The sequence below is a fragment of the Rhipicephalus microplus genome, chromosome 8 (genome assembly GCF_043290135.1).
Source record: "Rhipicephalus microplus isolate Deutch F79 chromosome 8, USDA_Rmic, whole genome shotgun sequence".
NCBI lineage: Eukaryota > Metazoa > Arthropoda > Arachnida > Ixodida > Ixodidae > Rhipicephalus > Rhipicephalus microplus.
In genome coordinates, this window is record NC_134707.1 from 89,823,051 (window position 1) to 90,050,318 (window position 227,268).

A 227,268-nucleotide genomic window follows, 5' to 3' on the forward strand; every position below is an offset into this window, starting at 1 on the left:
GTACTGTAATATTTACTACTATTTTTGAAGTCTGCAATGAGGCATTTGAAAATATTTGAGAATAATGACGACAAAAAATTCAAAAAAATGTTCAGTTGTTTCGATTTCGGTGCGAAAAAGGCAGAAAAAGATGCCTCGATTCCAGAATTGTTTAATTTATAATTTAGTAGTAGAACTGCACAGGAGAATCTGGTATGAGCAACTTCTAACTGGCCAGACACACCACTGCTTACTCTAGAAATGCTTTATTGCTAGAAATCTTGAAATTTATCTAATTATATAATAACTATTTCCCATTGCAAACAAGCACTTCTGAACCTTGACACTGTCAAGTAGGTCGCATGTGGTAAAACTGGGATGATGGTTTCGCCCAGGGATATGCCGCTAAAAAGTACGCAATTTTGTTCAAATATAATCCATACTGGCCTCGTACACATAGCAAATGCAGGGCTTGTACGTTTTTCGGTATCTAATGACTTTTTCTGACAGAGATGCATCGGTCACAATTACATTGCTAATCTTCAGGTGAGCTAGATGATCTGCTCATTTGTCGTTCAATTACCTAGGTGGGCATTTTTTCGTGTTATGAGAAAATATATCACTGAATTGTATGCTAAGCACAAACTCTAGGTCACCCATTGCATTCAGTTGATCTAGCAGTGCTTGTGCATACAATTTGTGAGGCGTGTAATCATAAGTAATCTGTTTCAAAGAATACACTACCTGTTAACTAAGGACATTCGATGTTGTTCGTTTTCTCTTGTCGCTACCAGTCTTCTGCGTCTTCTGTTCGAGACAATACATTGTCCGGGCTTCTTATCTTCATTCCTCCGCGGATGGTATGGCCCTGGGTGACTGACAGTTGCCACTTCTGCCAAGCCGGATGATACTTCGAAATGCCTAGACTTCAGGAGACCTTGTTGTTTCACCGCTTGAAAGACAACATAAGGGCCTGAAAAAGCACTCTTCGTATGATCAAATGATTTTAAAACAAGAAGCATGAATTCAGGTTGTAATTAGAGAATGCCGGTCACAACTCCCAACCCGTAGTAATTCTTAAATAAACTATCAAAATTGGTTTCCTCCAGCGTCTTCTTGCGTTGAAAAATATTTGTATTTTTTACTATGCCGAAATGGCAATCTGCAGGTTGCCACGTCGTCTTATAGAAGACATCTAACGGAGGGCTACAACAAAGTCCAGCCGTGTGAGATTTATTGCAATGTCTTACCGCTGAGTGAAGGGCTCACTTTAGTCCTGCAAGGAAGTTATCGTACGCAAAAATGAACCTACATAAGTCACTGATGAGGCATTCTGTAAGAGCACTTTATTTTGGGTGGTATGGTGTTGTGAATTTCGAAGTGATATCCTTTTTCTCTGCCCACCAGTGGAGCCTCTCATTGTGGAGTTCTGTTTTATTATCAGACAAACAATTAACTTTGTGCGTCTAAATATCTGCCTTTTCGTTATTGAATTGAAACTGTTGCACTCTTCTCTTTCGGGTCTTGCTGCCGCCATACGTGTGCACTATCTAACAGCCACTAACAAGCACGGAGTTCGAAATACACCCTTACATCCTCCCCCTTTTTTTGAGCTCAATAAAATCTGCATGAACAAAATCTAAATAGGAAGCACTAGCAAATCAAATAGGAAACATCGTGTTTTGTTCATTGTGGAACATTTTTGTTGCCTAGAATAAATGGCAGGTTCCTAAGTAATTTTCTACATCGGCCTTCATGTTCTCCCGAGTAAATCTTTTCTGAATCTTCTATTCCGCCAAAACCGTCATGGCCGACTACGTGTGTACTGCATTGATAGAACATCATTATTTTGGCATGCAGCTTTCAGGCACAACAAACCTTTTGTTCACCAGTTCTAAATTTTTGGTGTCTTGCCATACAAGGGACCTTTTCAGAAATCGCAGCGTCGCGCCTCCACTGGTGGATCGGCGCTGGGGCATTATGCGAGAACGGAGCGCCGGCGGTCAGAGCAGATCACGCTTTCCCGCTTTCGCCTGCTTTCATCACGCGCCGTGAGTGGTTTTGGCTGGTGGAAGGAGCTGATACTGTGAAGAAATGCGTATTCTGATCGCTTTGACTTTTATTCGCGCACACTACAATGTGTTTTTCGCCACAAATAACCGGAATCCTCACTGAACATGCCGAATAAGGAAAGCGGCGGACACACTTGCTCGGTACTGAGACGCAAACGGTCAAGTCTCACGTTTGATGAGGTATCTAAAGTTTTAGCCGAAAAACAAAAATTGACCGTTGGTGGGTTTGGCGTCCCGCGGCGTCGGCGCCAACAGGAGTGATGCAAAAATAATCGCGTGATGGCGTCACCACGAGACGTCATCGTGACATCACAGATCACTAGAATGTGTAAGGTCGTCATGACGGTCCCATGATCATGTCATAAAACGACATCGTCGCTTTGCACTGCTTTGTTATCGTGTGATCGGCCCACCAAACACGGAGGCCGAGCAGAACCAGGTGAGGTGCTGAAAGTGTGGAATGCCTCCAGTCATAAATCAGTGCATAGCCACTTTAGGTGCAGAAAACATTCGCAAGGGGGGGGGGGGGGGTGGAGGGACCAATATGTTGACCGAAGGTTGCCTTGAGTGAATGGATAGGAAACCCTGAGAATTTTTCTGTGCCGTTAGGTTGTGTTTATTTTGCTGTTTATTGCATGGTTATGTTCAATCGTATCTGCTTTTTATTGACTATCAACCTGCAGGCACCACCTATTTTCGCTGCGCATATCTCTTTTTTTTCTTTCCCTGTGTCAAGGCAGCTGTCAAGGAAGCTGTAGTTTCACAATTATTGATACAAAAGCTACACTAGCCGTCAGTTTTTTTCACACGGTGAGCTTATGTAAGTGCTGCCGTGACCGTCTATACATTTTTCACACTGAATTGCTCTTATAGGCACTCTGACCATTAACAGCCTTCCACAGCAACGTTTTGTGACTTAAATCATCTGTGTCCAGATAGTGAATGCCTATGAGCACTGCAAGAATGTTCATGCTGCGCAAGTTTTTCTTCTGAATACGCCTGAGGCAAGTTTTTCAGTAGTTTTGCCCTTAGCCCTTTTGAAAAAGGTGACAGGAACAGTTGTACGCTTGAAGGTTGTATGAAGCGAATGATGATCAAAGAGCTCGCTCTGGAAGTTAAATCTGGTTAACCGTGATTCCTCTGTACGCCTATTCGACCTTCTTACAAAGACGTGCCCTATCAGGGGCAGCGACCGTTTTAAGACATTAAACTATAATAATAATAATAATAATAATAATAATAATAATAATAATAATAATAATAATAATAATAATAATAATAATAATAATAATAATAATAATACATGAACAATAATGTAGTAATAGTATTAGTATAATTGTAATTTATTATTATTATTATTATTATTATTATTATTATTATTATTATTATTATTATTATTATTATTATTATTATTATTATTATTATTATTATAGAAAACCTGTGTTGTAGTGCCTCTTCCTTAGTTCGTGAAAATCGACGGATTTGACCGGAGGTCGCAAGAAACCCGTGTCTGGGAACGGTTGAAACCAACGCCTCCTCCATTCAGATGCCTGCCACGTCAGAACAACAGCTGCCACACCCTTTCCCTTCTTCATTTTCGATTACTGTCGGTCTTTAGCGTCACTTGTGGCGGATGGTGCAACAACTCGACATTTTGCATAGCCTCAGAAATAGTCATGTATAGTTGCAGATCTCAAATAAGACTGACGCGCCCCTAGGGGCCACAAGAAAAAAAAAGTGGCAGCATATCCACGGAGTTAATGATGGAGAGTGGGGCGAAGCATTCGTCTGTCCATTCGTTCTTGCTTCCGTCCGTCCATGCGTCCACCTGTGTGACCATCCATGCGTCCATCGGCCTCTCCGTGCGTGTGTCTGTTCATGCGTCCATCCCTGCGTTCTTCCATGCATCCGCCCCTGCGTCCATTCATGCGTCCATCCATGCATCTGTCTGTGTGTCCGTTCGTCCATCTATTCAATACTCCAAGTACCACCATGGCTGTGTTCCAATACTCACCGTAGACGGCTAAATAGACAGCTAAACGGACGGCGGCCACCTTAAATCTTGTTCCGATTCTCACGTAGCTGGCAAACTAGACAGCTCCGAGAAGACCGCATCGTAGACAAATACGATGCAGGCTACTTTCCTGTCTCAACAAGATGGCGGCTCAGCGAATCGCTCAGATAGATCAAATCTCGCCGGAATGGTTGTCTGCACACAAACAGACGCTTTCCCAGACACTCGATCGGAGTAAAGTTTATTTGTTTTCGATTTCAACACGAAATAAGACAGAAAATACAACTGTTACGTTTGTCTATTTTAGCTTTTCCTTCACGACGCGAGGTGGCGCACTGTCGCGTAAAAGCAGTCTAAATGGGTTCCATTTCTCGGACAGCATGAGCTCGAAGCTGTCTTCTAAGCAGTCCTCATAGACTGTCTACGTGCTGTCTAAGAATTGGAACACAGCCCATCTCGCATCTTCTCATCATATATTCCCCATATAGAAGCACCGCCATCCAGCGGACATTCCAATGAGTAAACGAGAGATGGCACACGCACAATTTCTTACGGCTTGCGCTTCGTGTCCACTTCCCACCTTTAACCACCTCGACTTCATGCTATATACTATTTCACTGTATCCATGGCACTGGGGCCCAACTTTCGCTAAACCTTTTTAAAACCAAGGAGGTTACGCCCAGCCAGTATAACGTAGCAACCTTTCCCTGTCAGATAGTGCTCAATGTACATGTCAATGGCTGCTAATGGAAAATAAGAGACAGGAAAATTTGGCTTTTACTTTCTTAACGCTTGCGCTTCGTATCTACTTCCCACCTTTAACCACCTCGAGTACATTCACAGTATATACTAGTTCATTGTATTCATGGCACTGCGGCTGAACGCTCGCTGAACCTTTCTAAAACCAAGGAGGTTAGGCCCAGCGAGCATACCGTAGCAACCTTTCCCTGTCAGATAGTGCTCAATGTACATGCCAATGACTGCTAATGGGAAATGAGAGACAGGATATTTCGGCTTTTACTTTCTTGCGGCTTGAGATTTGTATCTACTTCCCACCTTTAACCACCTCGAGTTTATGGTATATGCTAGTTCATTGTATTCATGGCACCGCGGCTCAACGCTCGCTAAACCTTTCTAAAACTAAGGAGGTTACACCCAGCGAGTATAACGTAGCAATCATTTCTTGTCAGATAGGCCTCAATGTACATGCCAATGGCTGCTAATATGGATCGCAGCGTGCACATTAACTAAAAGCCGAATGCTCCTGTCTCTCATTCTCCATTAGCAGCCATTGGCATGTACATTGAGCACAATTTTTTATTGTTCAACAGCGCACAAAAAAAAATCTCTCACCGGCACCACCTTGGAGGTCAAAATGTTATATATGTTACACACTACAACGGCTACGAGGGACGAACAGGGGCCGCTATAAGGAGCTTCACCCCTAAAACGCCGTGATAGTAGTGTCCGTCACGAGCGCCACTGCTGAAACTGAAGGCAGGATGACTCCGCTGGTAACACGAGCCATTCGTCAGGCATCTTAATAAATGAGGCGTTGTTCAAACTATGGGCGCGCCAACAGAAGCCGACCGCGTCGGTTGCGTCTCACGTCGGAGCTCGCGCTTTGCTAGCGTAGTGTCTCTTGCCCAGCGTAACATCTCATGCAAGGAGAGACGTGTGCATCGCGTTTCATCCTGGCACTGTTATTTCCTCTGTAGAGAGCGTGGCTACTAGGTGGGATGGATGGAGTAGGCTCTATCATAAGAAGAAGACTCTTAAACATCAGACCATGTCCGGTGAAAGAGAACCATGAGTAGATGCAAAGCAGCGGGCGCAGACGTTTACACTGGCGGCGACATTGGCGCTGGCGCTCATCACGGCGTTGTGCAAGAGAGAAACCTGGGGGTGCGCAAAGAACGCTATTCGATCATTCCAGCGACTCAGGCGGTGCCATGTAGCCATGCTCCGAAGCTATCACATGATGATGAAACACCGACGAAGTTCGGTCTCTCAGTAGTCATAAACCAATGGGCGCGTCTTCACGCTCTACGACGCTGACGTAAACGCTCGCGACATCACCGTCTCGTCCGCCATTTCGACCTTCCGCTGTGCCGCCTACAGTCACTGGAATGGTCGAATGATAGAACGGAAACGTGCCAGTCACTGCTGATGAGTATGGAGATACAGAAGACTCCAATTGCACTCAGAGACCCGCAATTCGCTTTTAGTTAACGCACACACTGCGAATTTTTATTGTCCAACAAATCACAGGAGATATAAATCTCCCACTGGCATACATATGAAGTCAAGATCCAGTGCCTGTATATGCGGGGTGGCCAAGGAATGGTTGTGCAGTTCGAGCAGTCGGTTTTTAGGGGCGAAGCTCTTTAAGCCGTGGGTCGTGGGGCTCCGATGTATGTATTAGTAGTAAGAGTAGTAGTAGTAGTAGTAGTAGTAGTAGTAGTAGTAGTAGTAGTAGTAGTAGTAGTAGTAGTAGTAGTAGTAGTAGTAGTAGGTTGCCACCTCTCGTTTATATCTTCGAATGTCCACTGGATGGCGGTACTTGTATATGATGAATATATGATGGAATAATGCGAGATGGCGGTACTTGGAGTGTTCACTAGACAGACGGACGGACGGATGGATGAACAGCCAGCCAGACAGACAGACAGACAGACAGACAGACAGACAGACAGACAGACAGACAGACAGACAGACAGACAGACAGAGACAGACAGACAGACAGACAGACAGACAGACAGACAGACAGACAGATGGACGGACGAACGGGTGAACGGAAGCTAGAACGAACGTACCGACGGACGCATGGATGGTCTGACGGACGCTTCGTCCACCCATCATTCACTCCTTGGGTATGCTGTGATTTTTTTCAGACAAGGAGCTCGCTAACAGATGTTGCCTGCGTCGGCGTGTGGAGAACGCGGCTTGCAAAGCACTGCTGGTCGTCATTTATATATTTCAGATACTTTTTATAATGTAATAAGTACGTAATGCCTGTTTTAGGTGATGTCATAGATTGCACGGGTTCTTTGCATTCGACTTGAACAATTATTGTTTTTGCAATCACCAGGCGAATGCCGATCATACCTCGCTAATACGCTGAAAGAGAATTCACGTTGAAGATCCCAACCGCCTCCGCTACAGCGTAACACTCCGTAGGCTAAGCCACTAAATGACAGTTCATTCGATATACACGCACATTAGCACTCTCGACGAGGACAAAAAATATATTAGAATGTAAGGGACCAGTTAACTCTGGTTAAGGATATATGTCCAATGGGGCAAATCATATTCTTACGAGAAAACGTATATTTACAGATATTTACAACGATTACACGCGATGACAATGCCTGGCGCACTGGTGGGCTGGAACCAGTTGTTGTTGTTGTTGTTGCCCCTTCGCACTGGCACATACCCACTATGGGGGATTGGCCATGAAATCTAGAAGTATCCTATATGAGATATATTAAAAGGTTTATCCTTAATGAAAAAACTAATGATGTAATAGAAAATAATAATTAACTAAAAAGGAATATTAAACTAAACAAATAATTGAAGATTGAATCAAGAAGAGAAAAGGTGAGGTAATACTACAGTGGAAGACAGAAATTTTGAGTAGACCAGACAATCGAGCTTATCTCACCCGGTCACAATCAAATGAATAAGCAAATTTCATTCAAAATTAGACAAGTGTCTTCAGAAATATATTTAAGCAGGCATTATTATGACATGCGCTTTGATTCTCGAATGAAATTGCATACAGCATCGAATACGCTCCTGTGGCAATGTCCCAAGCTAAAGGCACCGAAACTTAGAACATTATCTGCAGTTAAATTTAAACCTACTGCTTGAAACGGAACAATTAAAAGTCTTTTCCTAATTAATGAATAGTTTTTACATGTTATAAAGTAATGCTCTATTGTTTCCGTTTCTTCACAGAATGGACACAGGGGGGATATCGCCAGACCAGCTCTGTGCAAGTAAAAGTTTAATGGAGGGACACGACATCGAAATTTGGTTAAAATAACTTCTAACTTTTTAGATTGACTCCACTGATGGCAGTTTCTATCCACTTCGTAGTCTTTTCTTTCAGCCAGGGACCCTCTACCGCTTTATGCCCCAATCCCACTACTGCCTTGTAGCACTACCCCGCGGCGTTAAAGCGCCGAACCGGCGCTTGTCACGAAAGGGGAGTGTTGGGTGACACATAAGGCTTCAGTCTGACGACGTGCACAACAGTGGATGGTGGTGGCATTGAGTGCGTTTCGTCGACGACTCGCTGTATCTCGTAGGTGAGGTTGGTGATCTTGCGAAGGACTTTGTATGGTCCGTCATAGCGAAATAAAAGTTTTTCTGAGAGGCCGATGTGACGACATGGGGTCCACAAGAGTACGAGAGAACCTGGTGCATACGAAACTTCGCGATGGTGACGATCGTATCGATCTTTCTGAGAGGCTTGAGAAAGCATGAGTCGTTCTCGGGCAATCTGTCGTGCTGCGTCGGCTCGCTCTATGGCATCGCGGACGTATGTGACAGGGGAGCTTGAACCAGCGGGAAGGAGGGTATCAAGAGGCAGAGAGGGTTCCCGTCCATAAAGAAGGTAGAACGGGGAATAGCCTGCGGTGTCATGTCTGGAGGAGTTGTAAGCGAAGGTGACGTAGGGTAACGTTGCGTCCCAGTCACGGTGGTCTGGAGAAACATACATTGACAACATGTCCGTGATAGTGCGATTCAGGCGCTCTGTAAGTCCATTAGTTTGTGGATGGTATGCCGTTGGGAACTTGTGGTTCGTGGAACAGGAACGTACGATATCCTGGACCACGCGAGATAAAAAGTATCGGCCTTGATCAGTAACGAGCTGTCGAGGAGCGCCGTGATGCAATATGATGTCATGTAGCAGAAAGTCGGCGACATCGGTAGCGCAGCTGGTTGGAAGAGCGCGGGTGATCGCGTAACGTGTCGCGTAGTCGGTCGCCACGGCAACCCATTGGTTCCCGGATGCAGAAGTGGGAAATGGCCCGAGAAGGTCGAGCCCTACGCGGTAGAATGGTTCAGCAGGGATCCCAATAGGGTTAAGAAGGCCAGCTGGAAGCGATGTTGGTCGTTTTAGACGTTGACAAAGGTCGCAGCTGGCGACATACTTTTGCACAGAGCGATATAGGCGTGGCCAGAAAAAACGACGCCGGACGCGATCATAAGTGCGGGTGACTCCCAGGTGACCAGCGGCAGGTTCATCGTGAAGCTGTCGGAGAACATCTACACGCAGATGGGAAGGCACGACGAGAAGGCGGTCAGGACCATTAGGGCGCATGTTGTGGCGGTAGAGAACTCCTTCATGAAGGAAGTACAAGTTCAGGGAAGTGGGTGGAGTAGCGGAACTCAGGCTTTCTATGATGGGAAGTAAATCCGGGTCGCGGCGTTGCTCAGAAGCGATATCAAGAAAGTCTGATATTGATAAGACGCAAGCCCCATAGCTCTCTCTGTGGCGTCTGGTGGATCCACTGGATACCGTGACAGGCAGTCGGCGTCTTGATAGAGGTGACCAGATTTATAGACGACCGAGAAGGTGTATTCTTGGAGGCGTAGAGACCAACGACCGAGACGTCCCGTGGGATCCTTTAGCGAGGAAAGCCAGCAGAGTGCATGGTGATCCGTTACAACAGTAAAACTGCGGCCGAAGAGGTACGGGCGAAATTTAGCGACAGCCCAAACAAGAGCAAGACACTCTCTTTCGGTGATGGAATAGTTTCTCTCGGCAGGGGATAAAAGGCGGCTGGCGTAGGCGATGACACAGTCACGTCCATGCTGACGCTGAGCTAAAACAGCACCAATTCCGTGGCCGCTCGCGTCCGTACGAACTTCTGTCGGGGCAGTCTGATCGAAGTGGGCTAATATTGGCGTAGTCGTGAGGGCTGCAATGAGCGCCGAAAATGCAGCACTCTGAGGCGAATTCCAAGTAAATGGGACGTCTTTTTTAAGAAGCTCGGTGGAGAGGCCGCGCAATATCGGCGAAATTTCGGATGAAGCGGCGGAAATAGGAGCACAAACCAAGGAAGCTCCGGACATCCTTATGAGAAGAGGGCACGGGAAATTGAGTCAATGCGCGAATTTTGTCCGGATCGGGCTGTACCCCAGATGCGTTAACAAGGTGACCAAGTACAGTCATTTCGCGACAGCCGAAACGGCATTTGGAGTTCAGCTGGAGACCAGCTTTGCGAAATACTTGGAGAATACTGGACAGTCGCTCTAGATGGCTTGCGAACGTCGGTGAAAAAACAAATATATCATCTAAGTAGCATAAGCAAGTGGACCATTTGAAGCTGCGCAGAAGGGAGTCCATCATGCGCTCAAGGGTGGCCGGCGCATTACAAAGCCCAAACGGCATTACTTTAAATTGGTATAACCCATCGGGGGTTACAAATGCTGTTTTTTCTCGGTCCCGTGGGTCAACAGCGATCTGCCAATAACAAGATCGAAGGTCAATGGACGAGAAAAACTTTGCGGCATGAAGGCAGTCAAGGGCGTCATCTATTCTTGGTAAAGGGTAAACGTCCTTCTTAGTGACCTTGTTGAGATGTCTATAGTCGACGCAAAACCGCCATGTGTTGTCCTTCTTCTTGACAAGCACGACCGGGGATGCCCACGGACTAGATGAGTGTTCGACGACGCCTTTGGCGAGCATTTTCTCGACCTCTTTCTGGATGACAGAGCGTTCGGCAGCGGAGACGCGGTAAGGGCGGCGATGAATTGGGTTGGCATCGCCGGTGTTGATGTGATGGGTCACAACTGATGTCTGGCCTAAAGGGCGGTTGTCAAGATCGAATATGTCCGCATAGGATGTCAACAGACGGTGGAGGTCTTGTGCTTCGGAGGGCGAAAGATCTGGCGCTATCATTTTGGCAATGTCAATGCTTGACAGGTTGGGCGCAGTGAGCAAGTTGACGTGCGGAGTAGGTTGCTGAGCCGACAGTTCAGAAATATCACACTCTTGCAACGACGACATGACGCCTAGTTTAATACCTGCAGGCAGCACATGCGTGGAGAAACCAAAGTTCAAAAGAGACAGATGGGTCTGATTGTGGCATACTCTCACCACGGTGTGCGGGACAGCAATGGAGTGCTTTAGCACAACGTCGGTAATAGGTGAAACGACATATTCACCATCGCGCACAGGCGGATCACACACGAGCTGCACGTAAGTCGCGGCTTGCGGCGGAAGATGCAGGAACTCGGTGGCACAAAGGTGACTTTGGGCGTCATGGGCAATAGCGGCGTCAAAAGGCAGTTCCAACTGAAGAAGACCCGTCGAGCAGTCGATAAGGACGGAGTGCGCAGAGAGAAAGTCGAGGCCAAGAATCACGTCATGTGGGCACTGCTCAAGCACGGTGAACAATACGACGGTCTGGCGCCCAGCAATACACACGCGAGAGGTACACATGCCGAGAACGGCAGATGTGCTCCCATCGGCAAGCATTACTGCACACTTAATAGGAGGCGTGATCACTTTTCGCAGTTTAATACAGAGAGCAGCGCTCATGACGGAAATTTGTGCACCAGTGTCTATGAGGGCTGTAACGGTAACGTCATCCACCAAAAGGTCCAAAATATTGCGGCGTGTAGGAATCGTCAACAGAGGATTTGCAGAATGGGTCATTAATGCAGCGTCAGCTCCGAGAGCTGCATGGTCTAGTTTCTCGAGGTTGAGGGCCCAGGTCGTGCAGGGGACCTGGATCGAGAAATCATCGGCGAGAGAGATCGCCGGCCTTGGGGTGATGGTGACCGGCTGAACCTTCGGCCCTGAACGTTAGTAGGAGCAGGCTGTGGATCGTACGGAGAAGAAAAGCGGTGAGAACTGCCTTTAAAGCGACGCCATGTCCCAGTGTTCCAAGATGAATTGGATGACCAACGATTGCGACAGTAGCGTGCAATGTGGCCGGCGCGAGAGCAGTGAAAGCAGATCGGTCTATCATCCGACGTTCTCCATTCAGCAGGGTTCCGGTAGCGGGAAGGGTAGCGTGAAGGGTACACCGGAATCTGGTTAACAGAAGCCGAGCTCTCGGTGGTGCGAACGGCGCAAACAGGTGTGATGCCGAGATTTGCTATTTCTTGGCGAACGACGGCTTGGATGAGGGAGACGGTGGATGCGTTGTCTTGAGGACCGTCAGAGGCGATGGCTGCAGGAGCCATTGCTTCGAGTTCACGACGAACGATTCGGGTGACATTTTCGGACAATGTAGCTTGCGTGAACTTGGGGCTGTCTTCACAGGTCGAAGTGGCTGCAGTATTAGGCAAACGCGCAAACTGGCGGGTTATGCGACGGTTCTTGGCGTGCTCGAAGCGCTGACACTCCTTCACAACCGCGTCGACGGTGGCGCAATCTTTAACTATCAACAAATTGAAGGCGTCATCGGCAATTCCCTTCAATATGTGAGCGATTTTGTCAGTTTCGCTCATGTTCTCGTCCACCTTTCGACAGAGGCCCAATACGTCCTGTATGTAGGATACATATGATTCTGTCGATGTCTGCACGCGACATTCCAGGTCTTTCCTCGCGGCCTGCTGTCGCCCAAATGGCCTGCTGAATAACTCGAGAAGCTTCAATTTGCAAACGTCCCAGCTGGTCAACTCCGACTCATGCGTCTCATACCAGGTGAGCGCCGTATCCCGCAAGTAAAACACAACGTTGGCCAGCATCAACGTAGGGTCCCACCTATAGTATTCGCTCACGCGCTCGTACAAAGCGACCCAATCTTCAACATTCACCTTGTCCTTGCCTGTGCCCGAGAAGGTTCCGGGGTCTCGTGGAGGCAGGAGAATTAGAGGAGGCAGCTGGTGCTGCTGCTGCTGGTGTTGGTGCTGCTGGTGCTGGTGCTGGTGCTGCTGCTGCAGCTGCGGCTGCTGTTGCTCTTGTGGGTGGGCCTGTTGAGCCATTGCAGGAAAATGAAGGTGGCGACCACTCCGAAGTTCCGTGTTGGTTTGCCGGAAAAGCCAGGTAGGCGTACCCAGCACCTCCACCAATAATCTTACAAGAAAACGTATATTTACAGATATTTACAACGATTACACGCGATGACAATGCCTGGCGCACTGGCGGGCTGGAACCAGTCTCTATCCACTTCGTAATCTTTTCTTTCAGCCAGGGACCCTCTGCCGCTTTATGCCCCAATCCCACTACTGCCTTGTGGCAATATATTCTCTTAACCAGATACTAAGAGAGCCTAACATATCAATAGAGTTAGTGTACGTAGAAATGCCCGCAGCTAAACCTAACCCTATACACTACAGCCAGGTGGCAAAAACAAAAATTGTTGGTTTATTTCCCCAAAAAATGCGAGTGGCACATTCATCCTTTACCCGCTAATTATTTCTCGGCAAATGCGCGATGTGATTGCACAATAAAGAACATCAGATGGTCGAAATTTCCGGAGTCTTCCACAACGGCAGCTTTCATAATAATGCCGTGGTTTTGGGATGTAAAATCCCAAGTACTACTATTATTCTCTCCTTCGCAACAATGACACATATCTCATCAAGCCTGTTGGAAGACGTCAAAAATAACAATACTGTCAAATCTACCTCCCACGATTCATATGCCACTTATGTCAGCATGGTCGCTGAAAGCATTTATGAAAAGCATGTCGCAGGTAATCCTTACGTTCACTGCCATTCTCGCAGGCTAAAACACGTGGGAGGTATGTGGTGGTAATGCCCTCACGGCTGCTAACAAGCTGATTAGGATGTGTGCCCCCATAAACAGCATGAATGAGCGGGTGCTAGACAAAATGCAGGCTGACTATTGTTTGTTAAAGCATCTCACAAAATTTGCTGATTACCACACAGCTGTTCTGCGTAAGGTTGAATTTACGAGCGGACAATAATACGCAAAACAAGCGAGCAACCAGGTTAAACAAAGACTATTGAAACATGAAAAAATCGTTAGCTGGAGGTTCGCCATCTGATTTTTGTTTGGAATATCAAGAGGGCGACTGCATGCCGAAATTCGATGGGCTTGCAGTTCTGGACATGCTCAGCAATGAAAAAAAAAATTGGCAGCATATCCACGAATTGAATGATGGAGAGTGGAGCGAAGCATTCGTCCGTCCATTCGTTCTTGCTTCCTTCCGTCTGTGCGACCGTCCATGCGTTCATCCGCCCGTCCGTGCGTGCGTCCGTTCCTGCGTTCGTCCACGCATCCGCCCCTGCGTCCGTTCATGCGTCCATTCATGCATCTGTCTCTGTGTCCGTTCGTCTATCTATTCAACCCTCCAAGTACCACCATCTCGCATCTTTTTATCATATATTCCCCATATAGAAACACCGTCATCCAGCGGACATTCCAAGGACTAAACGAGAGGTGGCACACGCACACTTTCTAACAGCTTGCGCTTCGGGTCTACTTCCCACCTTTAACCACCTCGAGTTCATGGTATATACTAGTTCACTGTATTCATGGCACTGCGGCCCAACACTCGCTTTACCTTTCTAAAACCAAGGAGGTTACGCCCAGCGACTATAACGTAGCAACCTTTTCCTGGCGGATAGGGCTCAATGTACATGCCAATGGCTGCATGGGAAATGAGAGACAGGAGAATTCGGCTTTTACTTGCTTACGGCTTGCACTTCGTACCTACTTCCCACCTTTAACTACCTAGAGTTCATTCATGGTATATACTAGTTCATTGTATTCATGGCAATGTGGCTCAACGCTCGGTAAGCCTTTCTAAAACTAAGGTGGTTACACCCAGCGGGTATGACGTAGCAACCCTTTCCCTTCAGATAGTGCTCAATGTACAAGCAATCGCTGCTAATGGGGATTGCGTGCACGTTAACTAAAAGCCGAATGCTCCTGTCTCTCATACCCCATTATCAGCTATTGGCATGTACATTGAGCACTATTTTTTGTTGTTCAACAACACACAGAAGGAATCTCTCACCGGCACCACCTTGGAGGTCAAAATGTTTGCAGGTCAAAGCGTAAGACTGGTTACATACTACGACGGGACGCGGGACGAACGGGTGCCGCTATAAGGAGTTATTAGTACAACGGACTATGGACATCCTACGGACTTGGACACTTTAGTTTAAATGTGTAGTGTATGTTGTGCTTTGTCTTTTGTTTGTTATTGTGCCTGTTATACAGACGCTTGTCTCTTAGGTTTGTTGCGTCCCATGAAAGAATAAACTTTTTCTAAACAGGAGCTTACTTATAAGGGGCGTACTACGAGGGACGCACAAGCCACGCCATAAGGAGCTTCGTGTTCCAAGTGTTCCGTGTTGACGTCCCTGCGTGTTCCACGTCAGGGACGTTTCTCATCTTGCCATGGCGCCATCGACGTCGTGGACGCCTTCGAAGGCGCAAGCCTTCGACATTGTCGTCTCTGCGGGGACTAGTCCGGAGACGGTCGTCGACGCGACGGCCTCAATAGTTGGCCTCTCAAAGGTACACTGCGTTCAGCACATGGGAGGCATGAACTTCCAAGTAACTGTCAAGAGCATGGCTTCCATGACTCTCATCGTCGACGCTGGCTACCTGACCATCGGTGGTGAGCGTATCCCTGTCGTTCCCGTCGGCCCGCAGGTAACTAACGTCGCCTGCCTGTTTTTACCAGCCTTCGTCTCCAACGAGGTACTCGTCCAGGCTTTGTCCCCATACGGCAAGGTATTGACTGTGACCGCTGGCGTCATGAGCGCAAGACGCGGAGTTCTCGCAGGCACACGCTATGTCCGGATGGAAATGAGTCCCACAAATCGCTTCCCCAACTATCTTCGCGTTTCTGGTCATCGAGTCACCTTCGACTACCGCGGTCTGCAACGTGTTTGTCGTCGGTGTGGCTCTAGTGGTCATTATCGAGCACAGTGCACAGCACCATTCTGTGGTCGCTGTGGTGTGCACGGACACGAAAGCGAAGGTTGCGACCGCCCCTGCCGACGTTGTGGAGATAACCACCCTACCACCGTCTGCCCTGTGCGTCGTTCATATTCTGATGCTACTGCGGGGACCTTTCCTGCCCTACCGTCCGTGTCACCAACGGCAACAGATGAACGAGAACCAGGAGCTGTACTAGAAGAACGCCAGAATCCGATTCTGAGAGCTCCATTAAACGATGAAGAAGTGTGCAGCTTGGCCAACTCGAGCGTGCCACGTCTGCCAGTCTCAGCGACAGAAACAGCCACCGCGATTGACCTCGCGTCTGTCCCAGGCAAACATGTCATGCCATGTTCGACGCCGGCGCAAGCCGAGAAAGAAACGCCGGTAGACACCGAGGCACCAGACTCATCGTTAAACCTAGCAGCTGAGTGCCCAGGAGACGCCGACGTTGCGAGATCTACGGACACTGGTGTCTCGCCAAGAGCAGAATTGAAACCGAATGAGCAAAGCCCATTGGATCATTCCGAAAGCCAGGCTCGTGACTTCCTTCAACAAGTAGCAAGACGCCATGGGAGTTCTTTACTGATGCGTCTCGACAAGCAATCCGTGATCAAGGTCGTTGGAGGCGGTGACAACGTTAACTCTGCAGCCCTATCACCATCTGATTCGTCCGACAGCAGCTTCAGCCTCGAAGTCGACAGTAGCATCGGACTCCCTTCTAGCGCAGACGGATGTGATGTGGAAATGCAAGCCCCGCGAGAGGTCAAGCGTGCTCACAAGTCTGGCCCAGCTCGGACGGCACCCAAGATAGCCGCTCCAAGTTCCAGCAACCGAAGAAACCTCGACCCTCTTCTAGAGGGTCGAATTGTGCTGTGTAGTGTACGTACTCCAGTTCCCCCGGACAGATCCCCGGGGTATAATACCGAATCGATAAACACGACCAGGTCAGTCACCCACCTTTTTTCAATATGGCTGACACCCTGAAAATTCTTTCTTTAAATGTTCAAGGGTTCCGTAACCCAGTAAAGCAAGCCGAGGTTATCAGCTTAGCCCGCGCAGAACAATGTGATATTCTGTGTTTACAAGAAACACATTTTTTCACCATTGGCCACGTTCGTGCATTCAAACGCGCACTTAATTTAGACTGTTATTTTTCCTTCGCGACATCTCACTCCTCTGGAGTTGGAATTATTATTTTTAACCGCGCTCTTCTGCGCAATCATCATGTTTTCTATGACGGGATTGGATGGGTAATGGCTTTTGACTGCGTCTTATCATCCTTCAAGCTGCGCGTTTTGTGTATTTATGGGCCCGCTCAAGCAGCAATGTCTAACGACTTTTTCCGTAACGTGGACGTGTATTTTCTAGACGGTCGTCATGTCATACTCACTGGAGACCTTAATTGTGTATTAGACACGCCAGCTGACGTGCAAGGTCCAGGATGGGGTCGCTCTGATTGGAACGCGCGAGAGCTGCGTCGCCTAGTGCACCATTTCTCTTTGACAGATACGTACAGACTAGTGCATGGACCACAGTATGCCTGGACTTGGCGGCGTAGCACGTCGTCTTGTAGTTTGGATCGTTTCTATGTGCCGAGCGCGCTAGCTTCTTACGTATCGCACTCTGATGTAGTAACATTACCATCATTGCCTGTTTATATATCAGACCACCGATCAGTGACGCTCGAGGCTCACTTTCCCTTTTCATCATCAGTGAAACCTTGGCGTCTTGACATCCGCATTCTGCACGACGCGCGTACACGCTCCAGTTTATCTAGAATATTCCGCGCCTCTCTTTTGGAATGCGGTCCGGAGGTGTGGGACGCGCTCAAGACGCAGTGACGTTTACACTGCTCAGTAGCAGGGCGGGCCCTTAGACGCCGTACGTCCGAAGAATTAGCGGACACTGCCACAAAGCTGCGTATTGCTCTTCGGGTTGATCGACTAACTCCCTTGATGCGCGCATGGTAGCGAGAGTTAAGGGGTCGTTTTCAACGCCTCATTGCAGCTTCGTTATTGACGGCGGCTGCTTGGCGTTGCAGACGTAATCCTTGTGCTCATCCTGAGGTTCTACGTTTTGCGAAGAGCTCGCTTCTCAACCCGTCGAATCGACTAGGAACTCCGGCTGCCAGATTCTTACACACTGCCTTACCGCCGACACGTGATCAATCAGTTTTCCTAGCTCACTTTGCCAACATGGCTCGTACGACAATGTCATCACATCGCGGTACCACCGAGACAGCCACAATGTTAAGTAGGCTCCCTCAAATTTCATCTGAAGTAGCTGAACAACTGTGCACAAGTCCGTCAGCTGACGAAGTGAAAGAGGCACTGTCTTCCATGAAGCGTGGCTCGACGCCCGGGCCGGATGGGTTGCCTGTTGAGTTTAATTTAGCGTTTTGGGACGACATTGGTGCTCTTTTCACCTCTGTTATTTGCCGCTGTTTCGAGAACTTTGAATTTCCTGATAGCTTTTGCGATGGTCGAATTGTTTTAATACCTAAACATGACTCATCGTCAGTTCGCCCAGAGGAGTGGCGACCAATAACGCTCCTCAACGTTGATTATAAAACTTTCGCGGCAGTTATCACTCGGCGTTTGAGAAGCCTGATGCCCTCCCTAATAGGTCATCATCAGGCGTGCTCTATTCCTGGAAGAGAAATCCACAGTCTCTCCTTTGTTACGTGCGATATAGTTGCGTACACGTTAGCAAGATCAGCTCGGGGACTCTTGGTTTCACTTGACCAGGAAAAGGCATTCGATCGCCTCGAATATAGCTTTATATTTAGCGTAATGGCAGCATTTGGCTTCTCACAAAACTTCATCGAGCTTCTCAGAAACGCATACCGAAATATACGCAGCACGTTATTTCTTGACGGTTTAGAGAGTCCGCCATTTCCGGTTACCCGTGGTGTTCGCCAGGGGTGTCCTTTATCCCCTGCGCTTTTTGTATTCAGCCTCGAACCATTCCTTCAATCGCTAATCGCTGATCCTTACGTTAGAGGCCTTCCTCTTCCAGGTAGTGGTACCGTGACAGTGACAGCATTTGCTGATGAAATCACGTTGTATTTGAAGAATGAGGACAGTTTATCCCGTAGCCTACGACTTTTTACTACGTATGACACGATTTCAGGTGCTGCGTTAAATTTTTCTAAATGTCGATATTTATTCATTGGTTCACCAGACGCAAGTCTAAGTTCCTTTTTCGGTCTTCAAAAAGTGACTATTCGCATTCTGGAGCTTGATTATACTTGCTACGGCATATCAGCCTCCTTGTGGACTTCAGTAGTCGAAGATGTAAAACGACACGTCCGGGAAGCACAAGAGTATGATTTACCGATGCTCGAAAGAAGGTATTCAGCACAGACGGTGTTTTGCGGCCGTGCATGTTATATATCTCATGTCTAACAGCCCCCATTATAAATCACCAGGTCGTTGCAATCCCTCATTTGCTCTTTTAGATGCGGAGCATCTAATACTCGAGGCTTGCAGTGCGGCGCCGTCCGCAAGCTTCCTCCTCCTTCTTCCACCATCTGTGCATCCCTTCCTCCTCTACACACCGCGCGCGCTTCACTCCTCCACCATCTGTGCACCCTTCCTCCTCTACACACCGCGTGCGCTTCTCCTCTTCACGAATATTCGCTAGCTGTATAATGTAGCGCGCATGCGCCGTCACGCTTCGAGAACATCGGCAGCTGACGCGCGCGCATGCGCCGTCGCGCTTCGAGAACATCGGCAGCTGACGCGCGCGCATGCGCCGTTGCGCCTCTCCCCCTTCTCGAACATTCGACAGCTGACAGTGCATGCGCCGACGCGCTGTATATATACTCAAGGTCGGCGCTCGCTCGCTCAGTTGCCGCTTGTCGGTTGGTTTGTACGGCGCGTCGACGTCCAAGGTCGCGGTGAAATGAATTCCAACGAATCCATAAACACAATGATCGACGTCCCTTCGACCAGCGCCGCCCTTTCGCATACGTGTGTACGTGTTCACTCATTTAACACCCCCTCCTACAACCACGTTAACCAATTTAGCCATCGGCCCAAGTAAGTCGCAATTTAACACCCCATTTCACAACCACGTTAACCAATTTAGCCATCGACCCAAGTAAGTCGCACTTTAACACCCCGTTAACCAATTATATGCTCCGCATCCTGCCCCGCCGCGGTGGTCTAGTGGCTAAGGTACTCGGCTGCTGACCCGCAGGGCGCGGGTTCGAATCCCGGCTGCGGCGGCTGCATTTCCGATGGAGGCGGAAATGTTGTAGGCCCGTGTGCTCAGATTTGGGTGCACGGTAAAGAACCCCAGGTGGTCTAAATTTCCGGAGCCATCCACTACGGCGTCTCTCATAATCATATAGTGGTTTTGGGACGTTAAACCCCACATATCAATCAATCAATGCTCCGCATCCTCCTCAGTGTTCCCCCGAAGGAAGCTGAGGGCAATTTTTTTTCTGGTCGGGTGCAACAGAGCTGGTTTGCCGAGCAGCTCTTGGGCAACCGAGAAACTGCGGTGGATTCGCATTCCCATCCGTCTCTGTTCGCTGCTGGCTACATGCCCTACGATTCTTACTTCCGTTGTTGCATGGTGATCAGTGCCCCGCGCGTGATCTCGCCTGCTATTTCTTAGGCACCAAGTTACGCTATTTACTACCAGATGCACGGCTTAATTCTGCACCGCAAACACTTTACGTACCTGCATTTTACTCAACGGCAGTAGCATTTTATCGACACGCGCAGCAGGTTTGTCCCGATGTGGACATTCTTGAAAGCCGCATTGTAGATACAACGGCGGCTCTTCTGCTTCCTCTGGTTCCTCCAGCCCGTCTAGCACGATCGAGACATGTCTCGTGGAGCGCGATAACGGCATCGTTTTTGCCTGGTCACCTCCGTGACTTTATGTGGCGTCTTGAATGGAGAGTACTCCCAACACGGGACAGACTGGAGAGGTGGGGCATGGTCCCATCTTCCACTTGTCCTAACTGCCCGTTACAGGAGCCTAACCAGCATATGCTGCAGCAATGTGTCATTGCAAAGGTGTTTTGTAAGTCAGTTAACACTAGTTTTCGCGGCCTAGGTGTTAATCGCTTTGTAACATCTGGTCACTGCTCGCGTAGTCGCTTTGCACGCCTTCTAATAGCTGCGGGAGCTTTTTGTTTATGGCGTAATAGGTGCGAAGCTGTTGCGGCAGGTCATCGTCATCGTGCTCTTTTTCCGATACTGGAACGCCTCTACTCTGAACTCTTATCGTTTCTGTCGGAGGAATTGTTCTTCCTTGGGGAGGAAGAATTTCTGCGACAATGGTCGTGCCGCTTTCTGTCCGTAGTTGACAGACGCGTTCAATTAGTCTTCCACATGGCCTGGTTCCTATAGCCAGGTCACCTGTCAATGTCTGCTTGGTGCATGTAATCACTATGTGCTTATTATTTTATGTGTTTGTGTGTGTTCAATATAGGTGTGAGCTCTCCTATATATGCACTTCATTCTAACGCTGTAAGTTATGTAACCTTTATGAATATTGATACCTGTTGTACATATTTTCTAACATCTTCACCAAGTCTTGTAAATTCTGTACATATATCATCATGTACATTGTCCATATTGCGATTAGTGCATTTACGTAGTATATGTAAAGTTATTAGTACAACGGACTGTGGACATCTTACGGACTCTGACACTTTAGCTTAATGTGCAGTGTATGTTGTGCTTTGTCTTTTGTTTGTTATTGTGCCTGTTATACAGACGCTTGTCTCTTAGGTTTGTTGCGTCCCATGAAAGAATAAACTTTTTCTAAACAGGAGCTTCGCCCCTAAAAAACGCGGGTGTTTGATGCTTAGCATAATTAATGTTGTAGTAGAGTATGCGTGAGCCAACCGTGGACTAAGAATTATAGAGAAAAGGTCAAGTCGCAGAAGTGCTATTCTCATGTGGGCAGATAGTATAGCTTCTTGTGTGAGCAGGTGCAGGTACGTTTTTGTGTAGCTTGGCTTCCAGTGCTGCGGGCCTTTTTCAATATTTGGTTGGTGTTAGCAATGTCGTGACTTCTGTGTTGTATTCGCATTTGAACTTCTGTCTTCTTGAGATCAATATTGGCTGCTTCAATTCTGAACTAGCCGATATGTTGACTCTGCTTTGATTATGAACAGGATATATATAAAAATGACTGGCTGAATTTCAATAGAGAGTGAATGTCGGCACTGAAGGAGTACTGCTAAAGCAGGATGGTTAAACATCATACCAGGCGGCCATGACGGGACCGGAGCCAGGAAGCTTACTTCAGCGTCTAATGTAGCTGTGCGTGCAAAAGTTCAAAGGCCACACAACAAACATAGCGATGTTTTTTATTTATGTCTTGCACGCCTTTCGCTCACCGAAGCTACACTTGGAATGACGCACTAACTAGCGAAACCCCAAGCTCTGCTACTCAGCCCAAATCACTCTAAATGAACTGAAACATGTCGCATGTTTCGTATTAGCCGAGCGCCACGCCGTGGCCGATGCTGCTTGCTTGGCCATGCAGTGCGGCACCATATTTTGAAGGACGCGACGCAAGATGGCTTTAAGGTCACAGAAAGGGCATTCTAAAGGCATCTTACACCTGAAATCTTTCGTGTGACTTTTTTCTTTCTCTTTTTCACTTACCCCCGCGAGAAGTAGCACAATAGAAACCAGCTTTCTAGGCTGACCTCACCTCCTCCTTCTCATTAAACACCTTCTTCTGCTTCTTTTAATAATGTCTGATACCTTAAATATGAGTATTGAAAGTGAAAGAATACAATTACATACCAGGAAGGCTGGCAAAACGCTAAGCACCCGACGAGGAACTCCTAATTAGGGTGAGATAACTAATTTCAATAAATAGTGACATATTGCATAACTGTATGGATATATCTAATGAGAGGGAAGTGGTGCTTTCGTGCTCTGTCAAAGGCGCTGAACTCAATTATAGTGGTGAAAGTTCTGGTCAACGCTGTGCTTTAGCAAAGAAGCGAAGAGCGAAAGCAATGCTGGTCTTGCACTGGCAAACTCGAGCCAAAATTTGATGAAAGCGCCTGACACGCACGTATATTTTGGGTGATGATTGCTCATATTAGTGGCACACGCCTGTTAGCAGGCATAGGGCAAGGTTTAAATAGAAGGTAGCGAAAACTTGTTTAATAAATTAAATTGTATGCAATGAAGCTCGCCTTGCCTTCAGACATTCAAACTACAGTAAGATCCAGCGGCGAAAAAAGGGTTGTTAGATTGAGCAGTTGGACTTACTGAGGTAATGAAATAAAAAGTCAATTATGATTTACATCTTGGCTAGTCGCATATGGCCATGTTGGATGTAGCTCCGAAAGATAAAATTGTAAAAGGCAAGGCTTGAGCCCGGTTTTGGCTTTTTCTATATAGTATTTTGGGGGTAAGTAATAGTGCTATTACGGTTCATATGATATGTTTTCTTTGCAAATCCCCCAGAGTGGGTATGTGCCATGGATTCCAGGCTACAAACAGACAAACAAGGCTCGAGTGGGCAAATCAACAACCAAAAACGAAAACCCCCTCTCGTACTCTTTATCCCAGCAATCTTGTGCGAGACCTTACGGAGACGGTTAGCCACCCACCTTAGAAGGTGTGCTTGCGTTTTTTTTATTTTGTACCAAAGTTTCCATGGGCTTTGAAGAAAGGAGATATTGTCACGTGCTTGTCAAAAAGAAAGACATTGGCAGTGGTGCATGTACTATGAAGTACATTGAAATGGATGAAAAAGAAGAACTCTCTTGCGCGTTCTATTAAAAGAACCGACCTGATTCTGGTGTCTCAATCTATGCAGCAAGACCTCTGTTTTGACGTCGTGACAATATGAGAAGGCTGATGAGTCTTCTTTCAAAAAGAGCAGGGGCGTCTAAACACGGCCAAAAAGAAATAAAGCGCCAGGTGCTGTGTGCAGACACTACGTATACGCCAAATCATGTGCGTAAGGTTCGTCTGGTTTGGGTACCAGGTCACACTGGATCAGAAATAAATGAAGCGGCGGACACCTTAGCGGCAACATCTGTTAGAGGGCCCATTCTAAATGTTCTAAAAACAGTCCGTGATAACACATTCACACGATTTAGAAACATTTGTCTGCACGAGGAACATACTCAATTTTCCGTACTGAGTGACAAACGTTTTCAACACCTTAGGTATCCACGTAATAAATAGCTCATGGTGTAGCACAAGACGATCTGAAGTTACGGTAACAAAATTGCGATGCAAAACACCGTCTATAAATTTTCACTAGCACAGACCTGGATTCATTTCTTCACTCAATGTAACTTTTCTAATGATGCAGAAACAATCCAGCACTTCTCTATGAAGTGTCTAAACTATCAGTGTCTAAGGCAACGATTGCTAAAACCACCTTTTCGTAAAAGGAGCTTCAAGCTCTCTACATCGGCATTACTCTCTCTCGGCTCGTCGATACTGGGGCACTGCGAGAGGGTCATTTATGATGCTATATACAAATATTTAAAAGAATCAAAGATAATTTCATGTTAAAACCATCAGCACGTCTAAAAAATTATGTTTCATTTATCATTTCACCTAAGTGAAATAATAAGTTAATTAATAATTTAATTTACCTTTAAGTAGCAATGCAATGAAAGACACCCATTTTATCACAAATATTTTTGTCTCTATTCAGATTATTGTTTTCGCATAATTATAGCACTTCTTTTTTTTCCTTTACAATATTTCTTTATTTTGTTTCACTAATTCTACTTCCGAAGGCCTCGGCGCCGATATCCTGTGTTGGGTAGTGTTATTCTTCTAGGAAACGTCATCATCATCAATGGATAAACTACTTCACTGAGCAATGAATGAGAAGTTTGGTTGGGATTGCATTGTTATGCCGTACCTGTCTTTACAAAAAGCAGAAGTATTTTCCCCGATGCAGCTGTGCCTGCGCAAGCCTTTTTTTTAGTATAGTAGGACGCCAGTGCGGATGACTTATTTGGTAAAGCTTAGTGTCTCTTTGTGTCAAGTTTCATCTTGTACCGCCTTCGTAAGTTTCTGCGCTGAATCGCGGAATATCTTACCAATAAGGCCAACAGCCAGTACTGTTCTTTTTGCTCCTTCATATGGACGTTTCAGAATAGCATCAAATTGTTGATGCTTGTAGGTACCAGACAAAAAAGGCATAAACAGTGAACCATTTAAGAGGACGTGTACCCAACCTGAAATATGCATGTAACCGCTTATGGAAGAATGAACCTGAAGATTCCAGAGCACACTCGCGTCGACAGCAAATGGGCTCTGCATACGGCATTATCTGAAGTAAGCACCATGCGTCATTTAAAAGCCCAAGATGTACTCTTTTACTTTTATGGGCTCTGTAACGACGGCGTGTGAAGAAAACATCATGTAGAACTAAACACCATCTAGTCCAATCTTTGTTTGGGCTTTTTATGTGCAATCGAGTAGGTCTTGGTGGTATAATAAAAAAAATAGTAATAAAAGTTGTAACCAACATATTGTCACGGCGTCAAAACAGAGGCCTTGCCGCACAGATTGAGACACCAGAAGCTGGTAGGCCTTCTTCTTAGAACGCGCAAGCGAGTTCTCCTTTTTCGTCCATTTCATAGTCCATGGCACATGCACAACTGCCATCGCCTTTCTAGAGCAAGCACGTGACATGCCTCCCGCCAAAAGAGACATCGCCCCGATGCGCAACTTCGACACTCTACCAGGCGTATGAAGTGGTCGCACCAATATGGTAACCGGGAGCTAATTAACTCAATAAATAGGGTTTCATACGCATGACGTGCACGACGTGTACGACTTCAGGTAAATGCTTTTGGCGCTTAGAACTACAATCAATTTCGGGAACAACTTCGTAGTTCACGTCATTCAAGCGTCGCGTGACGCTGTATGGGCCACAGTACCGTCTTAGCAGTTTTTCAGAGAGTCCACGTCGACGTATCGGAATCCAGACTCAGATATTGTCGCCTGGTGTGTAGCTAAGGAACTTGCGTCGCGAGTCGTACCACTGTGCATCTTGATGCTGCTGATGACAGATGCGCACAAGCGCGAGCTGTCTCGCTTCATCAGCGCGCTGAGTGAATTCTTAGGCGTCTACATGAAAGTCGTCCCACTTATGCGGCAACATGGCGTCCAACATTGTCGTGACTTCGCGACCACAGATCAGACAGAACGGTGTCATTCCAGTGGTTTCTTGCCGAGTGGTACTGTAGGCAAAGTTCGCCTACAGCAATATCTGATCCCAGTTTTTATGTTTCGTGTCAACGTACATGCTAATCATGTCTGTGATGGTACTATTGAGGTGCTCCGTCAGTCCGTTTGTTTGAGGGTGGTATGCAGTTGTTCTCCGGTGAACTGTACCGCTGAGTCAGAGAACCGACTCCAAAAGCTCTGCGTTGAAGGCAGCTCCTTTGGTTGTGATCACTGCTAGCAGAGCGCCATGCTGAACCACGATGCATTCGATGAAGAACTGAACGGCTTGTGCTGCTGTTCCGGGCTGCATAGCTTTAGTCTCTGCATAACGGGAGAGGTAATCGGTGGCCACAATAATCCATCTGTTCCCTGTTGTGGAAGTTGAAGAAGGGACCCAGGAAACTTATTCCAATCTGAGTGAACGGCTTTGCTGGTGCTTCCACTAGATGTAAAAGACCGGCTGGTTTGCCGGGAGGCGCTTTGCGTCTTTGGCAGTCGGTGCAACTTTGCACGCGATGGTTAACAGCAGCAGGTAACTTTGGACAACAGTACTTGCATCGTAGTCAGCACAATGTTCTGGTGCAGCCTAGATGACCACAAGTTGCTTCATCATGGCACGCTTCCATAATTTCATTTAGAAGAGAGGTAGGCATGACGAGCAAGTGCGGGTTGCCGGTTGGTGAGAAGGTTTTCTTATAAAGAACATCATTTCGCAAGCAAAACAATGGCAGTCCTCTAGTAAGCAGCCACGACACGTCTTTACATCGTCCTTCTAAATATTGAATGAGTGGTAACAGCTCGGGGTCAATGCGCTGCTCTCGTGCAGTAGTGGCCGTGTTGACAATTCCCAAAAATGCCGCGTCGATGTTTTTGTCATCAGGAGTGACAGTCTCCACTGGCGACCGTGAGAGACAGTCGGCGTGGGTGTGCCTCTTCCCAGATTTATAGATGGTGGTCGTTTCAAACCCTTGAAGCCTTAGGCTCTGGCGTGCCAAATGGACAGATGGTTCTATAAGGTCGGTGAGCCAGCATAAAGAGTGATGATTGCTAACAACCTTGAAGGAGCGGCCGTACAAATATAGACGAAATTTGATGACCACCCACACCACGGCGGGACACTCCTTCTCGGTAGTCGAGTAGTTCTCCTCCGTGCGAGAGAGAGTTCTGCTATCGTAGGCTATTACTCTTTCACAGCCGTCTTCTGGATCTTTCTAAGGTGGTCGGCGAGCTTTTGTCGCATGATTGAGAAGTCAGCGCCAGTGTCGACCAGCGCTGTAACGTGATGTCCATCAAGGAGAACGCCAAGATCGGCACGTACAACTTCATCGGCATTAGTATTCGTCATCATATGCATCGTTGTTGTCGTCATACCTTCTTTCGATGGTAGGGGGAAATTCTCGTTGTTTCGACAATTGGCAACCTTGCCCCCGGAGGTTGCAGCAGTTAGTTTCCCCAGATAGGGCTAGGGGAACGCCCTCTGGTGACGTCCGCGTAGCTCTGAGGGAAGTCACGGTGACGCGCAGGTAATGGAGATCGCGAGCGACGCGCGGAGTTGCTTGGCCAGTCGACAGTTGATCGGCATCATGGGCGTGACGGTCTTCTGAGCGGAAAGAAGCTGGACGAGAAAAGTTCCTGAACTCGGAATCGCTATGACCACGATAGCGGGCAATGTGACCAGGTTCTCCGCAGTGGAAGCAAATAGGTTGACGGTCGGCCATGTGCCATAAGTCATTTCGGTTACCTAATTATTGGTCGTCTCATAGAATCGCGTTGCCACCAAGGTATGGCAGCGGGTAGTGGCTGGAAGGGCGTATCCACAAATGACGGTGCAGGACGGCGAACCAAATCAGCGTAGCTTGCTGAATGTGGCTCAGGCCTTAGCGCGGGTGGTGTAACGGCTTGCCTCAACTCCTGGCGGATAATTCCGGCAACAGATGTGACAGTTGATTAAGTAGAAGAAACGCAGAGGGCCCAAAGTTCCTCACGCAGTATTTTCTTAATAATTTGTCGCAGAGAACTTTCGCAGACGGCAGTGTTCTAAGCTGCAGCACTTACGGCCATGCGGTTCGGCAGGTGGTCAAAATGGCGACATCGTTGTTGCAGTGCGCACTCGATGGCAGTCGCCTTTCTTATGGATTCATCTACTGTTGTAGATGGATTTCGTACGAGGCCCGCAAACACTGGTTCCTTAGCGCCCTGCAATAGGTGACGCACCTTTTTCGCCTTGGAAATGTCAGGGTCAGCTGATCAAAACAGACGGATCATACCCTCTGCATACATGACGGCTGCTTCGTTGGGTTTTTGCACGTGGGTCTCAATAGGTTTCTGTATGCAATCCCGTCAGTCTGAGTTAAAAAATGTGGCGAGGAGCTTTCGATGGAAATCTTCCCAAGATTGGAAAGTAGCCTGGTGGTTCTCATACCACGTGCAAGCGCTATTTTTCAGTGCGAAATATGCATGGCAAAGTTTGTGCTGTTCGCTCCAGTGGTTGGATACACCAACCCGTTCGAACTGCTTGAGCCAGTCTTCGACCTCCTCGTACTTTTCCTCACGGAAAACTTCAGGAACGCGAGGATGTTCAAGAGTAACCTGCGAGGGAAGAGTGGTCTGCGACGGAAGGATAATCGTGGATGTCGTAGGAGCTGTCATGCTGGTAAGAGGCGGAACAAATCTGGACTCCGGACTTAGGCCTTGTAAGCGCCGACTGAATCGATGCAGCGGCGTCGTGGCGAGGGGCTGAGTCTCTGATCTAGGTTAACGTGTCTGAGCAAGATTGTCCTGCTTCAGGTTGTAGGCTCCAGCACCTCCACCAGTGGCACGATGTCAAAACAGAGAGAGGTCTTGCCGCAGAGATTAAGACACCAGAAGCAGGTCGGTCTTTTTATTACAACGCGCAAGCGAGTTCTTTTTTTTTTTGCTCATTTCATAGTCAATGGCACATGATGATGATGATTATGTTGATGATGATGATGATAATGATTTCACAGCCATGGCTCGTACCCACTCAGGAGGATCGGCCAAGAATCGATGACTTAATTCAGTAAGACTTTTCTCTTTATATTCATCATTATTACCTTTCCCCCAGAGAAAAAAAAAGAAAAAGAAAAGACACCCTAGGTAGAATGAAAGGTGTGCAATAATTGTTTGTCACTCGTTCAGATCAGACATGGAATTCGTTACCTTGAATGGTAATTAGCGTGGTTAAACAAAGCTCCTGTGTATGTTGGAATATTTCTGCAGGAATAATTATTCCGCAATTAAAAGGTGAATTCCTTTAGTTTCATTAGGTACTTGCAAACTGCATCGAAAACTTTCTTCTGGCTGAAGCCCAGATCAGAAGCACCGAAGGAAAGATTACTTTCTATTGTGAAGTTCAGCTCCAGGCAGGCAAATGGGATGACTAAAAGTCTTTTTCTGAGCAATTTGTATCGGTGACATGATAAAAAATAGTGCTCTATTATTTCTGATTCTGAACAAAAGTTGAAAGTGCATAGCGGTTATATCGCCAGACCAGCCCTATGTGAATAGAAATTTAACGGGGGGACACGACATCGAAATCTGGTTATTATGGCTTTCAACTGTCTTGTACGACAACAATGCATCTTTCACGGAAATATTAAGTCAGTAAATTCTGGTGTTGACATTATTGCTTCCATAGCGTCTGCACGAAGGAAAAGTTTTCTGTATTTTGTCGCAGTTGTGGTGGCCACTTCAGGAAGGACTGATAGTACTGGACCTTCTCATGCTGCTCGTGCTAGAGAGTCGGTGATTTCATTTACTTCTAAGCCGCAATGACCAGGTACCCATACTAATTTCAGTAGCTGCAGCTGAGGAGGGACTGGCATAAGGAGCGTCTTTAAGGCCATCGATTTTGTTGACGCCATAATCGACGTGCATGCTGACAGCGAATCTGTGATTATGATCGCGTCATAGGCACATAAATGTAGCTTTCACAGCGCTAGAACCATTGCCAAAAGTTCAGCTTAAAAAAAGAGGGTGAAATCCGATAGTCTTAATGAAAGAGACCAGTCAAGCGAATGGGAGTATATACCTACAGCTGCCTTTCATTCATTACTGAAGCATCTGTGCATGGCTATAATAATATTCGTTTCTGCGTGTGCAAGATAATCCTGCAGTCGGCTATTTAGAACCTTACGGGATTGCAATTTGTGCTTATAGAGGAAAATCTCATCAAATTTTATCTCAAGATTTCGATTTGTAACATGCATAGCAATTACATCTCGAATTTTTACATTTTACTTATCTAGTTGTTTCTAGACAAAAGTAATCTGAGATGTTCGAAACCGTAGCCAATGGGCGAGACAACAAGTGTCTGGGTCATTTGAAAAACCATATTCAGATCGTCTTGGTGCATAGCTATAAATTTTCAGAAACGTCTGAACCGTTAGGATACGAAAACGACAAGGCAATGTAGGTAATCGGGCTTCCTGATACAAAACATTCTTTGTTACCAACCCAAGTAGCCCTACACACATTCTCAAGGCTTCTCGTTCTAGCACAACCAGAGGCTTTATTTTGTTAGCCGGGCCACCTGAGAACAATACACACCCAAATTCCAGCATTGGTCGCATATACAATTTATATATCATCACCATTGTGCTTCTGTGTAGACCATATCAACGGCTGCTCAGTCTACGAAGAATTCCTGAGGCGCATTTTGCTTTAGATAACATGTTTTCTGTGTGGCGAGTCCAGATTAGATTGGCATTATAAATTACTTCCAAATATTTAAAAGATTCCACCTCCAGAATGGGCTCTTGTTTATAACATATTGAAATTGAGATGGGATCTGCTAACGGGAATATCGATACTTGATTCTTATTCACATTTAAGGTCATGCAGATTTCATCTAGCCATCTCTCCAGCGTATTCACATATCTCTGTAGATTGTGATATAAGGAATATATGTTACTATGTGCCGTGAACAATGCAATTTCTTCAGCATATACGAACACCTTAACCTGCTGGCAATGCGGGATTGTGCTCATCAATATGTTTAATACAACTAGCGATAATACAGCACCCTGGGGGACACCACGAGTTTGTTTCCACTATAACGATGTGCAACCGTCCGTAAAACAATAAAGCTGTCTTCCCCTCAAAGAAGCTCTCACCCACGCCATTATATATATTTTGGGAGATTATGGCTCTCTAATATGTGTAATAAAACTCAATTTTCCACAGTATCATACGCCTTAGCTATATCCAATGTCACTAGTGCCTCATGTTGTCATCTTTTGCAAGCAAGCTTAATGCAGCTTTCTAAATCTGCGTGTGCACACCAGATTGAACAATCTGTTTCGAAGCCAATTTTACTTGGGTCCAATATCGAATTTTCTTTCATACATATTATAATGCTTTTATGGAGCACTCTCTCAATGAGCTTCACAATGTCAGATGTAAGAGAAACGGGTCGAATGTTTTCTATGACATATCTGAATTCTTGTAATTATTGTATCGGTACTATTTTAGCTAAATTCCACTCATACTGATTCCAAGCATATTTTACCGAATAATTTACAATGTTTAGTAGGTAACCAGGTGATAATTTCAATAATATTTTTATCATAGAGCTGCCATTTCATCCGTACCAAGAGTTGACGAGGCCAAATCTTGTATCACTAGCGCTAACTCTTCCTCTGTATTTCAGTAACTTTCATTGTTAACGCTGGTTTTCGTAGATCGTAAGGCTTAGTTGTTGTAAATTTACACACCATGCCTTTAGCTATGTTTTTTAAAGATTTCTTTGTTTCATCCGAAGACATAATCTCAAATCCTATATTTTTTGGAGATGGCAGCATTTTACGTGACCTCATAAACCTAAACAGCGCGTTTTTATTGTTAGGTTTTCAATGGTGATCATAGTGTTTTCTATAATATTGTTCCTTAGCTAAAGAGACTGTGCGTTTTAAACTTGCAGGGTAGTACTTGTCATCAGACCAGTTTTGGGGGCACTGGTTATACATAAGTTTTTTCCAAGCTGCCATTCTTCGTCGGAAATCCCGGGCACAGCCCGAGTTCCACCACGAACTATGGGTTGTGCTCTTTGCGCACATGCATGGCACAAGCACAACTGCCATAGTGTTTCTTGAGCAAGCACGTGACAATGCAACTAAAGGCAGTTCGCTAATAATGGCCAATATCGGATGCCAGTTAATGATAACGACAAGCATATTGATAAAATCAGGCTCGTGGTTTTGTGTGCATAAATATTGATGTCAATATTATTACACTTGGCGTGCTATCTCTGAAAAGCCTCTTCTTGCTGCCTGAATCTCCTAGGCTTGCCTTTCCTTCCTAATGATGGACTCTTGCTCGTGAGGTAGGGCACTATCTCGCATAAATATTTTCGTTATATTCTTGTTATGAAAAACTAGCTCCCAGTCAATAATTATTTACACTTCCCAGTAGCACTTCCAGCAGTTTTATTTCTTTCTATTTTAAATATTTATACTGCGAACCTTATTTTACTATATGTATTCCCAAAACATTATGCTTGATTTCAGAGGGCCAGGTACGAGGACTACATTTCTGTTGCTTATAGCGAAATTTTTTTTCAGCATTTTAACGAAACAAAGTCCCGTCAATGCCTAACATATCGTAAACCAGCCTCACCTACTTGTTTTCATGTCTTTATTTCTAAGCACTCCCCTATAACAGCCTCCGCGTATTTTGAAAACATAGACAATTGACTGCCTTTTAATTTAGGTGGTGCTTTAGGCAGGGTATTCTTTTCCGGCTAGTCCAGAAATTTAAAAGTCACCGGGTGGGTTTTATTTTCACTTTTTCTTCCAAGCTTGTGGGACCTTCCAAAGCCTCTTACGTGTATGCCTATTTTTTCATGAAATGCGTCGTCCTTTACTTTCAGCTTTATGTTTTGTGTTGTCTTATTTACAGCTTCATATATGCCGTAAATCTTTAAGTTATTTCTCCTGCTTGTGCTTTCTGAGTCAGTATTACGCTTACTAACTGTAGCTGATTGTTCTTCGAACGTTGTTATTGGTGATTCCACGCCATCACTTTTTGCGCTCAGCATTCTGACACTATAAAAACGTCACTCAATGTCGTCAGTTTTTCTGTTAACTTAGGTTCTTGTGCGATTCATTTTGTGCTATCGTGTCATGCATAGCTCCCGTCTCGCAGTTTTTGCAACAGTTCATTCTCTGAAAAATATGGATGTTCTTTCACGTATCCGCTAACCAATGGATTTCCGATTGCTGGAGTAACTATGCTAGACAAAAATTATTTCACATACAGCGGGAAGGCTAGTGCCAGCTAAAACTGGTTATTTGACCGATAACCACTTGTTAGCTTGTGTCTATTAACGTGTATGATGAGGCAAGATTATAGTGCACAGCATGTTGCCCGGTTTGCTGCCACGTCGCCCACTGTTAAAGAACAGCTCTTTGGGTGCTTTGATAGATGTACTAGGAGGCATGTGACGTGACGTCATCACTGACTATGCGATATCCCTGTCTGCGGTGCGTGGGGAACTTTGTGGATTCATGATGCCGCATTCGAAAAGTCTGCTATCAGTCGAAATCGACCGACACTTTATACTGCGTTGCGCCTGGTGAAACCATGCCGACCAGTGAACGAACACTTGTGGCGGTGTATTTCTCTGTCTACGAGTTTTAAGTGCACCAAAACGTTTACCATGTCAAACAGTTTTTACAGCATCACCCTTCCGTCTTCTAATCCGTGCACATTCCATAGCAGATAAATCTTCCGGAAAGAGACAATAGTTATGTAACTGCTGCCTTCTTTATTACTGGCAATCACAAATATTTTTTCAGTACTTACTAACGAATTAAAGCTTAACAGGTAAGGTTAAGTGAATGAACGAACAATAACAGATGAATGATAATGCTAACTTACAACTGCCCTTGAAATTTGGTGATCTCTCTGTCCTATTTTTTAACTTCATTTAGGCTAGCGCTTTGCACATGTATTGTTTAGCTATGCACAATCTAGCGCTACATCACACGCTGTTAGAGCCTCAAGTAAGGCTTGTTCGCGTTTAAAGTGAGCTATGTATATTTGAAAACATAAAAGCTCAAGAGTGTCAAGCTTGACCTGATCGTTTTCCAAGGGGCCCAATCAGGTGACGCTGATTTTACTCGAGTCTGTTGTGGACCAAATTAATGATGAATCCCAGTGGCTGACTCGGAGTAGCGGATGGACTCTGAGCGAAAACTCGACTCTGGCATAGAGCAACGCCTCCGAACTCACGGATAGAACACAGTCAGCGCCACCGGAGCAAGTATGCAAGCAAAGAGCAAACGAACGGCTTTGAGTTGCCCAGAATGCTTTGCGCTTAGTTATTCTACTCCTCTGATTACATTCTCAAAAAGTGTTGAATTTTCAATCGTACGTAGCACCAGAGTCCGTGATATGATTCGACAAACTACTCGTGCAGGAACTATGGCTTCCGGACACGGAGCTGTCACTATCGAGCAAAAGAAGCGATTCCACATTATTTGCCTGGTCAGGCTTCTCGTCCAACATCACTGCCAAAACAACGATTGCGGAGGCGCCCCAAATGAACGAACGTGTTTAAGCGAGCTTGTCACGCTGAGTTTTGGTTCCCTCCACCAATTTTAGTGAATCACGTACAGTGTCACGAATTGCTTCTCATCTGCAGAAGTAAAGTGTAGAACGTTCTATTTTGATGCTTCTCTAGCAAAAAAAAATACTGTAGTGATAAAAGTCAGCTTTCGCAAAAACTGTATCAAGTGCCCTACTGTGGAAGTGTAGAGTTAGCCTAATCGCAAAAGGACGTACACAATAAGGCATAGTTATTTCTATAACTTTTGTAAGGCACGGTTGAACAGAAATCAGCGTTTTAGCATTTATGGGCGATTTTAACGATGGGTTGTTATGTTGCCTGATTATTATAAATCCTAAGTCAGTCATCTCATACTTATGAACTATGAAACTCATTGCTTTTTTTTGGCATGCTGCATTTTTTATTAACACACAGTACCCAACGTATGAATAATGATACGGTGAATTTAAATGTGTCTCTCTTGAAAAATATTGAAGCTAAATCTCTGAAGGTTGCTGTATGGTGCTCTTGACATGCTGGAAAATATTTTAGCTTGTGGTTACTTTATATTCTTACCAACAGAGGTCTGCGAGGTGAGTTGGAAAAATGGTGACCACCAGTAGCACGCGCTTCACAATTCCAAGACGAAACTTTTATTCCAGGAAATGTAAGCAATTGATCATTTATGGCAATGCAATATTGATGCTGTTCTGTTGTCATTTCTAGGTTTTCGACGTAATTGTCTGGCCTGGAACTATATTCACGTGCTGCACGATGACGTCACGATTTAATTTGTACCATATATGATACAGTGGGCTTTACTGAAGCCTTTTTTTCATGCCATGGGTTTCTCGCCCTGGTGACTCATGTGCCTTTAACGCGATACGCTATTGTGTTACCCTTAAGTTTTGAACGTATTTTATTTTATATATTTATTTACTTATTTATAAAATACTGCAGGCCCAAGCAGGGGCCCAAGCAGGAAGGGCAAAGGGACACAAACAAAGCAAATAAAGGCACAGAAATCGCATACTCAGCACTGGCATGTGTACAAAAGAAAGTACAGCATAAAACAAGGCAAAAACTACATAATTTCTTTGAAAGTGGAGCGTCAAGGTGAAGCAAAAAAGTAGAAACATCAAACAAATTTTTCACACACTGAAATAAGACCATGAGGTAAAAGCACGTCAGACATATGTACACAAGGATGCATGAGATAAGGCAAATGACAATGGCTTTTTAAACTAAGGATCAAGGAACAGAAGGATAGCATATAATGATGTTATAAAATTGGTACATCATGGTCAGAAGTTCAAATAGTAACGTGTTCTAAAAAATCGTCGTTATATAAGGGGGGAAATGGTAAATTGTTCCAGTCGGTGAGAGTTCGCGGGAAGAAGGAATATTTGAAAAGATTAGTGCGTGTCCGATAGGGTGTTAGGGAGTCAGCATGACGATGCCGTGTTGTTCAAGCAGTAAGCGACGATAAATAAGAACTTGGGTTTATGGCAAAGAGTTTATTTTTCAGTGCGAACAGGAATTTTAGTCTGTATTTTTCCGCGCAGGTGCAGTGTTTGAATACTATTCTGCATCATTAAACAAGAGGGAGAGTCACAATTACGATATTTAAAATAAATGAACCTGACAGCTTCACGCTGCATCATTTCCAGTCCATCGGTATTATTTTTGTGTACGGATCCCAGACAACGGTGGCATTTTCGAGTTTAGGACGAATTAGTGATGCATAAGCCGTTAACGTTGTACTAGAGGGTGCATCCTTTTGTTTATGTCTGAGAAAACAAAGTTTTCAGAACGAAGAGTTGCATATGTTGGTAAGGTGCGTATTCCAATTATGGTTGTTAGTTATAGTGATTCCCAGGTACTTGTACTCCTTCACTTCTGCAAGCATTTCGGAACTCAACTTGTACACAAAAGAAAGTTTTTTTTAGATTTTATTCTAGTTATTGACATATACACTGTTTTACTGGAATTTAACTGCATGCTCGACCGATCACACCGGGAAATAATATTTTGGAGAATATTGTTGAGCGATACTTGATCTTCATGGCTTTTAGTTTTATTATAAAGTACACAATCATCCGCAAATAATCTAATTTGGATAGGGGAATGAATTTCATTGGTTATGTCAATAATGAATATCGAGAATATTAAGGGGTCAAAGACACTGCTCTGAGGCACACCAGATGAGACTGGTAGCTTCTCAGATAAGTGGCCATTAATAGAAACGACCTGACTGCGGTTGGTCAGATAGGCAGCCACCCAATTAACTAAAGAGGCACGAAGATTAATTGATTCTAGTTTAGTAATAAGCTTGCTATGTAAGACAAGATCGAACGCTTTCATGAAAACTAGAAATATTACATCAACCTGGCCTGACCCATCAAGAACAATAGCAAAATCATGAACAGCTGTTGTTAACTGTGTCCCAGTAGAGAAAACTTTGCGAAAGCCTGGTTCACAGTACGATAGTATGCAGTTATCCTATAAAAACTTATTATTTCCTTAGCTATGATATGGTCAAGTAGTTTGCAACATGATGAGGTTAGTCATATAGGGCGATAATTTGTTACTAGTGTGGGGTCCACTTTTTTTAGTACAGGTACAACACGTGCCAAAAGCCAATCATTAGGGAGTGTAGCTGAATACAGGGACATTTGAAATATACGAGTTATGAAAGGTACTAACGCTTCTGCATATCTTTTCAGAAAAACATTAGGTATATTTATTTATTTTTATTTATTTAAATACCTTAAGAGCCCAGAGGGCATTACATAAGGGGGGATACATCTGGACCTGAGGAAGATTTAGTTTTAAGGTTAAGTAGCATAGAAACGACTCCTGGAATTGATACAACATAGGGAGCAGTGAAGTATGGTCAACGATTATGAAGTGCAGTAGCATCAAAACTAAAAAAAAACACTGTGGAAGTATTCATTAAAATATGGCGCAATGTTGTGCCTTCCGCTAACAATGATTCTCTTGTGTACATAATGACTAATTTCCTGGTTCTTTTTCCTTTCAAAGTTGCGAAATTTTTGTGGTGCGGAGCGAATAAACTCTGGTAGCTTATCCTCGAGTACCAACGCCTAGCAAGGCTCACGTTTAGATTTAAGTTATCATCAATTGGTTGAAAAGCTTCCCGTGAAGCACACCGCTGTCTTAAGCGCTTAACTCTTCTTTTAAGTTGCAAGATATCTCTTGTCATCCAGGGAGTAGCTTTAGATGTGCGTTTAGTTTTGCTTGGGATGAAATTTTTGAGGCAATGATTGATAATTTCTTTAAAACGGTAAACGGTTCCAAAGTGCAGTAATATCATGGCCTTAGAAACTCAAGACATATTTCAAGATAATCTAAAACACTTTCATTATTGGCTCTAGAATAATCTTTAATAGTGATTGTGTTCTTTCTAATGACCTCACATTGTTTCAATAAGCGCGTGAAATACACGAGTTAATGGTCCGAAATGCCAGGTTCAACAGAGACAGAAATTTTGCAATTGATCGAATTACAAAACTAAGATCGAGAATCGTTGCTGACGTATCGTGAATACGTGTCGGTTGTTTGACAACTTACTGCAAGTCATGATAAAGCATAATGTTGCGTAGGTAGTTCACGTGCAAGTTGGATTTAACAAAGAAGGACGAGTTCTCCCAATCAATGCCTGGGAGAATAAAATCGCCTATAAGCATCACATTGGTACTTCTAAAAGATGCAATATGTTCGCAAAGGTCAGAAAGAAATGGGGCAGGTGAATTAGAGCTTGGTACGTAGCAAACAACAAAAATGATTTACCCCAGCAAGTAAGTTTCAATGATACAGTTTCTAAGTTACTCATTTGACGTAAGAGAACAGCAGATATGTTTTCTTTAACCAAAACTGCAAGTCCGCCCGCTCCCTCGAAGAACTATCGCGACGAAAGGTCTGATAAGTTGGATGGATGGAAAACAACTGTATCATCAATATTGTCATGCACCCACGTTTCAGTTAAAATAACTACGCGAGGACTGTAACTCAAGATAAGCGATTTAAGATTCTTAGACTTTCTAACAATGCTTCGAGCATTAGTGTTTAGGACACGCATTTCTCTAGGTGCTACGGGTGCACGTCAGTCATTCCTCGAAATGCCTTGGTCAACTTGAATTTGGATTCTCGAGATTTTTTGTTCATCCCCAAAGAAAAGCTTATTGCCCACTTGAAGTTTCTGATTAATTGAGGTAACCTTTTTATCCTGCTCTTTCTCAGCCCTTGTGCTGTTCCATAGGTGTCCTCTCTTTATCAGTGTATTTCGGGGATAGTCATTTTGTATCGATATGCTGGAGCCTTTAAATTTGTAAACATTTTTCAGTACAAGCTGCTTTTCATTATAGTCCTGTAAATACACTATGACTGGTCCCTGTTTGCCCGGCCTCCCAAATCGATGTATTCTACCAATGGATATACAACGAATGCCAATTTTTGCAGCGAAAGTTTCATCAAGAACTTTACTTTTAAGGACTGATTCCGTTTCTTTAGGGTCTTCAGATATACCAAATACCACCATTTTGATCGCCTGCTCCTAACCTCGAGGTCAGTCAGTTTTGCTTCCACAGATTTAACAGTTCGTTCGATGTCATCAATATTTCTCTGCAGAGCCAAAGCAATACAAGCTGACCACGCAATTACATTATTCACGTTTACAGTTCATAGACGTTCTCAAATGCACAAACTGAGCTTTGCCATGGATGTTCACCATTGATTTCAGTTTGCTTTTGTTAGTTTAAGGTGGAGCATTGATTGGTGTCTTCGCTAATTATTTCCTCGCGTGTTTCGCTCCAGGGAACGAACGATGTGACTCACATCAACAATCTTGCAGAATATGACGAAGAAGAATAGACCGGTGTCCCTCATCTCTCAATTGAGTATGAAGAGGAGGATTACTTTTGTGGTGGTTCTACTGTCACACCGTCTTCTTGATGCTCTGCGGAAAGCGTCGAAGAGAAAGGTCCGTTAGCCTTCCATCATCTGTCCCAAAGAAAAAAGCTAGCACCGAAACAGCCCCAAACTTATGACTATAAAAACAGTGTTAGCCACTTTTTCGTCATATGAACAAAAGGGCTGAGATGCGAGCACTGTTCTCTGAACGAAAACACGTTGGGTTCTATATTTTAATCAAAATTTGAGGTGATACTTTGTCTCAACAAAGGAATTATCTGTTTTTTCTTATTTCCCCAGGAAATGAGCTCCCGCTTTTTTCACAGGCCTTAAGTAGCAAAGAAGCCCACTGTATAAAATATGATTCGGACTACGGTTGTGGACTGCTTTCATAGTTCTGAAGTACTTTTGTATGAAATAGTTCATACTGATGTTGGACTTCATTACTACGTTATCTGTTTTTTTTTCGTGTGATTCTGTGCCCGTGCTTTCCGGGGTGAAACTTCACATTTCTTGTTGTGGTACGATACATTCGAAGCAAATTGTACTTTACCTCTGGCCCGAGTAATATATGGTATAAGCTTCACAACAGTACATTTGGTTTGAGATTTCATTTCGAAAAACTACAGCTTCTGCAGAGCTGTGGTACAAGTAACCTAAGTATGGGTTGTTCATGCGAGTTTGCTATTGATAGTATATCCAGATACCTACGTTTGCCAGTTTCCTGTGTACAAGTTGAGAGATGAGCTACTTCGTACAGATTGTTAGTAAAAGACTGACAGCGCATACTAACGGGACATAGGAAGAGGGCACAAAGAAGTGCGTATTGTCACACGCAATTATTCGCAAAAGATTATCTATACCACTAAAAAAACACGAAGGAAAAAGGAAATAGCATAGAGGAGGGTTCACCTTAATCACCAGTGTCGAGAAACAAGATCAAACTCCATTTCGTTACGGTGAACCCTTTTCTTTCTTGTTTTTCTTTCTCTTCGTGTTTTTCTTTCATATGCAAAATCAAGTCAGAAGTTATCTACACGTTTTTTTGTTATGACGGGTTTTGTCAATGGTGCTTTGCCTTCCTTAGTGGCATAATTTACTGTTAAACTGGTGGGGCTATAATATGAAAGTTTCAGCTTCATTTCTTACTTTTTCTTCTGTTCGTGATATATCAAGGCCACTACGTTAGAAATTTGCAGCAAAAAAGAAAAAGAAACAGGAGAGCAGTTTACTCCAATGGGAGGGTGTCAAAGTTTCAAATACTTATCAGAGACAATCATCGCAATCTGGCAAAAACGACAATCATTTAAGACTGCGTCTTGGGGATCGAAAATTTGCACCTCACAAAAAACGCAACAAGCGATTCACCACAAACGCCAAGGTTTGTTGTAGAACAAAATTTTCTTGTTGCATGACAATGCACGGCAACACACGACTCAACACCTTATTGAAACCATCAAGAAGGTGATTTTTTTGTTATTGGAGAACTATCTACAACCAAGACCTACTAACATGACGCCAGCCACCCTGTTTTACGCGATGTTCGCTTGATTGAGCAACTGAATGTTGCTTAGCGTGATCAATTTAAACTTGCGAAATTCGGCGCAAGATTCGCTTCATGAAGCTGAAAGCCTTTTACTTTGAAAAATCACGTAAAGTCGTTGACCGTTGAGCTAAGTGCATTGTTAAGGACATATATTACATAGACAAATGATGTACATAATGTGACCCCAGCTTCAAGTTAATAAACTGTAAAATGAGAAACGTGGATAAATTTTCCTGCCTTCAAATTATCTTCTGGTATTAAGCCAAAGTTAAATCTGGGCTACTTTATGTCCTCTCTTTATGGCGCATTTATTCGCACCTGGAGCATAGCCAGAATTTCTTCAGGAGGAGAGGTTCCAGAATACTTTATGAATATTCATGTGTGTGTTTTAGGGGCAAAGCTCCTTATGGCGTGACTTGTGCATCCCTCGTAGTACGTAACCACCAGTGGCACATACCCGAAATAGCAGTCCTTACGATTTTGACCTTCAAGGTGGTTCCGGCGAGAGATTTCTTCTGTGCGTTGTTGAACAATAAAAGATAGTGCTCAATGCACATGTTAATGGCTGCTAACGGGGAATGAGAGACAGGAGCATTCGGCCTTTAGGTAACGCGCACGCTGCGATCCCCATTAGCAGCTATTGGCATGTACATTGAGCACGATCTGACAAGAAAGGGTTGCTACGTTATACTCGCTGGGTGTAACCTCCTTGGTTTTAGAAAGGTTTAGCGAGCGTTGGGCCGCACAGCCGTGAATACAGTGAACTAGTATATACCATGAACTCGAGGTGGTTAAAGGTGGGAAGTAAACCCGAAGCGCAAGCTGTAAGAAAGTGTGCATGTGCCACCTCCCGTTTAGTATTTGAAATGTCCGCTGGATGGTGGTGCTTCTATATGGAGAACATATGATGAAAAGATGCGATATGGTGGTACTTGGAGTGCTGAATAGATGGACGAACGGACACACAGACAGATGCATGGATGGGCGCATGAACGGATGCAGGCGCGGATGCATGGATGAACGCAAGGACGGACGCACGAACAGACGCACGCACGGATGGGTGGATGAACGCATGGACGGTTACACAGACGTACGCAGGAACGAACGGAAGCAATAACGAATGAACGGACGAATGCTTCGCCCCACTCCCCATCACTCACTTCCTGGATATGCTGCCATTTTTTTATGTATACGCAAGCAAAATTTCAAGCCTGCTGGGGAGAGAGCCTAAACCCCTGACTTACCCCCCCCCCTCTTCGGTTTAAACCACATGGGTAAAACTACCAATATTTCACTACGTACTGCCTGTATTCCATGAGGGTTATAGAGTAAGTCCACGTGCTAGACATTTTGTTTCCTGTAACAGGCAGAAGTTCACGTTTTCTGTGCAGATAATTCAGGTCCCATCACAGAGCTGGAAAGAATGCTGTCTTCCTGAATAGCTTTCGTAAAGTGTACATCTACAACAAAACTTCAAGTGACTCATAATGATGCTGAGCAAGTATTTTGTGCATGCAGTGTTCTTGCGTTTTTGAATGGCGTACCACAAAACATCTATCGGCTGCACTCTATCGGCTGATCTATTATTTGGACATGCGTTGGAACGCAATTTACTGCACTGAAATGGCGTTTTTTAGTCCAGTGGCAAGATTAACTTTGCTCTCATTCTTGTCTCTTACTCTTACCTTCTTGTACAGATACAAGTACAGCTTCCAGTTCATATCTGTTAACAAAATGATCAATATTTAAATACGTCCAACTTATTTGTGGCATCATGTGTAGCTTGCAATGGAATTTTCAACACCTTGGGCCGGTGCTTTGTACTTCACCATCTTGATGGTAGCTAGTGCAATTAATTGAATAATGCATTTTTCTTGCCACCTCACTGTACCATTTACACTCAGCGCACTCACTTGTAATCTGTGCGCGTGCAATCAATCCTGCTTTCCACATATCCTTTAATATACTGTATATTGTCACTGAGAAAACTAGAATTTATTGATCACGATTTATATGTGCATGCATCAATTGTTACAACAGCGAAATAAAGCTGCTTTTTGTTCGGTTTTCTCGTATATCACCACGGAATGGGAAAAACAATTGTGACAAATATTATTACAGATAAGGTCGTACATTGTTTCACCACTTACCTTTAGGTGGCTCTTGAAATTGCTAGAAATGCACCTGACAGAATTGCTTTTTGAAAAATCCTTTAAAGATGGATTTCAAGATAATTTGTGATGGTGGTATTCGGTAGAGATCAGAAATGTACTACCGGTTTATCTTGCCTAATTGGATTTGTGATTGCTGAATAATTGTTGATATGATATTGACAAACTTATCTTTAAGAAGTTCGTGCCAGATTCTGTGATAGTTGTTTTGTAACACTTCCTTTGAATTGAGACGATGCCTCGTAGTGACACAAATGCTTACTGCACGCGGGTGACATATTGTTACCCTGGTACATTTGTGCTTTTAAATACACACGTCTTTTGTACTCACCGTTGACGAAAGGCATATCTTTAAGAACTCCACGTATACACAGATGATTGAGTACGGTACGGCTTCATCAAATATGCAACTAGCTGTGATGTGTATCATACGGCACATATTATGTGTGCCATAAGGCTAGTTCAAGCCGCTTCCCCGATAAAATGATATTTGCTAGCTGCTCAGATATAAAGCCTTAACTCGATTAGAAAATACCTCAGTGTGGAGGTCTCTGTGAGTTTGAAACACTCAATAAGCGCTGAGAATTCAGTAGAGGCTGAGAAATCAGGAGGCTCTGAAAACACTGGTGGATGATTATCAGTTTCAGTAGAACTGTGCGTTTATGGTTTGCAACGGCTAGAACAGTTTCTCATTCAGATGTGCTATATCAACCACTAGTTGCACATTTTTCGTGTGACGAACTGCATGGCCTGACTACGCGATCAGACAAGCAAAGCATAACAGTGTGTTTTGAAATTAATATACAGTGGTGTGCAGCAGTCTTAGATGACGACAATGATTTTCGTGAAACAGCGAGGCCCTGAAAGTTGTCAAGAAATACCTCTGCTTAGGACAGGTACTAACATCAGTTTCTAAGCATGAAGTTCTTGTAACTTGAAGCAAAAGAAACGGGTTGAAGGAACGTCACAGGTATTTTGGATTGTTATAATATATATATATATATATTTATTTATTTATTATAATTCATCGCGACGAAAGGGGCTTCCACACTCGGATTTTACATCATTCGCTCTTCTTCCAGCCATTCATCTGTCGTGCTATAGTTCCTTTGAGTCTGTTCCTCCTCGTCTTTGCAGATCGTTCTATTTACAGTGCAGTTTGAGTTGTACGGCTTGTAAATTATTCTTTGGGGGCAGAGGGTTAAGAAATGGGCTTGACAGTATACTTCAGGTGGCGTGTTGTTGGGGAGTGGTCCCGTAACGTACATGGACGTCAATGTTTCAACTGCAAATAGAAACAGTTGACGCAGCTGCAGTTACTTCACTCACGCGCCATTTAGCATTCATCAGTTACAACACGGGGTCTCATTTACAAATTCAAGGAAACATTTAGAAATGTCGAGCTATATGATACGTTATTGCTGCCAACTGTTTACCCAAGAGATACGACTGGGAAATAGTTCGAGCGAAAAATAGTGTTACATTAGCTGATATTTTCATTCGTTTCATTACACACAGCTAAAGTTTCTAACAAATGACTCAGAGTCAATCAGTCAGTCCAAAAACCCTATTTTAAATTGCCGGGAGAGTTCGATATTCGCAAAAGGGTTGGTCGGCTGCGGTCCACACCTACGTTGGAATGGGAAGGGTGGATCCCTCTTCCAAACAGTGGTCCCGATAGACAGCCCGGATATGGACCTTTATTCCGGATAGAAACCACACAAGCATACGTACTAAAGCCGCTGGCGCTCGTCATACTTTCATGAATAATGTGGCTTTGCGGAAAGTGTCCATATCATGTTTTGAGAGGAGTTATTTTGTCAGCTGCAAATATTTTTAGGATGTGATCTTCCTACTTGCAAGCAGGCAGGTGATGTTTTTATTGCCACGAACGAAACAATAGAGACCACTACGAATTGACGTCTTGCTCGTTTTTTCACCAGGAAGCAGTGTTTTCTTCTTTCTCCACTTTCAAGCGATTTCACGCTACAGTTGATGGCTCATACCCATTATCTATGGCGTTATTCCCTCTCTTCGAAAAGCATCACCTCAATGCTGGTTATGAGCGCTGAAAACAAATGAGGAGGAAAAGATGCTACCATGTAATATAACAACTGCGTCGTAAGGCAAAAAATGGCTGATATCACAAAAGTACTCAATAAAGAAAGGAGTTAGGACAAAAGACACATCAAAAAGAAACAAAAGTGACAAAAATAGTCATTGCATGGTAATTCTGCCCACGTTCGATTGACGACGCGAGAAATATGGCTTGAGCCTTGACACATGCACCACATCACTTTGTGGAAACTGACGAGAACGTCTTGAGGTAGCCTCAGGGAGAACTAAGTATGTAACCTCGCTGAGTCGGCGTAGAACTTTGTACGGGCCGAAGTAGCACCGCAGCAACTTTTCAGAGTGACCACGCTGTTTGACAGGGGTCCACACCCAAACTACATCACCAGGTTGGAAGGTAACCTCTCGGTGTGTAACGTTGTAGCGGCGTGCGTCGGCAGATTGGCGAGCCTCAATACGGCGTCGGGTGAGTTGACGGGCCTCCTCAGTGCGCTGAGCGAACAAGGCAGCGTCCGCGTTGAGCATGCCCAGGTTGTTCGGAAGGAGCACTGCGTCGAGCATCGTAGTAACCTCTCGACCACTAACTAGGCGAAATGGGGTGAAACCTGTGCTCTCTTGGACTGCTGTATTGTAAGCAAAAGTTACGTAAGGGAGTATATCGTCCCAGTTCTTGTGATCAGCGGCCACATAAATTGACAGTATATCTGCAATGGTCTTGTTCAACCGTTCAGTGAGGTGAATCCGTTTGTTTGGGGGTAATAACCCGTGGTTTTCCTATTTTCTGTACCATTTAGTCTAAGCACTCCTTGAAGCATCTCTGCGGCGAAAGTTGTCCCACGATCAGTAATTATCACAGCATGCGCTCCCTCACGAAGTACGATGCTGGTGACAAAAAACTGGGTGATTTCCGCTGCGGCAGCTTTGGGCGGGGCCTTTGTTTCACTGTAACGCGTTAAATAATCGGTGGCGACCACAATCCACCGATTTCCAGACGAAGACATTGGAAGCGATCCGAGCAAGGCAGTGCCAATTTGATGGAATGGTGTTTTTGGCCTGGCGATAGGCTGTAGTAGTCCTGCGGTCGGGCAGGTGCAGTATTATGGCGTTGGCAGTCGCGGCATGTGCGGACGTACTGCTTGTCTGTCTTCGCAAGGCATAGCCAGTAGTAGGAGTGGAGGATTTTTCCAAGGTACACGTGTAGCCAAGGTGTCCGGATGATGGTTCGTCGTGTCAAGCATGTAAAATATCGTCATGAAGCGAGGTCGCGGCAACCAGTAAGTAAGTAGCGTGGGTATGGCCGAAATTTTCCTTATAGAGGACTCCATGCCTGATGTAGAACGAGGCCACAAACGTGCGAAGTTTCGAGGAAGACTGCTTTTTCGGCCTTCAAGGTAGTCAATCAGCGGGCTTAGCTTCATGTCGTGACGTTGTCGTTGAGCCAAGTCAGTTGCTGATACAGAAGAAAGGAATGTATCGTCCTCTTCAACGTCCACGTTCGTACTTCTAATTGGCGCACGTCAGAGACAGTCAGCATCGGTGTGTCTGTGTCCTCACTTTTGAATGACTGTAGCGTCAAATTCTTGCAGCCGAAGGCTGCACCGTTCCAGACGGCCGGAAGAATCTTTGAGGTTGGCGAGCCAGCGTAAAGAATGGTGGTCGCTAACTACCATGAATGGTCGACCATATAAATAAGTCCGAAACTTTGTTATAGCCCTAATAATGGCTAAGCAATATTTCTCTGTTGCAGAGTAGTTTTTCTCCGCGGATGATTGTGTTCGACTTGCATAGGCAATCACGTGCTCTACGCCATTTTGCCACTGAACCAATACAGCTCCAAGTCCGACGTTGTTGGCATCCGTGTGTAGCTTTGGGGCAGCGTTGTCGTCAAAGTGACCGAGTACAGGTGGGGCTTGGAGATGGCTTCGTAGCGTTTCAAAGGTGTGATGCTGATGCTGAGCCAAAACAAATAGTATGCCGTCTTTTGTAAGTTTATTTAGCGGTTCAGCGATTTTAGAAAAGCCTTTGACGAAGCGTCTGTAATATGCGCACAGTCCCAGAAATCAGCGTAGATCGCGCTTGTTCGTAAGGACAAGAAATGCGGCAACAGCTTTCGTTTTCTAAGGGTCTGGGTCTATACCGGCGTGGCTGACAACGTGACCAAGAAACTTACAGAGTCACAGAGTTTACAGAGTCAGTCACAGTCACAGAGTTTACAGAGTCACGTGAAATGTACGTTGGCTCTGTAAAGGTTGTGTTATACACGATTCTACTGCCGTGTGAGCAGTCCCAGGTTGTTAAAACAGGGCGGTAACATAATGTTCGGCTGCAGGCACACATCGGTAAAGCGGGTAAAGGAATGGCGGGGTTTCTCACTGCCCACTGCATGAAATGTGGCTGCGTAGCATGTTTATAAAAATCTTGGCCCTACATTGCAATGACAATATAGCAATGATAATAAAAGCAGTAAAAATTGCAAAATCGACTCACTCAGCAAGGCACGAGTTGCGTTAGGGCAAAACAAATAAGTTGGAAATTTCCAAATTTTATGCGCGCACGCCATGTTAGGATGACGTTTGCGCTTAGCATTTGAAGCAAGGCTGTCGCGCAAAGCACGAGTGTGACACCCTTGCTTATATCAATTTTTCAAATGCAGTGGGACCTTTTTTTAGCATCATATTGCCACATGGTTTGCTTGGGTGAGATCGAAGATTGAAAGAGGACAAAGGCAATCTCTCTGAGCCACTGCTTGGCTAGTCGACTCAACGAGCCCATTGTATCAAGTTTGTCGTGAGTAACGTGACAAGACTGGTGGAGGGGCTGGGTACAACGTCTCACGATCCAGCCGATGCCCCAGACTCCGCCCAGCAGCCGGAACACAAGCCCTGCACCCGTGGACACTTCTGTTCATAGAGTAAGCCGCCGCCAACCAGGCCTACCGCCTGAGACCCCAACCGCTGACGCAGCGGCTATGACTTCGACACAAGATGCCGTGCAAGCTCCGACACCTTCCACGCCGATCTACTGCACCGTCCAGAACCCGCTCATGCCTAGCCCCTTTCCCGGAGAGCAGCATGAAGATGTTGACGACTGGCTGAGGGAGTTCGAACGTGTCGCAGCGATCAATTACTGGGATGATGCCGCGAAGATCCGGAACGTGTACACTTGCCTAAAAGACGGTGCCAAGGCGTGGTTTTTGAAAAAAGATGATGTTCTGACATCTTGGCGCGAGTTCCATCGTCGCCTCCTGAAGACCTACAAGAGTCCCGACCGCCGCAAACCGGCGGAGCGTGCACTACAATCACGCATCCAGATGCCCAACGAGACCGTCTCGATGTACGTCGAGGACATGACGTGGCTTTTCAAGCGAGCGGATCCTGCTATGGCAGAAGAAAAAAAGTTGCGCCACCTCATGCGTGGTGTGAAGGAACAACTTTTTGCTGGTTCGGTGCGTAGACCCCCCAAAAGTGTTTCTGAGTTCCTTACTGAAGCGGCAACAATGGAGCGAGTACTGCACCAACAGGCTGCCCTGTTTGAACGTCAAGTGAATGCTGCCTCAACTCCCGAACTTTTCGCCACCCCTGGGAGCAAGAGCCCCGAATGGATTCGCGAGATCATCCGATCTGTCGCCCGGGAAGAAATGGAAAAGATGTACGGTACAAGGCAAATCGATGTTGGTTCTATCACCAGTATCATCCGTGACGAGGTCCAGCAGGTGCTGCACGCCCATCGTTTTCCGCCCATGTCGGTTGATCCGGAAACGGCTCCTGTGTCTACTGACAGTTGCCGTCGTACGTACGCGGAAGCCTTGCGATCTGCCACTCCTCTTTCTGGTCAAGGAGTCCCGACCCAGCCAGTGCCGCACGTCCCGATCCAGACAGTGCCGCACGTCCCGATCCAGACAATGCCATACGTCCCGATCCAGGCAATGATGCCGTCAGTCGCGATTCAGTCAGCGCACACTGATTTGGACATCGATAGTCACTGTGCACCGACGCGCAAGTCTGATCTCTGGCGTAAGCCAGACAGACGACCCCTCTGCTATCATTGCCGTGAGGCTGGTCACATTTATCGCAAAAGCCCATACCGGCAACTTGGACTGCGCGGATTTTCCGTCAATTCCCCTCGTCCCCGAATTGGTCAAAGGCCAAGGGATATCGAAGTGTATCTCGCGCAACAGCGTGCACCCTTTACACGACGGCAATCGCGGTCGCCATCTCCGAGGAGACCCGCAGCCACTGGGCCACGTTTCGGGGTGACGGCACGGGAACGCTCCCCAAGCCCTCGTCGGGAAAACTGAAGGCAGCGGCCTTCGGGGGCAAGGTCGCTGGGACTCAAAGTGCGGAAGACCTCCCATCGACGCTTGCACGCAACGCCGAAGGCATTTCGTCAGAGAATAATTGCAGTACCGAAGAAACGCCGACATCTACATCTGAACCTAGTGACCGCGTGTCACTCGACATACCTGTGCTGATTGACGGTCTTCATGTCAGTGCATTGGTAGACACTGGTGCAGACTATTCGATTATCAGCGGGAGGCTAGCGAAAGATCTCAGGAAAGTGATCACGCCGTGGAATGAAACGCGAATTCGAACAGCTGGAGGACACGTTGTAACACCGCTGGGTCGCTGTACCGCAAGAGGGAAAATTCGTGCGTCAACGTTGTGCTCAGCTGCCTCGTTCTTCGCGACTGTTCGCGTCAGCTGATTATCGGCATGAACTTCCTTCGGGAATACGGTGCCATTATAAATCTCCGTGAGCGCATCGTGACCTTCTCGACTCAAGGCGCAACAGATCGAGACGCTGAAGACTGCCGTAGACCTGCGCTGCGTGTTGCTGACGACAGTGTGACGCTGCCACCTCGAGCAACTGTTCCCATCGAAGTCACTTGTGAAGATTTCCAAGACGGCGACGTGGTGGCTGAAAGCAACGTATCACTTCTGCTGCTCCAAAGTGTATGCGCCGCCCGAAGTGTTGTGCGCATCCGTGATGGACAGTCAACGATACTAGTAACGAACTTCAATTACGAGCACCGGCATCTTTTCCGCGGAACCACCCTAGCTTATGGAGACACTGTTGCCGACGTCACTGAATGCTTTGCGTCCGAGGAAACGCATGAGGTTGAGGAATTTCTTGACCGCATCGACATTAATTCGACGCTGTCAGGCGAGAGAAAGGCTGCACTCCATGACCTTTTAAGGGAGTTTCGATCTTGCTTCGCCTCTTCTTCTAAAGTCCGTCAAACACACCTCACGAAGCATCGAATTATTACCGACGATGACGTCCGCCCCATCCGGCAGCAGCCTTATCGCGTTTCTGCCAAAGAACGCGAGGCTATTCAGACACAAGTAAAAGAAATACACGATGACGGGATTATTCAACCATCCAGCAGCGCTTGATCTTCGCCAGTCGTTCTAGTGAAGAAGAAAGACGGAACGCTGCGATTTTGTATTGACTACAGGAAGCTTAATAGCGTCACAAAAAAAGACGTCTACCCACTTCCACGGGTTGACGACTCCCTCGACAGGTTACGACGCGCGAAGTATTTTTCGTCCACCGATCTAAAGAGTGGCTATTGGAAATTGAAGTGGATGAACGAGACCGAGAAAAAACCGCGTTTGTGACACTAGACAGACTTTACGAATTCCGAGTTCTTCCCTTCGGCCTCTGTTCTGCACCAGCCACTTTTCAGCGGATGATGGACACAATTCTCGCTGGCTTGAAGTGGCAAAGCTGCCTTGTCTACCTCGATGATGTGGTCATGTTTTTCCAGAGCTTCGAAGAACATCTGAAGCGTGTGAAAAAGGTTCTGGAAGCCATTCGGACACTGGAACTCACGCTGAAAGCTCAAAAATGCCATTTCCGCTAGGAAGAGCTGAAATTTCTGTGACATGTCATTAGTGCGGATGGAGTGCGACCTAATCCAGACAAAACTGCTGCTGTCGCCGCCTTCCCTGTACCATCAGATAAAAGAGCAGTACGCCGTTTCCTCGGCTTGTGCGCGTATTATTGCCGATTTATCGCCAACTTCTCGAAGATAGCTGAACCTCTTACGCGACTCACCTGACATGACGTGCCCTTTACGTGTGGCGCAGAACAAGATACAGCGTTCACAGAGTTTCGACAGAGAATGCAAACAGCACTTGTTCTTGCCCATTTTGATGAGGACGCTGCTACAGAAATTCATACAGATGCCAGCAATCGAACTTGGCGCTGTCCTTGTACAACGACAAAGTGGCGTTGAGCACGTGATAGCTTACGCCAGTCGTACTCTTTCTCGAACCGAGACCAACTATTCTACGTCAGAAAAAAGAATGCCTCGCAGTCGTGTGGGCGACGACCAAATTTCAGCCCTACCTGTACGGTCGTCTCTTCAAAATAGTGACTGACCACCACTGGCTCTGCTGGCTGGCAAATCTCCGAGATCCATCCGGCCGTCTCGCATGGTGGAGTTTGTGTTTGCAGGAGTTCGATATTACGATTGTGTACAGGTTAGGGCGCAAACACGAAGACGCCGACGCGCTTTCTCGAGCGCCTGTGGGGAGCACTGTCAGGGGCTCCGAAGATGAAGATGCCTTTCTCGGAGCAGTTAGCGACTCCGAATTTATGTCAAAGCAGCGGGCAGACGACGAATTACGCCCAGTCATTGATTCCCTGGAAGACCGCAACTCTCAGGTCCCTCAACACATTGCTCGTGAACTGTCCTCTTTTTGTCCAAGAAGAGGCAATCTTTACAAGAAAAACGCCCGTGGTAGCGACAAAGCCTTCCTACTCGTTGTTCCTACCGACATGTGTGATGAGATCCTCCTTGCGTGCCACGACGAGCTCACGTCAGGACATTTGGGCTATTCGCGAACTCTCGCCAGAGCACGCCAACAGTATAACTGGCCGCGACTATCAACTAGTGTACATCAATATGTGAAAGGCTGCCGTGAGTGCCAGCGCCGCAAGACTCCACCTGTGAGACCCGCGGGCCTGCTCCAGCCGATCGCACCACCACGGACACCGTTTAACCTCGTGGGAATAGACCTTCTCGGGCCTTTACCTTTGTCGTCCTCTGGGAACAAATGGATTATAGTTGCGACAGATTATCTTACTCGTTATGCTGAAACAAAAGTGTTACCACATGGCATGGCCTCTGAAGTCGCGCAGTTCTTTGTGCAACAAATCGTCCTACGGCATGGTGTCCCTTCATGCGTGATTACGGACAGAGAGACAGACGTCAATTACAACACGAATGATAGAGGACATTTTTAAACTGAGCTGCACAAGTCATCGAAAAACAACGGCTTATCACCCGCAATCCAATGGACTGACAGAGAGGCTTAACAAGACCACAGCGGACACGCTGTCAATGTACGAAGATGTACAACACAAAACCTGGGACGAGATTCTTCCATACATTCCGTTTGCTTACAATACGGCAACGCAAGAAACAACGCGATTTCCGCCTTTGAAACTTGTTTATGGATGCAACGTGCGAACCATGCTCGATTCTATGCTTCCGTGCGAACAAAGCAATGAACTTGCTCGAGACGCTGAGCAATACACTCAATACGCCGAAGAAGCTCGTCAGCTAGATCGCATAAACACCCATCACCAACAAGATGCAGATGCACGACGTTACAACCTCCACCATCGAAATGTCACCTACCACCCTGGGGACCGAGTGTGGGTGTGGATCCCTGTCCGGTGACCAGGCTTATCTGAAAATCTCCTAAGCCGTTATTTTGGACCGTACAAGGTTCTTAGACGAGTCACAGATGTTACCTACGAGGTATTTCCGGACGGCGCAGCGTCTTCTCGTCGACAGCTTCGGCCCGAAACCGTGCATGTAGTTCGGCTGAAGCCCTACTTCACACAGTAGCCCTCCTTGTTTCACGTGCTACAACATGCCGAGACTTTGCGTTGCTGCTGCTGTTTGTGTTCTCCTGTGTTTTTATGCCTTTTATTTTTGCGCTTCGCGCAAGCGTTGACGAAACTTCCTCATTTGCGCTGCGGGTACTGGCACTCTCCCTCTTGAGGTTCTCTATATCTGCGTGTGTATGCCTTCATTTTTTATATTTACGAGCATCGAGTCGATGCTTTCAGGGAGGGGGGGGGGACTATTTCCACATAATTTGCTTGGGTGAGATTGAAGAGTGAAAGAGGAAAAAGACAATCTCTCTGAGCCGCTGCTTGGCTAGTCGACTCAACGAGCCCATTGTATCAAGTTTGTCGTGAGTAACGTGACAATATCTTGTGGGGCGTCTGTGCTTGAATACTGGCGGTATAGCTTCATTGCATGCACAATGCCGTTAAGCGAACAGCGACCCACAGAGGCTATGTGTAGCCAGAAACAAGCCTGGACCCGCAAAAACTTATGCCATGATAAAGCACGTTCATGACGCAGCTAAAGAGTGGCGCAGAAGTTTCACCTTCTTGCACGCCTTGTGGCCGTTTCACGTACCTCATTTAACCTGACCCAGGGCATCTCATAGCTATTTAGCATGAACTAACAATGAAACATTCGGTACCCCCGTTCGCTCACAAGTTAAGATGTTTTCCGTTATCACTGCGACAACCAGTGAGGAACCAGTGGCCGACCTTGCTTTCCGTCGACACCATTGACAGCACTAACCCCTCTGAATGGTTTTTTCCTGTGTACTAAGAGATGGAAGCATATGTCTTTGTGTTGATTTGATGGAAGCAAACAAAGCCATTGTGATTGGAAGCTTCCCGCTGTCGTAGACTAAATGCCCTAAGACACAGCCGTCACTTTTGAGCACTCAACACCGCCTCTGCACACCCTGAAGTTCTCCAGCACCCAAACATTAAGGACCACAGAGTTGTTATAACACACAAGGGCCTTTCAAGTGCATAGGACAATAAAGACGCTGTCGTCTATCTAGTCTCTCATGAAGCATGAGGACGCAATGCAGACGCGGTCAATATAAGCCTAAAATATATGCTCAAGAGTAGATTATATACATTGATAAGGTAAAAATAATCTAAACTACAGAAATATTCCAAAATAGGCAGAATAATAAGCCGATAATACCGGGAAACGCTTCTGAACCATTCGGCTGATACCTACAATGCGCAAAAAATCGCCACTTTTGGGCAAATTTGCGATCATAGAAAAAATGGCTTGGTTGCTCGTGCTGTGCCTTTTCTCAATTTTCGCAGTGTTGTAGCTAGAATAAACACAAGGAAAAAATGTTCGCGAAATTCCGCGTGTTGTTTACCTACCCAGGAACATTTTCTTTAAGTTTAAAAAGGTCTCTTTAGAATTGCATTTAGCTCAAGCAGCCTTTGGGGAGCACATAAATAGAATGCTACAAGCCTCTCAACATATTTTTTATATACATTGCTAATATGCATGCCAGAGGCTTGCTCGCTATTGAGTAGCCGTGAGATGGTGCAAATAGTTTGTTTTAAAATTATTTACTCTGCAAGAGAGGGCGCTTTGGTCGCAAAGCTGAGCAGATGTGCTCCGCATGAGCTCTGCAGTTTTCGCTAATTGTGTCAGGTTGATTGCTTCCGATCGGGTAGAAATCATCACTACAGTGTTCGGAAACATCCCCGGACTCGACGGATACCATTCTTAATCCGGTCCTCCAGACTCTTTGTCAATTGTGGACATTTTTATCACTTGGCCAACGTTGCATATAGCGGACTACGCCTAGGCTTAACATGGGTACGACCACGACGCGCTGCTGCGTCGACCGCCCGGCCCCGCTCGACGCCACGATGCTCGACTCCTCATCGCCGAAGATTGCATCCGCCTCATCGCAGCTCAACGTCGTTTTACACTACCATTTCACGGCTCTTGCTACGGAAGACATGGACTTTTGTGCTGGTGGCAACGGTAACGACACTACAATCACCGACACGATCAACGGCCAAGAGGTGCTGCCCAGCATTGGCCGCACCACTGTCGCATTTCGTGGCATCGTGCGACATCGTGGGATGCAAAACTGCTGGAAAACAAGCAACCCACCTTCTTATTAAGCCCCAGCTCAACGATACCACTCAAAGCAGCAAGTAAACTTCGCAATTAAAAAGTAAGCCACCGACTTGTTAATCTCCATCTCAATGACGTTAGCCAAAGCAGCAACTCAAGTTCGCAATTTAGTGAAGCTCAAGCAAAATGCATGATAGCAAGAATCACCAAAGCGCCCCTCATGCCACTGAAGTTGCCGCGGGAAGGGCAGAATATTGTAGTAGGAGCGCGAGGAGGGCTATGCCCAGAATGACTCGAAGTCGACATCGTAATGTCCGCTGTCATAACGGCAGCCAACGTTCCCAACACCATAGCGAAAGGAGATACAATGTGTACTTACCCCACGCGAAACATCATCGTGATCAGCACACCCGATGAAGAACGAGCATGGAACTACAACGTACGCTCCCTGCACATTGGGGGCCATAACTACGAAACGCTTGTCTACTGCAGCACGCCTCACGGCGCAGTGAAAGGTGTGGTTCATGGCATCGCAGTAGAGAACTCTTTTGAAGTTATGCACGAGAAAATCATTAAGCAAGCAAATCCGCAGGCCCTCAAGGCGCACCGAATTGGAAACACTACCTGGATCGTATTTTTTGTTCACAGGAACAAAGGTCTCCAACTACATAAAGCACGGCTCTATTATAGTAAAATGTGCTTTGTACAGACAACACCACAACGTGTGCAGAACATGCAGAAAAATCGGCCATCGGCCCAATATATATGCCTCACTCTGGAAACTGAGATCTGCTTTGCGTGTGGCGCCCCTAACCCGGAAGCAGACTACGTGGCACGGTGCACGCTACGTTGTAAACTGCGTAATGAACCCCATGCTATGGCCGCGGAAGAATGTACAAACAAGTACAAGGTGCCCTTTGTAGTTACTCAACGCAGATGGGAGCGCGGAAACGCGGGGTACGGTTTCATCGCAAGACTTTCCGAAGCTGCCACCGACACAACAGCAAGAACAGAAGGAAGCACATCTAATAAAGTCCTTAGCAACATCAACTTAGCAGATTCAACGTACAGTGGGAATCGATGATATGCGAAGCACGAATGAGGAAGGTTGATATGCAACTTTAAAATCAGCACAACGTTACAAAGCGCAGATAAAATATGCCGTACACGACCTCTATGTCATGATCATCATGCTTGGACGTTTTAGTTACCTTCTTCATCGATTCACGTCATGTAATACGAAATTTGGTGTATGTGGAGCTCGCGAAATGGCCGTGAGCGCATCATGAGCGTGGTACGTTGTCGTGTTCTTACATGACACGCATGTCATCATTATCATGTTTGCACCAGTCATATACCTTCGTCATTCATTGACCTCTAAGCACAAAATTGGAATATGTGAAGCTAGCGAAACGGTGGCTAGCGCCTTATGAAGGGCCCAATATACTCCGACGTAACGTTGACACACCCGCACGCTGGGCGCAGCGACGCCACGCTAGCAAAACGTGAGCACGCGCGACCAACATCTTTCCGCGGGACCCGGCGGAAACCAGCGCGAAATGCGACATGCTGGGGCATGCTGCATTTCGCGCTGATGACGTAACCCAGACAGCACTGTGTCTGCCTCTCTTCATGAGGGAGGGACACCCGACGCGCTACCACGCGCATGCGTCAAAGCAACGCGGTGTGGCGCAAATGGGCGTCTGGCGTGGTATCGTCGGTGTGAAATAAACGCCGGAGTGCGCGCGCATCAGGTCACATCGAAGTGTATTGGCGTCTTAGGTATGGCATGTAGTCCTGTTCTTGATGACACGTGCGCCTCTCAAGACTATCATGTTTGCACCAGTCACATACCATTGCCATCCGTTCATGTGACGTAATAATAAATTTGGCATATTGAACGTAGCAAAACGGCTGCGAGTGCATCATGAGCGTAGCGTGTAGTCATGATGTTACATGGCAGGTGCTTCATGATTATCATGTTTGCGCCGGTCAAATACCCTCGTCATTCATTGACATCCCGCAATACAGAACTTAATATATGTGAAGCAAGTGAAACGGCCGCGAGCGTATCATAAGAGTGGCATGTAGTCATGTTGTTAAATGACACGCATGTCATGATTTCCACGTCACGGTCTGTTGCTTGTGTTCGCCATGTAGTGATGCCATACAACATCAGTTTTGCAATATAACATGCGTATGAAATCACAGCAATAGCAGCAAGACCATGAAATGTAAGTATAGACTAGTCATTTATGCTTTTCATATAATCATGCTATGCTATACCAGTTTTTGGTATTTATACCATTATCGAAACGGCCAAGAGAGCCTAAAGTGCCAGGAGGATAGATAGATAGATAGATAGATAGATAGATAGATAGATAGATAGATAGATAGATAGATAGATAGATAGATAGATAGATAGATAGATAGATAGATAGATAGATAGATAGATAGATAGATAGATAGATAGATAGATACGCTCCAAGTCACCAAAGTTCGCTGAGAATTGCTTCGCCTTTAAAAAGACGCAGCTGCTCGAGAAAGTGGAACAAAAGCAGGAAATGCTTGGAGAGCTGCGGCTGAGGCTTCGACGGCGAGCACAGTGTGAATATGAATTACAACCACAGCAGTTAGCAGTGACCGGGCGTGGTGAGAGGTAGGGCACAGGAAATCACCCGTAAGCGGCAAACCGCAATCCGCTCAACCACGTTGCTCAAAGGAAAGACATCATCCAGTCCATACACGACGTAAACGACAAGCTCAAGCGATGCATCGCTGAACAGAGAGATGAAATACGAGAGATGTACGCAAGTTGAACCAACACATCAATTCACAGCAGCAGAAGCAAGAGCAGGCAACTCCGACACGAACGCCACAGGCTCAACCAAGACCTCCAACGCCAAGAGAAAATAACACAAACTCCGCCATGCAGGGTACAAGCCTCCAATTACCACAGAAGCTAAAAGTGCGGAACCCAAAATGACTGATTCTGCTAGGACGAGCGAAATGGCAGCCAGGAAGAGAGCTGTCGATTATGCACGTGAACAAAGAGTTAACGCTAGGCTGGACAGAATAGAAAGACGTCAAGGTCTACTAGAGCGGACCATGAAGGCCAACTACGAAATCCTGAACTAAGCCATCAACGCTACTAACAATCGTCTCGATCCTACCCATGCACGCCTCGACACGCTGGTGACACCCATACACGACATGTCGTCTACCATGCAAGGCATACAGACCAAGCTGTATGTACTAATACACGTGCTTACGGCGTCAGGCCTAATCAGCCAACAAGCCTTCCTCAACAGCTATAGTGGACGGGGCAACGGCAACAGGCTTCGCTAACCACATAAACATAGCACGGACACAACAGCACCATCTCCTCACATGGCAATGAATACTCAGTGACATAGATGAGAGAAAAGCATCGGTACAACAGCACATACAGCAAAGCACCAAGAGACACGACGTTTTAATACTAGAAAGAACGCACAGTGAAACCCTACCGACGCTACTAGGGTAGATTCTTTGCGAAGCCCCCAGCGCACGAATAGTTGAAAAAAAAACGCTAAGCAGGGTGTCTGCACCTTTGTAAAGAAGAATCGAACCTCAATAGAACACTAGCAGCTCTCCAATTGTGCCATCGAGCACACCACGACCATAATCGTCACCGGGAAGCGCAAGCGCCATGAAAACACTTTTATAATCAACGTGTACAGCGATTCCGCGCTCTTGTGCACAAAGTGCAAGAGCTCGCGGGCTTCAACGTAACCCTACTGCGTGAATACTTCAACGCTCAACATACGGAATGCAGGTATACATAAGCGACGACGTAGGGTCACAGCCTGTACGACGAAACAATGAACGCAAGTTACCAACTGCTAAACAACCCCAACGTACCAAGAATATATGGAACGTCGTCACAGCAAGACGAAAATCCGGACATCGCTTTCATAAAAATAGCCTTGACACTGCGTGGAGTCACGGGGTGGCACGCCAGGGAGACGTTGGGGAAGCGACTACTGCATGCTCAAAATTGCAAAAGCCGCCGCAGAGGGCACGCAAAAGCACACCAGCAGTAATTTGTTGACTGGCATGAATGCAGAAAGAAATTAGAAGGCAACACTTCGAACACCCTCGAAGACGTAGAATCGTGGACAAACATGTTGACCGCTACGACCCAAGAAGCCACTCAGACGATGGAAGCGGAGCCAGCAGCTACAATGCTCGACAGCAGACCAGCCCACATTATCCAAGCTCGCAACTCGATGAGACGGTGCTGAAAACACAGCAGAAAGACGGTGCTGAGACACAGCAGAAAGCTACGAAAACATATAGCATAACAAAATGAAGACATCGAGCATCAAAGCGCAGTCCTCTACAAATAGCAATGGCACGCGGTGTATGAAGGAGACGATGTTCAACTACACAAAGGCAAGACCTGGCGCCTGCTACACCACTTGCTCAACGATCAGACAACCAAGGAAGCTCAGCATTACTTGCTGGACAAGAACATTCGCAAAGCCGTCAAAAAAAATTGGAAAGGCTGAGGTTCAATAACACCTGGACGCCACGTATTTTTCTGTAACGCCAACAGACCGACTCCACAGCTACGAAGAAGCTGCCATAGAGATACTGGATGTCGACATCGAAGAATGGGAAATTCGACTAGCGTTCTACAGACAATTAAGTGCAAATCAGCGTCCGGACCAGACCACGTTACCAACAAGGCATTGAGAAACTTGAACGACACGGCAATCAAAGCCCTGAATAAGTATTACAACCAGTTCTGGTGGACGGGCAAGCTGCCGCAACAATGGAAGACCGCTAAAACGGTCCTAATCACCAGACTGGGCAAAACGCCCACCGTAAACAACCTGAGACCTATCTCTCTCACGTCGTGCTTCGGCGAAGTGCTGCGACACATTCTATTCAACAAATGGCAATGGTATTTTGAGGACTCCAACATGTGTCTACATGCAATGCTGGGGTTCCGGGCCAAGCTGTGCCCCCCGGATGCCATGCTGTCACTCAAAAACGAAATCGTGGACAGACAGTTTCCCACGTTTCACAACGGTGCAGTGCTCGGGCTCGATTTTCAGGGAGCATTCTACAGCGTACACCACTCGGCTATTCTTTGGCAGGTGTCCTACGTCAACGTGTGGGAGAGGTTGTTCAGTTACATCAAACATTTTCTAACCCATCGCCTCATGCGGTTTGAAGCAGGAGAACTGCTACTACCACCATTCAAACAGCTGGAGAGCGCGGGGACCCGCAGGGCTCGCTGATCTCTCTTCTGTTGTTCAACCAAACTATGATAGGCATAGTAAGAAAATTTGAACGTGTTAGAAACATCAAGTACACGATCTATGAGGACGACATAATCATGTGGTCAACGGGAGGAAGGAAAAACCAGATTGAGGCAGGCCTCCAAGAAGCCATCATCGCCGCAGAACACATACAACCTACCGGACTCAAATGTTCACCAACCAAGTCAGAACTGCTAGTGATCTCACCGCATCGTGCGCGAAGCCCGGCAACGCAACACATCAACGTGACAACCTAAGATGGAACGCCGACACTGCATGTGTCGATGCTCGGAGTTTAGCGTCTGACGCTCCAAGGTCTGAACGGCACCAACGTGACAGTACTCTGGTGCTGGTGATCCCGGACTGCCACACGATCCTCAACGACTCGAAGTGGGCAATAGTTCACTTTGCAACATACAATGTGCATGGACTCACCGCAAGAGTATCTTTTACAATAACAAGACGGGAAACCAACGTTACCGTCAAGTGGTTCCCTGTGCACGCATGAGAGCTCGACGTGGGCCCAAACCGCAGCTGGGAGGCAGATACAGAGGCACACGCGCTAACTAGCCGTGGGTCTCCGTCAACACATTCCTCGGAGCCGGACTGACTCAATGCCGAAGACAAAGAATATTTTACCACAACCTATGGCAACGTTCTGCAGTAGTACAGAACGAGCAGATGCCTCTACACAACGCCTCAGCGATACCTACGACGCAGTGAAGCAGCCACACTACGACAGTTCCAAGTTCAAGCCATATGAATCCCGGTCTAGGCAAAGCGCGTCTGCCTGGAGGTATACATTAGAGATAAATGCCAACAGTGCAAGGTGCGAGCCACACAGAGGCACTTCTGAGACGGCACACCACCGCCGGCTAACCAAGAAGCGATGCCAACTAACATCACCAAAATCATGAACCAAGAGCCAAGCAATCAAAGAAACGTGGTCTGGCACATGCTTGACATCCTGGAACGCCAGTGGCTGAAAGCGGCATCTCCATGGGTTCAAGGCAAGTAGGTTGCTGCTCCGGGACGTCCGAGCACGCTGAAGTCTTTCTTTAATTCCTGTACCTACTCGCCCTTATCCCGTATCAAAAATAAAGTGATTTCGCTCACTTACCCTGTTAATATCTCGCAGCCGTGGGTATGCACGCCTTTGATGTGTGTCTTGACTGATGATGCTTGGTCGCCTATGCTCACGCACTTAATTATCTCATGAAGAGAGAGCTTGTTGTTTTTGCACCGAAAAATTTGCATTGAAACAATATACTGCGGAAAGGTTCCTTTGCTAACTTACGCGGCTCAGTATGGGAAAGGAGTGAGCTAGTGTCTAGAAGGTTCGAAGAACAGGTACTTTGTTGCGCGCAGGGAATACATGCCCCATAATTCTCAGACAAAGGAGGACACATGAGAAGAAAACACAAATATACACAGCACGAGCGCGTTTAACGTGTGACAGCTAGCTCGCGCATGGCTGATTGCTTCTTTTGTGCGTCTTCTCTGTGCATGACCAGGGCTCTGGAGATGTCGACCCTGTAGCCTTTTTTGTGCATAACACTCGACATTGTCGCTGTCGCATTCATTGTCTCACTGTTCTGGTGAAACTGTGTTTTTTTACCGTGAAAATTTTAATGAGATCACAACATGGGAGACGCGCGGTGCCGTAGTTGTCCACCGTCGTTTATGTTCGCAAACTCTACTCAGGCAAGCTTGGAACCGGGAAAGGACTCGCGTTATTATGAATAATAAAGCGTTTTATAACAGCAAAGGAATACCCAAGTGCCACGCAATGTGAATCGCGTAGCGAGTGGGTCATCCTATGCTCCAACACAATACAAAAGCTTGTTCTTCATCACCTATTCATTTTGGCATATGCCCGATTCAGGCTCCATTCTTTATCGTCGTCAGCCACTCAGTGCAACACAAAATTCGCACCCAATTTGTTGCAAATGCTTAGTGAACACTTGAATAAATAAATTATGAATATTTATGGCAGAGCTAGTACCTAGTGAGTGTGATTCTAGCATTTACCTAAAAAGTGTTTAGTCCTAAAGTGTTTAGGCATAAAGTGTTTTGGCATAAAAGTGTTTAGGATATAAAGACTGGCCTCTGATAGGCCAGTCTTTATGCTTTCGCTTTGACTGTGGTGTGCATTCCACGAAAAACTGTCTCTTTTTTAGATGAGCAGCAGCTGTTTGACTGGCCTGTGTAACTCTGTCCCTCCATCCGGACCGCTCCCCTCACCGCAGGTGCTGGAGCTCATGCCTTCCTAGCAGTGTGCGATGATGTCTTTGTCCCTTGGTTGCCACGAACAAAGAGTGGGCTCCCTCGCCACTAGTCAGCTCTCTCTCGCTTCACCCTCACCACACTCTAAGCCGAAAAGGGCGAAAGTGGGGTATGTCATTGGTCTTTTAGGAGACTAAATGAGCGCCACAGGTCATTGGTCTTTTAGGAGACTAAATGAGCGCCACAGATTTTGAACTAATTTGACTTAGTGCAGGAGCAAGTGCTAGGGTTCAACTGTTAGCCCCGAGCACTTACTCCACTTGGTTTAAATGTTGGTCCTCGTAGAATGCTCCAGTGGGACTTACACTTGAACCGTCTGAATGTATGGCAAACAAACTGGCGTCCCTGCACAAGTGAAGTATATTTTATGTTTATTCTAATTTATGCAGCGCCTAAGCACGCCGTATATTGGGAATCCAACACACACACACACACGCTTGCACACACACACACACACACACACACACACAAACACACACACACATACACACACATTATTGTTTCAAAGTAAATGACCGCAAACACTGACCACCCACGCTACACCACAAGGAACGAACTACCGCATAAATATAGCACAGTATTTTACCCTCTCATGTAGTGCCAGTCGGCGACGTTTGCTGGAGGCAATATTTTCTGTGAAAGACTTTGTATGCGACGTTTCTTTCGCGTGTGCCGGCAATGCACTCACACCGGTAGGCAGCTTGATACCGAAGTCGTACGAAACCTACTTTTTCTATAAATCTATTTGAAATTGTGGCTGGTGACTTAGCGATACACGACCGCTGACGAAGAGCTCACTTTTATTAGCGCTGTAATTGTTCTTCGTAGTTTTAATTCAGCACAATAAAGCGAAAGAGCTCACTTTTATTAGCGCTGTAATTGTTCTTCGTAGTTTTAATTCAGCACATTAAAGCGAGTTAACCGCATTTCCCATGATAGAAGACTTTCACTTCTTTTCGGCCCACCCGTGTCGCTTTGGTGAAAACGTGAGGACGCTTGCTGTGGGCACTGACTGTGCGTTTAAGTTGTCTCTCATAGCACTTCTATCTGTTTCACACTGCCTCACTTTCACAGTGACGTATAACTAATATAAATTCGTTTTCGTGATAGCTGACCGGGCCGAGAATCGCAGTGCAGCATCGACAGAAGGTGATCGCGGCACCGTCAACCTTCACGTGGGTCCCTTAATTGCCGGGCATTTGCGAATGACACGCACTGTCAAGAATTTAGTCCTTGTTGAACGAACCAGTCGTCTATTGGTTTAACGACTGCAGTTAATGCAACTTTGCCAAATTTCGGCTTAGAATGCACCGCTCGCAACGCTCGAGCCCACTAACATGGGCATCATCTCAACCACGCCAACTCTCTTCATCTGTCACCGAAAAGAAGCCGCGAACCAACAAGGCGCGTGCCTCGAGAATCTCACGGCGCCAACTATGTGGAGTGCGCGCAGATGCTTGCCACGTAATTGCGCCGACGGGCGGGATGCCATCGTGGCATGTTTTCTGCAAATGTGCGCGTACCGTTCCCAGATGTCTCCGGCATTGCGAAGGTTAGTGAAGCGGATCTCACTCGCGAATGGCAATGTCAACGCCGTTGAGGTGCGAATAAAGGACACCGACCATAGACAGCACGCGATGATGATTATGGTGCAACAATGTAGTTATGAAAAAAAGAGAAAAAATGTCATGGGTGATTTCCCCATTCCAGGACACCAGTGGCCGCTGCAGCTCGCCGGGCTTGATCCCGGAGACCCTGTAATGGCCTCTACAGATGGTCAACAGATAGGAACTATGAGGAACCCGCAAAACCGGTTATAATAATGAAGCTCTACAAAAAGGCTAATTAACAAATGATATGCTAAATACGCTACAAACGTTTCTTACAGATTATATAAATACAAGACTAGAGAGTCATATTTACAGAGCCCAAGGCTCGTTACCTTTACTTAACTACGACGTCGAGTCATGCGGCTCGTCCCGTCTGCGAAGTTCGTTGCGTCGATGGTCCCGGCCGTAAGCTGCACCGTCGGGTTCCTACGGTGTCCGTTCCCCACAGCGTGGGGTCCCCACTACGGCTGTACCGCTTGTCGTTCTTGGTGCGCTGCCTACGGAGCCTAGCTGTAGGCCATCTGGTGCATCACAATGGGGTTGCAGATGCTGAACCGAACTGATCGTGAAGGCTGGGGCACGTTGTGCCTAGGAGCTGTGCTCGTGGGATTTCGGCAAACACCGTGCCCCTTCGACCCCTCGTCCGCGTACGTCTGCGTTTCAAGACCCCGCGCCTCCGTCTGTCTCGGCAACGTCGTTGCTTGCGCTCTCCCTCCTTCCTCTATGTTTCTAATTTATTTTTAAATTAGGCAATTTAAAAATAAATTAGGCAATACACAGCCATCCCGTTCTCAAGAAACGACGCAGCTACAAGACTTCGTTCGCTTGCACGTGACCTCACACTGGTACAGTGGAACTCAACAGACTTCACAAACCCGTGCCTGCATAACTTGGATCCCGATCTGCAGCTTCGTCTTCTTCCATGGATATCTCGAGCTGAAGAGACTCTTCTATGCCGCCTGTGGCTTGGAGTTACCTTCACGAACGCATACTCTTATCTCATTGGAATGGCCAGCTAGCCTACATGCACTTACTGCACCTGCGAAGAAACCATCGCGCACCTTCTGTGTGAGTGCACCCATTTCAACGCGCAAAGACAAGAACTTACTGCAGCTCTGGATAGACTGCATGATCGTCCTTCGTCGGAACAAAAGATTCTGGGTCATTGGCCGAGCCCATCCGCAGCCCAGAAGGCTTTGAAAGCTTTGCTGCGCTTTTTGCGGACAACTGGCCTCAGAGACAGACTTTAGTGTCTTATACTCTTTGATGTTGCCTTTCCTCTGTCGTATTTTTTTGTAACTTCTCTCTCTCTTTGCAAAATTTCTTTTTAACATCTTTCATTCCTCTCACCGCTTTCCCAAGCACACGGCAGCCAGCCGGTCTAAGAACTGGCTAACCTCCCTGTCTTTCCGCTTAAACTTTCTCCCTTTAAATTAGGCAAGCGTTATTCAGATCACACAGGCGTCCCTTCGTCGTCCTCTTCTTCATATTTTGACATATTCTTATGACATACGCCCCCCTTATAAGACTTTTTCTTGAAAAACTGCTCTGAACGTTCCAAGAAACTACGTGGCCCTTGTTTATTATAGTTATGTCCTCTCGATGCACGTCACCGGCGCACTCACATCACACCACATTCGCTAATCACTTCAACACATATCACTGGTGTTCTACCATAACATTACGTCACATGTATCGCTCCATGCGTTTGAAGTTCATAGTATCTATACTAACACGATTCCACTGTACTCATGTCACAACACCCTTCACCACCAATGCAATTACTACAACAGTTTCTACCACAATAATGACTGCATCAACGATTCTTACTTCTTGTATCCTTCAATTTTGCGAGTTTATGCTCATAAAGTCTGCACCCACACTTTCTTTTATCTTCCCTTATTCGATGCGAAAGCTATATTCTTGTAGCGCAAGGCTCCAGCGCATCACTCGAGCATTTGTTAACTTTGCTTTCTTTAAGTACTCCAAGGGCTGATAATCAGTTTGTACTTTGAAATATCTCCCGTACAGATAAATATGAAACCGCTTTACGGCCCAGACCGGAGCCAGACATTCTTTCTCCACTCTCGAGTAATGCTGTGCTCGCTCCGTCAAGCGCGTGCTTGCATAGAAAACTGGATGTAGCATACCGTTATTTTCTTGTAGCAGAACAAACCTGTGCGCTTTTTTACGATGCATCGGTGCGTAGAGGAAATTTTTGTTCTAAATTTGGCACTATTATAAGTGGATTTCCAGGCATGCGTTGCTTGAGGATCTCCAATGCGAACTCCTGCGCTTTCGTTTATTCAACTGTGTCGTTGGCACTTTTCTTCGTGAGCTCAACCAAAAGATCAGGGGCCGGATTCACAAAACTCACTTACGAAAACATTTTTGCGCAAGAGAAATTTTGTTGCGTAAGTCGATTCACGAAACGAAAAAACGTCGTAAGAGGCCATAGTTGTCACATCAGCCGCTGCAAATAAAGTGCGCTGTGACTGCCCGGGAACATGTCAGCGATGGTGATGCAGTTGCTATATTTGCTTACGTCACCGAAAAGTGCTCGTAAGTGGATTCACGAAGCGAAATTGTGCGTAAAAACAGCATGGCTGAGAGAAATACCCAAGAGTGGTCCGGACCACTCTTAGGAACAATGTGGCTACTTAGAACCTGCTGCCGCAGCGGTATACTTTGGTGCCCTGGCTGGTTTTGAGTTAATTCACGCCCATTAAGGGCTGCCTGATGACTGCTGGTGCGTTTTTATTTCTTTCGGCGCTTTGAGCTTCGCGTGTTGTTTCCCTTGTACGCAGTGGATGGTGTTGACAACCACCACCGTCCAATAAGTTCGAAGTTGCAGTAATTGAAGAATTCTATTGGGCGTCAATGGCATAAAACTACGCATGTAAAGATTTGTGGTTGGATGAAAACCAATGTGATACGTGAATGGTCGGTGCATTCGAACGCGACATGACATAGGATAAACATTATTTGTTATGTTGTTGTGTTGCGCCCCATCTCATCCAATTAAAAGTGCGACTCGAGATCCTTGCCTCATTGGTGGAAATTACCACCAAAGAGGTTAATGGGAGCACATTCTTTGCACGCTATTGGAAATAAAAATGAGATGAAGTTTTCAGTGAGCGGTTCCTTAAGTTTGTGCTCTAGTGTACTTTCATTGGCTCTAACTGTCCAATGGTTGCGATCTCTGAAATACAGCTGTCGATACACTTTGGGACGATCTGGAACAAAGCGTACTTTGTAAACCAAAGCGTATTAAGGGTGCACGTGATTACGCATGGAACTACAAACAAATCATGCATCTTCACCTTCACTGTTCAGACACCGATATGGACCGTGATATTATGGCAATCAATCGGAATGAAATGACCCTAGTAACTTTGTATGACACCGAAAATATGCAAACCCTCACGATTCTGGAGCAAACCTTGGCTGAATTCATCCCTGCGTCAATTACCAGCCATTTAACTTGGCGCACGAACGTCATTCAAAGGTAGAGCGAGCCACTGACATGTATTTTGTGCGACGTAGCGACCACTTGACCTGAGAATAGTAGCGTTGCGAAGGTGAATCCCCTGTCGCATGCTCTGATCGAAGCAGACAACAAACGCGAGCAGACGACGGCTTGGCTGACAGGCACAGCTTGTGATTGGTTGTGAAGCAATACCCTCTACATCAGCTCACTCCGTGGCGTTGCCAAAACACTTCTTTCATCTGGCACGCCTGTCCTGTTCGTCATATCACCCCCCTCGCACATAAGAGAAAATTTTGTCACGCCGTGAAAATAGTGCAAGTACTTTCTAAGAGCTCTCTTATCATCTTATGTGCTGCGCAGTTGTCGAAAACAACATGGCGTCGTAAACAGCATATCGGTCGGTGCGACTTTCAGCAAACGCTTCTCGCACTAGTTACTTCAGCGTTTGACCGGATGTGTTGTGATTACAGCAGCTCTTTTGGTGCGTGTAAGCAGTGCGGAAAGCTGTGGCAGTGCAATGGTGTATGGTGAAGCGCAGCGAAGCCTGTGCGTCGGTGTGGTTATCAAGCGGGGATCGGCGTCGATGTATCGACGACAACTAGCTCTCGAGAAGCCTGCAATGTGTGTTTGTGTGCCGGTAACAGTTCGTTCGCATGACTTTCCAGTCTCTCAGTTTGGTGCTGTGCGACATTTCGGATTGACAGCGTTTTGACACGTTACTTGAGTGACCCCAAGTTCGTACGGAAACGTATGAACTACGCGCTCGGTTCTTGCTTCGCCACTAGTTAGCCCGTACGCTTCTATTTACTTGAGAGCAATGTACTGTTCGGGAGTGAAACGATGTTCGTTGTGAACAGTGGTGCTGTGTTGACGTTCCAAGACTTGTGAACAAGCTGTGCTCGTGTGACCGAAAATTGAAAGACAGCGTTGATAACTGTTTTGCCCTGCGAAGTCGTGGTGGGGCAGCTTGGCGCTTTTGTTTGTTAAGTCGTCACTTCTCGTTTTTGTGATAACCATAGTCCTAGCGCTGTGATGTGATCAACCAAAACTGCGAGATGCTACATTCTGTTGTGGATCGTGTTACTTTGGAAGCACGCCTAGACTGTTCTTCGGTAACAAATTGAGAGTTCTATGTGGCTGCGAGAGCCCGTGAACGTCAAGCTTCCCTCCAGCCCCTCAAAAAAGCAAAGATTTCACCGGTTCCTTGCTTTGGATGAAGTTGTAGGCCAATGTCGCCTAACTACAGGTTTCCGAGTCCGTCTGGCCATCGTTTTGTACGGCACTAGAGCCTTGACAACAGCCGGTCATGGCCAGTTCTTACACTTTATCAATGGACGTGCACGCCTGGCCAGCCCTTCATTGCTGTCATCGGCAGCTTCCAGTCTGCAGATGCCCTTTGCCTGTTGGCTGTAAATGGTTCCTTATGACACCGACGGCTACTAAATGCTGCCATCGGTGAGTTCACCTTACAGAACTAAATTTCACCTGTACTATAATTCACGCAGTTCTATAACGTGTGCAAGTTTTTAAGCCCATCAGATGTAATGTTTCTCTATGGTAAGTTGAAGCATGAAAAATTTACTACTACTGTTATATACATACATATATTATGGAGCAAATACATAAAAAGTTTTTTGTGATTTGATACAAGTGAGCTCTTGTTTGATTATGAGGTTGGGCCTGTCGATTGACCACGTTTGATAGCTGGAAAGTTAATGTGAATTTATTTTTCAGGAGCCAGGTTGCACTTAAAAAATTTATGTTACTTTGGAAAATTAGTTCTATAGACGATTACCACTGTGGTAGTACTATACTTCAGTAGGACATATACATTGCGGTACGTAAATTTTACATGAGGCTTCAGTTTATTTCAAAGTGAATATAGCAGATTTTGGTCACTTTAACGAAGTGATAGCTTCCTCAAATAAGTATTAGAAGTGAGTGCTTTTAATGATTGTTTTTAATTAAATATCTCGTTTTTGGCTCTTCACAGATCGCAGAGATTGGTTTGTTAAGGTCCTGTGATGCATCGGTTGCACATTCTGGCACATCAATCCTCATCATTACTTGGAGCACCTGTAGAGAAATAGGAAGGACACGTTCTCCCTAACTGTGCAAGCCTATGTCACTGCTGGGACTGATATCATTCAGCGGATGTGGCGTGGAAGCATGCATGGCAGCCTCATCTGGAAGGACTGCAATCTGCTTGGGAGCTTCGAGGGCACAAAACTGCCTAACGGCTGGCTACAAGGTTAGTTTTTCTTTAATACATACAATTACGTGAACACCACTTACTGTGCACAAATTGAAAACCCAAGCATGGTTGCTTTCAGTGGATACCTGTAATATTCTTACACATAATTCTTATTCAACATTTATAGAACTAAATTGCAATATAATTGAGAATGTTGAAAGCTGAAAGCCTGCAGCTTATGAATGAAACTCCAATTATCTGAGACTCAAAAGCTTGTGCTTTGAAACGAGCACAAATACTTTGATTCCTTATTGAGCTCTCGAGCTTGTGACTCCCTGTGTGGATCAAGTGCTCTGAAAGGAAATAGCAAGTGGGTGAAAATTGCCTGGCTGTTCACAACTTGCAAGGAGAAAGACCCATTGAAGAAGCCTCAGATGACATAGGGCCAGTAACTGCATCTTTTACCCAATGTAGCTTTTTCTCTCTCAGTGCTGTTGCTTGTGTTTCAGCCGAACATGTTGACCACGATTGCATAGTGATATATATTTTTCTACAAATTGTACCTGACCTAAGTATGCATTGTTGATCTCTAAAGGTGACGTTCAGTGTGTTTCAAAGCCATGGCTTTTCATTTCTTTGTCTGTGGCTAGCCTATTTCAGCAGCAGAGCGATGCAGCTAGCACACACGCAATCCAAGTCATGGAGTGCTCTTTTGGTGTTCTGTGCAGGAGGCAGCATATCCATCCGGCAAGACACTGGTATCAACAATAATGGTGAGTGTTGGTGGCACCTGTAGGAGCCCGTTGTGTTTGTTGCGTATGATTATTTCCCCTGATGAAGTGCAATTTCGAAAGGTTTTCTTCATTTAGAATAATAGATGTCAGCAACAAGCACACTCATAATCCACAAGTTCTTTGTGTCTTCTAGACTGCCCATTTGCTCCTATATGCGGTATGGTGAGCTGGTTATGTTAGACAGCCTTAAAATTATGAACATATGCTGTTGTGTTGTAATGCAGTCTAACTTGTGTTTCTTAGTGAACTTATTTGTGGTCTACTTCTCGCACCTAGTGTAAAGTCGAAATAGAAGAAACTCTATTGGCTTTTTATGCCTGTCAGAAGTTTCATGTCTTCATCTATAACATTGTAGTTTTGCTCTTGTATCATATTAAATATATTTTCAGTCTTCACTGTTTGTGTGTGTATGTGTGTTGAGGCTTGTCATTGGCTTCTAAAAATACAATATCTGTAAATATGAGCACATAATTGACAACTATACACTCTTGCATGTAGCATGGTTGTAACAATGATCTGTATTTTTCTAAGTTCCAGCAGTAACAAGGGGTTCGGTGCTCCACGGTCATGAACAGTGTATCAAGAACAGAGCACAGAAGACCAACAAGTATAAAGGGACTGCCAGTGACTGTTCTCCTGCTCAATGTTTACAACAGCAGAAAGAGCACATTGTGATGTCAGGAGCAGCTGCTGCTTAACTTCTTAGCAATGCATTATTCAGCAGTTCATTTGCTTGCATTCGAAATTATTTATATTTTGCATGGAAGATACCAATCTATGACACTAATTTAAAGGCTGCTGTAGTGTTAGTGGGCAAATATTTTTGAGCTGAAGTTTTTAACATGTATGTGAAGTGCCTGCGTGCCGCTACATTTACATGCCAGCAATCACAGCATCCATGGTCGCCAATGGTAACTGTGTTTGCATTTTTTGTAGTACAAGAAGTAAAGCCATGGATGCAGTAATCATGTACTTAGTCGATGTAATCCTTCAGTGTGCACTCATTTGTATAGCACCAATGATGCCATGAGTGTATAAGCTCTGGGAAGTGAACCTATGTGAATTATTTTATTTGGAAAGAAGAGGGTCATCACTACTCCTAGTATATCTTAACAGTAGATTTTAGTGCTTGGGTATTATCCCACTGCCTATCCGTCCTTCAACAGTCTACTTATCTACTGTGTAAGTGTAACTTTTTAAATGTATACTTTGCTCGGATAGGTTTGTTCATAATGTAATGCAAGTGACTCATCATCTATGCAGCTCTACTCAGACTAGAAATAAAAGTATTTATTTTTATATGTAGCTATAGCATGCATTCACTTGTGTTTTTCTAGGTGCCTGTACAATTGTTTAGCCCTACAAAAGTGCTGGTATACTCTAATATTGAATCTGGCATCTTAAAATGGTTTGTTAGTGGAAGTAAGAACGTGTTTACAACCAATATTACTATCCACAGATGAACTGTCAAAACTCTGTGGAAATTTATTTACATTTATTGAACTTTGTGAAGGCAAATGTTGTTATGTTCTTTTATTGTGGTCCCTGTTTCATGCAAATGACACATAATTACTTTGCAGTGGCATAGTATTAGTTGTTATTTTACACATATGTGCTGAGCAACATCGCAGTTGAGGCCAGCAGCAAGACATACATGCAGTGCACTGGAGCATCACCTCACATAGTGTACAGTCTTTGGCCACCAGTAAACTCAATATTTTTCAAGCAGACTAATAGACAGCTGTATGGGAACTGTGTTGATGCCCAAACTTTGAAGTCTTCTTGAGGAGTGTTTTTCATCATTTTTGTTCAAGTGAAGTAGCTACCCAAGGCCACAACTGGTGGGAATGTGGTGGTTTTCTCTCTGCAAAAGCACTCCTACCAGCTGCCTCAATGTTATTATGGGGTGAATTCACGAACTGGAAAAATAATTGGTCTTTGTTTTCTTGGCCGAAAGAGTCACTTCCACCGTTGAGCCACCACGACGCGCCAGAATAGAAACTTTTAGCTAAATAATGTTGATTCTACTTTTGAGAAGTGTTTTAGGGAAACGAAATGGCACTTATGGCTGTTCATATAAACACTGTTTGCACCAAGGAGCTTAGTAGCTTATAATTGTATCATTCAAGTATTGTCTAGAATTTACTCGCGCTGTGCCAACTTTCAGCCCAAGTGTCCTAACATGCTTTGTTAGTGGGCTGTGAATGAGCCAAGCTATGTAAATAAACAGAGTGATATTGCAGACATGTACAAAGTATTGATGCACAGCCCTTTTTTTAGCATGACATTGTCAAGGGCTCTATTCTTGTGTTTTTTTATAAAAACTGTTTGTCACTGGGCAGCAGCGGAAAACTATGTATCAAGCTTTTGCGAGATGGTTCGAGAAACACCGTGTTCAGACATAACAGTGCCGGTGGATTTCTCTCGTAAGTTACTTTCTGTAGTATATTCAAAATGAGTGTATTAGAATTGTTGTTTTATAGCCATTCATTTTAATATTTACACCTGAGTGTGTCTATGTATGTATGTATGGGTCTACATATGTATATGTGTGTGTGTGCGTGTATGTATGTATGTATGTATGTATGTATGTATGTATGTATGTATGTATGTATGTATGTATGTATGTATGTATGTATGTATGTATGTATGTATGTATGTATGTCTGTATGTATGTATGTATGTATTTATGTATGTATGTATGTATGTATGTATCTTTTAAATGAGAATCCGTTTATCATTGGTGAGTAAGTTTGTTAATGATTTGGCTGAATTTGTTTCTAGTTATTTCTCTTTTGAGCCATTGTACATTTCAATTTATTTTGTACTGCATAAGAATAAATGTAACCTTACACAGAATATGTGTGTTCGAAGAAGTTTCATTTACCAACCTACAGTCATGGGCAAGAAATTGGGTAAAATGGAACGAACCTGCGAAGATTAGTTTCGAGCATAGCTACTCTACATGGCATATCTCGTACACATTGCGTTGGTTGAGTATGTTGATTTCAACCTTTCAATTTTAATCAGAATAAGCAAGCTATCACCCGTGGTTGTATATGTGTGTGATATTTATGCATACTGTGATACCGGTTCGCAATTACAATTAAGGTCACAAGCCTAGTCAAGCTGAATACACGAATTTTGTCCATGCACCTTTCATCTGCACTGGAACTGTTGTTAATAAAAAATAAACTTCAGCATTTAGAAATTTATTCCAGTAACCAAAAGCAGGGTATCTCTTTATCACACAAATCAAATTGCCATTGTTCTGTTCCATTCTGGAAAATAGGGGACCCTCTCAGCAGAGCTCGATTAACTGCTATAGTTCATTTTAACCATTGACAGCGACATTACACTGAAGCGTGCAGCATGACAAATAGCGGGAGAGAAGACACAAACTAATCACTCTGTTTGCGTCAGCTGTAACTGTCCGTGCTCTTTGGTCTTGCTGCATGTGATGATGCCCACCAAATTAGCACGAAAGCGTGTCCCTACAAAGGCAGTCAACTTGGCTGCAAGCAGTTAGCTCACTGCATGTGTAGATTTTCTTCAAAACACCGTGAAGACTGATTGCTGGTCGAATATCCAAACACGTGAAAAGTAATATACCAGGTATGATATTGGTATTTCAGCACTGGACACTTTTGCGATAAGAGAGGATGGAGGAGAAAATTATGAACCCTTAATTGTTTAATTTTTGAAGGAGCACAGTACAGCGCTTTTGGGTCAAAAGGGGAGTGAAAGAAGCAAATGCGAAAGCCTACTTCTCAAAAAACTAGTACTCGCCACCACGCATAATGTCATGTCGGGCAACCTCTTGAAAAAAAAAAGTGTTCAGTGATTCTGCGAATCGAACCAAGTACCTCCTAGATTGTAGTTGAGCGCTGTAACCGCTCGTCCACTGCAGCAGTGCTTGTGTTCGCCCTATTGCTGATATATAGTCATTCCTTCGAATGAAGCCAAATGCAAAAACGTCCCATGAAACTTTGTCAAAAATAGAAAAATAGTTAGAATGCGTTTTCCCAAGGTTACTAGAAGCTAGAAACCGCCACGTGTGACTGGGGGGAAGTGGTTCTTATAATTGGAAAAGAAAAGAAAAGTGAACCCCGCAACTGTCTGCAGCTAAGTGCGACACCTCAGCAGTGGTTCACATGGGAAGGGGAATGGGGGATAATAGACTTGAGCGAAGAGAGGAAAGAGAAAGGAGAGAGCGAGCAAAGGAAGGGGGGGACGCACAGATCGTCTAACAAAATCACGGGGCGCGAATTCTCTAAATTCGCTCACGCAGTCCGCTTCCGTCTACAAAGTCGAGCAGCGCTGAAAGGGCACGCTTGATATGCGCGCGGCCACTGTTCGGGAACAAGAGGTGCTCAGTTGTTGTCCGAGGCAGGCCGAGAGCTCCGTACGTTGCGAGCATCACCTGTCTGCTCGCGTCACCAGCCGGGCAATGAAGCAAAAGGTGGTCCAGAGTCTCCAGGTCGCCGCAGTCCATGCAGTATGGACTGCCACGTCCGGAGTGCCGATGTTTTCGCTCGGCGGTGTAGTTGTCTCCGGTGCGGAGACGGAGAAGGAGACCGCGGTCTCGTCTTGGGAGTCCCTTGAGAGGGAGCCGCCGCGGCGGCTTTCCAGCTGCTACGCGAGGGTCGGGATGACGCTCGCGCACGTAGCGGGCGGTGAGGAGACGGCCGGCATCCGCGGAGCACACGAAGTTGGTGACGCCGGTGTCGGGGTCGTGCGCATCCCTCGCGGCACAGTCGGCCGCCTCGTTGCCGGGTATTCCGATGTGCGAAGGCACCCAGTGCAGCGAAAGGTCGCACCCCGTTTGCTGCACGGCGTGCAGCTTCCGGGCAACTCTCTGCGCAAGGAGGCTGCCGTCTTCCTCGCGCGAGATCGCGGCCAAGGCCGCCCGGGAGTCGCAGATGATGGCTGCAGCGCTCATGGGTGCCCGCTCACTGAGGAAATCGGCTGCCAAATTTATAGCGGCGAGTTCCGCCACAGTGGAGGAGGCGAGGGAGGGGAGGCGGCACTTGAGAACCGCGCCGACTGATGGCACAACGCAGGCGGCGGCCGCGGAGCCGTCGCGAAGCACTGACCCGTCGACGTAAACAAGCAGCCGGCCGTTCAGCTGTTCGTGAAGGAGGGCGGAGCACTCCTGCTGCATCGCTGCCAGCGGGGTGCGCGCCTTCGCTTTGATGCCGCCAATGGTCTTGGTGATCACCAGAGGGGTGTGGCGGTAGGGTGGGATAGCCAGCCAGCTGGGGTACTGCGTGTCTGGCACAACCGTCAAGAGCTCACTCGCCCGCTGCCCCATGGATGAGTGAGGTAGAGCATATAGCCTGTTCACAAGGAGCTGCCCCTGCCTTGTGGTTTTCAGCCGCAGTACATGATTTAGTGTCCGCTGGGTCACCCGCAGGGAGATGGGAGTTTCCCCCGCTTCGGCGAGCGTGGGGCCCACCTGGGAGGTTTGGGGAAGTCCGTAGTACTCCCGCACGGCGTTGCGATGGTCCGCGTCCAAGGCAGCTAGCTGGCAAGCACTCAACGAAGCCACTGCTGCAGTGTAGATCACGCGTGCCGATGCGACTGCGTTGTAGACTCGCAGGGCAAGGGCAGGGGTGCAGCCGTGCCCTCGCGCGAGGAGACTGCGTGCGGCGCCGAGTACCTTGCGGTTGCTCGTCCGCAGATCGTTGACGGCCGGTCGCCAGCTGAGCCGGTGGTCTATGGTCACCCCCAAGTAGCGCACCTTCGTGCTCCACTCGATGGGCAGGCCCCGGAGTGAGAGCCGAGGCGTGGAGCGGCGTGTCGACGCTCGCGGGTGGACGAGCAGTGCCTCCGTCTTGGAGGCGGCGAGCGCCAGTCCAACCCCGTTCAGGAATGCGTCAACCGCGTCGATGGCCACCTGGAGGGACTCGAGAAGGGCTGCCCGGTGGCGACCGGGGCCGCAGGCAAACAGCGCAATGTCATCGGCGTAAATCGCCACATGCACTTCACACGCCGTGTTGCACGGGATGTAGTCGGGCAGCTTGGCAAGAGCCAGATTGAACAGAAAAGGGCTCAGTATGCTGCCCTGGGGTACGCCTGCGGTGACGGAGTGGGGACCGCTGATTGTGGAGCCAACACGAACGCGAAGAGTGCGGTCGCCCAAGAAGCTCTCCAGGTAGTCAAACATCCGCCCGCACACACCGAGGTCACGAAGTGCGTCCAAAATCGATGCGTGGGGCAAACAGTCAAACGCACTTCTCACGTCGAGCAGCACGAGGATGCCGTAATCGCCGCGGTACTTGGCCTCCTCGAGGGTGGCGATCACGTCGGCCAGTGAGTCGAACGTACAGCGCCGTGGGCGAAATCCGCTCTGTTCGGGAGGGAATGCGTTGGTTGCGGTGGCAATCCAGCGAAGGCGTCGCAATGCCATGGCTTCCATGACTTTCCCTGCGGCTGAGGTAAGTGACACTGGCCGGTAGGATGAAAGCTCCGTGGCCGGCTTCCGTGGCTTCAGGATGGGCACCACGAGCGCCTTTTTCCTGCCAGGAGGCACCTGACTTGTGCGCCACACTTCGTTGTAGGCCTCCAGCAACCGGGGCCGCGTGGAGGGGTCAATGTTGCGCAGCACCTGGTAGGTGAGGCCGTCCACTCCCGGGGCAGACCGCTTCGTGCGGTTGTTGAGCACTGCGGTCAGCTCGCTGAGAGTAAACTCCTCCGTGCACAATGCGCGGATCTCTAGCAGAATGCCCTCGGTGGGAAAGTACCGCTCGGGAGCGAAGAGCTCAGGCCTGTTGAGTGCAGGCACAGGTGGTAGTCCCTGTGGAGGCTGTGGGCAAGCAGGAGGGGCAAACTTGTCTGCCAGCAGCTCAGCCAACTCCTGCGTGGCGATCTTCATTGCAACAGCAACACAGAGAACCGGGCAGCGAGGCTCTCTGGTGCGAAGAACGGCAGCGAAAATGCGCCAGGCTTGGGCGTGGTTCTGAGGGTCATCTAGTGACGAGCAGAGGCTCCCCCAGCTCTGGTTGCGACGGCGTCTGGCGTGCCTGCGGCACACCGCGTCAATACAGTTATAGGCACGCCAATGTTCCGCCTTCTGCGAGCGCACCGCCACAATCTGCGCCCTGCGACGCGCGGCGCGAAGGTTGAGGAGGCTGATGTCTGGTGCGGGGGTGCCGCAGGCACGGTGCAGTGGGTGGTAGCTGCGTCGTGACACTCGGCCAGCGCGGTGAAGAAGTCTGCAGAGACTGGCACTCTAGCACACAGTTCTCTGAAGCGAGTCCACTTCACAACACTGTAGGTCCGAGTGTACCTGATGTAAGCTGAGGGGGGTGTGACCACGATGGGGTAGTGGTCGGAGCCCTGAGAGTCCGGTGCACGTTGCCACTCATATTTACACGTACCACCCACGAGAGTCAGGTCGATGGCACTGTCGGACACACCACGGCGCGCGAGAGTACAGCTACCCGTGTTTATAACGAGCAGTCCGGCCTTTTGCACGGCATCGAGAAGGTCGCGCCCACGGTGGTTCGTCGCGCCACTGCCCCACGAGGTGTGGTGAGAGTTAAAGTCGCCACCGATGACCGCGTCGCGATTTAGGCGGTCTGCGAGGCGGCACACGAATTGGGTGTCCCAGCGTGCCGAGTAGTTCGATGTGCGCACGTACACGCTAGCGACACTGGTGTCCGTGCTCCCGATGCGCACAGTCAGGGCGACGGCCTCGAGGGTGTCACAGAGAATGTCCTCGATGTCCACTGCAGCGTGAGGGAGGTCGGCGCGCACATAAACCGAAGCCCGCGACGTGCCGGGAGGATGCGAGGGAGTGCTGCACCGGACTGCGCTACACTCTTCAAGTTCGCACTGCGTGGTGCTGTGATAGCCGACAAAACCAGGTAGGTTGAGTGTTCCGACGCGAGCGTAGGTTTCCTGCAGCAGCAAGACGTCGTACTCGCGTCGGAGGAGTTGGGTAGACAGCTCGGCGTGACGGCAGCGGAGGGAACGAACGTTCCATTGAAGAATCCGCGGCCGAAACACCTTGCCGCTAGCCATGTTGATTGAGGGCAGCGTGGGCGGCCAGGGCCGCGTTGCACAGCTCGAACACAGGGCCGGATTGCGGTATTGTCCCGATGAGGGCCTGCACGGCAGCGGCCAGGGCACTAATCACCATGTCCTTTTGCACCTCGCAGTCGGGGGCCGAGGGTTCGGCGGCCGGGGGCGAAACAACCGCGCTGTACGTCCGGCCCGGTTGCACTACCGAGGAAATACCAGTGCACGGTGCTCGAGCAGGCACGGCTTTTCCCTCGCTCTTAAGGTTCCTCTCGGCCTCACGACGAGAGAGGGGCGGGTCCCCAGAGGCCATGATTTCTAGCACCTTCCTCTCGTGTTGCCAGCGAGGGCATCGGGGCTCGGTGGCGGGATGTGGGCCGCCGCAGTGTAGGCACTTGGGGCCGGGTGCAACGCAGTCGGCGCGGGCGTGGTCGCCGCCACAGCGCGAACAGCGTGGGGAGCTGGTGCACGTCGCATGAGTGTGTCCGAAAGTGCCACAGCCAGCGCACTGGAGAGGGCGGCGACGACGACAACGTACAGGGCGGGTCTGCTTAAATAACGCCACCTCAGGTGGCGGTGCGTTACCCACAAATCGGAGAAGGACATTGCGTCCGGTACGGGCACAAGAGAGGATGGGAGCAGAGCTCTCTATGTTGTTTTTGAGGACCTCCTCGTCAAAAGCCGCGTCAACGCCGTGAAGTACGCCGGTACAGGTTCCTTTGTTGGCGGTCTTGGCGTTGACAGCCACATTCCCGATGCTTTCCACTGCCAGGAGAGCGGAGGTGTCAGCTCCGGGTGTGGTGTCAACCGCAACAACGTTGCCGCTGAAGTTAATGCGCACACGCTTCGTGCCGGGCACCTTCGAGAGCTGTGCTGCAATTGCGTCGCGGCTGAGGGAGAGGAAGTTGTTCTTCCTGCCCTTGGGGCGGTAGAGGATGGTGGCAGAGGTGCGGCGGGGCTCATTCGCGACCAGGTGTTCGATAATATCGAGTTGGTGCTGGCGGCGACCTGGTTTCTGGCGGGGCCCCTTTCCCTTGCTTGGGGGAGCTGCACTGGCTGGCTGCCTACTGGAAGAGGCATTTGTAGCTGTTGATGCCTGGCACGGAAATCCGTTTTTCTGCTGATGCTTGCGTCGGGCCTCTTCATAATCTGCTTCGGTAGAGGCGTCCACCGTCAGTGGGCGCATGGGGCCGAAAGCAGAAGGAGGGTGTGGCGCGGTGCTAGCGGCAGAGTTCGGAGGAGCTGCGGCCGTAGCAGACGACGCGCCCGTGCTCTCCTTTGAGCGGGAGAGTGGAGGAGAGTGCTGTTGTTGTGGCGAGGAGGTGGGAGGTAAACAAACCACCCCATCAGACACCGGAGAGGCCGCTCTCTCTGGAGGACGGGTCGGACGGGTTGCGTGACCGGAAGAAGGTGGGGAAGGCTCGAGGAGGGTGGGATTTCCTGTGGCGGTCTGGGAGGCTCCCGCTTGCGCAAGAGACTCCAATGTTGCCTCGGTTGCCCTTCCAGTAGAGGTCATGCGCGTTCCTTCGCCTGGAAAAAGGGGAGAGACAGCACTACGTGCACACCCCTCTCCGAACAGGTCTTCTTGACGCCCGGCGCGGCAGGCTTGCCCAGCCAGCAGGCAAGGGCAGAAAGTGGTTGCCGGCGGCGCAGAGTGAGCGCGCGCTCGCTTGGGGGGAGCTGCAAACGACGCCTGTTGTGTTGCTCGTTGGCGGCCTGGTCCGTCAGCGCAGATTCCGGTTCTGAAAAGGGCCAGACCCTTTGGGGAGGGCGACAGGGACGGAGAGGAGGACGGAGGCGTGTTGTGCTCCCAAGAGGAAGATGATGTGGGCGAGGAGGAATCGGTACTGGCCTGTTCCTCGCTGTCTGCCGGTGTTGATGCGACCGATTCTTGGTAGTCCTGCAGCTCAGCCTTGCTTCCCTCTTGTAGTGTGGGTACAAGATGGAGTTGAGAAGGCTGTGGTACTAAGGAAATGGCGGCGGCGGCCTCCTCGGCTGCGGCCGTTAGCTTCGCGCTTTTCGTGGTGGCGGCCTTGATTGTTGGTGCCTGACGCCGGCGTGGTGGCAACAGTTTCCCGATCCTTCGTACATGGGGCCGAGAAGTTGGGGTGCTGGTAGATGAGTGCTTTTGAAGACGATTGGCAGCAGCCTTCAGTTTACGAGCCCGGGTAATCATCGGGGCCGCAGGCGATTGTTTGGGTGAGCTGGGGCGGCTCGTTGCGGTAGCATGCAGGCTCGCGCAGAGGGTGATCTCGTCAGGAGCGTCCTTAGAAGGGGTGTCCGTCATTACTGGTAGAGGCGATGGGCCGTACTAGGCGAGGTCATTACAGATTAAAAAAAAAGAACTAAGGGGAGATGAGAGGGCTCTACATTTCCTCAATATCTTGATAGCCCTGAACAGGGCTTGAGACAAAAAATGGCTCAATAGGACAAGGGAGGGAAGAAAAAATTAAAACGGCGCACGGGTGTGCGCAAAAGCTATCAAAATAAAAAACTGGGGGAGAAAAAAAAATGGAAGCATGGAAGCGCCCGTAAGGTACGGCGCCTCACTAGACGCTCGCGTGCTCCTCCAGGAAAACCGGTCGGGGACCGACCGAAAAACACGTCTGCTCTCTTCGGCGGTCGAGACGAGACTCCGCCACGTGTGACTGTATAACCGTGCGCTATTTATTCTTGTACATTACTGTCATGACGTTGGGATAGCCGGCTCTAGCGTACGCTACCTTTTCATAGTTTGCCAAATATAGATAAGAAAATAAAAATATATATCGAACTGTGACAACGCTAATCAACTATTATGAGTTCACTGTCACTAGTGTCACTTTCACTAGATGAACGCTCAGTTTGCTTCCATTATCGTTATTTAGGAAAGTTTTGGCTCATTAACTCAACTCTCTTAATTAGCATTGATTCTCACACCTAAGGACAGTCACACTTCATCTCGCTTTCTGAGTGGCTGTCACTCCCATATAACGCGTACTCCACTTTTTTATGGTCTCTGAGCATCTGACCCTGCTTTGCGGAGACTTTCCCTGACGTCTGCTGGGCCAGAAAATTGTCTTTTATATCTATCAATTTCAAGCTTTCGCGAAGCCGAAACGAGAGTCTCTCTCTCTTTCTCTCTCTCTTTTCATCCTTTTCGCACGTGTGATAACGTCTCTCAACCTCAAGACTCGTATACACGTCCCTTGCTTCGTTTGCGCACTCAAACACCGCTGGGCGAAATATTTGCACCGTGTTTTGTGAAAAGCATTAGCACTGAGACACCTCCCGACGAGTCTCCCTCATTTTACGTAGACATATACCTAAGCGTAAGCGTATGCACGTTCTCGCATTCCGGCTTTATAAAAATGCTGCGGTGCATGGAACCAGCGAAATTGCGCTCACAATTTCATTTGATTACTACTGTTATCTATTTCCGCACAATTCGTCTGCAGGCACCAAAGTCGCTCATGTGTCTTGTAATAAGAATATTGTAACAAAGGCTACCTTTGACTATAGGTACAAAACACCCTTACGTTCACCACTATACCGTGCTAGATTGCACCGAATTAGTTAAGTAGCAGCGCAGCTTCAATGAAATGTAAGGTAACTTACATTTCCGTTGTATCAATAACAGACCCTTTGTTATTCAAGACTGCAATTTCTCAGCAATGCTTGTAACTATACGCAGTTTCCATTATCTATCTTTGTCTTGTATGTGCTTGAATTCTTATACATTTTTAGTTAACTTATGTTGCCTTCCTGATTTGCGCATCTGATACTTGTTTCTTTATTTTGTCTTTTTTTCTTGTGTGTTATATATGTTGTACCCACCCCCTCTGTAATGCCCTACGGGCCCTGAGGGTATTCTAATAAATAAATAAATAAATAAATAAATAAACTGGTCGCGTTAAATAGGGGAAGACCTTGAGGCACATTTTCAAACATTGCATGCATTGATTTATGTGTGGTTTCATTTATGTGGTGCACCTGGAGTGTTGTTTACTTGTACTTGGCGAGATAGTGCATGGATTGCTCGGTGGCTTAAGACATCGAGCAATTATTTTTTTTAGCTACAGTCGTTAATTAAAGGCGAGTGCTTGGCTTTGCACAGCTCACCAAAACGTCTGTTACAACGTACGCGGCATCCAGTAAGCGCTGTAGCAGACGCTCGCGGAACTGAAAGTTAGATGCAGCAAATCATTGGCTATCATCGTATACTCTCGATGCTAGACGCTTTGCGTGCTACCTTGATATTATCGGCACACACTTCTTTCTTTCCTTGTCGTTTCATCGGCTATCGTGTGTCCTCCTTGCCCTCTTAAGTGTCGAATAAGTTAAATTCATACCCACGCTATAGTAATCCCTCCAGATAAGAGATTGTTTGGCTAAGAAAATGCGTAGGCAAAGAGAAAGCGTTGTGAATTCGGGCCCAGCTACTTCAGCATAGTATGGTAAGAATTCTCTGTAGAATCCTATTAAACCCAAAAAGTTTTTACCTCTGTTGTGGTCTTTGGTCGTGTAGCAGCTTGAACTTTCTTTAGAATCTGTTCTTTTGTAGTGATGTTACCCAGGCCCAACTTGTGTCCAAGGAATGTTGATTGATTGATTGATTGATATGTGGGGTTTAACGTCCCAAAACAACTCCATGATTATGAGAGACGCCATAGTGGAGGGCTCCGGAAATTTAGACCACCTGGGGTTCTTTAACGTGCACCCAAATCTGAGCACACGGTCCAAGGAATGTTACTGCTTGAAATTCAATATAACACTTATTTGGCCTAATTGTCGGCTGGCCTCGTGTAACCTTGAAAAGATGATTTCCAGTGTTTTCAAATGCTCTTGCCACGAATATTTCGGTTTCTTGCTCCGTCTAACATATACGTGAATGTCGTTTTAACTTCATTCTCAACCTCTTCGTTTGCCCATACTTCCTTAAGCACCGTTAGGGGTCCCCTCACCATGTGACCATACAACAACTCGAACGGTGAGAAGTTGAGGCTTCCTTGTGGCACTTCTCGGTATGCAAACAATAGTGTCGGTAATATCAATCCCAGTCAGTTGCTCTTTCATGGCACATTTTTAATCATGTTCTTTAGGCTGCTGTTGAATCTTTCCACAAGTCCATTGGACATAGGGTGATAAGGCTCGGTCAACATCTGCTGGATAAAAAACAGCTCCTTCATAAGTTCAGGTGTGATATTCAAACCTTTGTCCCTCAGTATTTCTTTTGGGAGGCCGTATATTGAGAATATCTCTAACAATGCCCCAGCGACGTTAATTGTATGAATAATTTTGTGTGCGACAGCTTCTGAATATCTTGTTGCCATATCCACTATTTTAGGAACATATTTGTTTCTTATAGTTAACGCCGGCCTAAGAGGCCTATGATGTCTAAGGCTACTCTTTGGAACGAAATTTCAATCATCGGCATGGTTCCCAAAGGTGCCCGTCCTACTCGCCTTTTGGGGAACGTCGTCTGGCAAATGTCACAGGACTTCACATATCGTTTCACGTCGCTGTGTAGCCCAGGCCAGAAAATATCTTCAGTTATCTTCACTACCATTGTTTGTACGTTCTGGTGTCCCGCCATAATGCTGCCATATGCTGAACTCAAGGCGGTATGTCTTAAGGTTTTCGATGGAAGCCACTGCTGAGTAACTCTTCCCGACACAAAATGATTTTTTCAATATAACAAATCATTGATTGTTTTGTATTCACGCATGGTCCTAATTTTTTATTCTGTTTTTTTTTCTTGCTTTTCAAACCATTTCTGCATGAACTCATCTTCCGTTTGCTTTTTCGCAAATTCTTGAGGCGTGACCTTCAGCATGTCATTTGTAGGCACTTTAAGCGCAGCTAATAGCCTCTGTCTGCCGGTCTGACATGATCATGTGGACACCACCATAGACGCGGCTGGGACAACTTTTTTACTCATTGTCTTCGGGGCCTTCTCATTCTTGCATTTCCCATGCTTGGCAGCCTCTCGTCGCACCTGCGTTGCTGTCCTTAGTTGTGCACACTTCCATAGCGCATCCAGATCATCTACTCTCCTGACATCTGGTAAATTGCTCGATATCAAGTCGTATAGAGGTTTTTCGATGCACTTTACGGCAAGCCAACCACTGTAGTAAGGTGTTTAATCCTATATATTTGCTTCAGGAAGACTGCTAACTATGCTGTTAACCATTACACCAGAGGTCATTTCACCTGTCAGTTCTTCGTCTAGCACCAAGCTCCTTCCTACTAAGGCTATATTTGTTGCACAATCTCGGAAAACTGTGACCCGCGTTCCGTGGATCTCGTCATAGACGACAAGTAGACCTTGGGTTTTTGTCCTTGCTGGTGGTTGCCTCTATTCTTCGCGTCTCTGCTAGCCGCGTTGTCAGGGGCCTTCTCTCTCGATTCTTTCATGAAGAGACCTTCTTTCTTCAGTGCCACTACACAAGCAGCTGGTTTTTGGTTTCATGGGCTGCAATCTTGTGATCGGTGCCCTTTCTTCTTTCAATGCTGACAAATGCTCCTTGCACTCGGGAACTCCCCTTCATGGAAGTAGATGACCCAATCTCATCATGTCGCACATTAGATGTATCGGCTAACCATAACTATCAGAGAACGATCTCTATCTACGCTTCACGTGCTTCGCGAGCGTCTTTTTTCGCTCGCTCGAACAAGGTAAGCACTTCCTCTCGGCTCAGGCTTAACGGTGTAGCTACACTCAACAATGTCTCGTAATCTATGTTGCTGTGACGCATGAGACCAATAAGATAATCAATCCTGGGAGGCTCGCCACTATTTTGTAATGGTCTCTACAGATGAGCAACGAGACAGGAACAGCAAGGAACACAAAAAACTGTTTATGATAAGGAAACTTAAGGAAAAAATCCAATTAACGTGGGATGCGCTACATGCGCTAAATGCGCTGCTACAGTTTCCCACACATACAAGCCTAGAGAGTCATATTTGATGAGTCCAAGATCCGTTGTCATGAATTAATACGTGAATGTTATATCTTTATATGTGTCCTTGCAAACACAATTGCCTAGTCTAGTACCAGCTGGGGCATGGCCTCTAGTTGCACTCGTATCTCTCTACTGCCTGCACTAAATCTGCGCCTTTCCTGCTGTTTTTCCGGTATCTCCAACAAGTATGGGGAGCGTTGAAGTTGCTTGCGAAGACTAATCTGTTTTTATGCCCCATTGGCTCAAAAGCCCACTCGAGTTTTTCGAAAAAGTTGACGTAACATTCTCTTAGCGGGCTGTGAATATTAAGAATAAACGTTTGGACTTTATCCCTTTTAGTGGTACGGAGCTCAATGAGTTGGCGCTCGGTTGGCACTCAGATTTATGACATACACTGGTCGCGATAACTTTATGCACCCCTGTGGCGATCCTAAATTATTATAAACTCTGAACGGGGTAATAATTTTTTAATTTTATTACGCCCGTGCCATTTTCTTGCACACATATCAAGCTAGGTTGCGTAAATGCAGCGTTCATGTATGATTGTAGCAGTGCCCCTCGCTTTTGGAATGAGCGGCAGTTCCAATGCCATATCTCAAGAGAGTCAGTGGTGCGAGTTGTATTACTGGCCATGGCTAATCACACTCCCGACATCTGTATAGCCAGAGGCCACCCCTTTTTGAATTTCGCTTGCCTTGGGAGCATTCAGAGCACTACAAGCTCTCATCATCATCGTCGTCGTCGTCATCATCATCATCATCATAATCGTTTATATATTTATTTATGTACCATTAAAGCCCCTGTTCGAATATTCCGTAAGGGGGGAAGCATACACAAGAGAAAAGTAACGTTCAAACAGTCATTATTAAAACTAAAAAGAAATAAAATTTACAAAAAAAAACCAAAATGCACGTAAAGGATCATGTGCTCAAGAAGAAAACACAAACACACCAAAATCTGAATCGTTGACGCATCGGCACTCAATAAATTTGTTAGTACTTCTCGGAAACTGATGAGATCACGTACAATCACAACACCACCAGGTAAACCATTCTATTCTGCAATGGGTATTGGCAAGGAGGAGTTGTTGAACGAATTGTAGAGCCGTGAATTTTGTGAAGACTGAGGGAGTTGGACAAGTGGCATGAATGGCGATTTGGCGGGAGAAGAAACATGTCACGTAAGTGTGAAAAGTTTTAATAGAGCTTATGAAAGAGGCATAAGCGAGAGATTTTTCTGCGAAGTGCCACCTATTTAATGCCCAGGGATGATTTGATGTTTGTGACACTTAGCCGATGGTCGTACTGAGGTGTAATAAAACGCGCTGCGCAGTATTTAACAGCTTCAAGTCGGTCAAAAAGGTACGCTTGACATGGGTTCCATACTGCTGATGCGAAGTCAAGTATATTGCGGATAAATGTAACTTACGCCAGTTTTTGGATCGAAGGTGTTGGTGATGGCTGTTACCACCTAACAAATCCCAGGGATTTGTTAGTAGTGGCTACCAGATTATGAATATGCTCGACCATGTGAGCTCGCTTGTGATGTTAACCACAAGGCACCTGTATGATCAACCAGCTCAATGGGAAGAGACTGCAAAAAAAGTAGGAGCAGGGTATGAGAGAGAGTTTCCACGTTCCGTGCATGAATATATATGTTTTGGCGTTTGGTTGCATGAGCCACCGAGTTCACCATTTTTCTATTGTTGTGAGGTCACGTTGTAGAAGCATCTGATCGTTATGTGAGGGAACGCGGTGGTACAGGACGCAATCATCGCCAAAGAGCCGGATGGATGATGTAATACTGGTGGGCAGATCATCATCATACGCGAGCTTTTTCATTGAGTAATTTGCTCATGCACATAAGCCTTGTGGCCCTGAAGCTCCGCGTACAGCTGTTGCTAAAACTTTTGTAAACCGTGCATCTGCTGCACCAGTTGACTCATCGTTTTTCCAATTCTTTGTGACGTGATGGACTAAGTGGATGGTTTATCTGCGTGATTAGTTTTGACTACTTACTGCGCCCAAGAAGTTTTGCAATTGCACCCTCAGAACTGCTACTTCCCATTTGAGTTCGCCCAACGACTGCTTTAAATATCGGCTTTCTGAAAGTATCCTCTGTTACTCAGGGTGAAATGTTATTGGGGTCGCACCTCGCGCCGTCCCCACCACCCTGCTAACCTGCTTCTGGGTCGAGCTTCCGGCCACCCCAGAAACCCTGGTTTGGGTAGGGGATCAATATGGAGGACAGGAGGTACGTTTTAACTGCGGGGTTTCTTGTTAGTGATGTTTCTTACTTTTCTCCCGTCATCGTGTCTTGTGCTTTATCCTTTAGACTGTGTCCACCTGTTTTCCAAGCTGTGGCCTTTCTTCATTTTCGTCAGTGTCTTCCGATGCATACCACCTTGGTTTTGGCGGCGATGATAAGGCTGTGCTAGCTGCCTTTTTGTCTGTCGTTCAGTCTGGCAGCTTAGAATGCTGCTTCCTTACTGGCTGCTTGAAGCGCTGTTTGCATTCTTTGGTCCCCGTCAAGTGACTCTCTCCACAACTTGAACATACAGGGTTGCAAGGGTGGTCTGGTTGAGGCTAATGTCCCTAGATTAAACAAGTTTCCAAGGTAGCGACACATTTTTTTCATTTTCTCCTTGTCTATATTCCTGGAGCACCCCTAGAAGTTTCAATACTTTCATGATAAAGCGAATGTTTGCGTTCAGTTGCTACGATGAATAAATATAAATGAAACAAAATGAAACAAACAGCGCCGTAGAATAAACGGTTACCTTTATTAACATAAATTGTACGACACAAGAGCAAGCGGGATGTGCGTTACTCAACTGTCAACGTTGTGCAGTTTTACATCTTTCACCCCTAGCCATGGCGTCTCACGTCGTACATTGTAGTTCATTCAGTTAGAGTTAGTCCAGTTCTTCGATTGTGTTTTGTTTGTGCTGTGACACAGTGAATGCGCTTCTTGCGGAATCTTGTCAGTGACCACGGGGCGTGATGTTGTGACGAGTCATTACAGCTGCCTTGCGCACACACAAGAAAAAACTACGGCCAGACTGGTACGAACACGTAACCAGCAGCACTGCGATGACGGTTTTTTTTTAATGTGGTTATTGGACAGGTAGATTGCCACTATTCCTCAAGAGGAAGGTATATAACAGCTGTATCTTGCCGGTACTTAGCTACGGAGCAGAATCCTGGAGACTTACAAGGAGGGTTCAGCTTAAATAGAGGATGACGCAGCGAGCAATGGAAAGAAAAATTGTAGGTGTAACCTTAAGAGACAAGAAGAGAGCAGAGTGGATTAGGGGACAAATGGGGGTTAAAGATATCATAGTTGAAATAAAAAGAGTAAATGGATATGGGCCGGGCATGTAGCGCGTAGACAGGATAACCGCTGGTAATTAAGGGGAACTAACTGGATTCCCAGAGAAGGAAAGCGGGTTAGGGGGAGACAGAAGGTTAGGTGAGGAGATGAGATTGAGAAGTTTGTGGGTATAAATTGGCAGCAGCAAGCACAGGGCCGGCTTAACTGGCGGAACATTGGAGAGGCCTTTGTCCTGCAGTGGACGTAGTCAGGCTGATGATGATGATGGTGATACAGTGCTCAGAACTTCCTGAAAAGTAAGAGTTCTTCTGGTGAGGTGTCTCGAGGCAGCGCGTTTCGGCTCAAGTGTGAACTGGTCACGTGCGAAATGTTTCAGAAGGTGCGTTGATTACACCCTCCAGCTGCTCTCTACATGTGCATACGCACAAGTATTTGTACCAACTGGCATGCACTAGATGCGCTTTAGACGCGCGCCTGGCGTTTCCAAAAAAATGGCAGCATATTCACGGAGTGAATGTTGGAATTGGGGCGAAGCATCCGCCCGTCCATTCGTTCTTGCTTCCGTCCATACATGCGTGCGTCTGTGTGGCCGCTGTGCGTCCATCCGCCCGTCCGTGCGTGCGTCTGTTAGTGCGTCTGCACGTTCATCTGTGCGTCCGTCCCTGCTTTCGTCCATGTATCCGCTCCTGCGTCCGTCCATGCGTCCATCCGTCCGTGCAGCCATCTGTGCGTCCGTCCATGCATCTGATTGTGTGTCCGTTCGTCCACCTATTCAACACTCCAAGTACCACTATCTCGCATCTTTTCATGATATATTCTTCATATAGAAGCACCGCCATAAAGCGGACATTCCAAGGACTGAACGACAGGAGGCACACGCACACTTTCTTACGGCTTGCGCTTCGTGTCTACTTCCCACCTTTAACCACCTCGAGTTCATGGTATATACTAGTTCACAGTATTCATGGCACTGCGGCCCAACGCTCGCTAAACCTTTCTAAAACCTAAGAGATCACGCCCAGCGAGTATAACGTAGCAACGTTTTCTTGTCTTCTGTGCGTTGTTGAACAATAAAAATTCGCAGCGCATGCGTTAACTAAAACCCGAATTTTCCTGTCTCTCATTCCCTCTTAGCAGCCATTGACATGTACAATAAGCACTATTTTTTATTGTTCAACAACGCACAGAATAAATCTCTCACCGGCACCACCTTGGAGGTCAAAATGTTATACTTGTTACACACTACTACAACGGCTACGAGGGATGAACGGGTGCCGCCATAGAGAGCTTCGCCCTAAAACCTACTAATAAACTCGCCTCGCACATTAGTGTCGACGTACGTCGATAGAGTCGCACAAAAGCATTCGCGCGAAATGTTTCATAGCTACACATCACGGTGTGCTTCATCTCGGAAAGCACGAGGTAAGTTGAAAAGAGTGAAATCGTTTTCTGTTGTTTTACGGCAAAGCAGCATTGTTGAAAAACGCGGATGTTTCAATGAACGAGCACAGCGAAACAATTTTGGCCGACTTGGCCCACACTGAAACGCTCCTCCTTTCAGTTTATGTCCTGGCTACTATTTTCTTTTGGTCACGGCAAGAATCCGGCTGGAGCCATGTGCGCACGCGTCCTCGTTTGAACATTTGCATAATAATAAATAACACAACCAGCCAGCCATTTGGAAGATCGCGTTCAAGTAATGCACCAGTTAAAGGCGCGGATGGCAGAAAAAAGGAGGAGTAAGTGAGAGAGTGAGGAGGACGGCATTGAGAACAATGAGTAACGCTACCTTGGAAACTTCTTTCATCCAGGGACCTTAGTTTAGGCTCCTTCATACCGCAGTTGTGACAGACGGCGATGTGGGGTGTCGGGCAAACGTCTGTTCTATGCCGCGTTTGCTTACAGACATAGATTAATTGTATAGTATTTTTGAATGGAAAACAGGCGACCTCGCCACCCATATACTATGGAAATCTCGGTGTTAGATGGCCAAGAAGTGGTATCACTGTTGTCTTTGTTTCTCCAAGCATTCTGGCTCTTAGGATCTCGACTCCTTGTGTTCGTATAAGTACATTCGCTAGGAAAGTTTCTGGGCTTGTGTTGGGTGTCAGACCATGTATGACACCTTTTCGTGTGCTGTCTCCCACTGCTGTAAAGACATTGGCAGCGTGCAAACTTTCTTTGAGATTGAGGCTTGTAATTTTTCTGGTGATATCAGCCACATCCTGGTTGCGAGTGGAGATGATGAATATGTTGGATTCTGGCTTCATCCGAAGCGAAAATTGGCTGCCGGTTATCATACTTTGACAAGTGTTCGCAACTGATTCTGCAATTTGTGGTGCCGTTAGTTCCCTTATAGGTAGTCTTTGGGATGATCTCACGATGATTTTGGAGTCTTCCTAGGGGAGCGGTGGTAGCTTTTGCGTTTGTGGTCTCTTTTGCGACGTAGGTTGCGAAAGTGACTTGGATGTAGGACTCATAAAGCCATACTCTCCCTCTGTTGTCGTTAATTTGTTTCCGACTTTCGCGAGAGTTTTCTTTTGACAAACAGTAAGGACCATCTGCTAACCTCCATTGTTGTCGCGTTCCTTGCCTGCAGATGTTCTGTCGGTCCCATGGTTGCCTTGGTGGTTTATGCACCGCCGCAACGCTGTCCTGACATTTCAATGCATCCTGGCACAAGGCCACGTATCAGACTAGGCCTTCCCTATCGAAAATCCTGGGCTGGTGGATGCTAGAATCGTTGGCGGTTATGGTGGAAAGAATAGTTGATACGGTGGAAATATTAGTGGATATGGTGGTAACTGTAGTGGGCCTAATGGCTGATGACAGCGAGAGTGAAAAACAATAGCACTCGACGGTTGTAGTGGAGAGTCAATGTTCCTAATGGAGAAAAATGCCGGCTGATTGCGGCTAAAGTGGAAGAAATGGTGGCAGATGGTGGTGGTGGTGGCGAGCCAATGGTGGTGTAGGTGTAGAATGCCAGCTGATGGTGGCGAGGTAAAACGTGTTTGGTGGCGTTTAGAAAAAAAATTATTTACAGCATGTACAGAACACAAACGCTTCATACCATTCCAGTAACAGGGCATATACACTTCGGCACATCTATATTTCACGACTGACATCACTACGTTACAGTGAAGACATTTGCTCCAATATACATGACAATGTTGGCGTATACGTACACAAGAGCTCAATGCGATATCATAATACAATGGTATAACGATAGAATAGATGCAATGAAACATGATATGTAGAAAATGAAATCATGTAAAACAAATCAACGGGCGCTGCTTAGCACCAAGTCAGTCAAAAAATGAGTTGGATCCTTTCGTGTTTCACCTTGATGAAAGTGCACGACCAATGCCGCAGAAACTCTTTCTCCCCGAGGAAGAAAGGCTCCTCGGAGAGGAACGCGAGGATCTCTTGTCTCATTCTACCCAGTATCGGCCACAAAGCACGCCGGCGGCAATTGGCAGCTACGGCCTCACATCGGTTTCTCCAAAGGCTCAACAGCCCCGCAACTATTAACAGAGCGGCGAAGCGGCTACGCGGAAATCGGCCGTTGAACACGAAAGTTCGCACAACCTGTCCCCGAAAACCAGCATTAACCACACGCCAATAAAGGCGGGAAACCACACACTCAAACGTCGCATGTCGACTGGTCTCTACCATGACGCAGTTAGGGCGAGTGGAAGTGCGAACCACCTGCCATCGCTGCAACCGATCTCGCGTGGGGAGCAAGCCCCAGCCCAACCTCCAGACAAAGTGTCTGAGAAGCCCTAGCCACACTGCGGCAGTTATTGGTTTCCAAGAGCGGTTCATTACAGATTGACAACGCTGGGGCACCAAGGGCCGTAGAAGGGCAGCCATTGTGTCCACCACTTTAGAATCGGCCACCTGCTATCTCTGGGCACGTAGCTTCCAAACGTCGGTGAAATGCCAGAAGGGATCGATACAAAGATGGTGATTCAGTTGATTGGGGACCTTGGTTTATTTGGCTATGCGGCAAGAACACACGTAGTGATGGCCCCAGATGGTAGCGAGCCAGTGTCTGAGCGGGCATGCCATCATTGCTTAGTATTCGCAATAGAGTGCGGAGGCACAATGTAGAAGCCGTGACGGAAACGTCGGGGAACGCAAAACCGCCTTGATCTCGCGGTTGAGCTAACGCAGGACGGGATAACAATTCTGTGCCACCAGACCAAAAAAATTAACTGATGCATCTTTGCACTTTCCTGCTGACGTGGAGCGGTGGTTTAACAGAATGCAAAGGTACCAAAATTTTCCTAGGCACACCGTTTGAGTGAAGTATCGGCGTTCCAAGAGGGGGAATTCAAAGTACCTGGCTGTTTTGATATCACTTAGAAGAGTTTGTACAACGGATGACCAGATGCTATCCTGTATACGAAATGCAGTGAAAGTACCTCCGAGTATTGAAATTTCAGGAGACCACTGTAAAGGCGACGTGATGTTGATACGACCGCTGGGGTTGCCAACGAAAAAATACTGGCTTTTAGAAAAGTTCAACCTTGCACCAAAGATAATATCGAAATCATGGAATGTATCAAGAGCATGCTGTAGCAACTGTTCATTATGTACATATATAGTAATATCATCTGCATATGCAGTGAACTTCACTTGAGTGTTACCTGGTAGAGGTAAGCCACGAACCGGCGGGTGATGTTGCACGGCCCTTAAGAAGGGTTCTAATTTAAGGATAAATAACACTGGGGAGAGGGGACACTCCTGACGGACCCCACGCGTGACTCTAAATGCGTGACTCTCACGGAAATCTAAGTAAAGGGTACTTTCTGAATTAGTGTACATCGTGCGGGTGAGGTCAATGAACTTATCCGGAAATCCGTATGCATGTAGAACATTTAGAATGTAGCCATGTTCTATAAAATCAAAAGCTTTCTCTTGATCTAATGAAACCAACAGTCCTTGCGCACATCGGCTAGTGGTGTATTGAATGATGTCACGCGTTAACCACGTATGGGTGTGTATTTCTCGGCCCGGAAAAGAACAGACCTGGTGAGGAGCAATTATTTTGGAAGAAATGGACTGATTCGGCGCACCAAAAGGTTGGCCAAGAGCTTGTAATCTACATTGAGCAGGGTAATAGGGCGCCAATCTTCTGGTCACGTGGACATTGGGTCTTTCTTGGGAACAAGTCTTATAAAGCCTTAGTGGAAAGAAGTGGAAGTGTAATATCTTGGAAACACTTGCGAATGACGCGTGACATAGTTGGACCAATGATAGGTCAGAACTGTACAGGAAACTCTGCAGGGAGTCCGTCAGGCCCTGGGGCCGAACCCTTTTTTATTGCGTCTAATGCGCCTTTGATTTCGTCATCGGATGGCGGGGATAGCAGGACGTCATTTGACATGTTGGAATCGTGAGGTAAATCTTTTAGCAGAGGATGCGAAGAAACGGATCCTGGGTAACAGACATTAGCACTAGATTGAGCTATTGACTGAAAGTGTTGAGTGAATTCCTGAAAGCTGCGTGTAGCCGCAGCAGCTGGGGCGGGAGAGTTCAGCGAGTGGGCAGGCGAGTCTGGTGGACAAAGCAGAGCTCTGCGTGCATACCTTAGCACCTCAGGGTGCGCACACGGTGCACGTCTACAGCGCCAAGCTGCAGCCGAGAGTGAAGAAGCGCGCATAATACGTTGGTACCGTTCAACGAGCTCCTCTTTCCATGCCCGCATTACAGTGGAAGGGCTGGGATCTCGATTGGCACTGCGTATCTTCAGGATAAAAATGACGCATCTTTTGACATACGGGTGCGAAGTCCTCTGCCCGACGCACTGCAATGATGGCGCCACTGTTCTTTGAGGCGATCCCAATCAACTACATCCGCCCCAATGCGCGATGCGCGTAACGCTCGGGATAGTTTCTCCGTAGCCTGAGAGTCCTGGAGGACGCGGCAATCGAGACGCCATGGTCTGTGAATCGTTGGCATCCCCACTGGCAGGCGGAAAGAGAATATAACCGGCCGATGGTCGCTAATGTACACTGGTGTCGGTGGCAATGACATTACCCTGGTGTCGTGAACGTAGGTAATGAGATGGGGGGATACATACATGCGATCATTTCGGCTGATCGACGCTGCTCGACGCCAAGTATAGGCATAATTACTGTCATGCACACTTCGATGAATGTCACTCAATGCCAATTGCTGCACTAGACGTTCGAGTTCTCTGGCATTCCAGTTTGACCGGTGGCGACCCGCACATCGGACGTCTGCCTGTGAGTCTAAGACACAATTGCAATCCCCTAAAAGTACCACATGTGGGGAATTCAAAAGGAACGCATCAAGAGATTGGAAGAACGCGTTTGAGTTCACGCATGCCGCTGGGGCATACACAGCAACAAATCTTCTTAACGAAAAAAAGGTGCAGTCGAACGCCAGCACGCGTCCGAAGGCATCGAAGAAAACATGATGCTCACGTAAATGAACACGGTTAAAAAAAATGACTCTGACGCCAGTCGAACGCATGCTGGCGTACGAAAAGAAACAATCAATATTGAACGCGCGCTTTAAAGCGAGTACATCAGAAAGCTTGAAAAAAATTTCTTTTTTGCACGAACAGCAAATCACAGTGCACTGAACGCGCAAAAGCCAATACCTCAGCCTGTATTTTGTGGATTGCAGAAACCTTGAACGTTAAAAGTAATAACTTTTAGAGTAAGAGCCATGGGAAAAATTAAAACATAGTATAGGATCACCCAAATGCAGGGGTACCTTTATCAGGCGCGGGGCCGGTGCCCCGCAAGTGGCTGAGTCATTTTTGCCGGCCAGGCGATCCACCGGAGGCTCGGGGCTTCCGGGATCGGGTCGAAATCCGCAGGGTACTTCTGTCTCTGGTGGGGGCTTCTAAGTCACGAGTAGTTATCCGGTGGCGCTTCGAGTCCGGGTTCTTAAGCGAGGATGGTACAAATGCTTCTCCACTGTCCTGGCTTATGTAACTGGGGCTGGTGTCTTCGTCAATTTGTACGGGCGCCTCACTCGCGGTGCTGTTGGAGTCCTCGTAGATGCAGGCGTCGTCGTCTTGACATGTAGACTCCTCGATGACACCTGAACTTGTTGTCGACAGAGCAGCAACGCGAGGACCCTCAGATGCAAAATTTCCATCCGAGACGCAGTCCTCACGAGGCGCTTCGTCTGACGAGGGCTTCGCCTGCGATTCCTCAGAAATGGCCACGGGACACGGGGAACTTAAGTTTTCAGTACCTGGAGGGATTACCAGGTCCGGAATTGTTGGGGACGCAGTGGGCGTCTGGTGCAGCGTCGCGATTGGTGCACCTTGGTCGTGGTCGGTTACCGCGGCTCGCGTTGACGAATCATCGCACTTGTTCTTAAATGGCGTTCCTGGTTGAAGTGGAGGGAAATCCTTGGATGCCGCCTCAGAATACGATGGTCTGATGGTGCAGGCCACGGTGGCATGCGGGTCCCCACAACGGCGACACGGCAGCGAGCAGCCATTCCCGTCGTGGGCGTAAACGCCGCACCTTCCACAAAACGGAGCTTTGCAGTTCATGTGGAAGTGCCCGTTGTCTCCACATCGACGGCACACTCGCTGGATGCCTTTATACCCACAGGTTACTCGATAGCCCGTGATCATGAGGTAGTTGGGCACCGGTGACGAAGCCTTCATTTCCATGCGGACGTATCGCGTCCCAGTGGTCACGGTTCGGCGTGATCCCATGAGTCCTCTGGCGATGTGCAGCACCTTCCCGTAGGGAGAGAGTGCTTGGGTGAGGACTTCGCTGGGTACGCGGCACGGCAGGAACAGGACGGTCACTTGGGTCACTTCGGGTCCCAGGGGTACGATGGCGACGCGCTCTCGTCGGATGTTAAGGTGTGACGCGTCTACGATTTGGGCCAGTGCGGCCTCACTGTTGACGGTAACTTGGTAGTTTCGGCCTCTAAAGTGCTGAAAGCAGTACACTTCTTCGATTCCTACTATTGAAGACGTCGCGTCAATGACGTCTTCGGGACTTGTCCCCTCGGGGACGACTACGTCGAAGGCTAGCGCCTTCTTCGGGGGCTGGCTTGGTGAGCAAGGTGGATCACGGTGGCGTGACGGAAGCTTTGTGGATGATGGTGGCACTATGAAGAAGCACATGGCAGTAAGTGAAATCACTTATTTGTTGTGTTTCATTATTGAATGCGCACAGATACATTTTTATGGTCAAAAGAAACCAACGCTACTCATTAAGCATTCTAGCACGTTTATTTTCTGTATTCTTGTGGTGTCAACAACGCTTCAATTTTCGTGGAGCATAGAATATGCGGCCGTGAATATTGTTACGAGTAACTTGTTTAATGATCTATTTACAGCGCACAGAACACAACGAGCAAGATGCCGCCAAACCAGCATCAAACGAAAACTCACTTCGTCCTCATCTTTCATGCAGCCATGTTTAGCGGCTGTTATGTATCATAACCCCCGGCGGTAGAAGCACCGTCCCGGTGCTAAATTTACGCAGATGATGTCGAAGGGGGGTAAAAGGGCTTCAGCCGAGCCACGTGAACGGTGTCGCTCGGAGCTGACGACGACTTTGTTGGATCGGTTGGAAAAATCTCGTACGTGACGTCTGTCACTTGGCGAACGATACGGAATGGTCCAGTATAGGGTGACAACAGTTTTTCAGACAGTCCCACACGCCGAGTAGGTGACCAGAGGAGCACGAGAAAACCCGGAGAAAAGTGCACGTACCTATGGCGAGAATTGTAGAGCTGTTGCTGGTGTGCCTGTGAAGCCTGTAGACGGTTACGGGCGACTTGGCGCGCGTGGTCGGCGCGGGCAATGGCTTCCCCAGCATATTCAGTGGCCGCAGGTAGTAAAGTGTCTAAGGGGAGAGTTGGGTCCCGGCCATATAGTAGATAGAAGGGCGAATAGCCGGCAGTATTGTGACGAGATGAATTGTAGGCGAACGTCACATATGGCAAATGAATGTCCCAATCATGGTGGTCTGGCGCAACGTATTTGGCAAGCATATCGGTTAGGGTGCTGTTAAGGCGCTCCGTGAGGCCATTTTACTGGGGATGGTACGAAGTAGTAAATTTGTGCTTGGTATGGCAAGACCTCAGAATTTCATGAACGACAGCTGATAAGAACGTGCGGCCATGTTCGGTGAGAAGTTGACGGGGAGCACCGTGCACTAATATTGTGTCGTAAAGCAGAAAGTCTGCAACGTCGGTAGCACAGCTGGTCGGGAGTGCTCGTGTGATTGCGTACCGCGTCGCGTAGTCCGTGGCAACAGCAATGTATTTATTTTTGGCTGTGGAGAGAGGAAAAGAGCCCAACAGGTCGAGACCAACTCGAAAGAAAGGCTCGTTGGGAACGTCGATCGGCTTAAGGTAGCCGGCTAGGAGGGCAGACGGCGTTTTGCGACGCTGACAGGGCTCACAAGCGGCGACATAGCGTCGAACAGAGCGGGCAAGTCCAGGCCAAAAAAAAAAACCGACGTCACACCCGATCGTATGTGCGAGAAACGCCCAAATGGCTCGTCATGGGAGCGTCATGAAGTTGATGCAGGACAGTGGAACGCAGGTGCGCTGGGATGACAGGAAGTAAGTCTGATCCGAAGGAATCAAAGTTACGGCGATATAGGATCCCGTCTTTCACCAAAAACATTCGTAGGGACGGGTCGCGAGGCGTTGACTCCAGTTTGTCAATGATGGCTCGTAAAGAAGCATCCCGACGTTGCTCTTCACCAGTGTTGAACAGCAGCGGCACGGAAAAAACGTCCGTAATAGCGTCAGTATCGGTTGCTTCGTCAACAGGGTAGCGGGATAAACAATCCGCATTCTGATGTTATTGCCCTGTTTTGTACATTACAGAGAACGTGTACAGTTGAAGGCATAGAGCGCAACGAGCGAGACGTCCCGTGGGGTCCTTCAGGGAGGCTAGCCAGAAGAGCGCGTGATGATCCGTGACAACACGGAATGAGCACCCGTACAGGTATGGACGAAACTTGGCGACTGCCCATACAAGGGCGAGGAACTCGCGCTCCGTGATGGAATAGTTGCGCTCAGCTGGAGATAGCAGTCCACTTGCGTAGGCTATAACACGGTCGTGTCCCCGTTGTTGCTGCAATAGCACAGCTCCTATGCCGTGTCCACTGGCGTCCGTATTAACCTCGGTTGGGGCTAATAAAATCAAAGTGAGCCAAGATTGGTGGCGTTGTAAGCAGTGTAGTAAGTTGCGAAAACGATGACGCTTGGTCATGGCCCCAGATAAACGAGGCGTTTTTCTTCAAGAGGTCTGTGAGGGGGCGTGCAATGGTCGCAAAGTCCTTAACAAAGCGCCTGAAATATGAGCACAACCACACAAAACTGCGGTCATTCTTTGTGGTCCTCGGAACGAGAAAGTTCGTGACTGCGCGAATTTTCTTTGGGTCTGGGCGCACGCCTTGGGCATCGACAAGGTGACCGAGCACGGAAATTTGACGACGAGCAAAGCGGCACTTGGAGGCGTTAAGCTGGAGTCCGGCTCGACGAAAAACGTTCAGAATAGCTGACAAACGATCAAGATGCGAGTCGAATGTGGGCGAAAAGACAGTAACAGCGTAAAATAACAGAAGCAGGTGCACCATTTCAACTTTTGGAGCAATGGGCCCATCATTCTTTCAAATGTAGCTGGTGCATAGCAGAGACCAAAGGGCATCACCTTAAACTGATAAAGACCATCAGGAGTGATGAATGCGGTCTTCTCGCGGTCCAGCTCGTCGACGGCTATCTGCCAGTACCCTGACCAAAGGTCAATAGTTAAAAAATGAGTGGCACCGTACAGGCAGTCGAGGGCGTCGTCGATGCGAAGTAAAGGATAAACGTCTTTTTTTGGTAATTTTGTTAAGGTCACGGTAAACGACACAAAAGCGCCATGTTCAATCTTTATTTTTAACAAGGACGACTGAAGAAGCCCAGGCGCTGCATGAAGGCTCGATAATAGAGAGTTTTAGTACTGCGTACGCTGCGTACGTGGTGGCGTTGCGTACGTAAGAACGCCACGTTCTGCAAAGTGCGCATGCGCAGACCGGAACGCGCACGTATCGTGTTACGTACGCAGCCGCTACGTACGCACGCATGAGATGCGTGCGTGCGTACGTATGAGGCGGTCGCGCCGCTCTCGAACAAGTTCGCGACAGCGCGAGACTTCGTTTTGCAAAATGGCGGCATCGAGGGCAAACACCGACCGGCTCTGTGGCTTAAAATATGGCCATAATCTGGCTATAACAGGTGGATTCGCTGACATTGGCTGCCAACAACACGTGCTTCTATTTTGATCTACCAGATGGCCCAACACGCTTCACGCTCGTTACGTACGCGGGTACTACGGCGTACTAAAAGCCGATTAGGGGCAAACGACGCCACGTAATGCAAGGCGCTTGCGTGATGCGTACGTAGCACCATTCCGCAGTACTAAAACTCTGTAATGTTTTTCGCAAGCATTTTGCCGACTTCATGTTGTAATATTGCACGCTCCGACGCAGACACATGGTAGGGGCGTCGGTGAATGGGAGTTGCATGGCCAGTATTTATGCGATGGGTGACAATGGTCGTTTGGCCTAAAGAGTTGCTGGCAAAGTCGAAAATGCTACGATAGCCCTCAAGAACGTGGCAAAGCGCTGCAGCTTGCTCAGACGTGAGGTGCGATGACACCATTCGCTCGATGTCGGCGCCCCAAAAACGTGATAGAGTGGAACCACTGACTGAGCTGCAGCAATTGTCAACTCTGAAGGGTTCGACATGGTCATCTTGGAGAGCGGTAATTTTGGCCAGGGAGATACCCTGTGGCAGAACTTGGGTAGTGAGTGAAAAGTTGATCAGTGGAAGGAAGGTGCAGTTTCTCCTAATCGTCAGAATAATTGTGGCACAGCAACCCCATGCGTAAGCATCACGGCAGGTATCGGGGCCACCATGTAATCACCATCAGGTACTGGCGGCGTGGAGGATAAGTCGACATGTGTGACAGAGTTAGGAAGGAGGCGCGTGAAATCAATGCAGCAGAGGCTGGTTTGCGGTGGGCTAGGTGGGTCGGAAAAAAGGGGTAAATATATAGATGGAGAGCGCCAGATGAACAGTCTATGAGGGCAGAGTGCGTGGCTAGAAAATCCATACCGAGAATGAGTCCATGAGGGCAATGTTCGATAACGGCGAAAAGAACGACAGTGCTTCTCTCCCCAACAGACACTCGCGCAGAGCACATGCCCAGAATTGCGGCAGTTCCTCCAACGGCGACTAGTACAGCTCGGTTGAGAGCGCGCGTGACAACTTTTCTAAGTCGGCAGCGAAGGTTAGCGCTCATAATGGACACATGCGCGCCAGTATCTATCATTGCACTGACACGAATATTGTCGACAGTAACGTCCAAAAGGTTCCGGTTAGTTTTTGACGTTAATCGAGGATTTCTTGCGAAGGTCGTCAACGCAGCTCCACCTCCAGAAGCTGCACGGCCTAGTTTTCCGGTCGTAGATGCTGTGAATAGGTCGGGGAAGCAGCACGGCGTTGTGGGGGCGACCGGGACTGACGACGAGCAGGGGACGGTGACCGGTCGTAGCGAGGTCTGCTCAGAGGTGCTGTAAAAGCGGAAAATGTGGTCGGCGTTGATAGAGAAAGTGATGGGGACGACTGGCGAGCAGAAGTGGTGTGATACTGAGGTGCGTAATGGGACGGTGGAGTCCAGCAGTTGCGGCAGTGACGAGCGATATGACCAACGCGTCGACAGTTAAAACATATCGGCCTGTCATCAAGAGTACGCCATTCGGACGGATTGCGTTGTATGCGAGGCGCAGAAGGGGTACGATAAGAAGGCTCAGCAGAGTATACGGTAGGAACAGGATGTAGGCCGACATTCGATAGCTCTTACCGAACGACCGCTTGTATTAAAGAGATCGTGGTCGGGGAAGGCATAGGCGTCGGTAATGGCGTGGCTACCGGTTGTGCTGCCTCGACCTCTCGACGAATGATGCGTGTAAGGTTGTCACATCGAGGGGCCTGGTGGAAGGCGTCGTCACACGAAGAAGTGGCCGCTGTGTTCGGAAGGCGCACGATGCTTTGGGCTACGTGGCGGGCTTTAGCTTGTTCGAGACGTCGGCATTCTTTAAGGATTGTGCCAATGCTCGAGACGTTGTTAAAAATCAGCAGGTTGAAAGCATCGTCAGCAATGCCTTTCAAGACGTGGTTAATCTTTTCGTCTTCCGTCATGCACTGGTCGGCCTTGGAACAAAGGGCCAAGACGTCAAGAATGTAGGAGGCATACGATTGGGTAGAAGACTGTGCCCGTGTGGCAAGAGTCTTCTTCGCAGCGAGCTGACGACCAGACGAATCGCCAAATAGGTCACGTATCTTTTTTTAAAGAGATTTCAGCTCGTTATGTCGGCTTCGTGGCTATCAAACCATGTTAGGGGAGTGCCGTCCAGGTAGAAAAGCATGTTGGCGAGCATGAGCGTGGGATCCCAGCGGTGAGTAACACTGACGCGCTCGTACCGCTTCATCCAAGTGTCAAGATCAATCGTACCATCACCGGAGAAAGTGCCGGGATCCCGGAGGTGTGGAAGTGTGACGTAGGTGGTGGCTTGGACTGATGAGGGCGGCGTAGATTAAGTACCAGCAGTCGAAGCAGTCGAAAGGTCGCCGATGGTGCGACCGCTGCGCGTCTCCAACGATGTATGGGGGTCGTCCACCTCCACCAATAATGTTACGAGTAACTTGTTTAATGATCTATTTACAGCGCACAGAACTCAACGAGCAAGATGGCGCCACACCAGCATCAAACGAAAACTCACTTCGTCCTCCTCATTCATGCAGCCGTGTTCAGCGGCTGTTATGTATCAATATGTTTGCATTTCGCGCGCGTACTTACATCAGTTTTACATCCGTGATTTGTTTCAGTGTTGTGATGTTCAGAATACAAGAGGTATCACTGTGAACAGTGACAATAAATGTTTTACATCGGCCCACAGTTGTCGAGAAATAATTGAGCTCCAGTTCGCAATTGCCCCTTTAAATGTTAGAGCAGAACACAGCAGTCACTTGATGTCGCCTCGCTAGACACGCAACTCTGGCAATTCATGCACACTGTGTTGCTTGAGCTGTTGTTTTAAGTTGACAAACTGCGTTCGAATATGCATAAACTTTCACTTTCGACATGCGTCGAGACGAGCCTCAGTGAACTTGACTTTCACTGTTCTGTTCTACCACCATGAATTCCACCCAAGGTTAGTCCTACCGACCAAGCCCGTACAATTGTTATCGGCGCTTCTGGGTTTCAGAATACACAATTTTGACGAGTAAAAATGACAATACAGCGCAGTTGTGCCACCATTGAACCTAAATGAAGCCTTATTTATTGTGTACGGTGTCCGCGCAAGAAGCGACAAACATTGATGCGACGCGATTGCAGCGCTTTCACCAGATGTACGCCTTCCCTCACCGACGGCCGCCGGTCGCACTCGCCGGCACTTCACTGGCTCTTATGCGAGAATACAGACTCGTCAATTCGTATGCTTACTGAACCAATAAGACAGCAAAATATTTTTGTCTCACTGCATTCGTTTTGGTCAGGCCGTTTTGTAGTTGTTCCGAACGACAGAGCAAGAGCGTTGCGCTGGCACGACTGCGCTGTGCATTGCGCAAAAAACATTACAATCAATTGTGTGGGCGTATCTACCGAATGAGCGTAAAAGCGTCATAAAATCTGAACAGATATCGCCCTTTGGAAGGAGCAGAAATGGTTAATAAACTTGGCAGTAACCGCCGATAAACTCTACATGCTCCTCAGTCCACCAAGTTGTTGTTTCTCGCGGTTGGAAATTTTAACAAAAACATAGTACTGCTGCCATTATCGCATTGTCAATCGTTACAGCCAGCAGTTGTTCATAATTATGAAATGTGAAAATTTTAGTAGCAGGTTCAGATCCCATTCATCTCGTGTGAGCGACAAACAGAACTGAAGGTAAAAAGTGAGTTCGTGAGTTGACTACTTCTTTAGCACCGACGTTAGCATCTGTCGGCGAGGAGCAGGGGTTAGTGTGTTAAGTCAAGGAAACCGAAGGTGGGAGGTTCGATTCCAAGCTGTGCCCATTTTTTACGGGTCCTTTCTGCATCAATTTTTATACAATTATTTTTTATTATTTCTTTAGTGGCAGCTGGTTACGGTGGTTTTCACGCGGCGCCGCGCTCCAGCATTGCCGGCTGGAGCGCACCACTGACCATACGCTTCACCATACGCTACCATACACCATGTGCCACCAACATTTCCAGCACCCCAATACCCTCAAATGGTGAATGGTAGAATCCACCATTCCTATAGTGGACGTTTTTTTGATAGGGTTCTGGTCTGTCTTGGTGCGTATTGTCTTTTTAAGCGGTGTCCTTGCCGCTTTCAACCGGGCATGAGACGCCGCAGGCACTCTCATAAGAGCCAACAAAGTTTTGGCCATCGGATACTACCGCACCGTCAACGCTTGCTGCGTCTCAGTCGTAGGCGTTTCGCCACCGCTTCCTTGCTTGCGCGGTCATAGAGGGCATGTCGTCGACAAAAAATAAATGTGAAGAGGCTGCTCACTGAGAAAAGTTTGTTATCCATGACTAGCCCTGAAGTTTCTGAGCACAGTGTGACCGTACAGTCCAGGTGTGTCTCGACAAAATCACATATAATTAGCGAAACTCGTGGAGCACATGCGAGCGGTGCTTCACTCGCCAGCGCCACCTGGCGGACCGACGAGGTGTGAGTAACACCGATGAGGCGCGAGCCAAGGAAGCTAATGGGAGGCTGCTATTGCAAGCTCCGGAGTTGAAGAACAGTTAAATAATGCAGCAGAGAGACTTGGTCTTTCTGTCCCGACGTGGGAGCTGCCCGCGAGGTGCTAAAGCATGTTCCAAAGGACTAAATGAAGTTCATCCATCCACCTATGACTAGCGAGTCGCGCTCATCAAGCGATTCCATCCTCCTACACTAAATTTTGTTTACCGCTATTTTAGTGGGTGATCATGAAAGCACTGAGACTGAAGCAGATAGATAGATAGATAGATAGATAGATAGATAGATAGATAGATAGATAGATAGATAGATAGATAGATAGATAGATAGATAGATAGATAGATAGATAGATAGATAGATAGATAGATAGATAGATAGATAGATAGTGGGCATTCATGATGCGCTTCTTCTCATATATGTATTATCATATTCATCATCATCCGTCTGGGTCTTTATACTCATCTTCACTGGGTGTCACCACAATCATCAACGTGTGTGTGCGCGCTCTGTCTCAGACTGTCCGTTCACTGCTGAGCCTTTGGGATAATTAAATGCTGTCTCAACCTAGACGTCATAAGTGGCCGAGGTGGATTTTCGGTCCTCGGTCCTCTCCCACCTCGCTCGACTCCCTGGAGCTTCGTTCAGGCCACCGTTTGCCCCCACCCTCCGGCAGCATGTCACAGAACGAGCCTGCCGGCACTGCTGCCATCTCTCCCCTGCCGTCTTCAGAAGCGACTCCTGTTTACGTACACAGCCACCAGCGTGATCCCCCTCTCTTTGCTGGTCTTCGCGGGGAAGACGTGGAGCACTGGCTCGATGAGTACAGCCACGCGATTGTTGCTAATCGCTGGGACGATAGCACCAAGCTCCGTTACATCTCTTTCTACTTGACCGGTGTGGCGAAGACCTAGTATTTCAACCACCTTATTGACTTACCCAACAGGGTGACCTTCCAGCACCAGATGCGACATGTTTTTCGGACACCGACCATTCGTTCTGCCGTCGCGAAGGGGACCCTCGATACTCAGCGACAACATCCCGGCTAATCTTACACTTCCTACATTGAGGATGTCCTTTCGCTGTGCCGACGTGTTAATTCATCTATGCCAGAATCTTTCAAAGTTTGCCACTTCTTGAAAGGCATTGGGCCTGTTGCTTTTAATACCCTCGGTGCGCAAAATCCAGCTACCATCGCTGACGTCACCGCGAATTGCCAGCGCCTTGATTCGCTGGACCCCGTTTGTATCCAATCGGACATTGATGACCACCACTCCATGTTTCATGGCCATCTGCGTGACCTCATCCAAAACGTTATACGCGACGAATGGTGGTCTCTGGGCTTCACACCTCCTTCACCGCGTTCAGCACAGCCTTCGGGAATTCCTTTGCTTGACCTCACTAGGAATGAACTTACATCCCTGACCAGCCCTGATCTCGCACAGCCACCTATTTCTTGCCCCATGTCAATCTACGCTCAAATCGTTGCCGCGCCTCCAAGCAACATACACGTGATATTGCCACAACTATCCTACGCGTCGCTTGCTACAGCTTCCCCGGTCAAATACTGTTCTATGCCATCTGACCCTTCTTCGACCTGACCGTGCTATCTCCAGGTGCCCCTAACGCCTTCTACTCCCCACCCTGGCGCTCGTCCCGCCCTGTCTGCTATTATTGCTGCTATCGCGGCCACATATCTCGTTTCTCCCGAAAGCGTCAGCAAGATGAGCGTCGTGGTTACGACGTGCGTGAACGAAATTGGTTCACCAGGGCCTGTTATTAAGGTCAGCGTTATTCGTCTCCTACACACCAGTCTTCATCTCCACAGACATCGTATGCACCGCGGAACAGCCGAAACCCGAAACGCCGCTCGCCTTCGCCCTTCCGCCGTGCCTCTTCTCCACATCGGCCTGCCTCATTCTCCTCTAATAGTCATTCGGAAAACTAAATGATGCAGTTCGTGGAGGAGAAACTGGATTCGAAATTAGAAGTGCAATTTATCAATCAGACCCGTGTAACATGGTTTCTGTGGAAGTGAAAGGAGTCTGGTTCGATGCATCGGTGGACACAGGTGCGGTATGTTCTGTTATATGTGTTGATTTAGGCCAACGTCTGAAGAAAGTGATGACCCCTTACGATAGACTCACGTTCGTTGCTGCTCAGGGGTATACAATTCGCCCTTCCGCTTTCTGTGCAGCCCGTGTTTTATTGATGGTATCCGCCATCACATTTGGTTCGCCATTCTGAGTGACTGCTCTCACCAATTACCACTAGAATGGGACTTTCTTTCATTAGCCTCTGCGGCTATTTGCTGTGGCCAACGCGTCGTCCACCTCACCGACACGGACTGCACGCTAAACGACGACACCCAGAGGCCCCTTCGTTTTACAGCTGTGGAGGGTACCGAATTACTACCAGGTCAAGAACGAAATGTAACTATTGCCTACAAAGACATCGACCCTGGCGACGTCTAGGTCTCACCATCATTTAGTCGCTTCGGTAAAGGCATCATTCTCGAGTCCGGTGTAGTTCGTTTTCTCAATGGTTCCGCACTTGTCACCACCATGAATACAACTTTAGAAAAAAATTCTACTTCCTCAGAACACCATGCTAGTCTGCGTGACCGATCCCGAGCGTGCGTTTGTCGTGCCACTTCATGCCGTCTCCTCCAACAACCACCCTAGTGGTGAGCCTGCATCTTCTTTCGCATTTGGTGCAGCCATTAGCGATGACTTGACACCTTCACAAGCACAGGAGCTGCATGCTATGTTAAAGAAACACGCAGTTCTTTGGATGCTTACTCTTCAACATTGCGCCGCACTACTACTAATACGCATCAAATCCACACAGACGTCAGAGAGCAACCGACGTATGCGTCAGACAGACGAAATCTTGGCTCTTCGAGTCCTTAAGCTGTCGGCCCCAGTGCCGAATTTGTAACGCCTCTATTTGTATGCTGTACATAAACCTCGCCTTAACTCACTGTCGTCTTATCCACTCATCTATAAGCTCTGCGCAGAAGCAATCGCGAGCTGTGGAACACATGCTACCAAACGGCTGGTGACCTTGACGGAGAGTTTCGGAGCAGTGGCGCCTTCAGGACCGTGTTGGCGTTGTGCCTCGTAACAATACGGATGCTAGTGGCCGTGGAATAGGTGCCGTTATACTCCAACGCGACACCTCTTCAAGAGATCGAGTAGTTACATATGCCAGTAGAGTACTAAACGTGATCCAGAAGATTTATATCATAACAGAGCCGGAGTGCTCGTCCGTGGTCTGGTCAGTGCAAAAGTTCTGTCCCTATCTCCACGGCCGTCATTTCACGATCGTTATGGACCACCACGCCTTATACTGGCTTTCCACGCTGAAGAACTTGTCTGGATGCTTGAGTCCGTGAATTCTACGTTTACAGTAGTATGACTGCGATATCATTCATACATCTTGTAGAAAACACCAAGACGCCGATGCCCTTTCGTGCTGCCCGCTACTACATACCCAACTCAGCATCGGTGAAAGTTAAGCTGTCACTTCAACCGCAGCACCAGCGTTCGCCTCAAAAGACCAGCCATTTTCGGGCGACAAGCGCACGCTTCACTCCTTCCACTTGTATGATCCGTACTGTAGGCGCATTAGGGGCCAGTTCTCAGGAGCTTACCATCCACTTAACGCGCCATCGTCGTTAACTGTTATGATTTAAGCTGGAAATTGGAGTTCTCTACCATCACATCTACCACCCTGATATTCTACGCTGGGTTCCCATGCTACGACGCTCTCTTCGACTTGACGTGCTTAAAGCCTTCCACTACGACGTGATCGCCGGCAATCTTGGCTTTCAAAAAACTCACGACCACATCTGAAGTCGCTTCTACTTTCCTGGTATTTCTACTAGCATCGCGCGCTACGTTGGGTCATGTGTCCCATGCCAGCGTCATAAACTCCAGACATCTGCACCGGCCGGACCTCTGCCCCACAACGCCATTTGAGGTTGTAGGCATCGACCTTTACGGCCCTCTTTCTGCCACATCTACTGGCAAACGATGGATAGTGAGCGCCGTAGACCACCTGGCGCGCTACGTGGAGACAACGTTTGTGTCAACTGCCTCTGCTTCGGAAGTTGCCGACTTCGTTCTGCACGCCATCATTCTGCACCACAGCGCCCCTCATATATTGCTAAGTGACCGTGGAAGGGGGTTCAGAAGTACAAAATGAAGTATCGCGTGCTTCTGGAATAACACACAAGACAGCTTTAAGCTATCACTCTCAGACCAACGGTCTCACCGAGAGATTTCGCCGTACTCTTGCTGATGTGATAGCCGTCTACATCAGTCCAGACCACAAAAACTGGGATACCCTTCTCTCATTTCTCACGTTTGTCAACAACACGGCTGTTCAGCGCATTACCGAGTATTCGCCGTTCTACCTCGTTTATGAACGTTCCTCTACTTTCTTCCTCAACGTTTCCTTTTTCAACACCGACTTCAACTCATCCCCGTCTTCCATCGCGGAATACATTTCAAGACTAGCCCAGTGTCGCGAGCGTGCTCGCACCAACGCGGTTGCGTGACAGCAAGATCGAAAAGTCATTGATGACGCATCCATCGCCTTTTATTCTTCCAACCTGGTGACGAGGTGCTCCTGTTCAATCTATTCGTACACCTGGTCTGTGTGACAAGTATCAGCCACGCTTCATTGAGCCTCACATAGTTACCGAGCAGACTTCGCCCGTTAATTATCGAGTGACCCCACTTGTCCCAACAGACCGCCATCACAGCACCCCAGAGATTTTGCACGTGAATCGCATGAAGCCTCTCAGGCGACGTTCTCTGTCCCATTGAATTGCTCCGGCTAGGTTGGCCGCTTCCATGTGGGGAAAATTAGTGTGGGCATTCGTTACGCACTTCTACTCATATGTGCATTTTATAATTATCATCATTCCTCTGGGTCTCTATGTGTCACCACAATCATCATCGTGTGTGTGCGCGCTCTGTCTTTGACTGCCCATTCACTGATGAGCTCTTGGGCTGAATAAACGCTGTCTCAACCCAGACTTCTTAATATAGATAGATAGATAGATAGATAGATAGATAGATAGATAGATAGATAGATAGATAGATAGACGGACGGGCGGACACACGGACAGACAGACAGACAGACAGGCAGGCAGGCAGATAGATAGATAGATAGATAGATAGATAGATAGATAGATAGATAGATAGATAGATAGATAGATAGATAGATAGATAGATAGATAGACAGACAGACAGACAGACAGACGGACAGACAGACAGACAGACAGACAGACAGACAGACAGACAGACAGACAGACAGACAGACAGACAGACAGACAGACAGACAGACAGACAGATAGATAGATAGATAGATAGATAGATAGATAGATAGATAGATAGATAGATAGATAGATAGATAGATAGATAGATAGATAGATAGATAGATAGATAGATAGATAGATAGATAGACGCTCAAGGGACCTACAATAGGCAAAGAAATCCTGTGCATTTAATATTTCTTACGAAGACGTTGATTATTATATATATATGTGTGTGTGACAGTAACTACTTACAAAGATGTTCACCACCGTATAGATAAGTGACCGTAAAGACACTGCAGTTGTAGGAGTCCGGCTCACTAAAAGTCAAGTTCATATCAATTGAATATGGCTTTCCTGTACCTGTTAAAAAGGAATATCAATCAGAGGCATATGAATGCAATATATGTGCGATTTAGCCAAGTGCGAGATATGAAATATTTACGTAACAATGCTTAGAAGTACTAGTGCCTCAGCCTTCATCGAGTGCTGTAGTGAAAGTGGTATAGAATATTTCCCTACCAATAATGCACGGTTACACAAAATACATACTGTTATTGCGGAGCAAAAAAAAACAAAAATGAAGTTTTTGTTAGTATGCCTGCCTTACCGCTATTATAGCGGGCCTAAACCAAAGCAAAATAAATGAATAGATCATAAAACGTGTATTCATAAAAAAATTCCGCAAAATCCTCAAGTATGTTAAGGCCCATTTCAACTCAACCCATTTCAGAGTTCGGAGGCTTCGCTACAAGTATAATGGTTCCCTAAATCAAGAGGAGATGTCTTCAGGAGAACGCTCAATGCCGATTCCTACTGGCGTGGTCTTCTAACAATCAGTTTTTACGGCTGTATGTATGAAGAGTACATTTTGTTATGTTGCCATGATCTCCTAGGACAACTTCATAAACTTGGCACACTCACGATTGCTTCCCGGCTCGTTTTCAATCCCTTGCTGCTGAATTCAGGCCTTGTCATCAATGTCTGTGTCTTTGCGCGTTAATTATACGCAACTTTCAACGCATATTGGGCTGAAAATCTTGCGTTATTGTGCGATACATGTATGCAACGTTCAACGCGTGTTGGGTTGGAAGGCTTACATAAGTGAAGCTCCCTAGTTCGAAATATTAGTGATAAAATGAATGACATTTCATATCAGTTCAATGTATGAAGGGATCGTGCAAATAAAAGAACACTTTACGTCTGCTGCGTGAGTGCAAAATTTGTACTATAAAATTTCCGCAAGACACAAGGTTGAGAACACGAGGGCAGAATGGATGCACGATGGTACTTTAAAAAATGAACAGGTTAACTCGCGTTCACTTCTGCGGCATTTTTCAGTCTTTACGTTGATAAACGGATGTTTTCTAGGTCGTTCACGGTAGTTTAAAAGAAAACTCAACAGAATCAGTTGAATTATACTGAGGTAGACACAAAGTGGTTTTACTTGGTAGTCTTGGTAAGACGTATTTAAAGTAAAACAGTGGGAATCACTCTCAACAACCGATAGTTTTACAAAACGACTTTCGATATTGATAGAGCGATGTAAATGATCGCAATAACTGGCCAAAGATGCGAGAAAGAGAGTTAGAATTAGCCATCACCTTCTCTCGTGTTTAGGCTTCTCTTAGCATTTTCCCTTCTTTTTACCGTAATGTACTATTGGTGTACAGCTCAGTAACTGACATGCTCAGTAACTCAGGGGATGAATTGCAACCGATGATATACAACAACCGAAGTAATATACAACAACCTCAGAAAAGAACATTGCTTCGAGTTAGGTCATAGTGCACTTGAAGTTGTAAATTACTATGCCTACTTATGAGAGGTAATAACCGTGAAGCCGAACCATCAGACTGAAGTAACTAGAAGAATAAGAATGGGATGGAGCACATTTGGCAAGCACTCTCATATTATGACAGGTAGATTGCCATTATCCCTCAAGAGTGTGAGTGGTTGTAAGAAAGAGGAAAAAGGCACCTAATTTCTGTCTGCCTCAGGGGCGACACGGCGCAGTGCCTTATAGGGGTGGGGGGTAAGGAGGGATAAATAGAATAGAAGAAAATAGACGAAGAAATAGAGAGGCAAGCGACGGAAAATAGAAGGAGATAAGAAAGTGGGGATCCGGTCGAAGCAGTCCAAGGGCCGGGCACCACAATGCGAGAGCTGCTCGGCGTCAGGAGACCGCAGAGGGCGAACCAGTCGGCGGGAGCTACGCTGGCGTCGGAGATCGCGAGGGCACGTCCGTCCAGCTTGAAATCCTCCGAGGGAATTCCTCAAGAGGAAGGTATATAACAGCTGCATCATTCCGGTTCTTAGCTATGGAGCAGAAACTTGAACAGACTTAAAAAGAGGGTTCAGCTTAAATTGAGGACGACGCAGCGAGCAGTGGAAAGGAAAATGGTAGGTGTAACCTTAGGAGCCAGACGAGAGCAGAGAGGATTAAGGGACAAACCTCGGTTAAAGATATCATAGTTGAAATCAAGAACAGGAAATTGACATGGGCCGGGCATGTAGCACGTAGACAGGATAACCGCTGGTCATTAAGGGTAATAACTGCATTTCCAGAGAAGGCAAGTGGGTTAGGGGGGGACAGAAAGTTAGGTGGGCTGATCAGATTAGGAAGTTTGCGCGTATTGGCAGCAGCAAGCACAATACCGAGTTGAGTGGCGGAACATGGGAGAGGCCTTTTTCCTGCAGGAGACGTAGTCAGGCTGATGATGATGATGACTATTGGCGTAAAATAAAGCGCGAACAGTGAAGCGCGTGGCCCAAGCGTTAGCAATGGTGTAGCAAACGCGGTCGGGTCATCACAAATAACGGGCGCACAACAGTTTTGGCGGCATTGCGAGACCGAAAGCAATAATATGGAGAATTGCCGCCAAATGACATGAGTGTATCTACCTTTTAGCAAAGAAGCTGCAAACTGCACCATGCGTAGCAGTGGAGTTGAGTTGAATATACATTATTGACTATGGATGTGCCGGGGGCTTGGCTGCTCCTGTTTTATCCGGCGCCGATAGTATTTGCAACAAAATATAGTATAAAGTGCCAGCTCGTCCAACCCCCGCTTAATAGCGACAATAACCCACTTAATCAGGAACCTACACACAGTTTTTTGTCAGCAGAAGTTTTGCAATAATCATCATGAGTAGCAGCTGTAGCAGTAGCACGACTACGCCACCGGCAGGACAAAGGCGCTTCCCACATCCTGGTAGTCAACTCCGTATTGTGCTCGCAAGCTTCCTTATCTCATTTGCCCCACAAACTTTCTGTCTCCCCTTCACCCGTTTGCTTTCTCTTCGAATCCAGCCTGGGATTCTTAACGACCAGCGGTTCTCTTGCCTTTGTGCTACACGCCCTGCCCATGACCGTTTTTTTCTTCTTTATTTCGACTATGAAGTAATTATCATCCCATTGGTTATCTGGCCCACTCTTGTCTCTTCTTGTCCCTTAGGCTCCATTGCTCGCTGCGTCGTCCTCAACGTAAGCTGAACCCCGTTTGTAATCCTCCAGGTTTCTGCTCCGTAGGTAGGTACCATTAAGATGCAGCTGCTGTCTAGCTTGCTCTTGAGGGATAGTGTGAATCCAGCATTTATCATTTGAGAATGCTTGCTGATTGGGAAGTACCTCATTCCTATTCACATAGCTAATTCTATCTCCAGGTAGGCTCCCCAGTTTCTGCCGTACTAATTAGACGTATTTTTTTACAACTTCAAGTGCACTGTTACCTGTCCTCAAGCGCTGTTCTTTTCCAAGGTTTTTGTACAATACTTTTGTTTTTAGAGGCTAATTTTAGGCCCTACCTTTCTGCTCTCTTTATCTAGATCAGTAATCAAGAATTGCAATTGGTCCCCTGAGTTACTCAGCAATGCAATGTTCTCGGCGAATAACAGTGTACTATGGTACTCTCTATTAACTCGCATGTCTGAGTCTCCCCACTCTAAACTCTTAAAAACCTCCTGTGAGCACGGTGCACAAAGCACTCGGGAGATCTATATCTTTGTGTTACCCCCTTATTTGTTATCATGTACAGCTGCGGGCCCGTCTGTGTAGAGCACGTCAGCAGCCGGTTTTCGCTCCGTGGGGCGAAACCTCGCGGTAGTTTTGGGCTCTGATGTGTTCAGCCTGACAGCTAGGCTGCACATTCTTTTGATACGGTGCTTCATAGCCTGAAATCGCCTCGAGGTTTCACCCCGAGGAGAGAAAACCAGCTCTTCACGTGTTCTACACAGACGTAACTATGACTGTACGTCACTTTTTTTATCGAGCACTATGGTGACAGTTGATCCGCAGTAAATGACTTCTAGAATGTTCATACAAGTTTCTTTTAGTTATTTCTTCTCGTGCCCCTTCCCCCCTCCTGCAATTCTTTCGTCGTAGCCCTGCAGGTCCTTGTATAATTAAAATATGACAGATCCAACGTACAGTGGGAATCGATGACATGTGAAGCACAAATGAGAAAGCTCAATATGTCACTTTAAAATCAGCACAACGTTACGAGGTGGAGGTCAATAATGTACAAGACTTGCTTGTCATAATTATCATGTTTAGATGTCTCGTTTACCTTCGTAATCTATTCAAGTCACGTGATACCAAATTTAGTATAGGTGGGGCTAGCGAAACGGCTGCGAGCACGCTATGAGCGAGGTATGTTGTCAGCTTGTCAGGATTATCATGTTTGCCCAGTCATATACTTTCGTCATCCAGTGACGTCACGTAACACAAAATTTGGTATATGTGGATCTAGCAAAACGGCCATGATCGCATCATGAAAGGCCCAATATACTCCAATGTAGCGTCGACGCACACGCACGCTGGGCACAGCGACGCTACGTTAGCAAAACGTGAGCACTTTATAGTTTGACGCCAGGCGCGACCGGCGCGACCAGCGTCCGTAGGGGCGGCCCGACGGCAACCGGCGCGAAAAGCGACTTGCGGCATTTCGCGCCGATGCGTTACCCAGACAACACTGCGTCTCCCTCTTTTTGTGACGTGGGGATGCTGGACGCGCTTAAACGCGCATGCGCCAAAGCAACGCAGCGCGGCGCGCCCCTGCGAGTATAAGGCAGGACCGGCGCCCGGCGTGGCAACGCTGGCGTGACGAGACAAAATGAAGGCCGGCAAGCACGTGCGCCATGTCACGTCGAAATGTATTGGCGCGTTTATTGTGGCATGTATTCGTGTTCTCACATCGCACGTATCTCATGAGTGTCATGTTTGCACCGGTGACATACCTTCGTCATCCTTTGGCGTTACGTAATATGAAATTTGGCATATTTGAAGCTAGTGAAACAGCCGTGAGCACATCATGAGTGCGGCATGGTCGTTACATGACACACATGTCGTGATTATCATGTTCAGATGTGTCATTCACCTATGTCGTCCGTTCACGTCACATAATACCGAATTTGGTACTTGAGAATCTAGCGATATGGCCACGAGTGCATGACAAGCGTAGCATGCAGTGATGTTGTTACATGACAATCATCTCATGTTTATCATGTTTGCACAAGTATCATACCTTTGTCATTAATTCCCGTTCAGTGAAATTAGCTAAACGGCCGCCAGCGCCTGATGAGCGTGGCATGTAGTCATGTTGTTACATGACACGCATCTCACAATTACCATGTTTACACCAGTCACATATTTTCGTCATCCATTGACGTGCTGTAATACCAAATTTGGTGTATGTGACACTAGCAAAACGGCCGCAAGCGCATCATGAGCATGGCATGTAGGCAAGTTGTTACATGACAAGCATGTCATGATTTTCATTTTAGGGTCTGTTGCATGTGTTCACCAAGCAATCATGTCACGCCATATCAGTTTTGCAACATGCCATGTGAATGAAACCACCGCAAGAGCTGCAGGACCATGAAAATAAATCACGACATTCATTACATGTGTCCATGATTTTCATGTTATGACTAGTCAAATATATTCTTCATACAGTCTTGTTATGCCATACCAACCTTGGTATCGATATCATTATCGAAACGGCCAGCAGAGATAAACATCGTAGGCGGCTAGATAGATAGATAGATAGATAGACAGATAGATAGATAGATAGATAGATAGACAGATAGATAGATAGACAGATAGATAGATAGATAGATAGATAGATAGATAGATAGATAGATAGATAGATAGACAGACAGACAGATAGATAGATAGATAGATAGATAGATAGATAGATGGACAGATAGATAGATAGATAGATAGATAGATAGATAGATAGATAGATAGATAGATAGATAGATAGATAGATAGATAGATAGATAGATAGATAGATAGATAGATAGATAGATAGATAGATAGATAGATAGATAGATAGATAGATAGATAGATACGGTCGAAGTCGCCAAAGTTCGCTAAGAAATGCTTCGCATTTAATAAAATGCCCCAACTCTGCAGTGGCTACATGGTAGATGTGGTAGAATCAGCTACAGGGTTGGCCACAGCGGTAGTTACGGCCCAACATTCGATGCTAACGTTGTGAATGGCAGGTAGTGAGTAACGTGGCACTGCCGGCTGAGGCAGGGCTAGCATGAAACATCGAAGTCCATCGTACGCCTGTGGTCCCGGAGAAGGCACGACGCATCGCATAGCAGTAGAAAGCAAGTCTATACTGTGATGGCGTACCTTTCCTGCTGCGATGTGATGTTGCGCAGGCAGAAAGCAGGCTCCATTTGAGGGACCAGGTGGCTGGGCTTCCTGGCCAGAATTTGGGAAAAGACGGTGGTAGGAGGATGCAGGGAGCCATTGCCGTAGGAGTGATGGCGCTCGCTAGAACAGAGCTTCAGTGAGCGTGGACCGAGCACAACTGTTGTTGAGCCTGAACTAGCTCTTGAAGTAGTTGTACTTGTCGGCGAAGAACGGTGAGGGCTTTTTGCTCTGCCATGGTGGTGCGGTTCCTTCGATTTCCAGGTCACCAGATGTGGTATGCGTAATTGGTGAAGGTCAGATCTCAACATAAAACGGAACCATGTTTATTAACGTGGTAGCAACAGCAGAGAAAGCGTGTCGATGCTGCGCTCGAACGTTTAGAAAAACAATCATAAAACCATGCTTGGTAGCTTGGGTTATAAAGCCAGCCCTGCTGACGTAAGCCTCCGGTGTAGGAGTGGTGGCGCTGTCGGTTATTAGACACAGGGCAGCGGCCAGTATCGCAGAATGGGGCAGATGGTCCAGGAGGCCAACACTGCACTGCTGGCCGTGGGACGTGCCTGGTAACACTGCCTTCGAGGCATACATCATGTGCCGCCTCGTTAACAAGCCGTCCTACAGAAATGGCCTAACTAAAAAACCAGCCTCTTTTGTCTTTTTGCCTTCTCTGCCTCTTTTGTCTATGGTAACCAAACATCTTGCGTCCTGGACGTCGATTGGCTGCCTGGTCAATAGAATAGCTGTGACAAACAAGTCAAATTCACTCTCCCACGTTCTTCAGCCAAGCCAGGCGTCAAATGACCTATCGATAAGCTTCGGCGCTTACAGTAGCATCGATGGGCATGGTAGCACTGTTAGTGAGGGAGGGGGGGGGTGTTGTTGAAGACGGCGTTGTCAAGATTTCAACTGTGCACCGCTGCCACCATGTGGCTGACCGGCCGTTCAGAAACAAAAACTGTTTAGTCAGAGAAGCGAGCGCTATAAATATATTAGGCAGTCAGTGACGTTAGCATCCGGTTTTAGTGCTTGGGGGCTCTGAGCATGTTAGCACAATCTGGATACATACCTGACACCGTAGTCGTAGTCATTCATCTCATGCGCCACCAGTGGTGGTGCTACAAACCGTACTCCGGTTGTGCAATATGGGGAATTCGGCTACGGTCGTCTGCTAGGCTCTACTGAGACACGCTGCATTTTCATTGTAGCTTGCTCACGTAGACGTCACTCCTCTATTACTAGCTGCAATTTCTCCTGCTCTTAGTGATACAGATAGCTTTCACGACTACAGTAGGTACGAAATTATGTACATTTTATGCAATTTCTATGTACTTACAGCTATCGTGGTCAAGGTCACGCCGCTGATTTGGGAGCGGTATTGATTGGAATATATTCTGTTTATTTATCGTACCTGCGAAAACGTATCCATATCTAAGAAATCTAACGAGAGTCAGTCCTCAAAAAATGATCCTTATTGTACCGTGATGTGGAACAAAAAAAAATACCACGAACACCCACCAACACTTTGCGTCAGACACCACCGCCTGACAGGAGACACAAGCGGTCACTTCACACGCCATAGTTTAAAAGAAAAAAAGAATTGTCTAGAAGACACATGTCTAAAACAGCATCAGGTTCTGCATTGTGAACACTTGAAGCGCATTGCGTTAATATAAAACGGAACAACTGAGACAGCTCTAATATAAAATTATAACGTGGCGTTTTACGTCCCAAAATCACAAACTGAAGATGAGGGACGCTGTAGGGAAGCGATTCATAAATTTAGACCACCTGGTGTTTTTTAGCGGGCACTCACATTGCACAGTACACAAAACCTCTATGATTGCACCTTCATAGAATTGTGACCGCCGCGGCCGAGTGAGAGTTTTAGTTCATTCTTGTCTTATGTATACCTGTGCGTTTTTTCGAGTGTCCTTCTTTGCGCTTCAGTGGTGCGCTGCGAGTATTGAGCTGCATGTTGTTCTCCGTATTATATTTCCATTTCTCGCTATCGCTTTCGTTGCTCAGCCCTTTCGGTGAAGTTTCGACATTTTTTGTCACTTCACCATACTTATTTCCCCATCTTCTCTGAGAGCGTGGCACACCAAACGTGGTCTTTGAGTGCCTCCGAGGCCTCAGACACGCAACAATTCCGCAACGCACGTAGGCTCTTTCATTCTTTTCCTCTTATCTTCAAATAATTGCGCTCAGAGCGTCGCTGGTGCGTTTCCTCCAGCACATGGCGTTTGGTTCAATCTTTAACCAGCTTTGCAGTTTTCAATCTCGAAGAGTCGGAGAGCTTTTTTTCTCAGTCGCTTTGAGTAAAAAATCATGCTAATGAAAAATTACATCCGATATTATTCCTTATTACGATGCAATGCCGCGATCACAATTAACGTTACATTTACCCAATTGTATGGCGGCAACTATCCGGCGTCATTTCCACTCGCAGTAGTTATGGCGAGCAGCACAACGAGCTATGCAGTAGGCACCGATGTTTTTTTAGTGTTAGAGGGCACCTTTAAAGAAAATATTTGTTTCCCTATATGTGCAAAGTTCGTGTGAATGCCCTACTACATAGCTGCACGCATGCCACTGGAATCGGTGCCGTACGGTGCCTTTAAATACAGGCAAGCAGCGCGGAAAAAAAGCGACACGGCGTTGAGTAAAGAGAGTGTAACGAGGTGGACCAGTTTGCTTGCAACGGGGCTCTCAGACCTATACGTTGCCATGCCGCAACGTATGGTATCCAAAAAGAACTTCGAATTTTCACGAAAGCCTGTCAAAGTCCAAGTTTTGATGGCATTTGCAAATTCTTGTATTGCTTTTGGAGCACCCCACAGTCAGTACGAATAGTACGAATCGCACATGTCTACAAAATTTAGACTTCGAGAAAATTTAAATACTACACTGATTTTCATGGTCGCCTCATGGTCATTTCGCTGGGCTGTTATTCAGGATGAAGTACGTTAGAAAGATCATAAAATGCCAGGATCACTCCAGGATGTCGCTTTAGTTCATGGGTATGAAATAAGTTATGCAAGCGTCTAAAGCATCTACACTGCCTCCTGGTTCCGTTTTGAATTGTCCGCAGAAGATGGTAGCATAGTTTGTTCTGTTCCAGGCAAGCATGGCTGCTACGTTTCACGTTCTGGCTATTATCATAGCTTGTGCAGTTTAGGGCTAGCATAGCTGCAACATATCGAGTTCTAAGTACTAGCTTTGCCACCGGGAGTAGTTATGTTGAATCAACGGCCCTGGATTCAAGACAATTCTGCTGGAACGCGAGTTCTGTGGCTAAGAAATGTTTCTAGAACACCACCACTAGGTACGTAGATTAGTTGGTAGACGCTTGGCTTGAACAAAAGTCCTCGGTGCTTCAAATACGAAGCAGCTTTTTGACACGCCTGTGTTACGCTGTCTTGTCGTGTTTCCGTGCCAACGTGCTGCACTGCATCCCCCCGCCATAGTTGTTGAGATGATGCGAAGTAGGTCACGTCAAAGCTGCGCGTTGATGTCGCTCTTTCCCTCGCCCGCAGCAGCTGTCGCATCCTCCCTACACTTCAACGTGACGTTGCTTCTTCACCCACTCGCAACACACTTCTCTCTTGTTTACCCCCTCCTCTCCCAACAATTCTCGACTGCACGTCGAGAACTGTTTATCTGCGATCAAGCTTACACGAATGCCAACCCGCCTGCCGTGTTTTTGTGTATAAAAGAGACCTTTACTCGAGTAAAGGATACACGAAGTCTCGCTTCGCACCGTTCTTCCAGCACCCGCGTCGACGCCCGTTAGAACCGGGTCAAGGCGTGCACACCGCTGCTGCTTCGCATCTCATCATGGTTTCCTTCAGGAAGATGGCCCATAATTTTGAATCCGCAGCATTTTTTAACAGACTTCGGTGATTTTGAGCGTATCTATCTATCTATCTATCTATCTATCTATCTATCTATCTATCTATCTATCTATCTATCTATCACCCGTCTACGACAATTAGTTCTCCTGGCCATTTTGATTTTGGTATCTATACGAGAAATGGTATGTTATAACATAGGTGTGTGACAAGCATAAGTGACTACTCATAACACGAAAGTAATGACATGTGTGTCCTGAGTATCACAAGCATTACTGACTACTCATAACACGGAAGTAATGACATGTGTGTCTTGAGAATCACAATTACCTTTCATGGTCTTGCTGCTTTTGAAATGGTATTGTTCACCCTACATATGGCAAAACTGGTATAGCATCACACGACTGCAGGGGGAACATGAGTGGCAATCCCTAGCGTGGAAAGTATGACATGCATGTCATAAAAGATACGACTATCTGCCACGTTCATGGTGTCCTCGTAGTCATTTCGCTAGCTTCACGTATACCCACTTTGGTTTTACGAAACGTGAATGAATAACAAACTTACGCAAATGAACATATGCCAAATTTCGTATTAGGTGACGTGATGGAATGACGAAGCTATATGACTAGCGCAAACATGATAATTATGAGATGCGTCTTGTGAGAGCATGAATACTACCACGCTCATGATGCGCTCACGGCCGTTTCGCTAGCTTCACATATATCACATTTGGTATTACAAGACGTGAATAAATAACGAATAAATATGACTGTTGCCAACATGATAATCATAAGACGCGTGTCAACTAAGAACATAACTACATGCTACGCTCATGATGCTTTCGTGGCCTATTTGTTAGCTTCATCATCACATCCCCTTGACTACGTCCCCTGCAGGACAAAAGCCTCTCCCATTATCTGCCTGTCAACTCGGCCGAGTTTTCGCTGCTGCAAATTGGTACCCGCGCACTTCCTGATCTCATCTGTCCAGCTAAATTTCGGTCTCCTTCTAACTCGCTTGCCTTCTCTGGAAATCCAGTCGTTATCCTTAATGACCAGCGGTTATCTTGCCTACAAGCAACATGCCTAGCTCATGTATATTTCTTCTTCCGGATTTCAAGTAGAAAATTCTTAACTCCGGGTTTTTCCCTGACCCACTCTGCTCTATTCTTTTTTCTTATGTACCTATCATTTTAATTTGCTTCGCTCATGGCATCGTCCTCCATTTAAGCTGAACCCTCTTTGTAAGCCTTCAGGTTTCTTAGCTGCAAGAAACAGCTGTTCTGTACCTTTTTCTTTAGCGATAGTGGCAATCTACCAGTAATGATTTAGGAGTGCTTGCCGAATGTGCTCCACCCCACTTTTATTCTCTAGTTACTTCCATCTTGTAGTTCGGCTCCGTGGTTATTACCTGTGCTAAGTAGACGTAGTCTTTTACAACTTCAAGTGCGCTATTACTATTACCTATCTCGAAGCGCTGTTCTCTTCCCAGGTTGTTGTACATTACTTTCGTTTTCTGCAGAACAGTTTTTATTTACTATTTATTTTAATTATTTATTTTCAAATACTGCAGCCCTGTTATGGGGCTATCGCAGGAGTGGGTACACAGCAAGAAATAATAAAAAGGTACAAAACAAAACAGCTGAATACACAAGTACATTGGCAGATCATAGAAATAAAAAAAAATTTACAAACACAGTTATACAAACAATGAAAGGCTTACAGCACACCGTCTTTTAATGCCTTCAAAAATTCATCTTTCTGCAAAGACTGAATGTGACCTGGTATGAGGTTCCATATTTCAATACATCGAGGAAAAAAGGTGTATTTGAAGAAATCAGTACGAGGATGAAACACAGATACATGAAGTGCGTGGCTGTTTTTGGTGGATGATGGTTTGGCAGGTGTTATGTAGTTGTTGTGTGGTGAATATTGCGGTGAATTAAATAAAGAGACCTACCTTTCTGTTTTACACTTTAAGTTTTAAAACCTACCTTTCTGTTTTCCTTGTGTAATTGAGAAATCATGAGGTGCAATTCGTTCCTTGAACTACTCAGAAATGCAATGTCATCCGCAAAGCACTGGGTACTATGGTACTGTCCACTACCTATTATCCCTAACCCTTCCTATTCCAGGCCCCTAATAACCTCCTGTATGCTTGCTGTAAATATCATTGGGAGATCGTGTCTTTTTGTCTTACACCCTTCTTGAATGGTATTTTGCGCTGTTTTTATGGAGCACCATAATGGCAGTTAATCTTCGGTAAATTTATTCCATGATATTTATATATGCTTTGTCGACACCCTCATTCCGCAGTGTCCGCATTTCTGCTGATATTTCTTTTGAATCAAATGCCTTCTCGTAATCTATGGAGTTTATACATAGGGATTAGCTGTATTCTGAGCATTTTTATTGCCTGATTGGTAGTATTGAAAAGAGGGTTTATTGAAGGACTGAGCAAGCGGGTGGTAGCTCTAAAGAAACGCAGGCGGACCCAGATGACGGTGCTTGATCGCCGATCTCGGGCTTTTTTTCTTGTGTTGATGATAGCTGACCTGATGGTATGAACGTCTTTCTTATTCACTACAATTACCCCCGGCGAAAAAGTTGAAGCCATCCTGGCAATCTAACACGTGGGGACAAGCGGGTCAAAGTAGGGCTTCAGACGGTTTACGTGAACGATATCACGTCGACGCCGACGACGGTCGCTCGGTGGCGTGAGGGGTTTAATGGCGTAGTTCACGGATGAAGTACGCTCGACCACGCGGTAGGGACCATGCTAATTAGAGAGTAGCTTGGGTGATACACCAGGGGTGCAGGGCGGTACAGGAAGCCATACAAGTGCTCCAGGAACGAACGTTGGTGCAGAACGATGGTCGTCGTCACGGGTCTCCTTCTGGCGCTGTTGGTCGGATGTATTAAGCCGCTTGGCTAGCTTGCGGCACTCTTCTGCGTAACGAGCGGCTTCCGAGACAGGCTTGCATTCGGAGGGATCTGTCGAGTATGGCAGTAAAGTGTCGATGGTGTGCGATGGTTGGCGACCGTACAGGAGAAAAAATGGGGAAAACCCGGTAGTGACTTGCGTAGCGGTGTTATAAGCGTATGTCACAAAGAGGAGAACGAGGTCCCAGTTTGTTTGATCAGAAGCGACATGCGTAGCGAGCATGTCCCCCAGAGTACGAGTGAATCACTCAGTCAAGCCGTTCGTCTGTGGGTAGTAGGCTGTACTCTTCCGGTGTACAATATGGCACTGTTGAAGAAGTGCTTGGATTACATCGGAGTGAAAAACACGCCCTCGGTCACTGAGGAGTTCTCGAGGAGGACCATGACGAAGCACAAAACGATTGAGTATGAAAGTTGCGACGTCTTGTGCTGCAGCTGTGGGGAGAGCAGCAGTTTCAGCGTACCGTGTTAGATGATCCACTGCCACGATAGCCCATCGGTTGCCTGCTGTTGTTAATGGTAGTGGTCCGCAGAGGTCGATTCCTACACGGTCGAATGGGCGGTCTGGGCATGGAAGTGGCTGCAATGAACCTGTTGCAGGATGTGGCGGGCTTTTCCGCCGCTGACATTTGTGGCAGCCGCGAATGAACTGGTCGACGAAGGTAAACATTCCACGCCAGTAATACCTTTTTCGTAGGTTTTGAAAACACCGGCGTGAGCACATTGCGGGTCGGAATGAAACGACGCGCAGATGGTAGAGCGCAGCGTTCGGGGAATGACTAGTAGCAACTTCCTACCATCTGCAGAATAGTTGCGCCGGTACAAAAGGGCAACCCGAATACTGAAGTGCGGAGCCTGGTGGCGCAGGGTTCGAGTGGTTTGAAGCGTCGGTGCTTCGGATAACGCGTTAAGAAGCGAAGCGATCCATGGGTCATTGCGTTGTGCAGAAGAGATGGTGTCCTCGTCAAGAGCTGACAACGTGTTGTCCGAGGAACCAGATGCAATGTCCGGAGATAGAAGAGATCGTGACAGCGCATCAGCATCGGTATGCTTGTGGCCGGAACGATATACAACGCGAATGTCATATTCTTGAAGCCGAAGAGCCCAATGGGCAAGACGACCCGATGGGTCCTTAAGCGAAGATAACCAGCATATTGCGTGGTGGTCCGTTACTACATCAAAAGCACGGCCATAAAGGTATGGGCGGAACTTGACAAGCACCCAAACGATCGCAAAAATTCCTTCTCGGTGACGCTGTAGTTTGATTCAGCCTTGGTGAGAGTTCTGCTGGCGTAGGCGATGACATACTCGGCGAATCCAGGCTTGCGTTGCGCGAGAACCGCACCGATGCCGACACCACTGGCGTCGGTTTGGACCTCAGTTGCTGCCGTAGGATCGTAGTGACGCAGTATTGGTGGCGAAGTGAGGAGACGACGAAGGGTACAGAAGGCTTGGTCACACTCAGAAGACCATGACGAAATATCAGTGGTGCTGCCTATAGGTTCGGTCAAAGGCGCGATGATAGAGGCGAAGTTGCGCACGAACCGGCGAAAGCAGGAGCATAACCCCACGAAGCGCCATAAATGCTTCATAGTCGTTTGTTCGGGGAAGTCGGCGACAGCACGTAACTTAGCCGGGTCTGGAAGTATACCGTCCTTTGATACGACGTGCCCGAGAATCGTAAGTTGCCGAGCAGCGAAGTGACACTTCTTGAGGTTGAGTTGGAGCTGAGCATTCTTCAGACACGTGAGGACGTGTTTGAGGCGCTCAAGATGTGTTCCAAAGTCTGGCGCAAAGACGACATAATCGTCGAAATAGCAGAGACAGATTTGCCATTTCAAACCCTGAAGAACCGAGTCCATCATGCGCTCGAAGGTGGCAGGCGCATTGCAGAGGCCGAAGGGCATGACATTAAACTCATATAGACCGTCTGGTGTCACGAAGGCTGTTTTTGGTCGATCGGCATCTGCAAGGGGGACCTGCCAGTACCCTGAGCGCAAATCTAATGATGAAAAAAACTCGGCACCTTGTAAAGTATCAAGGGCATCGTCAATCCTGGGTAAAGGATACACGTCTCTTCGAGTGATCTTATTTAGGCGCCGGTAATCCACGCAGAAGCGAACAAAGCCATCCTTTTTTTAACGAGCACTGCAGGTGAGGCCCATGGACTTTGTGAAGGTTGAACGACGCCGGGTTGCAGCATATCTTTCAACTGTTCGGTAATAACTTGGCGTTCCGCCGCAGAAACACGATATGGTCGCTGTCGTAGTGGCGCATGGGAGCCGGTATCGATGTAATGTGAAGTGGTAGTAGTGCGGCCAAGTAAAGGTTGAACAACATCGAAAGATTCGCGGTACTGGTACAGCAGTTGGAGGAGTTCAGATCGTTCAGATGGTAACAGTCCGTCGGCGATCACCGAATCGAATACTTTCGAAGCCTGTAGATCGGAGTGGTTAAGAGCACTGACGACGGCGAGGTCACTTTGGGATGATTCTTGCGGCACAGTAAAAATTTGTCCGTTATCAATGGGCTGTATGCATCCAAGAAACTCGCCTTTAAGCAGTTTGAGGGTATGCGGAAAGGGATTGGTAAGGCAGAGAGCACTGGCTCCATTAGAAATTGAGAGGGCTGAATAAGGGAGCAGAAGAGGTTTCCGACTTAGAAAGAGGCTTGATGACTCAAAAAAATGCTTCTTCATCACGCATGCCGTCGGAGACTACAGGGAGCAAAACAGCTGTTGTCGGTGGAATGTCAGTGTCCTCTGTGACAACTAGCTTGTGCGTGGCTTGATTAGTGTGGTCGTAGGGCTGGTCGAACAACTGAAGCAGTTCAAGTTCGGAACGGGCACAATATATAACGGCACGATTATGAGATAGAAAATCCCAGCCAAGTATATGATGTCATGAGAGCACGAGGAAAGGACGATAAACTCAACAATGTAATGATCCTCCGCAATTGTGAGTCGGGCAGTGCAGGTGGCTATAGGTCGAACAGGTTCTCCATTTTCTGCATGTAAGAACATCATATCAAGCAGCGTGGTCACCGCTCGGAGCTTGCGGCAAAGTTTGGCGTCTATAACAGACACAGCGGCACCGGTATCCACAAGAGTGTATGCATGGGCGCCGTCTACAAAAACTTCGACGATATTTGACGGCAAGGTGCGAGGACTTGGAGATTTCGATAGCGCATTTTTCCCCTTGAACTGCGACGGCTAGTTTCCCTCATTTTGAGGGGCTGGTCATGGACGCATGGGTGACAAGGAGCGTCGATTGGGTGAAAGTGAGCGAGGAGACGAAGTTGCCGGATAGTCACGGGAAGACGTGTTTGACTGACGATCTGAACTTTCATAACCAAAAGGGGGTCGGTCCATGTAGTTGCTTCGTGGTCGTACGTCTGTGTAAGCGGGCACGCGAGGACGGCAGTATCGGAAGATATGGCCAGGGCCACCACACGCAAAACAGATCGGCCGGTTATCGCGCGTTCGCCAGGCGTTTGCAGCGAAGGGCGCCGCCCACGCGGCATACGACTGAGTCGAGGCTGGGGTAGCGGGGGGAGGAGCCCATGCGACAGAAAACTGAGTAGGAGTGGTGACATGCGGCAGTTCATTGAACGGCGGGGGCTGGTGTGGCTGCTGCCTTTTTACTGCGTCGGCATAGGTAAGAGGCGCGGCGACATTTTGCTGCTGAAAGGGCACTGGCATAGCCTTGGCAATCTGGTCCTGAAATGCATGTCGGAGCAAGGGAGCTAACGGTGTCGGTGGTTGCTCTTGCTGCTGCTGCGGGAACTCTTGGCGCTGACAAAACGGCAGGAGGGAAAGCTGACGTGCGACCTCCGCACGCACAAAGTCTTTCATTTGTGCTAGAAGGCGGGAGTGGTCAGCTACGACGTCCAGTGCAGCGAGTGGTTGGTTAGGCTAAAATGGACGACGGGTGAGAGCTCGTTGCCGTCGCAATTCGTCGTAGTTCTGGCACAATGTTACAACTTCAGACACCGTGCCAGGAGACTTCGCAAGGAGCATTTGAAATATGTCGTCATCGACACCTTTCATAATGTGCTGGATCTTGGCACTTTCGCTCATGGCGGCATCGACGCGCCTGCAGAGATCGAGTATGACTTCGATATAGGCGGTAAACGTTTCGCCAGGTTCTTGTGCCCGTGAGCGCAGGCGTTATTCGGTGCGCAACTTCCGCACGTCAGGGCGACCGAAAACCGAGGATATTGTCTGCTTGAAAGTGGCCCAGTTGTTGAACTCGGATTCGTGGTTTGTGTACCACAGTTTCGCCACATTAGCCAAGTAAAAGATGACGGTGCTCAACTTAGCAGCGTCATCCCACCTGTTTGGTCCACTGACTTTCTCGTAGGACGACAGCCAGTCCTCGACGGCTGTCGGGGGATCTCGCTGGTAAACCGGGCCGGAGCAAGTAGTGGCCGCGAGAGGTGCTGTCTGTTGGGCAGCGTCACCTTGCATGGTCGACGGCAGGGTGCGGGATCGGAGTTCGAGGGTGTAGGTGATGTAGTTGCCCAGCACGATCCACCTAATGTAAAGGGGGTTTATTGAAGGACTGAGCTAGTGGGTGGTAGCTCTAAAGGAACGCAGGCCGACCCAGATGACAGTGCTTGATCGCCGATCTCGTGCCTTTTTCTTGTGTTGATGATAGCTGACCTGATGGTATCAACGTCTTTTCTATTGACTACAGTATGAATGTGGTCGATTGTCAAGAAGTTTGTTCGAAACCGTGCTTGTTCTTTTGGTTGACTGAATTCCAAAGTTGTCCGAATTTTTTTATCAATTACCTTAGTATATAGCTTGCATAAGACGGAGAGCAAGCATATCGGCCTGTAACTTTTGAAGTCCTTGTCATCTACTTTCTTATGTATAAAGATGATGTTAGCAGTCTTCCAAGATCATGATACCGTTCTTGTCCGGAGACACTTTGTGAACAGCTGGCTAGTTTTTCTAACGCAATCTGCCCTCCTTCTTTTAGTATATCTGAGGTTTTCTGATTTACAACAGCAGCTTTGCCACTCTGAATTCCCTCCAAGGCTTTTCTGACTTCTTCTGTCATTCCTGGTGGGATGTCATTTGTATTACTGCTAGACCTTACATTATGGTCGTGGTTGTCCCGGCTACTGTACAGATGTCTGTAAAACTCCTCTGTAATTTTACTATTCTATTCATATGGGTAGTTACTTTGCCTTCCTTGTCCCTTAAAGCATACATCTGGTTTTTGCCTATCCCAAGTTTTCTCCTTACTACTTTGACGCCTCCTGCATTCTTCATAGCGTATTTTATTTTATCCATGTTATGCTGTTAGCTTCACATATTTCAAATTTGATATTACGTGACGCGAACAGACGACAATGGTAAATGACACGTAGAAACATGATAATCATGACAAGTGTTTCATGTAAAACATGATTTCATGCTACGCTCATCGTGAGCTTGCGGCTCTTTCGCTTGATTCACATATACCAAAATTTGAATTACGTGACGGGAATATACGAAGGTGGTAAATGACACGTCCAAAGATGATAATCTTCACATATGCGTCGTGTAAAACATGATTACTAGCTACGGTCATAGCGTGCTCGCGGCCATTTCGCTACCTCCCCATATATTAAATTTAGTATTACGCGACGTGAATAGACAACAAAGGCAAATGATACGTCCAAACATGATATTCATAATATGTGTGTCATGTGAATCATGACCACATGCTACGTTCTTACAGCGCTCGTGGTCGTTTTGCTAGCTTCACCTATACCAAATTTGGTCTAACGTGACGAGAATAGGCGACAAACATAAATGGCACGTCTAAACATAATAATCATGGCATGTGTGTTGTGTTGAACTTAATTGCATGCTATGGTCATACAGTGGTCATGGCTATTTCGCTAGATCCTGATATAAAAATTTGGTAATACGTGACGTGAATGAACGATGAAGGTAAATGACACGGCCAAGTATGCTAATCGTGTATGCGTGTCATGTAAAACATGACTACATACTACGTTCTTACTGCGCTCGCGGTCGTTTCGCAAGCTTCAGATATGCCATATTTGGTATTACGTGATGTGAATGAAGGACAAACACAGGTACCAGGCGTAAACATGATAATCATGAAATGGAAGCCACTTACGGCATAATTTACGTCCGTCTCGTAATGTTCTGCTGAACTTAAAGAGACATAACGACCTTCCTCATTCGTGTTCGCGTATCATGTATTCCCACTGTACATGGTATCTGCCAATTTATTATTACGAAGGATAAAGTACAGACCTGCTAGGCAAGTAAACACATTAATTAGGCACGTGAAATGGTTTTTCGTTTTGCGAATCACGGGGCGTATTAGCCCGAGCAATTGTACAAGTCATCTTTCATCTAAGTACCAACGTTCTTATCGCTATAAATTGCATCTCTTTGTAGATCTATATGGGCTGCAAATTGAACACAGGCTCATAATTGTGAAGCTCTTACCTGTTGTGGTGTTGTACATCATTTCAGTTGGTGGTTTTCGTGGAGTCATGTTAACGAATTCCGCGTGATACGTCGTGTTATCCCTAGTAAAAGATTGTAGACATTTCATTAAGATGTCCATATTGTTGGCAGGCTTTCAGAACTTCTTATCTCGGCTTCTAAATATTTATAGAACGTTCGTAAAATTGAAGCGTAATTTTGTCTCACGTGTCTCCCAATGGTGAGGCATAGTGCGAGTACTGTTGCCGTCTACGCAGTGACAACGCTTTCCATTGAAACACGAGAACTGAAATTTGCCATTATTGCAAATGATTTCGGCACCATAGTCCCGCCATCATTACTTGCACCAACCTTTTTCAGAAAATTTACAATTATCGCAGCTCTTGCTGTGCTTGGTTGATTTTGCAAGAGTTCAGCAGTTTCGCATTAAATATGTCATGATAAGTTACCAAGAACGAACGAGAGATCAATGCAACTTAGACAATGAAATTTTTTCGACTATATATGCAGCTTTAGAAACAGGGCGTTCTGCCTGGTTGGGGAATTATCTACTTCTAAAGCCAATGCCTCATAAATAACTAAATAAAACAGAGTTTTGCGGATTTATCCCACACATAATATAATATGCTCATAGCAACAACATCAATAGTTTGCGAAAAGCTTTTAAATTGGCACAATAAAGAAGGCTATCCAACTTTTTGAATTTAATAACCCGGCTCCCAGACAATGCCGAAACACAAAGACTTCAAGATATGCACCTTCTTACCAATGACTTTGACACATCTAATCTTCAACCTTTCCGAAGTAATCCATCAGTTTCAACAATTATGATAAGACCCTTCGGGCCACTAGTATTTTTCTTACGGCGGATTTAATAATTCACGACCTTCACTGAAATTTTCCCGCTCTATGCACGACAAAATACATTGTGTTTCGTATGGGGGTTTCAGTCTATCTTGATTTGTAATAAATCAGCTAACTCGAAGTACACACAAATACATTTCATTTACTATAAAGAACCCAGACAGTCTAGCTAGTAGAACTGTTAATTGAAACAGGACAGGAGCGTAAGCTTACCCAGCAAAAACTCGTGCTTAGCGCTGACTATGTGACTGCCAAGCTTTGCATGATGCACTACTTCATTACATTTGAGGAAGTAGTAACCCCGTCATAGCTCGCCCTCCCCGATGCGCCGACGATCCTCTGCAATTGACACAGAAAACTGAATGACGCAGTTCTCGAGGCAAGAACTGCGTCCTTGTCACAAAGTACAAGCCCTCTTCGTTCGCCGCCGAATGTAATTATTGCCGTTCTTGGAGGTGTATCTGAGATCGGCCACGCCTGAGCACATGAACTTACTCACCGTACTGGGCCACCTGCGGGACCTTCAGACTCCAACCTAATGGTCTTCAGGAATGTTCTCATCTTCAACGAGGTGATCAAACATTATCAGCTGGACAGAAGTATTTTCCCCCTTCCTCATATGCAATTTTTTGGGCCAATGCATCTACCCTCCGCAAGCTTCAAACAGGTCGTACGCCAGTGTTCGTTGCCACAGCCCGTTCATTGAAAGCATTGATCCATCATGCCCAGATTGTGGCCCCGTATCTACGTTAGACCACATGCTCTAGCAGTGCCCCTCATCACGCGATTCTCGGCACGTCACCGAAGAGGAATGGAGGTCTGCACTCGGGAGCTCAGAACTTGCACATCAACTCTGGGCGGTCTAGAGGTCCCAAGACGCGGCGATGAGGCTTGACCTACCCAATCCGACGTGAGAGCGGCCCGCTGCTCTACCTTATTTGAGGTAGTGTTCCCCAGGACCACAATAAAGTTCTGTGTCTGTCTGCGTGTTGAAGGTGTATCTCTACTTGCCCTTATTGATACTGGTGCTACCATTTTTGTCATCGCCGACAAACTTTGCAGTTTGATTCGAAAAGTGACAACGGCGTACTTCTGTTCCTTTCTTCATACTGCCACTGCACAGCCTGTGCAGCCTGTGACAACGTGCACTGCAGACTTGTAACTCAAGGAGTTCCCTACACAGTAAGGTTCATCGCACTCCCGCACTGTTCTCGCGACATTATTTAAGGTCATATTTCCTCTCCCATCACCAAGCCGTAATTGATTGTGCCCGTGCCGAACTTGCCATTCTTCCTCTTGGTGATGCTCTACTTGCAGACGGTTGCCCTTCCGGCACGAAGTTGGTCATTACAAACGACTAATAGATCCCTCCCCGTGCACTTGTGCCGTGTTCTGCCGTCTCCAACACTACCACACTGTTCACGCCATCCGCTGCTTTCGTTCATCGCCACCTATCACCACTCCCGACCGCTCTGCTTACTCTTTAAGGTGGTGCGACCACCGTGCCTGTGGGCAATACGTTCCCATTCATGATCAAGCTGCTTCGGTGCGAATGCATCAAGTAATTACAATGATTCGAAACCATCGCTACACTTGACGTTCCTCACGAATCAGCAGAAGTCAACGACCTCTCCTGCAGTTCCATGAATGGCCGTTTGACTGGCGACTTTTTCAACCATGTCAAAGACGAAGGCCTAAATTCGCAACGCAGGTGTGAACTTTTGAGCCTCCTTGACAAATTTTGCCCATTTTATCACAGCCACAACGCTCTGTTAGGTCGAACGTCTACTGTATGCCACCAGAACGATGAACGTATATAAGTGAAATGCTAAATAACGAAGTCGTTACACCGTCGGACAGTCTTTGGGCATCACTGGTCGTTTTAGTTGTGCGATGTGCTTTTGCGTCGACCATCGTCGTCTCAAGAAAATAATACGAAGAGATGTTTACCCTTTGCCTTAGATGGATGACACCCTCAACTCTTTACAAGGCGCACAGTTCTTTTCCTCCCCTGAATATTGGCAAGTGTCCATGAATCCTGATGATAAGCCGAAACTGCCTTTCTTACACCAGACGACTTATACGAATTTAGCCTGATGCCATTCGGCCTTTTAAATGCGCAGGCATCATTTGAGCGCATGATGGACATTACTTTACGAGGCCTCAATTGAAACACCTGTTTGTGCCACTTGATGATGTGGTGGTATTTTCGCCCAATTTTCCCGCACACGTTCATCGCTTGACACAAGTTTTACGCTGCCTCTCTGCATCTGGCCTCCAAATCAACTTGAAAAAAAAATGCTACTTTGGAGCACGCAAACTGACCATTTTCGAACAGGTCGTGCTGAAAGATCGCCTTCTTTCCGGCCCCGCTAAGCTACGTGCTGTTCGCGAGCTCCCGAGGCCCACGTTTCTCAAGCAGCTGCGTAGTTTCATAGGGCTTTGCTCATACTTTCGTCGCTTCATCCGGGATTTCGCCTCGATCATAGCACCTCTGACAGACTTACTGTAGCAAGACCGCAATCTATTCTCGAGTTCTACATCATGCCAACGTGCCTTTAAAAAGCTCCGTAAACTGCTTACAGCATCATCTATACTGCGTTATTTCGATTCAAGCATTCCGACATAAATTCTCACGGAGGCTAGTAGTGGTGGTGTTGGTCTTGGCGCAGTACTCGTGCAATGAAAGACCGGCTACCAAGATTAAGTCGTGGCGTGTGGGAATCGCACTCTTACAAAAAGAGAAACAATTTATTCGGTAACTGAGAAAGAATGCCTCGCGAGTATCTCGGCCATTACAAAATTTTGGTCTCATCTGTACGGCCACCCTTCAATGTTGTTACTTATCACCATGCACTCTGCTGTTTATCTTCCCTCGATGAACCCTTCGGACGCTTGGCACGGTGTGCTTTGAGGCTCCAAGAGTACGACATCAATGTCATTTACCGCTCAGACTAGAAGCATGCTAATGCAGATGCTTTTTCACCTGTTTTCACCAGATGCGTTCACCTGTTTCTCCTTGTTAAATTCGAAGCCTTTCTTAGTGATCTTCGGGGAAATTGAGCGTATCTATCTATCTATCTATCTATCTTTCTTTCAATCTATCTATCTATCTAACTATCTATCTATCTAACAATCTATCTATCTCTCTATCTATCTATCTATCTATCTATCTATCTATCTATCTATCTATCTATCTATCTATCTATCTATCTATCTATCTATCTAGCCGCTTACGTCTGGGTGCTCTCATGGTCAGCCTCTTAACTTGGCGTGAACCAAAGTTAGCATGAGAGGATAAAATGGTTTGACGAATATGACGCGCTGGTCAAGACATGAATAATGTCACCATCCCGTCGCGTACGTCGTTTAACACTTCCTGCCATACAGGGGCACATACTCACGGGCGGATATGTGTCGCTGATAATCGGGTATGTGCCAAAGGTGATTGACACTTAGTATCTACCCAGGAACGACGAGAACACACATGGACAATTTTAACGCCTGCGCATTAAGCAATACCCGACATCGTAACGACGACCCAACGAAGGCATATAGAAGGAATGTCAATGTTAAAAAAAACCTGTCATAAGTAGCGTCGGCCACTCGGCAAATGCAATTAATAAATTTCAAGGTCCCAGCAGTAATGAAGCCCAAGAATTCTGCGTGGCAGACAAGCATTCTACCACAGAGCAACTTCAGGTCCCGGAAATGCTTCTCAAATAGACGCTAATCTTCGTGAAACGCCAATATTGGTTGCAGTGCGGCCTACCTAATTTTTTAAACATTGCATAAGTACTCCTTTCATACAGCCGTCACGTCGGGTTAACGTCACTTGTGGTGATGTGTTGAGACGTCCCCGCTACGCCACTGATTACCAAAGAGAGGGAAGACCTCTCAACCCCTTGTCTATCCGGTTCCCTCTTGGCTACGTGTCTCAATCACTTTCCACATGCAGGGATTCGTTCTGGGGCCGGGAAGTAAGAGACGCTACGACCTGCTGCTGTTTACTGATTCATTAAATTTAATACTAACTGCAAACATCGTATACCCGCGTACATCAACCACTACACAAATTATAACACAAGATTTACACACTCGCAACGTGCGACGTAGGATACATGCGGGAAATAACTTTGACAATACGATGGTGCGACGATATAATGTAAACACAGGCCGACACAAATGATAAAGTCATTAAATAATAAAACCGCGCAATGTCTCAATACGCCGCATCCCTTCCCGCAAAGCTCGTTTACGTAAGGGCGGTGAAGTTCGTCTCACGAATGGTCCATGTGGTCTGTCTTCAACGTCTTCGTCGTCTTCGTTGTCTCTCTCGACGATTTCCATCCTAATCTTCTTTCATAACGTCCCGCAATCACTCGTTTCCTCGTTTCCCATCTCTAACTTTCATTCCTCGTCATATTATCTCTGCCTCAGTCATCATCCCATCGACTACCATTGCTATCTCCTCACACCATTATCTTCCTTTTCCATTCCGTCTCTCTACCATCTCGAGCTTATCGCATTATATCTCCGACTCTCTTCACATCGTATCTCTCAGTCCCTTTTTGTAGGACCCGACTCCGCCCTACCGGGGCACCAAGCCAGTCGCCACTCCACGCGGCATATCTTTTCTTCTCAGTCCGAGTGTATCATCTTCGGCGGCCGTCGCCGTGGCCTACACCAGTAGAAAACCCTCTCCCAAACAAAGCCGAGCAAGTAACAATGTACAAACTCAAGCCTCAGGGAGAGTCATGGGCGAGCCATCCGAAGACACTTTAATTACGGGCGAACAATGATCCCGATGCTTCGGGCACTTGGTGTGCCGATGTCCAGTCCAAGTCTCAACGTTTCCATGGAGCTCAGTGTCTCCCGCGAAATTCTCCGTAGCCGCCGTTTCTTCGTCATTCACTGCCAGGGGGGGGGGGCATCTGCGCAGAACGCAGTAATGAGTCCTAGAGCCACGGAGGCTGACAGAAGTAAGGCCGGACCCGGCACAGGCGCTGTGGCAAAGGTCGCATTATCCGAACCAACAAAAGGTGCTCTGCTGCTTCCCCATGCCACAAATCTGAAGGGTGTGCGCGGATTATCTCCACCGTACACTGTCACAAGGTCTGTAGACTACAAGGCGCCGCCCGGTCCTCGTGTTTGCGCGGAGGAGCCCGTGAGAATAGTAGAAATAATCCTTCCGGTACTCTGCTCCGGAATGCCCATTCGTTACACCGAACGTTTTCTTTTCCTTTTTTTATGCGTGGGTTTGAGAAACGAGCGTACACATCTTGAAAGGAGCGGGGTTCAGTCCGTGTTTGCGGGGACGTCACAGTGTAATGCACTGAAATTGATTTATGCATCAGTGTCAAGGGCCAGCATCTTCGCGAGCTTCAGCGCTCCATATCAGCTTCTGGTGTTGCTGAAACAGATTTCCAGCTGACATCGTTGTGCAAGTGGAAAAATGGTTATTTAAACATCTCCAAATTTTCAACCTATGTCTCTGAGTGCAACACTTGTACATATATTTAGCGTCATTTATGATGTGTCGCTCGTGGACGGCCCAGCTCAAAGCTGAGGTCAACAAGGCAACCAAAACTATCAGTACAGACCTTCCAAACGAGAAGATGGACAGTCATCTCGCCCACCTAATCGAGGCCAAACAGTCTCTATTGGCCCGGTGGAAGGGCCAGCGCCTTAATCGGGGGTTACGCAAACGCATATCTCAGCTGAACAAGACCATAATGAATCACTGCCGCATCCTTTCAAAACAAAAGTGGGACGAAGTTTGTAACTAGATTGGTGGTCCGGTTCATAATGACAAAACGTGGAACTTACTCAAACACCTCCTCAATGAAACCAACACCCGCACAAATCAGCATCATTCGATCGTGAAGATACTTCATCAAGCTAAACAGACAGTACCACCGGAAGATGTCGAGAACCTCGTGGAAATATATATCCCGCTTCCCACGGACCCTGTGACCCCTCGCCCAGATTACTCTGGCAGCGACAACACCAACTTAGACGCCGACTTTTCTATTGAAGATGTGCGCTGAGCTCTCCATGAGGTCGACGCCCGCTCAGCCCCTGGCTCCGACGGCATTACCAACAAGCTCCTACGCAACCTCTACGATCTCTACGTCACTTACCTCACCGACACTATCAACGAAATTTGGAAAAAGGGTAAAATACTCAATGCCTGGAAACAAGCTCATACGGTTCTCATACCCAAACCGGGAAAGGCGCCAAGCCTAGATCTCCTACGCCCCATACCTCTCAGGGCGTGCGTGGGCAAAGTGGCCGAGCACGTCGTCCTCAACAGGGTTGCTCGATACCTTGAAGATAACGACTGCATCCCGCACCACATGATTGGCTTCCGACCAGGGTTTTCCACTCAAGCCGCCATGTTATTCCTAAAGCATCAAATTCTAGATGGCGGGAACACTCGGGACACTCGTGCAATACTTGGTCTCGATTTAGAAAAGACATTCTATACCATAACGCACTCGTCAATCTTGAAAGCAATTGTAGCCCTCGGCCTAGGTCATCGATCTTACTACTTTATCCGCTCGTTTTTCACTCGACGCAGAGCCGTCCTTCGCGTAGGAGACATAGTGTCGGAAGAACTGGAGCTCGAACATCGGGGCACTCCTCAGAAATCCGTCCTCTCGCCCCCGCTCTACAACCTTGTGATAATCGGGCTTTCCGAACGACTTTCAAAAATTGATCGGCTAAACCACACTATCTATGCGGATGATGTAACTATACGGTGCTCCTCATGGTTGGATGGCTTGATTGAGTCCACCCTGCAAGAGGCTACGACACCGCCAAGTCCTACCTCGATGACACTGGTCTCAGGTGCTCACCCGCGAAGTCGGAGCTGTTGATATATTTGCCCAAACGCCAGAGTGGCAAGCTCCAAGGGTGGAAACCTTCGGCGGAACGTAATATCACCCTCCACACCAGACATGGTCGTACTGTACCCAGGGTATACATCATCAAGATCCTCGGCATGATCATCGTGTCCCGCGGAACGAACACCCAAACAACACACAAGCTCAGGACTAAGACTGAGAATGCCATACGACCCGTACGTAGAGTAGCCAACAGGCACCATTGCCACAAAGAAGACAACCTTCTGCGTCTCGTACACGCGTTTGTTTTGTGCCATTTTACCTACGTTGCCACTATACACAAATGACTACAAGCTGAGCGCGATCGACTCATTCCGCTTGTTCGCAAGGTGGTCAAACGACCCCTTGGCCTCCCTATCACCACTCCATCGCACAAACTCCTCGAGCTTGGCGTACATTACACGCTAGAAGAGATCGCGGAAGCTCAGGAACGCGTGAAATTGACCCTATTCATCACCACCAAGACGGGCCGCCATATTCTGCGCGAGTTCAGCTTCTCCCAATCTTGCTAAGTTAGAGACCAATCGGGATGCACTCATTACGTACGATGACATAATAAAGCACTTTTACCTTGAACGCCGCATTTTCCACCCCCACATCCAAACCCTAACAGACCGCAGGCTTTAACCCTACGCCTATTACCGACACACACGTACCCTAACCTTGCCACGCTTCACGTTTACTATCCTGATGCATACCCCAGCGACACATGCCCATTATGTGGACACTCAGCGACACTCGCACACATGCTCTGGGAGTGTAGAACAACTCCTCCTGACTCTACCTCCAACAAGTGGGAGAGGTCCCTCAGAAGCTCACTTCTCACCGACCAGCAATGGGCCGTATAGCAGGCCAAAGAAGCCGCTGCCAGGTACTCCCTGTCGGTCTCTACATGGGAGATGCCCGCTACGTGCTAAGCGCGTCCTGCAGGACTGAAATAAAGTTTTTTAGATGCGGAGCATCTTATACTCGCGCCTTGTAGTGCGCCGTCCGCACCGCTTCTCAAACATTCGACAGCTGACGCGCGCGCATGCGCCGTCGCGCCGTCGCCCACTCTTCCACCATCTGTGCATCCCTTCCTCCTCTACACACCGCGCGCGCTTCACTCCTCCACCATCTGTGCACCCTTCCTCCTCTACACACCGCGTTCGACATCTACAATTCTCCTGATTCTCCAGTGGACGCGCATGTGGCGTCGCGCTTCGAGAACATTCAACAGCTGACAATGCATGCGCCGTCGTGCTGTATATATACTCAAGGTCGGCGCTCGCTCGCTCAGTTGCCGCTCGTCGGTTGGTTTGTACGGCGCGTCGACGTCCAAGGTCGCGGTGAAATGAATTCCAACGAATCCACAAACACAATGATCGACGTCCCTTCGACCAGCGCCGCCCTTTCGCATACGTGTGTACGTGTTCACTCATTTAACACCCCCTCCTACAACCACGTTAACCAATTTAGCCATCGACCCAAGTAAGTCGCACTTTAACACCCCGTTAACCAATTATATGGTCCGCATCCTCCTCAGTGTTCCCCCGAGGGAAGCTGCGGGCAATTTTTTTGTTTGTTTTATTCCATTTGCTCAATAAAAAAATCCAACAAGGCCACATTCCCTCCGCGTGCTTCGCGTAAAGTTGATTCCCAGATATGTGGGATCTGCCAAATTTTTATTGCGAATCTCTCGATCCATCCAAGACAGCTTATTTTCACTATCAAGATCTATCTACATGGCTTCAGAAGAGCGCGCATATTTATGAAATGCGTCTTTGATGAATTACTTCTCTGAAACACTCACCCGTCCACCAGCTTGAGCGCTACACCGACACCCTCTCACTTTGCCATCCGTGATGGAAACCTTTATCGCCGCAACTACCAGCCTGATGGCCGCAAATGGTATACTCTTCATACCCAGGCAACTTCGCGCCAGCATATTTGCTACTTTTCATACGGATCTGCAGTGTACAAACGCCGGTTTGTTTGAAACCTACGCCAAGCTACAATTTCCGTTTTATTGGCGCGGCATGTACACATGCATTCTTGCAAAAGTATATTTGCAAGAATGATGAAGTTTCATACTTCAAGATGTCACATCATGATGAGACAAATATTGCTCAAACGACTGCTACTGAATACTGTATAGAAGACTTTTGGACGTTGTACGTAGTCAAAATATTATCTAAAAACACAAATCGCACCTAATACTTCATGAAGTCACAAATATGGGTCATGAGATTGCAAGTGAACCCTATACGAAAGGGTTTTGAATGTTGTCTGCAGCCAAAACGTTCTCCAATGCAATAAACCTCATCCGACCCTTCATGATGCAACAGATGTCAGTCATGAGATTGGAACAGGGCACTACGTGGAGCGTTTTCAGATGGTATATTTATTTATTTTCAAATACTGCAGCCCAATGCGTGGCTACTGCAGGAGTGGTGTATATCAATAAAAATGGAAAGCATATGACCAGTAATATCTCAATAAGTGTGCCAACGTAAACGAAACCTCTGAGTACAGCTCGGTGAAAATGAGAGAAATAGAACATTAATAAGATACTGGTGCCTCCAAAATGCCAGACACACTCGTATCACGAACCAAACCAAGTAGATCATTCCAGTGTTTGATGACTTTATTTGAACGTGTTAGAAAGTACTACAAATGGCTTCTAAGTGAATTTTGATTGCAGATCAGTGCCATGTTGAAGGCTTTAGCCCTTCGTTTGTAGTTTAAATATCTGTGAACATCTACAAAATGCATATAAGACTTCTTGATGAGACAGATAATGGTTTTGAAATTGCACCCAAGCACTGCGTAGAAGGCTTTTCCATGTCATTAGTAATAAAAATACAGTACAATGCACTAAAGCATTCTCGAAATTTTGTATGCGACAGATGTTGGTCATGGGATTGCTCCAGAGCACTGCATAAATGTTTTGGCAAGTTTTCTGACATAGCTAAACTTTATATCTTCATATTTCGAACATGCCTAAGTGCGTGCATATATATTCCAAGCTAATGTTTATGCTAAATAACTGAACATAAATGAAGGAGTTCTTGCTAACACATACAAAGATTCTATGTTCTAAACCATCAAATAATTTCTTCATTTGATTGTAGTCTGGAGGAACAGATAAATACATGCACAGTTCTGGATGGTTTCATAAGTCAGATGAGGCACTGTTTGCATTTCTTCTAAACAAAGTGCAGTACAGTACTAGTGTACTTTCATTCATTATGTGCATATATGTAGTGACCTTCTCTTCCTACTATCGTGTCATCATGCAGCTTAATTTAGATAAGGTGTTCCTTATAGGGTTTTCAGTTATTTATTTTTCCGGCTGTACACAAAACGTATGTTGTATAACAGAAAACTGTAAAACGATGGAGAAGTGCCATTGTATGCCCATAGCTATGAGTATCAGAATGAACTAGAAAAAGTGTGTGTGTTAGAATGCTGCCAAACAACCTATGTGATACTGAGCGTGGAAGAGAAGCAGAACGAGAATCTAGAAGTGAAATAGTAGGCAACAATAGCAGCACCTAATTAAGCAACTTTTTTTTTTCGATCGCCGCAGCAGCGCACGTTTGAGTTTCTATCTTGTACATGAATGGAAATGAGACCACCGACAGCTGAATGCGTCAGCGTCGCCAGTACCCGACACGAAATCACATCACACTGCTTTCAACCAGCGGAATCTTCTTGTTAGCGTGGCAACACACGAAAACAATTTGCACCCAAGCCAACGAATGTTCAGCGTCCTACAATCCGCGAATACACTTATGTTAGTACGTACGTTTTCGAATCACCGAAATGTGTTGGCAAGGGCGAGAATCGCTTTCAGCGATGATGAATACCGATGCTTAAAACAAACACAGTGCAGATCAAAACTCCTCTCTAGGCACTACTTGATGTTTAAGGCGCCGTATATAGTGTATAAGTTGCGACGGAAACTACCTTTGATTTTTTAGCTTATGTTCTTCCAATTAGCTGGTTCATACAAACTCAACGGTAGAGGCCTACGCTGGATGCAGCTTACACAGCTCTGAATCGCCTCCGCGTTAGACATTGCTCACGCTCAAAGCTTCGAACCTGCGAAGCCGGTTTAAACTCGTTCTTAGCACGTAAAATCACAGATGAAAGCACAGGAACACTCAACGTTACTAGATTCTTCTTTCACTTTGCAAACTGTGCCGCCGCAGGTGTCACCCTTCCATGTACCCCCACGAGAAGCGCCGTCGTCGTCTTTTGACCGGTCTGATGAGGATCACGGCGGTAAGGTGCACACCACCGACCACGCCGGCGAAGCAAAACAGCAGGTGCTTCTTCGCCGCGAGCAGGTATAGTGCAAGTGTGTTCCGCGGCAATCGCTGTCATTGTGTATCTCAGCGAGATTGACGACACTCACGCAGTTTGGGCTCCCACTGCTGCTTACTGCGATATCATGGTGACAATTGACGTTGTGTTTCACTTGCTGCCAGCTCTGTTGTGTTATCGGGTTGCTTGTTAGCTACATAGCTCTCATGCGACGTGTGACGGATGTCTCGCTGCTTTGTCACTGGCTGCCAAAGTGGCTTCGACTCAACGAAATCTGCGACCGAAAAAAAGGCATTTTTTCAAGCCACCCGTTTGTGAGGTGGGTCTTAAACAGTGGCAACGAGCAATAGCGAAATTGGATAAGAACTATCAAGATCTTGCGCTGTGTGTGAATCCCACTTTCATGAGGTTAACTACGTGCACCAGGATCTTAACTACGTGCACAATGTTCACAGTGAAGTTCACAGTGAAGTGTTCCCACCGCGTGAACAAAAGGCACTTCCAGTTTGTTGTGGCGTTCAATAAATTGTGCTCATTTAATAAGACTTTGCTGAAGTCATTGTATTTTGCATTTTATAGTCTTACAAAGGACATGCATTTATAGAATTCGTGTGCTATATTTCTTTGAAAAAAAATCGTTGGGATCGTAAACTTGAGTTATCTGGAACGAACAAATTGCTCTAGGCTTTACACTTCCAATATCTCCGGTGGCATTAGGTGAATGTGGTGTCGGCCTCATCATATAACAATAACTAAGGTTATACAATTACGAGGCACGTCGTGTTGAAGAGGTTTGAAAAATTGGCCACCTGTGGTTTCTGTAACATGCACCTGAATTCAAGTGCATAGTCATCAAGTATTCACCCTTAAGCACACTGCAACGAATTTTTAATATATACGGTTGAATTTTAAAGAATAAGAACGCAATACGGCTAAACTACTCAAAACTCACAAGATTGAGGCATCACACTCGCATCTCCGTCATGTGGCACCGCATTAGCCACACAACTGGTGCTTTAATTGCCCACTCGCAGTAACCTTAATGCACTATCACACAAAATAACTCCCGCAACGCCAAATTAACCACAGGAACTCCGTTTAACACTGAGCATATTATCTATTGCGTCGCGGCGACCGGTCAAATGGGATCAGAAGCGCCATGTAGGTAGCAGGAAACGAAAGGGCCCGCGTTTCGCCGCCTCGTCCCAGCGGAGTTTGCAAACTGAAGCAGAATGTAGTAATGCTGGGAACACTGACATGCTCCATTTGACTGTGCGATGTTTTCGCTCGGACGACGATTGCTCTCAGGGCCGGCGCAAACGCAACTGGCCGGCATTCGCTCGATTTGTCGGCGTCGCTCGAACTCGGCACAAAACCGCGTCACGCTGCTAGCACTCGCAGTGATTCGTCGTGTCGTTGTCGTTTTAGATTTCGAAGCGCTCATTTAGGAACGTTTGGAGTAGTTTCTGTGCTTGCTTTCAGCACTCGGCCATGCCTTCGAAGCGGTGGTCATCAGGCACAGCATCCTGAGACATCGCGGCCTCTGGTTGGTTGGCACCGCTGTACGCATGATGACGTAGCAAAAATATCAAGCCCAGCTGGATCCCTCGAGCCTCGTCACATATGCCCCTCCTACGCGGACGCCGAGAGGCCCTTTTGACGTGTAGGCGCAAGCATACCCATGCCAGTGATTGGCACTTAAGGCGTAGTTGTCCATCAGAATAGTATTCACTGAATTATGTTCCTGCGGAAAATGAAATTGCTACGAAGCTATGTGACAACATAGTTAAATTTTAACAACAATTCCGCTGAGATAATTTGTCTTGTAAGCTGTTATATATATATATATACATAATTATATATATATATATATATATATATAAGGGAAAGAAGTGTATACACAAGGGCTCGTTTTTCCGCGTTTTAACACAATATTAATGAGATCTAACAGACAGTAATGCCAAGGAATGTACAGGGGAAGTCATTAGAACCAATGGAATGTAAATAAGAAGAAAGAAAAGTGGATGAAAAAATAACCAGTTGTGAGCAGGAATCGAACCTACGACCTTCGAATAACGCGTTCGATGCTCTAACCACTGAGCTACCACAGCGGCCTCCCCTCCATCCACTTTTTTGGGGGTTTATATGTGAATTTAGAAGTAGGAGTGACAGTCAGCGCCATCTATAAGCCTAGCGACGAGTGTGAAAACAATCTTATGCGCATGTTTGGCGTCACGTAGCACGTGAAGTTATTATGAGCGGGCAGCTGATTAATTGTCCCTCTTATACAACCTAAACACACCAAGTCTGCCATTACGAGACCCTCGTTAAATGAAATAAGGGAAAAAAGTATATAGCTAAGGGCTCCTTTTTCCGTGTTTTAACACAATAATTATGAGATCTAACAGACAGTAATGCCAAGGAATGTACAGGGGAAGTTATTAGAACCAATGGAATGTAAATAAGAAGAAAGAAAAGTGGATGAAAAAATAACCAGCCGTAAGCAGGAATCAAACCTACAACCTTCGAATAACGCGTTCGATGCTCTAACCATTCAGCTACCACAGCGGTCTTCCCTCCATCCACTTTTTTGGGGGGTATATATATATATATATATATATATATATATATATATATATATATATATATATAAATATATATATATATATATATATACATATGTATATATACATATAAACCACTTCTATATACACTTCTTTCCCTTAATAATATATATATATATATATATATATATATATATATATATATATATATATATATATATATATATATATATACCAGATTTTTTTAACGTGATTCACGCTGGACCCGACGTATTGTATGCAAGAAAGAGACGACGACACTTTCACGGAAGCGTCTTTACTAAACGTTTTCAGCTGGTGGACCAGAATCTGACGAAGGCTGGTCCACCAGCTGAAAACGTTTAGTAAAGATGCTTCCGTGAAAGTTTCGTCGTCTCTTTCTTATATATATATATATATATATATATATATATATATATATATATATATATATATATATATATATCTTGAGGTAGGTTTGACCTTCACTCGTGATTCAGTTGGTACGCCACTGCAGTCGAGGGCCAAGGCACCCCTAAACCCCGGCGCCGATACATCGTCCAAAGTGAGCTGGGCAGACAAGGCCAAGGGGACGTGCGCGGAGGTGGAGCTTGCTTCTAACCAGATAGTCGCCAACCTTCAGAAAGAGTCAGCACAACTTAAACATATGTTTCTGCAAAGCAATACAATAATCACTGTCGCCCCGCCGCGGTGGTCTAGTGGCTAAGGTACTCGGCTGCCGACCCGCAGGTCGCGGGTTCGGGTCCCGGCTGCGGCGGCTGCATTTCCGATGGAGGCGGAAATGTTGTAGGCCCGTGTGCTCAGATTTGGGTACACATTAAAGAACCCAGGTGGTCGAAATTTCCGGAGTCCTCCACTACGGCGTCTCTCATAATCATATGGTGGTTTTGGGACGTTAAACCCCACAAATCAATCAACAATAATCACCGTCATGACAAAGGAGAATGGAAAATTCCTTGGGCACTACCTTTGAGATCACGATATATATACGGGGTGGTCAGGGAACGCTATTGCAGCGCGAGCAGTCGGTTTTAAATGCGAAGTATTTCTTGGTGAACTTCAGCGACTTTAAGCGCATCTATCTATCTATCTATCTATCTATCTATCTATCTATCTATCTATCTATCTATCTATCTATCTATCTATCTATCTATCTATCTATCTATCTATCTATCTATCTATCTATCTATTTATCTATCTATCTAGCCACCTTAAACTTTTAGCTCTCTTGGCCACTTTGATAATAGTATCAATACCAAAATTCGTATGGCATAACATGATTGTATGAGGAGCTTACGTTACTAGTCATACCATGAAACTCATTATATGTATGTCATGAATGTCAGGATTTATATTTAATGGTCTTGCTGCTCGTGCGCTGGTTTCGTTCCCATTTCATATTGCATAACTGGTACGGTATGACATGACTGCATGGCGAACACAAGCGACAGACCATAAAATGAAAAATCTGCCACGTTTCTACATGCTACACTGCAAACGTCGTAAAAACAATAGTCTTGCCTCTGGAGAGAGTGCACAAAACGTTTATATGATGTTTTGCGCAAAAATTGGCAGATTCCACGTACAGTGGGAATCGATGATTTGCGAAGCACGAATGGGAAATGTTGGTTGTTGTTTAAGCACAACGTTACGAGGTGGAGGTAAATGATGCCGTACATGACTTCCATGTCCTGATTATCATGTTTATATGTTTCGTTTACCTTCGTGATCTATTCACGTCACGTGACACCAAATTTAGTGTATGTGGAGCTAGCGAAATGGCCGCGAGCACGCTATGAGCGTGGCATGCTGTCATGTTCTTACATGGCACGCGTGTTAGGATTATCGTGTTTGCACCAGTCCTATATTTCGTCATCCATTGACGTCACGTAACAATAAATTTGATATATGTGGAAATAGCAAAACGGCCGTGACCGTATCATGAAGAGCGCAATATACTCGACGGGAGCATTGACGCGCGTGCATGCTGGGCACAATGGCGCTACGTTAAGGTGATTCCACGAGAGATTTACACGTGTCCAAAGGTTGATATTTCAGATTTCATTGAGTATTTTATATTTCGTGCACCTCTTAACAGGTAGCCCGAAAGTCATTTTCGTTTTATCATTAACGGCATAACTTACGAGAAAAAAAATATCAAACTTCACCAACAAAAGGCACCAATTTCGTCACCTGTCATTTTCGAAAATTGCAGATGCTATAAAAAGACAAATATTTTTGTTTCAAGGAAGATATTTGTTACCTTGAATCCATGTCTAATGAAGGAGGAATTCATATGGTTTCATGTTTGTAGACCGAAAGAAAAATCTTTTAAAAATGTCTATTTTTGCGACAGTTTAAAATATGTTACGTATTCCACATTTTTTTCTCCGAAAGTATTGCAAGCAGCGTTTTCAAACTTGACCCGTTTTAAGGATGTAGTGTGTTCATTAGGTACCTAAATTATTGCTGCCGTAGGGCAATTGTAAATTTTTATATATTGCCTCAAAATTCTCATATTGGCAAAAGTGTACTCCACTGAAATTTGAATAATAAAAAAACCCATCTTCGATTTTTCTTAAAATCTCGTAAATAGACAATCGAAGGCCATCATACAGTAATATAGAAAAACATGTTGCTTTATTTTGTTTTTAGCGACAATATTTGTGGTACAAATCAGAGCTTTTCGAGAATGCGCTGATAAGTTGAGAAATCTAGAAATCGGAACGGAAAAGCGGCAATAAGCTTCAAATGCGAGTAAACTTGACCGCAGTTGGTGAAGAAGGGCTGTTTTAGCAGATAGGAGTAACTATTTTGAACGCGATATTCTACAGTATCTGAATTCACTCTTATACGTAGAGCACTCTGACTTCTAATTTGTGGTGCCTCTCCATTACTGACACACAGATGGAGCTGTTGTGACGGCCACGTGTTTGCAACACGTTGGGTAAGAGAATTGAATGTTGAATGAGTTCATAAACAATTCATAACAAATTTTTATCATTTGGGGCACGAAGACTGCCGCACTAGACTGAAGAACACGCTTTAGGGCAAGTTGTCATCCGTCGTCTGCTCTACAAATGAATTGCTGTGCGCCGCATCTCGGCGGCAATGCTTTAGATCATATGGTACAAAGTAGGGACAAAGATTACGCCTCACGTAATTTTATCGACAAAAACATTGTGAAATTCATTTTAACGTACTATACTTCAGTTTTGCATTCTCACAGTGGATACTTGCGCACGCTGTTTTACGTCTGCTCTCATTAAAGGTGAGAGACATAGGAACGGACGACAGATACATCACTTTCGTGCTGATGGTTTCACGCATAGTTGCATTGCCAGTAATTTCAGCCTCAAGGAGCGTGGCGATGGCTGACCACTTCAGCCGGGATAGAGTTTTTTGTTCAGATTACCTCATGTTGCATAAAAAGAAAATACATTATCAAAGAAACTTCCGCAAGGTCGAAGACATTGGCCTGTTTGCCCTCCAGAAGCTTTTGCCGAAAGCTTCCCGCCATGCACATAACAACGACCACGTCTGTCAGAACTGCTGCAGACGCCTCAGAGATATGCTGTCTTCGTCTAATGGCTTCTCAGCTGAAACAGCTGATGAGTTTTTGCCGGAAGAAGAAAAAGGCAGAAGTCAAGAGCGGTGCGTAAACACGCCTGAAGCATTGTCACATATGCGACTGGAGAAGCTGCATGCGCAAAATAGCAAAGTTCATGCAGAGCCAAGACAACTTAGGAGCAATTCTACAGTAACCATCAAATGCCACCGTAACGTGTGTAAACACAACTTCCAACCATCAGATCTAAAATTTAGTGTGTGTGCCCAGTGGTTCAAAAACTTCAAGCAAGCCTATGAAGCGTGTTCTTCGTATCAAGAGCGCATGCGTTTGTTGACACTGTTGCCGAGCGATATAGAGCGCCGAAAACTCCAAGCGCTTATACCAAACTTGTCAGCTTACATGATATACAGATCCCGATGCTGGCGCGCTAAACATGGAATATGGTTAGCACCAAATGCGGTAAAAAGGACACGGCTGAACCCAATGGACGTCCAGGCAGCTATGGCTTACTACTCCAAAGATGAGTATAGCTGCTCTCGGCAGAGTCCCAACAAAAAAGATGTAGTATCTGTTATCATTGACGGAAAAGGGGAGCTTGCTTCGAAAAGGTTTATGACCCGTTCGGTGCGAGAAGCTTACCGTCTCTTTAGAGAAGCTAATCCGAACACGTATATTGGGCTCTCAAAGTTTTATTCACTGAGGCCAAAGTGGGTTCTTCTTGCACCACACCAAGAAGTGTGCCTTTGTATATACTGTGCTAATGCCACGGAGTGTGTTTCTGCCCTACAAGACGTCACCGATGGTGCCTACACGGCGGACTTCTTGAAAGAACTATGTCTTTGCAGCTCCCCATAAAGTTATTGTGTTTTAGGTCATTGTGACTATTGTGCTAAGGAGGATGCTCTGACAGCCACATGTTTAGGAATCCCTGAAGATATTGAGATAGCCTATGCAGTATGGAAAAATGGCGAACTGGTAAAAAAAACAGCCCAGGCAAGTGCTTTTCTGCGAGAGCTGAGTCTATGGTTCGTGAAGTGGATTACCCATGATTAGATAAGATACATTCAAGAATCGGCAATACGCCAGGCGAAAGAGAACCAAGAAAAAGAATCTTGCAATTTTCACATTGATTTCGCCGAAAATTGGACAGCCATTTTACCCAGTGGGGTACAGTCGTATCACTGGCACAAAAGACAGGTGTCTATATTTACGTGTGTCGTCACAAGGAAGAAATCAATTCAAAGTTTTGCCGTCATCAGTGATCACACATGCCATGATGCTGCACTTGCCTGTTTTGCTCTACAAATAATCCACAACTATATGAAGGAACAACTTAAGCCTGACACGCATGTTACTTATGTTTCTGATGGTGCATGCAGTCACTTCAAAAACAAGTACCAGTTGTTCGAGATATGTCACAAAGATTACACATCAACAAAGTGGATTTTTTCGGCTACAGGACATGGCAAGAACTCTTGTGACGGCGTTGGTGGCCTACTAAAGCATCAGGCTACGCTCTACAACCTCAGAGCAGCAAGCTCAGCTGTGATTATGTCAGCATCCCAAATGGTGGCGCAAATGAGCGCGAACCTCAAGAATGTGAAGCTGCTGTGTGCAAATGCAGACGAGCTAGAAACATTCCGTCAGTTTAAGAAGAGCCAGTGGAAATCGTTGCCACGTGTTCCAGGCATACGTTTTTAGCATGTTTCGCTAAGCACATCTGAGGGCACTTATCGTGGTCGTGTTTTATTAGCGTCACGTACTGCTAAATGTGATCTGCATAAGATGAAGCCACTTTGAGCGCATCTCTTGTTTCACGCAGTCACCACCAAAATACCAGTGAGGGTACTTGAAGCGCATATGCTTTTTCTAGCGAGACCCAACACTTGCGTTTGAACATTTTCGTGTTTGAAATTATCTGCAAATATAGACAGATGTTATTCAACTGAGTTACAGTGTCGAAGATTTCCTCCATTAGAGCTGTGTTATCAGGAGCATAAATGCGCCTTAATCGGTACGTACTTGTCACAGTTCTAAACCAGCCTTTCTTCACCAAATGCGGTCACGTTTACTCGCGTTTGAAGCTTATTGTCGCTTTTCTGTTCGGATTTCTAGATTTCTCAACTTATCAGCGCATTCTCGAAAAGCTCTGATTTGTACCACAAATATTGTCGCTAAAAACAAAATAAAGCAACATGTTTTCTATATTACTGTATGATGACCTTCGGTTGTCTATTTACGAGATTTTAAGAAAAATCGAAGATAGGGTTTTTTTATTATTCAAATTTTAGTGGAGTACACTTTTGCCAATATGAGAATTTTGAGGCAATATATAAATATATACATTTGCCCTACGCCAGCAATAATTTAGGTAACTAATGAACACACTACATGCTCAAAACGTGTCAAGTTTGAAAGCGCTGCTTGCATTACTTTCGGAGAAAAAATGGGCAATACGTAACATATTTTAAACTGTCGCAACATTAGACATTTTTAAAAGCTTTTTTCTTTCGGTCTACAAACTTGAAACCATATGAATTCATTCTTCATTAGACATCATTTAAGGTAACAAATATCTTCCTTGAAACAAAAATATTTGTCTTTTTATAGCATCTGCAATTTTCTAAAATGACAGGTGACAAAATTGGTGCCTCCGTGTTGGTGAAGTTTGATATTTTTTTTCTCGTAAGTTATGCCGTTAATCATAAAACGAAGTTGACTTTTGGGCTACCTGGTGAGAAGTGCACGAAATATAAAATACTCAATGAAATCTAAAATATCATCTTTTGGACCCGTGTAGATCTCTCGTAGAATCACCCGTTAGCAAACGCAGGCACTCTGTTTTGTGGCGCCAGGCGCGACCAGCGTTCGTCGGCGCGGCCCGATGGCAACCGGTGCGAAATGTGACATGCTGCATTTCGCACCGATGCGTTACCCAGACAACACTGCGCCTCCCTCTTTTCGTGATGGAGGAGCGCCGGACGCGCTAACTCGCGCATGCATCACAGCAACGCCGCGTGGCGTGCGCTTGCGAGGATAAGGCAGGACGGGTGCCTTGCATGGCAACGCCGGCGTCACGCGACGAAAGGAACGCCGGTGAGCACGCGCACCACGTCACGTCTAAATGTATTGGCGCCTTCACTATGGCAAGTAGTCATTTTCTCACGTGACACGCATGTCATGACTATCATGTTCGCACCAGTCACATACCTTCGTCATCCATTGGCGTCACGTAATACCAAATTTGGCATATGCGAAGGTAGCGAAACGGTTGCGAGCGCATCATGAGTGTGGCATTTAGTCATGTTACAGGACACGATGTCATGATTATCTTGTTTGCACGTGTAATTTACCTATGCCGTTTGTTCGCGTCACGTAATACCGAATTTGGTACATGTGAAACTAGCAAAACGGCTATGAGCGCATCATGAGCGTGTCATGTAGTCATCTTGTTACATGACACGCATCTCATGATATTTATGTTAGCAAGCAAGCAAGATGCCAAGGCTACCTGTGGATGACATCAAGGTAATCGTCAGACCAAGAGACGGGCTGAGCATTAGACACACATGCAGAGCCAGCCTTGACGAAGCGATACGCCAAAAAGCAGGGGTGAGCAACAACGAAATATTCACAATCTGCCCCAACCCTAAGCAAAATATTCTGGTGATCAGCACACCGGATGAGAAGACGGCGACGTAATTTGTCAAAATCAAGGATTTAAAGATGAGCGGGAAGAAGTACGAGACGAACGCGTACGTCTCGACACCGGAACACATGGCCAAGGGGACAATCCGCAACATTCCCTTGAAATACACACATGATCAGCTCATGCATGCACTGGTGAACTTGAGGAACCCTTCATTGGCGTACGCCAAGAAACTGAGGAGCACGACTACCGTGATACTGCTGTACGAAGGCAACAAGCTTACAGGCTTTACATATGGGCTTACTTCAACAGCATCATGATGAAAGTTTCGCTCTACCGGAAGCAAACAGACTTTTGTAAAAAGTTCGGGAGGCTCGGGCACAGGCCCGATGTGTGCCTAAGACCAACAGGCAAGTTTTGCCTGGTGTGTGGTGCAAACATCCTACCAGAGACCACGAATGCACACCCAAGTGCAAGCTCTGAGGAGACGCACACCCTACGGCAGACCGGACTTTCAGGGATAAATTTGAGACGCCATACTTTTTAAAGCAACGAAGGTAGGCTGCGAGGAAAAATGAGGAAGAACTCTAGTGGGAAGCCGACTCACTAGACCAAGACTCCTGGGGAAGCAGCAACACACAACCAGCCCGTCAGCCCACATCAAGGTCCAGATCCAGATTCAAGTCCAGGCTGAGAGCCTGGGAACTATGTCACTTGGGGTCAAGGTCCAGAACCAGACCCAGCACAAGGAGCGGGTGGAGATCCACCTCGAGGGAAATGACGCCCGAAGCGACAACGAAGCAGCAAGGAGAACAGAAGACGCCAGAAAAGGTGGACTGGTCAGATGTAGTGGCCAATCGCGATTCGGCAAGGTCCGGCAATAATAGAGACTCTAGGGATAATTACGGAGACATAGAGAAACGCGTAGAGAAATACAGAACGGAAAACAAGCTACTCAGACAGGAGCTAAAAAAGCAAAAAAAAGCAAAACAGTGAATCGGCAAAAAAATTGATGAACTACAGTAAACACCTAATGAAATACTCATGAAAATGCAGATACAGACGTCGCCTCCGTCGACCGCCATCGCGGCTGTCTCAACGCCAGTGATCAAAACCACAGGGGAGGGAGAGAATGAAGAGGTAGAAATGGTAGCAGTGGAAACACAGCAACCAGGCGCCAAGCGAAAAACCCCACTGACGAAGACCAAAGAGCAAAATGATCGACTCTGAAAAAGAGGTCAAGAGGCCCCGTCCTAGCACAAAAAAACAGACGTCCTCGAGGCCATGATAAACGAACTGTCGGATAAAATGGAGAAAATGTTCGATATGCTGATCGTGCGATATAGCGACAGTGAGGCGGAGAGTAAGGCACTGGCACTAAAAGAGGACAAGTGGCTCGAAGAGCTAGAGAAGAAAATTTCTAAGACATGGCGGGCACCAAAATGAGAAAACTCGTCATCTTGCAGGGAAACTGCCGTGGCTTTATAATTAAAAAGCATCGATGGCGCAACTAATCAAAATCACCTCAAAAAGAAAAAAATCTTGAAGTGATCATTTTGCAGGAGACATTCGACCACGCCAAAATTGCCGGGTATGCCACCAACAAACAACGCACACAAGGCAAGGGGAGAGACATAGTCGTGACCACATAAGTGAAGAAGGGGCTAGTTGCTATCCCACACATTACGAAACAAGTCACGGATATCAACCACATTCTTATAGAAGTCGTGCCACGATGCAAAAAGGAGAGCAGCACTTTTGTTCTAAACGTATACAGCAGGCCATCTAAAAAGGGCCTAAAGCATAATTTCGAAGAACTAATTAACGAAACGATGAATACCACAGGCGACAACCGACTTGTTCTTGGAAGAGACTTTAACGCTCCACACACGCAGTGGGGATATGGGCACTCTTCAAAGAAAGGAAAAAACCTTGCCGACTTCATCGAAAAGGCCGGACTAGACATTCTGAATGACTCAGCCTCGCACACCAGAATCGGTGTAGGTCCTCACAGGGACACCACGCCGGACTTAACCCTCTGCAAGAACGCCGGGCGAATCACGTGGGAAAACACCTTTGAGGATCCTCAGCATCGCCCTAGGCAATCCTTCTACCAGGAATTGCAAATGAACAATCAGGCGCATAGATTGGGACAAATTCCGCAAAAGCAGAAACGATAATGAACAGGGACCCATCCAAAAAATAGAACAATGTAGCAGGGAACTTCTACGAGACGTAGAAAAAGCCACAACCGAAATGGAGTGGGATGACTGGTTGGCTCGACGAGACGAGGAAGATGAGTGTGGCGGAACTCTCTCAATGCGGATGGACAGCAGGCTCACACACATTGTCGAAGCCAAAACATCTATTCAGAAACGGCTGCATAGGCAAAAACACAATCGAAATCTAAGGAGAAAACTCGCCGAGCTAAACAAACACATCAAAACACACTGTACCCAGCTATGCCATCAGGAATGCGATGAAGTTTGCAACGCCATGGACGGCATCATAAACACAGGCAAGACATGGAAAATCCTCAAGCACCTGCTGAATCCATCGGCCACCAAAACGGTGGTGAAAGTGGAAATTACCAAGTTAAAACACAGGTATAAAGGGAACATCCATCAGATGGGTGATGAAATCGTCCAGTTCTACTTCGGCAGACCCCCGGAAGTCGAACACCAGGAATACTCGGGCTCTCCCAACGAAGATCTTGACAGAGACTTTTCACAGCAAGAAACCAGGCAGTCCTACAGACTATCAAGACCAAGTCAGCTCCAGGTCGCGACTAATTGTCCAACAAGATGCCCCGGAACCTGGACCACCAGGGAACGAGCCGTTTGACAGACTTCATCAACGAGTGCTGGAGAAACGGGGAGATACCCGACGAATGGAAGAAATCCGACGTAATTCTCATCCCTAAGCCGGGTAAACCCCTAGAAATACAGAACATGCGGCCCATCTCCCTGACTTCTTGCATCGGTAAAGTAATGGAGCATGCTTGGCTGAACAGGGTTAACGGCTACCTTGAGTCTAATAACGTATACCACAGCAACATGATCGACTTCGGAAGAGGGCTCTCCACACAACATGCTATGATACAACTAAAGGAGCAAGTCATAGACCCCACTGGACGAGGCATGAGGGCAATAATCGGGCTAGATCTAAGGAAAGCCTTTGACGTGCTCGAGCACACAGCCATTCTAAAACGAATCGCGCAACTCGGCCTAGGCGAGCGCACGTACAAGTACATCAGAAATTTTCTTACGGGAAGAACTGCCATGGTTAGACTGGACGAGGAGGAGAGCATCCAAGTGGACATAGGCAGCGCTGGCACACCGCAAGGGTCCGTCGTGTCACGGATGCTGTTTAACCTCGTCATAATAGGATTATCAGAAAAATTAGAGCGAATCTAAGGCATCAATCACACATTTTATGCAGACGACATTACGATTTGGACTACGTAAGACACCAGTGAAGGCGAGATGAATAGACTTCAAGAGGCGGTGGATGCAGTCGAGAGTCATCTGGATGGCACCGGAATGGAATGCTCACCGGCCAAATCAGAACTGCTACATACCACCCCAAAATACTAGGCATGCATTGCAGAAACGTGGTGGAATCACACAAAAGAATCAGGATAACCACTGAAAATTGCACGGCGATACCCTTGGTTCAAAAGATCAGAGTCCTGTGTCTCTGGATCGAACCCAGGAGAACCAATGGGGAAACTACAACGCACCTGGAAAAGAAAGTCATGGCGGCTGCTAGGCTAATACAAAGAGTATCCAATAAACGAAGGGGCATTAAAGAAAGAAACGTTGTACGACTCGTCCAGGCCATCGCGATCAGCCATGTCGCGTACGTATATAGTGGCGTTCGTCCACTGGAACAAAGCCGAGAAAGACAAAGTCGACGCGCTGGTTAGAAAAGCGTACAGAGCTGCGCTAGGTCTACCACAATACACAAAGAACGAAAGGCTGCTACAACTCGTAGTACATAACACGCTGGACGAGATCGCTGAAGCACATAGGGTAGCGCAACTTGAACGATTGTCTGGAACCATGGCGGGTAGACAAATCATGGAAAATATCTCCATTAATTACCACAGAATGAACGGTCCCAAGGCGCATATTCGCCCGGACGTCCGGTGCGCGATAATTACGGAAAAACATCCCAAAAAATATGCACCCTGCACACAAAGTTGAGAGACAAAAAAGCCGCGCGAAAATGATCCTGAAAAACCATGGCACGCGGGAGGGTGTGCTTTTTGTAGACACCGCCCGGTATTCCCGAAATAAAGATATCAGTAATAGGGTTGTGCATGGCTCCTTCTTCGCAATGGCGGTCATAGACACAAAAGGGAAGACCTTGACCGCGGGCTCCATAAGGACCAGATCGTCGGAGGCAGCGGAAAAAATGGACATTGCTCTGGGCGTAGTCAATGGTCAAAAAAAATTACGGCATATTCACGGGGTGAATGATGATGAATGGGCGAAGCTCCGGAGGGATTCATCGGTAAACTGTGAATCTTCCGTGTAATTCGCCCAGTCGATCATCATGTAAAGACGTGAGAAACGCTGTGTGTGTATATACACAAATCAACTTTTATTTGTTCTTAGACGATGGATGGCTTGCGATGTCCCTTGCCTCGCGCGCTCGCCCATCGAAATTCTGTCTGCGAGCGCGCGCTGCTGCCGCCTTACGCTCTCTCCGCTGTGCAGCCTTATCCATCCGGCGACTCCGAGCGCGCGCCAACAGCGAACGGATTTTATTACAACGCTCCCCCTAGCGTACGCCGCCGCACTAAATCGAACGATTGTCTTCAACCAATGACACGCGCCATATGTGACATCATTCCTATTTTATAAGATCTCGCGTCTTTCATCAACTACAAGCACCGCTTTCTAGTTTATAACATCTTGCATCTTTTCATCATCAGCTACAAGTACCACCATCTAGTAAACACTACAAGAACTAAACGAGAGGTGGCTACATACAGGAGACGGTACCGCCATCTAGTGAACACTGCAAGAACTAAACTAGAGGTGGCTACATACAGGGGACGGTACCGCCATCTAGTGAACACTGCAAGAACTAAACTAGAGGTGGCTACATACAGGCTACAGGGGACGCACAGCCCACGCCCTAAGGAGCTTCGCCCCTAAAACACGACAGATAAATAATCAGTGACTCCAAGATGGCCATTACGAATTTCACAAAGGGATCGGTTTCCACTGAAGCAGCCAAAATCCTGAACCGCAGAGCAGAAGACTTCCGGAACGGCAAAATTGTACCCAAATACCTCAAGTGGATCCCGGCGCACATGAGGGAATTAAACATCGAAGACACGACCATTCCTCAAAACCTCAACGAGAACACCACCGAACCGTGCGAGAACTAACACAGCATGGCTCGGACAGCGACGGCCCGGCCCCCCACACCCACCACAAAAGGGGGCTTCTCCGGTGGAGGCGATGGGGACGATGGAGGCAACGGAGGCGACGATGAATGTGCGATACAAGACGACAGAGACAGACTGGTCACGTATCATGACATATTGGCACATTATAAGCGACAACGAGAAGAATATCCGCCACCACACAAACAGCTAGACAGATCTGGAGAAATAGATTGGCGAAGATTGCAAACCAGAACCTTTTCAAATCCAATACACCTGAACAGAGTAAATTCCAGACAATACCCACAAAAGGTACCCTCTGCAAAAACGAACACGCAGATATGACACATATTCTATGGCAATGCACACAGGTCACAGTAATATACTGAGAGGACAATATAAAACCGGACCTTCTCGAGGAGCGTTGGCTAAGTGCGCATACTAGCTCAGATCTGCACGACCAACTGTAGGCAATCTAGCGCGCCCGGACAGCGGTGGAAAGGCTGAGCCTCACCGCACAAAACGTCGGTGTGGCCTGAACCTGAGACGGTAACCCTGCAGGGTTCTTTTTAACAAAGTTTTTTCTTTCTTCCTTCTTTCCTCTGTCTCCAAACACTCACAGGCCACTCCGCAGAGCCTACTGCATTGGCTCAAATCAAGAGGATTTTGGCTAATGCCATCAGAGACATTATTGCGGTTCTTGCTAATTGTGGAAGAACATGTGAAAAGGGGCACCGTGGACAAAATAGCCTGTGCCAGTGTGTACATAAATAACGTTGAGAATATCCTGCTTTACGACCGCACTTCTTCAGCCAGTGTTGGTGGATGAGCGCATTTCGTGAGCACTATGGCAAAATGGAATGGAATGAAATAAACAAAACTACGGCAGAAATTTTGCATTCTTGAAGACGGATAGTCTTTGTTGGGGGACCTTAGACGCAAAACGGTTGGTCTGTCTGTCTGTCTCTCTGACTGTACGTTTGTACGCTTGTTCGCCCTTAACGGTACCCTTAATGGCACCAAAGTGGCTAAATGATACTCCAAACGACCAGCCCCATACGCAGCGCCCACCAATATTGCTCAAGATTCGGCGTTCATACGTGTGCGCTTGTCAATTAAAAAACAATTACTGCGCATATCTGAGGCACAATAACAACACGTCAATATTCTGTATGCGTCTCTCTTACTAGAAAAGACATATAAAAGTCATTCTAAGAACCGTAGCGTTTGTCACGTTGCGCTGACCATGCAATGCTTGCACGAAAAGGCAAATGTTTCCAACGCTTTGCTAAGATGACACGGCGGTGGCACCTACCCGTCGCCTTGCGTTCTACACCTTATCACCTCTGAGACGGGCGCACAGGGCACGCGCGCTTTGTTTTCCAAGAAAACTGCTGGATAGCGCTCAAGTCTCCCCTGTGACGTGACCTGATGCGCTCGTTCGCCTCCGCTGCTCGCTTAAGACACTGTAATGCAGTGCCTCCAGAATACCATTCACAAATTTTCTTGTGGAGAAAGTCAAATAAACGTTTTTTTCACTCTCTCCGAGCACAAGACTGTCGTCTTTTGACAGCATTTGTAGTGTAACATGAAGCTACGAGGCCAATAATTTTTTTACTAAATGCCATCTGCATTTTTTTTGCGCGTGAGCGAAACAAACTGTTTTGTGCTAGCAGACGTCGTTTATACTGTCCGGGCAAAAAAGGGAAGAAACAGGGGGCATAATCTTTTTTAGTGATTTTGTTGGGTCGTTCACTCTATCTCCCAACTTTCAACCACAGTTCACGAAATGCAGATTTGAATAAACTAGGTACCTGTGCTCATGACAGTTTGGAATTCTTGATGAGTGCCAGTTTTTCCAGCAACAAAAAAAACTAGAAAAAATATGCCAATATATTTGCCTAAAATTGCTTGCAAGGCATAACATAGTTGCAAAATTCAAAATGTTACCCACTGCTAGGTAAGTAGCGCGCAGATTCGTTTCCGTTAGGCAGGAACGTCTTGCACATAAAAAGCTGAAATTGGATTGGAACAGATAGCTAAGTGCAAAAAAATTCTTCAAAAATATTCAAAAAGGGCAATGTAGTTTCGTGCAATACTGGTTCGTTTAAATTGGAAAATTTAGTTGAAGGAAGCTCCTGGTTGAGATGACTATGTGCGATTAGGAGGAACAGGGTGAGTAATTAAAACGCGGATTTAGAAGTTGTGGTCATTGGGAGATATCTCTCAAGTGGTATTTCAATGCTATTAAGGCCAAGTGACCCTGATATAACAATTTCAGCGAACCTTTACTGACTGCTTCGTGATGCCCTATAGAATAAAGTTACAATTATTCCGAAAATGAACGTTACGTGCAGCCACAACACGGCTGCTTCACAATCTCTTGCGCAAACTATGTTAACCTTTCAGTCATCTAGAACCAGTCTAAGGGTTCAGTTTAAGACCAAATGCGACTACGCAGGAATTGAGAAATTTAGGAACGCTACGAATGTGCGTCACCTGACAGATGGACTCGGTTAAAACATTTGTAGCGGCGAGAGAAGAGAGACATGAGACGGCGTCGTAGGCAGCCGACGGGGCCGTGCCGATCGCGCCACTTTATTCCACGCCCGAAGCCGAACCGCGGTAGCTGTCCCCGTCCGACGCGCCAGGTGCGTGAGCTCGTTCTAATCCTCGCGCAGCTCGAGCTAGCATCAGCTGCGCGAGAGGCGCGGAGCGGTGATTGAGAAATGATGATGGTGATGATGGCACTACAAAGCTCCCCCCCCCCCCAGCGCTTTGCGCGATTTGAAGGCATATGAAAAAGAAAGAGAGCGACAAATGCTATATACATGAACGGCAATCCATAAAGTGTTCATTTGGCAAGTCCAGGTTGTCAACGTTTATGGGCCATCAGTAGGCGGTGTGTCTCTGGTGGGCGACTCTGGGAGAAGCGCAAGGGAAGAAGAAGGAAGTGCCGGGTCGCTGTGTTCATAGACACGTCCATCCCACAATTACGCGGCGGGACCATTCGAATGCGCACCCGTCGTTTCGAGTAGACGCGGCTGACAAACGTGCCCACAGCTGGAACTGTGGACAGGCGCTGAAGAGCTCGCACCGGCAATGTGGGCGAAATAGTGTGAAGGATCGGAACGCACCCATGATGACCGAGCACTGAAGTTTCACAGCCACAGCGGGGTCTCGGACAGCGCACAGGGTGCCGAGCATGCTGTCGACAAGGAGCAGCGTCGCAGTCGTGCTGGTGCGGACGTCTCTGTCGATGAAACACCGGCCTCCGTGTAGCACTGCGACCGGCATGCCGGGGCGTGTGGTCGAGTCGACGGATGCGGAAACGCCGTGCATTGCGGCTAGTCATGTGCACGGCAAGTGGTTGGCCCTTGCGTCGGGAAAACCTCGTAGGTGTTTGCGCCATCTTGAAGGCCAAGGCTGCAACACATGACTGTTTAGCAAGAGGCTTGAAAAAGGGCCTCTCTGTATTATGCCGAACGTGATGATTTCGTTGGCATACTATCAAGGGCGGCAGATATGCAGTTGGACCGCACGTCGTCGCTGTTGTTACCAACCAGCCTGTGTGGCGGACTGCATCCGGCGCCAAATGCTCTGGGGAATAGTCGTGAAGCTCAGAAGACGTGAGCTTTGATGGAGGATCGGGTGGCACACCTGAAAGACCATCGGTTCTCCGCGCATGAGGGTTGGTGTGCAGGTCTGCATGATCGATGACAACCTCTACAGCATGTGTGGCATATGTAATCTGCAGTGCCGTAGGCGCGCCAGGTACGTCGTCCTCAGCTGCGTCAGTCATAGTCGCAGCCTCTCGGAAGTTTGGCTGTGGTTGACGGCTTATGACTTTAACTTCGGCTGCGGGAGACTGCGGGGCTGAAGATGGTCGCTGCTGGAAGGACGCAGAGAGCGTCGAGGTGGGTGGGGAGGCGCCTTCGGACATCGTCGACGCTGAAGTCTCCGCGACCAAGGGGCGAATAGTGAGCGTGAGGATATCCGTAGTCTTGGCAGACTCCGGGGCATGCGGCGATGAAGCCGTCGTGGAGTCTGACATGTCTGAGAAATCGTGGTCTGTGTAGGCCGGAGAAGACATGCGGGTGGCGAGAGTGCCCGAGGGACAATCGGCCGAGGACTTCGAAAAAATGCACCTCGTGGCGACCCGGTCGTTGGCTACAGGAACGTATTGAAGAAGCTCGTCGGATTTTGTGGCGGACTGGTCGCGTGCAGCACGAATGTTCTGAACCTCGTCGGATGGGCATTCGTACGCGGGACTCGCGTTGATAGTGGCCGGACGAGATGTTGTAGGAGACGTAGTCGGGGAAGTTAGGTCCCGGTCAGTGAAGACTTTCGGGCCTGAGGACACCGCGCGCTGCGACGCAGACGAAACCTGTAAGTCACGCGTGAACGGCAGCGGGTGGTAGGTGAGGCCATAGCTAGCAAGCACCGCAGAGCAGAGGTCATCGTAAGGCTGCTGGCTGGAGGTTGAAGTGCCAGAGAGATGACGCAACTCTACCGAAAAGGCGTCTTGAAGAATGGCGTGCATCAGCGGCTGGTCCGTGACGCCATTCAATGCCAGAACGGCATCGAGCTGCATGAACCATACCTTGGGGTAGGTCGATTGGAACGGCGGCACTGGCGGGCAGAGTTGCGGGAACATGGCCGCGGGCCGCTCGGCGAAGGGCGTGTTCTCCGGGTCACCAATGTAGCGGCGAGAGAAGAGAGACATGAGACGGCGTCGTAGGCAGCCGACGGGGCCGTGCCGATCGCGCCACTTTATTCCACGCCCGAAGCCGAACCGCGGTAGCTGTCCCCGTCCGACGCGCCAGGTGCGTGAGCTCGTTCTAATCCTCGCGCAGCTCGAGCTAGCATCAGCTGCGCGAGAGGCGCGGCGCGGTGATTGAGAAATGATGATGGTGATGATGGCACTACACATTGCCTGATATCAAATACCTAGGCAATTTGATGACGCGCTTCATGGGTGAATTTAACAATACCAATAGCTGCTACGATTTACTAGCGAGAGCGTGGAGAACGAAAAAAAAATGGCAGCATATCCACGGAGTGAATGATGGAGAGTGGGGCGAAGATTTCGTCCGTCCATTCGTTCTTGCTTCCGTCCGTCCATGTGTCCGTCAGTGTGATCGTCCATGCGTCGATCAGCCCGTCCGTGCGTGCGTCTGTTCGTGCGTGCGTCCCTGCGTTCGTCCATGCAGCCGCCCCTGCGTCCGTTCATGCGTCCATCCATGCATCTGTCTATGTGTCCGTTCGTCCATCTATTCAACACTCTAAGTAACACCATCTCGCATCTTTTCATCATATATTCCCCATATAGAAGCACCGCCATCCAGCGGAAATTCCAAAGACTAAACGAGAGGTGGCACACGCACACTTTCTTACGGCTTGCGCTTCGGGTCCTCTTCCCACCTTTAACCACCTCGAGTTCATGGTATATACTAGTTCACTGTATTCATGGCACTGCGGCCGAACGCTCGCTAAACCTTTCGAAAACCAAAGAGGTTACGCCCAGCGAGTATGACGTAGCAAATTTTTTTCAGTCAGATAGTGCTCAATGTACATGCCAATGGCTGCTAATGGGAAATGAGAGGCGGAGAATTCGGCTTTTACTTTCTTACGGCTTGCGCTTCGTATCTACTTCCTAATTTTAACCACCTCGAGTTCATTCATGGTATATACAAGTTCATTGTATTCATGGCACTGCGGCTCAACGCTCGCTAAACCTTTCTAAAGCTAAGGAGGTTACACCCAGCGAATATTACGTAGCAACCCTTTCTTGTCAGATAGTGCTCAATGTACATGCCAATGGCTGCTAATGGTGATCGCAGCCTGCGCGTTAACTAAAAGCTGAATGCTCCTGTCTCTCATTCCCCATTAGCAGCCATTGACATGTACATTGAGCACTATTTTTTATTGTTCAACAACGCACAGAAGAAGTCTCTCCCCGGCACCACCTTGGAGGCCAAAATGTTATACTTGTTACATACTACGGGGGACGAACGGGTGCCGCTATAAGGAGTTTCGCCGCTAATAGCTGAAGAAGTGTGTTTGATGGGAAACACTTCTACGAGCGCGCTACAGCCCTGCCAAGTGCGGCCGATCGATTATCTCCTGCTTACGGTGGTACCTGTGGTGTCCACTTTTGTCTCTATATGAAACTTTGGCGGGAGATTCATGACTAGAAAAAAAGTAATAAAGGACCATGGTAATTCCAAGTACCGTAGCGTTTATTACGCTGCGCTGACAATACAACGCTTGCACAAAGAGGTAGGTGCTTCCAACGCTTTGCTAAGACGACATGGTCGTGGCACTTACTCGTCGCTTTGCATTCTACACCTTATCACCTCCGAGATGGGCGCGCACGCCACTCGCTTTGTTTTCCAAGATAACTGCCAGATAGCACTCATGTATCACGTGTGACGTACCTAGATGCACTCGTTCACCTCCGCAGCACGCATCGAGGCACTCTAACGGAGCGCCTCCAGACTACCATTCACCCATTTTCTAACGCATAACATCAAATAAACGTTCCGTTCACTCTCTCCAGGCGCAAGACTATCGTCTTTCGACGACGTTTGCAATGAAACATGCAAATACAAGGCCAATGTTTTTAACCAAGAAACTCGCTAGCAGACGCTACCTGCGTAAGCGCGTCGAGATGACAGATGAGGTTGAGTGTAGGAAAGGAGAGAGAGCGGGGACATGCATGTGCAATGGTGATGTAAACGCCACAAGGAGCGATGTCTATAAATAGTAGAGATACAGGAAACGCGAGCGTAGGTTGTTAGACTCTGCCTGCGTTGGCGTTGTGATGCGAGAGATTAGGAGGGGTGTTAGGAAAGAAAGAGAGTGGGAGGGGACATGTATGCGCATCGGTGAAACGGCCCACGAAGGGGTGGACACGCTGGCCAAGGCAGCATACCAGCTGGGCTCCCCTCCCCCCCATCACCCAAGCCGTGGCGGCCAGGGACTATACGCTTGCTCGCATGAAGAAGCTCCTCGCCTCGGTCAATACAGGCCAGAGACTGGCCAAGCGGCGACCCAGGCGTCTTCCCGTGACAGGCCTTACCAGGAGGAGATGAGCCGACCAGCTGCGGCTGCGGACCGGAAGCCTGTGGACCGTGGCCCACTGCTACCGCAAGGAACACTGCACCTTCTCAGCCCACAGCCGCTGCGGCGGCCACGCGACCCTCGAGCACTTCCTCTGTGCCAGCCCTGCATTGGCACAAGAATGCTCGAGGATCATCACAGCTTACCAGAGACATGGCGTTCCTGCCACCACCCTGGAACACCTGCTCTTCCGTTCTCGTACCCATCAACCAGTGCTCCAGAGCATGGTGGAGTTTCTTGACGAGACGACAATCGCGGCCTACGGCTCAGAACAGGACCTTTGCCACCCCTATCCCTGCTGCCGGACTGCCGTGCTTAAGACATCTGCGCCACTGCTGACTTGACCTTTTTAAATGCGAAGCGTTTCACAGCGAACTTTGGCGACATTAAACGTATCTATCTATCTATCTATCTATCTATCTATCTATCTATCTATCTATCTATCTATCTATCTATCTATCTAGCCGCCTACAAGCTTTAGCTCTCTTGGCCGTTTAAATAATGGTATTGATACCAAACTTGGTAGGGCATATCATGACTGTACAAGAAACATATTTCACTACTCATAACGTGAAAATCATGACATGTATGTCATTATTGTCATGATTTATATTTCATGTCCGTGCATCTTTCGCCGTGATTTCGTTCACAAGGTATGTTGCCAAACTGGTATGGTATGACATGACTGCATAGCGAACACAAGCCACAGACCCTAACATCCAAATAATTGACATGCCTGTCTTGTAACAACATGACTGCATGCCACACTCATGATGCACTCATTGTCGTATCGCCAGCGTCACATATACCGAATTTGATATTATGGTACGTGAATGGATGAGGAAGATATGTTACTGGGGCAAACATGATAATCATTGGATGCGTTTCATATAACTACATGACTACATGCCACGCTCATGATGCCCTGGTGGCCGTTTCGCTAGCTTCACTCTTATCAAATTTGGTATTACGGGACGTGAATGGATGACGATGGTATAATACTGGTGCAAGCATGATAAACATGAGATGCGTGTCATGTAACAATATAAGTACATGCTAAGCTCATGATGCGCTCGTGGCCGTTTTGCTAGCTTCACATGTAAAAACAGGGTATTACACGACGCGAATGGACGACACAGGTAAATGACATATCCAAACATGATCACCCCGACGTGCGTGTCATGTGACGACATGATTGCATGCCACCCTTATGATGTGCTCGCTGCCGTTTTGCTAGCTTCACGTATGCCAAATATCGTATTACGTGACGTGAATGGATGACAAAGGTATGTGACTGCTACAAACATGATAATCGTGAGATGCGTGTCATGTAAGAAATTGGCTACAAGCCACAGTCAAGGCGCCAATCTATTTCGATGTGACGTGGTGCGCGTGCTCACCGGCATTCATTTCGTCGCACCATGCTGGCGTTGCGACGCCAGGCGCCAGCTTTCCATATACCCGCAGGCGTGCGCCGCGCTGCGTTGCTTTGACGCATGCGCATTTTCACGCGTCCAGCATCCCTCCGTCACGAGAAAAGGTAGACGCAATGTGGTCTGGGTAACGCACCGGTGCGAAGGTTGCGCTGGTTGCCGTTCATTTGATTGATCAATATGTGGGGTCTAACGTCCCGAAACCACCATATGATTATGAGAGACGCTGTAGAGGAGGGCTCTGGAAATTTATACCACCTGGGGTTGTTTAATGTGCACCGAAACCTGAGCACACGAGCCTACAGCATTTCCGCCTCCCTCAGAATTGCAGCCGCCGCAGCCGGGATTCGATCCCGCGACCTGCGGGTCAGCAGCCGAGAACCTTAGCCACAAGACCACCATGGCGGGGCGCCGGTTGCCGTCGGGCTGCGCTGACAGACGGTGGTCGCGCTGGTCGCACCTGGCATCAGATTGTACAGTGCTCGCGTTTTGCTAACGTAGCGTCGCTATGTTGAAGTATATTGGATTATATTGGGCCCTTCATGATGCAATCTACATTGGACCCGCCACACTGGAGCATATTGGACCCTTCATGAGGCACTCCCGGTCGTTTTGCTAGCTCAACATATACCAAATTTCGTGATACGTGACTTCAATGAATGTCGAAATATATGACTCGTGCAAAAATAATAATCCTGACACGCGTGTCGTGTAAGAATATGACAACATACCACGCTAAAAGCGTGCTCGCTGCCGTTTCGCTAGCTCCACATATACTAAATTTGGTATCACGTGACGTGAATAGATGACGAAGGTAAACGACACATCCAAACATGATAATCATGGCACGGAAGTCGTGTACGGCATCGTTTACCTTCAGCTCGCAACATTGTGCTGATTTTAAAGTGACATATCAACCTTTCTTTTTTTTTGCTTTGCATATCATCGATTACCACTGTACGTGGGATCTGCCATTTTTTTTCTCTTCTATCCACTCTTCTCCCTTTCCCTTTTCTCGCAGGCACTGCGCCATGCTCCCTACCAGGCTGCAGATAATAAGTGCGTTCTCCCTCTTCTAACCACTACCACCACCACCACCACCACCACCAGGACTACGAGGCACATATCCCGGCATAAGATCCTCCGCAACTAAAAAACAAAGCAGATGGCGTATAGTGAAGGGCAGAGGTGGGTTGTGAGGTGTGCGGTCTGGTTACATACAGCGGCGCAAACAGGTGGGAGAACACTTCCTTGCGAACAATCCAACGTGGTGCCTTTGTCAACTTCCCAATCGGGTCACGTGTGATGGCACAGATTCAGCGCGCACATGCGCATCAGCATGTGGGGTACTGCCTACGAAGTGTGAATAAGAAAGTCCTTTCTTTCGTCAACCTGCGACACCGACAAGCTTTGTCAAACAAGTTTGTGCCCTCGGGCGGGTGCGATATCAGCCGCCTGTTATAAAATGAATATATTGCAATATATTGGTCTGTGAGGGTACCTGCATTGCAGCCGAACTCCTAAATTGCCCACAGAGATAAAGAAAAAGGTTACGTAGTGCATTTGCGCGTGCCTGTCTCTTCCGAAGGTGCCGATATGCTGGCAAGAGAAATGTGTGCCTGTATATTATTCTATTTGTTCACATAATTGACAAATTCTATTAAAATTAGTTATACCTTCCTATCGCTATTTTCAGGGCTCTCTCATTGCCATAAGAGCGCACAAAGCAATGCGAATCATTGCAGAATTAAGATAAATAATCAGCTACTTGTACCGTAAATGCGGCGATACGAGACTGGTTTCGTTGTCGTGCCCAACAGGACATTGCAGATTGATCTTGCGGGATCATTGACATATGAAGACGTACACTTTCAATATGGTATACTTAGATAAGAATACTTGAGTTTGTCACGAACAAAACTCGTGGGTGAAAACATGAATGCTGTCTCTTTCCTACCACTGACGTTACGAAACACTGCCAAAAATGATTAGCAAATCATTTTTGGCACTCACCAGCATATTACGGCCAGTGGTATAGTTGTGCGCACCAGAATTCGTATTTTCTAAATTAACACCGTCTATGAAAATTTTTCACAAAAAGGTTATAGACGCCGTATCACAAAGAGGGCGTCTCCGCGTTGGCGTCGTTGTCAGCTTCTGAGAGGTTTTGATGAAACAAAATACTTGGAGAAATCACTCGCTGTCTAAACCAGGTCTTCTGCGTGATAGTGAGAGATGCCATTGCTATGCAACGCTTTAGACTACTGCCACAAATCTGAGAACAACAATAATTGTAGAAAAAGAAGGGGCTATTCTATTTTATAATAATGTATTAATAATTACGTATGCCCAAAATAGTCTTCGCAAGCCATAGTTAAGCTTTTTCGCGATATGACTACGCCAGCTGCTTTTGACATGCACATGGTTCTACCATAGCGTGCGCTTCCTCGTGGTAAGAAGAACATGTCTACTTTGAAAATATTGCCAAAGTTGTGATAACCCATAACACAACCCTTACACGCTAATGTGTCGGCCGAGCCTGGTGAGACCAAAATATGAGCATCCTTGTCAATTGGAAAAAAGGTGTCAATACAGGTCACAGGTGTTTGCTCAAAGCAAAAATTACAGCACAGGCTAGTGCTAGCTGAGTGCTATGCATAAAAAATTGGCTGATCCCATGTACAGTGAGAATCAATCATATGCGAAGCAGGAATCAGGAAGGTTGATATGTCATTTTAAAATGAGCACAACGTTGTTATATGGAGGTGAATGATGCCGTACATGACTTCCGTTTCATGACTATCATGTTTGGATGTGTCGTTTACCGTCATCTATTTAAGTCACGTGATACCAAATTTAGTATATGTGGAGCTAGCGAAACGAGCGCGAGCACGCTATGACCGTGGTATGCTGTGTTCTTACATGGTACACGTGTCAAAATTATCATATTTGCACCAGTCATATACTTTCGCCATCCAATGACGTCACTTAACACCGAATTCGGTATATGTGGAGCTAGCAAATTTGCCGTGAGCGCATCATAAAGAGCCCAATTACTCCAATGTAGCGTTGACACGCGCGCACGCTGGGCACAACGAAGCTACGTTAGCAAAACGTGAGAACTCTGTAGTCTGACGCCAGGCGCGACCGGCGCGACCAGCGTCCGTCGGCGCGGCCTGAAGGCAACTGGTGCAAAATGTGACATGCCGAATTTCGAACCGATGCGTTACCCAGACGATACTGCGTCTCCCACCTCTCATGACAGAGGGATACTGGACGCGCTCAAACGCGTATGCGTCAAAGCAACGCAGCGCGGCGCGCGCCCACGAGTATATGGCAGGACCAGTGCCTGGCGCCGGAACGCCGGCGTGACGCGTCGACATGAACGCCGGTGAGCACGCGCACCGCGTCACGTCGAAATGTATTGGCGCCTTGACTGCGGCATGTAGTCATGTTCTCACATGAAACACATCGCACGATTATAATGTTTGCACCAGTCACAAACCTTCGTCTTCCATTGGCGTCGCGTAATGCCCAATTTGGCATGTGTGAAGCATGTAGCCATATATGGTTGTAGTGTGGCATTTAGTCAGTGTGGCATGTAGTTACATGACAGGCATATTGTGACTATCATGTTTGTATGTGTTATTTACCTATTTCGTTTATTCGCGTCACATATTATAGAGTTTGGAACATGGGAAGCTGGCGAAACGACCGGGAGCACATCAAGAGCGTAGCATGTAATCTTGTTGTTACATGACACGGATATCATGTTTACCATGTTTGCACCAGTATCATCATAATTCATTCATGTCCCGTAATACCAAATTTGGTATATGTGACGCTAGCGAAGCAGCCGCGAGCGCCATCATGAGCTTGGCATGTAGTCATGTTGTTACATGACACGCATGTCACGATTTTCATGTTAGCGTCGGTCGTTTGTTTTTGCCATGTTCACATGTCATACCATACTAGTTTTGCAACAAGCCATTTAAACGAAACCACCGCAAGAGCTGCACGACCATGAAATGTAAATCGTGTCATTCATGACTCTCACATCATGATTTTCACGTTATGACTCGTTAAATATATTCTTCATATAGATATCATGTATAGTATCGATATCATTATCGAAATGGCCAGGAGAGCTAAAAGTCGTAGTCGGCTAGATAGATAAAAATATAGATAGATACGCTCAATACGCTCATATAGATAGATACGTCGGCGAAGTTCGCTAAGAAATGCTTCGCATTTAAAACAATTGCAACACCAAGTTAGATCTGTAACATTTTTTACGGCACCTTCGGTGTAATGTGAACTGTTCCCGTGGCAGCTCCTCGATCCCGCAGCATGTTCCGTGGTAGTTTTTGTTCTAACAACAATCCCGCTGACATTGTACGCGATTACTTTGATATGCTTATTCAATTGTTTTTATGTTATTACGACGAAAATCCTGCATGGCTTTTTTCCCCATTGAAACCACAATGTAAAATTCTTCTTCATTCTTCTTTTTCGCAAGACACTCTTTCATAATATTTAAACAGTTCTGTTACTTGATGAGCCATTCACAATTTTTTCCGCCGTAGTTTTTCAGCAGCTAATATCACTCGGTGCAATGATCTGCAGCTTTAGTTTCATCCGTAGCTCGTCTTTTGCTTAGCTACTTGTGCTAGAATAAATAAGCCACCAGGCTTATAAAATAAAACAAAAATTTTCTTACCACATTGTTTTGTTATTCCGCAATGAGAGTGTAAAATTGTAGGTGGTGTTGGTGAGCATGATCTTACGCATGTGTTCACAGGTGTAAGTTTCAACGGTGCAATTCTCGTCCTCGCATTTGTCCAGACCAAAAATATTGCTGCAGTAGGAGTACAAGTACAACGGGAGACTCGTGTTGAGTACCTAAAGGAGCAAAATGTAAACTAGTCAATAGTGTATACTCATACACTGAAAATTTTCCAGTGTAAAGCACACAACTGTCCAGCCTTTGTATTTGACGAATGTTGTAGGAGATGGAGAATAAAAACAAGTAATATTTTCCTGTTTTCAATGGCATTCAAATTACTATGACAGAGTAGGGTTGAGACTGAACCGAAAGCTTTTCTTTCAGTTTTAGGCAAGAGAAGTGTTACAGGTGTAACAACTGCCTCGAACACGCCCTACGTGGCGTCGTGGAACACTCTCAATTAGTTTAGCCTGCCTCGAATGCGTAAAAATTACGGACAAACAGTAGGAAATTTCTTTCTACTCTATGTGTGGAAAGCTCTGCCTGTTGAGGCTGAAACCTTCACCTCACTGTGTGAGTTCAAACATTTCGTTCCTGATTAGTTCTATCGATCTTTTAATCTTTAAATAATGTGTAATCATTCTCATATTTTTTATTGTTCTTTGACTGCATTTCATGTACTATTTACTTAGGCTTGGTAGATTATCTTTTTATTTTAAATATTTTATTTTAAATATTTATTTTAATTTATTTTATTTTATTTCCATTTTATTTTAAATATGGAGAGTGATGTCACGTAGGAGTTAAAAGCCGTGATGAATTTCAGGCTTCTTACATACTTATGAATGTAACCAGAAGAAATGGAAGCATGGGAGGAGCTCATTTTTTTTTACTTGCAAAAGTATAAATGGCATTTGCTGCCGCAGAAATGAAGTCGACCTTTCAATCTGAAAAACCACAGTCACAAGATCTTGAATTGATCGCACACAGCAACTTGAGCGCTTTCAAACATTATAGAGAAAGGTGTGTCTTCTGACCCTCTGTTCTGCACAGCAAGTTAATATTGTCACGGCTCAACGTAAGCAGATCACCGAAACGTTCAGTCTGAGAACCAATGGCCTGTGTTTTTATGCAGGAGCCAATAGCAAGAGACCTAAACAACAGGACGTCGTCTTCTTCAGTGTCCCTTTTCACGAGACTGTTGGCACGCCTATCGTCTTCGTTGTCTGTGTGTTTCGAGCGCGGCATTTGCCTCCTCTTAAAAGAGCATCGCCCCGATGAGCCAGTGATTCGCACATAACGTCACTTTGTACAAGCGACGGTGCCCCGCAGAGTCACTCGCTGACGTATGGCTTAATGCACACTACGTGCACAAGTTCAGGTCGGTGCTGGCGACGCCTTGTACAGTTTGGGCTGTCCGGGACGACTTCGTAGGTAACGTCCCTTAGTCGTCGCAGCACTCGATACGGTCTGAAGTATCTTCTGAGCAACTTTTCGGATAGTTCCCGTCTTCATACAGGCGTCCACACCCATACCCTGTAACCGGTTTTGTACTTTACAGGTGTATGACGTAGTTTATAGGGATCTGCGTCGTACTCTTGCTGTTAGTATATTCGCAGACGTGTGAGCTGCCTGGCTTCCTCGGCGCGTTGAGTAAACACGTCAGCACTCATTTCGTCTTCATCGCATTCGTGTGGCAGCATCGCGTCCAACATCATCCTTACTTCTCGTCCGTGAACAAGGCTGAATGCGGTCATCCGTGTGGCTTCTTGTTTAGCAGTACTGTATGCAAACGTTATGTAAGGGAGAATCTCGTCCCAGTTTTTGTGTTCGATGTCCACATACATTGAAAGCATGTCTTCCAGAGTTTTCTAAAGCCACTCGGTCAACCCGATGGTTTGTGGATGGTAAGCTGTCGACTTGCGATGAATAGTACCGCTGAGCACCAACACGTGATATAAAAGCGCAGCTGTCAACGCGATTCTGCGATCTGTTATAACGATCGATGGCGCACCATGTCTCAGCACAATGTTCTCAATAAAGAACCGGGCCACCTCCTCTGCTGTGCCTCTCTGGATGGCTTTTGTCTCGGCGTAGCCGGTAAGGTAGTCGGTCGCCACTATAACTCAGTGGTCACCAACATTAATGGTAGGAAGTGGGCCCAAAATATCCATTTCGATCTGGTCAAATGGCGTTGTTGGGATCTCGACAAGATGTAGCAAACCGACTGGTTTCGTGGGTGGTAACTTGCACCGCTCCAAATCGAGGCAGATCCGAACAGGATGCTTCAGGGCAGCGGTGAGTCTAGGCCAGTAATACCTCCCTCGATCTCTGCTCAGTGTGAGCGTGTAGCCCAAATGTCCAGATGTGACCTCATTGTGGCACGATTGCAACACCTCAGAACGAAGAGAGGTAGGAACGACAAGAAGGTAGGTGGACCCATCTGACGAGAAGTTCATTTTGTAAATGACATTGTTGCGCATAGAGAACGACGATAGTCCTCTTGCAAATGCTTTGCGCGCATTCTGGCTTCGTCCTTTAAAATAATTAATCAATGCAAGTGTTTCAGAATCGTCATGCTGGTGATCTGCAATAGATGACATGTCGAGGATTCCGAGGAACGCTTACTCTTCCTCAAAAGAAGCAGCCGACTCTATTGGTGATCGAGACAGGTTGTCGGCGTCCGTGTGTCGTTTTCCCGACCTATACATCATCGTTATATCGAATTCCTGTACTCTAAGGCTCCAGCGTGCCAATCGCCCGGAAAGATCTTTCAGACGTGTTAAGCAACACAACGAATGGTGGTCACTGATAGCTTTTGCCGTACAAGTATGGGCGATATTTCATAACTGCTCACACAACGGCGAGGCATTCCTTCTCAGTGGTCGAGAATTTGCTTCAGAGTTCTGCTTGCGTAAGCGATCACTCTTTTCTCGTCATCCTATAGCGCTACACAAGCACAGCACCGAGGCCAACACTGCTGGCGTCAGTATGGAGCATGGTAGGGGCTGTCTCATCAAAATGGGCAAGCACGGGGGTCGTGTGTAGACGTTGCCGCAAGTCATTGAAAGCAGCTTCCTGTTCGTCGCCCCAAACAAATGCAACGTCGTCCGTCGTGAGACGAGTTAAAGGTGACGCAATGCACGCAAAATCTGGAATAAACTACCGATAATGTGCACATAGACCCAGAAAACGCCTGACTGCCTGTTTATCTAATGGTGTTGGAAACTGTGTTACGGCGGCAACTTTCTCGGGATCTGGACGAACTCCTGCGTAACTGACGACGTGGTCCAGAAACTGCAGTTCCTCAAAGCAGACGTGACATTTCTCCGGCTTGAGCGTCAGGCCTGCGGCCCGTATAGCCTGCAAGACCATTTGCAATCGTTCAAGGTGTTCGTCAAACGTTGTAGAAAACACAATGACATCGTCAAGGTATACTAGGTAGGTTCTCTATTTAAGCCCAGAGAGAACGGTATCTATGAGACGCTGGAAGGTAGCAGGCGTGGAGCACTAGCCGAATGGTAAGACTTTAAATCCGTACAGTCCGTGTGGCGTCACGAAAGTGGTTTTTTCACGACTCCTCAGGTCACTTCCATTTGCCAATCTCCACTCTTTAAGTCCATGGAAGAGAATTAACGTGTGTTACGAAGCCTCTCAATCGAATAATCTATGCGGGGAAGCTGGTACAAATCTTTTTATAACCTGATTTAGCTTTCGATAGTCCACACAGAAACGCAGGCTGCTGTCCTTGACTTGAAAAACAGGCGATGCCCAAGGGGTTTTTGATGGTTGAATGATGTCGTCTTCAAGCATTTTTTTACCTGCTGTTCCATTTCTCTCTACTCTATGTGTTTCTCTCTACTCTATGTGTGAAAAGCTCTGCCGGTTGAGGCTGAAACCTTCACCTCACTGTGTGAGTTCAAACATTGCGCTCCTGATTAGTCCCATCGATCTTTTAATCTTTAAATAATGTGTAATCATTGTCATAATTTTATCGATTTTTGACTGCATTTCATGTACTATTTACTTACGCTCGGTAGATTATCTTTTTGTTTTAAATATTTTATTTTAAATATTTATTTTATTTCATTTTTATTTCATTTTAAATTTGGAGAATGGTGTCATGTAGGAGTTAAAAGCCGTGATAAATTTCAGGCTTCTTACATACTTATGATTGTAACCAGAAGAAATGGTAGCATGGGAGGAGCTCATTTTTTTTACTTGCAAAAGTACAAATGGCATCTGCTGCCACAGAAATGAAGTGAACCTTTCAATCTCAAAAACCACAAATACAAGATCTTGAATTGATCGCACACAGCAACTTGAGCGCTTTCAAACATTATAGAGAAAGGTGTGTCTTCTGACCCTCTGTTCTGCACAGCAAGTTAATATTGTCACGGCTCAACGTAAGCAGATCACCGAAACGTTCAGTCAGAGAACCAATGGCCTGTGTTTTTATGCAGGAGCCAATAGCAAGAGACCTAAACAACAGGACGTCGTCTTCTTCAGTGTCCCTTTTGGCGCGCTCATCGTCTTCGTTCGCTGTCTGTTTCGAGCACGGCAATATTCATGCTGAAGCTTCTGACAGTCTTTAAGGGGGTGAATTAGTGCTAATATATGACGATAAAACAGCACGGCAGTTCGAACGACTGGACAAATCACAGAGGACACTGAGTATGGGATTATAACACCAAAACATGTTCGTAATAAGAAAAGAGAGTTGAGCAGTTTGGTACTTCATGCTTGGAGTGCAAAAAACAGATGAGGGCTATAAAACGACATAGACAATGAACTCGCAAGTGAAAAGTTATTAGAAGGCACACATATGTATCAAGCAGCCAACCTTGTCACGTGGCACACCTAGGCATCTGCGCAGCCAGACAATCAGGCTGAAAATCGCAAGATAATATGAAAAGTAACAGATGTGTAAATCAATAAACAATTGTATCGGGCCAGTTGGTAAGGATCCATCTTTCTAGGAAGAGCAGCCACTATTACAAAGAACACACAACACGAGCGCTTAACTTCAACTTAACGTTTATTGCGAACGTCAGAGTTTATAAAGGGGATGAAAGGAGAAAAAGAATTAAAAAATGAATAGAAAAGAAAAATGGTAAACAACAAAAAGCACACGTGCCAGTCCCGTACATTACTATCCGTTATTGTCTATCACCCCGTCCAAAAAACATAGTTCTTTCCGCGTGAGCGAGATAGAGGGTGCACTAACAGAATCAAAATCATCACGTGTCATTTCAGCCGCTTCTACTATCAAACGGGTTAACAAATCTCTGTCTCGATACAGTACGCACGTGTTATCGAAATAAGGCACACAACCGCACTCCTTACTGTGGATCGCCAAGTGACCATCAGTACCCTTCTGCACTTTATTGTGGTGCTCTTTTAGCCTTTCGTTAATGCATCTTTCGGTTGTTCCCACATAAACAAGACCACATGACAAGGGCACTCTGTAAACAACAGACTGTGCACACTCAACATACTTTTGCGATGCTTAATTTGGCAACCTTTCTTTTCTTTTGAAACAGGACAAGTTTGGCGACATATTCTGGACAGTTTTTCAGGAGCAGACATAGCCACTCGGACGCCCACCTTATTACCAATCTTTTTAAGATTGTGTGCCACACTATGGATATAGGGGACAACAGCTGTTCTATGCTGTGGCAGGGAAGTGTTAATATGCTGCCTATTTTTTTCTTTAGGTCTCTATGTAGCGATTCAGTGACGCTTGTAACCATTCGTTGCGGGTAGCCTGCTGCCTTCAGTCGGGAACTAAGGTTTTAAAAATCTTCAAGTTTGTGGATTATTATTTGGTTTTTTTAAGTGTGATGCCAAAGAGTTTCAAAGTGTTGCTGTTTTGACACTTGGAGTATTTGAGACAGTTTGTCAGCCTCTGAAACTTACACATGAAGTGCCCTATGGTGATACGCTCAGGTTTCTAGATCTGTTGTTGCAATTTTAAGATGACCACGTTTGTTGGCTTTATGAGCCCAGGAGCAAAAAGCCATTGTTGCCTTTCTCTTCTGCCCATACCAAAGTAGTGAAGAGGTCTGTTGCACGAATGTGCCTTTTTAATTCGTTTAAGAAGTCATGTTTTCACCTCATGAAGAAGAACTTTGAGCAACAGGTTTTGCGACTGAAGGCAGCAGGCTACCCGCAACGAATGGTTATAAGCGTCGCTGAATCGCTACATAGGGACCTAAAGAAACAAAATAGGCAGCATATTAACACTTCCCTGCCGCAGCGTAAAAGGGCTGTTGTCCCCTATATTTATAGTGTGGCACTCAATCTTAAAAAGATTGGTAATAATGTGGGCGTCCGAGTGGTTATGTCTGCTCCTGAAAAACTGTCCAGAATATGTCGCCAAACTTGTCCTGTTTCAAAAGAAAAGAAAGGTTGCCAAATTAAGCATCGCAAAAGTATGTTGAGTGTACACAGTCTGTTGTTTACAGAGTGTCCTTGTCATGTGGTGTTGTTTATGTGGGAACAACCGAAAGATGCATTAACAAAAGGCTAAAACAGCACCACAATTAAGTGCAGAAGGGTACTGCTGGTCACTTGGCGATCCACTGTAAGGAGTGCGGTTGTGTGCCTTAATTCGATAACACGTGCGTGCTGTATCGAGACAGAGATTTGTAAACCCGTTTGATAGTAGAAGCGGCTGAAATGAAACGAGATGATTTTGACTGTGTTAGTGCACCCTCTATCTCGGTCACGCGGAAAGAACTATGTTTTCTGGATGGGGTGATAGACAATAACGGATAGTAATGTACGGGACTGGCACGTGGTCTTTTTCTTGCCTACCATTTTTATCTTTTCTATTCATTTTTTATTTTTTTTTCTCCTTTCATCTCTTTATAAACTCTGACGTTTGCAATAAACGTTTAGTGGAAGTTAAGTGCTTGTGTTGTGTGTTCTTTGTAATAGTGGCTGCGCTTCCTAGCAAGATACATGTGTAAACACCTTAGCAAAAATAATTAAACTTCTGGCAAATAAGTACGAAAAAATCCACGAAAAGTAATCGTTTTAATGCACCAGTGGTCAGTCTCAGCATCAAACCTTATTTTGCCCATGGGCAGCCGATGGTTAACTCATACACCATTCCCTCTTCCTTTCAGCGCAGAATGCTTCCATCACCTCCCTTATTACCCGGACTACTCTGTGGCACAGGCGCCATTGTGTTTCACGTGACTAGGGCGACTGCTTACTGTGCCTGCGCGCGCCTTTCAATAATTTTTTAGTTGCTAGTTAACGCCTGTGTCGTGCCTGTGATAAGTGATCGTGCTTAAAGAGCCAGTCAACAGGCTCCAAAACGCGCTGGAAAAGTTCGCACATTTTTTCTGCGCGTGACCAACCTCCTTATACGCGCAGTGACGTCAACTCGGCAATTGGCGATGTGACGTAGCACGCAGCTCGTCAATTGGTCCAAACCAAGTCTCCACAAAGAGTAATGAAGTCAACGTCACCGATCGCCCAGTTGAGGTCACTGCACGTGGAAGGAGGTTGGTCAGGCGTTCGAAAGATGCGCGAGCTTTTACTGTGCGTTCCGGAGCCTGTTGACTCGCCCGTTAAAGTGCCGTCAAGGCATTGAATGTGCGTGCTATCGGAGAATCGAAGCCGAGGAAGCCATGGAATTAGGCACGTGTTGGTGCAAGACGCGATGCTATGGGACTGAAGCAGAAGGAAAAAAGATAAGCAGACGTGACTAGAGATCCTAGACCTAAAGAGCCGGAGCAGAGACATGTCAGTTTCCGGACTTGAGGTTCCAGCAGGCTCCCAACAGGGGGCAAAGCAGCCGTACACGCACCTGTAGCTAAACCAGCTGGTATGGACTGGTATGGTTGGAACATCGCCATGGCGTTCCCGTTGGGCGAGCCCAACGTCTACCGCCGCGAGCCACAGCCAGTGTTCGTGATCTGCATGGCAGGAGCCATGCATCCCCAAGGTGAAGGGCTTTGGCAGTGGCCGCGTTCCTGACCGTTGCTGTCAGAGCACCCACCGCGCTACCCTAGCGTCGACAGTGGTCTAGCAGCGTTGAGCCGTTCAGCTCTTTCCAGAGAGTTGACAGCCAGGATGCCCTCCGGTGAGCTCGCAGTTCGTTTTGTTGCGTTCTTTTGTTTTATATTTAAGGCTACTACTAGAGTTCTCGCATCTTTCGCAAAAAAATTACTTACGGTTGTGGGTAAACTGCTTAGTTATTCTCACCATTACGGTTTAGTCGTCACGTTTCTTTTTTCTTCAAACACTAGCATTACTTTAGAGCTCTGTCTCCCCACACAGTTTGCTACACTTCCTTAATCAATGTCTGTTCTGTTCTGTTATATCTGTCATTCTGCGTACAGGTTGACGTTCTTATTACCTCGTTTACTTCATATTAGTAAGTTATGCAGCGAAAGAAAAAATAATAATGAAGGTACTAAAAGAACAATAAGCAGAAAAACAAACATATTATCACATTAATGCCAGTTGAAATAACAAGTCAGTGTGCAGTTTGGTTGCAGCAATTCACAGTGTCATGAAACGTTTACACGCTCACACTTTCATTTCTAACTCAGAGTACATGTACTGACTCACCATTCCACATATCTCAACTTCTAACTCTATACCAAAAACGCTTATCCAGTCCGGTCTGCACTAAGAAGTCAGTCGGAAAGATATTCTCCTTTTTTTGAAGATTCATCTTAGGCCATGGTCCAAGTAATGTCTTTATTGTCAGGGGCCATCCGTTCAAACTTTCTAGATTCTTCCTTATTATTCTTCTTTTATTTTTGCGTGCCTTTTCGCGCGCCTTTTCTGGGGGAGGAGATTGTTGAAGAATCATTCGATTGTGCATGAGCCCCAACTCGAGTAAATGCCGGAGGTAGTCGAAGATCTGCGGCAGCGTTCGACATGACTTTACGGCAGTGCTATAGTGTGCTTTTATAAGAATATATTTTTCGCTTCTCTGAGATGGTGTGATTTATTCCGCAGCAAGCTCTCTGGGCCTTCCTATTTAGCTATACCGGGGGATTTATTGTACCTGGAAAAGAGCCTTTACAGGAGCGTTGTTGTTCTTGAAGAACGTGGCTGATCACTCCACCGTAGGGATTGGCATGACACAAAAGTGAAACTAGGGGGCAATTTTGAGCGCAAGAAACACACATTCACAGGAACGAGTTGACAGGATGAGCGCAGATCTGAACGTTTTTGTTTTGCGGCCGATATTCACGCCAACTAGGAACCATCTCGTCCTATATTAAGTTTTCCTATAACAAATGGTAAACGTGTCTTCAAAGAAGGAGTGTCAACTTTGCAGAAGTATATCAGAGCTTACAAAATGCCTATCATTTTTCCTGAGCTGTAGCACCGTTAAAACAGCTCTCTTGCGTTACCATTTTCTACTAATTTATGGAATAGTGTGATAAGGTATGCTTCCGCGGCGTGTCGAGGAGCAATATAAATGATAGTTAAAAACAAGGCTTACCTTTGAAAGGTTTAGCTCTGCACGACCTCTCGCAAGTGTTCCATTGGCTACATTTTCTTTAGATTGAACAGGGCACAACAATGAAACAACCATAACCATAATACAACTACATGTAAGTGCATTAGGAGTTAAGTGCGCCATGCCCAGTTGAACAAAGCTAGGGGTGTTTCTGATTTCTAGTGTATAGTTCGAAATTTTGGGGATTGTCGCGTACTACAATTCAACAGAAAAAGACTATCCCAGAACGTTTTATACTCACAAAACACACACAGAAGAACATGTTTACACAAATACACGCTGTCGTTTAGTGAAGCCGTCATATCTGTACTGCGTGGTAAGTTGTTTATTTTGATTGTGACCTTTCTCTTAGTATTTGTCCGAAATGGCCATATAAGCCTGCGATTCTGACGTGCGAAAAAATTCCTAGCGAATGCTTCATGAAAGAATATGCGGGATTGTAAGTTTCTATAAGAACCACGTTTTGTGACTTATTCAATAGAACGACCCGGTATCATTTTTATGGCGGGTACTACTGGCAGCCGTGCCACGACGTGTGCTGTACTGTATCAATTTGAGGCAATATCGGGGATCATGATTTCACTTTTTATTGGTGACTATGAAATCGTTCTTCATCGAACAATTCGTCAATAGACTAGATCTGAAACCTCGAATGCAAAGTCTATGACAGCTTTTAATGGCACTAATGATGCACAGTCACATATCCTCTGGTTTTATTCTCAATATGTTAGTGGGGCTGTGAATCCTGTTCGCAAAAGATCATCGAATAACTTCAGTACTGGTGTTTGTTTTTTTTTACTCAGCAATATTGTTACGCCATATGTGATTTGGGTATGAGCCTTTGGGTAGCGGGGAACAGGAGATTAGAGAAGAGAACGTTCGGCTAGCGAGATAGGCCTCCGGTGCACGACACCTTCAAATCTACCGGTACGCCACAGCGAAATAAAGACGTCCTAAACGCAACAAAGCGGTGGAGGTGCTGGGTAAAGCACGTCGACGAACCATGGAGCCACTGCTGTCTGAACTTCGCCGAAGCCGTCGTCTTGCCGGTTTGCCACCAACAACAACCGTCATGGCCAAGAGCGAAGGTCACGGCTTCTCAACCACGCAAAGGTCAGTGCCGTCTGCACCTCGGTATCGCTATATGGAACCCTGCCCGTTCGTGGGAAAGCAGGAAAAAACGTGGATGCGTGGCTGACACGTTACAAAAGGGTGAGCTGGTACAACTGCTGGGATCCCACCAACCAACTGGCAAATGTCGCGATGTTTCTCACACAAACCGCGCTGGTGTGGTGCGAAAACCATGAAGATTCCTTAACAACGTGGAATCGTTTCGTTGAAGAACTCAAGAAATGCATCGGCGACACTGATTCGAAAAAGAAAAGCGCGGAGCGCACAATTTCTCAAAGAGCTCAATCTCCTGGAGAAATGTGTACCACCTACATATAGAAGGTTCGGATGCTCTGCAAGACCATAGACCCGTATGTGTCTGAAGAGGACATCGTCGGACACCTTCTGAAGGGTATAGCAGACGATAATTATAGCGCGAGAACAAAAAGACGACACAGAGACAAGAAGGACACGAAAGCGCTAATAATTATCGTCATGCCATACCAACTAGCCCAAGCTGCCACACTTCTAAGGTATAGCAGAGGACGTCTACAATTTTTCGATAGGCAGGGAAGACGTCACTTCCATCTCCGCCGTCCAACGTCACTGCCGTACTTTCAAGAAGCTGACGAGCCGTCGTACTGCCCCGAAATTTGGTACGCTGGCAAATGTAACAACGGTCGCCAGTGTCGACGTGAGCCCGCCTGCCGACCTTGCCGCTGCTATCAGGGCAATAGTGCGCGAAGAGCTACAGCGACAAGACATAATCGTCGACGACACCATCCATCATTTGCCTGCCTGTTCATCTCACTACCCAGCGTCGTTCGCTCCTCTGCCACCATCGGCATGTGCGACAGACGTTAGCGAAGCTAGAAATTCGTGGCCACGCCGAAACTCATTTGCACCTGACCAGCGGTATGACCGACGCCTTCGTCCCGGCCCCGCTCCACAGAGGTGGGCAGTTCCTGTTCAGCAAGCTGCTCCACTTCGTTCGGGTAGGCGACATTACACAGTAGAGTGCTCTTAGCAGTGGTTTGGTGAGCAACCCCAACCCGTCTGCTACTACTGTGGCGTCGAAGGCCACATTGCCAGGTACTGCAACTACCGGCAGCCGCCGAGGTACGACCGCCCACCGAGATCCCACCTGTCCGGCTTTGCACGAGAACCAACGTTCCCTGGAAGCACATCTCAAGAGATACTAAGGCTGCTGCGAAACCGTTCTTTGGCCTCTAACCGTAGTCTGACACCCCCGCCAGCCCCTTGCTCCAATCGGTCGCCAACTCCTAGGCGCTACTACCCTTCGCCGCCTCCGGAAAACTAGTCGGCGCGACCGTCGGAGGTAAGGTTGATGGACAGTCTTTGATTTCCACAGAAATGCCTCCTTTAATTTGCATGTTTAGAAATAAGGTTCATGTACTAATCGACAATGTCTCAACAATGGCCTTAGTGGAAGCAGGTGCAACCATATAAGTGATGAGTCTAGTATACAACTTCCTTCTTGGACGAAATGTTATGTTCCGTTGGGACCGTGCTGATACGTTTCGGGGAGTGAGTGGAGATGTCTTACAACCTGTTGGTATCTGCACAGTGACTGTTAGTTTGGGGGGCCAGAATTTCATTTCTGATTTTGCTGTTCTCTTTCATTGAACACATGATGTAATTCTAGGACTCGATTTCCTGAATCTTTGTGGTGCCACTGTCGATTGCCGCACAGGAGAGATCAGGAGAGATTACAGTTCTCTTTCATTCAACACATGATGTAATTCTAGGACTCAATTTCCTGAATCTTTGTGGTGCCACTGTCGATTGCCGCACAGGATAGATCAGGAGAGATTACAGTAGATTCAGATTTTCCATTAGCGTTTATGGAAGCCCACCCTGTATGGAAAGCACCCTTTGCGTGTTCATGAACACAACTGCACCACCCTTGTCTGCCAAGTGTGTTCCTGTCGTCAGTTCCCCTGCAACCGAGACGACATTTGCTGCCCCCGTAAATTCTATTCACCTCAACTGTATAAAGAAAAATATTTTAATACCCTATTGTACATTGTCGGTTGTGCAAAGGCATACTAGTTTGTGCGTGATAAACGAATCCAGTGAACCTTCGGTACTTCCAGAGGGTCTACAACTTGCTAAGATCTGTCAACATCAGGTGTTCTCCCTTGCCATCCTTGCAGAGAGCAGTGATTCTCTGGATGAGCCCGATTCCAATCATTTGCACGCCAGGGACACCTTCATAATGGCAACGATTGACGATTCTCTTAGCGCCAACGAGCGTTATTACCTGGCGAGTATTCTGCGCGAACATCCTGGTCTATGCGATTTTGCACAGCTACAGGCTGCACTGTCATTCCCTGCTTTTCGTGCAAAGCACAGATACGGCATACCATAGACCTCTCCGACAGAAGCCATACCGGGTATCGCCTTCGGAGTGCGCAGTCATAAATGAACAGGTTGGCGAGATGCTAAAGACGAATTTGATTCAGGAATTATGCAGTCCGTGGGCCGCTCCCGTAATAATGGTCAAGAAGAAAGATGGAACATGGCGATTTTGCGTTGACTACCGCCGTCTAAATGCCATCACAAAGAAGGACGCGTACCCACTACCACGTATTAATGATGCTATAGACTGTCTTTCATTAGCTTCCTACTTTTAGTCTGTTGATTTGAGATCAGGGTATTGGCAGATTCTAACGAACGAGGAAGATAAAGAGAAAACGGCATCTGTTACACCAGATGGACTTTTTGAATTTCGGACTATGCAATGCGCCTGCAACTGTTGAGCGCTTCATGAACAACATTCTGCGTAGTTTGAAGTGGGAAGTATGCTTATGTTATCTGGACAATGTTGTGATTTTTGGGCGCCCTTTCTGTGAGCCCAACCCACGCCTCGACCTCGTGCTGAACTGCCTAATCAAAGCACTCTTAGTGCTCAACTCAAATAAATATCGTTTCGGAGAGCGCCAAACACTCGTTCTTGGACATTTGGCAAACAAAGAAGGCATACGGCCGCATCCCGTGAAAACGGCTGCAGTGAAGGCATTCAAGCAAACTCACACAGCGAAATGACTACGCAGCTTTTTGGGCCTCTGCTTATACTTCCGTGGATTCATCCCTGGATTTGGCAATATCGCGCATCCACTCACGTGCCTACTTCAGAAAGGCGCGCCATTTGACTGCACTCCGGAATGTACGTCCACTTTTTCAGAGTTGAAGTTCCCTTTGACATCCCATCCGATTCTTCAACCCTTCGATCCTCTGGCTCCCACAGAACTTCACACAGACGCTAGCGGTGTCGGTGTAGGCGCCGTGTTGGTTCAACACTTGGATACCAAAGAACATGTTGCGTATGCGAGTCGCTCGCTAAGCAAGGTCGAGCGTAACTACACCGTCACAGAGCAAGAATGCCTCGCAGTAGTCTTCGCAATGCAGCGCTTCGGGTCCTACCTGTACGGACGCCCCTTTACCATTAGGACAGATAATCATTCGCTCTACTGGTTGGTCAAAATGCGTGACCCATCTGTTCGACTAGCGCCCTAGACACTCCGTCTGCAGGAATGCAACTTTACGGTTTCCAATAAAAGCGGTCGTCGTCACGCTGATGCAGATTGTCTTTCGCGACTACCGCTTCCATCGACGGACAGCGACGTGGGCAACTTCGACACCTACATCACGCCATTGGACCTGCCATTTCCTGATAGCAACGCCTTTATGATTGAGCAGCAAAGGGACCGCACCATACAGGAGCTCCTTCCTACCGAGTCAAGACCATCGGCGACTCGCTTCTGCATGCGCGGCGGGCTTGTGTACAAAAAAAACTATGCTACGACCGATTTACAATATGTTCTCGTGGTTCCGAAGAGAATTCGCGTTTCTGTCTTGCAGGCAATGCATGATGACCCAACGTCTGGCCATCAAGGCACAGTAAAAACTCTTTGCCGGCTTCAAGAAAGATTTTACCGGCCGAAAATGCGCCAGACGATGGAACAGTACGTCTCTAGTTCCAACGAGTGCCAACACCGCAAGCGCCCTACCAGAGCTCTTCCAGGGCGACTACATCCTATTCCACCCCCTAGAACTTCGTTCGAGAAAGTTGGGATTGACCTTCCAGGGCCCTTTCCGAGGTCTTCTAATGGTAATCGCTGGATAGTCGTATGTACCAATCACCTAACACGGTGCTGCGAGACAGCTGCTATACCATCGGCAAATGCAGCTGACGTGTGTTTATTCATGCTGCCTTTTGTGGTTCTGCGACATGGACCTCCTAAAATTGTTATCAGTGATCGTGGGCGACAATTCACCGCAGACGTGGTGGAAGAGATGCTTCGTCTATGTGCTTCAAGCTTTCGGCACTCTACGCCGTATCATTCCCAAACAAACGGCCTGACGGAACGAACTAACAGGACTCTCACAAACATGCTTTCTATGTATGTCGCAGCAGATCACAAGAACTGGGACGGCGTGCTACCTTTCGTCACTTACGCATTTAACACCGCACATATGAAACTACCAGCTACAGTCCGTTCTTTCTTCTGTGTGCTCAGCCGCCTTGTCATACCCTGGATACCGTCTTCTTGTTTTTTGACCATCGATATGCCGGTATATCCGAGATCGTCTGCCGTGCAAAAGAAGCCTTACGTCTTGCTTACCTGCGCATCCTCACTTCACAAGATCGCTCGAAGACACGTTTTGATCGTCATCATCGACACGTGACGTATAATTGCGGAGACCTCGTGTTGCTATGGACGCCAAGTAGAAAACGTGGGTTGTGTGAAAAATTTCTGGCGTACTACGCGGGAACTTATGTTGTTCTAGACCGTTTAAGCGATTTAGTTTACCGCGTAGCACGTCTTCATTCAAATGGCCGACGGTCTGCAAAGACTGAACTTGTCCACATAGCACGTTTGAAACGCTATATTCCCAGAAAGAATTTTTAACTTGCCCGGTGGGCTTCATCTGCGCGGAGGGAAATGTTACTGCATATGTGATCTCGGTATGAGCCTATGGGTAGCGGGGAACAGGACATTAGAGAAGAGGACGTTCGGCTAGCGAAATAGGCCTCCGGAGCACAACACCTTCAAGTCTACCGGTATGCCACAGTGAAATAAACACATTCCAGCACGTAACATTATAAAGCAGCGGAAGTTTGTCAATTCATTAGGAACACGTCCAATTGGAAGGTGTTTATAAATGCTTGAAACGCATTCGCTCTATCTCGCTAGGGCACCATACCGGAAGCTGTGCACTAAAGCGGTGAGAAAGAAAGGTTAAGGCAAGAAAAGGGTGCAACTTCTGCAGCCTTATTTGGGAGCACGCTTCATCGCCTGTAAGGCTTTGGTGAAGGTAATAAAAATGGGGAAAAGAGAGTAGAATAAAAGAAATGGCTTCCATCACGAGGCGGGCGGCTTATATAGCTGGCTTCTATAGTGGCCACAAGAAAGTGATGAACCGCCTTGAATACCTCAGTGTGGTGCCGTGCGAAAAAGAGGAGGTGCCTATTCGTAGCCGTGGGTATACCATGGCGAAAGAGGGCGGCGATCAAAGCGTGTTGTTGTGCGCGAAGCACTGGGCAAAGACACAACAATTTCTCGATGGTTACATTCGCCCCGCAGGCAGTGCACGCAGGGGACGAGCCTCTGCCAAGCCGATGACACCGGTCCTCAGGTCAAGAGCAGCCAATGCTGATTTCACCAGAAAGAACCTGTTCCTTTTGGTGAAAGCCCGTTTAGGCAGCCGGGTTGGTGGTTCTATCTTGGCTACGTGATCGTCAGGGTGGCAGCGTAGCAACAGCCTGCTCATTGTGAGCTTTGAAAAGTCGTAGTTGACCGCGGCACGGCACACAGAGGCGACGGGAGTGATGCGTTACCTTGGTCAGGGCGTTTGCCTCCTCATTTTTCTGGATTCCAACATGAAATGTGACCCTGTGCAGAGAAACACGCGCGGACGCGACATGTATTAAAGAAGGTACATCAGCACACTCCATCACCTTGACCGCACCTAGTGAAGCTCGATTGCTGTTTAACGTTCTAATTTTTCGGCATATGAGTGTGGCCTGTTGCACTGAAAGCATCAAAACGAAAGCGGCAAACGTCTAGCTGTGTGCAAGGCGTGTGAAGAAGAGCGCTTCAGGCGGGGCTGCTAGCTGGCACGAAATAAAAGAAAAGGAATCAATCAACTAAGGCAACGCGGGTGCTGGTGCATTCTCTTTCTCAATGTTATTGTTGCCTAAATCCAAGAGAAGGTCAACATCCTCCTCACCGAAACAGTACCTACGCGGGACTAATTGCGCGGCATCCAGGCGTCGTTAGCGATGTCAGCCCCACACTCCTATTGTTTTTGTATATTGATGCCATCATACCAAAAGAAATTACAGAGGGAAATGGTCAAACAGGAATAAATACCGAAAAAATAAAATTCGCTCTACAAGCGAGATGTGTCAGGATTATGCAATTATATATATTGCTGTAACTAATCAAGAACAAAAGTAACAGGGTAGTACACAACAAGGAACACGTTTTTCCAGCCTTGATATGCAATGTTAGTGAAGTTATTTCGGGAGCAAACGTTGTCCTCGATACCAGCTGTCGATCTAGGAAGGTGGTTCCAGTCTACTGATGTGCGGGGAACGAACGACTGTGAATAAGTTTTGGTCTGAAATGAAGTTACGCCTACTTTGTGGGAATGATCTGGCCTCGGTGAAATGAAAGATGCAGTAAATAAGATTTTCTCGCGTATTTAAAGCCAATAGTAAACATTTTATGGAACAAACATAAGCGTGAAAGCTGGCGTCGAGGGGCTAGAAAGGGCAAAGTAACAGTGTTTTTTATGGTGTTGACACTTGCGGTACGATTGTAGTTCGTTAAAATGAAAAGGGCAGCGTTGTATTGCATGAGCTAAAGTGCACTAATTAGGTTATCTGAATATGGTTCCTAGATGGCTGATGCGCATTTAAATTTGCTACAAACAAGGGTGTTGTATGATGTTAGTTTTAGAAATATGGGAACAGTGGAAAAACTGCGGCGCAGGTAGCCCAACAGGCTGTTTTCACTGTTATGATACTCATATGGAGTGACCAAGTTAAAGAAGAGGTTATATAAACGCCTAGGCTGAAGTATGATTTTAGCTTGCCAATTATTTTTTCAATGCCAGAAGGTTTGAGTATTATATAATTCATTCTGATGTAGCTGTAAGTATACGGTGGGGGAAAAGTGGTGTGGGTTCATAAGAAAAAAATGCTGCAAAAAGTGGAACTTAATGCTTTTTAGCATTCTGCATCTGAGATAGCGAAACCATTATTGTACATTAATATATTAACTCTTTCATAAGACCAACTACATCCTCTTTCAAGATACCTTACCGTCTGCTGCCGACTTGCAGGAACTCATCGACAGGATAAGGGACTACGAATGAGCTATCGCTGAACTACAGAAACAAACCAATGGTGCTTTAATGGTGAGGAGTTTGTCGCAAGAATTATGCTCGCTCTGGATTACCGCGACAATATTTTAAAAGCCATCAGCATGCTTTGACTCACTATGAACGAGCGTGCACTGATTGCTTCGACTTTCCTCGATGACAGTCGGACTCCTTACACGAGTGACGAATCCAGCAAGTGCGCGATAGTTGCCCACTCGGACGTCATCGGCCAAAGCCCCGCCTATTACACTGGGCCACGAGCACCAGATTTGCGAGTGACCTCGCTGAAACTTCAAGTGCTTCTTTTCTGTGGCAAGGACCTTGAGTATCAGGGGTACTGGGAGCCCTAATAGAGCATTCACACTTGAGAGGTGAAGAAAAACGAAAACGGCTGAGTGGCAGAGTGGCCGGAAAACCACGGCCGCGCGCGTCGACGATGTTCACATTCGTTCTGCGCCATCCCGCCACCGCTGCCATCAATACATTGACAGGTAATTCAATTTTGCCTGCTTTCTAAGAACTAAAGTTTGTACCTAATCTTAGTTATTCACGCAAAGCAGTGAAAAGACACATCTCGCACCTTTTCAAACGTTTCGGGAGATAAGCCAGCAGAAACGACACGAGTGAACGCACCGGCAGTGGCGGCGGCGCATTCAACTGGTCGTACACAAAAGCGAGATACGTTGGGGCATGCTAACTCGCTGTCACTGCACCGTCTAGTTCTAGAGTTCTCGGTGATCTTAATCCGAGTCAGGCTCTCGATGATTGCGTCCTCGTTGAGGTCATCAAGCTTCGTAGTGCTGCACGTGTAGTTTGCGATTTGAACTGATGCGAGCCACCGCCACCGCCTGTGCCACGATGATGAATCTGCGGCAAGCTGGTTAAGTCACGTGGTTCGATCTAGCGCAGCCAAGGCTGTGAAGCGGAAACCGTATCTGGTTTCGCGTGGCGGGAAATTTGGTCACGGAGCGATTCTTGCGCGCCGGCCGCGCGGCATGGTTTTTCGGCCGCTTGGGCAGCAAAACGAGCCAGTTTCCGGAGAGGTTAGCCGGTTTCGCTCTCTTGGAGGCCAAGTGTGAACGTGCCATAAGAAGCGAGCATTCACACGCACCCCGATTACACCAGTATCTTACAGTTCAAGTGCTTGCAGGCGTACTTGTCAGGCTCCGCGAAGCTGACGAAACCTTCTTGTGCGCATTCTGAACTTGCGCACTTCCTATCCGTATAGTGTGATTGTTTATTGTTCGATTACAGGAGGTAAAACAAACTGATTCGATATTCCGTCCATGCACATCAGTTATCATCTATTACATCGTTTATGAGACTAACTGCAAGTTCTGTTACGGAACACAAAATGAGCTCCGTAAGCGTCAGGTCAGTTCCACGACCACCACTTACCTGCATGCGTCAGGAGAGTGGTTGCGATGTCTTCGGTAGAAAAAAAGTATAACGCTCAATGGCGAATGCTGCCTTATTTCTTCAGACATTTTACGGCTGAAAAGAGTGCGAGAGTCCAGGAATGCATCCATAGAAACCCTGGAATAAATTCCGGGTGCTGGATTTATTCTACATTCAGGAACTAGTGCATTACCTTTTCGGAAACACTGATAGGGCCACCCGTCGGCTGAAATTGTCTAACGCTTCATGAGAAACAGATCACAGCAATCGACGAGTTTCTCTTGCACACGCAACACCAGCGTGGCAACAACAACTAATATTCTTGGTGGCTTGGTATCATCGCTTATCATCAACTAGCATACTTCAGAACGTAGCTACAAGTGGCTTCAGAATAGTAACGCTGTGCTCAGTCACCGCACACAGGCCCAATAAAACCACACACTGCGTCACCCCAGTCAACCATAACTGTGCGTTACAGAGTTGGATTACCATGTAAGCCCTTTTTAACCAACCACGCAGTTTTCTAAAATATAAATGGCCCTTCACAGGCAAAAAAACAAAATCACAGCTTATCCACGAGGTGAACGATGACGAGTGGGGCGAAGCGGATGGACGGGCGCATGAATGCACAGACAGACGCATGGACGGACGAATGCACGAACGTACACACAGACGCACAGACGCAAGGACGAATGCACGGACGGATGAACTGACAGGCTCATCATCATTCACAGCGTGGATATGCTGTGACACCGTGTTTATTGACATGCAATGCAATGCAACTAGCTACTACGACGACATCAACAACATCAACGACAGGGGAAATATGACCCATGGCGTATGGGGATTCGCCCCTAAAAGAAAAAAAAATCACAGCATGGAGTGCATGATGATGAGGGGAGCGAAGCGTCCATCAGTCCGTCCACTCCTTCGTCCGTCCTTTCGTTCTTGCTTCCGTCCATCTGTGCAACCGTCCGTTTATCTGTTCGTGCAACCATCCCTGCGTTAGTCCATCCATCCTTAAGCGCGTTCATCGGTCTGTGCGTCCATCCCTGCATCCGTCTGTGCGTCCGTTCCTGCATTCGTTCATGCGTCTGTTCCTGCATTCATCCATGCGTCCATCCGTGCGTCCGTCTATTCGTCCGCGTATCTGTCCTTCTGTCTGTCCATCCGTGCGTGCGTCTGTCCCTCCGTCCACTCTGTCTTTCCGTCCGTGCGCACGTCTGTCCCTCCGTCCACCCTTCCTAGTAGACGGGCACGCATCTAGTGAACGCTCCATGTACCGCCAGTTCGTATCTTTTCATTATATATTGATAATATGGTAGTAGTGACTTTCAGCGGACATTCCAAGGACTAAACGAGAAGTGGCAAGGCCGGACTAGAGGAGAGGCACGCGCGCACTCTCTTGCGGCCTGCGCTTCGTGTCCAGTTCCCACCTTTCACTGCCGCTAGTTCATGGCACTGCGGCCCAACCTCACTAAACCTTGCTAAAACACAGAAGGCTACGTCCGGCGAGTTTAACGCGGCAACCTTTTCTGGTCAGTTAGCGGGTAAGTGCGTCCTTTTGTTACTATTTTTGTTTAGTAAACATCAAATTCAAGGAAAATTTTATTAGAGAATAAGTCACCGATACTCGTATTTGTAGGTTAGTTCATCAGAAACAACTATCTTTTTATTTATGATTAACGTGCGCGGGTTTTCTCCTCAATTCAAAAGAGTTCGCCCGTGTCACTCCTCTAGTTCTACTGTGGAGGTGGCTACCCACTAATAGGACGCACTACTACTAGTACAACACACATCGTCGACGCATGATTCACAGCTAATGGCGCTTCGCCCCTAAAACACGCCCATGCACGCTCGGGAAATCGATGCCACGCTGGGGGTTGCGCTGCTCTCTGTAGTACGACGGGTCTAAGTTCGCCGAAAATGCCTGGCTGCTTTATACACCACCTCTATTCAGGGCAGAAGGCGTTGCCCACACTCTGCCGCCCCCGCGTCCTTTCAGGTCAAAGTGAAACCGGCGGCGCACGAATTGGCATACGTCAAGTTGACTTGGGGTACCACGTGCATGGTTGCATAAAGCACCCAATTTCAGCCTAAAACGAAAGTTATTAACCTTACATCGCTAATTTTTATCACTTCTGTCTGGCGTGAACGCAACGTCGGCATAAAAAATGTCTGCATGGTGCAGAGTGACAGCTTTTGTTGCGCTGAGACCTCCGAAGCGTTCGCAATCGGTGATTGTTAGTGTGCTGATACATCAGTTCAATGAAGTGCTCCAAGAGGACGAATCCTACTGCCATACAAAAGCGTTTTGAGATGCCACTTTCAGAGGTACAAGGCTCGTTTGTAAAGCTACATGTATGTGTTATGGCTTCACAGTGTGTGCAGAGCTACTGCAGATGTCATTGCAAAGTAAATCATGGCGTGTCCTAATTCATTCAACGGTCAGTTACCTTCTCCTATTTGGCATCTGATCGCGTCCATTTTCCGGGCGTCATTTTTTAGACGGAAACGAGTGAGTGACGTTTTCCTCAATGATGCATAAAATACTTTGTAACACTTGTTAGCCTAGTTGAGTATCAAAATACAAAATGGCCGACCACTATCACGAACCAATCAAACTGGAAAAGAAAATGACACTGTCAGCGCCTTTGTTCTGTATTACATCCGACATTGGTGTTATGCGATTTTTCGCATTTGAATAAAACACTTTTGTGTTAACGCAAAGCTTGAAGTGGCCGTGTCAAATGCAGAAAAAATGCTCCCATTTCTCTCATACTGGTACCTTGCACACTGCCCATAGCGTCGGTGCACATGTGATCTGTGGCTCAGGCAATTCTTCTTACGTTTAGGTCGAGGGAAATGCCAAGGCTTGTGAGATCAATAGTCCCTTAAGTAGCCGTTGTCCCTAGAGCCAGCTTTTTGACATGTCTTCCCCCAGGTGACACATGGTTTTCTTATCTGCGTGCATTTAAATCTCTTACTCACTTCCACTCGCCCCCAAAAGTGAAGGACATCAATGGGAACATAAAGAAATGGTACAGAGAGGCAGGAGAGGGTTGTCAATATGGGGGCCGTATGGGGTAGAGACTTCAGGTAATAGGTGAAAAATGGCAGCAACACACCTCTTGTGAAACATTGTATTCGTGTTCAAAAGGACAGGTAGGATATGCAGCGTCTTTTTGTATGCACAAGTGTCCAAAAAAGTAGTCACAGTTTCGCCGCAATATGGAAGCAAGGGATTCGATAGGAACAAACTTGAAGGCAACTCCGAGAACGCAAGCATCTCGATTGCAAGGTGAGTATCCCACGTGTATAAGTTCGCAAAGATGCTTGTTTGCGCATTTTGGCCTACTCTGTTTGTTTCGTTAAGGTCATTCACAGAGCGGTTGCTTTTTTCAAACGCATTGTAGTAGCGTGAGCTGGTATATTGACGTTGAAAACCCATAGTTCACTTGAGGAGTGCCGCATAGATACACAGCTCGCTGATTCTTGATATTCAAGTAAAATACTTTGTCATCCATGCTTTGGTCATCCGAACCCCTGGCGCGACGCAAAATGCCACCAGAAAAGCAAATGGCAGTGCAAGCGCGTTAATGTATAGCATCCCAGATATTACCGCATGAATAAGCAGGTAAAGCGTATGGTTCTTTTGTACAGAACTAGCTTTTTTATTCACCACACCCATTTGTATGTCGCTGAGCACGTCACGTAAAATTCTTATCCTCTGATATATCTGTTTTACAGCAAGTCCCGAATGAAAACCCTATAAACTGGCTTGTGGAGCCACCCGGTTTGGTAAGAGAGGAGCAGTCAGATATCTATCCCAGTTTTGTGGCTCCTCTTAGCACACACGGCAGAACATACAGTTTAGAATGTCCTTAAATCACTCCCTAATGTCAATGCACATTGAATGACATAGTTTGATATTCATTTGGTGAACGCCTAGCAGGTGTCTAATATCTGTCATTTTCTTTAACGTGAATGCTCTGACTTGGCAACTCATTATTTTGCGAGCTATGCGGACCCTCCAAAATAAGAGTAATAGCACCTCTGCCATGCTTTTGACTTCTATTGCCACAGCAGGGCTTTTTAGAGTTTTAGGGAGTTTTATATTTTGATTCTTGTTTACACTGGCACAATAGCTCCTACTGTATCAGTTTAAATTCTCTGAAAAGAAGTATTATTGATGGAAATGTTTCCAAATGGGACGCAACCCGCTAGGTGTTTAGGAATTGTCCTCTGATTGAAGTCACCTAACTTCAAAAATCATTTTATTTCTTCGCTCATGCTTAGCCAGTAGACCTGGACAGTCGCCCTACCTAGCCCTTTGAATTATTTGGTATCCTGCTATGAGACTGCCATTCCCAATTTTGAGTACGGTTCACGTATATATTCTGAGTACTACCAACTGTTTCACCTCAAGCATCCTACATCAAATGGTGAGGGAAACATGGTTAGGGGACCTTGCGAAAATCGTGTTCAGGGTATAAACATTCATACTGTCACGTGATCACAGAACGACCACAACGTCTGTTCACAGGAGCAGCACTGGACGTCGAGCCGAACCGAACGTTAGAGCACGAGCACACACCAACCGTCCTCTTTTTCTTTCACACCATGGCACATACTCGCATTGGCATGGCTAAACCTCGTTCCATGCCTGTGGCAATATTATTGTATTTTAGGTTTTCTTGGCTGAAAAACTTTGAACAGCATGTCTCTATTGTTACTGTTCTTGCTGCACTAATCTCTTGCGCCTTCAGATAATGCGACCCGCTTGTAAAGCATGTAAATGCATGAGGTCTTGAAAACTGTTGAAGGGTACCTTTAAAAGGGCCCTTCAACTCCTCTTTTACAGCGCTTACATCAGTTCTCACCGCATCAACACTGAAGCCCGTGTTCACAAACCAACCTGATCCTTTCCTAAAGTTTTCCCTATCAGTTTTAAAGATATAATGCACTTTATGAACAAATTAGGCTAGTATGTATGAACCAGTATTGTCCTTACCTTTAGCCCTGTTACCATTTTTGTGCCTTCATAACGCATGTAGAAAGTGCAAAAAGTTGAGGAAAATGTGTGGTAAGGCCAAGGTTAGTTTTTGAATACGGGCCTCAGTGGCGCTCACCAGAACTATTGTGACCGGAAGCTACGACGGATGGCACAGGCCAGCGATTGCCTAAATGTTTGCTAGACGTAATATCAGCATTGCATCAAAATAGGGCTTTTCCGGGTTTTTTATTTTTTTAGCCTGGCTTTTCACTTAGGGTGGAACCTTAGGACGGAACGCCTTAAGGTTATCCGTCTGTTACGACTTTCGTGAAAGGGAAGGGTAAATTGTAACAGTGTTTGTTTAGTTCCTTTCACAAGAACAGTGATCATTGAAACAAGAAATGATTTGGAAGCGTTTGCGGCTTTGCTCATTTCACAAATGCGGCTCCCTGATAGTTTGCTACCATCGCTACGGTGTTATCAATATGTTATAAATAATTGCAATGGGTCAATTGAGTTTCCCATTTGTAACAGCTTTCAGTTCGTTTCATTATAGGATCATCCTACGTCACAGCGTGAAGGGAAAGTGGCCATTCGACTCCACAAAACTCAAGTTAAGGGTAGCATACATTTTATTGTATTTTAAATTTTCTAGGCTGATCACTCTTGGACTGCGTACCCCTATCGCCGAAGTTCTTGCTGCACTATTATCTCCCGCCTTCAGGGTACACAACCCGCTAGTTGAAGTCGCCTTCTGCAAACAACGACCACACCGGGTTCTTTCTCTCCGGCTTACAGCTTACTGCATTCACCTGGTCTCACCCTCCTTCCTTCTACCATGTGTTAGTTGAGCATCTCAAAATAATACGTGGGCCTTGCGTCGCTTGCGCGTTATATTGTAAATTTATTACATATTGAAAGTTACACGGCTACATTCGTGATGTCATAATGCCGAGCAATAGGAAGAGAAACCCAGTGTGGTCGTTGTTTGTTGAAGTTGACAAAACGAAGACTGCAGTGTGAAACCATTGTGAGAAGGAGTTTTGGAAGCTAGCGAGGCAAAAGTTAAAATTCTACCTGCGACAGTTAGTTCACATGCGTTCTGAAGCTGAAAAGTCCTGTTTCCGCCAATGCAATTCCTGACTTCATAAGTTTCAGAACGCGTGTGTAATCACTGTCGATAGGATTTTAGTGTTCAAAGTTCTATATGCAATGCACCTTTGTATTCTCATATGATAAGCGTTTTATGCAATCTAAAAGGTGCATGCAGAAGATCCTGCCTTGCCCCTGCTGTAAGTGACTTTTATAGCGAGCTACGACTGTCAGCTTGAGAGCAAGCAAAGTCAGATGAGCACATCAAAAGTGATACGATACGCAGATGACTTTTTACTTTTTTACAGCAATAAGCCCGTAATGCACAGGCTGCTGCAGTTACAATTTCGACGTGTTCTTCAAGGATTTTAGTTCTTTTAAATTGACCAATCAGCCCACTTCTAACAACAAACTACGCTTCTTAGACTTGGAACCGCCGCCAGATGTCTCGATCTACGTTCCAGCCTGGCCATTCTCGTCAAAGCAAACTTCAATGTCACCGGCTATAAAAGAGTGCCATCCGTCTTCGCCGCTCTGTGGGCTCGGTAGCTGTGCGAAAGCGCAGTCTACTAATCCGTTCGTCTTCACTATGCAGGTTGGTAACACCCAGGTTCTCTTTTGTAAAAAGTCAAGTAATTATTCTCTAGTACAGCTGCCGGGCCCGCAGTGCTGTGTTGCTATTATTGTCGAATGTTTTCAAGTGCTGCGCTCATTACTGCTTTTGGGAGGGGATATTGAAACTAACCCGGGGCCTCCAGATACCATACATGCTGTACTCACCGAGCTGAAAAATCTTTCTGTAGCACAAACCAAATTGATCGCGGAACTTCAAACTGTTAAAGATCATCTGCGATCAACTGACGCAGCACTGATTGATGTATGCAAGTGTCTGACTAATCTAGAAACGCATTACTGTCAACTTTCAAGCATGCGCAGAGAGCTAGATGACACAAAAACCTTAACCACTGATATCACCCGGCATTAACATAACTTTCAATCCCGTGCAGACGTTAGCGAAAACCATTCCCGCCGATATAACCTGATATTTTATGGTATTCCTGATCCTAATCCCAAAGAATTCTTTGCCGATTCAGAGGCAACAGTCATTCGGTGTATCACTGAAAACCTTGAACTAGAAATACAGCCTTCACAAGTGGAACGCGCACACCGCCTTGGTCGCCATTCACCTGACCGCGTCCGTCCTGTAATTGTAAAATTTAGTTCGTTTAAGGTCAAACAGTCGATCTTGTCGGAAGGCAAGAAATTTAAAGACACTAACTACAGCGTTGGTGAGGACTTTTCTCCTGCCGTCCGACATGCACGAAGACACCTTGTCACTTTTGCCAGATCAAAATCTACAGCATTTAAATTAAGCTTCAAAACTTTGCTCATAGGTTCTAAGCGCTACGTCTTTGATGAATCTTCCCAGGCAGTGAAGGAAGTAACCTAGCAATCACTGCGTCGTCCGTTATCATCAACTAATCCCCAACCAACGCAGCAAACTACCGTGTCTCTTTCCGTAATCTTCACCAACATTCGCAGTTTCATTTCTAAACGCGAAATCGTCTCTAATCTTGTTTGTTCATCCAGTAGTAACTTGCTTTTATTAACGGAAACATGGCTTAATAGTGACGTAAGCGATCAGGAAGTTCTAGCTGACTTACCTAATTTTCAGATCTTCCGTAAGGACCGGGACGGCAGAATGGGAGGAGGGGTGCTCATTGCTGTTAGCCAGGAGCTACCCGCAACTTTTGTGAATATTTCGTCATACTTGGAAATAATATGGATAAAACACCAAGCTGTACCGCAATCAGTTTTAATTGGCGTGTGCTACGGGCCCCCACATAGGAATCCTGACTTTCCCGGCAAGCTTAATTCGGTGCTAAGTGACCTTTCAACAAAGTACCCTAATGCCCATATTATCTTGTTTGGCGACTTTATATTCCCGAATATTGACTGGCCTAATCTAACTGTTAATAGAGGGCTACAGAGTGAGGCGAGTGAATTTGTTAATGTATGTCTAAATTTCAACCTAGCTCAAGTTGTCACCAAACCAACCCGCGTTACCCAAGACTGTGAAAACATATTAGACCTAATACTAACCAGTATTCCTGATAGTGTAACATCTATTTCCTACTTGTCAGAAATAAGCGACCATAAAGTAATTCAAGCCGACATTTTAATCACTCCTCCAAAACAACGAACCACCAAAAAAACCATACGACTATATGATAAAGGAAACTACACTGCTATAAATGATGAATTAAACTGTTTTCTTCCAATATTCAAAGATAATTTTCTTTATCGCACGGTGCATGATAACTGGAAGTTATTTAAGGAGAAATGTGATACACTGGTCGAAAAATTCATCCCTAAGCTCAGTTTCCGTGCCTGTTCCCAAAAACCATGGTTTACTAAAACGCTCAAAAAATTAGAAAATAAGAAAAAACGCCTTTTTTGTTCCGCCAAGCAGCAGAATATCGAAAACGCATGGTTAAAATATTATGCTGCTGAAAAAGCTTACCTCACGGCAATACGAAACGCTAAGCATTCTTTTTTTCACTCTCATTTACCGAAATTGCTTGCTAGTAACCCTAGGAAATTTTGGCAGGTCATAAATCCCAACCACTCGTGCACTATCACTCTCACTAATGAAGCAGGTGACGTGGCCACTGACTCGGAATGTGCCGACCTGTTTAATAGAGCTTTCTCATCGGTTTTTAGCACAGAAACTGACATTCCACCCCCACCACAGCCTACCGTAGTCAGTACTTCCATGCAGCCAATCCTTTTTGTTGAACCCGGAGTTTTGGCAATCATTGATAAACTTAAATTATCTTCATCATCAGGTATCGACAACATAAATTCAAAATTTCTAAAGAACACTCAACAGATCTGTGCAAAATTTTTGTGTCTACTTTACTCGCAGTCTCTTTCCACGGGTGAGCTTCCTAGTGATTGGAAACATGGAAATATCACCCCAGTATTCAAATCAGGTGTTAGAGAGTCACCCCTCAATTACCGACCAATTTCATTAACTAGCATTCCATGCAAAATCATCGAACATGTCATCTACACCCGGATCATGGACTTCCTAGACTCAGATAACTTTTTCAATTCCGCGCAGCATGGCTTTCGTAAAGGTTTGTCGTGCGAGACTCAACTGGCTATGTTTTCGCACGACTTGCATATTAACTTGGATTCTAACGTACAGACTGATGCCATATTCCTGGACTTTGCGAAGGCATTCGATAAAGTACCACATAAACGCCTTCTGTTGAAACTTTCCCGCTTAAACCTACACCCCGACGTCCTAAAGTGGATCCGTGAATTTTTAAGTAACCGCACTCAAGCTGTCTCTGTTAACAATGCTACCTCTACTTCACTTCCGGTAACATATGGTGTCCCGCAGGGGTCGGTTCTGGGCCCGATTTTATTCCTGATATTTATTAACGATCTTCCATCTCATGTATCCTGTAAAATCCGAATCTTTGCCGACGATTGTATTATTTACCACACTGTTTATAACGCTTCTGATCAATTAGCTCTACAGAGTGATCTTAACAATGTAAAACAATGGTGCGATGATTGGCTAATGGAACTTAACCCTCACAAATGCAAAGCCTTATCCTTCACCCGCCGCCGTTCTCCACTTGTTTTTCCATATTCCATCAGCAATATTCAAGTTGAAACTGTTAATTCCTTTAAATATCTGGGGGTCACACTCTGCAACGATCTTTCATGGGGTTTGCATATCACGAAAGTCATATCATCGGCAAACAAAACATTGGGATTCTTGCGACGTCATCTACGTAACGCACCTAAAAATGTAAAATTATTAGCTTACAAAAGCCTTGTTAGAACTAAACTTGAATATGCTTCCCCAATCTGGAGCCCGCATCAGGCCTATCTTGAAGACGCCCTTGAGTGTATTCAAAACCGTGCCGCTAGGTTTATCAATAATTCTTACTCCAGTGACGTCAGCGTACCTTCACTTAAGGCAGAACTTCAACTGCCCCTCCTTTCCCTCCGCCGCCGTATCGCCAGTCTTTCGTTATTTCATAAGTTTTTTCACAGCTCGATGCGCATGCCACCTTATTTTGTTCCCCCAGCGTACATCTCTCAACGAACTAATCATCCACTTCAAGTCGGACGCCCACGTGCACGCACCGTTACTTTTTCAACATCATTTTTTCCTCGCACGGCAGTTGCCTGGAATGGCCTTTCAGGCGACATTCCTGCCATTACTTGTACTTCTACCTTCACAACCAGTATCACTAATCATCTTTCACTTTAGGACAAACGATTGTTTTCTGCTCAATTTTTATGTACCCACCCCTTATGTAATGCCCCGCAAGGGGTCTTTAAGGAAATAAAATGAAATGAAATGAAATGAAACTCTAATTCTCTAATGACCGTGTATGTTGGCGTCATGCAACCGGATGGCAAAACACCCTTCTTCTTTTTTTTGTGCCCACTGGAAGATTGTTAAACAAATTAGGCATTGAAAGAGCATGCATGAAGGCGGTGCTAGACAGGTCTTGTGATCACAAGGTTGGAAAAAGTGATCTTTCGCAAGTACCACACCTGAACTTGCACTAACATTGATGGCACCCTCGTAGCAGGCTTTACGCTCAGCTGCCGTACTATCCGAGACGAACTCGCAGCTAAATGTAACTGTTATATTTTATGTGCACAAGGTGACCTATAAACTCCAGAAGAAGTCGGCGGGGCTGGCGTTAGGCTGTTGACTTCTGTAAGAAATGACCATCTTTCCTGCGTCGTGAGGTAGAGAAAGAAAGGGGTGTACGAAGAAGCATAGACAGAAGTTTGTTTAACGTCGTCAAGGTGTTGTGTATCGCATTGTTCTTTCTTGTGGGCTTTATATCGGTCAAACGGGGTAGTGCGCGAGCGTTCGAATGAAGTTCACATCAAGTTCCCGATAGTTACCTCTTTATTAGAATAGCTGCGGTTGCAAGCCACGTAATTGTCAGAATGTTATCACGAACGCGCGTGTCTCATTTCAGAAGCTCATCACATTTAAAAAAGTGGTGAGGCATTTGTAAACCTCCCGTCGATTTCTCTACTTGCTACGGAGGTTGAATACAGGTGCCCATTGATTTTCTGAATGTCTCGGTGCCTTCTGAGCATTCAAATTTCTGTAGTATCATTGTGATAGTAGTATATACATGGTGACTGAAGGAGTAAACGCATTAGATTGCAGTCAACGTCGCGATTTCATGTTCTTTCTTGTCCTGTATATTCAGCGCTGTTTTTTACTCATGAACCAACCAGCTAATGTACGTAGATACGGCACTGCTGACCTTGTAGCATTTAGTAACACTGTTGCCACTTATTTCAGGAGAAGTACAGCTTTCGACTATTCACCGCCATCTTCTGCGGAGACAAAAAAGGAGCACAGTCACGAAAGGTGAGTTGTAGCGTCGTATTCACTAGATAGCGCTCACAACTATAAGGCAGTACACACGATAGAAAAGGTGCTCGTTGTGCCGTGTTAAATCACCGACCAGATGAAACTAATGGAGTATACGGGCGCTGCTGCTAAGTATGTATATATATATATATATATATATATATATATATATATATATATATATATATATATATATATATATATATATATATATATATATATATATATTCTATCTGGGAAGCGAAACTCAAGTCACCTAATTTCGCGCAGATGCCTCTACCAGTGCTCTATATTTTCAAGACAATCTGCTCCTGTGCAATCTTCGCATAAGAGACCTTACGAAAAATACCGCGGTAGTTCGCAGTTGTAGTATTATGAGGACTTTCAGCAGGTCGGTATCCATGAGGGGTGTCATAGTGTCCACTCCCTCAAAATATTTTCATGGAGGAGTCTCTTTTACCAAAAGTACGTGATTAAAATAGATGTTTTTAGCGAGGCTTCAGCAAGTGCACCTCCCCTCCTTCTCCCGGGATTGAATTTCTGACTACGGGCCCTGCTTCAGTTTTATACAACGGACAAACTGAGAAAATATGTCATGCTGATGATAGCCAGCGTCTTGTTTGATTGCTCTTCCTAATCGTGTCTTTTGTACATTTCTCAAGATTGTTCTGCCCTCCGCCATACTGCACGTTTTCGGTGCTACTTCCGAATATTAAGGTCTCCAAAAGCGCCTCCAGTTATTGTGATCATGAATGCGGTCGAACTTCGCGCCAGCACCGCCGGCGTAGCAACCTTGGAGCATGCTTTGCTGGAATGCTTGTGCGCTGCTGCTTGGTAGTTGAGCGCCGCCTTTGCATCAGGTACCTATATCGCTCTATAAAGCTTTTGACAAAAAGCCCATTTGCTGGGAAGTAAGATTACATATTTAATCAAAGAATACCAACAGAAAAAAAGACAAGACATTTGGCTCTGCTGATGGGAGCCTACTTCACGATTGTGAACATGCCTCCTGTAAGAGTACAAACGTGTTTTCTTCTCCTCTTTTATTTGTATTATATCAGTGTGTCTCTGGCTGAAATTGAAATTCTTCGCTTCAAGAGACCGTAAACGCTGCGACGTGTTTTAACGTGACAGCGTTAAAGAGCTCGTGTCGCAGAAATTCCGCCGTCGGCATCGGCACCGTTGGTTGTGAGCGAAAAATCATCTGTGAGCGAAAAATTGAGAAGGAAAAAATAAAACAAAGAACAAAATTTGTGTTTGTATTGATGATCGAACCCTGGCCGTTCGCGTGGCAAGCAGGTGTCCAACCACAAAGCCACGATTGTACTTGCAGCTGCTTCGGGAAAAATACTACATAAATGCCATGTAGTGAAACGAGTCTCCTTGACGCATTTTCTTTGACAGGTGTCACGGCGAAAAGGAGCTCAATCGGCGATTTGCAGCTCCATTTGGGAGGCCATCAAACTACGTCGAAAAAAGGCCGGGATAATGCAGCCATCGCGGCTAAAAACACACAGGAACTTTCAAACAGCTCTAAAAATGAATAGCCATGGCCATCAAGCGAAAAACATATCGTGCCTTTCCAAAGGCGTTGATCAAGGAAACAGCAAATGCTAGACAATGTGCTGTCATCTGTGAGGCATTGTGAGATACTTTATGGCCTTCAAGTTTGCAAGCTCACGGCGTTTATTTTGGAGGCCATGCGACTCTTGCTGTGTGTGTGTGTGTGTGTGTGTGTGTGTGTGTGTGTGTGTGTGTGTGTGTGTGTGTGTGTGTGTGTGTGTGTGTGTGTGTGTGTGTGTGTGTGTGTGTGTGTGTGTGTGTGTGTGTGTGTGTGTGTGTGTGTGTGTGTGTGTGTGTGTGTGTGTGTGTGTGTGTGTGTGTGTGTGTGTGTGTGTGTGTGTGTGTGTGTGTGTGTGTGTGTGTGTGTGTGTGTGTGTGTGTGTGTGTGTGTGTGTGTGTGTGTGTGTGTGTGTGTGTGTGTGTGTGTGTGTGTGTGTGTGTGTGTGTGTGTGTGTGTGTGTGTGTGTGTGTGTGTGTGTGTGTGTGTGTGTGTGTGTGTGTGTGTGTGTGTGTGTGTGTGTGTGTGTGTGTGTGTGTGTGTGTGTGTGTGTGTGTGTGTGTGTGTGTGTGTGTGTGTGTGTGTGTGTGTGTGTGTGTGTGTGTGTGTTAGACGATATATTATTAAGTATGCAATTGGTGGTTGAAGGGCGCCCTAGGGGCCAGATTTCGCTATCGCGTTCAACTGTTAAACGCGAAAAAAAAAGGGTATGGCCTACAAGCAAAATATGGGCGAGATGGTAGCGAAAGCCTCAAATCTTTTTTTTAAGTGCGCGTTTCTCTTAGTTGTTTCTCCTTCTCAATAATTAGAACAAAGCAAAACGTTTTGGAAAACATTTGTGATATTTAACATGAAGGCCAAGAGCTTTCCTAAAACATACCGTGGTTGCTGGCCAATGCTCACAGAATTTGCCTGTTCATCAAGCTTACTTACTTTTGTGTAGTATGTACCATTCGACAGGAATTCGTGGCATGCGAGCTCAAACAAGCGGTAAAAAAGTAAAGCTATTAGAGCGGATCCGTTTCTTTGGTCACTTCGTCATGAAGTCAGACAAACAGCTACCGAATAGCCATGGACGCTCATTTTTTCCGGTCATTAATTCAGTTCGCACTGGCTTTTTTATGGAATACCTCTTTTTTTCTTTTCAGTCAAAGGACCAAAGTGTACGAGCAAGTGCACAGTGTGCCATTTAGACTGTACACTTTTCACCCCGCGCGCGCCGTTTGGCCCGTGCACAGCCCTACTGCGCTTAAAAAAATAGTTCACCAAAGGTCACCAAAGATAGGCAATGTTCAGAAGTCCACAAACTAGAATGGCTGTAAAGCACTTACATCATAGTACAAGAGTCATAAAAAATATTGCAATTCATTTAGCTTTAGGCCAATATAAACGCATGCACCATTTATGCTCGCTTCCATATTCCACAGCGCGTTACGTGTATGACTGCGCGCCGTCTTCACCTCGTTCGCACGTTGGATGGACGTCATGGCCGTCACAGCCATGCAGCGACGAGCTGTTCATTCAAACTGAAATAGGAGGTGAGTAGATATCAGCAGTACTTGTATTTGCCCTTGCTCTCTCAATGGCATATGCGAATTGGCGCTCAGGCTTACGGCGGCAAAAAAAGCGCATGTGTTAAGTAGCGGGCGCTGCCTAGTCCTAGCTGTAGTCCTAGCTCGTCTCGGCGAGATTGCACATGGCGTAGTTAGAGTCTCTTGTTACAAGTAAAAACCGGACATATTCGAAACGTTCTTCGGTACAGTGTTCGAGCACCGATTCAATTCGGCGTATTTTTTTTAATTAACTATACATTGTTTTGGGCAAAAACTTGAAGTTAACTGAAACGACGAGGTTCCTATAAGGACAGGCGCCCAGCCGCTGGTTGTGCATGTGGACGCGTAGTGCGCGGCCATTTTTGTTCGTTTCTGGCGGGACTGCCTGCCGCTGACGCCGAGTGTATCTCGCTAAAGCCTGTTTCACATGCCGCGATTGCAGCAAAAAAAAATCGTTGTGTTCACTCCATTTGCTCTGTTCGCAACCGCTGCTAATGGCGGTTTCGTTTCACATGGACCGCGAACGGTCCATAATTCTCGCTCTGCGACTGGAGCGGCGAGTTCTTGCCACGTACCCTTCATTCTGTCAGACACCGCAGTATTTTTCGAACGTAATGTAATGATTTGTGCGTTATTATATCATTTGGTTTCATAAGCGGTAACGAAGGGCCCGCGTGTTTCGACGTTTAAGAACACTTCCTAATCTAAATTAATTTTTAAATGCACAGCATCGGCCATCGCGGCTTAACCGACCCGGCCCAATTTCGATGGGTCCCGACCAAAAATAATTCCCGTTGTTGTGACCAGAGCGAAAATTTCGAACATGTTGGGAGCTCGCCACCGACCGTTGCAGCATGAGCAAACTGGCCTTGTTTCCGCTGCTAGCGAATTCGCGCTCTCACAATCGCTACTTTTTGTGTCATGTGAAACGGCCTTCATGTGCCATGCGATTTAGGGTTGACGCCAGTGCTTTGATAGTTAATTTGAAATTATAAACTTGCGCGTGCGGTCATACTTGAAAGGTAAATTAGATATGAAGGCTGGTACCGAATGCGAGAAAGTCATGGGCCATCTACCATCTAAGTTCAGCCGCGCCTTTATAATTCTTTCACGTGATGCTTTGACGCAATGAGGTTCCTAAGTATTGTCGTGTCTATTTCAGTGGAATTCTACTTATGGAAAACAATTCCTATGGTAAAATCCCGCAGTCGCTTAAGCTAAAATTTTATTTATGAATATTGAGACAGTTGTCTTTGCAGATGTTGGCACAGTTTGAAAGTTGTGGTTAGTCAATAAGTACGCAACGTTGGCGAGCCATGCTATTCTGAAAGTAATGCATTTCTTCAAAATTTTCATTGTGTAATCTGTCGTAAATAATTTATCATTGCATCTGGCCACTACCTCCCACATGCATACGTCTATTAACTCACGGCCTTCAGTCCCCAGCAGCTGCGAAGCAACTGACCCCCGCGGCGGTCAGATCTGCAACACAGCAGAGGGTGCTAAGAATCTATAGATGCGGTCAGGGTTCCATTGGAACCTGAACTTGGGAAAGTTTAACACTGGAAGCTTATCTAGTGAGGCAAGTCTAGCTGTACTATTTGAGGAGCTAGAGCGTGTTAAATGAGATATAATAGGGCGCAGTGAGGTTAGGAGGACAGCTAACGCCTACACGGTGCTATAGAATGGGCACGTTCTTTGCTATTGGGGCTTGGCTGATAGAATAGAACTGGGAGTGGGGTTTATAATTCACAGAAACATAACTGATAACACAGAGGAATACCATAGCAATAATAAAATGGTGGTAAGTATCGTAATTAGTCTCATTAACCGATACAAGGTGAATGAGGCACAGGCTCATGCCCCTACATCCAGTCATGATGACGCTTCAGTTGAAAGCTTTTATGAAGTCGTGGAATCGGCAAAGAGTAAGGTAAAAACACAGTATATTATACTGATTGTACACATTAATGCAACGGTAGTGAAGAAGCAGGCTGGAAGCCAGGCAGTAGGACATTATGGCATCGGTACTAGAAATGCCAGAGGAGAGCTTCTAGTAGAATTCGCCGGATGCAATAAATTACAGATCTTGAATACCTTCTACCGAAAACGAGGAAACCTTAATTGGACATGGAGGAGCCCTGATGTAAAAATTAAGAACGAAATAGACTTTATAATGAGTGCAGACTCAGGCACCGTGCAGAATGTGTAAGTGGTTGACAAGGTACGATGCAGTGACCATAGAATGGTACGGTCTCGAATTCACCTAGACTTGAAGAAGGAATGAGAGAAACTGATACGCAAGAAGCCAATCAATGAGCCAGCTCTGAAAGGGAAAAACAGGAATTCAGAGTCGCTTCAGAACAGGTACTTGGGTCTTATTGAGGAAACCAACCTTAGCATAGATACAGTGAATGATAATCTGGCGATTATTATTATGGAGTGTGCAGTAGAAGTTGGAGGCGCGGTAGTTATACAGAACACTGGCAAGCTTTCCCAGGAAACGAAGAATCGCATTAAGAAGCATCAAAGCATGAAAGTCTTAAGTACAGCGGACAAAATAGAACTGGCAGAGCTTTCGAAGTTGAATTATAAGCGTAAGGGATTCGATGTAGGAAGGTATAACATCGAGAGAATCCGCTCTGAAAAATGAAACAATCGTCAAAACAGTGAAGAAAAAACTTGGAATATGCAAAAATTGGATACATGCACTAAGGAACAAAGAAGGCAAAAAAACTTCCAATATGGATAGGATAGTTAAAATAGCGAAGGAGTTTTACAGAGATCTGTACAGTAACGAGAACAACCACGACCCTAATAATATAAGAACTGGCAGTAACCAAGATGACACTCCGCCAGTATAGATAGAGGTCAATAAAGCCTTGGAAAGCATGCAGAAAGGCAAAGCCGCTAGTGAGGATCAGGTAGCATCAGATCTGCTGAAAGATGGAGGACAGATTGTATTAGAACTAGCTACCCTGTTTACGAGGAGTCTCCTGACGGGAAGACTACCAGAATCTTGGAAAAATGCTAACATCATCCTAATACACAAGGAAAGAGGTGACAAGGACTTGAAAAAATTACAGGCCGATCACTTTGCTCTCCGTAGTACACAAGCTATTTACAAAGGTTATTGTTGACAGAGTTAAGAAACCATGAAAATTCAATCAACCACAGGAACAAGCGAGATTTCGAACAGGCTACTCAACAATCGACCACATTCATACTTTCAATCTGGTAATGGAGAAATTCTCAGAATACAGCCAACCACTATATATAGCCTTCATTGATTAGAAAAAGGCGTTTGATTCAGTTGAAATATCAGCAGACACTGCGGAATCAGGGAGTCGATGAAGCATATATGAACATTCTGGAATTTACAGGGGATCAGCTGCTACCATAGAGCTTCATAAAGAAAGCAACAAAATACAAATAAAGAAAGGTGTAAGGCAGGGGGATACAATCTCCCCAATGCTATTTACCGCTTGCTTACAGGAGGTTTTCAGAGGCCCAAAATGGGAACAGTTAGGCATCAGAGTTAATGGAGAGTACCTTAGTAACTTGCGCTTCGCCGATAGCATTTCATTGCTGAGTAACTCAGGGGACTAATTACAACTCATAATTAAGGAATTAGACAAGGAAAGCAGAAAAGTTGGTCTTAAAATTAATCTGTAGAAAACGAAAATAATGTACAACCTCGGAAGAAAGCAACGCTTCGAGATAGGTAATAGTGCACAAGTTCCACGCTACCGCTGCATCTTGGTCGGAACGGGAAATGGTTACGAACTTCAGCGACTACGTCACCGGTGAGGCATTTAAATTTTACCTCACCCACATATTCGACAACGATGAGTCTTGGCAAAAGATAAAACAAGAAATGATCGTTTGGTTTAAAAAATACGATGACGACTACGACGAAGACTTGCTTGTAACGCACCATCCACAGACAACTGCACTCAGTCGTCAATTTTACAGGCAATCTTCAACCATTCGAATGCACAACAAGATTCGACCTCTGACAAAAGACGAAGTGGCACACGAGTTCAGTGGCAGACGACAACGCGTATTTTGGGAAAAACACAGCCATCGAGCGCGCCTCCCTTCTGCACGAAAGTCGGCATTTGCGAAGTCATCGCTTCAGCATATGACCCGAGACGTTGCCCAACCACCTGATGCCATTCACTCTTAGTCTGGCATACGTGGCCCACCAACTGGGTTTTCATCGCGCGGTTCTTCAAGTGCTCCTAACGCGCACCATTTGCCTTATAAGGACGCCGTATTTATGGTAGATGACCTGGCGCATCGGGAAAATACCGTGTCGAGCCATGCTCCTTCCACACGGGTTCATGCATCGCCATCCAGTCCATACGACAGTGGAAGAAACACTGAAGGCTCCGGCGCATCGAACGTCACACGCTGCAATTCGCAAGAGCCTCTTATAGTGAACAGGGTAGAAGAAGCTTCTGAAGAACTTTCTACCAATTCTGAAGCATTATCTTCATTGCCCGAAGTGCATTACAACAGCCCACAAACTACCAGCTGCCGACTGGGCCTCACATCAAGTTGTGAAGAAAACGAGCGCGATGTTCAAGAAGGGATCTCACCTCAATGCGTTCCACAGCAACATCAGCAACGCCAGCAAAAGTCAGTCCAAGAATCGCAGACACTCCAACGGATACACCGACAAGGACGACGACGCAAAGTCAGCCTTTAAAACAAATTCAAGACGTCAGGCATCTTTGCATAAGATATCGGCGCCAGAAACGCATTAGGCACAAAATATCAAGACTGCACCTAAGATTACAGCTCCGAAACCTCAGGAAACATCGAACAAGACAAGAAGTCACCAGTTCTACCACGCAAACATTCAGACACCATCCCATTAGTTCACGACAACGGAGCCAACGCCACATAAAACTACAAAAGAGACTGAACGCTATAATTTGTACAATGCACGAACATAGACAGAATTCCTTGAACTTCAGTTCTTGTACACGCAGGCTGCAAGCACTAATTCTGTCTCAGCCACGACACAGAATAGAGCGCGTACAACACAGGATTCTGCGCCTACAACATTCGACCTTAAAATGCTCTAAGGACTTCCAACCTTGTTCGTTCCTCGCAGGTGCTCAAGTCACATCTTGGTCAGCGCAGTTTTGCAAGACGCGGTTACCTTCTCCAGAACGCCACAGCCAACCTCGCCCACCAGAACTCCCCCATTTACCGGGCTGCTGCACTCTTTTCTGAAGTTTTGCGAGTTTACAGAACACCACGGGGCCATGAAACCAATTGTGCATTTTGACATTTGTGGCTTCTAAACCTCTCCTTGTTTACTTTTTATTGTGCGTAATTCATGCCTTCTTTCGGGGGGAGGGGGAATCGTGTGACGTATTAAGTGATGGTTAGTAGAGGTCGAGAAGGAAGAAGTGCAAAACGGAATAAGCATGGCGTATGAGCCAGGCCACGTCACCCATTCATCATAGCGTCACACACACACACACACACACACACACACACACACACACACACACACACACATATATATATATATATATATATATATATATATATATATATATATATATATATATATATATATATATATATATATATATATATATATATATATATATATATATACATAAGGGAAAGAAGTGTATACCTAAGGGCTCGTTTTTACGTGTTTCGACACAATAATAATGAGATCTAACAGACAGTACTACCAAGGAATGTACAGGGGAAGTTATTAGAACCAATGGAATGTAAATAAGAAGAAAGAAAAGTGAATGAAAAATAAAATAACCAGCCGTGATATATACCGCCGTGAAAATAACCAGCCGTGATATATATATATATATATATATATATATATATATATATATATATATATATATATATATATATATATATATATATATATATATGTGTGTGTGTGTGTGTGTGTGTGTGTGTGAGAGAGAGAGAGAGAGAAAGAAGCGTAATTTTTTCAGCACAGGTTAGTCCGACGTTTCGGCCGTGGTGCCGGCCTTCTTCTGGGAGTACGGAGCATAGAAATCACGTACTCATATATTGCAATGATCGAGGCCCCTAAATATGCTCCCTAGCATAACGAACAAGGCCGTTCTGTATCAGCACAAAAACGACTTTCAGTGATAAAAACTATATCTATGCAGCACTATGGGATACCACCCTGTGTCAGCGATGTCACAGTCACTATATTCAAAGAACAACTTGCCACTTAGCGGTTCCGCAAGCCCACTGACCGACATGAACTCCTGCATTTTCAGAGCAGCCACCCCGGCATTGCAAAACAGGAATCCGTTATAGCCAGGCTCACCATTTTAAACGATTGTGCTCTGATCGTACATATTTATATGAAAATTGTAATAGGCTCATATGTTCTCTAGCAAAATGAAAATACCCAGATAAACTAATAGATGTTGTCATAACTCGAGCCGACCAACTTAACCACGCCGAGATTCTGAAAGGAAGTGATGGGAACGATAGCTCTGTTCAAACTAATCTTGTTTTAACATTTTTATCATCAGCTCCTAAGGTCTCTGCTTTATTGAAATGGCACCACGACATCTTAACACAAAGTGATAATCTTTAAAAAAATCTTTCCTGGGCCGCCTCGTGTCGTTTTCGGACGGTCGAAACACCTTAACGACATGTTAACGTCATCCAAGATTGGTGCCCGTAAAGAGCGTGGCTGCGCACCTTGGAACAAACCGCGGTGCAAAGTATGTGTGCACATGCAAAGCACGCAAAATGTCACGAGCACGTTTTCGGACTTGAAGATTCGCGGTAGATTTGACTGCGACACTTATAATGCCGCGTACATGTTGGAATGTAGTGCCTGTTCGAAACAATATATTGGTCACACAGAAACTCCTTTCAGAATACGCTTTAACAGCAACAAATCCTATAAAAATATTTCCCCTCATCTACCGCTATCACGACATGTTCGCATGCCAGGCCACTCTTTCGACCAAATGAAAGCAATCATTTTTGAATCTGCTTTCCACGCAAGTCATGATCGCGAACTCCGGGAATCATACCTGATATCCAAGTAATATACTTTAGCAGATGGTATCAATGAGGATGCAGGCACATTGACGTGTCTTCCTTCTGCGTAAGTTTTCTCGGTCAACAGCTTAACAAGCGTACGCTAGCCTGCTTCTTTATCACAGCCAAGTATTTTCTTTTTTCTTTTGAGAGTGCGCTGTGCTGACAATGTTAACAAAGAAAAAGGCCAGGTGTTTATATATATTGTTATAACTTCTCATCTGCAACGCGTATATTTTACATACCAACTATCTTTGTAAGAAAACTATAACGTTTAAAATGCCGCGATTTACACGTGTATCCCGTAAAGCCGTATCACTTGTCAATGACTGACACGGGGTGATATCACACAGAGCTGTATAGATATAGTTTTAGTCACTGAAAACCGTTTTTGTGATGATAAAAAATACCCTTGTTCTTTGGACATATTTTTGGGGAGGCCTTCATCATTGACATATGTAAGTACAGGATTTCTAAGCCGTGTAATTCCAGACAAAAGCCAGTCCCATGGCCGTAACGTCGGACTAAACTGCGCTGAAACGTTCGCTGTGTGTGAATTACGCTTCTTTATACAATATCAGAGCCAGTGAAATACTTCTCCCAAAACCACCATATGATTATGAAAGACGCCGTAATGGAGGGCTCCGGAAATTTCGAATTCCTGGGATTCTTTAAAGTGCAACTGAATCTGAGCCCACGGGCCTACAACATTTCCGCGTCCATCAAAAATGCAGCCGCAGCAGCCGGGATTCGATCCCGCGACCTGTGGGTCAGCAGCCGAGTACCTTGGCCACTAGACCACCGTGGCGGGGCAAGCAGTTTATTGGCGGACACTGAGCGATGATGCACGACATCTGGGGACCGACTCTATGCATCAGCTGCACTTCTTCTGACGAAAAGGGCGGCCCACTAGAGGCGCTGGAGAAGACAACCCACTGTTCGAAGGCTTCACCACAACTATCCCGGGTACGAAAAGGGAGCCGCCTGGCGACTAACAGCTGGTTACAATGAGCCGGTCATGGTAGGCCTTGAGGCACTCCACGTTGACAATGTAGTGTCCTCGACGGCGCATGTCCGAAGATGGTTCGATGGGTTCAATCAAGTAGTTTACAGGGGAAGTGCTATCGATGACGCGGTAGGGGCATTTGTATTTGGGCAATAGTTTTGAAGATAAGTCAGTTGCAGTGGTAGGAATCGAGAGCCAGACGAGCGCTCCAGAGAGGAACGTGGGTGCAGTAGTGCTGGCGTCAGCGCGAAGGCTTTTATGCCGCTCTTGATCATGCGCACTAAAGGTCTTTGCAAGCTCTCGACACTCTTCAGCAAGCATGGCTGTAGCAGAAACAGGCGGCGCCCACTCGGACGGATCAGGACTGTACGAAAGTACTGTGTCGATGGTGTGTGACGGGTACCTTATATAGTAAAAAGCAAGGTGAGAAGCCGGTAGTGCTCTGAGGGGTGATATTATATGCATAGGTGACGAGGGGTAGAATGGCATTCCAATTAGTGTGATCAGCGGCGACCTACTTGGAGAGTATGTCGCCGAGCGTACGGTTGAAGCGTTTGGTGAGGCCATTCGTCTGAGGGTGGTAAGCAGCAGTTTTGCGGTAAACAACGTTGCACTCTTTGAGAATGCCTTCAACGACTTCAGACAGGAAGACGCGGCCTCGATCACTGAGCAGTTCCTGGGGTGGACCGTGTCGCAGCATGAATCGTTGGAGCAGGAAGGAGGTCACATCGCTCACTGTAGCCGCGGGTAGAGCAGTAGTTTCGGCGTATCGCATGAGGTGGTCCACAGCCACAATGTTCCTGCGGTTACCAGCCGACTTCAGTAGAAGTGGCCCATATAAATCGATGCCAACACGCGCAAACGGCCTGGCAGGGCAAGGTAGAGGCTGCAGACCTTGCGGCGACAGGTGAGTTGAAGTTTTGCGGCGCTGACATTCTATGCAGAGGCGAACCAATTTCTACACGGAGCGGTACATGCCGCGTCAAAAGTACCGTTGGCGAATGCGGTGGTAAGTCTTCCATACCCCGAAGTGCACACATTGTGGATCAGAATGAAATAAGTCGCATATGTCAGAGAGCAGACTGCGGGGTATGACTAGTAGCCACTGGCGGCCGTCACCGTTGCAATTGCGTTGGTGCAGGAGGTCATCGAGAACGGCGAAATGGTGGGTTTGACGACGCAACGCGTGAGTGGATGGAGTGGATGGATCAGTCAGCAAGTCTGTCAGCGAGGCAACCCATTGATCCTTGCGCTTTTCAGTAAAAATGGTATAACTTCTAATGGAAGAAATGGCAAGGTGAGACGCTGACTTGTGGGCATTGTCGTCAGGCAAGGGAGAGCATGACAGGGCGTCGGCGTCAGCATGTTGCCTTTCGTTCCGGTACAGGACGCAAACGTCGTAGTCTTGCAGGCGAAGTGCCCACCGGGCGAGACGGCCTGAGGGATCTTTCAATGAGGACAACCAGCATAGTGCGTGATGGTCGGTGACGACATCAATTGGGCGACCATACAAATATATTCAGAAGTTTGTATAGACCGAGACGATTGCCAGACATTCTTTTTCAGTCACGGTGTAATTAGTCTCGGCTTTTGTGAGCGTACGCCTTTCATACGCTACGACATATTCCGGGAAGCCTGGTTTTCGCTGCGCAAAGACAGCGCCGAGGCCGACACTACTGGCGCCCATGTGTAACTGTGTAGGGGCCGTAGGGTCGTATAAAGTGGAGGAGTATGGGAGGTGACGTCAACAAACGACGGAGCGTTGTGCAAGCGTCGTCGCACTGTGATGACCATGAAGGGAGAGGCTCGTTACTTCCGAGGAGCTTCGTCAGCGGCGATATGAAAGTCGCGAAGTTTCGAATGAAGCGCTGAAAGTAGGAACACTGTACTACAAAACTGCGCAGTTCTTTGACGGATGTCGGCTTAGGGAACTCAGTCACGGCCCGAAGCTTAGCTGGATCAGGGAGAATTACTTCCTTGTACATGACGTAGCCAAGTATTGTCAGCTGCCGAGCTGCAAATCGCCACTTCTTTAGGTTCAGTTGCAGACTGGCGTCACTCAGACACGTTAAAACATGCTACAAGCGTTGAAGATGCGTGGAAAAGTTTGGAGTGAAAACGACATGGTCATCGAGGTAGCGCAGGAACGTGCGCCATTTCAGGTCACGCAAAACGGTATCCATCATGCGCCCAAAAAGTGGCGAACGCATTGCACAGCCCAACCGCATGACGATGAATTCGTAAAAGCCTTCGGGGTGACAAAAGCGGTCTTCGGTCGAGCGTTCTCAGCCATAGGTACTTGCCAGTACCCTGAGCGCAAATTGAGCGATGAAAAGTATTCTGCTCGTCACAGGCTGTCAATCGCGCCATCTACCCATGGTAGTGGATAAACGTCCTTACGAGTGATCTTGTTGAGGCGTCGGTAGTCCACACAAAACCGCACAGAACCATCCTTCTTCGCGAGGAAAACGACAGGAGGCACCCAGGGGCTCTTAGAGGGTCGGTTATATCACGGCGAAGCATGTAGATGCGGGGGACACCGGGACATGGCGTTGGCGCAGAAGGAAGCGATTTTTGAGTGGCGTCTTCGTGCATGTTAGAAGGCACAGTACAGTATCTAAGCTCCAAGGGCATCGAATGCAGACCGAAGGTGTTTGAATGGCACAGCACTCTACACCAAATTGTTAAGACGTTTATTGGCGGACACTCGGCGATGATGCACGGCAGCGACAGTCAATGCGGGGACCGAATCTCTGCACAAGCGGCTCTTCTTACGAAAAGGGCAACCCACTGAAGGCGCTGGAGACGACGACTCACTCACTGCTCGAAGGCTTCGCCATAGTATATATATATATATATATGGGTTATACTCATCTATATATATATATATATATGGGTTATACTCATCTATATATATATATGGATATATGGGTTACACTCGACCCTTTCATCAGGGGATGAGTATAAGTCATCCCCTGATGAAGGAAGGACCCCTCCCGCAACTGTTGGGAAATAAATATATTTATCCTTGTTGACAACGCTCCCGTTGTGGCATATCCCATACCTTCACGAAGACTAACTGGCCCATTGAAATAATACTCCCACTATATATATATATATATATATATATATATATATATATATATATATATATATATATATATATATATATATACAATACAAAGTTTGTGATTCTCACCTGTCCAAACTTTTCTGGACGGTGTTTTTTTTGTTGTCGAGCTACAACACAACAGAGACGAAATGTTGAAAGGTATGCTCATTCTCTAGACAGCTTTCCTAGAAGATTGAAGCTGTTTGGTGCTTCCATATTGAACGTATAATATCGCGACAAAAAACGCTGCCATCTGTCTTTCATCCATGCTCATAACATATTAGCGCACTATTATTTGTTCAAGATGGTATAATGGCAAACCAACAGACCTAAGTGACAACCTTGATGAAGTACATTAAATAGGCCACTTCAACTCCTCAAGTGAGAACTCTTGTCTGTGTAAATATACTTTTGATGTCTGCTTAAGTGCCTCTAGCATCCCCGACTCGGGTTACTACATTTTGTATGCAATATGTAACCTGTTAACGTGACTCCTTGCCCCACACTGCTATATAGGAACTGCTCAAGGCACAAAGACCAAAGTGCGTTTGTGTGTGCTTGTTTCAGAAGCTTGATGATTTAACACTTAACATATCAGATCATGGACTAGTAGAATGGTTGAAAGAGTTCAATGCAACGTGAAGTTCTGCCAGACAGAATTGTCTGTTGTAGGCTTCCCTTTCAGTATGTTTTCTATGGGCTACTGCTCTATTCTTTTCTATCTTCCTAATGAATGGCACTCAGAATGCTCTCAACAAGCTTCTTCGCAACATACCGCATCTTTAGATTATGTCCTAAGGTGAAATAAAATTGATATATTCTCAAAATGCACACTAAAGGAGTCAGTTTGTTCATCTTATGTTGATGCAGCACCACGGGGCGATGACGAAAAATACGAATCAGTAAAACAGACGCATCAGCCAAAAATGAACACTCGCCAACTATAGCTCAAGTTCCTGTTCATACGAAGTTGGCTTGGTCTTCCAACCTGCTCTCCTGAGTATCCCCCCAAAGGTGAAGAGTGTGGTTGGCGGCCTCAGGGGCTTTTTGTTTGCACGTATACTTCTTCAGGTAGCCAGGATACCCGATGGAATGCGCACACGTGTGTGTGCCTTTATGGAGCGTAGAGTTGCTTTCACGGAACGTAAACTACGCGACGGATACGTTTTACGTTTGGCGCCATAGCTCACGAATCAATCTTCGCTCGTGGCTACTCGTGATATGCACTTTTCGCAGACTCCAGCCTCCGAGTCAAAATAAGCCGGAGGGCCAGCACCAATTACGATCACGCGTTGTTTGATCTGGATTACCAAAGCTCTAGAAACCGAGAATACCGATACTGTAAGCGCATTGGGCCTAGAACAGAGTTTCCTAAAATTAACTTTAGAGGGAGCTCTGACTTGGCAGTCGTTCAGCGACCATGGGAATGATGGGCAGTACACGAATTTCGATAGTCTTCGTGCTTGCTGGCTTCAAACCCTGTGGTGGCTTTGTTTATTGTTGTGTTAGTTCTTATTTCGAATAAAACAATGGACAGTCATGAACTTAGTGACTACACTTGAATTGGTGAGCGAAAATCTTATGATGGTGAAATAAGCTGCTGAATATTTTCTGATTGTCGCTCTAAAAAGCACTGCGAAGGTATTTTTCATCTTCTTTTGTTTGCAGCTGCTTTTATAGGTATTTTTCAGGATCTTCTGACTAGTTCTTAATTTCGTATAGGCATAAGTCGAGTGAAATTTTCTTTTAAAAATGAACGGTACAGCTCTATGGAGCCACAAGAACATCGACTGGCCAAGAATTTATGAAAACGTGAGCTTAGTGCATAATTGCGCCTGCTCAGCATACCATGGTGAAAATGCTTTTTACAGAAATAGGTGTGTGCTATTCATTCTCGAATAGCTATTCCAACTGCGCTCGGCTATTCTCGCGGCCATTCATGGTCAGTTGGAGCGTTGAACCATGGCCGTTGCGTAGAAAAGTTTCTCTGTATGTATATATATATATATATATATATATATATATATATATATATATATATATATATATATATATATATATATATATGTGTGTGTGTGTGTGTGTGTGTGTGTGTGTGTGTGTGTGTGTGTGGGTGTGTGTGTAGTGTGAGCGCTGCCTATGTACTTCATCTGTATGACCAAGCCATTGTAGTGATCATCATCGTATATCACGTGGGCTGGCTCTCTGGCTCGTGCGTCTCGGTAAAAAAGATAACCTGGTTACTGTCGTACCGGACGTGGTCTCATAAGTGGTGGAGCGTGCTCTGGTTCCCACGTCCTCATGCTCTACCCTTCACCCCTGGAGCTCCGGTCTGGTCAACGGTTGTGCCCTCAAGCAACAGCGATGGCAGAACTCAACGCGTCCGCTGCTGCAACCACTCCTTCTCAGCCACTTAGGCTTCACTACACCGTGATTACCTCTCGTCGAGACCCTCCGGTATTTTCCGGCATTCGCCGGAAAGACGTCGAAGAATGGCTGCGGGACAGTTATGATCGAACATGCGTTTGTAATTATTGGGACGAGGCGCACAAACTGCGCTACGTTCCTTTTTACCTCGATGGCGTCGCTAAAACCTGGTATTACAACCACGAGAGCGACTTCTCCAATTGGTCCGCATTCACGGGGCATCTCCGTCAGGTATTTGGCACGTCGGCAGGATGCTCTGCAGTAGCGAAACAGAAGCTCGCAACCCGCATTCAGGGAGACGACGAATCGTATACGTCCTACATTGAATATAATCTGGCTCTCTTTCGCCGAGCAGGAAATGACATGACGGAGGCCGATCGCATCCGACATCTACTGAAATGTATCAACTCTGTGGCCTTCAATGCTCTCGTGATCTAGAATCCAACTATCGTCCGGAACGTCATCACTACATGCCAACGCCTGGACGCGCTTCATTCCATGCGCCTTCCACACGCCTCCTGCGACGCTCGCTTTACCAGAGAGCATGAATTGCGGGCCCTTATCCGCACAATTGTCAGAGAAGAACTTCACGGCCTTATTCCAGGCAACCCAACATTGCGTCTGTCCGCCCACCTCCCAACCTGCGTGAGATAATGAAGGACGAGCTGGCATCAATGACAAGCGCGGCACATGCCCCGTCTCCTGTGCGCTTCCCAGTGCCTTCGTACGCAGAAGTTGCATCGCGGGCCCCTGCACCAGTTCCAACCGTGCCTGCGGACATTGGATGCGACCATGTGGCTGCGATGACAACGCAAGTGCCAAGGCAACGCCACTATTCTACATGGCGTCCTCCGCGCCCCATCTGCTTCTACCGTGGCCTAAAGGGTCATATATCTTGTTTCTGCCGCCGCCGTCAGCAGGACGAACGACGTGATTACCCTGCTTACGGGAGAGACTTTGCCCCGAGACCTGATGAATACAATCCCGCACCGTATCCATCCACTTCCCGTCGGTCGCCCTCCCCTCCACGGTCTCATGCTGGGCCTCATCCTTCTCGTTCATCTCGCCGCCGTTCTCCGTCATCGTTTCGGCGTACGTCATCACCCCTGCGTATCGCGCCGATCTCTCTGGACTCTGAAAACTAGAAGGTGCAGTTTTTGGAGGGGAAACTTCTTGATGTCGGAACGTTACAACTCCTCCGTCTCGTCCAGCTAATTTACTGCCTGTTTGTGTGGAAGGTGTTTTTGTTGACGCCCTCATAGACATTGGAGCCGCAATTTCGGTAATTGATCGTGAATTGTGTTTTCGACTGCGTAAAGTGCAAACTCCTTATGCCGGTCCCATGTTATGCGGCGCTGATGACAGTCCAATTTTCCCGACCGGGTTGTGCACTACTCGTGTTCTCATCGATGGAATTCATCATCACATACAATTGGCTGTGCTGTCTTCGTGCGCTCATCAGATAATCTTAGGCTGGGACTTCTTGTCAGCGGCGTCTGCTGTAATTTCGTGTGGTCGGCCCCTCATTCGTATAACGGACACTGAGCTTTTTTCTGCTGCCGACCTTTTGTCGCCCAACCTCATGACTGCTGTGGATTTCCTCCTGCCTCCCGGACATGAACCTGTCCTTACGATCAAGTCACGAGACATTCTAGATGGTGACGCTGTAGTTGTTCCTTGCCAGCGCTGCATTTTTCGAGGGATCACCATCGCATCTTGTTTAGTGTGGTCCTCCTGTGGTTATGCAAGCATCACGGCCTGCAACACGACGCCATAACCACTTCTTTTGCCAGAGGGGACCATTGTTGCCAGCATTACCGAAGAAGCACCACTTTGTGTCGTCACTGGTTCATCTGCTTTGTAATTCTCATAGTGTATGCCAGCTGAAGATGCATTTCCTGCTCTCAAGGCCACTTTGTGTGAACATCTCAGCCCAACGGAAACTGATGCCTTGCTAGCGTTATCAATGAAGCACAAAACTTGCTTTGACGTTTGTTCCAAAGGTCTGGGTCAAACAACAGTGACCGCCCATCGTATCGACACCGACGGATCCTGTGTCATTCGCCGCCGCCCTTACCGTGTTTCGGCTTCTGAACGCAAGCTTATAGAAGAAAAAGTCAACGACATGCTCGCGCGCAACGTCATCAGGCCTTCGACAAGCGCATGGTCTTCTCCTGTCGTACTAGTGAAAAAAAAGGATGGCTTAGTACGGTTTTGCATTGATTACAGATCACTCAGCAAGCTCACTCGTAAGGACGTCTACCCAATGCCTCGCATTGACGACGCTCTTGATACTTTACAAGGTGCCGAGTACTTTTCAAGTCTGGACTTGCGCTCCGGTTATTGGCAGATTCCAATGCACGAGTCTGATAAAGAAAAGATGCGTTTGCTACGCCAGATGGGCTCTTTGAATTCAATGTGATGCCTTTCGGCCTGTGCAATGCCTTAGCCACATTCGAACGGATGATAGACACGGTACTGCGGGGATTAAAATAGAAGACCTGTCTTTTCTACCTGGATGACATAGTCATCTTTTCGTCCAGCTTCTCACAGCACCTGGAACGGCTAGACGAAGTCCTCACGTGTTTAGCTATGGCCGGTCTCCAGCTCAACACTAAGAAGAGTCGGTTTGCCGGTCACAGCATCAAGGTATTAGGCCATGTCGTCAGTAAACATGGCGTTGAGCCCGATCCCGACAACGTTGCCGCGGTACTGCACTTTCCTACACCAACCACACAGAAAGACCTCCGCAGCTTCTTTGGCTTGGCGTCGTATTTCCGCCGCTTTTACGTGATTTCGCTACTATTGCGGCTCCTCTGCACAAACTTCTGACCACGAGCGCACCCTTTGTCTGGTAGGATGACTGCGAAACCGCTTTTCACACCCTCAAGCGATGCCTCACATCACGCCCAGTGCTTCGCCATTTCTACCCTGCAGCACCTACTGTGCTACACACTGACGCAAGTGGACTTGGCATCGGTGCTGTCCTTCTTCAGCGGAACCACGCTTCCGAAGAACAAGTCGTGGCTTACGCGATCCGTACTTTGTCACCTGCTGAGCGAAAATACAGCATCACTGAGCAAGAATGTCTCGCCATCGTGTTGTCCGTACAAAAGTTTCGCCCTTATTTATACGGCCGGTATTTCACAATACTGACTGACCATCATGCTCTGTGTTGGTTATCGTCTCTCAAAAATTTGTCGGCACGTCTTGGCCGTTGGGTACTACGATTGCAAGAGAATGACTACAGTGTCACATGTAGGTCGGGTCGAGAGCACCAAGATGCCGACGCTTTGTCAAGTTGCCCGCTCTCGCAAAGCGCCGAAGTGTCACCTTACATCTGTTCGTCACCGCCAACCAAAGTGACCAAACAGACGGCTGCTGCTTCAAAACAGTTAGTTGTCTCGGTGGACCTTCTTTCGTCCACAGATCTCGCCTCGCTCCAGCATGCCGATACCTACTGCCGCACAATCATCGATCGGCTCACTGGCTTATCGCGTGCTCCAAACAGCCGCCTAAGACGACAACTTGCCCGTTTCAAGCTTCAAGATGGAACATTATGTCGGCAAATTTACCATCCTCTCGGTAACCAATGGGTTCCCGTCATTCCTCGCTCACTTCGTCTGGAAGTTCTACAAGCGTTTCATGACGATTCGACAGTTCGCCACTTATGGTTCCACAAGACCTACGACCGCCTGACTCGCTGCTTTTGGCCTGGCCACTACTGTCGCCAAGTACGTCACTTCCTGCGCGTCATGCCAGCACCGAAAACGTACCACGTCTCTTCCCGCGGGGCCATTGCAACCACTGCCGTGCCCGTCCACTCCCTTTAAATTTGTGGGCATTAACTTATACGGACCTCTTCCGCTTACGGCAGCCGGTCACCGTTGGATTGTTACTGCCGTAGACCACCTTACTCGCTACGCGGAGACGGCAGCTCTTTCATCTGGTGCTACCTCTGAAGTAGCCGATTTTTTCCTTCGCACGATTATTTTACGACATGGCACACCGCGTGTGCTCCTTAGTGCCCGTCGCAAGACATTTCTTTCACATGTCCTTGCTGAAGTCTTACAGGCCTCTAACACCATCCACAAGATCACATCAGCGTATCACCCAGAAACTAATGGTCTGACTGAGTACTTTCACAGCACTCACTTTGTCCGACATGATCTCTATGTACGTGCAACCGGATCACAAAAACTGGGACACAATACTTCCTTTCGTCCCGTTCGCATATAACACTGCTATACAGCGTATGACGAATTTCAGCCCTTTTTTTCTCGTGTATGGCCGTGTACCAACTTTTGTTCTGGACACCACCTTTTTGTCCACATCTTCCAATACATCTTCATCTCTCCCGAAAGAGTTCGCCGCTCGCATCGCCCGCTGCCGTGAAATCGCCCGCGCCAACACTGCTACCATTCAGGAAAAGAGAAAAATTGACATTGATGCGAAGCGTCGAGTTGTTGTGTACCGCCCAGGCAACGAAGTCCTTTTGTGGACACCTGTTCGTGTACCTGGGCTCTGCGAAAAATTCCTTAATCGATATCTCGACCCATACACCGTCCTGGAACGAACATCTGAAGTCGACTATTGTGTTGCTTCAGTCAACGTGGCTCCTGATCACCCTCGCCACCACAACGAGATCGCCCACGTCTCTCGACTGAAACGGTATATTCGGCGTCCCAACCCTTTCTAACTTGCTGCCCTCTTTCGCGAGGGGGGGGGAATAGTGTGAGCGCTGACTATGTACTTCATCTTCATCTGTATGACCAAACCATTGTAGTGATCATCGTATGTCACGCGGGCTGGCTCTCTGGCTCGTGCGTCTGCATAAAAAAGATAACCTGGTTCTGCCATACCGGACGTGGACTCATAATATATATATATATATATATATATATATATATATATATATTGTGATGTACAGGACAGAGAACAAGAGACAACACCCAATCCCGGGCCAGCTGTTTTTATTCTGTACTTCGTCTTCCTCTGCTTCTTCCAGCTAGCTCCTCGCGCCCAGAGCCCCGATTCCGCTGCTGTTAGCCATCAGTGCTCATCACACAGGACCATGACTGCGAGTGCGTGGAGCTGCCGACAGTGCTTCATGTGGGCGCGGTTGGCTGCATCGTGGTGGTCGGACTCTTCCACGCTTGAACTTCGTCTGAACATATTTTGGAGCATTTGGAGCAAAATCCAGTGGCCGACACTGAATGTGTCGCCATGGTCGTTCCAAATGTCGGTTAAGACGCCGAGATTTGCTGAGGTTTGGCAAAAACTTTGGCCGATAGCGACTCTGGCTTACGACTTTGTGTTGCGGCGGTCTATAACCTCGGTCATGTTGCGACGCTTCCAGTGCGTTTCCCGACAGGCGGAATACATTCTGTCACTGCGGTTGATCTCGTCCAAGGTTCGACGTGTTCGGACGACTTGGTAAAAACAGTTCTGGTGGGTGGCATTGACTTCCTCGCCTGGGCCGGACCCGTCTAAGCTGTGACTTGGCACGCTAAGACTGTATTTGATGCCTTGGTCGGCCACAGTGTCGTTGTTGACGTTGGGCATAGGCATTCGCTCGCACCTTGGTCGATGAAGACTCGGGGGTATGAAACTAGTTGTACCTCGGTGGTCTGTCTTTACGACGCTGTAACATCCTGTAGAGACTTGGTGGGTGACAGTGGGTGTGTTGGAGCAGACGTTGCTTGCCGAGTAGACATTTATGTCGTCTGAGTGGGGTGGTGTGGTTTTTATGCGCATTTGAATGCCGAGCCGGAAAATTCTTGCGCAACAGAGGGTGAGTGTGAGCGCTCACAGGCCACTGGACACAATCATGATGCGACGTCCCCGCAGCTACCTTGCTGTTATCGCTCTTGTTTTGACCGAGCTGATGATTGCATGAACAATCAGGGGCGATTTCCATGGTGACGACTTCATGGGGGTCTGCGCGACGTTCAGGTTGTGCGTTGGGAGTCAGAATGGCGTGTTTGTCGTCGTCGGAAAGATCGTACATCTTGTTGCAAGGAAGGCCAATGCTGGCTCTATCTGCCTGAAACGCATCGATGTAGCTCACACGCTCGGCCAATGACTGCAGATGAGGTAAACACTGGTCCAAGATTGTCTCCTTGATATCCACGGTTGTCTTCGACAGCTCTGTCTTGGAAATGGCATTGGTTGCTGGCACGGAAGTTCGTGGGATGGGTCCCGGTGTGGAACCTGGCATCGGAAGAGCGACGCCTGCCTTGGAGCCTGTTTCAGTGTACCCTGTGGAGCGTTCAGCAAAGAGGTTGTAGTGTCTCAATGCGCCGCTCGTCAAGGAAAAAGAAGTTGGCATTTGGGCCGCGCGGCGGGTGCAACGCGATAATAAAAAAATCAGTTCGAAAACTGAACGCTGTCAGGGCTGGATCTTTCCCGTGTTAGCTCCGACAGTTAATGGTGACCCGATAAAGAACACACAGCCCCGATCATCTCGCATGAATCCCGCCGGCTCTGCCACCAATCCTACCGGTCCTGACGCCCAAGAAGACGCCAAACCTAGCGGTGCTGCAGTCGCTGCGATTCAACATGTCAACCTGCTACCATTTTGGCCCGACAGCCCCAGCACATGGTTTCTGCAGGTTGAGGCGCACTTACGTCTACGGCAAATCACCAGCCAACAAACCAGGCACTGGCATCTGGTATCCTGCTTACCTCCGGACGTAGCCGACGACTTAGCTGATATTCTAGCGTCGCCACACCCGAGCCATCCCTACGACACGTTGAAGGCAGCTATCATTTCCCGCAAGTCTGAGTCCGAACACAGAAGACTCCAACAGCTCATCACGGCTACAGAGCTCGGTGACCGTCGCCCATCACAGCTACTGCGACGCATGCGCCAGCTCCTTGGTGGCCCCTCCGCCCCTCAAGAGGAGAAGCTGTTACGTGAGTTGTTCCTCCAGCACTTACCGCAGAGCATGGTCCCAGTCCTCGTAGCTGCAGGAGATGTCCCACTAGACACACTCGCTGAAATGGCTGACCGAGTGACGGACTACTTGCGGGCACATAGCCTCAACGCCGTTACCACACCGCCACCGGCCACCGCTGCAGACCCGGCGCTCGCGAGCATCGAGAACCGTTTGGACGCCCTTGTCAGGCGCCTCGATGACTTTTTACCTGCGCATCGTCGACCGTCATCCAGGTTTCAGATACACAGTCGCTCCTCCACGCCCCCACGTTCTCCGGAACTTCGGTTACCCGACGCGCCGCGGGACGTTTCATCCTCAACCTTGTGCTGGTACCACCGCCGACTCGGTGCCTCTGCTCGCAAATGCACTCGTCCATGCTCCTGGTCGGGAAATGCGACGACCGGCCACTGACGGCGGCAAGTGGTACTGGTCGAAAGTCATGCCGCCTTTTCTATGTTTCTGATAAGATCACTGGCGCTTGCTTCCTGGTCGACACAGGAGCCCAGGTTAGCGTCATCTCGGCCTCGTGTGCAGATCGCCGTCACAACGAACAGACCTGCCCACTCCAAGCGATAACAATTCCGCCATTCGCACATACGGCCAACGCTCTCTTACACTTGACCTTGGACTACGCCGTACGTTCCGCTGGATTTTCATCCTCGCTGACGTCTCGTAAGCTGTTCTTGGAGCTGACTTCCTCAGTTTTTTCAACCTTGCTGTGGACATGCATGCTCATCGCCTCATTGATCTCAACACCCGCCTCTCGATCAACGATGTACTCTGTACTTCCTCGCCAACGGGACTGCGAGCTCTCGCACCTCCTTCGCCGTGTGCAAAAATACTCGACGAAGTTCCCAGCATCACGAAGCCGCACACCAGAGAGTCACCGGTGAAGCATTCCATCACTCACCACATTGTGACCACTGAACCTCCTGTTTTTACACGACCCCGTCGACTATCTGGAGAACGCCTCGCCATCGCCCGCCGTGAGTTTAAGCACATGCTTGAACTCGGCATTGTGCGGCCTTCCTCCAGCAACTTGGCGTCGCAACTCCACATGGTGCCGAAGAAAGATTCTGGTGACTGGAGACCATGTGGGGATTACCGCGCCCTCAATGCCCACACCTTACCAGACCGCTATCCACTTCCTTACATACAGGATTTCACATCAAATTTGGCTGGGTGCACAATCTTCTCTAAGATTGACCTAATGAAGGCTTACCATCAAATTCCTGTAGAACCCGCCGACATTCCGAAGACGGTCATCACGACCACATTCGGTCTGTTTGAATATGTGAGGATGCCTTTTGGATTGCGCAACTCTGCACAGACCTTTCAGCGCACTATGAACGAGGTCACGCGAGGTCTCGATTTTGTATTCGCCTACCTTGATGACCTCCTTGTAGCAAGCTCATCCGGCCCTCAGCATGAAGCTCACCTGCGCACCCTGTTCCACTGCCTGGATGATTACAGCTTCGTAATTAATCCCAATAAGTGCCTCTTCGGCGTCACCACAATAGAGTTCATAGGCCACCTTCTCACTCCAAAGGGTATCCAACCACTCGCCAGCAAAGTGAAGGCTATTCAAGACTTTCCACCCCCGACTTCACTCAAGAGACTCTGAAAATTTCTGGGCCTACTAAACCTCCA

General features: G+C 46.7%; 1 protein-coding gene across 3 annotated transcripts; it reads right to left on the bottom strand.

Moving 5' to 3' along the window:
* Positions 1-44,342: 44,342 nt before the first annotated feature.
* On the bottom strand, positions 44,343-180,776 carry LOC142768653 (uncharacterized). Of its 3 annotated transcripts, none has more exons than XM_075870670.1 (5): positions 180,746-180,776; positions 171,003-171,184; positions 130,418-130,500; positions 110,730-110,837; positions 44,343-44,654 (listed from the first exon to the last, which is right to left on the bottom strand). In XM_075870670.1, the coding sequence occupies exons 1-5, from the start codon at positions 180,764-180,766 to the stop codon at positions 44,428-44,430; spliced, it is 621 nt and encodes a 206-aa protein (XP_075726785.1). In that variant the 5' UTR covers positions 180,767-180,776; the 3' UTR covers positions 44,343-44,427. The 3 variants fall into 3 exon arrangements, with proteins under 3 accessions (XP_075726785.1, XP_075726783.1, XP_075726784.1); XM_075870668.1 differs by lacking the exon at positions 180,746-180,776 and adding an exon at positions 180,487-180,689; XM_075870669.1 differs by lacking the exons at positions 110,730-110,837; positions 180,746-180,776 and adding an exon at positions 180,487-180,689.
* Between the last annotated feature and the right edge of the window lie 46,492 nt (positions 180,777-227,268).

Excerpts from the sequence above, each read along its gene's own strand:
- LOC142768653 (XM_075870668.1), bottom strand. The coding sequence starts at position 180,627 with ATGGCGCACTTAACTCCTAATGCACTTACATGTAGTTGTATTATGGTT. Across the intron at positions 171,185-180,486 it reads CAGAGCTAAACCTTTCAAAG|GTACTCAACACGAGTCTCCC; the intron begins GTAAGCCTTGTT and ends TTGCTCCTTTAG. Across the intron at positions 130,501-171,002 it reads CGGAATAACAAAACAATGTG|GGATAACACGACGTATCACG; the intron begins GTAAGAAAATTT and ends ATCTTTTACTAG.